The 288,358-nt window shown below is 36.5% G+C and overlaps 3 protein-coding genes across 8 annotated transcripts; 1 reads left to right on the forward strand and 2 right to left on the reverse strand.

Annotated features, from left to right (window-relative positions):
• Positions 1 to 58,894: 58,894 nt before the first annotated feature.
• On the reverse strand, positions 58,895 to 117,567 carry tmtc3 (transmembrane O-mannosyltransferase targeting cadherins 3). Of its 4 annotated transcripts, none has more exons than XM_088647196.1 (15): positions 117,227 to 117,298; positions 116,799 to 116,944; positions 115,638 to 115,829; positions 111,053 to 111,271; positions 107,667 to 107,766; positions 101,401 to 101,516; positions 98,555 to 98,727; positions 94,863 to 95,115; positions 87,620 to 87,768; positions 86,786 to 86,906; positions 83,774 to 83,885; positions 74,660 to 74,763; positions 69,993 to 70,162; positions 67,134 to 67,360; positions 58,895 to 62,605 (listed from the first exon to the last, which is right to left on the reverse strand). In XM_088647196.1, the coding sequence occupies exons 3-15, from the start codon at positions 115,827 to 115,829 to the stop codon at positions 61,803 to 61,805; spliced, it is 2,739 nt and encodes a 912-aa protein (XP_088503322.1). In that variant the 5' UTR covers positions 116,799 to 116,944; positions 117,227 to 117,298; the 3' UTR covers positions 58,895 to 61,802. The 4 variants fall into 4 exon arrangements, with proteins under 4 accessions (XP_088503322.1, XP_088503321.1, XP_088503319.1 ...); XM_088647195.1 differs by having other exon boundaries at positions 115,638 to 115,851; XM_088647193.1 differs by lacking the exon at positions 116,799 to 116,944 and having other exon boundaries at positions 117,227 to 117,567.
• A 76-nt stretch (positions 117,568 to 117,643) lies between these two features.
• Positions 117,644 to 174,688, forward strand: cep290 (centrosomal protein 290). Of its 3 annotated transcripts, XM_088647190.1 has the most exons (55): positions 117,644 to 117,724; positions 118,548 to 118,672; positions 120,818 to 120,895; positions 121,987 to 122,056; positions 122,295 to 122,341; positions 122,896 to 123,039; positions 123,724 to 123,777; positions 125,451 to 125,471; positions 125,658 to 125,804; positions 126,090 to 126,272; positions 126,659 to 126,748; positions 128,893 to 129,015; positions 130,728 to 130,851; positions 131,210 to 131,382; positions 131,568 to 131,730; positions 131,853 to 131,953; positions 132,500 to 132,566; positions 132,728 to 132,840; positions 133,355 to 133,439; positions 133,582 to 133,715; positions 134,057 to 134,221; positions 134,882 to 135,031; positions 136,582 to 136,697; positions 136,786 to 136,888; positions 137,239 to 137,469; positions 137,553 to 137,726; positions 137,902 to 138,013; positions 138,416 to 138,621; positions 139,207 to 139,358; positions 139,498 to 139,609; positions 139,707 to 140,162; positions 140,526 to 140,690; positions 141,757 to 141,864; positions 142,890 to 143,024; positions 143,346 to 143,612; positions 145,151 to 145,258; positions 146,086 to 146,285; positions 147,080 to 147,293; positions 147,455 to 147,592; positions 148,109 to 148,330; positions 149,303 to 149,434; positions 151,918 to 152,063; positions 152,624 to 152,779; positions 153,170 to 153,293; positions 160,509 to 161,234; positions 161,536 to 161,670; positions 162,982 to 163,068; positions 163,187 to 163,351; positions 168,221 to 168,343; positions 168,675 to 168,847; positions 169,035 to 169,176; positions 169,843 to 169,916; positions 170,352 to 170,455; positions 173,537 to 173,646; positions 174,196 to 174,688. In XM_088647190.1, the coding sequence occupies exons 2-55, from the start codon at positions 118,571 to 118,573 to the stop codon at positions 174,382 to 174,384; spliced, it is 8,139 nt and encodes a 2,712-aa protein (XP_088503316.1). In that variant the 5' UTR covers positions 117,644 to 117,724; positions 118,548 to 118,570; the 3' UTR covers positions 174,385 to 174,688. The 3 variants fall into 3 exon arrangements, with proteins under 3 accessions (XP_088503316.1, XP_088503318.1, XP_088503317.1); XM_088647192.1 differs by lacking the exon at positions 125,451 to 125,471; XM_088647191.1 differs by lacking the exon at positions 160,509 to 161,234 and having other exon boundaries at positions 117,645 to 117,724.
• Positions 174,689 to 175,059: 371 nt separating this feature from the next.
• Positions 175,060 to 182,294, reverse strand: rlig1 (RNA 5'-phosphate and 3'-OH ligase 1). Its single transcript, XM_088647197.1, has 7 exons — positions 182,078 to 182,294; positions 181,559 to 181,676; positions 180,299 to 180,394; positions 179,319 to 179,435; positions 177,618 to 177,809; positions 175,678 to 175,847; positions 175,060 to 175,595 (listed from the first exon to the last, which is right to left on the reverse strand). The coding sequence occupies exons 1-7, from the start codon at positions 182,165 to 182,167 to the stop codon at positions 175,407 to 175,409; spliced, it is 972 nt and encodes a 323-aa protein (XP_088503323.1). The 5' UTR covers positions 182,168 to 182,294; the 3' UTR covers positions 175,060 to 175,406.
• Between the last annotated feature and the right edge of the window lie 106,064 nt (positions 182,295 to 288,358).

Consider the following 288,358-nt stretch of genomic DNA (forward strand, 5'->3'; position numbering starts at 1 on the left):
TACTCCACCCATTCAAGGCAAAAAACAAAAGAAAAAACAGAAAATATGAAATAAAAATGGGGAAGTTACCATTTCACAATTATTCAAAACCATTGCTGTTGCAGACTTTAATTAATTTACGTGCACAAATTATCGTAATGAGTCACATAATTAGGTTTAATGAGTAGCCTCTGTGTGTAATCATAGTGCTTCCCATGATTTCATAATATATGCAACTCTCTTTATATGTTTCTTCAGTCAGGTAGTCAAGCAATGATACAACCATGAAGACCAATGAGCTTTTATAACAACCCTGAAAGAAAGTTGTATTAAGGCACAAGGCTATAAAAATATAAAAAAACAACACATATCCTTTCGAACCGTGTGAAGTCACTCATTAAGAAGTGGAATATGTATCATACCACCCAGACACTGCATATATCTAACTGTTCCTCCTAACTGAGCAGCTGTGCAAAGAGAAAACTTTGAAAGAGTTCTAGAGTTTAATGGCTTAGATGGGAGAAATAGAGTGCGTACAAGTCAACAATATCCTAGACAATCTATGAAGCTGACTGTATGGAGCTTGCAACAAAGCATTTAAATGATACTGTAAACATATGTGAAAAGGGTTTGTAGTCAGATAAGACAGAATTGGAACTTTTTGGTTTGAATGTACAGTTAAGCGTTATGTCTGACAAAAAGCCAGCATTGTTCAGTTAACAACACCCCTATTGTCAAGTATGTTATGCTACAATTCTGCCTCTCATCAGCAGGGACTGGGAAGCAGCAATGGAGAGACTTAAGGATAAGAAAGTGAATGCCTTGAGTGGTGCAGTCACACCTGATGAATGCTCCATAGCAAAAATGTGTTTCTCCTTTCTATTTTTCAGCATAGAACTAACCTTTACTTACTGTTGAATCCTATTAAGAATCTTTTAACAGACTACTAGGATGCTGTCCATAAATGATCCTCAAACAACCTGAGAGAACCTGAGGAAACCTATCAAAAGGTATGGGCAAATATTACACAAATATGGTAGAATTACCTAAAAAAGATTTGTAGTTGTATTTGCTACAGACAGTGCTTCTACCAAATATTGATTTCATAGGTTTGAATACTTATGTAGACAATCTACAATCTACATATTTATTTTTTTCTGACATTTACTGTAACTTATCTTAGCATTAGACGTCTTCAGCTGATCATTCAGGTTTTTAATAACTTTAAAGAGAAAATGCATGAAACATTTTATGATTTTACAATACACCATAGGAAGGTTTTGAATATTTTTATAGAAGAAGAATATTAAAATAAGCAAGGATCACCACCTAAACATTAAATTACATGTTTTGTTGTGCAAACCTCCCTGTACCTTTGTACAAAACATTACATCCTAGCATAGACTGACGGTTTGACAAGGGGAAATGTAGGTATTGCTTGTTTGTGCAAGCTCAAATTGGAATTAAGCCAACACACAGGTTAGGTATAACACCCATACTTTTATGAACAGTTCAATGGAGCTTTTAAAGCCCATGCAGTCTGAACCTTGGTTAATGACTTATCCAAATAAAAACACTTCCTGTAGCACAGTTCCTTAAACTCTTGTAATCAGTAAATAAATATATTTGTTTAGAAAGACATATGTGACAATTGTTTTTACCTATAATTACACTAATCTTCTTGGTCAGACAAGTATCAACCTTTGGAAAGGGTAGCACCAGAGTCCACTACATGTATCACTTAACTGTCCTACTGTATGTAATCTAAACAATCATATTGTCTTGGCAGATAGCTAAATAAATAACATTAAGCATTGAACAGGATGTTAAGACAAACAGACATTATATTACTTGTGGCCTTAAGTTTTAAGAAATGTTTTTTACTGTGTATACAAGGATTGAGAAGACTGACATTGCAGAACTTGCCCTCAGATCCATACAGCACACACAAACGGTAGTTAAGAAGTATGAATGTAAGTTAAGCACATCCATAGGCAATCTCTACCTATTTAGAATCACAGAATTACTGTTTTTTTTTTCTTTAAAATGAAAAATCAGTTATACTTTTCAGAGTGGCTCAGGAGGTTAGAAAATCATGTGATTTTAAAAAGTAAATGTCTACTATGAACTCAGACCTACTGCCTACCTACCTAATGTTTCCATTTCTTTTCAGAGCTCAGATCTCTTGCCTTGTTATTGTAACAACCTTCCCCCTTTGTGGTCTGACTGTAAAAAGGCATTTATTATGGAATAGCTCCCTCCTGGGATTGAAAAGAACCTTTAGACCAAACAACCAAAAAAGACATCTCAGCACTTACACCTCAAACTTTCTACCAGCTCAAAGAAATTAAAATCTCTGTGAAAACTAGCATACCATAATGTGTTAAAAAATTATGATAATAGATTGCTAAGGCTGAAAGGCACTGGGCAACAAGAAAGCATTTACAGAAACCCATGATAGCATAATATTTGGAGAAGAAATATAAGTGCATTTTTACAATCTCTTTGAACTAAAGTTATATACATTACAGTGCTCTTAAATAGGACTTCCCATGTTTAATTTTTTGGATTAATCTCTAATAATTTTGTAAAATCTTTATGATCGGCACATTTCTTATTATTGTGTTTTACTATTGTTTTGTTTATAGTAATATACCATAAACTGTAAAATGCAATCAGGAAAAAGGTTTCTTTTGGTTAAAGTATCTTTGAAAATGACCTGTGTTGGCTTATATTCATTCTATTTTGAGTTTTTGTCTGCATGACTGCAAACCTTCAGCCACCCATTAAGTTGTTTCACTTATTAACAGAGTACAGTACACTAGCTGACTGATTTCCCCAAGTGGTGCACAGCAACTGTAATTATTCAGGAGAATCATAGTCACAACAGGTACCCGACATGACCAATATTCAAACTCATAGTTTGACCTGCCTCATTGAAAATACCCAGCCTGCACCAGGAAGGGACAAACCATGGATTGGCAGGAGAGCTGAAAAAGACCCATATGCGTTGCGGTGGAACGGGGGATTAGCCCGGGCTCAGCAGATCAGGAGTCATATAGAAACCAATGCCCCCAGGCAGCTGATGTGGGGCGACCTGGTGCTGGGCGGATCTCAGGACATCCGAACGTCAATGCTGAGCAAGGAGCAGAGCCGAAACAGGCAGTAAATAGGCTACACAACAAGACACACCAGAAAGACATGAATAATCACAGGGAACAAGGAACAGGACAGAAGTAGAGCACCCTCTAGGTATACTGGGCATGACAGGAAACCCCCAAGAAAACCCACTAGTTATTTTATTCTTGTATTTCTCCTAATGGTCTTTTAATTTCTTAAAACTGCACAGTTTAATATGAAAAATGTTGAATTCTTTATGTTAACTTTAATTCTTTATTTATTGATGATTTTGAAAATTGTAACTATGAACCTTAATCAATCCAAAAATTTTAAAACCTAAAAACCATTTAATTCACATTAATATGTGCCTGGAGCAGTGTACATATACACATCTATACTGTGTATATACTGTGTACCAAATTTAAATTTAGTCTTATGCCTCTACCTTAAAGCATTTTAGCAGAAATGCAAAGAGCTGCAAGACACTTTATTTACACATATTCAGGTTTATTTCTGACCAGTATTCTCATTAATTCTCACTTCAACACTGACAAACTTTCAAACCCCAACTATATTTTTTGTAATAGTTTTATTGTTTGAAGGAACCAGTCAGGGTAACATATTGGGAGTGGTGACATTATCAGACTGTTGTAAGGGAGACGCTAAATCTTTGAATGAGAACAGGAAGAAATGGAAATGGCTGTTTTAAAAGACGGGCAGACAAAAGTGGGGGAGCTTGTAGTGTCTAAATAAAGAAGGTGTTTGTTTAGCAAACAATGGAGATGATTAGGAAAATTCAGGAAACATGTACTGTAAATAGGAAGTGACTATCTTAAATATAAACATTCTTAAGAAAAAAAACACTTTGGCAAGTTCAACAGTTTTACTGTCTCACTGAAAGCATTAAAAACTGTTGCTTTATGAGTTTACTTCTAATAATCTACTTAGCATGTATTTAAGATATGCTATTGAAACATTTTTGTATTTCTATATATATAAAAAGTTACATTATTGAATGTAATAATTTTCAGACCTATTGCACAGTTAATCCACAATTAATCCTGTAACAGGCAGTATTATTTTCAATTAATATGTAGTTTTTATTATGTATATGGAGTATATATCATATACCAACATCTCAACAATAGAGGCCAGAGCCAAACCAGGTTTCTGTAGCAATATATTGACAAAGGTCCATATAAATCCTAATCCTAACCCTAATTCTAATCCAAACTACAGTCCACCACAGGGATTACTCCCAGCACTGCAGGTTCATTTAAAAAAAGAGATATCATATCTTTTGATTACTTTACAATGGGGTGGCAATATTTAAATGTTTGGTTCCAGATTAGGGAGTTGTCCTTGTGTTTGCATAGATTTTTTTCTAAAGTAAGTGCTCTGGTTTCCAGCCAACTCCTAAAGACACGTTGTGTGTGTCCTGCTACAGACTGGCTTTCCACCCAAGGTGTAGTTCTGTCTTACATTCTTTACTCCAGGATCAAAGAATTAAATAGAAAGTATTTGCATATTTTATTGCATTGCATTGTCTGTATTGTAATTACTGAAATTAGTTTTCATATTGAGAAGTTATTTGACATTTACAGTATGTGCTAATCTCCCATTTATGGATTTATACTGTACATCTTTGTGGTATCTTTTTTTTTAGTTTGATTCAGAGAATCTGTCCCTGAGGCATGTTAGGTAAGTTATTACAGCCATATCTAGATTTAAAAGGCAGTATAGTGACAGTCTTGACAGTATCGGATGAAGCATAATATACATTAGACTTTTGCTTGAGCTCCCTAATTTGTACTTACTCATGTGTGTGGAAGTGTCAGACAAATTAATACAACCAAAGATAAAACTGGTCCATTAGTGCATGAAAAATTCTTCGGAAAATACCTCAGTTTTTGTATTAGTTAAAAAAATTATTCAATCTTGGTACAGCGTGATTAAAAAATAACAGCAAGCATGAATAAAAAACTCCCTAATCTGGAACCAAACATTTATATATTGCCACCCCATTGTAAAGTAATCAAAAGATATGTTATCTCTTTATTTTAAAAAAATAATAAACTGGAAAAGGGAGTGTTACAATTTTTTTTCTCATGTATTGAAAGACTGTAATAAAAATTCTGTCATTCTGTAATAAAATATACAGGATATACAGTATGTGACATGTTCAGACAAAAAAGCATCAGCATGAACAGCTGAATACATGAATTATTGAATCATTGGCCTAATGTCATGCCCAAAGTATATTAATTATATACATGATGCAAAATCGAAGTAATGATGAGCATAAAACATTGAAACAAAAAATTTGACTAGCAATTAAACTAAACATTTTTGTCTGTTAGTCTCTTTCTCCTAGCTAAAGGAGAAATAATTCCAAATTATTGTTACTGTACATTTCTGTGTCGTACGAGAAGAAGTAAATTTCATACATGTATTGTGCATTAGCAAATCTATTAAGTAAGCAACTAAAAATCCATCCATCCATCTTTTTTTTTTACTGCTCTGTCCAATACAGAGTCATGTGGGAGCCAGAGCCTATCCTGGAAAGCAACGGTCTCAAGACTGGACACACCCTGGATGGGATGCCAGTGCATTGCAGGGGGTACACAGACACAAACACAGACACACACCAGAGCCAATTTACTCAGAAACCAACTAACCAGAGAGTAACCCATGCAGACATATCAATCTATAAATAAACCATCGTATAATGGGTTGGAATTTGTGTTATGTAGTTTGGTCAACATTTCGAATTAATCCAGATAACAATTTAGCCATTCACGTCTTGATGTAAATCTAAATAATGAAATGCCAAAAGTAAAAAAATATATATATATAATTGTTAGGCTATGCATGCCCTCTCGGAACTATAGGGGTCGTGTCGCAGTTCAGTGGTCGGTGGCTATGGCTTTGGTCTGCTTTGATCTCCTTGGAGACAGTGATGCAGAGCACCTGGCTTAAGTGAGAGTTTTCAATGTAGCAGGTGCTGTGAGGATATTTAAATTCTATTCAGCCTCTCCTAAGCAATCCAGCATTGACATTTACATCTTCACTTCTTAGCCATCACTCCAGCTTCTCAGCAGAGCCCTTCCCCTTACTGGTTTCCAGTTTCTTTGGCCTCCGTCTGGGAGCTGTTGAACATGGCTGTGGATTCCAGCCTGGGGATTCCTGTGGCTGAGAGGGGACCAGAGATCAAATCTTAACAGACGGCTCCACTGGCTCAGTCCAGATGATGCCTGGGAAATATGTTCCATCCTATTCCAGGTGCTTCCCTGAAGGATTTCAGGAGGCTTCAGTGACAGCCTGGCCTGGTCTTTGGAGAAGACCCCCCCTTAAGGGTGCGTGCCTAGAATCAGACCATTTCCTGGTGCCCTCTGGCCAGACTGACCTGGTTTGGATTTGTCTGCCCAGTCTCGAAGGTCAGACCCTTCCGCTCTGTGAAGCCCTCTAGACCTAGCACAACTCTGGACCTTGGTGGCTCATTCCTCACTACAGCCCTCCAGCCACCTGCCTGCATCCCGGGCAACTCCAGTGTGCTGTCCACTTCCTCCACGGGGCTGCCTTTTCCTGGGAGCCTGGCCGCAGGAATTCGCTCCTCAGCAGAAGAGAGCAACACCCTGGTTGCTCCCTGCTCCAGGTTTCTGGTCAGTGGACTAAAGTGGACTGTTCGCCCTGCCCTGTGCCAGCCCCCCTTGTGCACTTGAGGTGAAGTGAGCTGGCCACTGTCCCTGGTCTGTTTACTGGGAGGGTGGCGATGGTCATGATGATAACGGAAGCATGTTTCAATGAAAATGGAGAAGACAAAATCTTCAAAAAAAATCTTGCTACAGTCAGTAAAAAACCTTTTCACAATCAAAATAATAGTCATTTAATACTTTAAAACGTTGTAAGAAGCTTTTCTTCTGGATGAAAAGAGCAAAGTAAGGCCTCAAAAACCATTTGCAACCAAGTCAGCTTTAAAATGCTTCAACCTATTGTTACAACTCTGTGAGGCATAACAGTCAATCCAGGAAACAATAAAATCCCAGCCTTATCCTTTAAGCACATGCTTTCATTCACAACATTTATCATAGCAAATGTCATGCTATTGAATTTAGATAAAGGTCATGAACAACAAATATTTAGGATAGTTTAGATAGCCTTTCTGACATCATGAAGCTGATTATCTTCATCTGGTCTTGATGGATGAGCTCAATCAACTCATCTGCTTCTTCTGAATTACTACTAATATATGTCTGACTGTTATAAAGACTGAGGCTATGGGCAAAGTTGAAGAGAAGTCATGTTAGAGATATATAACATGTGATATATAGAGGTGTGAGCCTGGTCAGTACCTGGATGGGAGACCTCCTGGGAAAAACTAAGGTTGCTGCTGGAAGAGGTGTTAGTGGGGCCAGCGGGGGGCGCTCACCCTGCGGTCCATGTGGGTCCTAATGCCCCAGTATAGTGACGGGGAAACTATACTGTAAACAGGCGCCGTCCTTCAGATGAGACGTAAAACCGAGGTCCTGACTCTCTGTGGTCATTAAAAATCCCAGGGCGCTTCTCGAAAAGAGTAGGGGTGTAACCCCGGTGTCCTGGCCAAATTTCCAATTGGCCCTTACTAATCATGGCCTCCTAATAATCCCCCTCTATGAATTGGCTACATTACTCTGCTCTCCTCCCCACTGATAGCTGATGTGTGGTGAGCGTTCTGGCGCACTATGGCTGCCGTCGCATCATCCAGGTGGATGCTGCACATTGGTGGTGGTGGAGGGGAGTCCCCATTACCTGTAAAGCGCTTTGAGTGGAGTGTCCAGAAAAGCTCTATATAAGTGTAAGCAATTATTAATTATTATTATTATTATATAATGAGTAAGAGGGATATGTGTGACAATTAATAAAACTGCATGTGTTTTTTTGGCTTGGGAGATAGAGAGCAGTGATTATTCCAGTATTGATTTTTTTTAATAGAGTGAGAAGAAATGTCTTTGGCTGAGTGGCTGGTTTTGAAATGGAGAAAAAGTAACTGAGTTTTAGGTACTGTTTCCACTATCTTGTATGCGTTAAAGACACTGGCTTTGGTTTAGTCTTTATTTTGGTTAGGATTATTTTATACTTTCCTCAGTACTTGGTATGATGGTGCTCGTAAAGTCCCCTCCAGTCCTACAGAGCTTGAAGGAGTGTGAGGGCTGGCTAGCTGCCTCAGCTTTCTCTGATGGCTGGTTTCTTCTTTGGTTGAAGACAAGGAATGCACCTGACATTTGTAAACAATCCTGGTACCACAGCTCCTGGTGACAAGATAAGCTGCTGTGAATTTGTTAAACCAGCTGGTAATGCCTTGGTCTATGGGCCCTCAATGGAAGCTTGAGTTCAAGGAAAAAGAGGGTTCATGAGGTAGAAGAGAGAAGATTGGATAATGAAGGACATAGAGGGAGTAAGGTTTGTGTAGAATATAAGTAACATTATTGAAGGCATTTGATAGAGAAGATGATGAATGTTTTAATGAGGCCAACCAGTTATGGTGAATAAATCTGTGGCTGTTAAGACTTCAGTTATTTAAATGCCACCAGAGTGGAACTAAGAGGACTGATTGGGTAACGGGAATAAGCTTAGGACCATGGCTGTATAGTAAGTGTTGTATTGTGCTGCCTTTACTTTACTTTTCTAAGCAAAGCATATATGCCTTACATACCACTCCTGACTATGTGGTAATTGTTAGGAAACCCTGATGGAGAGAAATGAGGACCTTGTGCAGATGCAGGAGTGGATAGTTGACAAGGCAGGCGAACAATCTAATACGATAGGCGAGCTCGTGGTCCAAAGGAAAAGGGTGTATCAGAATCCAGGAAGTACAATAGAAACGAACAATCCGAAGCAAGAGGCAAGGTCGTGGTCAAAAGGAGTAAGGTAGGTCAGAATCCGGGGAGAACACGGGAAGCAAACAATCTGAGACGAGAGGTGAGATCCAAAGTCCAAAAGGCAAAAGGGGAGTCCAGAATCTAGAATATACGAGGTACGGAAAAACGCCAGGTAGAGCTCTCAATGAGTAGACTCAATACCGAGCAGCGGGAAGCGGGTTAGGATGGTATAAATAGCGCAGCGTGCCGCACGGTAGAGCGTGTGCAGGTGGGTTAACACGTGCGGCGACGCCTGTTATTATTAACCCGCTGCTGGTGCTGATTAGTTCGCTTATGGGTTGATCTCCGTTGACTAGCGGTCGTGACAGAAGAGGTTTTTGTTGTATAGCCTTTGCAGACTCTAAAAAGTTTTCCCTGGATCATATTACTTTTGCTTCCTGGGTTTCATTCAAATTGTGCTGGGAGGAAGGTCTATGCAAAAGGGGCATAGAGATGCTTTAAGAGAATCACACCCAATAATTTTGAAATGTTGGTGCTTGTGCTTAAAACAATTAAAACAAGCAACAATTAATAATCAGCTAAAGCCCTACATAAAAATAATTGTTATGTTACAACAACTTGAAATAAAAAGCATATAAAAAGTTCATTGACAGTAAAAGGACCTGAAGTCATTACATAGGCCAGATGTGTCAAGGTCTAGAGGCATTTTCCACATTACTTACCACCCACCATCTAGTGTTCTCTTAAAATTTTACAAGAAATGGATAAACATTTACAAACATTTAGCTGAGAAATTACTTTTAGTATGACTAGATAAAAATAGTTTTGACGATTGCATGTGTATAAATTAAATTTATTTACAAGTTCAAACCCACTGGTTGGGAGTAAGCACCAAAACACATCTCCCACACCCTCCATTTACATATATTCTTTCATCCATCCATTAAGGGCGAGCTGGGGTTTATTCTGGCAAGCATTGGTATAAGGTATGTTATAGCCTGGACAGGTTTCCAGTTTATCAGAGGACAAACACAGATATAGACACAGACACACACTTACAACAGGACCAATTTTCCCAGAAGCTAATTAACCTACCGGTATTGGGACTGTATTTTTAGACTGGGAGGAAAATGGAGCACCCAGAGGAAACCCACATGAACAAAGGGAGAGCATACTGTCATGCCTGACATCCCTCCCTAGAGGGCGCTCCATTACTCCCGTTATTGTCCTTGTGATTGAGTTCTCCAGGTGTACCTTCTAAGGTGTATTATTTAAAGACTAGCTCCTCCAGTCCTCGGGGCTCATCATTAGGGTAAGGATGTTGCGAGGCCCACCTGGCACCAGGAAACCCAACGTCTGTCTCCTGAGGGCATAGGCCTCATCCCCGACACCTCCCGCTTCCTGAGCCCGGGGTCTGGAGGATCTCACCCCGCACCCTTGGACCTCCATGTTTTGTCTGTCCATGTGTTCCTCCCTCCCGGGGATTTTAACCTTGTCGCGTTCCAGGATGGATCACTCAGTGATGGACTCTCGGACAGTGCCCTGACCTGCCTTTGGACCCGTTTGGATTCGGATGCCGTTCTTTGTCTCCCCCGTTCACTGTCTCACGGATTGTCACTATTATTTTGTGCACTTAAACCCCTGTGTGTTTCCTTTTACCACGCCTCCTGTTTTCTCCAGCTCTTACCGCATCGCATAGGGTCTACTACAAGACCTGACACGGATTTCAGTCCGTGTTTATGACACATACAAACTACACACAGATAGCACCTCATGTCCATCAGTGCTTTGATGCAGAAGTGCTAACCATTGTATCTCCATGCCACCCACACGCATCCTATGCATAGGGAATTATCCCAATGATTCCAATAATTCTCTGGAATGCACCCTCCATGTAAATCGAGAACTACCTATATTGAAGCATATCGTATGTATCTGGAAGTAATACCTAGCTTCTTACATATTAAGACAATAAAAGTAAAGCTCTTTTTTCATTGGCATCTGTACTGTATGTTGTAGTGATGTAAGAGTTGTAATTTACTGTAACAGAAAATGTAATTGACAAACAGAAAATTGCTAGCGCTGAGGAAACAATCACACATAATAATTTACAGTTTCACAGATTCTACATATATAAAACACAACTTATTGCCATAACACCGAAATATGCATAACAACAAACATAACAGAAAATATTTGTGAAACGATCTGCCATGATACTCAAGGATTGCAAAGATTAGTTTTTGACTATAACATGTTATAGTCTACTTAATAAGATTTATTTATCTCATATAATTAAATCACATATACATTTACTATCATGTACTGAACTATCAAATGTGTTTGGAATAATAGCTAAATTCCCAAGAATTAGAATGTCAATAAAGAAGTTTTATATTGAAAGACCTGCTGGCCAAATGTTCCTGTTGAGTTAAAACTTCCCATCGAGAAGATGAAGCTGGCTGGGTTGTTCCATGGACTGGCTTGGTAGCTATTTGCTCTGTGCAGGGAGTGTCCCCATTCAAAGAGAAAAGAGAATGTTTTGTCTAGCATTGCACACGACAGCTCTACAAGAAAATTAGCATCACTGAACTTCTGTCTTTAAAAGCCTGTACACAGTTGTCTTCCTTGCCACAAGTAAGACAGGTGAGAGAAGTCAGTAAATCAGCTATAGCTTGTTACTGAATATACTAAGATATTCATGATGTTGATAAAAAAAAGCCCAACTGTCTGCATTTTGTTGATCAAGCCAAAAAAAATGTTAGTTTGTGAACACTAGATGTCTTCTTTAGTAGTGAGGTAACCCATGAAAATGAGTTGTATGCTAGATTTTAAGGTACAACATCACAGTTGGTGATAATGTTATCAAGTATAGTCCTGGTACCCACCCTGCAACCCTGTGGATCTTGCTTTGGGTGATGGGCAGTGACCTTGATCCATTGTCTTAAGGAGAAACAGACTACAGACTCAATGGAACCCATCTGCACTATGCTGTATATCATTGGATAATTCAACATGATGATGTCTCTTATCTATTTATAATTGCAAGATGGACCATTTTGAGTCATATTTAACTCTTGCCATATTAACATTAACATCTTTGTATTGCAAAGTAGGTCTGCCTGCAGGTCTGGTGCCAATGGCCAGCTCACCATACAGCAAGTCCTTCGGTATTCTGCCGTCTTCCATTCGGGGATGTGCACTTGAGTGAAAATGTCTTTCCATGTGATTCCCAAGATTCTCCTTAGACAGCAAAAATGGAAGGAGTTGAGGTGACTCTCCTGCCGGATGTACAAGGTCCAGGTCTCGCTGCCATACAGTAGCATGCTAAGCATGCAGTCCCGATACACCTTTATCGTAGTTTTGATGGTCAGTATGTGGTTCTCCCAGACCTTCCTGGAAAGACGTGGCTTTACTGATGCGTTTGTTGAGCTCGGCATCTAAGGACAGGCTGCTGGTGATGATGGTATCGAGGTAGGTAAACTCCTTCAGGACTTTGAGGGTGTTTCCCCCGATGAATATCCTTGGACCATAATTAAAGTCCTGACCCATGATGTTGGTCTTCTTCAGGCTAATGGTAAGGCCAAACTCACTGCAGGCACGTGCAAAGCTATTGATGAGTCTCTGGAGACTTTCCTCAGAGTGTGCAACCAGGGCAGTGACATCAGCAAAGAGCATTTCCCTGTTCTGAACCTGGCGAACCATCATCTTTGCCCGGAGTCACTCCAGGTTGAAAAGCTTCCCCTTACTTCTAGTGCGAATGTAGACACCATCCTCGGAGGAACTGAAGGCGTATGAAAGCAACAAAGAGAAAAAAATGCCAAAGAGAGGACTATCTATATGGAAATGGGGATCCCAAGGAGAAGTCAGCAGAGTTTTAGGAAAAGATATATCTTTCCAGAAATGGGGACAGAGTATATGATATGGTGTGTATATATAGGTTTTGGGAAGTTTTTGTTAGGGTTCCTCATATAAAAAAGAAATAAAAAATGTATGTTTGGATTGTAAACTGTTAAGTAAATGAGTAGGACAGGCATAGTACAGAAAATGAGTGAGTACTATAAAAGAGGTGATGTACAGTAATTAGGAGTACCACTTCCTAATTTCTAGCAATGATCTACATTTCGTTATTGTTGGCAAACTAGTGACGTTTGCAGAGGATACTAAAACAAAAAGATTAGTAAACACTGTTGAAGCTGCAAAGGAATTTGTAAAATATTTAGTCAGAATCCAGGACTGGGAAAATACCTGTCTGTAGATGGCTGATGTAGACAAGAACAATTTGTTATTTATCAGTAGTTTGTGTGAAGATACTTTTGATTTAAGGGTTTGGCAAATTGTACACCTCATGGTAACAATAGGAAACATGGGGAAGCAAATATGGAATATATAGTAAATAACACATGAAATAAATCTAGGCAAAATATGTTATACATGTACAATGCAATATTAAGACTACATTTAAATTATTGTATACAACATGTCACCACATTGCAAAAAAGGTAACCTGATTGGAATCCCTCCTGAAAAACAATGATATCTATTCCCAGGTTCAAAATAAAGTCTGACTCAAAAAGAATTTAGCTGTTTTAGCCTGTCAGTCTAGAATAAGAGACTATTAAGGGATCTAATTTAAGTATCAAAATCATCAAAAGCACTAGGAATGTGAATCCATGAATGTTTTCAGAATCAATAATGAAACATGAAACAGAAAACACAAGTGGAAATAACTATGTTGAAGAGCAACTAAAATTGAGAAAAGGAAGTGTTGTTTTAGACAAAATGTTATAGCATCTAAAACAAGATTTTTAGATCCAGTGATTTTAAAGCTACAAATAATTCAGACAAGCAAGAAACAAGATCCTTAGATCAATAAGTTATTAGAAGCTAATAATAACCTTTCTTCTGTAGTGCCTTCTGTAGTGCCTTCTGAACCTTAGTGTTTCCATTTCTTAGATAGGAAAAAGTAGTTCTTAACTGTTCTATATTGCTACATAATATAAAAACATGAGTTCTCAATAGTGTAGCAAACCAGTGCTCTTTTACCCTTACAGCATTTCTCAGCATTGGCAAACTATAATGTTAAGGAACAGGTAAAGGTTTATTCCTCTTCTGGTTTCACCCAAAGAAGGCTCCACAGCAGAAATGTTGTGTTTCTTTTCTTCTGTTTTCATAATGTAATAAACCTTTACTTGTTCCTTCATTCCTTCGTAGCCTACACATGCTGACAGCTCCCTACTTGAACTAAAATACAATGTATGAAATTGAACGAAAAGCTGTTAAGCACCAAGTCACTGAGGCTCTAGCATCAGGCCCAGAAAGCCTTTACAGTCTAGAACAAGGTATTGAAAAGGAGTGAGAGAAGAGATATGTTGATTGTCTGGCAAACAAAATAGAGCATGCTGCTGCTATGGGAAACATGAACATAGTATATAAAATCACTTTATTGTCTCTGTGACAGCAGTTCTAACCACACTGCTCCTGTCAAAGAAAAAATGGCAATGTGATTACCACTGCATAAGCAAGCAGCTAGAAGGATCCAACATTTTCAAAAGGTACTCGACTGCACTGGCCCTGAAGAGCCAACCAACCCTCCAACAGCCGAAAAAGACATCAGCCTTGACACCAGTTCACCCAATATGGATGAGGTCAAGACAAGCGATCAGAGCACTGAGAAGCAGCAGATCACCATTCATAAATTTTATCTATGCATAGATGTTAAAGGCTAACATCACCACTTTCACCGATGTTCTGACTAATCTCTTCTACACCATTTAGATTAAAGAAATCATCCCACAGGGCTGGACAAAAGACCTCATTGTCAAGATTCCCAAAAAACAACAGACAAACACCTGCTAAGGGATCGTTCTACTACCAGTTCCATACAAGTATTTAGCAGATTCCTCCTCACGAGGATGGAAACTGGCAATGATATCAATATTATGCAAGAACAAGCAGGATTTAGAAAAGAATGAGGATGCATTAATCAGATGATTACATTGTGTAACATGCTAGAACAATGTCTGGAGTGGAACACCCGTCCTTGTATATCAAATCTGTAGACTTTCAAAAAACAGTACTGTATATATTATGACAGTCTGGAAGATTCTGTGAGCTTATGGCATACAGTACCATCCAAGATCATTACCATCATAACTCTATAACCAATTTCAATGTAGTTTAATTATGGGTAATACCCTCACTGACTGGTTTCCCATACAGTCAGAAGTGAGACAGAGATACAGTATGTCATCTCTCGCATCCTCTTCCTCACCATCATTGACTGGGTCATGACCCAAACCATCTCAGACAAATCTAGAACTTTCTAGTGGTCTCTATTCACCTACAGTGTACCTGAAGAATCTCTACTTTGCTGATGATCTCAGCCATCTTTTCAAATTCTGTTGGCTTGGCCATGTACTGAGAATAAAATCTGACCAGATACCAAAACTGGCCCTAGGGTGGACACCACATGGCACAAGAAAACCTCAAATTTCTAAAGCCACCTGGTGTAGGACAGTACAAGTATAGCTGGGCAAGCTGGCAATTTCTATTGGAATGAAGTACAATATGTTGCCATGGGCAGAAACAGGTGTAAGAAATAATTATGTCATTATGTCCCACATGGGATGAAGAGGATTAGTTAGTATATTTTAGACACCATTGATATAAGTTTTGTATTTATTACTTAAAACACTCCTTTTGAATTAATATATTATGACACATCAAGTGTCACAGTCATATTTCAGCACGACATAATAACTATATTTTGACATGTGAAGAAATTTTAATCTCATGTTTCGTTTTTCAATTATAAAAGTTAGCTTCACTTGCTCGACCTGTAATGTGAGTGGAGATTTAAAAAAAAAATTAATTACAGGAGTCTGTAAGTTCAAGAAGATGCATGACAGTAACTATTTACTTTTTTCTGGCTGTGCTAGGATCAAAAACAGGCCAAGCAACAATCCGTTTGAAGTGCATTTCTCATTGTTTGATTTCTCTATTAAAGAAATACATTCCAAATCTCAATCAAGTTCTGGAGGAAAATCTGTGTCAGTTGTTGTAATTTAAGCTATTGTATCTTTAAATTTTAAGTAAAAGAATATATTTCATTTCAGTATTCAAATTCAGAGACTTGTCACCTGTCATTTAGTATCAAAGCTGTAATTTCTACAATATTTTGAAAGCATTTCCAAAAGTCTACAAATCTGTCCTTCTATAATGTCATATCTCTCCATAGTCTTAACTATTGCAGTTTTTACACCCTGTAAGAGGACCCGGGGAAGGGTCATTTATAACTGGTATTTCCAGAACGAAACACTGAAGATACTCGATATAGACCTGGGCAAGATGGCCACCCAGGATAACCAGCTGACCCGCTATTGGGGAAAAGCCTACGCAGTGAAACAGGGAGACACAGCTGAACGACATTAGGAAACAGGATATAAATGCCCCAGAAGCGATGAGCCAGTGCTGAAGCCGATAAGGTGAAAGCGTTTTGGAGGAAGGAGAGATTTAGGAGTGTACTGAAAGGAATTAAAGAATAACGAACTATTGGATACGGTTTTGACAAAGATTACGGATTACGGCTTGGATACGGCACAGAGTAGTGTGGACATACCGATTTAGGACTTAGGATCATTTAAGGATACTGACAACGGATTGCGGCTCGGATTTGGAAAGACGTACCAATGAAGAACCAGAAGACCAGTGTGGTGTGAGTTAGATCTGTTTTACACCTGTTTTCCCCCGGTGACACCACAACCCTAAATGAGATGTCATTTAGAAAGTGACAATGAATGTCTTTGGAAGACAGAAGGGAGCCAGAGTACCCTGTGAAACAATGGAAGAATTATGCACACTCCACACATGATGTGTCCAAGTCCAGAATAAATCACAGGTCCCAGAATCAGGCAGTATTCACTTTTTATAAGAAAATGTTGATAACATCCACTAATGCTGGAATTGCAAAATAACATTACAACTAACTGTGTGGCAAGATCGTAAAAAAACATCACAGCATTTTTACCACATTGTATTATCTTAATGTAACATTTGTACAATGTTAAAAAAATAAGGTAATTCTTTCAATTCTGTCCATCATCTAACAGCAGTTCACAGGGGAACTGGAGCTTATCTCAGCAAGCAACAGGCACAAAGAACAATACTCCCTGGACGGGATGCCAGTCCATCACAGGGCACACTCAGACACCCATACCATGGCCAATTTTCACAGAAACCAGTAAACCTACAGTACTTGTGGGGGGAAACCTGAGCACAGGGAGAACTTACAAACTCCATGCAGAGTTCCTGGTAAGTCTTGTGGCAACCTGATGTTTATCTAGGAACCACATGTTTGTTTGTTTTTTTCAGTTTACTCCAATATTCCTACACTCTAATAAACTTTAATATATAAAATGACCACAGTTGAACATTTAAAATGTGAAAATCTGAAATTTAATGGGGGTTATTGAAAAATCCTTTATTGATTAGTTCTCCTTTTCTTAAAAAGTATCTCCTTATACTAATATAAGTAAAATAGCTAAGATATACAGTATAGGGTACCGATGTGAGGGTCTATATCTGTTTAACATCTCTAGGCCTGGAATTTCCAGCCAAGCTGTCACTAATTCATTTCTTTAAAGATATTAAGGAAAATAAATATTGCGAGATCAACCAAAGAAAGGGGCACAATAATGAGTTACTGATTTACAAATCTTACTCATCACTGCATTCCTCTATGCCTAACTTGAACTTAAGTTGGATACTAAAGGGGTTTTATATTTATGTGAATATTTAGATTTCAAATTTGCCATACACAGTTTGTCACTTATTCGTTAGTAATTGAAGATGGTCTTTTTTAGCATCAGTTTAGAGGGCAGGCATACTTGTGAGGGTGGTGGTGGAGGGGAGTCCCCATTACCTATAAAGCACTTGTGAAAAAGCACTATATAAGTTTAAGAAATTATTATTATTAAGACAATATTGAACAGACTGAGAAAATTAATTTTCTTATTTTTGTATTTTAACATAAAAATTGCCTGATGAGTTGTATCTAATATTTTCTACATATCAACAAAAGGTTTTTAGTTCTTGTTACATCTTAAATTTCAAACTGTTTTCTTTATTAGTTATACATAATTTAAGAGATCTTAGTCAAATTCACCACTGATGCCAAGTAGAAGCATATTCTGCCTCTTTAGAATTTAGAAGCAAAGGGAAGACAGCAGAATGTTTAGATTTTTCTAGTATTTTTTTTCTTTTTTCTCCGTTTGTATTCCATTGATATGTGGGAAAAGAAATATATTTTTGCCATTGTAAATCTTAATATTATCATGATACACAGAGAATATATAAAGCCTAGAATCTGTTCCCAAAAGAAAATATACTGAGGGAGATTTGTGGGTGATACACACAAACAAGGTATTTGTAGATATATTAATTTAATAAAGACTCAGTCTCGACACCAAATAAATGTGTAATTTTCTGTGACCTCTGTTACAGATACAGCTGTCTTGCATTTTTCTGCATATGGTCTTTCATAGACCTCAGATGGAGACAGATGAGGTCTTTCACAATCTTCCATTTCCAATTGCATCACAGAACTTACTGAGTCTCTCACGATGCACCCACCAAGTTATTTGTGTCCTTTGTTAAGGAGGTAGATCAGAGAAGGATTACATTTAATTTTCTGAACATCTGTTGCTTCACATGAAAAACAAGCTGAAGAAAACATGCGCATACTACCCTCAAACCTCCAGATTCAGAAAAAAACACTAAATAATTACAGAAATATCAATTCTAGATGCAAAATTATTTACATTGTAGTCAGTACCCTACATATATATCACTTTGAAATAGGAAAGATTGATGTATTAAAAAATTAAAGCTTTTTATAAGTTTCCAGAACCCTGTTTTAGATATACCAATACTTAATTGAAAGTTATTTACTGTATATGGAAGGCTTACATGAGACCTTTTAATATACAACTTGGGTTTGCAAATGAGATGAAGCCATTCACTCATCTAATGTAGCTTGTTTGGTTGCTATTAGCCAAGATATCCAAGGATATGATGCAGCCATTTCTTGAAATAAACCATTAGTCTTTGAAGTTGCCAGATCTCTTTTAAATATTTGGCATCCATAAAGTTCCATTAAGTTCAAATACTGTCATATCCATAGAAGTCTGGTCTCTCGGCTTCTACAAGTACATGTGTCAATGCTGCATCACTTCAACAAGAAAATGCCATTCTGTCAAAAATATAAAATAAATGAATAAGACTTAAACTTGTCAATAAAACTCAATGAATTTTAAAATGGGCTTATTTAAAATATATCAGAAGAAAGAATTTGGAATTTATTTAGCCTGCAAGCAAACAGATATATTTGTGACAAATGTGCCCCATTTGTCAACCAAAACGGATGCGTTTTGGTTTACTTATGCTTTGTGATAGTACTGTTACAGCCTTTTCACAATATTAACTGATGATTTCAATTAAAGAACATAATCTGTTTTTTTTTTATTTAAGCAGGAGAATGAGAAATAGTTTATACCCCAGTCATGAGTTTACAAAACTTAAATGAGAATTTTAAAATGCAAGCTTTTACCTTGGAAAACAAAAAGAAATCTGATAAAAGAAAAATAATTACCTTCAAATTCTAAATATCTTGTTGTTAAAGTACTGGCAACAAGTTTAAATCTGAACTAAACAACATCATAGCACACAGAAACACCCAGGATAGTCATGAACAATTTCAAAATGGAATACATTGATTTTATAATACCGTATCTACTTATGATATAATTAATATTAATAAGTGCATAATTACAGTATTGCAGCAACAATATTAGAACATAAGAACATAGGATATGAATTGGTTCAGGCCACTGGTTTGTTTTCCAGTGGCTAATTGACCAGTTATTCTAATTTATTTTTTGTGTAAAAAAGCACTACCCTAACTCTACAATAATGACAAAATAGCAATATTTTTCTTCTAATGTAGTGACAAAAACTCTAGATTTTAATTCAAAGGCTATTATGTTCAATTATGTTAACAGACAACATTTACAATACCAAATGAGCACATGAAACATACTATGGTCAGTAAAGTATAGTGCAAAAATGTCTGTACTGTAGACAAAAACCGATTAAAGCCTAACCAACAAAAACCTACTCTAAAACAACCCAACAACCAGCTATCGCTGTGAATCCTCTTATCTACCAGTCTTAATTATCCCCATGTGAATGAACTAATTCACTAAGAAAAACTAGAAACAAGATGTAAGTGTAGTGAAAGGTTTTAGAGAGTGTAGTCACAGTAAGTTTGGCCTAACCCGTTTGGCTGACAGCCAACCTCCTGGCCATAGGATGAGGAGACTAGGACGCCCATGCAGACTGGAAAGTGAACAAGGACCAGTTTAATAGGTGGAGGCGGGGTGGAGGAGTGATTCAAAAGGTGTATGCAAGGGAGAGAAGGGATTAATATAGTACTTATAATTTATATGTGAGGAAATGACATCAGAATTGATTACAAATTACTTAATGCTGAGGTTGATTGGCCATGGCTGTTGTCATCCCTAACAAACATGTATTATAAATTTCATTTAATAAACAATGTACCTATTGTGAACCTGTACACAGACAATAGAGACCTAATGGCCTCTAGTGGTAGGTCAGCTATAACTACCACCCTCTCAGCAGCTGGTCTGCCACATAAATGTTAAAAGATTTTTGTAGAATTTTCTTCTGTACAAGGTGTGAAAAATATCTGTTTCCCAGGAAATTATTAGCTGTAGAGAGCAACCAATATATGCGAGATGTGATGCATGTTGCTACATGAGATTAAGGATATGAGACCTTGACCAGTTTAGATATAAACGCTATTATACTGTACTGTAGGTGGTCTCTAAAAATATGAACAAAAAGAAAGTTTACTTATGCTCACAGTAGCAATGTATTCTTTAACAAAAAAATAATAATTAATTGTTAACAGATGACAAACAGGTGTGAATTCCATCTTTTGGTAACCACCTGCTACATGCATTAAGAATGGTATTCAATTTTTAAATTGGATAAAAGTAATATGAGCTGCTCAAACATCACAGCTTCCAAGAAAACCAGCACTTTGCATATCATGATCTGAACATTGCAGTGATAACGTTTGATATTTAGAATTGTGTGTATTGTGTAAATTGCAACAGGAGTTAAGGAGCTTTAGTATGTATTGAATACTTAACATCTGTTGGATCATTTGAATGTTGAAGGGGATGATAGATGTTACAATCATGGTACTGTTACAGCTATAGGCGACTAAGTGTCTCTAAGAGATCTTAAGATAAAGTTTGTAACACCTGGCAGTGTAAACATTTCCATCTTCAAAGTAAGAGGGAATGTTTACTGAGATGTATGGGGTCCTAATCCTGGGATCAAAAACATTTGTAGTTGTAAAGTTGATGGTAAATGATCATCAATGCAGTCCAGAAACACACCATATACAGATGCAGCCATTCAAAGTCCGCGGCACAGACACATACCAGAGGTAATTGGCTATGGCCTCGCGCATCGTGACGCGCGATGACGCAAAATACCACAGTACGTGATTGGTTGACCGACAGGGGCACTCGTGGTGCATTGGTCGGTCATAGAAAGATTTAAATGTCTTTACTGTGCCCGTTTTAGTATTGAATATTTATATGGAATTTTACCACTGAAGGGAAATCTTAGTAGCTGAGCATAAAATGAATAGGAGCATACTGTAACGCGTGTGAAGGCCATAAACGATATTAATTTTGGAACATAAACATACAGTATATGGCTGGTCTCGGTACTTTAAAGAAAACATACACACCAGTATTCCATTGCTCCCTAAACATTTTAAGCATCGAAGTCTTTAACTAACGTCATACCGGAGTCAACAAGCATACTTTTAGAATTTGATTAAAAGGGAATATAATATGGAATCGCATATCTAAAGAAATTAATAACGATATAATTATATTCATGTACCGCAACACAAGAATAGTACATGCTGTACGATGTCTGTTGATAATGTTTGTAGGGCTTTTTCAACACTCCTCATGCGACCTTGCCAGTGGCGCTGTGGGTTAGGTGCCTGACTCCCCCTTCACACGTTGGGTGTTCGAATCCAGCTGGAACCATGACTTTTTTTTTTAACAAACATTTCTTTGAAAAAATAAAATGTTTCCCTGGGTCAGAGATTAAATAAAACTTCACTCGCACCAAACAAATTTATATTTCTAAATATCACAACATGATCAAGTCATTTTAATAACAATGAATAGTCACCTATGCATTATAATATAAACATTTAGATTGATTTAAATCGCATTTAAATCACCTTTATTTAAAACCCATAAATAAAGCTGATACTATTTAGAAATTAACAATAGTAATAATAATGAACTTTATTGTATATGGCGCCTTTAAAGGTGGCTCCTCAAAGCGCTTTACAGGATAAAAACAATAACAACAATACTGTTAGGCTGGGAAAATTATTGTATTTTTTAAAGAAATACAAAATGAGATATAATGATGTGTTCCGGCTTAAACATTAACGAAGAGCATAACATGGGGGCGGCATAGCGGTCGGCTCTGGCTTTCCCATCTATACCGATGCACTGCAAGTACAACCCCCCTCTCTGTGGGAGTGCTGACTGTGACGAATTAAACCGGTTTCACAGGTACTTTCAAAGTAGAAGGGGGCGAGATTTCCAGCAAAAGACACCTCCCCCCCCTCTAATACACAGCGGGGTGAACATATTACGCAGAAGACAAAGATAGCGATTTATGTTGCATGTCCATTGTGCTGCTTTAATACAGTTTTAAATAATTAAAAGTCTAAACAGTATCAGCTTTATTTATGGGTTTTAAATAGAGGCGATTTAAACGCAATTTAAATCAATATAAATGTTTATATTGTAATGCATAGGTGACTATTGTTATTAAAATTACTTAAATTCGATCATGTTGTGATATTAAGAAATATAAATTTGTTTGGTGCGAGTGAAGTTTATTTAATCTCTGACCCAGGGAAACATTTTATTTTTTCAAAGAAATGTTTGTTAAAAAAAGCAATGGCTCCAGCTGGATTCAAACACCCGTGTGATGTGGGAGCCAGGCACCTAACCTACAGCACTACCGGCAAGGTTACATGAGGAGTGTTGAAAAAGCCCTACAAACATTATCAACAGACATCGTACAGCATGTACTATTCTTGTGTTGCGGTACATGAATATAATTATATCGTTATTAATTTCTTTAGATATGCGATTCCATATTATATTCCCTTTTAATCAAATTCTAAAAGTATGCTTGTTGACTCCGGTATGACGTTAGTTAAAGACTTCGATGCTTAAAATGTTTAGGGAGAAATGGAATACTGGTGTGTATGTTTTCTTTAAAGTACCGAGACCAGCCATATACTGTATGTTTATGTTCCAAAATTAATATCGTTTATGGCCTTCACACGTGTTACAGTATGCTCCTATTCATTTTATGCTCAGCTACTAAGATTTCCCTTCAGAGGTAAAATTAATTATTAATACTATTAGTAATATCTTCGTTAGAGACTTTGATGGCGACAGCTTAAACATGAGAGGTTGAGCTTTATTAGCTCCACCTTGCGGAAATTCCGGATACTATTATTTTACTTGCGGTACCACGTGGTATTATGAGGTACTATACTAGAATTTACGGTAACTCGCGGTAGACTGCGTGAAGCGCACCGCAAAACAATGCGGTATCACCCGCTTGTTTTGAATGGCTGCATCTGTAAGATCACATTAAGACACAGATGGGGAAAAAGAAGAGAGAGGAGAAGAGGAGAAGGAAAGGAGAGAAGGAAGGTCAGACCACAAGAGAAAGAGGAGCCAAGAAGAGTTGAAACTTGAAGCTTGTGCCAGGCGAGACCATCTACTTCATGATCATCCAGACAAACCCTGACTGGAGCTAAGTATTTGAACCTTACTAGAGGGGGCTTGCTGTTCTGTGTTTTTAGGGAACTTGGGATGCCCGAGTAAAAGATACCTTGGTTAAAGACAGCATCTGTTAAAGACAGGTGCATATTTAGAATAGGGAGATAAGCTACTATTTATTTTGTGGCATCCAGGTTTTCAGGGAAAGAGATTTAACTGCAGGTTGTATTGCACTAAGTTTAGAAGGCGACTAATCTCTTATTTTGGCCTCTGTAGGCATGATTTAAGAGTTTAATACTTAGTAGAAGTCTGGGGTTTTCTGGGTGATTAGGATGTTAGGCCTCTGGAATGCCTTGTCTGTATATACTGTAAGTATAATAACTTGTGTGTTGTATGTTTTGTTGTGTATAGTGTTCATATTGTCATTGTTAAGAAACATTTAACCAAGTGTGCCTGGATTATTACTCTGTTCACCAAAACTGTGCCATGCCTTTAATTGCAACTGCTTGGGTATATTCTGGAGAAATCACTTACAGGTTGGGGTCACGAATAATTATTATATTTATTGACTAAACTTATTGACTAGGTCAATTCCTAACATTCACCATTTTCGTAACCCCCTTGTGTAACAATATGCTATGCATTTGTCTTGTTGTATACTTGGATTGAACTTTGTCATCTTGCCTTGATCTTGACTGAAATGAAAAGTAGAAATAAGGTCAATGTTATATATTATGTATAAGGTTCAGAGGCACATACTGTAGGTTTGTGTCCTTATGTTTATCTTACTTTGAAAGGCACACTTTTGGTGTATACATACTGTAGTTGTCTACCTGCAGGATATCTGGATGCCTAGGTGTATTCATAAATGTCATCAACTTAGTTATCGCTGCACATTATCTAAAAATCTGTAGTCTGAGTTTTTTTCAATGATCAAAGGAATGATTCCTTTTCACTTTCCAAGGATTGATTTAATTCCGTATAACAATACAAGTGTATCAATATACTCAATTCTATATAGTGGTAACATTTTACTATAAATATTCGGTATTTATGGCTTAAAGTCTCTGAATACTGCAGTAGACTCTATAAAAATATAAATAAACAACTAACTGTGACACACCTACTTTCATTAGGAATACAAAGAAAAAACAAAAGTATACTTTTTTTTCTAGATGCACTGAGCTTTAAAGAAACTTGTATATTTACAATGCAATTTTAAATGCATATTAGATTTGACCCATTATCTTCTATCTTATTTATAATTCTATAAAATTCTATTGAATTGAATAATTGCATTCATTTTTGGAATAATTACATTAATTTCAGTTCATCTTCAAAAGCCTGATACCAGAGCCTTGAATGTAGACATTTTATTCTGAAACATGTTGAATTTCTTTGCACCGAGTGCACAAGAATGATTTGTGACAAAAACAGAATTTGTGAGATTCATTGTGGAAGAGATTTAAGTTTCAGAATGAATCATGTTGTTTAATATGACACTAGAAGAAACTGTTATTTAGAAGAAACTCAACAGGAGGTCAACTTCTAATCTCTCATTTCTACTCTTCAACATATAAACACTCACTGCCTTTTCACAACTTTGTACATTTCTATCACTCTCCCACCCCACGCTTGCAGCTGTCTCTCAAGTTCATTCCTCTTAAGTGATGGGAAGTGTGACAGTGCTGATCTTCAGCCACCACTGTCATTTCCTCAGCCAGGGAAGTTAATGACAAAGTATTATGTATGTTATTCCTTTATTCTTCATAGCATTATTAGAATTTACTAAATAAGTAAATTATGCTGAAGTAAGCCAATAAAGATTTTTTATGGACAAATGCTATGTACTACTTTCTATACTAACGTTTGAGAACTCTGCTTTTTGTTCTTCTTTCAGGACTGTTTAACTATAATTCCAATATGTATCGGGGAAACAAAATATGTTTTTCATTGCAAACAGGTTTAAGAAATGTTTAGTGGCACAAAGTTGAAAAGTTGCAATGCTAAAAAACTATTTTAATGTAATATATTTTAATTCAACATTTGTCTATTGAAATTTCTGCAGAAGAAGTGGACAGAATTACAAAGCATATTTTCCAAGATTCAACATTATACTGCATATAAAAGTCTGTTTTATTGTTCTGGATTAATAGAAATTAGATTATTCTGTCACATAAAAAACAGTTACAGCTGCTTATTCTGTTTATGAAATGATTTTAAAAACCACAACAGGACAATTGCTCCTCTTTCTGTCTACTTGTACATACATGTCATTAAAATAATGATATCTGCAATACTTATTGTAGAATAAATATAATATCCGTCCACCCATTTTCTAACTGCTTTATTCAATACAAAGTTGTGGTGGAGCCAGAGCCTGTTAAATATTCCCATTGCTCAGAGGAAAAGTATAGGATTGTTGCTGTAGTTATACAGACTCATTATGCAGAACAATGTGGTATCTTCCACACAGGGGGAAATGGGGGATTTAAACTTTAATTGCAGTCAGTCCAGGAAGGTGAGGGAGGGAAACAGTAGAATTTACCTCAAATAACCTGTAGACCTAAGAGCTACACCCAAAAGGCAGTGAATTGTGATTTGTGAATTGACTTTGCTTCATCCTTGAGAAAAACCTTTTTCCTTACAAATACAATCTGATTTTTACTAATTTTTAAAGAGAGAAACTATTAACAATCTGAAAAAAACAGATTGGCTGAGAGGTAGGTTTTATAATTATTTTTTTTCTTGTTTCTAGGAAACACACCAATGAACATTATTTTATATATAATTGCAATTATTTATTCAAGTTTATTAAATTAATCAAGCTTTTGTATAACTGCAGTTCTTATTTAATTTTGTTTTGTTTTAAAATTGTAGAAACATTTAAAGTGCCTTAATATTATAATTTAACACTACAGTGTAAATATAAATATACTGCGTAGTAGTATTCTTAGCAGCCTGGAGGTTTTTCTGGTTAGTCAGAAATTAGGCCTCCAAGATGTCTTGTTTGTAGAGTTGCTTGTATGTTAAACTTGGTGTTGTGTTTTCGTGTATGTTATTGTTATTCTTAATAAATATTAAGTTATTCCAGTCAGGGCCAGCCCTAGATTTTTGAGGGGCCCTAGGCAAGACCTTGGAAAAGGCCCTATCCACTCTACTATTTAGAACAATAAAATAAATTAATTATATAACTAGAAAACATTTATTAACCAGCTTCGAAGAACACATAATAACTTATAAACAAGAACACAAAACACACATTTTATAAAAATTGTGTATTTTAACATTTAAATTAATAAAAAAGTGTGAGATAATATGAAGAGGTTGCCACACATGCATGAAGACAAAGTGAGACTGAGGTGAAAAACACTAACTCAATGCTCACTGTACTATTCTACATATGTAAAACAAACTTTCCATAACGCGATAATTTTATTGTGGGACTCATGGGAGGTGTTTACTTCAAGTCAATTTACTTAAGTAGGCTGTTTCCTGGGGATATGCGTTACAGGTCCATGGTTTAAGCCTTGTTCTTGTTTAAACAAATCAGTGTGAAGGAGATTCTAGCTAGTATTTTACATATTTTCAAATAATTTGCCTATGGCATTGTATGACTCAGATCCAAGACATTTGCCCTTAGGCACTAAGATGTATAAATAAATTTCCTATACAAATGGCCAGCAGAAAGAAGATATTGCTTCAGTTTCATAACACTGCTCCTAGCTGTTTTCCACCCCAGCCTTTTTGAATACATGTTACAAGTTACTTTCAGCTATTTGCAAGTATTTTAAATGACTGAAAATCTCAAACTCCACAGAGACATACAGACAGACAGAACCTTGCTCTTACATGTCTTTCTATGGACCACACCATACAGATGCAGCCATTCAAAATGCACGATACAACCCCGTACCATGCAAAATTATCCACAGATTGCCACATTGTACCGCAGTACGTGATTGGCTGGCCAAAATGGGCCAACAGGGGCACTCATGGTGCATTGGTTGTTAGTGAAAAGATTTAATAGTCTTTACTGTGCATGTTTTAATCCACTTAATATTGAATATTTATATGGAATTTTACAGCTAAAGGGAAATGTTAATAGCTGAGCATAAAAAATGAGGAGCATAACGTCATAAACGACATTAATTTAGGAACATAAACATATTATGTAAACTGTATATGGCTGGTATTGGTAGTTTAAATAAAATATTCACACCAGTATTCCACTTTCTTCATAAACATTTTAAGCATCAAAGTCTTTCATTCAGTTACATACTGTGGTTATTTTGGAAAAGTTTTTACGTGCTCCTTCTGACTATATTTAGTTTATATACTTCATAAAAAGGTATAATGTTTTAACCTTTTCTGTGAATACTTATGCTCGGTATCACAGTAAAAAAAACATACTCTTTAGAATTTCCTCACCTTAAGAAGTAATATAACAATTTTCATGATCATTACATTTGATTCCAACTACAAAACTATCATTTAACAGACCTAGGGTACAAAGCTCTCTCGTATCAGGGTTTGCAAAGCTTTGTGCATTTAACAAACAAGTATCTTTCTTCCTTTAAATACAAATATTGGTCAATTATTGACATATTGCCGCTGACATTCCCAACTGTATGGTTATGGTGATGTAACTCAGATTAGCCATCTTGAATTTCCTAATTGACATACAGGTTTTATTTGTTCTTTCTGACCACAAATGATAGGAACCTTAACAGTTATATCAAGCTGTTAAACATGAGGTTTAACCGTCACAGACCCACTACCTTAATTTAAACCCTCAGACGTCTCTAAACCAGTGACTTTGTCCTTTTTTCATTTAGTGTAAGCGTTTGGTTCTTGATATGCAGTCACAAAGACATCTGCCAGCTGAGCTGCTTCTTGGGCAATGGAGAGATCATGCTTCCTGACTTGGATCCTCACCTAACACACCTATCACTTGCAATTGGAGCTGCACCCAATTCCAATATCTCCTTCAGGTGTACACACAACTCCTGTAGAGTCTTGTCCAGCCACCTAGTCAAAGCTCTGAACTGGTGACAGTGTTTGCATTGATCTAATTTTCTCAGGGTATTTTCCTTTACCTCATCATAGTTCATCCATAGAAATAAAATTACTGCAGGCTTTCTAAACCAGTAAGGGAATCAGCCTAAGGATCCAATGTTTATTATCCCATGCACAATTGTGCAATATCTAACTCCTCCAGTTTAAACAATTTTGGATTTTTCCGTGCCTTGTGGCTCTCTTCTCTTTGGTAGGCATGTAATCCTTACCCCTGATTCCTTGGTGATTCCTCCAGGCCTCCTACTGATCCTGTATTCTTCTTCATCTTGGGATCTTCCTCTAAAACTAAATGTCCATAAAGAAATCCCATCAATAATGTATTTTAAGGCGGGACCCCCATGCATACAAGAAAGCTCTCACTCATCACAGTTGAAGCAGTTCTGTAAGGAGGAGTGGGCTACAATTCTTCCCAGTCAATGTGGGAAACTACAACTCTTACAAGAAATGTTCAATTCATGTTATTGCTGCTAATGGGGGTGCCACAAGTTATTGAATCAAAAGGTGCACTTAGTTATCTGCATACTGGATTATTTTTTAAAAAATAAACAATGACAAATTAGAATTTTTGTGTTTTTTGTCAAATGAGTTTAGTTTAATCTATTATTAGGCCTTGGCGAGGACTGGGTGAAGGTCAAATATGTATGAATATGTTAAACCAGTGGTTCTCAAACTTTTAAACTAAGTACCACCCCTAATCCAACTAAAGCATCCAGGTACCACCTACAAGTCATCATCTCATAGGAACCTCAGAAATTCTCAATGACCAACATGAGCGCATGTGCACACACACTCACACATACATATAATAAATATTATAATAATAAACTTTATTTGACATAGCGCCTTTAAAGGTGGCTTCTCAAAGTGTTTTACAGAAAAAAAAACAGTAACAACAACTAATAAAAAAGCACCAATACAGTGAGAGGGGTGAGCATGTTTAGTCGAGCAAAGCAGAGGTGAATTAATTTTTCGAGCCTTGATACAATTCACAACAGAGTCTAACAGATTTTAAATCGTCAGGCATTTTCTTGACGGCAAAGGTCTCGCGGTGGATGTTGCAATGCGTCCATTCATTTCTGAAGCAACCTCTCTAATTCGTGCAACTACACCGTTCTGTCGGCTTGTCATCGCTCTAGCACTGTCTGTACAAATTCTGACGCGTTTTATCCAGTCGATGCCATTCTCTTCGAAAAAATCATTCAGAAGCTGAAACATGTGCTCTGCTGTAATTCCTGTTGGTAGCGGTTTACAGAACAGAAAGTCCTAACGGGACGTGCCCTCAAACTCGTATCTAACGTAAGCAAACGAACCGGCCAAATCGACTACAGACTCATCTAATTGCAGTGAGAAGCATCTGCTCACCTGAACGCGCTCTATCAGCGTACTTTTGACATCATCCGCCATTTCAATAATTCTGTGAGTGACTGTGTCTTTCAGAGGGGGCAGCAGGTCGAGCTGTTTAGCAGCTTTTTCTCCACACATAATACGTGTCAGCTCTTTTGCCAACGGCAAATAAGGTTCTTCAAAAATAGTGCTTTAGCAATCCGCAAGCTTGCATTTTTCTGCGTTTTTATTTCCGTATTTATTTTAAGTTTTTATTTCATGCGCATGGGAGCGAAACACAGAGACGCTTGGTGTATTTTTCTCAAATTAACTTAGAACAGTTCTTAAGTATTTTTCTGTTATCTATCAAGCTTTCCTGTGCTCACAAGATCACCAGCGTTTGTAGCTCGCATTTCTATGCATTCCTGTGTTTACAACGTTGGCATTGTTCAAAAATCACACACATTCTCCTTCCTCCCTATTTGCTGGAGATACAGTAGCTTTTTTTAAATACAATTGGTCACTTGCGTCCGTAGCACGCATTCCTATAGAGTCTTATAGAATTACAGAGTATCTCTTGTGTCCACTGAAGTATTATCGCGCACTGTATCATAGTACGTAGGCTGTGTATTCGACATGTATTAAAATACAAAATATGAAAACCCGTCCCGATTTTTCAGGACACAGTTCCAGGGTCATTTGGCGTACCACCTGGTGGCACTCTGCGTACCACTGCCAGTCCGCGTACCACAGTTTGAGAACCACTGTGTTAAACTATAAAAACTGAAGGTGGTGTACTTACTTTTCACCATACTGTATCTCCTTGTTCTCCCTGTGTTTACATGGGTTTCCTCCATGTGTTCTTGTTTCTGGAACAGGTAGATTAACTATTTTCTCGGAAAATTGGCCTTGTGTGAGTGTGTGTGTTTGTGTCTGTGTCCATCCTGTGATGGATTGGCATACCAACCTCCTTTGCTTTCTGGGATAGGCTCAGTGACCCCATATTAGATAAAGCGTTTAGAAAATGGATGGTTGCATCTTCTAGTAGAAACCACAAACCAACATAGGCGATGAGAGTTTTTTTTACAAACAGCACATGGCAGTGTTGGCGGTGTTAACAATGATTAAGGTAACAGCAGGGCCAAGACACAAGGCAGAAAAAAATATTTTTTTTTGTAAAACATTAATACTGGTGGTGGACTATAAACAAAGAAGGGAAATAGAGTAATGCCAAAATGCAACTATTTTAAGCAAGTATCCAATAATAACTTTAACAACACTTCGGAAGAGAGTATCTCCACTAAGCCTTAGAACAGGTCTTATCTGAACATCTGAATCACATATGCATAGTGTTTAACAAATAAATAAGAGTGACCCTGTTTGAAAGAGTTAGGCTGCAGTAATGGAAAAGGTACATCTAAATATCTCTTAAAAGGTTTAGGTTTGATGCTTGCTTGTAAAAATAGCAGTGGGTTAGTGCACCCATAAGCACAACACAATTATAGTTTTAAGAAATCCTTTCCTGGCAATTTTGAAATTATACTGCAATTAAGAGAACCTAATGCCCACCAGACCATGTGTTTGGTACAATTCAGGAGAACAGAAGGTAGAAAGAATAAGAAAGTATTCATTATACAGCATTGTGCTGTATATTTTATTATTTTAAAGTAAGGTATAGTGGGAGGTGGTTATATTTATGCAGGAGTTTGTCTATTCTTAACAGGATTTGTAGAAAATACATGCACACCCTTTCACAAATGATGTAAGTTCATGAGTTATTGCTAGATAATGATTGTGTAGATGAAGCTGTGGATTACTGGCTAAAATAATCAGTAAAATAGAGCGAAGTTCTTGAAAACAAAAATTAGTTCATAAACTTGCAAGTGTCTCTTCTCAGTCTTTTTCTTCCCACTTTGCTCTTCCTACAAAAGCCTTGAAAATGCAGGTAGCATAATGTCAATTGTCCTTCTAAATGTCTTTCAATAACAGACAAATCATGAACAATGAGCAAGTCATTTAACTTCCTTATAACTCTACAAAATCCAGCATTACTTGGAACCATTGGATTCACCAGTTCTTTGGCAAAATCTTTCTTTTTAACTGCAACATGACCGACATCTGAGCAAGTCTTGAAACCAATGCATGGTAATACATTGTAATAATAAGTTTCTTTATTCATTGTAGGGAAAAATGTCAACATTTCTGCATAAAAATCTTTCTCTATGTTGTATCACTTTTATGAATAATTTAATAAATAACAAAAATATTGTAATATGACAGGCCCTACCTCAATCAAGGAGGTCCCAAGGTCTATTCACACAAAAACTCACAAGGACACATAAAATCCAGTCAAGATCACTCAATTAGCTGCATAACATTAGAAAATATGTTGACAAAGGTCTGACTTATATCTGGTCAATTTACGATACTGCACTAAAACAGTTTTTGCATACACTCATAATATATCTGGGACATTCATTAGCAAATACCATCAAACAGTGGTTTAATGAAATAGCAGTTTATATCCTCTTTTTCACTTCTATCCAGTGTCCATGTATAGTAGCTTCTTTGTCCTGTAAGTACTGTATTAACTGCTATTACCACAATGTATTGCATGATTTCCTAAAGTAAACCAGTAAGGTATTGTGCTAATTTAATCCAGCTAATGTGAGAAAATCATATAATAATTCAACCTCCTTCACAAAGTTCCCCCAGGAGACTTTATTTTATGCCCTTTCAAGCTATAAAATAACTAATACTAAACAACACTCACCATGACTATTACTGTGGTCTTTTTGCCAAACAAAAGATTAATTGCACCCTTTGAAAATGTGACTTCCTAAATATTTTATCGTTAGCAAATAATTGCTCTAATTAATCTGCAATGTGTCTGTTTACAAGTAATTTAGTCACTGTGCAGCAGCCTCTAGTGTTAATAATTACAGAATGTCTGTAATTATGTCCTTCCCATTAGCTGGCATAACACATGTTCTGTAGTTACTGGTTTGGTTCAGAACTATCTGTAGTTCCATATTCCAGGGAATAGTTTGAACATTCCTCCAAGAGCTAAGCCTCTTTGTTTTTACATTCATTTTAATAACTAATAGTATTACATTAAAATCTGGGTTAAATAAAAGATAAGAACAATCTTTTTAAAAGCTTTCAATTTCTGAAGGGTCTTTGGATAACTAACATCTGTTAAAAGAAGATTTTTTAATGGGAACCATATGAGAAGCAGACAGAATCTCATTGGCCTTTTCCCATGGTTTAAAATTAGTCCAGTAAGAGCTGCAGTAGCAAGGAGAACAACACCGTGGATTTGATTGAATACCTGTCTTCAAATCTAAAGGGATTTGATCTGAATTGTTTATATTCCCTATCTAAGTCTGTATAATATATTACGTTTGGAACACTCTAGGCCAAAGCACAGTCATAAATTGATTGCCTGGGTAAACTCAAATTCACTAACAAAAACATGAAGTATTTTTTTTCCCGTAAATAGGATTTAGAAATGTGTCTTGCAGGCAATGATAGTCTGTTTCATTATTCATTATCCCATGAAACTGCATGCCACAATATATAAAACCAATTTATCATTTCATAAAAACAATCATAACATTTTACATGAAATGAAGTCTTAAAAAGGCAAACACAAAGGAACAATTACAGCAATAAAGTTTAATCCAGATACTATGTGTATTTGGTTATCCCCAGAAGGTTTGAATGTTCTTGAGAATCTTTTCTGACAAGACATCCTGTATAAGATACCTTATATCTTACAGTATATATAATCTGAGAACTACCATCCATTAGTTTTTCTGAACCTTTTTTAGATCAAATAATTTTGTACAGTCAGGTATTTAATTTGTTTAAATTCATTATTGATGTTGTCTTATTCTGTTTGTAGTTCAAATGTTATTTTAAGTGCATGGCTCTTTAATACTGGGTTACAATTAATCCATAGTTTTTATTAAGTAAAAATACAAAACAAGAGATGAATTTGACTGTGTCCATTTGTTGAAACATTATTATGCCAAATTTGTTCCTGATGCCTTGAAAAAAATATTCTCCAATAATACCAGATCATTTAAAATCTCATTTGAATTGAATTTGCAGTATTAGATATTCATAAGGACATGTATGAGATTTAACTTGTATGTTAGAAATTTTTCATTCTTTAAACAAAAATAAAAAAGTATAATAATAATCATCATCATCATCATAATCATAATAATAACAAAAGTCAGAATACAATTTCATAAAAGCTATTTTCCATCATGGGTCTGAAGAAAATAATTTGTCTGAGGATACATGGAATTAATCCCTTCAGCCATGTAACGAACAGTTCTTTCCGGGCCCTATGCGGACGACACAATCCAGAATAGTGAAGACACAAGGGGAAAAATAGTCATGCAGGAAAAGGGTCTGGAGACGGGGGGCGTGTCCATGGAGTGCAGGTGTCCAGGGGAAGTGAATCCAGGCGAACAATCCATGTAGGAAATCCAAAAGAGTAATCCGAGACAAAGGGTAGAGTCCAAGGCCAGGGGATCCATCCAGGAAGTTAAAACACGAACTGGGTCGGAAGCGGCGAGGGGAACCGGGAACTAGGAACGGAAAGTTAAAAGCATAACAGAGCCAGACGCAGCAAGACCCCGGGCTCTCATGATGTGGAAATCAATGAGGAACCAGGAGTGAGGTCCGCGTCTGGCTTTTAAGGGGGAACGGGAATAGGGAACAGGTGCAGACAATGGGAAGGAACGAGGAAGAGCTGGAGCTCCCTTAAGAGGAGGGGTTAGCGATCGTGACAAGCCACTTACTGTAAAATAGACTGAGGAAAATAGCCACATCACTCTGCAACCACAACTGGCAACGAACTGAAGCTAAGCAGGTGTGAGCCTGGTCAATACCTGGATGTGAGACCTCCTGGGAAAAACTAAGGTTGTTGCTGGAAGAGGTGTTAGTGAGGCCAGCAGGGGATGCCAACCTTGCGGTCCATGTGGGTCCTAATGCCCCAGTATAGTGACGGGGACACTATATTGTAAACAGGCGCCGTCCTTCGGTTGAGACGTAAAACCAAGGGTGTTTCTCAAAAAGAGTAGGGGTGTAGGGGTGTCCTGGCCAAATTTCCCATTGGCCCTTACCAATCATGGCCTCCTAATAATCCCCATCTATGAATTGGCTTCATTACTCTGCTCTCCTCCCTACTGATAGCTGATGTGTGGTGAGTGTTCTGGAGTACTATGGCTGCCGTGCATCATCCAGGTGGGGCTGCACATTGGTGGTGGTGGAGGGGTGTCCCTAATTCCTGTTAAGCGCTTTGAGTGGAGTGTCCAGAAAAGCGCTATATAAGTATAAGCAATATTACTATGGCTAAAGATCTGCGCCTGTGGCTGGAAGGTTGTCGGTTCAAATCCCACAGCCGGCAGAAGAATCCTACTCCATTGGGTCCCTGAGCAAGGCCCTTAACCGTATAAATGGCTGACCTGCTCTCTGACCCCAAGCTTCTCTCTCCCAATCTGTGTGCCTGTGTGTCTCATTGAGAACTAGCTGGAGTATGAGAAAAGACAAATTCCTAATGCAAGAAAATGTATATGTCTAATAAAGTGATCTGATCTTATCTTATCTTATCAGATGGAGCTCAAAACAAAGGTTTTCAATTTGAAAAAAGTAGACTCCAAAAAGGAGATACAACTTAAGAGATGTGGAACGTTACAATTCTACATGGACTGTAAAAGTTTAAAGATTTTCTATTTGAAGCAAGATTTATACCAGGAGTTAGCAAACCAAAATCTAGAAAGTACTGGCCAAAATGGTATAATAATACAGTGCCTTGCGAAAGTATTCGGCCCCCTTGAACTTTTCAACCTTTTGCCACATTTCAGGCTTCAAACATAAAGATATAATTTTTTTATTTTATGTGAAGAATCACCAACAAGTGGGACACAATTGTGAAGTGGAACGAAATCTATTGGATTTTTGAAACTTTTTTAACTAATAAAAAAATGAAAAGTGGGGCGTGCAAAATTATTCGGCCCCTTTACTTTCAGTGCAGCAAACTCACTCCAGAAGTTCAGCGAGGATCTCTGAATGATCCAATGTTGTCCTAAATGACTGATGGTGATAAATAGAATCCACCTGTGTGTAATCAAGTCTCTGTATAAATGCACCTGCTCTGTGATAGTCTCAAGGTTCTGTTGAAAGCGCAGAGAGCATCATGAAGACCAAGGAACACACCAGGCAGGTCCGTAATACTGTTGTGGAGAAGTTTAAAGCCGGATTTGGATACAAAAAGATTTCCCAAGCTTCAAACATCCCAAGGAGCACTGTGCAAGCGATCATCTTGAAATGGAAGGAGTATCAGACCACTGCAAATCTACCAAGACCTGGCCGTCCCTCTAAACTTTCAGCTCAGACAAGGAGAAGACTGATCAGAGATGCAGCCAAGAGGCCCATGATCACTCTGGATGAACTGCAGAGAACTACAGCTGAGGTGGGAGAGTCTGTCCATAGGACAACAATCAGTCTTACACTGCACAAATCTGGCCTTTATGGAAGAGTGGCAAGAAGAAAGACATTTCTCAAAGATATCCATAAAAAGTCTCGTCTAAAGTTTGCCACAAGCCACCTGGGAGACACCCCAAACATGTGGAAGAAGGTGCTCTGGTCAGATGAAACCAAAATCGAACTTTTGGCCACAATGCAAAACGATATGTTTGGCGTAAAAGCAACACAGCTCATCACCCTCAACACACCATCCCCACTGTCAAACATGGTGGTGGCAGCATCATGGTTTGGGCCTGCTTTTCTTCAGCAGGGACAGGGAAGATGGTTAAAATTGAGGGGAAGATGGATGCAGCCAAATACAGGACCATTCTGGATGAAAACCTGTTGGAGTCTGCAAAAGACCTGACTCTGGGACGGAGATTTATCTTCCAACAAGACAATGATCCCAAACATACAGCAAAATCTACAAAGGAATGGTTCACAAATAAACGTATCCAGGTGTTTGAATGGCCAAGTCAAAGTCCAGACCTGAATCCAATCGAGAATCTGTGGAAAGAGCTGAAAACTGCTGTTCACAAACGCTCTCCATCCAACCTCACTGAGCTCGAGCTGTTTTGCAAGGAAGAATGGGCAAGAATTTCAGTCTCTCGATGTGCAAAACTGATAGAGACATACCCCAAGCGACTTGCAGCTGTAATCGCAGCAAAAGGTGGCTCTACAAAGTATTAACGCAAGGGGGCCGAATAATTTTGCACGCCCCACTTTTCATTTTTTTATTAGTTAAAAAAGTTTCAAAAATCCAATAGATTTCGTTCCACTTCACAATTGTGTCCCACTTGTTGGTGATTCTTCACATAAAATAAAAAATTTATATCTTTATGTTTGAAGCCTGAAATGTGGCAAAAGGTTGAAAAGTTCAAGGGGGCCGAATACTTTCGCAAGGCACTGTAAATTCACAACAATGAAAAGGAAAACACTTTTACAAAATGATGAAAAAACAGGATCCAGTTAAAGCACGGAAGGTTTCTAAATAAAAACAATTGTTTTGTTCAGTATTACAGCATCAAAAGGAACAGTAATTTATCATGGGTTAATAATAGGAAATGGTTTAAGAATTTAAGGAAGATTTAACTGAGCAAGAAATCTAAACATATGCCTCAGGCTAAGGAAACAAAGAGCTCCATATTAAATAGCACTGAAGAAGCAGAACTCTTACAGGCACTAGAACCACTGAAAACAAAGAAAATCAGGGTCTGCTGGTCTTTTAGCATCAAACTATACAAGAGATTATTTTATAGCCTGTTAACAAAATTCTTCCACCATTTGCTTAAGACAAGAGTAATACCAATTGTTTGGAAAATTGCTAATGTACTGCAAAACCATAAAAAGGGTGAAATTAAATTGTGTAGGAATGCAAGATCATGGATGTTATAAATATAAGGCAGAGGACAGATATAGAGAAAATATTGGGGAGATGTAATTAGTGGAGTATGACATAGATCTGTATTGGTACTACTACTATTTTAAATCAATTATCTAGATATTAGTATAGTTACTAAATTAGGGAAGTTTGTATTTGATTCCAAAATAGGAAGATTAACACTGTAGAAGCTGCATAATATTTTTACAAAACTCATTACTGGTGCAGAGTGCAAGCACTGTATGTGCAAATAGCAAAACATTTATAGATTTAAAATGGTGAACACATGGTTAAAAGAAACCAGTTTAAGGAGTTAAAATTGTGCAATGTACTATTAAGAACTAATCTGATACATTACAAATCTGAACACCATGTTACATAAAAATACATTGCTGCCCTGGAAACTGTCCAGAGAAGAGCAACAAGATACATTGCTGGGCTTAAATGAATGTCTTACACTGACAAGCTAGAGGAAATCAAACTTCTCTTCAATAGAGGAGACTATTAGTGGATTTGAATTACTGTAGGTGTAACGAACAGTTCTTTCCGGACCCTATGCGGACGACACAATCCGACAAAGTGGGGAAACACTGGGGAAACGTCATGCAGGAATACGGGGCTGAAGACAGGGGGGCGTGTCCAAGGTGCGCTGGTGCATGGGGGAGGTGTGGCCGAGGTGAACAATCCAAAAGAGTAGTCCTTAGAGAGAACCGGCAGACAGGGAACAGGAACGGGAACCGAGATTAAAACCTTAACGGGACCAGGCGCTTCCAGGTCCCGGACTCGCACGGTACGGAAACCAGATGCAGAGCCAGGATGAGCGTCAGCGCCTGGCTTTTAAGGTGGGCTGGGTAAAAGGGATCAGGTGCACAGAATGAAGTCTAAAGTGAAAGGGCTGGAGCACCCTTAAGGAGGGGGGACTATAATCATGACAGTAGGTAAGTCACCCCAGCAGACACCAGCAGACATCGTCACTGTTAAAGTGAAAAAGATATCAGAGTAAATAAATAGAAAGTGCATTTAGAACAGAAAACAGGAACCACTTTTTTGCACTAATTGCACTATGAAGGCTTGATAACATCAGCAGACCAATTAGCAATGAAAAACCAATACAGCTAGAAGTGCCAAATGGCCTTCTATTGTTTCAAATCTTTCTTAATCTTTCTCAACCTTTTATATATCCCGTGTTTTTCAGTGATCTCTAATTTAAATTCAAAGCTTCATAGTCTTCACGGTAGAGTCTTCATTTGACACTCTCTACATGATCAAGGAACCTCACAGGTGTTTTTTTATTCTAAGATCATAAGAATCACTATTATTGCATGCAGACAAAGGCCACTCAACTAATTATAAGTACTATATGTGCACCCACATTTAGGTTTGCAACAGGAAAGGGTTTGAATATTTATGCAATCATGGTTCCATATTTCTTTTATATGAATTATCTATTTACTTTTTGATTTTTTACTTGATATTTATGTAACGAACAGTTCTTTTTGGACCCTATGCGGATGACACAATCCGAAGATGTGAGGAAACAGTGGGGAAAAGTCATGCAGGAATACGGGGATGAAAACAGGAGGGCGTGTCCAAAGTGCGCTGGTGCACGGGGAAGGTGTGGCCGAGACAAACAATCCAAAGGTAATCAGTCCATAGGCGAATTCCAAAAAAACAAGCAAAAAGTCCATGGCCAGGTGATCCATCCAAAACTATAGATTAAAAAACAGGAACTGGGTCGGAACCGGCAAGGGGAACAGGAACAGGCATAGAAACCTTAAAACATAATGGAGCCAGGCGCAACCAGGTTCCGGGCTCGCACAATATGGAAGTCAGATGCAGAGCCTCAATTGGCGACTGCGTCTGGCTTTTAAAGGGGGACAGGAAGGAGGCTGGACCAAGGGACAGGTGCAGGGAATAAGGCAAACGAAGAAGAGCTGGAGCGCCCTTAAGAGGAGGAGTAGCGATCGTGACAATTTATGGAGGAGTTGTGTTTATAAGTTGTTTAATCGCTATTTCAAAGTCCCATGACTGCAAGCTTAAAAGGAACAAAAAGTGAAAAATGTGCAAAGCTCTGCAAAGCACTGTCTGTAATACTGAGGCGTAGCCTGGTAAAGTAAAACTAAAATTTCCAAATGTCCACATCGATCATTTTCATACACAATGGAAATACTCAGCCTAATTTCCAGCTCAGCGTTGCATGCAGTAATGAACATGGTAGAAACAAGATTTAGTAGCAACACCCATTCTTCCTCTTTTTCACAACATGATGTTACACTTGAATTTTAATTTTCAGTTCAGAGTGAATCACATGTCAGAAATTGCTGATAAAGGTCAGGTTGAGAGATTATCCCCAGTCTATATACAGTACTTGTATAATTTCAATCTGAGGGTTTATTATGAATTAATATTCCAAATTAGTTACAAAAAAACAATACCTCTTAAGAAAGACTTGCACTTAAGTCTAGATTAGACTAAGAAGGAAACTGTCAAATAGTTATAGGAATTTCAAAACAATTTCTGACTATAACATGTTTCTATCTATCTAAACTAGTGAAGCAGTCTTATACCTTTGTGACTTAAAAATTAGTACTGTGCCTATTTTTAATTCAGTTAATTTGGAAATGAGCTCATAATGAGTGGATTTTTTTGTCTTTGGGTGGGAAGTTAAGAGAAAAATCAAAATGATATGCCATTTGTTGAACTGAGTCACCATATGACATTTTTACTCTGTTATTTAGTAGTCTATCAAAAGGGCGAATGATTACTATATATACAGTACAATTAACCTTGCTGGGAAAGGACTATATTTATACCCTAAAGATGTGTTTGGAACCAACTATTCACTGATGTCAGCAGTTTCAGTTAACTGGAATATTTGCACTGTTTTTTATCTTGCACACATAGGGTTTTGCAATGAGAAAATTAACAGAAAAGGGATTTGTGTGCAGTGTACTGTCTCAAGTTTCTCTCATAATGAAGTAAGGGAAAAAAATCTAGACAGTTTTCATTTAAAGACCTTAAACATAGACTTTTACCAAACTATTTAAGATATTTTATATTTACACTAAATCAAAATTTGCTTACCCTTAGTGGATCAAGTCTAAATGATGATATGCTGTATTTACTTTGTTTTTTTTATGAAAATAAATTACCATAAATACATGTATTTGAGCTTCAGTATGTATTGTAGTTTGTGAGGATATAATGCTGCCCCTCTAATACTGAGATATTATCAGATGCTATCGTGCTGGTTTAATAGCTCTGAATGTTAAATATTTTCTCTGGGAAAGCAGGAACTACAGTACATGTTATTGGCATCTGTCTTGTGTTTATGGAAAAAGAAAGCTTTATGAAGTTGAGAAATGAGGTCAAGACTTGTGGGAATTCTTTTAGTTTGTCACTTGAATGTGGTAGTGGTAGAGTTTAACATTCTGTGTGGCTTCTCACTGGATTTCGCAGTACACCGGAGCCGATCCCAGAAGCATCTGGCACAAGGTACTGCTGACAGAACATGACTACTACAGTATGTACCTAGATGAGGCAGCACCATGAAAAAATGTTGAATATTCAATCAAACCTAGTCTGCATGTCTTTAGGAGGTGGACATATTTATATTGTTATATCTTATCCCCACAGCTACGTCTGGTTAAAATACATGACTGATTTCTAGACAGAATCAAATACTAAATCTGTAAGAGGAGATTAGAGTTTGAGACAAAAGAAACAATTAAGAAGCAGTGAATAGCTGAGCCACTAGACATTGATGATTTAGACAACTTCTATTCAAGTCTTTTTTAGAATTTGCTTAGATAAATTATAAAATGTATTTTAGGCCTATACACAAATACAACAGGCCTAACAAAATTCAGCATAAATTAAACTACTGCTATGCTATTTTTAGTTATGAAATGTAATAAGGAAAATTGTTCAAGACAACTTGCTGTAACATGTAACAAAAACCAGAGGAACAACTACAGCAAAGATTTGATCATATCAGAGGGCTCAGTTGGAACCAAGCCTTGTCTTTCTGCTGAATGTCCTGATGACAGCAGGTCCCAGTTGGTAGGCTTGAAGAACACACTAATCAAATCCGATACAGTTGGATGAGCCATGAGTTCAAAGTTCTCCTTCAGTTATACAGATCATCATAACACTCCTATTATTTCCCACAGCTCTTGCATGGAGACATTTACGTTAAAGAGAATTTGCCCAATTTTGTTACTTTTGTCAGTAGTAACTGCAATTAGCTCAACATTGTGACAATACTTACATTTCTTGTTTCCCTGTTTTTTTATTACTATAAGTAAAATCGTGAATACATGCTATTTAACCCCTTGATGCATACTACAGTATAATGAGACATTTCGAAATGTACTGTATGAATCTATGTTTTTGATTGCAATACTCATTTTTTGCATTTTTAATAACTTCTATATACAGTATATAGAGTATACAGTACATATAGTGTACAGTGTCTTAAATGTTGAAATGTAAACAAAAGTAAAGTCATTTTCATCTGTGTGTAATCAAAGAGGCTTAAATTCAAAGTAAATGAAGGCAGATTTCAAGCCACAACTGACAGTAATATAAAAATGGATTGGATTCCCAGAAATTTTCATAACACGACAATGTGGTAGAGGAGCACGGATCAGGAGAAAGTTTTTTTTGACTCATTGAGTACAGTGAAGTCCAACATTAAAAAGTGAAATGTGTACTATACAACTACAGGAAATTGGGAAACTGGTTAAGGATGCCACTATAAATTCAATGGTGACTTTCAAATATATGTAAAGGATTATGTCTAAGATATGAATCACTGTTCACATTTTGACAATATCCTGGTCCCTTCACAAAGCTGGCCTGTATGAGTGAGTAGGAAGAAATAAGTCTTTGCTGAAAATCTTTACTGTAATGTTTCAAAAGGTTATACAGTCATATGAAACAACACTTGAACATGTTCCATATTTCAAAGATGGTCTTTAAAAAGCAAACTCATCAGCAACAATAAAACAGGTGGTAAGAAATGTGAATTGATAATCAATTTGTAAACGACTGTGGTATATAACTATATTATTGATTAGTATTGAAAATCATACATCTACATCATCTTTATGATTTACTTTGCTGAAGAGCAGTTTAGAAATGTTACTTATGTTTTGTACTATTTATTTTGCACCCCTTTCCATTCAGAGGTATGTATGAATAAATGTTTATTCAGCAAACCCATCTTTTAGATAATAATTTAAACATATGTTTTTATATGCAGTTGTCAAAAACCATAAAATGTTCCAAGTCTTACAGTACATGCGTCATGACTAGTTGGTAACTAGTACACAAATTGATTTCCTATTTACCAAGAAAAAAATACTTTATCACTGTCTCAATATTTGAAACCATACAGTACTTTACTTCAGTAATTAGTGCTGCTAAGATAACTGTTTACATTACAAGGAAGCAATTGCTCATCAAGCATTTGTTAGAAAGGAAATCCTTTTCAACTCGAACACAACTGTTCAAGTGTGTCATACAGAGTTCATGTAACGATTTGCTTTCTTAAAATATAAAAGTGTGCTTCTTATAAAGCTAATAAATATGTAGTATTTTAAAAAATAGTATAGCGTAGTTTTTTCACAATCTTAAACCAATCCTAAAGGACTATCTGATTCCTAGAAAACATTTAGGCACCATTCATCATGTTTCAAAATTAAAATGGAACATTTTTAACATATTTAATACTTGTTGTTTTAATTTCAATCATTAGTTATTAAACATTAAGAAATTCATATACTATGCTTTGCAAAAACATTCATTCCCTTCCAATGATGTCATTTGCAAAGGTACAGTATATACTGTAAATCATTTGTAATTCAGTGACACTGGCAACTCCTTCTGTATACTGCACAACACAATTAGAAGGCATGAATTTACATACAAATCAAAATAAACATTCACAAGATGGATTTGTAACTTTTCATCTTCCATCTTCTGAAATTTCTGCTGAGATACTTTAGGCATATTGCCACAGTTGATTTATTCCCTTTCTCTGCCATTCTGTTTTAAAGTACTGCCTTTCAAGGTATTGCTTACAATTGAAGTCATGAGACTCTCAGATTGTTATGGGATCAGAATATTGACACTTTCCCAACATAACTGTAACTGTGCACATTAAATAATTCATATAGTCTTTATAAACACTGTATGCTAACCGCTGCTGGTGACATATTGCCCCATGTTTGATAGTTGACATAATAAATAAACATTCATATGCAGGAATTACATTCCCACAGTGACCATAAAGGCCCCTTTTAAAGTATTTACCAAATTAGTTTTTCATTATTTTAAATCTAAACCAGCATTTACCTAAAAGGGTGGTGTTAGAGAAGGTTTCTAGTTTGTTATAGGCTGTATGCTAGGAATTTAAATAACTTGACATATAATGTTGATCTGATATGTACATTAGGTACAGACAAAAAGAAATGAGGGATACATTTGTGTATAACTTTATGCATTTAACTTTATAGTAAAATTGTTATCTGATATTTAGCAGGGGATCTCCTGGCAATTTTCATTATTGATGAAGCATTAAGCAAATTATTGTATTTGTAAATAAATAACTTATATTAGATCTCTTAACAGATCATATTAAACACTTTTACTAGAGACTTTACGTAATTTATATATTATAACAATATATGTATAAAAGCATTTTGTTTAGATTAGATGAACCATTTGGTAACTAATTAATTGTAACTTAATTCCAAGTCAAAATCAATTCAAAGTTTGATTAATTTTTTATATCAATTAAAAATTAAATAATATTAAGAATAATCATCTTTAAATTTTTATGTCCTTTACCTCTGACTTATTTTATCTTCTTTGTCAGTTACGAAGTTATAAAGCATTTATATGCATTCTTTGAGCAAGAAACAGATATTGTTACATTTGTGTAAACATACTGATTTGACAATGTATTGGTAATAATGCATATTTTGGAGATGCATTAGGAACTATAAGCAAATATTAGGAAATTAATACCATCTAGATCCGGCCATTATTTGGTCTCCATTGTTTGTGAGAAAAGACCACTATATCAAATGTTTATCAAGCCATTTAAGAAATAGATTTTCAGTTTAACTAGTTTAAGTATGAATACTATAATTATTTAAAATTTTATTTTACATAGACTGTTACTGAGTGGTAAAGTACAGTATATACTTTATAGTATAAACTATATACTGAGTGGTAAAATACAGTATTTTGTCTATTCATGCTGGATCACAACTGTTTGACCAATGAGTGTAAGCATTAAAAACTATAAAAGTGAACTGGAAAACACAACTAGAAAAAACTAAACCAATATCATACAGTACTTAGAACAGCATAGTTTTAGTGGGATTGCTTTTACATATAACAGGATTTATAAAATTTGGCTATATGGAGTTAAACACAAAAAAATATTCTGTTTAGAATGCTGGTATTTTAGCTGTAAACATGTTAATTATTCAATATACTGTATATTTTTATTGTTATTGTTATAACTTATGTAGGACATACAATTATCATTCTAATGTTTTGCAGTTTATCTTCTTTTTACATTTCAGTAACACATCTCAACACATCCGTCTAGTAAGAAATAACCACAGAAGTACATACAGTATAAAGTACTTATAATAAAGAATTTTACTTTACTGTAAACAATTAGTTAAAAAATAAACAAAAAAACATTAAACACCTTAGCAAGGTAAATTTCTAGAGTTACAAACATAGCCCCATAAAAATAAAATGACAACATTAAATGAAATAAATGAAAAAATAAATAAATAAAAACGACTATTTTTGGATTTAATAAAAATAATCTGATTGATGACAGAGGACCCTAAGGTATTCAAATCCTGATGAGCAGAGCTAAAACTTGAAGTTGTTAAGTTAATCATTCAATACACAATGCGAGAAGTCAATACGATTTTGTAGATTTCAAATTCCTGGGATGAATTTAAAAACAAGTCTATTGTTCTGCTTGGTGAAAGATGACAGCCTACAGTATAAAACCAAATAAAGTTTGTGAAAAAGGCTGAAACTGGCGACAGGGAATTCAATAGCCATGCAAAATATTTCAAAAATTTAGTTTGCGTTCTCTGTAGTCTCATGAACACCAAAACATTAAAGGGGAACTGCAATACTATTTTATATTTTGGGATTAGAAAGAATCCGCATTGATGAGTGCATTTCCAACCACAATAAAAAATAAAATGTGAACAGTTGTGTGTAAAACCTCCAGTTTACTTCACAAAATAGATGAAATTTCCAGGTATGCACAACACCATATTCTGCTTTTCAGAATGAGGCAACATAAATTATAGTGATGTGAAGCGACTCTATTACATATCGGCTAGCAGCCATATCACCCTGCAACTCACAACTGGCAACCCACTGAAGCTAAGCAGGTGTGAGCCTGGTCAGTACCTGGATGGGAGACCTCCTGGGAAAAACTAAGGTTGCTGCTGGAAGAGGCGTTAGTGGGGCCAGCAGGGGGTGCTAACCCTGTGGCTCATGTGGGTCCTAATGCCCCCAGTGTAGTGACGGGGACACTATACCGTAAACAGGTGCCGTCCTTCGGATGAGATGTAAAACCGAGGTCCTGACTCTCTGTGGTCATTAAAAATCCCAGGGTGTTTCTCGAAAAGAATAGGGGTGTACCCCGGCGTCCTGGCCAAATTTCCCATTGGCCCTTACCAATCATGGCCTCCTAATAATCCCCCTCTATGAATTGGCTTCATTACTCTGCTCTCCTCCCCACTGATAGCTGATGTGTGGTGAGCGTTATTATTATAATTATATAACAATTATTATTATTATTATTATTGTAGACAAGCAGACTTGTGAATACATCTCTTTCAATCCAATGCAAATATTGCTCTAAACCTTACTTGTTAACTCTGGATGCAAATCATTTCTGTGGTGAAACGTTTGATACGTTTATTAAAAATTGTACATCACATTAGTTAGTCATTTAAGTGAGCAGAAATGGTTGCTAAACATCATGACTCATGCAAACATTTGCTCTTGCCCATTGTGAGTCCAGGGGTTTGTGACAACCATACAGTACTTTCACAAAGTCCATGATTTTGTGCTTAATTCGGAATTTGTGAAATTAGTGTCAATTATTTTATTTTGTTACCAAAATTTTGAAACCAGTCTGAGAAATTGGGACTGCAGTTTCTCTTTAAGAGGGACATTGTCATTTGGTTGAGGTAGGTGATGATAGAGGTGTCTAAGAATCTTGATAAAATGCATAACACCTGGCAGTACAAACATTTCCAGCTTCAAAGCAGAGGGGTTGTTTGCTAACATTTAGGGGGTTCAGAGTCTGTGATCAAAGCAATCATAAAGTTGACCTTGGTTTAATCTTAGTTGATTAAGTTCTGAGTAAATGATTAAGTGTCAATGAACAGTCAAGACACCATATAAGATCAGATCAAGAGCAAAAAGAGAGTAGGAAAAAGAAAAAATTCAGACCACAAAAGAGAGAGGAGACAGGAGCAGATAATACCTGAAGCTTGTGCTAGACGAGAGTCTCTACTTCATGATCACCCACCAAAAAATCAGATTGGAACTAAGTATTTTAACTTTGTTAGAGCTTGCTATTCTGTGTTTGTAGGAAACCTGGATTTTTTTAAGTGAAAAAATCCTCATTTAAAAACAGCCTTTCCTGCTTTGTGGGTGCATTTTTTTAATAGGAAGGAATAGGCTCATATTTCGTTTGTGACATCAGGGTTTTAAATGAGAGAAATTTAACTGCAGGATGTATTGCATTTAGAAGGCATCTTATCTCTTAATTTGACCTCTATAGCCATTATTAGTTTCGAATACTTGATAGCAGTCTGTGGTTTTCTGGGCGGCCAGGACGTAAGCCTCTGAAACACTTTGTAAATACTGTGTACGCAGAGAAATTTACATGTTGTTTGTTTATGTTCTGTGTAGTGTAATGTGTCTCGCTGTCATTGTAAATCAATATTTGTTTAACCAAGTGTGCCTGATTTATTATTACTCTTTTCACCAAAGATGTGCCAGAGAACAAAAAATTCATGTGCCACTAATTATACTCACTGCTTGGGTATATTCCTGGAGAAATCCTTACAGGTTGGGGGTTATAATTTCATCAATTTCCCTACGGGATTAATAAAGTATTATCTATCTATCTTATTATTTATTTTACTTATTGGCTAAGCTGTTCAGTCCTTTCCTGTTATTCACTATTTTGTATTTTGATAACCCCCCATTTGAAAAATATAAATACATTTGTTGTGACTACTAAATGGTAACTCATTTTAATTGAATTGATATTTTGAGTTGTTTACACTTAAAACCTACAGTACTACTTAAATTATGTTGATCAACAAAAGTAATACCTGAAGCCAAACCCTGTTAGATTTTCAGGGATTGCATTTTTCCATGTAAAAGTACAATATATTTTTTATATTCTACATCTTTAGTTTCAGATTTTGTACATACAATATCCATGTAATATCGCAAAGTCACATTATTTCTGGTAAGGGTCAGAGCAGACTAGAGTCGCTCCTGGAAAAACAAGACATAGAGCACAATTACAGCCTTGATAGGATTATAGTCAGTTTTTCTCACTTACTGTATCCTAGGCTTCTCCGGCCCCAAACACAATACAATTCTCTCACTGATGTAATTTGTTTTTTTCACATGTGATTTCTAAGTTTGAAATGGTACCATTTAAAGAAAAGCAATAAACAAAAGTTAAAATATTCTACTGTACATGCTTGAAAACTTTAGATTATCTTTCATCATATTCACTTTAAGGCTTATATACAGTATACAGAACTAGTTATAGGTACTGTACTTGAAAACCTTGAATACACATGTGTGCAGAGAACCAGACTTCAGTGCTCTTACTGTAACTATTTATTTACTGGCAGTTTTAAGCCTTAAACAAACTGAGGATATTAAATGCAGGTTAAACTATCTAATATCCTGAGACAATCTGGTGTGACTTTTAGTCTGCACATCATTATTGACCCTACTGGGGATTGTGCCAGTTAAATTTCTGGTTCCGTCACAGGTTGCCCTTTCTGTTCTGGAACCTACAGCAGCTTCCTGTTTCTGAGTCAACTACTCCAGGCCCAGGGCTAAATATCCAGATATGCTTGATGATCTCTTCAATATATTTTTAACTTAATGTTTGCTTTCTCATCATAAGTTCATTATAGGCTGAATATTTTCATTTGGTTGCTCATTTACTCCTTACACAAGACACGTCATGTGAATGTATTTCAGTCAGATGCTGATGCAAAATAAGATCCAAAGTTCAATATAGTTTATAGTTTGCACCATATACACACACACAATTACAATATTCTATCAGCGTGGGTCAAATTTGTAAATTGAGTATATGGAACCAAGTGAACAAAGAAATAAAGGAGGAAATACTGAATATTAATACTTTGTTATAATGTCTATTGAACTTTAATACAAATGACTCTCATTTCTATAAGAAATAAGGACAACGGAACTGGTAAGATGTCTCCTGAGAAAGACATGCAGAAAAAGAATAGTACAAAATAGAATGTAGATAAATTACAGATATCTTTTTGAATTACACTTGAAAATCACATCAAAACTGAGTCTTTAAAAATGTGCTGTGAGATTCACAAATGTCAAACTTAATAGCAAATTTTCACATCCACGAGCTACAGATTGAATTTACAGTTTCATGACAACACTGCAGAAACAGAGAGTAACAGGGAAAAGTAATATGGAAATGCAAAACCCCCCACACTTGGAAAAACAAAGTTTTGGAAAATTAGATTACAAAAATTGGAACAAATTAGATTACAAATCTTCAAGCTGTTTTAATGTAAATCAGATGGTGATACACAGAAGTAAATGATATAGACCCCATGACTTGCGGAGAATAACAAAGCAGACACACAGCCAAGGGCTGTAAACATGCAAAAGTCATCAAACATTTATTTCCCTTTCCTTCCTATTCTGCAATAGTGCAAATGTTGATAAATTGCATTATGATGGAGGTGTCAAAGCTATCAAGTTTCAATTTCATTTAAATACACTTAAATTGTTGCATTATCCCCAGGTTTGTTTCTTCTATAATACATTATAAATCTATTTAGAGTAGTCTTGTTAGGCCTACTAAAATGAAATTGCAACCTCTAAACTAAAATCATACAAAAGCGAAGTTAGCTTAGCGAAACCTCCCCACAACCACTGCAAAGCAAGTATGCATTACAGAATTAAAATTACACTCAATTATTTGCCACACAGAAGACACAGAGAAGGACTATAATAAAGGATCATGGAGTAGAAGACACAAGATTGTTGGGTCATGGATTCAAATGTGAAGTGTATGGTATTAGATTTCCAGAAAACCATGGGAATTGAAGGAAACACATATGCTTGGAATACTAACTGGTTACAACAAAGAAAGCAGCAAGTAACAAGATACCAGAGCAAAAAGTAACAATCATATCCTCCATTCAGGGCAGGGTAGACACACAGTAAACTAAACATAAAATACAGTAAACAATGCAAAGCAGTACCACCAAATGCAAAGCTTCTTCACCTGCTCACTGCTCACTCTCACTCACACTGGCAACACCTTCTCAACGTCTGTGGCCGACAGCCATAGGATATCCAGGGCACGCCTCTTCTCAGGCTCCTCCAGGCACACACTCCGGGCTGCTACAACCTACAGTGAATCTGCCGCATTGCTGCTGACCATAGCCCTCAGTCTGTGCTGCCTTTACGGTTACTTTTCAGCAGGCTCTCTCCCAAACCAGTGGCAGATGATATGGACTCCATTTCCGCTGTGCTTCACACTACTCCATGATTTTCCTCACAGTGCCTGTGGGCTAACAGGCTGCTTTCCCTGCACATCTTCATCATCTAGGCTGGCAGCACCCACTCCCCTGGAGAACACTCCTCCGCAGTTGCCGGCGCTTCTCTCTCGCATGGCCAGCCTGCATTGAGCACAAACATTCATGTGGGGAGCAGCTTTCCTTCTCTGTGTTCTGAGAGAGCTCGTGTAGTCTCTCTTGAGAGGTAAGACAGCCTGTAAAAACAGGAAAGCCCACAGCTGTAGCTCATCGAACCATTAATTCCCTACAGCTGTGGCTTTCTAAACAGACACCATTTTCTAATTGTGGTGTAGTTTTTAAAATAAAAATGAACATGATTACACCAACCCTGAAGAGAGCTGCATTTTTTAGAAAGGCATTTAAGGATTAAATATACATTTGACAGCTCCACCTTGTGAAATAAATGTACCACCATCTTTCTATCACTCTGCCTTCTTTTGCTTATCTGGTTACCACCATGCTCATCAAGGGATGCTGCTAACAAACATTTTTGTGTGAAAATAGGAAGACCAAATGATTGCTGTTGAAATTCATTACAGTAATTCTCGTGATTCAGTAAAACATGTCTGAACACCCTTTTCGCAGAAGCCAATTAACTTACCAGTATGTCTTTCAGCTGTGGGAGGACACCAGGGCACCTGAAGGAAACCCACACATACAGTCATACTCCACGCAGATAGCACCCCAGGGCTCCAGCACTGCAAGGCACCAATGCTAACCACTGCACCACTATGTCACCTATATTATGAATTTATATTTATAAATTGTAAAGACAGTAAGTTGTGTTTCTTAAGTCTAACGCAAGCATTTTCAAATCATTAACATTGTCACAGAAAAAAAAAATCTTGAAATTTTCTTGTTCTTGATTAGTAGCTTTTAAAAATGCCTTGTGTGTCCCTGGTATGAGGACCAAAGATAAACCAAGCCTTAAGAGTCTTTCATAACTGGGTAACTAAAAATTCACAACAGGATCAGTTACAACTTCCGGCAACAAAATAGCAAAAGACAACCCTTTGATGCTTTTGAAACAGATGTCTTTTGCTTTAAAGCCAGTTCTGAGATCAGGAATCCCTCTGTTCTCTTTGACCGTGGTTTGATCTTTGAAACAAACACACATTCATTTTCAAGTATGTCACTTCCCCACTTTGTCTTGGCATGGACTCTGTGTACAACCCTAAGCACGACTTCCTTAATTCATTAATGGGTTCATGCAATTCTTTACTGAAAGATTGCTTTTATAGAGTAGCATATTAAGAATACTGTTGAACAATATGCAAACATTAGCCAGCATATTACTGTACATTCAAGTTTCATATTCTGACTTTTTTCAAACTGGTTAACATACCCTCTTGGGAAATGGCCTGTGCCATGCTGATAGTTCATATTTTCTGCTCTGTGAGGTAGCATACAGTACCTCAGGGTGTGTAGTTCTCTGCCCTCAGGTCTCTGAAAGTTCTGAAACTGAAAGAACTGGGAAAACAATCTTCTGTGACGAGTAAAGAAAAACACTTTCATCTTTCCAAGACATTTTGACAGTATCTTTACAAAATGATTACATTGCAAGTTGTGTTGATACATACTTTTTTTCCTTCCAATACAGTTAAAGCTTTTAAACATGCAATTAATATAACACAGGCAGCAATGTACTTAAGAAATTTAGAGCTGTATGCTCTGGATCCAATAAGATGAACATAAATGTCTTCTTCCTCCTAGAAAGTGGGTCACTTCAACACTACCACACCTACCAGTGTGTGCATACTGTATATACACGTTCACAATTAAAGATTAAAGATAATAGAGGGAGGGCATGCCATATTTCTATTTGAATTTCATGTCAAATTGACTGGAATTCAGACACAAAATCATTAACCATCCTCAGGCCTATTTGATTGATTTTGTCTTCTGTGGGTTTTTTTTTATTGAACACAATTCAGACCACAGATTTCCATTAGGATTCAAATCCAGAGACTGAGAAGGCCATTGCAAAACATTGATTTTGTGTGCCTACAACCATTTCTGAGTTGATTTTGATGTATGTTTGGGGTAATTGTCTTGTTGAAAGTTCAATTTTGGTCTCATCTGACCACAACACACAATTCCTATTATAGTTCCAATAACGCTTGGCAAAGTTCAGGCACTGCAATTGTGGGGTGCGCTCAGTAAGTCTTTTGTGCAACCCTTCCAAAGAGCTTGTTGACATGGAGGTAGCGTCTAACAGTTGGTTTTGAAACTTGATAACCCCAAGATCCCACTAAACTGTGCAGTTTTTTTTTATTTCTTTTAATTCTTGAGTTGACTGCATGTGTGTCTCTCTTACTGAAACTGTAAGTACTACATGTTTAAAATATTTTAAATATTGTACAAGTTTGATATATTGTCTATGTTTGATTTCCTGCAGTGTGTTTTGATGATTACCTAGATAAAACGTAGTTACAGTGCCCTCCAGAATTATTGGCACCCTTGGTAAAGATGAGCAAAAATGGTCATGAAAAAATAGCTTTGTTGTTAATCAGCTTGATCTTACACTTAAAATATGAGAGAAATCTAACCTTTCAGTGAGGTAAAAGTATTCAATGAAAAAAAAAATCCTTATAAAACATTTTTCACAAAAACATGTCACAATTATTGGCACCCCTTTTAGTACTTTGTGCACCCTCCCTTTGCCAAAATAACAGCACTGAGTCTTCTCTTATAATGCTGGATGAAGTGGGAGAACACATATAAAGGGATCTGAGACCATTCCTTCATACAAAATCTCTCCAGATCCTTCAGAGTCCTTGGTCCTTGCTTGTGGACTCCCCTCTTCAGCTCACCCCACAGGGTTTCAATGGGGTTTAGGGCAGGGGACTGGGATGGCCATTGCAAAAGCTTGATTCTGTGGTCAGTGAACCATTTCTGTGTGGATTTGGAGGTATGCTTTGGATCATTGTCCTACTGGCAGATCCAACCACGACCCAGTCTTAGCCTACTGGCAAAGGCAGCCAGATTTTGATCTAAAATCTCCTGGTATTTGATGGTGTCCATGGTGAAATGTATCCTAACAAGATTCCCAGGGCCTTTGGAAGAAAAACAGCCCCACAACATCACATATCCACTACCATATTTCATAGTGGGGATTAGGTTCTTTTCTGCATGACCTTGACTCTTTAAACACCAAACACACCTCTGGTTTTTGTTGCCAAAAAGCTCTATTTTTGTCTCATCTGACCATAGAACCCAGTTCCAATCAAAAGTTCCAGTGGTGTTTAGCAAACTCCAGGTGCTTACGTTTGACAACAGCAGAGGATTTCTTCTGGCAACCCTTCCAAATAGTTTGTTGGCATGGTGGCATCTTATTGTAGTTTTGGAGACTTGGTGACCCCAGGATGCAACCAGCTCCTGCAATTGTCCAACTGTGAACCTTGGAGAAAGTTTTGCCTCTTGAATAATCCTCCTCACTGTGTGTGGGGGCAAAATACACTTGTGTCCTCTTCCAGGCAGGTTGATCACAGCTCCAGTTGTTTGAAAATTATTGCCCTATTAGTGGAGTAGGATATTTTTTAGGTGTGAAGCTATTTTTGTATAGCCATTGCCTGATTTATGAAGGTCAGCAACCTTTTGTCTCATTTCATTTTTGTATTCTCTGATCTTCCCCATGTTGATGGATGACTAAGGGTGTTTGGCTTGTGTGTCACCTCATATTTATACCCCAGTGAAACAGGAAGTCATTGATGACCACATAAGAGTTCCTAAAGACTCAGATGTGCTTGAAAAAGGTAAAATATGAATGGTTGTCTATTAGATTTTGTTCATAGAAATTTATAGGGGTGCCAATAATTGTGATACATATTTTGGGGAAAAAATGTTTATTTTTTTATAAGATTTATTTTTCTTGGACTAATTTTACCTCACTGAAAGGTTAGATTTCTCTCATATGTTCAGTGTAAGATCAAGCTGATAAACAACAAAGACATTTTTCATAGCCTATTTTGCTCATCTTTACCAACGGTGCCAATAATTCTGGAGGGCACCATATAAGAAACTGGCTTTCACAACATTGTAATCAGGAATTCACACAGTGGATAGAGGAGTGACTACATTAATGCCATCTACGTCTTTAAATGCTGACAGAAACAAATGTTTCAAGCTTTAAGTTCATTCACTGGGAGCAAAACACTTGGAACAGTTTGTAAAATCGTATTGTTGAATTTATTGTGTTTGTTACCTCTGAGGAAACAAGTGAATATTGCAATTTTAATGATTAGATTAAATAAATAATAATGAAATTCAACTACCTGTGAGGTGGACTTAAAGCAGACACATAAGATAAGAGGTAAGAAGACAAGTAAATTCAATTAATCAAATAAGCAAAAGAAAAGGCAGGTGAAAAATTTGTACATGCAGATATATAGGAATATGAAATAATGGAAGACAGTGAGTGAAGCATTCTTCTAAGATTGGGCACATAAATCTAATAAAAAATTTAATTCTTGATTCTGCAAATATATTTCTGTGAATGATAATCAATCTATAAGAAAGCATTATTTAGTATGGCTTGTTCAAAACCGTTTTTATTTAAATCAGTGAAATACATGGTTTTACATATTGTAGAACATTATCGAATTTCTTTGCAGAGCCTGAACTTAATGCAGAAATAAGGACCTGTGCTTGAAGAGCTTTTCATTTAATTCTAGAAGCTTCAGTACTTCTTACTTTTTTATACATGCTTAAATTCTCTATAAAGCTATTTCACTTTTAGTTCAGACATAATAGCCATATCTAATAGCAAAATCCTGTTGTTGAAGTGGACTCCAAAATACTACGAAAACAATGGCTTCATCTACTGTAGGAATTACATCATGGAATTCTAGTTTGATCATTAAACTACTAGCAGTCAAACAAGCATGGTGATCCAAACAGCCTCCTTTCATTTGTAATACGTCTTACATTTATAATTAAATAAAGAAAAGAAATTGTGATGGACATCCTACTTATGGGTAAGTATAAAATAATTTGAAGCATATTTTTTCAAACCCATAACAAAAAGAGTTCTAAAGAGTAATTCATAAGCCTAATGTCTTATATTTTGTGTACATATTTTTACGTAAGTTTTCATTTTGCTTTTCAACACGTGCTGTTTTGTACCGCAATAATAGTTATTTTATTTGTACCTTAAAACCCACAGTGTGAAAAGACACCAAGGAAACAAACATGCATAAAATAATAAAGTCTTCAGATTTAGACTCACATGTAAATCATCTATGAAAAGACCTACGAAACAGCTCTACATGCCAAAAATAAATCTGTAATATGTGCACAAATCATATCATTTGTGTGTAGCAGAGATGACCATCACTAGGCACTTTGAGCATTTTAATATTTACTCCTAGATAGGTCTGAGGTAATCCACAGTGGGAAAATTATATATATTTTTTGCTGCAGCTCTTTAAGCAGTTTGGTTAAAAGAATACAGAGACGAAATGTATGCAAGGTATGTTTGGCATTAAACCTCCAATCTGAGGGAACAGCAACCAAACCAATAGGGTGAGGCTGAGAGAACCCCCATATGTTTTTGAAGTACCAACATTTTTCTATTGACTCTATCAATCTGCTCCCAATTCACAGCTTGTAAACTCTGCCTCATCCCTTCAAATAATGATATTATAAACCCTGATTTTAGAAAAAAAATTTAGATAAGAAAATTTAAAGTATACATCAAAAGGCATCATATTAAGGTCCCAGTTTTATTAGACCTATGCCCTTAATTATATCCTAGCTCTTTGAAAACAATAGATAGAGAAGAGCATCGTGTCTAATTGGTGCTTCTAGAAACTTCTTTAAACTGTGTTAAGAAGCAATCATTAACCACTTCAACAATCTCATACTAGCTACTAAACAGGCTCGATGTACCAAACAGCCACCTCTCATTTATATGCTGATCTTTTATTTTTTAAACTGTTAGACTTCATTGCCACCAACATTGTACTTTCAGAGTATACTGTATGATATCAGTTAACATTTTTAAAGGAACAGGCATATGGAACCCTCCAACTTTATTCTTACCTGCAATGAAATATGAACAAACAATACTATGTAGCATAATTTTACACTATGATCATAATAGCTTTGCACAGAGAAAAGTCACATTTGTCATAATTACTTGCAACCAGAAAACAGAAGGGTCACATTTATTCACATTTAAGTATTCCTTGAAATTAAATTCAACAAGCGGAGGCATGGTGGCATAGTGGTTAGCATTGCTGACAACACTCTCTGTGTGGAGTTTGTATGTTGTCTCATTCTGCACATGGGTTTCCTCTAGGTGCTCTGGCTTTCTCCCATATCAGCTTCTGGGGAAACTGGCCCTAATTGTGAGTGTGTGAGTGTCTGTGTGTCTGTCCTGCAATAGGCTGACATCTTATCCAGGGTGTACCTTGCCTTGTGGTTATTGCTTGCTAGGATAGGCTCCGGCTCACCTGTGACCATGAATTGGAAGAAGAGGCTAAAAAATGGATGGATGTAAAATTCAACACAAATCTATAACAATATTTCCCCCAACAAAAGCTTCTGGAGCTAGAGCCTTCCAAAGTTGTCCTGTTTAATAGGAGTACAAAATGGGGTACTACACTGAAAACATTAATTATTAGCGTGCATCATCATGATTAAGATCAGAGAGCTCTTCAAATATAACTGGCACATGGTCATTGACCTTCAGAAGTTGGGGACTGCCTCTAAAAGAAACCACAAAAAGCTGAATCTACCACTGTAGAAATGTACACTATAGAAACACTGGCAAACCTGCTAGTAAATGCAAAGACAACAGTTGGGGATACACAACTGTTCCAATACACACTGGGTTACAAAAAATAATAATTCTGAGACAATCACTCAGTAAACTACAGTGGTGATGGTTGGGGGTTATTGTGTTTTGAGGTTGTTTTTTGCATGGGCAGGACCTAGGGCCCCGGTCAAGACAGGTATAATCATGAAATCCTACAAGTACCAGGATATTCTGGCCAGTTACCCATTTTATTTTCTGCCAAGAAGATAAGCTTTGCCAAAAATGGACATTCCAAGACAGCAATGATCCAAAGCATGCTGTATAAAACATCCAATTAAACAAAATTAATGCTTTAAACTGGCTTATCTTGAGACCTCAGTCCAATTTGACATTTGTAATTGCAACCATTCTTTAACTGAAATCAAATGATCTGAAAAACAATTCTCTAAGAAAGAATGTTAATAAATTTCTTCCTTGATGTGTCAGAACCTCACAGTACACTATGGGAGATGTAGTATGGATTTTTGTTCTGTGCATTATTACAGTTTAACATGTTTAAGCAACATTATCCATGTTGTAAAAAAATATCTTTAATTCTATTGTTTCTATTTCATTACAGGGATGAATAAATTCAGAGGCACTGTATGTGAAAATATCAAAATAAAAGTGTTGTGTTCACTGTTTTATATTAACATCTCATTGTTGAATCAACACAAGCAAAGAATGTTTGTTTATATTTTTTCATTTTACTATTTCAAGTGAAGATTTATTTCTGTATTAAGAAATTTCAGATTCTCAAACCAGTTCAACTTCTAACTTGCTTTTCTGACATCTCCAATGTACAAAACACAAACTGAATGTTGTACAGCATCTAACTTTAAATTTAAAAGTAATATTTTGAAATCTTAGAAAAATGCACAAATATGGTGTTTCAGTTAAAATAAAAATGATTAATAGCACATAGAAACATTCATTTTAAACTGTACTCTATAAGAAATTTTGAACATCTTAGATAACTTTCAAGAAATCTTTATTAGAAAATATGCCCCATTACCATTTAAGTACAACACAAAATTTATTTTTCAAAAACAAATTAAAATACTGCAATACAAAAGCGATATTTAGTTAAAACAAGTCACAAATCCATCCATTCTTTAACATCAGCAAAAGCACAAATAATAAAATACTGATGAAATGAATTGAGGATAAAAGCAATACTTTTGAAATTAAACTAAATTTTTTAATTAGTTGTGTACAGGTTGTCTTTGAATGATTCTATTCCGAAGAATAATACCTAACTGTCAACAACAAAAATACAAATAAGAGTAGATAAGTTTAATGAAAGCCCAGTTAAAGAAAAATAAAGCAAACCAGAAAAATAATCACACCTTAACATTAAATATGAATAATGCTTATCACACATTACTTTGATACAGAATGCATAATAGTAAAAAATGTGAAATGGATATTGTCCGAGCACAATTCAATGTAGAATTTCATGAAATGTCATGATTTTTTTAAATTCCAATATATTGTTTTCTGTGTAAGTGATGTCTCAAAAATGTTCAGCTTTTCTAAGGCAGCTTATATTGTAATTTATAGTGCAAAGGACTTAAGCTTGAACACTGCTTCAAGTACAGAGAATATATAGTGCCATAAAAAAATAAAAATATGGAATTATAATATTTCAGCTCTTCTTGAAATCTACAAACTGTAACCTTTTCAGATTATGGAGTCAGTTACAGAGCAAAGAAGTATGGCTTTGATGGAAGATGATATTTTTTAATTCATCAATGTCTTATGTCAATAATGTACTTTTAATTAAGGACTGAAACCTTGTTAGTATAGATTGTACAATCAAGGTTACTTTTTAAAATGCGCTGTTCAAACCCTAAAAAAATAAAAACGCTAACTGCAGCGTTGGAATATATTGCACACCTCACATCCGAGGCTTTTCAGGTCACTACAACTCATGGTCATTTATAGTATTAATAATGTTTATGATATACTTTATATGTATTAATGAAGTTTGAAGTGTAGTTCAATCTTAACATATACCATAAAACCTGGGACACTTAACACTTTAAGTGAAAGTTTTGTCTTTTTTCTCATGCCCTTTCTACACAACTTCCAACCTACAGTATGTAAGACACACGTAAAAGCTGCACATTGAAATCCAAACATGCTAAGCTTCTTGCATAATTTATACATCCCAAAAAATTGCTCACAATCTTTTTTGGCAGAAGGTGGGGAGTGCAACAAAGATCAATGTTTCTGAGATGACGTGGGTTTATCTTTGATCTGACTTGGTCTAAGTAAGGATTTTAAATTACTGTTGAAAGAGATCTGAAATGAGGAGAATTTACAGCATTTACATTGTTGGGCCTAGGGCAATGTTCTAAAATTGCTACTTCTATGCCGTTGGTGCTGAGAGTTCTACAAACTGACAATACTGTCAACCTACAACAGGCTAGAATGGAGCAGCATACTGTTATTTTACAGTTTTTCAGTACAGTACTTGCTATTTCTTTTCATTATATATTTTACACAGCATTTATCAGATTCCGAGCTGAGCTTATTCATAGATAATATACACACTATTTAGAAGAATACTTAATTACATGATTTGTCTTATGGAATTCCACAGTCAAAGTCACTTTTCAGTTTGGTTTCATAAGGCGCATAATGTCCAATTATCCTCTGTGTGAAAACTGCTAATGTAATTTAATAGGAATTGTGCTCACAAGAAAATAAGACCTCTCTTATCAAAAGCATACTGGAGACCCTAAAAAGGAGCTTTTTTTAATAATGGTACAGAAAACACAGACATTTCTTAGAGGGAAAATGTGTCTTTTGAAAACGCTATGTACAAAAAGTTATTTTCTTTTCTGTTTAAAGTTTTTCAAGATTCTACATTATGTGATATAATCTTAATAAAAATAAGAAATAAAGAAGTCACAGTAATATTAGTTTTTTACCTATATATTATGCTGAAGAGAGCATTTTCCCCATACAATACAGACAGTAATTTAACCAAGTTAAATTGGGCTTACAGTAAGCACTCTAAAGTCGAGACGGTACCTTCCTGCAATGTGCAGTTCAAAAGAGCAACCATACAAAATTATACATTTGGTAGTTATTGTTATTTTCTGGCATTACAATACATATTTCTAAATACAGATATGAAATGAATGACCCAAGATAATCCAAGCTGTGGTTTCCGTGGAACCACAGTTAAATACAAACTGTGAAGTCAGAAGAAAAAAAAAACAGCTTTCTAAAAGGAAATTGTATTACATCAACTGAAACAGCATACTTAGAGGAAGTCCAGTATGAAGTAATACAACAGCTAAACTTATCGAATGATTCAGTAAGCAGATGTAGAGTTATTTAAGAACTATTACACAGATCATCCCCCAGAACTACAGTGTAATTGTTTGTGATTTCCTTTTATTGTTTACACAACAATCATTCTACTAATTAAATCACACTACTGAAGAAAACTAAATGTACTAAAAATACATGAGACATACCCAGTGATCAATACAAAAAAATTAAAAACCTGGAACAAGATGTCCATTGAGAAATTGTGAAATAAAACATTACACACTTATATTCTCACAATGGGTTCTAGTTTTAATAACATTGTGCTTTTTCACATACCATCTCTTTAAAATGTGTTTTCATTTCAACAGTTATGTAATTTTTGTTTCACTTGAGTCCCATTACTCACAGTAATCAATTCTGAACATAAGACCTTTTCTTAATTTAGATACAATCTTGCAAAGTAAATGGGGCCTGTTATTAATATAACATTAATTTTCTCAACTTTTAGGGCATTGATGCATGCATAAACTAGGAAAATGTCATTTTTCAAAACAAGCCCAACAATTCTGACAGTAGTAAAAAAAATAGTCCAGGTTAATCACCGCTTAATATACGTTCAATTTCTTCTAGTCTCTTTAGGGCAGCTGCCCGTTTCTTTTCAATCTCCTTGATTTCTTTTGTAGATTTGGTCTTAGTCCGTTTATCAGGCAGGCCATTCCCCATCTTCTTTGACTGCTCTTTGCTCTTTGTGGGATTTTTAGCAGGGAAGGATTTCCTTGCATTCTTCTCATTCTTGGACTTCTCTGGCTGAGTTTTTTTTCCCTCCACTTCTGGACTATGGTTGCCATCTGCTGGAGCTGCAGCATTCAGAGCTGCAATTTTACTCCTGACTATGCTCAGATGCCGACGGACATACTCCTCATGAGGAGCAAGGGCAAGTGTCTCTACCAGGCACTTCTCAGCTTTCAGAAGGTCCCGCTCTTCAAAATAAACCACACAGAGGTTGTGTTTTCCTTGAACGTTGTTGGGGTCCATTTCAAGAATCTTCTCAAAGCATTCTTTGGCACCTCTGGTGTCCTTTTTCTGGTTCATAAGAATGTCTCCTTTGAGGATTAGGCCTTTAGTATGTTCTGGATAAAATCTTAATAATTCATTTAAAACAGGTAAGGCATCCAATTCTCTGCCTGTCTGTGAATACAGGAGTGCTAAATTAAAGAGTGCACTCCGGAAACTTGGCTGTAGCTTGATGGCCTTTTTCATCCATTTCTCTGCCTCTTCATTTTTATTGTCATCCATAGCAAGCATACCAAGGTTAAAGTATCCATTTGCATCATTGGGGTCTTCTTCAATGTAGATATGAAATCTTCGTTTAGCCTCTGGTCTGAGCCTGGCATCGCCTAGAAAACAAATTTAAACATTACAAGCAATTATGACCTCAGTTATCAGACAGATGCATGAAGGATCTAAATTATATCTCTACCAATCTTCTGTAATGTGACTTTGCCTTAAATTTAATCATTTGTTGGTGTTTGTATTTACACAATGAAACAGTAGAGAGAGAGAGAGAGAGAGAGAGAGAGAGAGAGAGAGAGAGAGAGAGGTCTCCACTGAGACATCCACTGTCAGACCATTTGACTTTTTGCACTGTATTTCATATTGGACAAAACCACAGTTCTCATAGTTGACTCAGTTCAGAATCATCCTGGCAATCCCCAAGAGTTTACCATTTCAAGGCAGATGCTGATTGCCTGGACATCTTCACCCCACGTGAAATATGCCATTTAATAGACTAACCATTACAATTGCTGTAGGGGGTTATTCAAATATATAAAAAAACCAAACTTAAATTTGGCAATGAATTATGTGTTGAATTCTGAATTAAAATGTATTACATTAACTTGATTGCTTTACAGGCGCCATCAGGAAATCCCAGTCTATAATGCCAAGATAAGCAGAGAAAATGAACCACCTGCACTCAGGAGATCAACCCAGTATGAAAGCAAACTAGTGGTAGCTTTGATTCTTTAGAAGAGTCTATCTGGATGGCTTTGACATTTATGGAATAAAACTTGTATATCACAGAGATCTAAAATGTGAACAAATGTGGAGCTGTTGTAGTGCTTATGTCTACCCTGGTTTTGTAGGACAACTCCCTTTATCTTCCTCCTTACTGAGCTCATGGTTACTGAACATCTTAATGTGCTTAAACATGAAGTGAACTTTAATTGAAAAGCTGTTTTAAAGTAAACTTAAATGAAAATGACAATTTTGTTACTCTAATTTCAGATGCAATATAAACAAGAAGACAGGGGTATATGATAACCAAAAAAAGGTTTCATGACTGGCATTTGCAAAGAGGTAGAAAAAAAAAGAGTGAGATTTTAAGAAAGTGAGCGTAAAAAAGAGGGTTTATTCTTTGTTTTTGTGTTACACATCCCTTTTGAGAAAAAAACAACTTTTTTTTAAACTTAGCAACATATGGAACAGTATCAGTATTAACAGAGTAAACTAGCAAACATATTTTTGCATAAGAACAATTACAGAACTCTGTGTAACAACTGTGGAATTCCTTCACTTCTTCTATGCCATACTGCTTTTCATGCTTTATATGACATCCCTACTTTTTTCTGGAAGGTAAACCTCAAATATGAATGCATATTTCTTTGGTCCTTACCAATGCAAAATATAATTTGTGGATAAAGCTATTGTTGTTTGCTCTAAAAATATAAAAATATATTCTTAAAACTGAACAGATGGCATTTTGCTCTTTTCATTTACATCATTTCACTGTTTGGCCAAGTACGTTAGTTAACATTAGGACTTACTTGACCAACCAGTTAAGAGATTAAATTTAAGATTCACACAGAAAGTTTTAGAGAAAATAAATTAAACTGTCAAATCTAATAACTCTTAACATAAGAGTGAACAATGTTATTCATTCATGATACATTACTTATTTTTTTTACAATGCAATTTTATTATTGTGACTTCACTTGTCCCAACTACATGCATCCATTATTTCTGATGAAACAGATACCTTATAAACTGTGCTTTATTATTAGCTATTTAAGAAATACCTGAGGGATTAAGATATATCTCTATAATTAAATCTACTCAGACTTACACTATATTTTTTATGATGTTTTATATTACATTTTGAGTAATACCAGAAAAAAAAATCAACATAATTAACAATTGCAAAGTATATGAACTAAAAAAGGAGACGGTTTTAACATATAATATTTAGTTTTACATTCTTCTTCCAGGTAACGTTTTTACAAGAATTTTACAACTTCAATCACACATTCGATATGGGTTTACTAAATCAAATTTAAAAAAAAGAAAGAAAGATTTTTAGCTCACCTTGGGCTACATTCTAAAGAAAATCAATTTCCCCTACAACAATGATAAACTGAACTGTAACTTTATGAACATATCTTGTTCATCAACTTATATATCTGAACAATCTCCAGAACAGAGGATTACCATCTCCCAAGTGACACAATCACTGAAATTAAGTCACAGAATTTACTGCTTTTTGACAGCTGTATATTATGTAATATATGCTACATGATTACTTTAGCTCCGGAAACAATTTTTCAAATTGTTTTTTACTTTCAAGGAGTTGACAGTATTTATACTGGGCCAAGTTTATTTAGTTCTTATACTCTTCTTCCTACAACAGTGAATGTTGGGAATATAGTAAACTGTAATGTCTAAAAGTTTTATTTTATACTAGAGAATTTATTCTCCTAAGGTTAAGTTGAAAACTCAGGTAAAATATCATAAACCAAACAAAACAAGGTTTCCACGTGTGTTGAGACAAATGGGTTAAAGATTACATTAATATTTAGAACTAAAAACCACAGTGTGAAATTTGCATTATACCTTATTTCTCGTTACAAATGCTGTTAAGAAAATAAACTCTAAAATGCATTCAGACCCCAAGGAAATAACTAAACCACATCTGTCAAATTAGTCTAACACAGAAATAAATGGTCAACTAGTCATGACTTGTATGGTTAATCAAACAGCAACCACAAGAATCCTAAGGCATTTTCAATGTGCATATTCTAGCAAAGCTGGAATTCATGAAAAAATAAGTCACACTCACATAGTTTCTGTTACAAAACTCACCCTCCAGTCACATGCTGATTCTACAGCAATAGAAAATCTGACAGACATATGTAATGCATATTGACAACATAATGCTGCTGCTATGATACAGAATGTGCTTAAAATAATACTGTTTATATTGATCTTTTCAATATATAAAAACTAAATTAAATTTTAAATCTTGGTCATATACAGCAGATTGAAAAAGTGTTAAAAAGAACATTAGGAGTTCTGATACGATGTGAACATTAAATAAAACCTTTAAGTCAAAACAATGTAATTCGAGTATTATATTCGAGTTATGCTCTGATTTTACTTGACTTAATATACCAGTCAGGCAATTAAAAATGGAGAAGAAACAAAATGACAGAAGTTTCTATTTAAAAAATACCCAAACATGTTCATAACTGAAATTCTCACACCCAGAGCTTTTCAAGTAGGTTAATGCATTATTTGTAGCATAAACAAAATCACCGCTTTAGTGTAAGTTGACTTGGTACAGGTGAATGTAAAACTTGATGAAAATACTGTCATCTTTATATCGGAGGCTACTCTAACTTCTCTCGGTTGGAATCAGCACAATTGAAGCCAAGTCCTCTTTGGAAATGAATCACAGTTTGGATGTCAGTGTTGTGTTGCTGACATACAGAACACAATTTAAATTGCTGTGTACAACAGACCAATTGATGCAGAGGTCCACGTGTTATGCTCTGGATAGGGCTCTTTGCTACAGAACTCCTTTCATAGTGACTGTCGGTAATTTAACTGCACAGCACTTGGTTGATCAAGTCCTACGACCTCACTTGCTGGCATTTCTGTAGTCTCACTTTGACCTGACAGCATTTCAGAAGAGTAATGCACATATTATTCTGTTTTGCCATGGATGCCTAGCTCACCAGACTCGAACCCAATTCAATATTTGTAATGGGATAAGCCGGGACATGTGGCATCTAGAGCTTAGAAAACCTGTGAGCGGGCATATGTATACACAGGCCCTATGAAAGGAAGAAGATTTTTTTTCTGATAACTGTTTCTATTATAGTAATAAGTGATATATTTGATTAGATACAGAGACTACACCTCTTTACAGCAGTCAAAAGGTGCACTCAATAGACACAAAATGTGAAACATGAAAAAATAAAGTGCAGATACAGTGAATAATGCTATTAAATGCCCAGAAAATATTTACAGAAGACAAAAGATATTAACAAAACTTAGTTGTATCTCCAGGGAACTCCCCAATAACAGCTTGAAAAGGCACGGGTCTAAGGATTAACCCAGCTGTGATCCAGCAAACAGAGCACGTTGAAGTAACCAAACAAACTGACTCACTGTGCTCGTGTACCAGACTGAAAAACCCAAGTTTCACCCTGGTATGCTTTGATGGACAGATAAGGCTTGATTATACCAAGTGTGAGGCAGGGTTTGCAAACTATTTGATAGGTTCAAAGCCATTTCCTCCCCATGCTGAATGCAACTGAGATAAATTAAACAAGACTATTTAAAATACAGGCTCTGCCACATATTCTACTAATTTCTGCAGTAACTTGTCCTAAAGGAAAAGCAAAGTGTTGGCAAAGAAAACACCACTTCTTTAGTCTTCAAACAAAATTAAAATTAACAAAATCAAATGGTAGCAGTTGAACTGCTATCAGTAGTTTGTTATGCATAGTTTTCCATTTAGGAAAGAGATTCATCACATAATTACATGGTTGAAAGAGAGGATGCAAAGTATGTTTAGCATCAATGCAAAAAACAGTGCCAATCTACTGATTCTTAAAGTGCTGATAAAATTAACAGATTACTTACCAGACTCTTGCATTAGAAGTGCAGAATTGAAGAGTGCCAATTTGTGCTTTGGGCTTAACTCTAAAGCATTGTTGAAATTTTTCAGTGCCTCAGAAGGCTCCTTCATTTCAATGTTTACAATTGCTAAGTTGTACCAGAGGTCTGCGTTGGTTCTGTCTAGTTCTAAGGCTCGGAGATAGGCATCTCTTGCTTCTACTGGTTTATTCATTTTCAGCAAAAGCTCTCCTCTGTTGAGAAATACAAGTTTAAAAGTTTATTAATGAATCCTATATCAAGTTCAACTCAGTTCAATTTTAATTTAGTTTAAAATGATTATTTACATTCAATATGCTTTTAATGGCATTTAATGCAGTTATCACATAATCTGATTAAGATTTGACCCCACTTCTTGCATTCATATTTTAGTAGTGCAAAAAACAAGGAAGACCATTACGATGCTTCTTAGCACACATCCAATGTCATCTGAAGGCAAGCTTCCACTTCCACACAACAACAAACCTCAGCATGAACTGTGTATCAGCATATCTGCCAAAATATATGCTGCAAGAGTATAGATATATGAACTTTAAAGTACTGACTACGTAGCACAGGGTAAAATGCATCTGGTGACCGCTCTTGATGACCATGATTTTCAGAAGACAAGGAAATGGGTGTCAAGGAATGCAAACGATAAAAAACAGCTTTAGACATTTACTGTATATAGGAGAGCTTGAGTATGCTCTAAAATTGGACCTTGATGTCTTCCCTTGGGGCTGAAAACATGGCCTATGGCAAACCATGGTCCTCGACAGCCACAATTAAGCACAATTAAGGATACCCCATAAGTCTATCTTTGTACTATTATTATATAATTCGTTACACTGTGGCTGTGTTGTGTGTGTTAAGCTGCTGTTGCACTGCAATTTCCCTCACGGGATCAATAAAGTATCTATCTATCTAAGTCAATAATTTTGAAACAACTGGTGAATTTGGTTCGATCATTTAAGTATTTGATTTGTTCAATTAAATACCTAAGAGATCAAGCATCCATCTATCCATTTTATAACCGCTTTATTCGATACAGGGTTGCGGAGGAGTTGGAGCATGTCCTGGCATGCAACGGGTTCAAGGTGAGATAAATCCTAAATGGGATGCCAGTCCATCTCAAGGCACAGAGACACAAACACAGACATAGACAGACTCATATCAGGCCCAGTTTTCCTCAGAGCTTTGCAGAGACCCATGTGAACACGGAGAGATCATAGAAACTTCACACAGACAGCACCCCAGGGCACCAGAGCCGAGAGGCAGTAATGCTAACTACTGTGCCACTATGCTGCCCACCTTAGAGATCATTTTAAACAAAAAATAATTTGAAAAGGTACATACATTAGAGATTAAGAGGAATAATTATGTGGGTACAATAAGATAAAAGCAAATTAAAATGACTAGGTCTAACAAATGGGAAAAGAAATGCAAGTAAAACAAAAAAAACTATGTGTACAAATGTTGATGTCATTCTGTGGTTGGGTTGTAGACTGTAAGGCAGAAATGTACGACCGCAATTCAGCCCACGTTAAAAACAAAATTCTCTTAAAAATGAATTTAGAATTAGAATTTATAGCTGCTTTGAGAGCTGATCTGCCTGGGTTATCTGCTGCAGTTAGATTACTGTCTGATGCGTGTGAAGGTGAAGGTGAAGCAAAAGACACATGGAGGCAAAATATTGCAAAATGCATACTAGATAACCCCTAAGGTTACATGGAATTCAGGGCTGAAAAATAATAAAAGTAACTTAAAGAATAAGAAAGAAAAATAGCAAGTTTTGTCTTAACATTAATGTGCTCAACATCACCCCTCCCCACCACTAGCCACGTTTTTGACACTTTTGTATGTGTGCCTGACATTCATCTGCCGCTCCTGCTAAATGCCCATTGTAATTAGTGCTGCAATCTATACAATCAGAGGGCACACCGCACCTGACTGAGGCCTCAAATCCCGTGCCTTGTTGGAGCTCCTCAGGAATTTGAGGTCATGTTTAAAGACCTTTATTGCATGAGGTTCAGGGTAAGCGTGGTGGCATGGAGACACGTCAGCAATCTATATAAAACAAGTTTTTTTTCCAAGCGTCTTAAGACCTTTTCCTTGAAGCACTGAAAAGTGCCTGCAGTATTTTTTTACCTAAAGGGTTGAAAACTGGACAGGAAGAAACTACCTGATGTGATAGAAGTTTTTTGCTTAACTTTTCCATTGCTATCTATCCTGAATGAAGATCCAGAAAGTTTCATATTTCAATGAAAGGATTTCAGGATATTGAGCATGATAGGCTTGGGGTAGGTTCCCAATTCTGTTCCCAATCAGCACTGCATCTTATGGAGACCAGGACGGATGTATTGCCTTATCTGCTAACATTTGTTGAACTTGTAACTATTATTGCCTTCTGATACTGTGAAATATGACAGGCCGCTATACAGTATCTGTGATTTTATATATTATCACAGTAGTTTTTCTTAAGCAATATCCACACAACACTGACCCCTGGTAAGCCCACTAAACACAAAAAAGTGCTCAGGATACACATCAACAGAAATGCTGTTGATTAAGTACTGTATGCACTTTGATTGTTTTGTACTTCTGCTGATGTGAAGAGGAAATATACCCGAAAAAGGACACTTTCTAAACTTAAACAGTGTGGACAATACAAAGGTAATTCCATTGCTTTTTAAAACCATTATATGTGTTTAATGTTTGTTTGGAATTGTGAAACACTAAGTCTGTTTTCACCAATCCCAAAAGCTATGTAACAGTTGTAATTTCAGCAGCTTCGTCATGATTCTTTTTTTCTACTGTATTGTTCATGAAGAGCAGTATTTGTCATACCTGCTGATATAAGCTTGCTTGAAGTCCGGTCTCATGCTAATTGCCTGTCGGTACAGTTGGTCTGCCTCTTCCAAGCGTGACTCATTATTCCGTATTAAATTTGCAAGGTTTATATAAACATTAAGATGGTTAGGAGCAACACGTGTTGCATATTTTTTCCCTGGAATGATCTACAAATGCAAAAAAAAATAGAAACCTGCATGTAATACGTTATTAGTTATTCACACATGTATAATGCATAACCTTAGTATAAAGTATAAACTTCAAAATATAGTGATGTTACACATGATTAAAGGAAACAGTAAATATTTAAATAACTTCAGCCAGCTTAATACAGTAAATTATTTTTCACTTTATTACTTTCAATTTAATAATTTTGTATTTCTAGTTGAAAGTATATTCACAAAAAAGACTGTTCCTTACAAATAATCCATTACTACATTACCTTTCCACCTAAGCAGGATGAATAACAAGCACGTGCCAAATACTGTATATACTGTAAAGTATACTTTTTTCTGAAAGTATTCACCAGACTTGTATTTTTCACAATTTTTATGAAGTCACAAAAAAATAGTTATATGGGATGTTTGTTTCTGATCTATACAAATTACAAAGTGGAATGAAAGTTCTAGAATTTTGTTTAATGCAATTTCTCCTTTGCTATGACACTCTAAATGTAGCCAAGGTTCATTTAATTTCCTTGCAAGATCACTCTAAAGCTTGGAGTCCCCCTGTGGTCAGTTCAACTGCTTCTTCCTAAGATGTGAAAGGACTTGCAGACTGAGGACTTGAAAACTAACGCTACCCATCCAAGCTAACAGAACGTGAGCAAATCCACATTGCTAAATGAGTGAAAATTCATATATATGGTTATAACCAACATCATTCTGGTGAGCATGTTTGTCGTAAAAGATGTAGGTGGATTATTTAAACTATGCTAAAAGATCAGTTTTTTTTCTAATTCAACCTATTAACTAGAATTATAAGAATCTCAATGTATTAATAGGTTGTCCCCATTCATTGACTATTGGACATGAAAGATTCAAATAAAAAAATTAGCATTGCTTTTCCATAACTTTAAAAATTATACCTTGAAATTGCAGTAACACTAAAACAGTAAGAAGACTAAATGTTTATTACTTTGATATCTCTTCTTTTGAAAACAGTACTAAAATTAATGCACTTAGATTCTTTAAAAAACTTCCTTTGTTTCAAAATAAAAGCAGAAATTGTCGCATTAAAAACTTATTACCAATTTTCTGAAAAAGTTAAAAATAAGTCCATCATAATCACTTGACAGTAGTCACAGTCACAGTTAAAAGCTGTTTAGATTATCCATGGGATATTAACCTGCTAATGCTTAAGGCAAAATATGACTGATAAGCAACGCAAAGGGGGGAAAAAAAAGTCTTCAGAAGCTCTTCCAGCTGTTGAAGCTTGAGCCAAAAAAGGTGTTCCTCTATCAGGGTTTCAAGTCAGGTTTGTTAAATGAATCATTTTAAACAGCTTTAACCACTTTTAGTGGCATAAGTCTAGAAAGGATTTAGAAGTTATATTTTACAGAATATCTGCCTTTTTTAATGTTTCCTTGGGTCTCATAAATAAAATTAAATGAGGCCATTTTGTTTGTTAATGCAAATTATTTCATAATCATGGACTAAAAACAGATTGTATACACATAAAACCATGGTTTAATACTAACCAACACATAAATTACATATATCACACAAATCACAGGAATGTTCCGACCTTAGATTTATTAAAAATATACAAATATATAGTAAACAAGGCAGACTACAGACGTTAGAAGACAGAAGAATTAACCATCCCAAAATTTCACATAATGTTCTGATAACACTGATAGCACTGTTATTTAAAAGGCTTGACTGATGGTATTAAGGGAAATAACGAACATACTGTATGCTCACACTTTTAGTGGGAAAAACATTTCTAAATGCTTTTTAAGGTTATATTTATGGACAGTTCAGTTGACATCAATATTGATTAAAACCAGCCGACTTGTACAGCATTCCTTCTGTCTCTGCCAGATCTTTCTGTCTCTTCCATTGAGATAACATACTACATGTTCAAACCTGTACACAGATTCTTTAATGAGGCCAAGCCATTTCTTCCTTACACAGATGTGTAGAAATTATTGTTAATACTACAAAATATTTGCTTTAGAAAGCATTTTCAACAAGTTCCAATTTCACTCTAAGACAGGGTATTAATATAGGGTATTCAAAAAGCTCTCACTATAACCATCTTAAGTAATTTAAATCTTAAAGTCAGTATTGTAACAGCAAAGTCATAGCTAATCTGAGTTTTTCAACACTTTCTGAAATGTTTTTACTAAATCTTAATACAGTAAGTGCTGGGCGATATGACCTCAAATCAATATCACAATAATTTCACACATTTACCTTGATAATGATAAATTAATTTTTTAAACCCTTGAAATTATACGTGATATGTTGAAAGATCACGATTTAAATATGCAAAACTATTAAAGCTGCACACACCTCATCTTATCTCAATGTCTTACAAATAATTTAAGTACATAATTCATGGCAACACAAACAGAATAAGGTTTAATGAACATTTTAACACATGAACAATGAACATTTATGAAAAATATAAAACTTAGAATATTTATCAAATGCAAACTAAATCTGAGTGTCTCACATTTTATAAATTGGGCTCCTCAGTTTGAGAAAAATATTTTCTCGAAAGCACAACGTATCTCTTGTCAAGGGTCTGAACAAGTCTTTTGAAACCACTATGTTCCACTGCAGCTATGGGGACCATGTCCTTGGCTATGTAGTATGTAATGGCGTTAGTTATCTCGTTCCATCTGTGTGAATCTTTTCCATATTGAGTGGCATTAGTAAATGCTTGTGTTAGAGACAGCTGTTTGGGGGAATCACATTTGGCCATGAGTGTACTTGTCAGTCTCTCTTTTTATGACCATGTACTCTTCGTATTCCATGACATGGTTGTTTCAAGTGATGAAACAAGTTGCTAGTGTTACGTTTGGGCGTAGAAACGGTTTTCCGACAGAGTTTACATCTGACTTCTCTTGTTCAGTATCCTGTTTGCTGAAGCCAAAATATGACCAAACGATCGACAATGCATCTTTTTTAGATACCAGCTCATCTTCATTTGTAGTTGAGTCATCCCTGCCTGACTGGGGTTTAGCATGAGTGCTCATGTCTCATGCCCGGCACGCTTCTTTGTGTTTTTAGTGAAGAACAAAGGTTGGACGAGACAGAAGCATGTGACTGGATATGACGACTGAGTTTTGTAGTTTTTTAAGGGGACCACTCATGAAAGCACACATTTGGGGAAGCTTTTACCAAACATACCAACATAATCAAAATTAGGTCAGTGAGAGATTCTTAACGTCGGTATCGGTAAATTTTCAGTATATCGCCCAGGCCTAATCTCAAGTATTTGATGACTATGACTGAACAATGCTGAAGCATGTAGAAATATGCACTATGTGTTATAATTAAATGAAACTCACCATTTTAAAGAGAGTGCAAAGTTGTTTTTTTTATTTTCAGAAAGCAACTGAAAGAACCAATATAACTGATCATTTCAATTACAAACTTGCTTTGGGCACATTTTCTAAAACCGAGATTCTGTTTCCCAGTGTTTACTTAACGGATTTTTGCTTTAACACCATTGACCTTTTGTTTCAGAAAATGCAAGTTCAAGTAACATTTTTCAATTTTATTATTACAAATCTTAAGCACTAACATGCATTCCATCCAGACTGCAACCTGATTAGTATAAAAATGCTCCTATTGCTTCTTGTGTATGAAATGAACTGCTGCTACAAAGGAAATTTAATGTGCTAAGAGATAAAGATAAACTAAAGAAAAATAAGTGTAAGTGCTTCATACAGTACGTTATTTATGATAGAGATGTAATATTTAATTCTGGCTATATTGTAAAGTATAATTTTGTGTCTTTTTAAGAATTATTCCATAATTAGGACAAAACTGAAAGTGCCAGGAAAGCAATAATTAGCAGTAAAATAACAGATAAAACATTTTCACTTATTGAACTTTAAACTTACAGACCTGATTCCAAGAATGAACACCATCTGTAAAATGGAATAAGTGCATCAAGATCTGACCTCCTTTTGAGAAAGACTGGTGAATTTGCTCAGAATTGGGACTGCAGTGGTGTTATATTCCATATATCAAGTTATTCTGGATTGCAAATTTGGATTACACCATTGATCAAGACAAACACAGATAAAGGTGTTGGATTTAGTTGTTGGGCCACTCAGGCATCCCATTTTCATTTGTCTTGGAAAATGTAGTCTAATTTGCCAAAAGAAGGGAAGTTGATTTTTTTCCATTTCATTTTCTAACTTATGTACAACTGTTTCACTGAAAACATGGTACCTTCAAAAGCCAGATTTTTGCATTAAAACAAATTAAAATTAATTATATTAATTTAACTTCATTACCTACAAAAAGCAGGTAATGCAGGTACCTTCATTACCTACAAAAAGCAGGTAATTTCTTTGTCAAGAAATTAAATAAATATTTCAATGCTGTATCTTTAAACTTCAAAATATTATTGTTAACACAAAATGTATTGTATGTTCTGCATTTCCTAGAATACCTGTTCTGTACATCTTTAGAACATACCTGTGGCATCAAAGATTTTGCAATCAAGTAGGCATCTTCAGCTTCTTTGGTTTTATTTAAGTTTTTGTATGTCCTTCCTACATTCATGTGGGCACCAATGTCATCTGAAAATCAAAATATAGTATGCAAATTCATTAGATCTGTTTTCATTAATTGGGATTTGAACATAACTTGGAAAACAGAAACTGACAAAATGTTGACACTGAAGAAAACAAAGAAGAAAAACAAAGGAATAAACAACTGATATATCCATAATATCTGTAATGCTTAGGTTAAGTATGGGCAGCTCTGGCATAAAATCATCTTGTTAAAAAACGTACGTGTGTTGTATTTCTGAATTTTGATTTAATCTCTTTTGATTTAATGATTTTGTCTTTGCAGAGGCTCTTGAGAAAAAGAAAAACCGCTGGAAAGATCATGTGGTGTTATTGCATTGTGCAAGTGGCTTGTGGGGGGACTTTGTCAAACTAACTATTATTAAAAAAGACAAACAGCAAAGCAACAAAATTTAGCACTATATGATGTAAATGGGCAATTTAATATGTATTGTCTAAAACTGAGATTCATGACACAGGGACATAGAACTTAAGCCATTTAATCTTAAATAGCCTGTCCACAGAATGCTCATAATTTTAATAATGACCATCATATTTTGGTTAATCATTTTCTCATATCAAAGGATTAATTATTCAATATAACATTTGAACCTGTGATGCAGACTTTCTTTGCATCTGGGCCATGTTTCAAATCAACCATTTTACTCCATTTCCTGATTTCTTAAATAAGCAACTTATACAAAGTCACTTCAAATATATACACTGGGTTATTTTAAGTTTGAATAAAACTAAAAGCAAATACATAGCAGGTGGTGAACGGTGATTGAGGTCTGTTAACTTCTTCAGCACTCTCAGACATGAGAAGATCACTTATTTCAAACAATATAATTTCATTGAGGTTAAAATTTAGAACTCCTCACACTTTCAGCCATAGATTAAACTAAGACTACCATTACAGTGCAATAAAATAATAATAAAGCATGATTGAAAGCATGATATCTGGAGGGAAGATAAACAGTTCACATCAATATTTGTGAGCTAATAGTATGATAACACTGCAAAACCCTGGGAAAGTAATTTTAATTTCTAGAATGTTAAGTGAGCCTTGAGGCGATGAACTACAAAAGGACTACTGTTGCTTGTTGCTTCTTTGATAGGAGCTGGAAAAAAGTTTTTTTACAGTATGGGACACCAAGTTACCTAGCCCTGACACCAGTTAAAAAAATTAGAATAAATGCATTTTGTACTTGCATAAATATGAAGTCAACTTACAATGAACAACTTTAACATTTTATCACAGTTTGTAAAAAAAAGTAATATAGGAGACCTCTGAAGGAATTTTGTATAAACTTTCTTGAAATGAAATATATACTTTATACCTGAATGCAAAACCAGAGTTAACTTTAATTGAAAAAAATATGAAACAGAATTAAATGATATTTTATCCTTGGGGAGAGAGATCCAGAGCTTGGGGGCATAACAGGAGAAGGCCCCGTCACCCATACAATGTAGAAGGGCATGGGGGACAGCTAGGAGACCAGAATTAATAGAGCGAAGGTTGCGAGGTGGGGAGTAGGGCGATAATAGTTCAGACAGGTACTGAGGTGCCAAGCCATGCAGAGCCTTATAGGTGAGCATGAGGATTTTAAAGTCTACATGGAATTTGACCAGAAGCCAGTGCAAGGACTCCAGGATAGGAGTAATGTGATCATTAGATCACATTGGCAGTATTATCAAGAGGCTTCACACTCGGCAACTATTTTTTTAAACTGAGTTAAATTTAAATTGAATGCAGTTTTTGTGGTTACACCCTTGTTATGCAGGACTCTGAGTAATGTAGCATGATGTTCTTCATTAAAAACCAAAGAAATGAAAGCCAGGAGGTAGCTTCTTGCCTTGCAATCAAAACTGCATATACTGCTCTTTCCTGCAAGGATTACTAGGATCTCCAATGCACAGTCCTGCTCAGAAAAGGATTTTATTATGGTTTGCCTCAGGAACTCTTTGAAAACTCTGATGTTAAAGCTGTCTGCACTACCAAAATTTTACTCATGATGCCCAGTGCCAGAATTGCAACAGTGTCAGAGAGTTGTAGAAGGAAATATACTGTACTTTCTTTAATCGCATCTGGATAGAACCTGCCCATCTAACTTGCATACTGTTGAGTATTAATGACCTGCTAAAGAGCACAGATGGAGATCCACTTATTGTTTAATAAAAATGACCAAAATGATTATCCTTCCTGGCCACCAAGAGTCCCATTGAAGTCATACAGAAAGCGCACACAAGATCTGTGCTGGTTCTGACGCATGCAAGAACAGGACTCAAACAATCTTTTAACTCTTCTGTTATACTGAGAGCTCATCCTTCATGTAGCCAGAAGGCACAATGGAGTTTTACAGCTGTTGTTCTTATACTGCCCTCTTTGCAGAGTGCAGAAAAGGCTTTACTGTAGTGTGAAACCCCTTTACTACTTTGGTGCTTAAAGGTTCCTCTACCGTGCCAAGCTGAAGATCACAACAGTAGCCAACCCAGTCTTTTTGATACAGCACATGAAAGTGTCATGGAGCTTAAGAAATGTGATAGAGTACCTACAGGTAGCAATCAAAAGAATGGAATAACCAATATAAAGTCAATTAACAGAGATTGGACCACCTAATGAGATGAGTATGGCCTGAATGCGACATGGCATTATTGTCTACCAGTGTCTGGATTTCTGCAGGAGGACTGTGGCACCACTCTTTGAGAAAGTTAATGAAATCATGTCTAGTTAATGGATGTAGAAAACACAGTCTCGGGCACTATTGCAGAATATTTCATAAAGGCTTGATTAGCTTCAGATGTGGTGACTAAGGAGCACATGACATATGCGGAAGTGTCACACATCAGTGTCATGTTCATAACATCTTTAGATGACCAAATGTGCTTTTTGGATAGGGTTGCTGTTATCTTGGAGGATACCCCTTTCGTCAGATGACACATGAGGTGAAGATGATCACTTAGTACCATTAAAATGCAATTAGCACTGAACTATTCTTTTGGTTTGGGTGCTTAGAAAATTTCCCTACAATGGTATGTAAACTTTAGAGCTCTTCACTGCTAGAACTAAGGGCTTTCAAGTTCTTTAGGTTGGTGCCACATATACACTTGTCTGTTTATCTAAAACAGGAGTTGGCAACTTTTAAGAAGGGGCGTGCCAAGAGTTAGGTCATACAGATAGGTTAGGTTTACAGATTTTTAATGTCAATGATAGCCCTACTTACATTCTGAATTATAAAAAGTGTGTTGAAATATAATATCTAAACTTAATACATATATAAGTCTTGCCATTCAGTGTGATCCTTGCCTTGGCTTTTGTTTGCTGACACTTTAAGCAGCACGTAAGACTCTGAATGTTCAGTTTTTAACTGGTTAAAGGAGGGACAAAGAACTGACTTAACTGACTGTGAAAATGTATTGTTGCAAGAAAAGGCCTCAGTGAGTTTGAAAGGGCATACTCCAGGGCATACTCCAGGATCCATGCATTAATTCAAAGTGTATTTTCACGGTGGTATGGTCATAGAAAATCCTGAAAAAAAATCATTAAACATCAGTGGTTTGAAATCTATTTTCTTCACAAAGAAATAGTCATTTAAATAATCAAGTGAAAGTTGTAAAAACATTCACAAATCAACCTTAACATAATGTAAGAGGTGTGACATCTTTAGGTGGTTTCCTTAAGATACTATTGAAGTTCCACAAATTGAAAACCGAAGCCAAATTTACATTTACACTGAAACAGCAAAAAATCCATACCGCTGGTATCAGAGCTGTGTGGTTTAATTAGAAAAGAAAATATTGGGACGAAATTCAACCCACTTTGCATCAGGCATTTCTAAGTAGTTCTGAAATTTTCTAACAAAAAGATTTTGATTGCATCAAGACAATCCATAAAGCATACTAAAACCTTAACACTTTTACAATGTTTGACTTTGTTTACTTAATATATTCATGGCTTATATATTTTATTGTATGTTCCACTTTCTTTGCACTTCCATTAAAATCCCTTCGTGTGCCAATAATGACACACATGCTGCAGGTTGCCAACTACTGGTATAAAACATGATTAAGGATGATTTATCTTACTAGATCACATTTCTTCACAACTTGGCAGTTCATTGCCTGTGCTCAGGTCTGATGTACGGTTTGTGCACTGACACCTCACTACAGTTTTGCACTGTCGGCAAATTGTTTTGATTTAACTGGCTGCTAATGCCCAGTGTTGAAATTTGCAGTCAACTGATATGCAGTTGCTCACTTTTTCTGCCTTGCACTTTGAATTAATGCATGGATCCTGGAGTATGCCCTTTCAAACTCACTGAGGCCTTTTCTTGCAACAATAGCCATAATTACAGGCAACCACGTCTGTCCAAAAACTGTATACATGACTCTAAGCAAGAAGGGCTTTTGTTGACCTAATTATGCCATATCTGCAACCATATAATAACAACAACAACAACACTTGTTTACACTTATGTAACGCTTTTCTGGACACTCCACTCAAAGGGCCAATATGGATCCCCCACCTGGATAATGCGATGGCAGCCATAGTGCACCAGAATGCTCACCACACATCAACTAACAGTGGGGAGGAGAATGAAGCCAGTTCAGAGATGGGGATTATTAGGAGGCCATGAGTGGTAAAGGCCAATTGGAAATTTGGCCAGGATGCCAAGGTAACACCCCTATTCTTTTCGAGAAACACCCTGTGATTTTTAATGACCACATAGAGTCAGGACCTCGGATTTGCATTTCATCCAAAGGACGGAACCTTTTTACAGTTTAGTGCCTCATTAGGACCCACACAGACCACAGGTTGAGCGCCGCCTGCTGGCCCTCTTCCAGCAGCAACCTTAGTTTTTCCCAGGAGGTCTCCTATACAGGTACTGACCAGGCTCACACCTGCTTAGCTTCAATGGGTTGCCAATTGTGCGTTGCAGGGTGATATGGCAATGTTGGCATATCTATGTTGAAGCCTTTTCTTTCAATTTACTTAGTGCCCCTTATAATTCCAGTGCTTCTCTTCCTGTTACAGTGCCCACTGATACTGTATATTCTACTTTATATTATCACACTGTCGCAGCAGCTCCAGCAGAATGAAATGTATTATGGGTGTGTGGTTTACATCTTGATTTATTTGTTTGCATTTCATAAGAAGGATCACAACAGACTTTCACACTGCTGTTTTACTCAATTGCTCATGCTGAAATGTTAAAGTGCATTCTTACTTTGTGTTTTATGAAAAGTGCAGCTTACTGATATATTACTGCACAGTGATATAAAGATTTTTTTCATCTTCTTAGGTTATCAGTTTCACATTAAGTGCATAATATGCTTATTTTATACAACATGTTAATGTTTTGTGTTAGAAATACCAACTTAGCTGGGGGTAGGCTGTTCTTCACTAAACTGTTTAAAATATCTTTAAATAAAAAATATTTTATCAAGGAAAATACACATGCCTTGAATTCACCTTCCACAACAGCTTGATGTTCAGATTCCATTCAATATGAGACTTTACATTACCTCCACAGATAACCAGTCTTTAAATCTGATTATGACTCAGTTGTTTACTTATTTGATTTTATTTCAGAAATGTTGACATTTGAACATTTTACTTTAAAGAGGTCTTCTTTACAGAGGGCATAAAAGTTTAGAAAAAAACATTTAAAGCAATCGGGGACTATTACACTATCCTTGCTTCTACATAGAACAAAAATGATGAATAGATTGCTTCTGAATAGAATATTTGACTAGAAACTAGAAATGCAGTAGGAAACCAGAGTAAAGTGTACTGAGCATGAAAAGCATTTTATTAACCTACCTATTCATGTGGTTTAAAAAAATACATAAGGCTTTTGGTTATTGACTAAAACATATTTGATATAATTTCTACTATTTGATGCAGTACACCTGCTACAAAAAAAAATGTTGCTAACTTTAGAAATCTAATCCAGTTATGAGTGCAGTTTCCTTTAATGTTCTAGGTTATTCCATACACCTAGAAAGCCACCTCTATAACAACTTCTCTTTTATTAGATATTTCTGTTCAGTAACAATTTCATGTTTTACTTATCTGAGTACTAAGGTCACCTCTACCTTGTTGCACTTGTTACAATTTATTCATGCAGAATAATTTCCTTTATTCATATAAGGGCGCCAAGCCATTGATCTTCCCAAATGAACAAGAGGTTCTCACATTCCTGTGTAAGTGTCAGTATAAAAGGAAGGTTTCTCCCTCCCGGGTTTTTCTGTTTTGTATGTCTCAGCCTCTGCTCACCCCTTATTACCTATAGGGTGCCATGTAATACTGATTTATTCTCCCCTCCACCAGTTGAACAAACTGTCATCACAAGGGGTTTAGTCTATTTTCTAGGACACTCTTCTCTCAAACAAAATCAGTCCCACTTGTTACCTTTAGAAGCAATACAGAATTAAACAAAACGGACAGTAGCTCTGAATGTGATGCTAACTTGAGACTATTTCTCTTTCTCTAAAAACACCGCACACCAGTAAAGCCATTTTAACCCTGCACACAAAATGTATGCAACACCATATTAGTGGTTCTAGTTGAAGACTGCTGCCAGTATTCTGTGTCAGATGCACACAGGGTGTAAATGTTTTGGGAATGTCCTGTAATAAAAGCATTTCTTTGATGCATGTGACTAACACACTTCTGGATGTGACTGGTGTGACTGTGCCCCTGAGCACTTCTCAGTGACGACTCCCACGTTTCAATCAATCTTCAGGTTTGATATATTTTGTTTGCATGTCTAATTACGACCAAAAAAAACTATTATATAACGCTGGGTGGAGACTGAGATACATTTGTTTGCATTAACTTTTGGATTGTTTTATAAAATGAGCAAAAGCCTTTATCTTTAGAACTTAACCCCTTTTCCATTTTTATTACTATAGATACACAAAATGTGCTGGTATTAGCGGATGTGCACAACAAAACAAACATACATGTCCAAAATTTTAATTAATTCAATTTTTATGACAGAATTAAGAAACAGAGTGTGTCTAATACTGTTATCCAGACAACTTTTATTTAAATATATAAATATATTGGAGGTAGGACACCACTTGTTTCCTTTGAATGGGTTTTAGACCAAGTGCCCTGGTTTAAATTCCTCATTGACACTCTGATACTAGCTTTCTTTACATTTACTCTTAAGTTGACTAGTAAAGCAGTTGTGTAGCGGGACTTCATCCTAGAGAATGAAGAGCACTATACAAATGGAAGCATTTAATTTTTCAAAAATTTCACAGCTAAATTCTAAGAAATTATTTGTCCTATAGGATTATATTTTGTCTTTATCAGTCTAAGTATTGTGATTGTTTCATCTGATCCATACTCTTCAAGCGCTAAATAAAATGTAAAAAAAGTCAAAGTCACATCAAACCAGTCTGCCATGCAAATAAATCACGCAATGTGTATTAGTGTGTATTTTTAAAATAATTTTGTTTTAAAGACTGGTCACCATAAATTAGGTCTCCTTTTGATTATGTGGTTTTATATCAACAGTGTTCATATACCAATTTTTACTTTTTAGAGATCACATTGTGCACACTGACATCAAATGGACACATTTTGTTACTTGGTACAATTATTTGTTGGAAAAAAGTCATGGGAACTCACAGGTTCTGACATGAGATATCTCTCTATCCCACCTATCTCAAGGTGTTTGTCCTTTGTGAGAGAAGTTGAGCATAAAAGAGGCTTGGATGGAATTGATATCAGAATGTGTCAGCAAGTGTTGTACAGGACACAATCACAAGCAAGTACTATTTCACCATCATTATCCTTCATATCCCATTTCATATATCCCACTGTCTGAACCGCCTTGAGACCACAGTAGTTATTCCAGAGCAGCCTAGCTTGATTGAACAATCTGCTGTGTAGACCTAATCTTAATCAAGGGTCCGATGGGTATACACAGAGGTCTCTGAGAAAGATCTTGTGAAGTTCTCAGTCACACAAAATACCGACTAAAACCCTGCTTTAAAGAACATGAATGACTAAACATAGATTCATCTTTTTTAAGTTTCTTTTCTTTGTCAATGCTTGTATTGTTGTTCGCACTACTTACCACCTGAGACCTAGCTAAATAGCATTTTGTTATATAATATACCTGTGTATGAATATAATGACAAACTTGAACTTAGTCTACGAAAACAACATTTATGCAAGTTTGTGCTTTATTGATGCAAATACAGTTTTTCTCAAAGTAAAGACAATACCTACAACTTCACCACTTCTCCAGACTCATTTTTCATTTAGATCCAAATGTTTTCTTAGCATTTTCATCTTTTAAAAAGTTAAACAAAAGGAACTACCCAGGGAACAAATGCTACTTGCAAGTTTTTTTCAAATAGTTTCTACCACAATCATTACTTCCTTTTTGATTAGTCTTTCCTCTTTTTTATGACATTCATTTTTCTCTTACCTGTTAAACCAGACGTTTGCAAAGCACATACGCCCTCCACCCAAATAAAACATTACAAAATACACAGCTTCCCTCTGCTGGCCAAAACAATACTTACATCTCAACAAACCTATTCAAACCTCAATTCCAGAACTGAAAAACACTTAAAAAGTACTTCAGTTAACTTTAAGATATTCGCAAAACAAGGTTACAGTCTCCTTGTAAGTTATTTATAAAACTTTTTATTTCCTTTATGTAAAGTGTTAATGTAAAACAAAACTTTTGTGTTAGAGGACTAAACACTCATTTTTTTCACAACAATCATGCATCATAAGTGTTTTGCTGGAAAACACTCAAGGATTCCAACACTTAAACTTATTATAATGCGATAATGCTTTATTTGGATAAATTAATAATAACAATTTAGTCAATGCATCAGCACAGATTATGTGCAGACTGTAGTAATGAAAAACTGAAATTAGCTTTACTACTAAACCCAAATACAATTTCTGTCATATGTGATCACAAATTTAGATGCCTGTCATTTGTTTTTTTTACTGCTCAGTAAAAATTAGGATAAATCTTACCTGGCTGAACTCTTGTGGCTTGCAAAAAATACTTCAAAGCTCTTTCATAATTGTTCTGGTTCTCTAAAGCATGACCAACATTATTCCAGAGTTTGGCGTTATTTTTATTGACCTAAAAGAAGAAATTAAGAAATATAAGAACACGTTGAACTTCGAAAATCTTCCAAGTAAATGCGATATTGATCTTATCAAAATGTGCATATCTCCTGTCAACAAACCAAAGACCTAAAAGAAAGATTATGTATGCATTCATATCTGAACCAAAATCTCTTATGAAAGAAAGTAAAACTGTTATTTGAGATCTGACAATCAGATAACATTAACCTAAGTGATACACAGGTAACAGTTTTACATTAACCAAAGCTTATTGGGAACTATATCATTATTTAGGTTATTGATTGAATAATATCAATTCTTGGTGCAACAAGGAAATTAAATCTGTGTTCTAACAGATAACATGAATTTGAAGAGGTAGATCATGCCTAACCTGTTAGATATCTTTAAGGAAGTGCAGTAAATGACTTCAGGGCACAAGACATAATAGGCCTATATTTGGACTTAAAGAAAATGTCCGTGCTAATGTTTGCACCCAAATACAAAAACGTGGTTAAGAATGTACTCATAGTAGAAGTTACCTCAGACTGGAGTGAGAGGATCATGAGTGTGGGAACATTTCTATGCTTACTTTTTATAATTTACATCAATTATCTAAACTCTGGTATAAGAAGTAAACAGTTGGTATAAAAATAATATGCAAAGGAACAAGTAATAGATTTATTCCATGCTGAAAAGAGAAAAGAGAAAACACAACATTTTTGCTATGAATCCTTCTTCAGGTGTCACACCAGAAGAAGTCTCCACAGCCGAAACATTGCGTTTTCTCTCTTTTGCAGACTATACATGCTGACGCAGCTACCCACAGTGACGCAGTGAACATTACACTGACTGTAGTCAACTTGTGTGGCAGTAGACATATGACATAGGTAGAAACCTCCTTTTACACAAAAGTGCTTTCAGTATAGATTGAAGACGACCTTCTCGTTTAGAAATACACTTACAAAGGCCTCAAACCAATAATTTTCCGTTGCCATAAGCTAATACGAAGAATTTGTTTCCTAACAGGACAACACAAGACCACAAAGTGCTAGAATTACATTGGTACAACTTGCAGAAAACAATGTTAAGGCTATTCCACAGTCATGTTTCTCTCCTGACTTGAGTCCAATAGAATGCCTGTGGGACGTTGAAATCAATAATGCCATCAAGTGGAGAATTTAGCCAGCTGGCTGTAGATGGACAGGAAAAGTGGTAGAACATCACAAAGCAGTCTATCCAGAGGTTGGTCAGGACTACGTGTCAGGACTGCCAAGACTGTATTAATGATCAGGAAGGTCATAGTCAACACTAATTGATTTTTACTGTGTATATCACATTTCATATTGAAAATGTATGATTTGTTGATCTTTTTCATTCATGCTTTTTGCACTTTTTTTTGTATATTTAATGTTTGTTTAAATCCATTATACCTAAGAGATGGTTTACTTACATACATCAGAATAATTATATATACATTAGCTATGACATATTGCATCCAAAGTACCAGTACATCTGAGAACTTCTCAATTCCAAACACAAAATATACCTCTCTGCTTTGAAAAAAGGGACTTACATTACCAAGACCTTCCCCTCAATATCATGTAAATGAACACATTTCTCTCTAAAAAGTATTTAATGACCACCACATCTTATTTTCAGTGTATGAAACATTGACTATAAATCAAATTTGTCCTGATGGTTCTAAAACAAACGTTACTATTGCCATAGTAAATAATTATGGCAATTATTCAGAACATGAAAAAGTAATGCTGCATTTGAAAATGCTGAAAATTCTTTGTAAACTGACAGAAATTATAAAAATCACTGAGCTATACCAGTCCTGTTTTGAATGATTAACATCCTGAACAAAAATGTAACTGGGTATAAGAGTTCAGGATATGTGTATACTAAATGAACAGTACATTTCAACTCACTGTAAAAACAAATTAGGCAGAGGACATTTGTGGATAAGAGTGACGGCAGCTGAACACAGAGGTTCTGCTCAGGTCACCTCCACTCCCTTGAAAAAAAGTATTTTTATCCAACAATTCTTGTTTTCTTTATTTGAAGGTACCAAACTGGCATGTTCTTCAAGCTGTCAGTAATCATTGTGTTAAAAGTTTTTATTTATAAGTATTTATTTCATAACACTTTAACACTTAAGTACTAAGTGTTCTAAGTACTACCTACGTAAGACACTTGGAAACAGCTTAGAAACTACACACAATATTGTTTGGCCTCCAGCTAAGAAACACGCAGGCTTCTCTTGATTACGTACATCATGCTGTACACTGCAATTATTGTGTACATATGAATGTAAACAGTTTTCCAAACATGAAACAGTATCAATGTTTCAGTTTTACTGGTTTTGTACAATTTTGTACAACAGTGACAGGAGCAAATTTGACCATGAATAACACCTACATTTGCTTTTGAACGGAAACGTAATATGAAATGTGCTTCCATCATTATAGGTGGCTTTCACCACATTTAGAAGACATGCTAATGGACAGGTACATTTTCCAGATGCTCTGAATGAGTCCCTGTGGAATATAATTTTAAAATGTCATAACATTCTGGATTATACAGAAAATAAAAGTTTCCACAAAGACGACACATAAAACAGTAACAAAATATAGTATTAATACTGTAATATAAATGTAAACTGCATATATAATTATATATTAATTTCATGAGGGTTGTTCAAGTACTCTATTCTGTCTGACAGTGATCTCAGGAGTTCTACAAGTGGTCATTAAAAAGTAAGGTATAACTGCTTAAAAATACATAAAACCAAACTGCAAATCACGAATGTTGCAAATCTGCTTTACTTCTAGTATTCGAGCTTTATGAATACAAAACCCATATTTTACTTAGCAAGTTAAAGCAAACACTGCAAGTTAAAGTATTGTATACCTTTAAAGCAGAAGTGAACAGCGTGTACTCTGACTCCCAATCCCAGTTTCTATGAACTGTTTTGACTGCATGGGATGCCAGCAGAATGGCCACACCAAGCCAGGCAATGTTTTTCAGATTACTATAATCAAGAAAAAGGGAAAATGCAAAAAATACATTTTAAAAAAATATTAATGTATCCCTAAATGTAAATAGACATCACCAAAACTGATTATGTACTGTATAATACTAATGATCTAAACCCTATATTACACTAAGTTCTATTCATGTTACAAAATGTAATTGTCTTAACAAAATGCAAACAAATATTTTAAAATTCTCTTTTCCATTTGTATTGTATTTCAAACTGAAATAACAAGCTGACTTTTCTAATGTACATTCTTACAGATTTGAGAAGAAATTAAATGTTTTGTCTTCTGAGACTCTTATATGAAATCAGTCTTTTTGCATTGTAACCTGGGCAGAAGCAGACACTGGACTTTGAAGAAAAAGAATAGCCTACATTAACGAAGCACAGTGTACAGAAACCAAAACAAAGTTCACCTTGCAGACATCACTTTAAAACTTGTAATCTTCAAGTTACAGGATCTACTATGGACTATGCCATTTGCTATAAGGCAACCTAAGTACCTGATTTTTACTTTTTACTATGGCAAATACCATTAAGCACTAATTTTAAAGTCTCGTCAAAAATTGTATAAAAACTATTTTTTGATAATGTGATGGAACAGTTAAGGTTCACCAAATCAGTGGTGTTGGGAAGGAAAAAATAAATCTGGGCATAATAAATTAACCTATTACATGCACTCAAATGACAAAGAAACTTTTACTTACCCATTCTGGGCAATTTTCCTCCATCCATGTGCTACTAAAATACAGAAACCCATGCTGGGAACATAGAGGACTCTCTCAGCCACAACAAAACCCACAGGAAAAAACAAATTTGAAGCTGGAATAAATGGCAGAACTATCAAAGATAGCGCCTAGACGACAACAACAACAAAAAAAACGGATTAGTTTGTGTCTTTTGTGCCCTGTAATCACAGTATACAGAATATATTTACTTATGATCATAAATAAAAAATCCACTGATGCCTGATGTAAGTGAGCATCAAACTTTTGGAATTGATGTTCAGAGAAGGTAGTCTTTGACATTTGTTTCCAGTGTATGCTTGTAGAGGGTACGGGATTCTTAGAAAGAATAAGGCAGATTCTTGATTAAAGGCGCTTTCATAAACCGAATGGATGAATGCAGTCCCTAAAAATATCACAGTAACGTGTATCCTAAGAGGTAAGTGTGCATACTCACTAAGCTAAAAAAAAGTCAATACATTTGGATTGAACTTGTATAATGCAAAATCAAGCCAATACAAGTGAAGTGTAATAAAACCAAATTACAATACAACCAGAGTATTCATTAATTTCTGAGGATGACTATTCCAAATATTTTCTCATGGTACATCCTGGAATGTAATTTGTTAAAGAGCACAATGGTTTAAATCTGGAACTAATACAGATCCAATACTGCATATTAAAAATCCAAACACAAAGAAGTAAACATTTTATGGGCCACCAGAGTTTAAATAACATGGTGGACTACCAAATATAGCACATTTTTGTATTACATGATTTGTAATGTGCCTGTAATAATGTGCATGCTTTCTGGGTGAACTGTTAATTACACATGTATGCTGGTATTTCACAAATATGAGCCTTCCAGGACATCTAATACATGCCATTTCAATGAAAAACTTTGTGGGGGTGAAAACTCTGGACTTCACAGTGAAATCTATGCATCTCTACAACTCTACACTCTATGTTGGACACTCGCTGAAGAACAAATTGCTGAAGCAAAAGACGCATGAGATTTAAGTCGGATGCGGTATCTTTGACGTGTGCCAATAAGCCTGTCCCAGCAGGCTCAGGGGCCACAATGGTACAGGAGACACCACACTGCCAAAGTCAACAGAGAGCTGTTGATCTAGTACTACCAGTACTAGCCTCAGCAAGCCTGTTGAACCGCAACAGTCAGGTTTACCTGCACACCGCAGAATGCTTCAGGCAGTAAATGATTACATTTCTCATAAAATAAAGTTGCTAAAACATTAAAGAAGAAGATGAGGGCAAAACAAACCAAGAATAAATTTGAAATATGCGGAATTTAAAAGCATATTAAATATTAGTCATTACAAATGATGAAAACAACTATTCATTTCTGAATTAAAACAGACTTGCCTGGTTGCATCAAAAAGTCAAGCAGGAAGTGGAAGGTCTGTGCATGGTAAACTTTTGAACCTCCTGCTGCAGTTAGTCACATCAGGATTATGTCTGGTTAAAAAATGAGTTTATTTTCATATTTTGAGGATGTTCTACCCATTTAGCCCCACATACTATAGCAACCAGCAAATATGTTAATACAAACATTTACTGTATGTACCTAGTTAGCCCAATAGAATCAATGTAAATGTCAAAGAACCAGTGGTGTTTTTTATATCAGGTACGGGGATGAACGATCCATCCAATTTCTAGCTACTTCACCCAATTCAGTGTTTCAGAGTGAGCCACAGCCAAAGACAGCAGGGTACACCCTGGACGGGATGCCTGTTCATTGCTGGGTACATGAGGACATAGACCCTCGCACACCCATACCAGAGCCAATTTTCCCAGAAACCAATTAAACTACCAGTATGTTCTTGGACAGTGGAGAAAACCAGAGCACCCCGAGAACCACGCTGAGAACATACAAACCCAATACCAGACCCGGAACTTAACCTAGAGCCCTAGTATCGCAAGGCAGCAATACTAACAACTGTGCCACCATGCCTCCCAGATGAATTATCCATTTTGCCTAATAAGGTAACAGTTTGAGAAAAGACTCAAGGCAATCGGCAGAAGGGCCAAGCCAACAAGTATGAAATTATGAAGATCAGAATTCAGCTATTAATATACATACTCCTGCCACTTAATATCAATTACGAAAAAAGCTATTTGTCATTTGTTTGAATAGAAAAGACAGATGCATAATGGGTTTGTTTACATTTCTCATCGGAAATAACAGAAAAACTCATTAGCCACTCTGTCATATGGTTCGGCAATTACTTGATGGGAGCCTAGGCATAGCACATAAAATTAGTGTAAACTAAAATACTTCTTTGAAGCAACTTGATATTTTGTTTTCCTGTGGTTTTAATTTTGATGAACAAATCAAATTTCTATATGCAAGTTATAATTCATATTCATCCCCATTACTATGATGTGAATCATCCATCATTTTTCTAACTGCTTTATCCAACACAGGGTCATGGGAGAGCTGGAGCCTATCCCGACAAGAAATGGGGGCAAGACAGTATACACCCTGGACAAGACACAAACACACACACCAAGGCCAGTTTTCCCAGAAGCCAATTCATCTACCCGTACATCTTTGGACTGTGGAAGGAAACTGGAATGCTGCATTAACACAGGGAGAACAAACTTCATGTGAACCAGCCCCAGAACCCAGACTACAGCCCTTCTTTGCTGCTTCACTACAACAAAGGACCAAGACTGGCAGGAAACCGGACAATTGTCAGAAATATTAGAAAACTATGTTCACTGTAATTTAACTGTAAGGCTTCCAAAATACCCGACTCTTATGTCCACAACTAGTGCAACATACATATTCTTAATTCTTCTTCTTCTTCTTTTTCACAGCCTTAGTCCCAGACTGTCCTGGGGTCAGCTGCTTTGGTTGCTCTTCTCCACTTGTCTCTGGCGAGCACATCTTCCTCACTCACTTCACATACCTCCATATCTTTTCTCACACTATCTATCCATCTCTGTCTAGGCCTGCCTCTTCCTCTGTTACCTTCCACCTCAAATTCCATTACCCTCTTTGTTACTTCCTCAATGTCCCTCCTGATATGTCCATACCACCGTAACCTCGCCTCTCGCATCTTCTCAACCACATCCACCACCCTACATCGTCTACGGATTTCTTCATTTCTGATCTTATCCTTCATTGAAATCTGCAGAATCCATCTCAACATCCTCATTTCAGTTCTTCTCATCAAGTTCTCTTCCCTCTTCCCAACTGCCAAGCATTCAGCTCCATATAGTAGTACAGGTCTAATCACAGTCTTGTACATTTTGCACTTTAACTTTCTAGGAATTTTCCTGTCACAGATTATTCCAGTTATTTCTCTCCACTTGTTCCATCCAGCTTTCACTCTTTGTTTTACTGCCTCCAGTGTTTCTCCTCCCTTTACCAGTTTTGATCCAAGGTATTTAAAGCCATCAACTTCTTTCAGTTTTCCTCCATTTGTCTCCTCAACATTGGTCATAGTATCTCCTCTTCTCTCCATTACCATTATTTCAGATTTTTCTGCGTTCATTTTCAGTCCACCCTTTTCCAGACTCCTCTGCCATTTGAACACTTTCTCCTGTAGTTCTACTTCTGAATCTGCCATCAGTGCCACATCATCAGCAAAGATGAGTTCCCAATGCACTTCTGTTCTTACCTCCTTTGTCAGTGTGTCAATGATGTTTATGAAAAGGAAAGGACTTAGTGCTGATCCTTGGTGTACTCCAACTGTGATTTCAAACTCTTTTGTCTCTCCCCGTTGTGTTATCATCTTCTTAGTTGCATCTCTACAGGTTGCTTGAACTAACTTCACCATGCTTTCTGGTACTTTCTTCCTCAAGCACCAATACACCACCTCTCTGGGCACACGGTCATATGCCTTCTCCAAGTCCAGAAGGGCCACATACAACTTTTTCCCTTTCTCTAGTGTCTTCTCCTGTAACTCTCTCATAACAAAAATGGCATCTGTTGTGCTTTTTCCGCTGAGAATACAAATTGTGAGTTGTGGATCCTGACTATCTTCCTGAGTCTTTCCAGGATTTTCAATCCATGTTCCAGAAGTTTTATTCCTCTATAGTTTTTACACTCCATTGGGTCTCCTTTCTCCTTGTAGATGGTAACCATACTGCTTTTTGTCCATTCTTCTGGAATTCTCTCTTCCTTTGCAATATTGTTTAGCAATCTCGTCAGCCACTGAATCCCCTCTTCATCGAGGTTCTTAAATACATATTCTTAATTATCTGAAGCAATATAGAGATCCTTACATTTTTATAACAGCACATTTACACATCATCTGAGTGACATTATACTATTAGCCTTCATTGTTAATTAACATATAAATTCTTCTTGGTCAGTAATGTATTACTTTATATAGTTTAAAGTATGAGAGAATAATACAAACACCTTACATAACCACCCATTTAATGCTAGTATAACAATTCTCATTGGTTAAATATGATTTCTCAAAGTTAATAGTTGTTGCTGTAATTATGCTCTGGTAAATTATTTTAAAAAATCTACTTTTTGGTAAACTGAGCAACAGATTATCAGATTTTCTCTATATCTACTACAGGGCGGCAGAACTTTGTATGATTAAAAATATGATTGCATCATTAAAAATAATAACCTGAGTATAAAGTAACATTAACCAAGAACACAATAATTGTAATGAAATATTTTAACTTATTGGATGCAATGTGTATAATTTGGAGTCCTTGCCTTTATAACAGCTATCTAGCAAACAGTATGAAATGCATTTTAAATGAATTCACATATAGTGATTAAAAATCACTATAGTATTCACACATAGTGTGAATACAGGGAGGAGGTCAATCTCCTTACAACGTGGTGTGAAGACAACAACCTCACCCTCAATGTCAGCAAAACCAAGGAGCTGATCGTTGATTTCAGGAAACTGCAAAACGGACATGCCCCTATCCACATCAATAGGACTGAAGTGGAAAGGGTCAGTAACTTCAAACTCCTTGGCGTCCATATCACCGAGGACCTCACATGGTCTCTCAACGCCACTTGTCTGATCAAGAAAGCGCAACAGCACCTGTACTTCATAAGACGGTTGAAGAAGGCTAAGATATCTCCCCAGATCCTCTCTAAATTTTACAGATGCACTACAGAAAGCACACTGACAGGTTGCATCACAGTGTGGTATGGCAACTTCAGTATTGCTGACCGCAAAGCCCTACAGCGGGTGGTGAAAACTGCCCAGTCCATCACTGGGGTTGCTCTCCCATCCATCCAGGACATTTATGACAGACGGTGCTTGAGGAAAGATCTAAGCATCATCAAAGACCCCACACACCCCAGCTACAGACTGTTTGACCCTCTACCATCTAGAAAATGGTACCGGAGCATTCGGGCCCGGACTACCAGACTCAGAGACAGTTTTCACCCCTGCACTATCAAACTATTAAACTCTCAGCCTCTCTCACCTACGATCTGAACCTCACAGTGCCTTCTCTCTTACCAAAACTCAAACATACATTGAAATCTACCTCTACCTCACATCTCAAGAAACTCACTCCCCATAATTTTCTATCCTTTATTTCATTCTGTTGATGTATGATTTCGCACATCTGATGTTTTGCACATTACCTGTTGTCTCTGTCTTTCTTTTCTTATACAATTGTATTGTTGTTTTTTTTGTACTTCTTATCGTATGAGAGCTAGCTAAATAGCATTTCGTTGACAATAAACTTGAACTTAAATCCTTTTTGTGTTGTATAAAAAAGGATGAGCAGGTTGGCATTTGTGTTTTCTTGCCGATTTTGGGAAGGCTGTACCATGAAGGTGGAACCCTAACACTAACCCACTGAAATTCCAGAGTATTCTGGCCAATAGGAAGGGACATTTTTAAATGACAATGTTGATACGATACATAAAAATCATCAAATACTTATTCTTAAACTTATTTAAGAGTACACAGACTTTGCAGTGCCTTATCTACCATAATCCTAATGTTCCCTTGTAAAGACAAACATTCTTTGATAACATGAATGACTGCAGGTACAGAACTACAGAACACAAATTCACTACCTAAATAATATAAATATGGATCCTAATTAAAAAAAAAGATCTTTGATCTGTATTACTTTTAATGTTTAATTAAAAATTGACAATTAGTTTACCACTTCAACGATGCATTTGCTTTTACACCAACTTAAGCAATCACTTTTCAACTAAGATCTTGGTTACTTTGTTACCCACTAGCCCTTGAGCCAAATAAAACACAAGCAGCCTGATATCAAAATGTAATGGGCTTAAAACGTTTCTTTAATGGTTCAGACAAATCCCTTGGTTTTTAAAGTGTAAGAAGGGAAATGTAATACTAATTAAGATTAATCTCCTCTCCCTGAGACAAATCATGAGAGCATAAACAACGTTTGTACAAGTTCATAAACTCTATTTAGCTTACAAAAGGAAGCTATTGCAGCACTATTTCATATTATTTCAGGGCAGAATCACAGCAAGTTACACAAGATATAAGATTAATGACCTTCCCATTAAAAAAAAAATCTTTTAAAATTGAAATTGAACTCTTGATATTCAGAGCATAAAAATTAAAATAACATTTTTTTTTCAAATGCTACTCCAGATGGATTTTATAACTCATATTTTACATTCGTTAAACAAGAAGGAAAGTTAAATGCTTTTTAATACACAGTGCTGATGAGGGAGACCTCAAATCACGCAGTATGATAATCCATGGACTTACATGGTTTTAAGAATTTAAAGGAGTATTAATATTCTATGCAGCATGAGTTTCTTCCTAGGTTAAATTGGTAAACAATTTACCAAGTGATGTGAACAGAGAATAATTGCAATGCTTTGCCCATGTAGGTGCTACACTTCACTGTTGGTATCCTGAAATAAAATGCTTTAGAATCCTTATAGACGAGAAAGCACTATTCAGTTAATATTCACTAACTCATAATTATTAAATATAAATGAATTTTAACTAAAGTTAAAATAATATAAATAAATCCACATATTTCTGATGTTTTTTTTTACCATTACACATAAGTATCCTAGAAGATGTCACAGTGTCAATATTGATACTTTAAAGGTTAAATATAAAAAATAAAACTAATGTAACAACATGCATTGGGCTGTGTCATCATATTACAGGGCATGTTCTGCTTTGGAGGATAAAATGAGAAAGAGTTCACGTTAAAAGCACTGAGCTCAAACATTTTACGTTCACTTTTTGAACCTTACCATGATAACAGTTTTTGATGAGTTCTCAGAGTATCGGAGACTTTGATACACCATCATCCCAAGCAAACAGTAGAAGGATATGGTGGCAAGATTTCTGACATCCAGTAAGGACTCAACTAGTGGAATAGTACCCATTGTCCAATCACAACATAACTCGGATGGGTTCAGGAGTAGCCAAGCATTAACTGGCAAGAGGTAGTTAAAAGTCAGCTGCCTTGTAGGTGTTTGGCTAACAGCGGCAGGGTTATCAAATCTAAAAAAGAGAAAAAAGTGCACCATTAAAAGAAATATACCTTATAATAGAAAGTTACTACAATTAAACATAGAGGTAGTATATTTTGTCACTTAGATGTTTTATGGTTAGGTGGCACTCACAAACAAATCAAATTCATAATTATTGCACTTATAATTGCAATCCACCACCACTAAACGATAGCACCCACCTGGGTTACACCCATCAGTCTTTATGCGGAGACACTGGGGTTAACAGCTCTACTCATTCAAAAATTACCCTGGAATCATTAATGGCAAAGTAGTCAGAATACTGTATGTAAAGACTCTGATTAATGGCACCACTAAAGAGCCAAGTGTCACATACTGGGGCATTGGTTTAAAAATCCCGGACCAGGGGGGAAGTGTCACCTACTGAGTCCTATCCAGGTGCTATCCAGAACCAGTCTAACTACATTTCTGAGATCTGACAAGATCAGGTTACAAGGTAGTAAAGCTGCTGCCAATTACTTGTCCTTTTCATCATTTATCTTCATGTCTCAATTGCTTGGGCCGCAGTCTAAAGTTCAACTTAAAATTCTAAAGATATAAACGAATACACTTTCTAATTTGCCTTGTCTGTTGTATGAAGAACAACATGAATTCACAGATATAACTTCCACCATGAGATCTTTATGCTTTACAAGACATTGTCTGCAGGATATTTGGAAAGGGATTAATTTGTTATGCACAAAACAATGTATTGCACAACACAGCAGAATACAAGATCATGAAGAGAACGGGTCTGCATTAATGGAACCAGAAAAAAACCTGTTAGACTGATTTTGTCATTGAAACCCTTAAAGCAAAACAAAATAACAAACATCACAGATTTATATTTTAGTATACACAGTTTGGAAAATAAACAAACACTTAAATCTGGACATTTTATGAAATATGGAACATGAGGGTATACAGGAATCTACATATTGCCACTTGATCATACATGACTAGCGAACACTCAACATAAAATCTGAATGACGTTTTTCTTGAAGTGACACTGGTGTTTGTTTATACAGGATTGTGAAACCACAATACTAGCTAAACCTTCTAACCTTGCGAGAGCAATTAGGACATATCAGACAGGAATTAGAATACTATTCAATATCTAACAATAGGTGGAGATCTCTTCTCAGATGATCCCATTTCAACAGAATACAGTTTACACAGATTAAATGTATCTCTATTTTTAACTGTAAATATTAAATGTGTAAACTGGTAAACAAATTTAGAGTTTGCACTGAGTTTGTCTGGAGTTCTGTATTTAATTTCTAGCAAAATTTCATGACCGTGAACTGGTGTTAAAAGAGATGTGTAGAAAAAATTACTTATTTTTTCAGAGGTATTCATTAATGTTTCAAATTTTGTGTCTGCTCTTAACACATTTACATAATTCCAACAAAATAACCAACAGAATGAGTTTTCAACTCTGATCCTGTAGAGTTGAGTTTTTCAGCAGCAGCATCTGTGAATTGTCTCAAATAAATTAACTAGAAAGATTAGGAATTTGAATACTGTTTTGGCACGGTACAACCAATATGTCAGTAAATGAAAAAAATGGTGAAACACTTGTGTGCGTCTAAAACATTGACAAAGGTTTTATTCTAATTCAAACCAAATATCACAATACGTAGTGGAAAACCTCTTCTAATTCAATAACATCTGCACACTGTGTAATATTTTATCTACAGCGGTGTGAAAAAGTAAGTACACCCCATGAAAAAGTTTGTCTTTTTTACATTTTTGGACAAAAGGATATTTGATCGCCATTTCAACAATTCTGATAATATCAGTGATAGATAAAGGTAAACTAATTAAAAAATCACATTTTGCACTCATTTGTACTATTTAAACTGACAGAAATGCAATTTCCTTGTGTGGAAAAAGTTAGTACACCCCTACCTTTATCATTGCATCAAATGCCTAAAATTAGAATCAGATACACCAAAACAGGTGCAAAAGATTAGAACATCACTAGAGAGTAACTTGGAGGGCGCTAGCTTACATAAACATCAGAAACCTGTGGTCTGGTTTGGTCTTAGCAATTGAGGTGTGTTGCTACATCATGCCAAAATCCAAAGAGCTCTCTGCAGCCCTCAGAAGAAAGACTGTTGATGCCTATGAGTCTGGGAAGGGTTTTAAAGCTATAATAAAGATAATTTGTAGCCAATCACTCCACTGTCCAAAAGATCATCTACAAATGGATACAATTTCAAACCACTGGCAATCTATCCAGGCCCGGTTGTCCCACCAAATTCAACACATGCACTGACCGAAAGTAGCTGCAGGAAGTCTCCAAGAACCCCAGGATAACATCAAGGGATTTACAAGCAAGTCTTGCCTCAGTCATTGTCAAAGTGAACTATCCGAAAGAAACTGCACAACTTTGCCCTACATGCGAGGTAAGGAAGGAAGAAGCCTCTGCTCTCAAAAAAGAATGTAGATGCACGACTGAAGTTTGCCAGACAACATCTAGGTAAAGATCAGGACTATTGGAACAATGTGCTCTGGACGGACGAGACAAAGGTAGAGCTGTCTGGCCACAATGCCAGACGTCATGTTTGGTAAAAACCAAAAACTGCCTTTGACCAAAAGAAGCTCATACCAACTGTAAAGTATGGTGGTGGACACAATTATGGTCTAAGGCTGCTTTTCTGCCTCAGAGCCTGGCCAGCTTGCAATCATATAGTCAACCATGAATTTCACATTGTAACCAAGAGTACTTGAGGAAAATGTGAGGCCATCTGTCAAAAAGCTGAAGCTGAACCGTAAGTGGACCTTGCAACAAGACAATGACCCAAAACACTCAAGCAAATCCACAAAAGAATGGCTCAAAAAGAGTAAACGGAAGGTTATGGAATGGCCTAGTCAAAGCCCAGATCTTAACCCCATAGAAATGCTGTGGGCAGTACATGCAAGAAAGCCCTCAAACATCATACAGTTGAAGGTGTTATGTTAGGAGGAGCGGGCAAAAATGTATCCAAGTCAATATAGGAGACTGATAGACAATTACAAGAAAGGCCTACAAGAAGTGATTTCTGCCATAGGGGCCAACACTAGCTATTGAAGCTAGGGTGTGTACTTATTTTTTCCACAGCAGACAATTGCATTTTTTAACTTTTTTGTTAAATAAATGATTGCAAAGAATAATTTTCATTGATATTTGTTAATTTAGATCACCTTTATCAATATTGTTGAAATTAAGATAAAAGATCCATAAACGCAAATATGTGGAAAAACACACACCTTTTCATGTGGTGTACTTACTTTTTCACAGCACTGTATTTACTACTTCTGGTGATTATGCAGCTCTTTTAAAAGCAGACTTCTAGAAACAAGTAATACTCTATCTGAATAATTCAGCTGTTTAGCTATGTATGTTTAGTGAATTTATAATTTTGTGATATTAACATTATTCTTACCTGGTAAACACAGGCAGCTGAGATTGGATAACCTGCACCCTTATAATTACCAATAATAAAGTGCTGATAATGAGAACAATAAGCTTTAATAATGTTTGCAGAATAGAATATGGAAGACCATCTTTTCCTCGCAGAACCTGAAGCAACGTGTCAACCAACATAGGCAAAGTAAACTGAAAAAAAGAAAAAAAAATATTACTACAAAAATACCACACATTTTCGTCTGGCTACCTATATTTACACAAACACACAGAAGAATGCAGTGTTAATAAATCACATGCTCTGCATCTGATAACCTAAATATAATATATGTAAAAAATAAATATACAGTGCCTTGCGAAAGTATTCGGCCCCCTTGAACTTTTCAACCTTTTGCCACATTTCAGGCTTCAAACATAAAGATATAAATTTTTTATTTTATGTGAAGAATCACCAACAAGTGGGACACAATTGTGAAGTGGAACGAAATCTATTGGATTTTTGAAACTTTTTTAACTAATAAAAAAATGAAAAGTGGGGCGTGCAAAATTATTCGGCCCCTTTACTTTCAGTGCAGCAAACTCACTCCAGAAGTTCAGCGAGGATCTCTGAATGATCCAATGTTGTCCTAAATGACTGATGGTGATAAATAGAATCCACCTGTGTGTAATCAAGTCTCTGTATAAATGCACCTGCTCTGTGATAGTCTCAAGGTTCTGTTGAAAGCGCAGAGAGCATCATGAAGACCAAGGAACACACCAGGCAGGTCCGTAATACTGTTGTGGAGAAGTTTAAAGCCGGATTTGGATACAAAACGATTTCCCAAGCTTCAAACATCCCAAGGAGCACTGTGCAAGCGATCATCTTGAAATGGAAGGAGTATCAGACCACTGTAAATCTACCAAGACCTGGCCGTCCCTCTAAACTTTCAGCTCAGAAAAGGAGAAGACTGATCAGAGATGCAGCCAAGAGGCCCATGATCACTCTGGATGAACTGCAGAGAACTACAGCTGAGGTGGGAGAGTCTGTCCATAGGACAACAATCAGTCTTACACTGCACAAATCTGGCCTTTATGGAAGAGTGGCAAGAAGAAAGCCATTTCTCAAAGATATCCATAAAAAGTCTCGTCTAAAGTTTGCCACAAGCCACCTGGGAGACACCCCAAACATGTGGAAGAAGGTGCTCTGGTCAGATGAAACCAAAATCGAACTTTTTGGCCACAATGCAAAACGATATGTTTGGCGTAAAAGCAACACAGCTCATCACCCTCAACACACCATCCCCACTGTCAAACATGGTGGTGGCAGCATCATGGTTTGGGCCTGCTTTTCTTCAGCAGGGACAGGGAAGATGGTTAAAATTGAGGGGAAGATGGATGCAGCCAAATACAGGACCATTCTGGATGAAAACCTGTTGGAGTCTGCAAAAGACCTGAAACTGGGACGGAGATTTATCTTCCAACAAGACAATGATCCCAAACATACAGCAAAATCTACAAAGGAATGGTTCACAAATAAACGTATCCAGGTGTTTGAATGGCCAAGTCAAAGTCCAGACCTGAATCCAATCGAGAATCTGTGGAAAGAGCTGAAAACTGCTGTTCACAAACGCTCTCCATCCAACCTCACTGAGCTCGAGCTGTTTTGCAAGGAAGAATGGGCAAGAATTTCAGTCTCTCGATGTGCAAAACTGATAGAGACATACCCCAAGCGACTTGCAGCTGTAATCGCAGCAAAAGGTGGCTCTACAAAGTATTAACGCAAGGGGGCCGAATAATTTTGCACGCCCCACTTTTCATTTTTTTATTAGTTAAAAAAGTTTCAAAAATCCAATAGATTTCGTTCCACTTCACAATTGTGTCCCACTTGTTGGTGATTCTTCACATAAAATAAAAAATTTATATCTTTATGTTTGAAGCCTGAAATGTGGCAAAAGGTTGAAAAGTTCAAGGGGGCCGAATACTTTCGCAAGGCACTGTAAATATTATGTCTTTATATAGCTATTATATAGCATATTAATAAAAGTTTGATTAAAAGTTAGAATGTGTTCCTTCGTGTTTGATGTCAAATCCATTCTCAATAAATGCAGATTCCACCTTTATTAAGACTTCTCAACTTCCACAACATAACGGAAATTTTTACATTTGATCAATTTTTGCTCAAAATCAAATATTGCAGCCATGTGACCTATATGATATGTTTACTCTCACATCACTTCACAAAGGCCTTTAACAAACTTGTCAAATTTGAGGAATTTTCATCTAGGATTTGGAATTTCAGATGGATTTAAAAATAACAATAGGGAAAAATATCTAAAGTCTTAATTTTTTAGTTTGACCTCTGTACTTAATTTATGATAATTCGAAAATATTTTTTTCACATAAGTAAACCTTTAATGTAACACCTTTCTTTTTATTTTGATATACATTATTTTTACAGTTAATAACAAGCTGATGACGCAAGAAATGTTAAACCTTCTTTAATGTCTGAAACGTAGTGAATGCTAATAGCTACTTCTAATCAATTAAGTAGTAACCCTAGAGTTTAGTGGTTCACTGGGTGAGAAATCTGAAACCCCACTCCTATGTAGAAGGAGCTAAGGTGCTAATGCAAGGGCAATGATAGGAGAGAGGGATACAAAATAATGCACACGCTGAAAGCAGTGTCCCATACCTATTTTCCCTCTTAGACAGGTATAGGTATATATTAGACCTTGCTCTAAAACTTCTATTATATGAACTTCAAATGTCCCAACAGTGTACAGGGTCTCTTACGATGTTCCATAAAATACAAAAAGACAAAAGGAAAAAAAAAGTTTTGAAATATCTTCAAAGATATGATTTATAGAAATGTCAGGATGTCCTTACCCCTTGAGCAACAAATACTTCATAGACACAGCAGACTCCAATGACAGTTATTCCCTGCTCCTTGCATAATGTTGCAACTGCAACTAACAACACTGTCAGTGCAATAGGAGTCCAGACTGCAAAACAATATTAAAAAAACTTTCAAAAAAGCTTGACATACTTGTTATCTGCAATAAGAGGTCTGTTGCAAAATTCTAACACCTCTTTACTGTAATTCATTTGTTTCATACATATCCAACATTTGACTTTTGACCCAGGACAAACATGACATTGGCAAAATGAAATGAACTAAAATTGCTTGGAGGTATTCATCTGTACTTAAAACTTCTGTGTCAGGGAAAATGTAAACTCCTGTGTACAGATGTTTTTTTTCCTCTGGGAAAGAACAGGCCCTAATACAACATTCTTTATATGATTTGGAAATATGATCAATTAAACAAAATATAGGCGGATTTTAATGTACAAGTTTCATGAACTCAACACACAAAGTTGAAAAAGAATATGTTATAAACTATACACCAAACATATGAACAAATTCAAACTCTAGGTGAAACTACAATAAAGACTTTTTAATTGCAGCGGTCATGATAGATCTGATGAAAGTGGTGCTATAGTGAACTGCACACCCATTACCTAAAACAGCAATCTTAGAAACGTGTTGCCTAATGTCTTTGCTTCCAGAGATTGTCTACATATTTCTGAAGAATGTCATTCAAGGAGAGATGAGTGAGGACTTCACAGCACTCTTTGAAACAGCAACTATGACCATTCATTGACAGATTTTATCTGTAGGACAGAAGTTGCTTCACTTTTCAGATCAAAGAAAACTTTAAGCATGCTGGTTTATTAATTCAATGTACTTTAGCAAGCAGCTGTTTCCTTATGACTATGCTAAATTGATTGGGCCTCTGCAGCAGCTACGGCACTGTTGAAAGAGCAGACTCAGCACTACAAAACATCTACCTTGAGCCAGTTACAAAGGACAGGATATCATGGATATCATGTAAAATCATGGATACATCCAGGGTAGCTGATTGCAAAAATGCCAACAATTTAAAAACAGTTGTGTTGTACTATAGAGTCAACGTAAGATCAGTATAACACGGCATTTAGGAACAATCAGAGCTGACTTCAACTAGGACAATGTTGCTGACCTGATTTTATAAGAAAAGAAAATCAAGAAAGAAGCCAGATATCAAAGAATGTGCAAGACAAAATAAAAATGACCTCTGGAAAGAGACTGGGATGGATTTTGCATGGATGATGTTAAACAACAGAAACTTAAGAATAAAGTTGAATGGAAGAATCCTCATCATGGATAGTCAGAAAATTTGCTGGTCTTTCAACTCCACAGTTATTATCGACATGTACGGTGTCTTGCAAATGTATTCAAACCTTTGACCATTTTTTGTATATTGTTTTTTTAAAGCTTGCAATCAGGACACTTTAAAGTAGCACTTTCATGCTACACATATGACCTACTCTGCACATTCAAAGCCAAAAACAAAAAAGTAGTATATAAATAATATGCAAGAAAAATGGAAAAATGTCATGATTACATAAGTATCCAAACCCTTCGATGCGAGAAACCCAAATTAGTTTAGGTGCACATAATTGACTTAAAGAGGCATACAATTAGTTGATTGGCTTCAGTGTGATTCATAATTTTAACAATACTGAGCACCTGCCTCTTTGGTCCCTCCGTCAGGTGGTGAATTTCAAGAAAGAATTCAACCATGAAGACCAAGGTGTTTCCAACGAAAGTCAGAGATAAAGCTCTACAGTTGTAACGTACAGATCAGGAAAAAAAGTACAATGTACACTTTGAAGTAGGCTAGAACATTCACAAGTGGAACATGGAACTACACTAGCTATAGACAGCCTAGATATGCAAAGGAACAGTCTGTGGAGTCTTCTTCAGGTGTGGCTTCTTCGGGTGTGTTTTTCTTCTCTTTCCAGCATGGAATAAACCTTTACTTGTTCCTTTGCAGCCTACGCATACTGATGCGGCTACCTACTTGAACTTCCACAGCCTAGATATGACTGTTCCTCCTAACTGAACAACCAGGCAAGCTGGGACATTGTTTACTCAAGCACAATTTCACACATTTGAGCCAAGGCAAAGTCAATGTTTTCCACACAGTTACATCCCCAACCATTCACTCCACAAAGCTGGTCTGTAAGGCTGTGTGGAAAACTCATCTCAGAACTAGTGCTGGGCGATAATTCGATAACGATAATTATCGGGATATAATTTTCCTCTATATCATTTTAACAAAAGTTCGATAAATGTTTGATATATATGTTTATGCTTTGCACATGTGCGCATCTGCGCGAGTGCGCGTGCGTTTTGAAGACCAGGTAGCTAACATGGTGTTGTTTACCCACACGGTGGTGGCTGAGTGGAGAAATGAGCGACACTGAAGCAAATGTAGTGCTGCCAACGACCAGCTCGAAGGACGATGACATCGTCAACAGAAAAGGTCATTCAACTTCGGTAATTTGGAGATATTTTGGCTTTTTACGATCAGACATAAAACAGAGCACTTTAAACTTTGCAGTCTGTCTGAGCCATCTTCTATGTGTGTTTTATCACACTGTAGTATTTAATTTTTCTATTAAGATATTTATTTTGTCAATTTTACTCATGCATATTTTGACATAAAAAAGACTTGAATACTCTCTACCTCAGATTTGTTTAATGTTTCTGCTGTTTGGCAAGTGTTTGTTGTGTTCTTAAAATAAAGAGTTGTTTAATTTACCAATTAACTGTCTGGTTTCTTCAACTTTCACTCAGGAGAAAAAATCTGCCTTTAAACTTGAAAGAAATAATGATTTGACATTTATCGTGATAATTATTGATATTGACTGTTATGAAAATTTTTAGCGTGATAATGTTTTTGGCCATATCGCCCAGCCCTACTCAGAACCCACATTGACTTTGCAACAAAGCATTTAAGTGATGTTGCAAAAATGGTTTTGTGGCCAGCATAGCACAGCACTCAGTCAACAACATCCATACTTTTTTTTCTAGGTTTTTTCCCCAACACCACACTTTTTTAGTTTTTAGAAGATAACTATTATTTCCAATTTTGATATTTTCTCAAAAATTCTCTTAAGATTATTTTTTGTCTCCGGACCCAGTCAAGTAAGCCTTTAAAGGGCCCCATACATGTTTAAATTAATTAATTTTCCTCTCCAAGCTATGAGATATCTTCTTATATTTAAGCTTGATAAATATAATATAGTATAAATCACGAAGGATATATATCCTATATATATTTAAACATATATAGTATACATGTTTAAATTCTTTTACAGAAGTAATTTATTGTATATTACTCTAAATGGATAACTAGCATTATTCCAGACTGTATCCCAATTTATTGTATCTGACCCCACAGAGATATTGGCTACCCAATGGGAGGCACAGCTGCTGATCACTAAGTCTCAGAAGATTTAGGCAGTAGACTTTTAAACTTTACAATATTGAGGACATAATGGGGACAAATGTTAGACGCAGTACTTCTTAGAAGGATATAAGCTTATCACTAATTAAATCACCTAACTTGGCAACACCTGGTTGAATCCATATTGAGCAGTTAATTTCTTTAAAATGTATAATTAATTTTGGCAATCTAAATAATGCTTTTATACTAAAAATATATTTTAACTCAATGAAGCATCAACAGACATGTCTAATACAGCCCTAATATATTTTAAATGATGAGCCAACAGGTGTATGAATAAGAACCCTTGGACACACATTGCTGGAGTACAGGCTTTCCAAAGGAATTCCAAACTGTTCAATTGTTTACTAATCTTATCATCCATACTTTAGAGCATGGCTGTTGACAGCATTATGTTAAAGACTCCCATCAGCAGGGACTAGACTTACTCTGTCTTCTGTAAAATCATTTCAAAATTTGTAGAGCTTCTGAAAATGAGATTCCTAACATACATATACTACTGGATAATCCATTAAGTCAAATTGTGGTATTATAATTTAGGGCAGAACCATTTTATTCTAATAATAAAATATTTAAAAAAACGATTAGATAAAATCACTCAGGAGTTCTACGTTGTGGTTTTCTTTTTGTCTGAGGAAACAGGCCTTTTTGCTAGAAAACATTATATTGCTCAAAAAAGGTTTAATAAAAACAGTGCTCTCTTACGTTTAGATTGCATGTGGGGAAAATGTCTCAACATTAAAAAGTAACATCTGGAAAATTTCAAACATTGCTGTGTCCTTGTAAAACTGACATGTAGTCACAATTATTAAAATGACAGTACTGAGCAATACATTGAGGTCCTTATGCTAAAACAGGAATTAAGAACCTCAGTAAAATTAAAACATATGGATGAAAAAGTACTTATGTAACCTCCCCTAAATCATAGTATTGTTTTTACAGATCTCTCTGCAAATAAATCAATGGTTATTCTCAAATAAATTAATTTGTAATGCATAATAAACACAAGCACTGACTTTGCCTTTGCAAGTTGATATCTTGGTCCTAACGTATGGATGAGGAGTTACTGAAATATTTTCAAACCTAAATGCATATAATCCAATGTTGAAAGTGGATACATATTTTATGCTGTTTCTGAATATTTTCCACAGCATCAGTTCAAACATTATTTTTAGCAATACACTATAACATTACACATTATATTTTCTAGCCCACTTAACTGTAATTGTAAATGGTGTGTAGACTATTTAGAAGTTAGTTCACTATTTGGTGCCCCAGAGTAGATGAACTTTTCCTCTCTCCAACAAGCATAACACTTACCAAACACACTATAATAACCTTACTCTGAAATTAATTCGTTGACTCTTGCTTAATAACAATAGCGCTGTCACCTAATGGCACTTCCAAGTGTTTTTTTTTTCTTTTTAAATCGCATATTCCTTTGATTTATTGAGCAACCTTGTCTTAATGTGCACGTAAATCTGCTGTGGCACTATTTTCCCCTAAGGGTGTTACAGGGATCCCCGAGGTTTTACTGATTAATATGGGTCAAAAGGCATCATGTCAGAATTTAGACTCTTTTTAAGACAAGTTCAACAACTCCAGACAAAATATCCTTTGCATCTGACAGTTTTCTTGCTCAATAAGTATCATATTTATTGCTCAATATAATGTACAATAAAAACTTTGGGGAGGGGTCCCAAATGTCTCTAACTTTTTAACCACCTACTTTTCTGAATTATTATTTTTAATTTGTTGACACATCTAGACAGTCCAAAGTTCCAATGCTAGCATCTTGCCAAACATCAACTATTGTTAAAGCAAGAAGACAAATTAGAGACTTTAATATTTAGTGATTTTGGTACAAAGATGAGACATCTTGAGAAAGTGATCAAACAACTACAGTACTACAACAATATTGAACAATACTGTTTAATTGGTATGTTACAAATATTACTCAATTGATAATCAGAATCAGAATTGACAAAGCTTATATACAAGTTTCAGTTTTCTGGCTTTGACATTACATGTAAAGGAAAAAATAAGGACTATTAATATATGTGCTCTAATAGTTATTAAAATGTTCTCCCACCTATGAAAGCTTTAAAAATAAACTAAGCAAAGTAGGGTCTCAACATTCTCTCTAAAGAATTCTGGTACATGCAAAAGTATTCACCCCAATGATGTCACCAATAATTACTAAAAAAAGAAGCGGTGCTATTGAGCTGATAACATTTCTTAAGGGAGCATTTGTTTTGACTTTAGAACTCCTGTTATCAATAGGAAGATGTACAGTATGAGTGTATCCAGCAAAATTGGAAAGTTAAAAAAAGGAAACAAATTATCAGTCACCTCTGAAAGTCCCATTAAGAGATTAAGAGCCTGGAGAAACAGCCTGTCATACCTCGGATATCAAATTAAATTCAAACTTAAATATTAAAACACTATATTACAAATACCAGGAAAAAGATTGTGGGAATCTGGAACACATTATACCAGTCATATTGTCAAAGCTGGTTTCTTTCTACTGACTTTGCTCAGGAGACAACTGAATAAGATCTTTGGATGAATTAACTACTACCTAACAAAAAAAGTGGATGGGCCAATCAGCCTCTCAGCTGTAACCTTTCTTAAAATCTTAAACTTTGTCATACTTAGTAACAAATAAGAAGCATTTATTGGATACAAGCCTTTTCATTAAATGAGATTACTTACAATTTAGAATAACTCTGACAGACGCTATACTCCAGTGGATTAAGTATTACAACATGAAATCGGATTTTGTAGTAAACTTACCAATTGAATTGTCTGAACCTTTGGATTTGGTGTAGGACAAAAATGCAGCTAGCAAGAATATAGATGACAAAAGTTCAGCTCTCCCAACCACCCCGGTAACCTTTAATAAAACAAATATAAAGATTCAACAAATTACACATTTTCCCTAAACATTTCTATCTTAACTTTATAGTAAAATTAAAATATCTTTTAAAACAAAAACATTCTATTGCTAACATCCAATATTGTGTGTCAGGGTAAACTTACTACACAATTGTACATTCTGTTCACCACCCAGGTCAATTCAGTGTCACTTTTTCAGCCCTTGGAAAAGAAAACTGGAACTGAAGGTTACGTTTAGCCACAAATACTAAATTTACTGCCTTTGAATGGGGGGTAGGAACAGCTGGAGACCTATGTGAAAGATGTCAAAACAAATTAGTAGCAGACTAAAGTGACTGGGAAGTTTAGAAGTCTATCTTAGAACATTAGAGGTGCAGTTATTCACAACTGACCCTTTCATCACCTAGAACTGAACAATCAAAAATGCCACATCTGAGTTCCACCTTTCCATAGGGTTGAGTCCCTGCAAAATAGGTCCAAAGTGTAGTGACTTTACCCTGTCAGTTAATTTAAGCACTAGAGAGACCAGAGCTTGGTTTTAGCTTTGAGTGAAGATTTCCTTATAGGACCTGCCAGTAATAGCTTGTATCTGTGATGTATTTATGTGATTTAGAGAAATAGTTTTCCTCACTTAGCATTTGTTTTAGAGAGAAAGCTGAAGGGTCTGCTTAAACAACTATCATGTGGTTAATTTGCATTATGGCTCATCCATTTTTGAGGCAATGAATGAAGTTAGCTCTAGAACGGACATGCTGGATCTATAAACAATCTGCACAGAATAGTCTGTGTTTGTATTTTGTGTTCAATTTCTATTTATTACAAAAATGTGTTCAAACTTGTTGCCTGTTCTTTACTCTGAAACCATGCTGTGCCAGGAAAGAAGAAAGGACCACACTTACCTTTTCCTGATTATAGAGGGAAGTGATAAATGCTTTAATCAAACTGCTTGCTACACAAGCAGGAGTTTAGACGTAGTTTCTCACTTTAATTCTACTTACTGTATGTGTCAATGAATGCACACTCCCCAAGTTATTACAATATATATTGCTCAAAAAAGAAAATCTAAACTTACATATAATCAGGTTGGTCCGCATCTAGCTCCTACAACTCCCTGTGAACCCTTGAGGCTGTCTGAACTTACACATTACACAGGTCTGATGTTACTTCAAGCAATGCCAGAGGCATGTCACAAAATCACATACTGTACCTCTTAGACCATTAACATCAACCTCCTTTCCCATACTGATGCAACTCATGCCTGGTCTTCTCCTACTTTCTCACTTTTAAGTAACATTTTAGCTATCACAGCAGATCATAAGTAATGATCCCATGAAGCTTTTTGAGATTAAGAGATTTTCATTTTTACAATTAAAGAGTAAACATTTTTTTCTTCCCCACATACCATCATTAACAATTTACTTTGAATAGTACAAGTAATTAATATTCATAAGACAACTAAAATCCAGATTTTGCATGATAAAATTTTGGTAAAACTGAATCACATTAACACTTGATTTTTTTATTTTCATAAATATATTTTCAAGTGTGCCGTCCTTCCTCTAAATGTGTCATCCTTCCAGTTGTGATGAAATTAAAACCTTTTGAATATTCTTGTTTTACCTTCCGTCAGGTATTTAATGGCGCAATTAACTATATATCTAGATAACTAAAATCCACTGGCTTTTTTCTGAAAGTATCAATATAATAACCCCAATATTTTGTTTTAAAGGTTAAGTTAATTTAGTTTTAAAAAGTATCCAAAAGAAATGAAAAACATAATATTGTAAATATACTCATGAGTTAGTAGTAGTATCACAATTATGTTTTTGTGCATTTACTTCTCACTACTAATGCATCATTAAATGTCATTAAGGTTTTGATTTTACTTTTACTTTGATTTTACACACAGGACAGGGACTAAAATTAAATTTAACAGATAAAATCTACAGATAATTCTTTGAAGTAATGCCCATGATTTGTCTACAACACTCATACACAACTGAAAACCTCCGATTCATCTTGTTAATTTTTTAACATCAGTTGTAGTGTTAGTCATGCAAGGAAAAATATTCATATGTTCAAACAAACCTACTCATGAGTCTGTTCAAACAAAAAAAATGGGTTAATCACAAATTATAGTTGCCAAATATGAATGACAATGAGGACTTTCCCGATGAACTACTCTACCTTGTCAAAGCCATTTGCCTCTAGGTATCCACTCTAGAACAAAAGACTATGATTTGAAGTGTTTCGTGGTACAACAAAAACTGTTCCCACAGCTATGACAGCTGAGCAAACCAACAAATACCTGAATGAACATTTGTCTTTTGCAAACAATTTGCACAACCCCAACAATTTCAACACAATGTACAATAATTTATTTCATGGTACAACTACAAAGCAAATAAGCAAAACCGAATGTTAACGAATGGGCCTAGTGCCAGAATGAATGCAAATGCTACAGGGCAAGATACTAGAATTATACAGCCCTCCTGCTACTACAAACATCCACTTCTGTAAAATTCTAAGGGTGTTCCAAAATATTTCACCATAGCCATACTAATGAAAATAATAACATCCAAATCACATGGGAAAAATGGTAAATCATATGCTGTACAGTATTGTTTATTGAAAGCTATTCTATTTTTTTACCATGTTCAAGTCTTGCTTCAAAACTACTTCAAAGTCAGGATAAAAGCAAAAGGCCTTTCAGTCTAACACAGAAGTACATTTTAGTCATAAAAGGGTACTACAAAATGAAACTGTAACTTAGTCAGGTCTGATCCTACATTACGGGAATGAAATGCCGTTATCACACATACAGAAAACATTATTTTTGTGGGCAAAGGCGTGAAAACATAATTGCCTTGCATAAAAGAGAAAAAAAATCCCAGAGAAAATGATCAAACTTGCAAGAAAGCACGACTGCCCTCCTGTGGCAAGACACTACCATGTCTACAATTACTAAGGATTAAACATGATTTGTAATGTTCATAAAACTATAATTAATTGACAGTGTTTACTGAACTCTCACTCTAGTAAGTGGTAGCTGAGTTCTGATGAACTAAATTTAGAATACTTCTTTCCTCATAAGCTTAATAGAAGCCTGCAGAACTACAAAAATGGATCAGAAAGCTTTTCCACCATTACTTGTCTCTCATATAATTTGCAAATTAGAAAAGGACTTTCAGGAAAAAGCAACAGATTATTACATTATAACAGAAATTTAACATTAAGTGTATACACAATGTAGGTTAGCAAAAATGAATAAAATAAAAACTTACAGCTTCTGTGTGAATTGGATGAACGGCAAAAAGCAAGGCCGCTACCAGGCTCGATTTCTTATCCAAAAAGAGCCGACAGACCCGAAGGAAAATAATACAGACAACAGCGTGGAGCAGCAGATTCAGGAGATGATAAGACATTGCACTGAGTTCACTAAACATGTAGTTCAGTCTGAAGGTAAGGACTGTCAGTGGCCGATATGACTTGTGGCTTCTTTCCTGTAAAGAAAAATGTTATTGAGAACATGACCACAGTATTATATTGAGCACCTCAATATAACAATACATAATTTCACCAGCTTTAAGAGCCCTCTGTCCTGAAGGTTATTTTGTGAACACTTAACTTATACACAATAAAACACAAAACAAAGAATTACAAAAAATAATTTAGTTGATTAAACCCATTAGATTTCCAAGCTTTCTTTAGAATTAAAATACTCCACATCTCATTCTGAAGCACGTTAGGGAAACAAAATATTGACTTTCTGCCACCATCAACATTTTTAGTTGTTCAATAGAAAAGTCCAATGGTTTTATCTCCTGTAAATGTTCTATAAAAAGGTGTTCAAAATTCTTATGAACAATCGTTAGACAAGAATTTTTTTTTTTAATTCTAGCTGAAAAAAAACCAGAATTATCGATGCTTAATATATCACAAACACAAGAAACAGAGAAATGTAATGCAGCCAATTCATAGATGGGGATTATTAGGTTACACCCCTACTCTTTTCAAGAAATGCTCTTTTTAATGACCACAGAGAGTCAGGACCTCGGTTTTACGTCTCATCCAGATATACAGATTATCTCATCCGAAAGACGGACCATTTTTACAGTATAGTGTCCCCATCACTATACTGGGGCATTAGGACCCACATGGACTGCAGGGTGAGCGCCTCCTGCTGGCCCCACTAACACCTCTTCTAGGAGCAACCTTAGTTTTTCCCAGGAGGTCTCCCATCCAGGTACTGACCAGGCTCACACCTGCTTAGCTTTAGTGGGTTGCCAGTTGTGAGTTGCGGGGTGATATGGCTGCTAGCTGCTGGCTATTTTAGAGCTGGAATAATTCTGAAGAACTTTTGACATAGAAAATCCACTTTGATATTGATCACATTCATTTCTTTTGTTATTTAGTATTAGTTGTACAGTGATTTCTTGCAAATCTACTTACATTTTTAAACCTCCTTGTTTGCTAGCATACATGGCCTAGTAATGAATTCATGTTATTGAAAAAATCAATATCCTTAGCTGCACAAACAGTTTGTGCTTTAATGCCTTCAATTGAACTCAAAAACAGAGCAGTAAGCTAACAGCTCAATTGCCCATTCAAAATGTTATTGACAGTTCACGTTTCAAGATGACAAAGAAGAACAGTGCATCTCTACTCTAATTGTTTTCCCTCATTACAAACATGCAGTTTTAACACATTGCTAGTTTTAACATTCAATGTTGAACTTGAATAGAGGGATACTAACATACTTAATGCAACCGATTCTTTACATGATGGAATTAATTTTTGTAATTTGGTTTTCGGAGGCTTTTACCGACAAGTCTGTGTGCAAACATTTACAGTCCTTATAAATCATTCATTATTAGGGGTTGGGTAATTTCAGATCTCTTTTAAATCACTCAGCTGTAAAATTAGGCTACCCCACAACTAATTAGGCACTTGCTGTTAACATAAACCTTGTAATTTCTAAAGGGTTTATGATACTTTAAAAAAAATAAGATTTAACCGGTCTGAACAGACTTAGGCATGAAGGAAAGGGTTAAGAGCATATTGTGGGCAGAGAAATTGCCAACAGAAGTTGTCAGATAAGATTTGCGGAGCTGAAATTGTGCTGGACTTAAAAATAATGTTCAAGGACTAGTGGGGAGTGGATATCTGGAGTTGTAAATAAGCAGTCTTTGTCCTGTGATATCTTTGCTGAATGCCTTATTGCACAAATATGTTAACTACTCCAGTGGAATGGTATCACTCCTCAGGAAATGCTTTTGTGTACCTGCTTGACTATATAAATGGGAAAGCCCCAGCTTGAACTTTTAATTGACTACTGCTCCTGTGGCTGGTCAATTCCTGTATGCATACATAATCAACCCACTGTGCCTTTCTCACAAATGAACCTAACTGAGTGTGGATTTTCTAGAGGCATAGTCTAAAAAATGTATTTTTACTCAATTATGCATTGTCGTATATAATATGAAATTCTGAGATATGCTTCTTGAACATGTTAAGAGTTTATGTACTGTTTTTGCACACCTAAAATCACTCAAACTCTTAGCGTTATCTCCTAAAAACCAACTTAAATAAATGGTGGCTGCATGCAATGTACAAAAAGCAAGCTTATGCATTTGCATGTGCAAAGCAATGAGCTTACAATAAGAGAAACAGGCTTTACAGTTTCAGTCATGCAACAAAAGTGTCATGGCTCAGTGATGACTGATTGTATGCATCAACACCTTTGGGTTCAGCACAAGACATCACAAAAGACACATGAGCTCAACTCTTAATTTCTCTCATTTTAATTTAGTGCCAAAAGAATGTAGCTTAAAACCCATCAAGACTGTATATGGCAAAACTGGACATCAAAGAAATCTCTTTGTTTCCTGACTCCCAGAAAACATGTGGCTAGGTACCAAAACCCCAAGCTTGTTCAATATCTGATTTGGATTAGAGAAAAAAAAGATTTTGCAAGATGCACTAAATAGAAATTAATTCAAACCCATTCACACGCAAAAAGAAAATACTAGGCTGAGACACCTTTAATCAAAGTACTAACCTAAAACAGTTTTGTTTACGAAACAACCATTACAGAGCCAGAATTAATCAATTGTGGACATCTTCATCAGTTTTGTAATGAGTTCATTTCAATTTTTTATTGGTTTTGGACTGCTTTGATCATTTTAGAATTGTTTTATCTGGGTAAGTCATTCCAGTACTTAAGACTATATGAAATGCCTCTCTGTAGTATAGGTAGTAAAGCTGTTTACAAGCATTTGTCTATTTTTACCTTCTGTGATATTTTAATAAGACTGGTCCCTAAGACATAGAAAAACACATATTAACCTCATGTTTACCTGGAGTTACAACCATGGTAAGATAACACATATTAATACAATCAAAGTGGTTTGTACTTTATTCTTCTATTCCTACTGAAACACACAAATTGAATGTTTTTCTTTGAAAAACTGACAGATAAGCTTACATGATAGGGGTTTCAGTAAATGCACTGCATATGTAACAAGGTCTTTAACTGCAGCCCCCAAACACATGCAATAAACTGAAACCTCAACGAGCCAATATATGAGTATGCAAATCTGCAATATAGCATTTTTATGGTTAGGATAAAATAATTTTATCTTAATGTCACAAATCACACCCATATAACCATATAAGCATACACTCTACTTCAATTTGAACTCTCTTTAAGTAATCTTAAGACCTTCCATGTTTTACTATATAAATAATGAATCTGCTAAAAGCTGACATGCACATCGACATGGACCCGCATTAAAAGAAGAGCAAACTGTAACTGAATTAAGTACACAAATTAAGTACAGTGATATTTTCTTACAGCAAAGAAAGGGACTATTCCATGAAAAATGTGATATGATGAAAAAACAGTTTTCTGTTGACTGAAAATACTGTACATGTATAGTAGTTGGGTTGTTTTATGGGTTGGTTTTCATCATCAAAACAAAAGGCATGCTAATGGAAACTCAAATGGAGACGTGGCTAAGTGCTGCATTTACAATCTGCATTTAACTTGGACACGCAGGTACCCCAGCTTGTAATTTGTGTTAGCCTGCAGTGTGAAATAACCAGATTGCCAGAACGCACATGTAGGAAGCTTTGTGCTCTTCATTTAATCCCTTCTGAGGGTTGATTTCATGAGGACAATTCACAATTTGAAGAGTGCGGGTAGGGGGGACAGGTTAAAAAACATTTTAAAAAATGCATTTTAGAATTTAAATTAACATAGCCTAACATATCCTTTTTAGGAATGAAAAGTGAGAGTCTGTTGGTTTGCACATTAAACAAAAAGGTCATAATGTGCCCTTGAAGCTTTGATTATCAAAATAATAACTACAATTTTGAACCAAAACAAAATGCATGTTAATGAATTAAAGAAGTATATTGAATCAATACGTCTTACAACTTTCAAAAATCTGCAAAAGTCAGAGGAATTGAATTTCACTAATCTAAATCTCCAACCCAAATGTACTACAACAGTATTGAAAGCAAGTTTTCAAATACTGTTTTAATATACGTTTTGAAAGCTCAATTGGAAAAGACATTCTTAAATTTAATCTATTCTGTAAGGAAATTAATTTCAGTTTAAATGAAACATAAACCAAACATTTTTGAAGTGCAGGGTGCATATAATGTTTGTAGGTTCAGTTTTATACACTAAGATGTCTCAGAAACCACTATTTTAAGATTTCCATATTTACTTCCACCAAACCAGGGTTTTGGATTTTAGGTTTTGGAGTTTGGTAAAAATCTGAGAAGCACGATCAAAGCAAAACTTACTATAATGGTTAATATGTGAGGGCAAAATTCTTGGAGAACTTATAAGTGACCTACCTCTGACATAGGAGTTCCCCAAAAGTCATTGAGAAAAAGATTTTTGAGTGGAGTTGTGGGCCGCAGGTCCTTGTTATCCAGAATAGCGGAGACATCGTCAAAGACAAATCCGCAGAACAGGCTGTTCCAGTAACAGGCCACAACTACTCCGGCCAACAGTGCAATTTCCTTCCAAGTCATTGCAGCCATCATCTACCAAAAAGTTCATTGGTTACTGCAAAACAACCAATACAACCCAACAGATGAGATTTCAATTCACAACATTCTCTTTCCAATAAAACAAATAATGCATTGACATTATAATAGAATAAAAAAGTTAACTGACAGCCACTGGCAGAGATTAGATGCCCAGACTTTCTTTGGAGGGTGTGAACTAGGCCATGGGAGTCTGTGAAGAAAAAGCTAAATTGTCAGCACATGGTAGAATGTTATGTCTGCCAACGCCAATTGTATTCTGCTACTGTCCATAGCACCCATAAAACCTGTAGGCTCCAAGAGAGTCTGGCTAACACAAATCCGACACAAAAAGTATTTTTAAATGTTGTCAATGTTTTTGTTTTTCTAACAAAGAGAATATTGTACAGTATCAGCCTAAAAGCTACAGTAGTCCATCAAAGTCTCTGTCAATAGCTGTTCCTAAAACGAAAACATTAAAACATGTCCAGAATATCCTAGTTTGCGTAATCAATTAATCAGGAACCCTCATATTTTAACAAAAGGTCGCTGAGTATTCATTATTAGTATTAAATAACTGAGAAAAATCTAAATAACCACATTTTCTGAAATATAGGTTTTGAAATTAAAAAAATAAATAAAAATATTTATTTTTAAGAAGTCACTAATCTATCAAGGGACCACGTATTGAATGCCTTGCATTGATTTATTCGATATGTATTCGCAGCGGATGCTTAATAGACAATCGCAAAATTAAAAAAAAATACTACACAAACTTATATAAGTAAACCATTTCTACCCACGAATGACAACCGCCGCTGTATTAGATTATATTTCGTAGTAGGCAAAATGTGTTATATGAGGCCGACGGACTTCTCTAACGTGAATAAAAGCTGTCCTTTTCTAGGGAAAAACACTAAGCTTTTTTTCTGTTTCTCAAACACTTCAAAAACTCTACGACTACAGCGGCATTCATCGCATCCTTACCGCTTTGTCATGCTCGACGCTAAACTATAACGAAACACACTATTTTATTTAACTGTACATAGCATTCCTGTTCAATATGTTACTACAGGTAACATATTTCTTCCTTCATTTCCGGGGCGGAAACGGAGGATTCTTAAAGGAGCGGCCTGAAATTAAAAACGAGGAATGTTTATATTAGAAAGCTTTCTTTAATTTCCTGTATTTCAGTCATGACTTGCTTTTCGACTTGTTAACAGACAGTAAAATAATGCAGTTATAATGCAGGGAAAAATCTTTGATCAGTAAATGTAGTATGAAATTAATGCAATTGTATTAATATTTTGAATAATTGTTTTAACTCCCCACAGGAAATTATATCAAATTAATGCAAATAATAAAAGAAATGCTTCCACTGATGTCCCTTACGTTATAACATTAAATATACATACATATAATTCGCGTTGAATTACATTGCAATGCTCCTTATACTGGGTTTCGCATGAGAATCCATGAGAGTCCCAGACCAACCGTCTCCCAAACCATGATTGGCTCATCCTGACGTCACCTGAGCAACGATTGGAAGAATTTGAGTCTACACGTATTTCCCCTCCATAAGCGTCAGGTTCAAAGATATTTCACTTTTATTTATTTATTTTTTTCATTTGTGTAAGCTCACCCTGTCGTTTCATACCCTAAGTAAGATTAGAAATAAAGACAACGTTGTCTGATAATATTTCAAGACTCTCCTTCTCTGTTATTTTTCTTTTTCCTCTCTAAGAACTTCAAATCGCTGCTCTGGGGGGACGGTCAGGAATTAATTTAAACTTTACTGCAATTTTTGCGTCTCCCTGCCGTAAAGCGGTGCTGGATTTTCGACTGTTTAAGTCGTAGCCTAGCAGCAACAGAAAGCATCGCAGCACAACATATACTGGGAGACATAATATGAGGTTTAAACTTTAAATTAAAGATGTTTGATTTTGTATTCACGAAAAAGAAGCGAGTGTACTGTATCTTAACACCTGTCGTTAGTAAAGTCGGAAGGTTTGAGTAATAAATTATATTGTTTTTACCTTGCATTGCTTTTGAAAATCATGCAGGTTTTGGTACGGTTTCGTGGTTGCATATGGGCAATTTCTATTAGTAAAAAGATTAATAAATCACAAATTTTAATATGCTTTCGTGTTTTCTGACCCTTTTCAACTTTATGTCTACCACTCACAATACCTTTTAATCTTTATGGCGTTGCTCCTGACTTGGAATTGGTTATGATGATCAGCTTGTTTATTGAGTACATAACGGGAACTAGATACAGTAGATACATCCCTGCTATTGATCCCCTTGAGCAGTGGACTTTTTAGTCTTTTATGTTTAAGTGCATTCTGTTCCTCCTGTTAGGTACTGTTCGCTACTGTTATAAACCGGACTGTTTTTTTATTAAGCGATACATAATTTACAGTACCTATAGTGAAGACTGCATGACAGGAGTTCATAAAATCATGATGCACAGTATTGGATGTTGCATGGATTAATTATTGTGTGCTGAGAAGATTATAAAAACGATCATTCATATAACCCTCCAAATAGGTTTCCATGTTCCTTTTTTTTTCCTGCAACGTGCAACCACAAATGTCCATTTCATAGTAAAACGAGCATTCCTGCTCTTTTGAGATATCTACATACCTTTAGGGAATTCGTTTTAACAAACCTTTAATCGGTTACTTTTGCTACTGTTGTTTTGATTTAGCTTAAAATAAAAACATGTTTTCCTAGATTGGAACCACACAGCTTTTAAAATGCCTTTAAAAATTGACTGGGGTGAACTGATGGATGTCGATCCAGATGCCTTAACAGATCAGGAGAGCCTGGCCCAAAAACTTTTGGATTTCATTTCAGAGGTATTGTTCTTCTTGTTATATATATACTCGTGAATTTTGTTACTTTCAAGAGACATTTATTGACTGAAAATAGTACAGGAAGCCACTAACACCACTTTTATGTTTATACAAGACAATTTAAATTTGAATCTAATTATAGTACTGTATTTAATTTCTAATATTCTAAAATTGCCATCATTAATAAAAGTGTAATATATATACAGTACTGATAAACAAAAGAAATGTATAGATTTATATGCATCTGTGTAAATAAAATATACACTGTAAATGTTAAAATATACAATGTTATTTGCATCATTTTGATTATTTTTTTATTCACATTTGTAATGTACTCAAGTGACTTTGACTGTTACATGAGCACTAAATCATCTCAGTAGTAAAAAATATTAAAATAGAAACTGACGGGGCACAGATGATAATTAATGGTAAAATGGTAATTTAAATCTGGTGAAATACCAGAAAGGAATAACTTTGCTTGTTTACCAAGACCACAGTGTCTTTGCACCTCTGGTATATTGTAGGTTGGACTAGGTCACCTTAAGAGGACTGACCAGCTGTGTAGCCAAGTCCTCTTTAGAAAGCTTCAAGGTTACTGTGGACCCCCCCTGATGGATGTCAATGAGTGTGGTGCAGATTTGTGAAACAGGTCTATATTTTTTGTGTACAACAGACAAATCGGTGTGGATGTGTTGATATAATGGTCAGGGTAGGAGTTTCAAGTCACTACAGAATTGTAGAGATAGATGGCAGCCTGACCCCACAGCACTACACTAACATCCTGACAGAGCAACATTCCAGCAGGATAATGCGTGTCCTTAGGCTGCTTGTGTATGATCTGAATTCTTGCAAAATCATTGTTGGATGTTTGTACCAAGGCTACCATACTTAACGGACTTAAGCCCTATTCAATATCTGTCTGTTGTGTCAATACAATTAATACAATTTGTTATATACATTTTGTGTTGCTGTTTCTTATGAAAGGCCCTGCTAAGTGTTTGTAACTTTCATAGTAGAAAACTAATTGATCGACTCTGTTGATGAAAAAATGTGAAAGAGAATAATAAATTTACCTTTGGCTTGTCAGTTCAATAAAATGTCTGCATAAAAAGATAATCTTCTTGTGACCTCTGTAAACGTGTTGCAGTTATCAGGGTTAGCTTATTATGATTTCATTTTTAATCACTTAAATGCAAACAGGGAGGAAAAAACAGACTTTATTAATTGCTTGTACATTGAACTTGTTAAATCAGACTATAAGAAACCATTTGTTTCTTTTTTGTGGATTTTATTTTCTTTCCATTAATGTCTAGTCTTTCCATACCCACCACTGGATGTTGGTGTCCTGAAGATTCCCTTGCATGTCCCTTTTTTCCCATTTTCTTTTTCAAGCTTACTTCAGCAAAGCTTTTGACCTATTTTTCCCAGTCATTTCTCTGTTTCTTGGGAACTTTGCCCATTTAATCCCTCACTGCTCTATTCTTCTTGCAGTTCGAATGACTTATTACTATGTTAATGTTTTCACTTTTTAAATAGTGTTCATTGCTCACTGATACATCTATTTCTGGATATGCACCGGCAAACTTCCAGCCACAGGGGCAGATCCTTAGCCACAGTGCCAACTAAAGCCAACAGTGTCCTGTGTGGTTTGTAGAGTTCTTCACTGCAAACTGTTGAAATTTTGTCTTATGGGAGAGATTAGAGCAGTAGCTTTGCTTGGGTTAAAATGAAGTATCCTGGCCTTTCCCACATATTTTTTTGTACTATTCATTTTGTTTTCTCATTGTCATGGGAATAGTCAGCAATAACTAATCATGATAGCCAGCCTTGATAGTTAATACCTCTTTTGATAAACCTCGATGTGTTTCTGGGGTTTTCGTACTTTTCCTGAACTAAAGAATTATACTGTGGTCATTCCCATGCCTCCATTGGCAACCTCCCTAAAGTACATGTATAATGTTGGCTAAACATGTATTATATAGATATTGTCTATTAAAAATGTATTTTTATTACAAGGTGCATTCTAGCTTTCTTAAAATAATGGAAGGAAAATCTTAAAAGCTTATTTCAGAAGATCACACTTCATTTTCTTCCTGTAATTTAAGTATAACTGCTGACTGAATTAACTTTAAGTAATCTTCTTACTAGGTTGAAAAGAGGGATCTGAAAGGTGATAGCCCGGAGAAGATCATTCATCTTTTTAGAATCACTCAGGCCATAATGAAGGTTTGACTGTATTTCTGTATTCTCTAGGGACTATTTTGTACAAAAAAATTAAACATAAATGTTTAACGAACTCAGTTCAGAATCATGTCATTATCATGTGATAATCATATGCTCCAAAAGACTTTCATAATGCCTGCATTGCCAATTTATTTTTAAAGCCCTTTCAGTCTGAGCTACAAAAGATATTTTGTACAAGCACACATTGGAGATGTGATTGAGCAGTTCTGATGCAGGCTTATAAATCAATAACTGGTAATATTATGTACTTAAAAACTTTATACAATGTACAATGCATTGTCTAAATTAGCTAACTAGTTTATTCCTTATCTGAATCTTATTCTATCTCGATCACACATTAATATATACCAGTTCCCCTAGATCAAGCTTGATCAAGGTAAGAATAAATTTATGAATGCAGAATACTACGCTCAAAGTTCATACTTCTACACTGATGTCTTACCTTGGTTTATATATCCTGTGTAATTGTGAGAATTGTCTGGTTAAATTAGTATTATGGTTTTATAGAATGAATTTTACCTTAGTGAGTATTGAACTAGTAGCAGAGTGGCACAGTGGTCAGCATCACTGCCACACAGCGCTGGAGCCCTGGGTTCAATTCCTGGGGTGCTGTCTGTGTGGAGTTTGTATGTTCTCCCTGTGTTTGTGTGGATTTCCTCCTGTCCAAATAGTGGTAGGTTAATTGACTTCTGGGAAAGTTGTCCCTGGTGTAAGTGTGTCCTTGTTCTGTGTTCGTGTTTGCATGTGCCCTGTGATGGATTGATGTCCTGCCTTGCGCCCTTTGCTTGCTGGGATAGGCTCCAGCACCCCCTCAACCCTTCATTGGACAAAGAAGTAGAAAATGGGTGGATGAATGGTATTGAACATTTATAATCCAGTAATTGCGTTATTTACAAAGTGCAAGCAATGGTTGATTGCTACGATGTATAAATGCATAAAAGAAATGACATGTGAAAGTATTATAGCCACTAACAATTCCCCCAAAACTGCTTGAAAATTTATGTTTTTTAAAAAAAGAAAGGCTTAAGATCAGTGTCTTACAAGAAAATTAATTCTTTCGTCTTGTTTTTAAGATGAAAGCTCAAGAAGTGGATCTGGCATTAGAAGAAGTAGAAAAGGCTGGTGAAGAACAAGCTAAAATTGGTACGTGAATAGGAGGAGTTTATCTGTACATGTACATTGGGATTCATATTCGCGATGTTCTCTCAGGATGTGTACAGTACAATAGACAGGACTTTCACACCATGTGCACAGTACATTACAAACCATGAAATAATGAATAATGACATGATAGATTGCCTATGTCTGAATTTACATAAAGGTGTAATCACATTTTTAGTTGTGCATTGAACGTATTAACCTATTTCCTTTACTTTTTCAGAAAACCAGTTAAAAGCTAAAGTTTACAAGTTGGAACATGAGTTAGAGGTAAGATTCAGTTTTATCAAATGAAATAAGTATAATAAAAAATTAAAAAATACATTAGTGCAGAACACATTAGGAAAGTAAAGTTCTGTTGTCTTTCTTTCTTTTCAGTTCTTTATTGGTTTATATGTGAATGAGTATGAAGCTGCACAGAACTGAAAGACAGTTTGTGTACTGTATTTGCTGACTGAAAATAGTAAGGTTTTATAAAATGCAGCCCGACAGAGAGAAGTTGTAGACACCACTGTATTGATTCTTATCACTGTGGTTCGGCTATCCAGGGATAAGCATGATCTGTTGCCATAGAAAGAAGACTATAAGAAGATTAGAGCACTAATTCCTCTTCATTCACCCTGGTTGTTGTTTCTTTCTACCACAGAGATGTACAATACCTTTGTTCCTAACACAGTTTGTGTAGTTCAATTAAATATATAAGTATGTTTGGAGCAATATTTTTTATGTTTTGAGAGAGTTTTTATAGTAAATGAGAAATCAACAATCATTTTTGATGTGAAAACTAAGACTACACTTTTGTTTTTTGTTTCTTGAATTACCAGATGGCTCAACGTACTGCCGGCGGACGAGATACCCGCTTTCTTCGAGATGAAATTCGCCAGCTGGAGAATCAGCTGGACCGCAAGGAGAAGGAATTGGCCCAGGTGGAAAAAGAAATCAACAAAGAGAAGAAGGCAAATGAAGAAGTATGATTTGACAAGCTTTGTACTCATTTTACAAGTTTAAGTATGCTGAAGTCTAACAGGAGTAAAATGATACCCATCCCCATATTTCTGTGCTTTAGATATTTACCTTCTTTTTTCTGATTTAAGTGTTATGGACATTTTGTGAAAATGTAAATAAAGTTCAGAAAGGCAACCAACACATGTGTGTGTCACACATTCATCAGGTGTCACACCAGGTGGTTCTCCTTTTTACTTTACAGAGTGGAATTAATCTTTACGTGAGATACTTTATTTTGACATACTGCAAAAGTTATTAATGGGAGATTTCTGCCTGTATACCGTTTGTTAAAAACAAGTTAATAGACTTGGATTTCTTAAATGTAAATGCCAATCGTTATTGCATATAATGAAGTGTAAGCTTGGTAGCCAGTTCATATCGGTATCAATTTGATTCTTCAGACAATTCACAGGTCAGAGGGAAATAAGTGAATGATCTGGATACTAACGTTTTGTTCTGCAGCAGAGAGTGTTACTCGTTTTGAGTCAGAGACAATGCCGATTGATTTAGATTTCTGTTAATGCATTGATCTCCTGTAATAGACTACTATAGTTTAAATGAAGAGTCATTCTGACAGGTAAAATTTTAATCTTTCATATTATGTATATATGCTTTTTGTCTGTACTGTTTTGTTTTTGTGTCTGTAGTTAACTCTTCGAGCAGAAGATGCAGAAAATGAAAACAGAAAACTGAAAAGAGAGGTTAGTGTATATTTTGGTCAGCTTCCAAAATTTTTGGAGTTGTAATTCTCACAGTGTATTTTCTGGGTTTATAATGCTTGGCTCCTAATGTGTTTTTTTGTGTCTCACAATAGTACAGTGTAACTTTAGGGCTCTGGACCTGTAACTGTTAGGTTTTGGCTTAAAGTCCCAGGTGTACCCTTGTGCAAGGTACTTCACTCATTGCTTCATTAAAACTGTCTAGCTCTATAAATGAATTTATATATCAATGTGGATAGAAGCCAAATAACTTAAGTTCTGTGCTTATATTCTTGTGTTCATTTTATATAGAGTTGGAATCTATGTCTAAGTAGCACACGTATGTACTTTGGACTGACCGGAGTTCTTGGCATTCTTCCACTTATTTCTTCCCCCATTATTTCAGCCTTACAGCTTTGAGTTCTGCAGTAGGCTCTTAGTTTCTTAGATCTTTAGTTTTTTGCTGTCTTTAAGTCATTCAGAGATCACCAGTCCACTATCAATCCATAACGTTTTTTCACAAAATGCTTTGAGCATTATTTTCCTGGAATATAAAACAAACATTTGTCCAAGAAGCCTTATAAGACTGGCTAACATGCAATTGTGTTCTTCATACTGAACTTAATATGTAATATGGAAAGCGTGGTGGTGCAGGAATTAGCATTGTTGGATAGTAGCACTGGTCCCTCAGTTCAGTTCTGGACCTGGAGTAATTTCTGCGAGGACTTTGTATGTTCCCCCTGGGTTTGCATGGGTTTCCTCTGAGTATCCGGTCTCTTCCCACAGTCGAAAAACATTCAGGTAGGTAAATTGGCTTCTGAGAAAATCAATCCGTGGTGTGTGAGTATGTTTGATGATGGACTGACATCTCGTCCAGGGTATACCCTCCATTGGCTCATTATATGCCAAGATAGTCTCTAGCTCCCTCGCGACCCTGAATAGGAAAAAAACTGTTAGAAGATGGATGAATATACATTATACTCTATTTTGATTAATAGCTCAGTAGTTTCTTGTTCGGTATTTTATAAATATTAGAAATATTGCTTGTTTGTTCCACATTTGGAGATAGTTGTAGCTTTTTTTCCTCTTGTGCCTTCTGTTGTAAATTAAAAAAGACCATCAATTAATTGTCCAGTAATTGATTAGATGATGTGTTTATTTTACATTACAAAATGATAGCTTTATGATCATTGTCAATAAATTTAAAAGGAAATTTTAAAATGAAATATGCAGAACTTTATAATCATTAGCTTTCTTTTATGTGTTTTAATGCAATTCATACATAATTTTGTTCAAATCAATTAATTCTAAAGCTGTTGTTTTTCCTGGGATGAATAAGAATTCATAGAAATTTCTTTTTTGTCCCTGTATATAATCATGATGATAAAATGTCAAGCTGTCTCTTATTGTAAACAGGTTTATGTAGTTAGAATATACAGAGGGGTGTTAAGCTACAAGGTTTTGACCTGTTTGTTCCATTATGCACTTGTTGCATTTTTAATGCACTCATTACATATTGACCTTAATGTATCCTCTCTTCATTGTTAATTTTTCCTTTCCTTCTGCTTACATCTTTATTATTTTCCATCATATGGGATGTGCAGTCAACCTTTGCATGATTTTTTTTCTCCTGTTTTCATCATTTCATTTCTCTTTTTTCTTTATGCCTTTTCAAGGTAAAACATCTTAAAAAGAAGGTAAGGAGTATGTTGAGTGTCATGCAGTGTCTACATCACATGCAGAAGCTTAAAAGTCTGTTACGATAGTTTCCTTTTAACTTCAGTTCTAACGTATGTTGAAGTAAGCGTATTTGAGTCGGCATGTGGGGCTCTTTTTTCTTGCAAATGGATACCATTTACAAAAAAAATCCTTTAATTTTGCAGAATGAACAATTACGCCAAGACATCATATATTACAGACGTGAGTTAGACCAAAAAGAGACGGTTCAATACACAGAAAAGGAAAAAGAAGCCCAAGCGAACTTAGCAATTGTGAACCGTGAGTTGCATGAGTGTCTGGATGAGCTGCAGGTATGTATAAAACTTTGTGGAGTGTTTCACTTTTCTTTTGAAATATATAAGATGACTATCTTCCATCAGTGAAGGCATTCAGTATTATTTAAGTTTTGTAATGTGTTATTGTTTTAATTGTTTGCTTTGCTAATGGGAACCGAAGTGTGTTTTTACGATATGAAGAGGATTCTATGTACAGTATATCCAAGTCACTGCAAACTCATCTTACTCTCAATTGTCTGCACACATACAAAAGTTGAGAATAATGGGTTCTAAGTGTTGCGGCCTACTTTGTGCATTTAGCGTGTTGAAGCAGAGAGGGACGAACTCAAAGCACAGAATGACAATGCCCAGAAGGCCCTATTAGATGCGACAAAGGAAATGATGGTAATGGAAGAGGATTACAGCAGAATGAAAATAACAGTGAAGCAGTCAGACATTCTCATGGACCAAATGAAGAAAGAGAGTGAACACTTGAAGCTTCAAGTAAGTAACTCCCTTTTCATTTCTGCTGCTTAAGGCAAAGACCCTTGTTTTTTATTATTATTATTGCTATGACTGCTACTGCCTCTGCCAGTCTCAAAGATTAATATTACCTGAATACTTTATAAGCATTTTTATAATACTTTCGAAGACAATTCATAGCAATTGAAATAGTAATTATAATTCTGTATGTATAGTTCATACTGTCACAGGTATTATAAAACATTCCTTGTCCTATAATTACTAATTTATCATATTTTATATTATTTATTATATTGAATGTTTAAAATATGTTTTTTGTTTGTAAAATGCAAAAGATTTTAATTTTTTGGCCTGCTAACATGCGAAAATGGTTTAAATTTTTACTTTGTACTTTTTTCTTTCCTAAGGTACAGGAGCTCACAGCACAGATTCAGGCCAAGGCAGAGGAGGATGATCCAGTGATGGCAGCCGTGAATTTAAAAGTTGAGGAATGGAAGGTAGGTTTAAATATTTGAAAATATTTACAATCACAAATACCTATAAAGAACTGCAGTATAATACAGTGCCTTGCGAAAGTATTCGGCCCCCTTGAACTTTTCAACCTTTTGCCACATTTCAGGCTTCAAACATAAAGATATAAATTTTTTATTTTATGTGAAGAATCACCAACAAGTGGGACACAATTGTGAAGTGGAACGAAATCTATTGGATTTTTGAAACTTTTTTAACTAATAAAAAAATGAAAAGTGGGGCGTGCAAAATTATTCGGCCCCTTTACTTTCAGTGCAGCAAACTCACTCCAGAAGTTCAGCGAGGATCTCTGAATGATCCAATGTTGTCCTAAATGACTGATGGTGATAAATAGAATCCACCTGTGTGTAATCAAGTCTCTGTATAAATGCACCTGCTCTGTGATAGTCTCAAGGTTCTGTTGAAAGCGCAGAGAGCATCATGAAGACCAAGGAACACACCAGGCAGGTCCGTAATACTGTTGTGGAGAAGTTTAAAGCCGGATTTGGATACAAAAAGATTTCCCAAGCTTCAAACATCCCAAGGAGCACTGTGCAAGCGATCATCTTGAAATGGAAGGAGTATCAGACCACTGCAAATCTACCAAGACCTGGCCGTCCCTCTAAACTTTCAGCTCAGACAAGGAGAAGACTGATCAGAGATGCAGCCAAGAGGCCCATGATCACTCTGGATGAACTGCAGAGAACTACAGCTGAGGTGGGAGAGTCTGTCCATAGGACAACAATCAGTCTTACACTGCACAAATCTGGCCTTTATGGAAGAGTGGGAAGAAGAAAGCCATTTCCCAAAGATATCCATAAAAAGTCTCGTCTAAAGTTTGCCACAAGCCACCTGGGAGACACCCCAAACATGTGGAAGAAGGTGCTCTGGTCAGATGAAACCAAAATCGAACTTTTTGGCCACAATGCAAAACGATATGTTTGGCGTAAAAGCAACACAGCTCATCACCCTCAACAAACCATCCCCACTGTCAAACATGGTGGTGGCAGCATCATGGTTTGGGCCTGCTTTTCTTCAGCAGGGACAGGGAAGATGGTTAAAATTGAGGGGAAGATGGATGCAGCCAAATACAGGACCATTCTGGATGAAAACCTGTTGGAGTCTGCAAAAGACCTGAAACTGGGACGGAGATTTATCTTCCAACAAGACAATGATCCCAAACATACAGCAAAATCTACAAAGGAATGGTTCACAAATAAACGTATCCAGGTGTTTGAATGGCCAAGTCAAAGTCCAGACCTGAATCCAATCGAGAATCTGTGGAAAGAGCTGAAAACTGCTGTTCACAAACGCTCTCCATCCAACCTCACTGAGCTCGAGCTGTTTTGCAAGGAAGAATGGGCAAGAATTTCAGTCTCTCGATGTGCAAAACTGATAGAGACATACCCCAAGCGACTTGCAGCTGTAATCGCAGCAAAAGGTGGCTCTACAAAGTATTAACGCAAGGGGGCCGAATAATTTTGCACGCCCCACTTTTCATTTTTTTATTAGTTAAAAAAGTTTCAAAAATCCAATAGATTTCGTTCCACTTCACAATTGTGTCCCACTTGTTGGTGATTCTTCACATAAAATAAAAAATTTATATCTTTATGTTTGAAGCCTGAAATGTGGCAAAAGGTTGAAAAGTTCAAGGGGGCCGAATACTTTCGCAAGGCACTGTATTATTAATGAAAAAGTAGCAGGTCTTTTTGTGTGTATTAAGACAGCAAATTAATTAAGTTTAATTGCTAAGCATAAATGGAGATAAAGGCAGAGCTTCAATGGGTTTTGTATGCCATTAAATTGGCAGAGCTCAATACAGAAAGAGGTACAAGAGCTATAAAAGTTAATTGTGGGTTTCTAACAGTAATGTGGGTACTCTTGACACAAATCAGTTTATGGATAATTGTGCATGTTATTATCAATTTAAAACAGTAATATGTTTTATTCAGTGATTTGTTTAGGCGAAAATGCAAGTATTGGTTGTAAAAGTTTGTATAGGTAATTGGATGTAATTTTAGGAAGGTTTGTAATGAAGGTGAAAACATCTTTAGATAAAAAGGTTGATTTTGTTTCTCAGAAATGACTTATCTTTTCCTTTTACATATTGCAAATCTTAATTATTTTACAGAGAATTCTCTCTGCAAAGGATGATGAGATAATGGAGTATCAGCAGATGCTGAGGGAGCTCAAAGAGAAACTTAGAGTGACACAGCTGGATTCTGACAAAAATAACGTCATGGCTCTCCAGCAGGTAACGTGAAGTGGAAGTTCTTGTAGTTGAATATGTGTTATTTTGTTCAGTTATTTAAATTTGTCCTCTCAGTAAATAATTAATAGACCTGTGATCTCCTTCTCTACTGTTCAATAGCAACAGTCAGGAAGTCTTAAGAGACCAACTGTTTAAATTATCAGCATTTCAAGGACCTGAAGAAACTACTTTAATTAGTACAGTAACCTTACTTGGATACATTAAATATTAGGATGCTTTAGAGTGCAACCTATAGCAGCTAGGATTTGAAACCCCCATAAAAGTCTGCTTTTAAGAGATACAATACAGGTCTTGCTGTAATCTCCTTGTTGAAATGGAGATGAAGACAAACACACTACTGCATTTCTGTTATATCAGGATAACTGTCTACCTTTGCTTGCTGCCCAACAAGTATATCACCATACAAGAATGGTGGTACAGTACATAGCAATCCATTCAAACTCTCTTTCTAGAACCATATCCCTGCAGCTCTTGGCCTTTTGCTACTGGCTTTGGACTGTTGCGCTTTAACAAATGAGTGGTCAAATCAAACAATTATGGATTTAGATTGATAGTTTATAACACATTTCTTATGTTGCTTATGATTAATACATGTGACCTCTACAGTACCTGTAAGATGTACTTTGTACCTTACACTATAAAAAAATACACTGATGGAGTTATTGCTCAGCTACTAATTTCATTGACTCAAGGTGCAAATTGTTGCTTTGTAATCAAGATTACTGGTGAGTTATAAACCTTGACTAATTTCATAGACAACTATAGTCTTCAATATCCTGTACTACCACGTACAATGACCACGTACTACCAGAAATGGGTGGGTTTGAGCTGACATAGCCAGCTGAGCACACTCTCAGCTGGCTATGTCAGCTCAAACCCACCCATTTCTGGTAGTACGTGGTCATTGTACGTGGTAGTACAGGATATTGAAGACTATAGTTGTCTATGAAATTAGTCAAGGTTTATAACTCACTAGGAATCTTGATTACAAAGCAACAGCATCCCTGCATTTGTCTAAATACCTGTGTTTATTGCAGTGAGATTCATCATATCTTGTAGCCAGTGCTCACAGCTTGTAAAAAGAACAACATGTATAAAATAAAACAGTGCATCCTCTTCATCTGTGTCATGCTGGTTGGAAAAGTTGAAGTGAATGACCAGGAAGTGCAAGTGTTGATTGTTGTAGACTGTTTGTATACATGTCATCTGTGCAGCCCAGTTTTGTTTTTATCTGTCCTGTAAAAGAAATTCTGTATTCATTTTTTTTCTCCTATCTTTGTATTTTCATTCTTTCCTTTCTCTTTCATGATTACTGTCTAGGTCATTTATGAACTCTGTACTGTAAGTATTTTCTCCTTTCCTACTTTTTCTAGTTTTTCTTCTTCACTTATCATGCAATATGCATGTCCTTCATAATTTTATTTTTCTCTTTTTGTGTGTCTAGTCTAGCTATGGAAACAGAGCATCTGTGAATCTGAAATTGATTTCTTAAACAACTGCAAGAAAACATCCCATGGTGAAAGGATTTAATTTCTGTTTAAGATGAAAGTGTATGCCTTATGTAGTTAGCTGGAATTCACATGGGGACTCACAAGTATGAATTCTGACCTTATACCTTGTTGCTGTCATATGCTTTGCTTCTTTTCTTGGATGCATAATTGTAAAACAAATTACATTTTGCTTACATTTCCCAGGCCGTGCAAGAAAGAGATAGTCAGATCAAGATGCTGACTGAACAAGTTGAGCAATACACAAGTGAAATGGAAACAAATGCAATTGTTATTGAAGAACTCAAGAAACCTCTTCAGAAAACCAGAGGTATTTGTGTATTCATTTGTTCCTTTAAGGACATTAGAACATAAGAAAGTCACAAATAAGAACGGGCCATTTAGCCAATCTAGCCTGTTTGATAGTAGCCAATTGATCCAAGGATCTTATTAAGACCATTTCTTGAAAGAAGTCAGGGTATTTGCTTCAGTGACACGACTTCTAAAATTCCACAACCTTCTAAGTAAAGAAATGTCTCCTGTTCTCAGTTATAAAAATACCTTCTGTAAATTGGTGAGCAAAATTGCACACGATATTTTACCGAGACCTAAGCGCATTATTCAATCTTATCATGACACCATTTAATTTCAGTTCTGTGTTTTTAATTATTGCTTCGTCACGTTAACAGGACTTCCTACAGTAATACAACAGAAGAAAACTGAAGAACTTCAAGCAAAACTTCAGGTGGCAGAGCAGAGGGTACGGGATGCTGAAAGGGTAGCAGAGCTTGCAGAGTCTGATGCCAAAGAAAAGGACAAAGAACTTAGTGATGCTCTCTCTCGAATGACGGCTTATGAGGCTGTAAGTATAGAAGTGTCACTCTCCTTAAAAAAATGTTGTTTTTTTCTGTTCCTTATAAAGTTTTGTCTATATATAAGTTTTGTTGTCCTTATTTTGTTTCCATTTCAGCCGAACGTAAGTATTGTTCATATCTTAAAACAGTTAATGCTTTAGCTCTCTTACAGATTTTGTGTTCTTAATTACAGGGTGTGTATGGGCTGGAAAATGCTGTTGCAGAAATCAAAGAATACAAAAAACAGATAAAGACAAGAGAGCAGGAAATGGAATATCTGACACGAGAAATAAACAAGCAAGAAATGAAGATTAATGACCTGCTGGATGAAAATGAAGACTTCAGAGAACGTTTGGGTATGTTAATATGAATTTCAGTATCTGAACCTAATAATTAAGTAAAAAACAGAATCTGAAAAACAGGAGACCTTGCCATAGTTTATACTTATATTGGGCTTTCTTTTTGTTTTGTTTTTCAGGACTTAATCCAAAAGAGGTTGTTGATTTGTCTGAATTTAGAAGAACAAAAGCTTTAAAACAGCAACAATATAGAGCAGAAAATCAGATTCTTCACAAGGAGGTAATTTTGCTTGGGTATTTGGAAGGGAAAAGGGTCTTGTCTTGCCTTAAAAGTTTTGGAATTTTATAAATTTAGTACCTTCATCAGAGGAAGTATATATTTTACACAATATTGCATAATGATGGAATCCATTATTAATATCCAGCCCTACAGAAATATCTCTCACCAGAATTGGTTTTTACAAACAATAATAATAGGACAGAGTTGTTAGCATAGCTGCCTTGCTGAGTTCAGTTCCGAACCTGGGGTGCTATCGGTGTGTTTGTATGTTCGCCCAATGTTTGAGTGAGTTTTCTTCCTGATGCTCCAGTTTCCTCCCACTATCCAAAGACATACTGGTAATTTAATTGATTTGTGCTAGTTTGTATCTGTGTGTGTCCTGCAATGGACAGACGTCCCCTCCTGGGTGTATCGTGTGTGTGTCCTTTATAGGCTCTGGCTTTCCCGCAACCCAGTATTGGATAAAGCAGTTAGAGAATGGGTGGATGGATAATAATAATAAGGATAAGCATAATAAAATGGGTGTGTCTGACTTCGTTCTCACAGATTGAAAGGCTAGAAGAAGAAAGACTTAACCTGAAGAGGCACATAAGAAAAATTGTAAAAGACAAAGGTAGGGTTACGTATATCAAATACAGTGGATAAACTTTAAAGGTAAGGGATGTGATTTTGCCCGAGATCACAATGTGGGCCACAATAATGTCAATGGATACATTTAATTTACACTTACACTTACACTTTCATTTAAATAAAATTATGTTTCCACCCTTTTAGGGCTCAGTGGAGACTATTTACAGCTTGAAGATGATTTCAGTAGAACTTCCATAAGTTTTGAAAAGGCAAAGTTTACATCTAGTTCCATAAATCAGGAAGAGATGAGAGACAAGGTAAGGTGATATGACTGTTCAATGAAGGACTTGTTTCAGGAGGTAACAAACATTCAGAAACCAAAAATAAAATTTGGTGATATACTGTACAGTATCTGATTTGCTAAGTCTTAGCCTGGTTTAGTTATAATTTACCTTGGAAGAAGAAACTGTAGCCACGTTAGAATTGTCTTTTTTCTTAGCTTGCAGACCTGTAAATGTTGTGAAAAATATTTCAATTTTCTAATTTCTTTATCAACCGCTGTTGTAAGTATAGTTCCGGGGTCTTGGAACTGTACATAATGCTTCATATACAACAAAGAGATAAAATATTAATTGTTTAACTTTGTGAACAAAATTTTTTGCTCTGGTGTTTGTAAGGGAACTCATCTCTTACCTTAAATGCATGGTATTTTTTATCATATAGTGTTTTTAATACTTCGAAACTGGGTTATTTACTTTGTAACTGCAATTAAATCTGACAAATTAGAAAAACGTTATAGCTCCTGATTGCATTTAAATGTTTTTTTTACAGAATGAACACCTTTTAAAAGAATTGAATGACAAAGATAAAGAACTTCAACTCCGAATGAAAGATTCAGCTGAGTTTAAAGCTAAATGTAAGTGGTAATTATATAAATGTGTTTTTAAATAGTAATTAAATCTAAAGAGTACACGCATTTAAAAATATTTTTGTACTGTCTTTTAGTGTTTATCAATGATTTTGAAGTTTGACATGTTTTGATTTGTTTTCTTTAACAGTTGATGAGTTGCTAAAAGAGAAGAAATATCTTGAGGAAGGAATGAAAGAAATACTGCAAGTAATAAAAGATGCCCGAGAGAAGTCACAAGGAGATTTAGTCCTACATATCTCTAGTCTTGAAAGACTCATCAATGTATGTTTTTAAGGAAATATCAGAGAAATACAAATGTTTTCTTTCAAAACTGAAGCTTTTTTTTACTTTTAATACTTAATTGTCTTTTGATGTATGCTACATTTGACTTTATTTTATACTCAGTCTCTTAGTGTATGTGTATTGTAAATGCGGTATTTACTGTATTTTGTACATACTATATACTGTACAACAATTTATAATTTTGTGTAAAATATGGACTTTACATCTTATTATTAGTGTAACCTATGAACTTATTAATGTAATTTTTAATTACTAACTCAATATTTTTATTTTTATGTTGAAGTTTTGCATACAAGTTTTCTCTGGATCTCTTTTTTCAGATAATTGAGGTGAGAAATTCACCAGGAGGTTTTGATGCTTGTGTGCACTTAAGGACTCAAGTTGACCAGCTCACTGGGAAGAATGAAGAGCTAAGAAAGGAAATGAAAGAGGCTCGTAAAGAGGCAGCTAATGCTTCAAGCCAGCTAATGAAAGCCAATGAAAAGGTGATTCTTCACTTTGATTGGAATTGCTTACACCATTCAGTTCTTCTGGTACTCTATTTGAAGACCTGTGCAACTGTAGACATCTGTATCCTGCATTTGTATTTTATGACCTAAATACCACCTGACAAGCTTGAATTTGTGCTCGATAGACCTAGAAAAATTTTCTTATTGATTGCCATAATATAATCTCTAATATATTACCTATGTATAATACCTATAGAAAATCTACATACCATTTCCAAAGCAGGACATTTTGTGATCCAACATCCTAAAATCAAGATGAATTAAAAAATAATTGTTTCACAAAATTCACGAAAAAAGTACTTCTACCAAGTACTCGGGTGTATACATTTATCCAATCCATTTTTCTAGGCTTCCATTTGTAATTATTTTTCAGAACTTTTGAACATTTGTTTTTCAGTTGGATGTTGAGTGTTTCCATGTTGAAATAAAGGTAAAATAAATTCTGATTTAATGCATTTTTATTTCAGGCTGTTAGGCAAAAAATGTATTACTTTGCAAAGGTTGTGTAAAATTTTCATAGGCACTGTATATACAATACAGTATATATGTATAATGTAATTGGAGAGCATCTGTGTCCCTAAGTAAACAAAATCCTGTTTCAACAATATATTATAATATATGTTTCCTTTCTTAAAGGTTGAGCACTTGGAATGTGAAATGGAGGCCTTGAAACAGTCAAGTGGGAGCAGTGTTGTTTTCAAGACTTTAAATCTGCCAGAAGAAATGGCCTCGTCTAGTATGGAGGTCATCAGTGCTCTTAATGAATATGCAGTTAGCCTTCTACAAGTAAGCATCATCTTACACTGTGCTAATACCAGTATTTTTATGAATACACTTTGTAAAAAAGGCTTTCTCTAAAACAATATATATATATAATCACCAGCTTTTATTGTAGTTTTATTTGTATATAAAGAGTACCTCCCAGATGTATTTAATTCCCTAATGAAATAGGACCATAAGACATTATTCCTGTCATAAAAAAATATTATTTTTTGTTATTATAATTAACTTAGGCCTAAGAATTTTTTATATTCTGGAAGTTAGTATTTTGTACATCATTCTCTGGTATTATTTAGACTCACCAGATGCCCCTGCAGTGCACTTATAGGGTTCTGACACTTCTGATGAAGGATTATTGGAATTGCTCTAGGTTCTTCGGACCCTTTGGTTTCCTTTTAGGAACAGCTTCGTGAGTTAGAATCTCAAATAATCAAGGGATAGAGGTCAGGAGATTGAGATGTTCAGTCAAGAACACTTATTTTGTGTTCAGTTAACCACATTTTGTTGGTTTTGATATCTTCTTTGGATCATTGATATGCTCGAATGACTACTGAGCAAACCAGATGTTTGGGCAAAATGATCTTGGTATGATTCCCCCTATCTTCCCATGGTCTGCAGGACACATAGATGCAAAACATAATAGATCCCCCCAACCCCATTTCACAGTGGGCATGAGTGTTTTCTGAAAATAAGATTCAAGTTTTTTTATACCATACATAACACTAAAGAGCATGTCCAAAAATCTCAATTTTATTCATCTGTCCATAGGATGTGGCTTCATTCAGATATAGTTTGGCAAATTCAAGTCATGTATTCAAATAGTAGTGTTGATCTCTTTGTACACTGAAGGTGCTAGTTTTTGTTGGATATTTCCAGCAGTTGTATCTAAATTTAGTCCTGAAACTGTGTCACAGTGCATGGCAAGGAACACTTGCGTTCTCTTCCTGACAAGGATGCCATTATAGCAGTAGTCAGCAGTGTATAGTGAAGTGGAAATTGGGAGATGATGATTTTTGAAGATTTTTTATAGGTGTCCCCCAACTGCAGGAGTCTTTGAAGAGCTCTCTTTCACATGATGACACATGCTACTACTGAATCTTTTTCTTCTGTTACCTCCTTTTTACCCCAGGGAAATGGGAAATATTAGGAAGCATCTATGTATTTTCAGATGCTTCCATTTCAATTCCAAAGAGCAGAATGTAATAAAAAAAATTGTTTTGTTAGATTTTATTTCATACACTACATAGAAGAGCGCATACATATGACATTTTTGTTCTCTAGAATTAAATTATTTAAATTTATAACTTTTCTCTGTACAGTGCTTTTGTAATTACAGCATCTATTTTTTTATTTTTTTAAACAACACCTGTCCTTCCTGTTATAAAATGTCTTGTTCATACTTCATGATTAAATCTTTGGGGCTCTGTACATTTCATAGAGTTTATAAAGTAATCACCTACATAAAATAAATTACTGTTACGAAAACATATAATCACCCTTTTCTTGTATTTCACCTAATGTATCTGAACTGATGCATGATTATGTTGTTCTTTAAGGAACTTAAAAATAAAGAGGCAACTGAAAAGGTGCTGGAAGAAGCTTTAGAGGAATATAAACGTAAATTTGCTGTGGTTCGTCATCAGCAAGGACTTCTATACAAAGAATATCAAAGGTACTCCGCATCAGTAGCATTAATGAAAAATAACTTTTGACTGGTAGAATAGATAATTTGGTAATTGTTCCTTCTTGTGTTTTTTTAGTGAAAGAGAATCTTGGCTGAATGAAAAAGAAAAGTTCACAGAATTGAAGAATAGACTCCAAGAGCAAAAGGAATTAGATGCTGTGAAAATAAAGGAGTACAATGTAATAGAAATTTTCATTACTTTTGTTTATTGGCCACATTGTACACTCATGTTCTGTATGTCACTCTTGTTGAAGGGTTTTCTTTGAGAACTCATTGTTGTTCGTACCGTAAGTGTAATTGTTAAAGAAGGCAACAAAGATTCGGTTGGTCTGGAAAAATATTATGTTGTTATTTTGTCTTTCTACTGAATATTTGATTAAAAAGAAGTTGGTACTGGAATGTCATTGAAATCTTTTAAAAAGTATGTCCAGATGTTCTTTAAACACCTTTAAGCAACCTTATACAAACTGTTTGGTACCACACATTAAACAGAAGTAAAGTTAATTATTACTGTGATTTGGTGTTGCAGCACTGGCTTGAAGTGCTGGAGATGGACCCATCAGATACAAAGAAACAGGTCTCAGAAGCAGCTCGAAAAATCACTGTGTTGCGGGTGAATGAAAAGTCCTTGACAAGACGGTACACAACCTTGCTAGAAATGGAGCAACATCTGAGGAAGGAGATCAACAGACTGAAGAATGAAATTCTAGAAATGAACAGTGCAGTAGCAGACAGAATAGGGTACCTACAGCGATATAAGGTAAGTGCTTGTCTGTCAATTTCTTAATGCTGAAATGTAGTTATTAAAGATAATATAAACGTATCTTTTTGCACCACCTGCAGGACATGGCTGCTTTCAAAATAGCAGCCTTGCAAAAAGCCTTGGACAACAGTGTTTCCTCTTCAGAACTTGAGAGGGCAAATAAGCAATACAATGAATTGACAATTAAATACAGAGACACTCTGCAGAGGGATAACCAGCTTGTTTGGAAAACAACCAATTTGGAACATTTAGAGGTAAATATTTTTGTGAGGTTACAGGTGAAATGTATGGTTGTGCAAGTGTTCGATTCCAACATTTGTGAATTTATAAATGTTAAGCTGCTTTTCATGCTCGGTATACACAAGCCTTGGAAGAAAAGGCAATGTAATTTTGATAATAGTAATGTACTGTATATACTGTATGTTTCAGGGTGAGAATTTGTCACTTCTTGAAAAAATTGATGGGTTAAACAGAGAACTGGAGATTACCAAGGAAAAACTTCATACACTGGAGCAAGCCTGGGAACAGGTCACTAAATTAGGTTAGTGTAAAGCTTTTTATATTTCTGATAAATGGATATGTCTTCATTTGAACATTTCTAATTTTTATTATGTATGTAAGGATAAGTATTTCATTTGTGGAAGGTAACAAGAATTGGTATATTTATTATAGTAATGTTTTTATTTTTTCAAAGTGTTATCTGATTTTAAGGTGCAGTATTTTACATTATTAAATGGAGTTGTACTTATAAATGATCCAAAACCAAGTTTCAGAATGTAAAAAAGCCCAGAAAAACATGAGATATCTGATATGTTGATAATATTTAAATCCTTCTTTCCAAGAATATCTAAATGTTGTGAAATGCGTGTAAATTGTAAAAAGTATTGTACAGGTGTACTTCAAGCATTAGCCTGATAACAGAAGTGTTGAATTATTGCAACAGGTGGGGAAGGCACCATGGATAAGGCAACTAAAGCAATCACGAACAGTGAAATACTGTCTATATCCAAAAAAATAACAATGTTGGAGATGAAAGAACTAAATGAACGACAAAGAGCAGAGCATGCTCATAAAATGTATGAACACTTAAGGACTTCTTTTAAACGAGTTGAAGACCGAAACTTTGAGTTGGAAACTAAATTTGCAGAGGTATGTTTTGCAGCAGTGTTTTACAGATGTTTCTCTTAATAAAATATTGATCCAAAGAAATAAAAGGACAAAAAATTAAGTATCCAGCTTAATTCTTTTAATTACCTTGATGTTTGAGAGAAATACTGTGCATCCACAGTATGCATGCATCATATAAATTGCACTGGACTGTAGCAAAAGTAGTTAACGCTGTAAACATTTCAATAACGCTATAAATACTATAAAACCATAAGGTTTTAGATTTAGCTAGGGGACATTTTTCTTCACTGAAAGTTTTGTTTGTACAGATTCTTGAAAGCTTCACTGAGAGATGGAAGTTTGCAAGTTTGATATCCTAGATCAAACGAACATGTTATTATGGCTAATGCCATGTTATTTTGATATTAAGTCCTGTATTTAGTAGGTAGTTTAAATACAGTAATATGTATTATAACCTGTATTATTATAATAGTATGTACATGTTGACAAAAACATTATTTCAAGAAAACAACCCCAGACAAAATATAAAACTGTTTGGTTTTAAAATTTATACTTAATTCTTATGAGTTTGTCACACAAAAAAGTTTTCACATTTTTGTTTACCAGCTGACTAAACAGAATTTGGAAGCTCAAAAGATAGAACAGGAATTAAGGGATGAACTGTCCAATAGTGTGAGCAAGGCTGTCAGTGATGCCGACAGGCGACGGATCATGGAGCTGGAGAAAATTGAAGCAGAGCTGAAAATGGAAGTTTCAAAGTATGTCTGTGATGTGGATCTGTCACATTTTGTCTTCTTGGATCACAAAAGTGCATCTTTGTTAATTATTATTAAGCCCTACTACTGAACTACTGAAACCAGACAATTTTTCATCAATTCTATTCTTCTAAATTAACAGGTTAAGAGACATCTCGGAAGTAGCCAAAATGCAGGTATCTGCTTTGGAAGCTCGTCAGCAGTCAAGAGAGAAGGAAGTGGAAGCCCTTAGGAGGCAGGTGCTGGATTATCAGGTAGAAAAGGAAATTCTTGAAGAACTTTCCCAAATTGTATTTGTTTTGTTTTGTGTTAAGTAATTTAAAAGTAGTATGCATTTTTTGTATTCCGTAGGCTCAATCTGATGAAAAAGCACTTGTAGCAAAACTCCATCAACACATCGTGGCTTTGCAAATGAGTGAGGCCACAGCTGTTAGTAAGCTGGAGGCAGCCTTGGTTAAAGGGCAAAAACTAGAGGCCTACAGCCTGCGTATGGAGCAGAAACTAGACGATAAAGAGCAGGCCTTGTACTATGCCAGGCTAGAGGGACGTAACAGGGCCAAGCATCTGCGGCAGACCATCCAATCACTTAGGAGGCACTTCAGTGGTGCCCTGCCTCTGGCACAGCAAGAAAAATTCTCCAAAACTATGATCCAGCTCCAAAATGACAAACTAAAGATCCTTCAGGATGTACAGCGAACAGAGCAGGAAAGGAGGAAGACTGAAGAAAAGGCCCTTGAACTGGAAATCAAGATGAAAGGACTGGAGGAGCTCATTAGCACGCTGAAAGATGTAAAAGGAGCACAAAAGGTAAGCAGCTAAAATATAATGTTAGGGAGTTGATTCTGCAGTAGTTTCTTAAAATCTTTTTTCTTAATATTATGTTTTGGTTTATGTCTTTAATATCACAGCAAAATTTATCATTAGTTAGCTTTTCTTTACAAATCTTAAATGCATTAAAACTTAGATGTATCTACATTAAATCAGTATACTGTTCATAGAAATATAGTACATAGAAAAAAATAAACATTTAAACATAATATTGGCTAGGTCAGACTGTAGATATATAAACACTGCCAGTATATTAATTGCTAAATGCCATGTAGTGATTACAATAAAATATTGTTTTTGCAATAAAATAAATGTTATTTTTTGTTTTCAATTTCTCAACAGGTGACTGAATGGCATAAGAAAATGGAAGAGCTTCGTCTACAAGATTTAAAGCGTAGTAGAGAGTTTGGCTTTCAAAAAGAAGAGATAAAATATTTGAAGAATGTTATTGCTGGGCAAGAACGTACAATTAGCAGTATAGAAGAAGAAGTTATCCAGCAGAAAAATGTGAGACATATTTTTAATAAATATTTTATAGCTCGTATGATATTCATTTTAAAGGTACTTTCGTTACTTTTGGTTTTTTCCTGCTTGGTGAATGTTGTGCATTTGTGATTAAATTTCCTTTTCTTTTTACATTAAAATAATTAAGCATAATTCACTTACTACAAAAAAAGATTTTTATGTCTTATGATTAGGCTACACTAGAGTCTAATTCCTGTAAAACATCTGTCTTTTCTATGCTATTGTTTTTTTAAATGTCTTTTCTGAGGCATATTGTCTAAAATTTTCTTGGTAATATGTTTTACATTTCGTAATCGAAAAGTTTCTTTGTTTTAGATTAGGTTCATTGCATCACCATTTACTATTTGACTTGTGTAATACTGAAAAATTACTTCTATTGTTCTGGCCTTCCTTGCGATATTAACTTTCCTGTCCTTTCTAATATCCCTTTTAACTTGTTCTTACACTTCATTAGCCTATATTCCTTTTCTTTGCATTAACACTTTTTAACATTTTATAGAGTGCTTTCTTTCTCCTTATATTATTTATATTTGATTTATTTTACCATTTATGCCACTACTTTCCTGGCGTTGTTTTGAAGTACTTATCAAAATAAACCCCACATAAGTCACACTCACTGGATAAATCTGTTTTGTACTTCAAGCAGCCATAACCAGCTGCCATCCATTTCCTCCTGATTCTGGCTGTTCTAAATAAGTTTATCATTTTAGTTTTGTCTTATGCAGTCATAGTCTGTTTTTCTGGAATTCTATGCTTTTGTTTTGAAATGTTGTGCAGTTTCAAAATGTAGAATAAAGCACATTGTGTTAAGATTACATTTCCCTATTAGTTCTCTCCACTTTGTTTTCTTCACTGTTTTGACTGTTTCAACTTCTTTATTGCTAAAAAGATCTAGAATGTGTTGCTTTATTGCTCCCTTGTTAATATTTAATAAATTGGTGTTTTGCTTAGGATCCAAAAGCCTGACAACAGCACTTGTACCTACACCAGAGTTTGGCAGAATGTTTAAATAACTGAATATATTATGTATGTTTTTTTTTTCTTCTAGCTCCATGAAGAACAACAACTATCTTGGGATCAGAGAGAAGTAGAGCTGGAGCGACAGCTGGATCTGTATGAGCGACAGCAGAATGAAGTGCTAAGCACTGCAAGAAAGGTACAGTAATCCCTTGTCAACCATAGAGGTTATGTTTTTATTAACTTAAACTGAATTTACTGAAGTTAAGTAAACTAGGGTTGGCAAATACATACATTTATGGGAATAAAAAGTGAGGCTAAAAAGGCTGTGGCACACAATTTAAGTGATATGTTAGCTTACTAAACAAAATAAACACATATAAACTAACATGTAAAAATCAATAAAATGATTATTGTAAAATAAAATAGTTAAATTTACCTTGAATCCAAACCATTGAATATGAAACCATCAACTTTCACACTGACACAAAAGTGTCACCATGGGCAAGGTTAACTGAAACTAATATTCTCTCAAAACTAATATTATAAAATTAATAAACTAATATCTAATATTGTCTCGTGGCTTTTTGGCATCATTTTGGTCAATGATTTTCTCTACATTTTGAGACCATGTTTTTAAATAGCAAAAAACACTAAAACAGGATAAAACTAAAAAGCACAACAGATAACTGCTTTCTTGCCCACATTTGCAAAGTCTAGTCACACAGGGAAAACCATGTTCAGTATATTGTGGGTATCGAAACCACAGTTGCCACGGGCTGATTGTACAATCAACAAAAGTGAAACAAATTATATGTTGTAGAGGGTGGTTCATTTTCAAAGCAAAGGGTGAATTGCGATTGTGATTTTTTTCACTGTGATGTGCTTCTATTTGTTTAGCCACCATGTGAAATGTTTCTAGCAAAAGTGTAGGTTGAGATACTGTGTAAATCTAATATATGCTACAGTATATACTGTATTGGTGAATGTATGAGATATTATTTAATGCATTCTAGGTATTTATTATCAAAGTTTGAACTCAATTATTTTTCTTTTATTTCTCTGTACTTATTTCTTGTCACAAAAGCAGGAATGCTATCATTCTTACACACTTTGTAATTGGAAAAGCAGTTGGATGCCATAGTATGAATATGCACTCTACTTAAAATGTGGTTTAGTTAATATTTTCATTTAGTTTAATAGTTTGTGGGGTTTTTTTTGCAGTTTGAAGAAGCAACTGGAAATATCCCAGACCCCAGCTTGCCTCTACCTCAGCAGCTTGATTTCGCTCTAAGGAAGATCAAAGAACATCTCCGCACCATTCTAGAAACACAGTCAACTTGCAAGATTTTAGAAGAAGTGAAGTATTTTGGGAAACTATTCATTTTTAACTGCGCAAATGTATTTGGCAGATCTGTTTTGTGAAAGGAAACCCAATTAATTTTTGTGCTGTCATTTACAATCAAATTCATTTTGTGATTGAACAAAAAATAGTGTGTCAGAGGGAGGAGAAAACATGACAATAGTGTTTTCTTTGGGGCTTAATGTTAAATCTCACTCCATTTTAGTTCTTGATCAAAATCAAGATTGTTGTGTAATAAAAAAACAATAAATGTGGTAAAAAAAAGCAGACATATATTGTTGTTTTATAGCTTTATAGTTTTTTTTGTTTTGTCACAGAAACTCAAAGAAAAAGAGGAAGCTCTGTGGAAGGCTGAACAAAATGTGCTTTCAAGGGACAAGGTCATCAATGAGCTGAGGCTTCGTCTGCCTGCTACGGCTGAGAGAGAGAAACTGATTGCGGAGTTAGGAAAGAGAGGAGAGGACCCAGAGTACCAACAAGCACTAAAGGTGGCCCATCAAACCATTGCCAACCTTCAGGCCAGATTAAACCAGAAAGAAGACATTGTGAAAAAATACCAGAACCTCTTGGCTAGAGCAAGACAGGTATTTAAACTGTGCTTAGTCATTTATTGGAACTCACATTTTGTCTCTTTGCCTTATATTTGTCTCTTGGCATTATAATCTATATTATTACAGTAGTTTGTGTTTCACACTTGCATTTTGTGTTTTACTCTTTGATCCAGTTATCTGTCCTTTCTAGATTTATATGAGAATATTCTATACACAGAGAATTTATATGAGTCTTTTAGATTCATATAAATACAGGGGTTTGCAAAAGGAAGGACAGGAACCTGCATTTAGTTAATTTGATTAATGGTTTTCTTAAATTGCCTAGTTCAAGGCCTAAAATATAAAACAACCTTTCATATTGCTATTTTACCAAATGTCTTTTTACAGTGTCTTCCAACTATATTCAGACCTTTCCTGCGATGTCCTAGTTTGTGAAATAACAAAATGATGGATACACATTTTTTAAACATAAAACTTTATTCAAAATCTTAATGCCCAAACTGAGGTCTTTGAGGGTAAGATAAATTACAGTAAATGTCAGTTAAATCTAAAAGGAAAAAACTGAAATACTGTATGTTGGTTTCATAAGTACTGTGTTCAGACCCATGAACTCAAGATATGATGGAAGCATTTTTGGTAGCAATTACAAAAGTATTTTTGGGTAAGTCTCTACAAATTTTGGACATCAACATAGTGCAGTTTTTGCCCGTTCTTGTCAGATTTACCCAAGTTCTCTTATGTCACTCATTTCAAAAAGTTCAAATTTTGTCTGTCTGATCACAAAACATTTTTCACATTTACGATATAATTTTGGTGCTTTGTTACGAATTCCATACAGGATCTAATATGTTGTTCAGTTCCATACAAGCCTCCTTCCTAAAGTGGTCTGAGATATTGTTGAGCCTTGAGGCGCTGAACTCTGTAGCTTTTTCAGACTCACAGTAGGCGTTACTGAACAATTTCCTTCTTGTCCAGCTATTCAGTTTGGGAGGACAACCTAATCTTTGTTTGTTCCACTTCTTAATGTTTGGCTTCACCATGCTCAAAGAGATATAAAAGGTCTTCGATATGTATTTATACCCTTTTCCTGCTCTATGCAATTATACAACTTTTTCACCGAGTCCATGGGCTCCTTGGTCTTCATGGTTGAATTGGTGCTTTCAATTCACTACCCGACTGAGTGCTGTTACAAAGATATATGTGTATTTATTCTGAAATCATGTGAACCACAAGTGACCACAGACAAGCCACTCAACTAATTGTGTGGCTCATTTAGTTAGTTATGTTAAGATAATTAGAAATAAGGTTTAACACAGCAAAAGGTTTGGAAATTTTGCAATTATCTTTCATATTACTTGTCTGTTTACTGCCTTATGTGTTTTACTATGAATGTGTGAAATAGCCTGTGTATATAACAAATATTAATTGCTATTTTAAAGTATCATGAATGCCAGCTTTAAAATAGCAATATGTGAAACATGTCTGAATACTTGTGCAAGGCACTGTAGATTGTGACTGTTTTCAATTATTGTATATGTACTAATGATATTCCAATTGATGTTCAATTACAGGAACAGGAAGATATGACAAAGAAGCATGAAGAGCAAATTAGAGTTTTGCATCAAAAACTGGATTTCCATTCTGATACATCTTTGAACAAATTCAAACAAACAGCCCTGGTTAGCAATTCTTTATTAAGCTCACAGTTATTTATGCTATCTGCTGTCGCTGATCTTGGTTTTTCTTTTGTAGTCTAAGCCTTGGACACACATGGAGGGTGTGTGCAGTAGGTTTCATTGATACTGTATACACTGTTGAATATGGTGCCTGGACCTACTGGCTGGTCATACAGCCTAGATCTCACATCAAGCAATGCCTAAATCTAGCCTAAATCTAATTATGTGTAAAACATTCTTGCAGCAGTATAATTTTGCGGTCACAAAATATCACTCTTAATACGATAGTTTTCAGTAATGCTACTGTATTGTTCCTTGCTAGCAAATGGTGACTTAAACTTTTTGTATTAAATAAATGAAAAAATTCAAAAACATACACATGTACAGTAACTGGGTGTCAAAGGCACAGACAAACAATTTCAAACAATTTCTCTTTACTTTTATGAAGAGAAGGACTTTGGATTCAAGTATTCAAAATTCTACAAAAACACAGTATGATGTCAAAAGTGGAAATAAATACCATTTCACTGATAGAAATATAATGAAATAGTCAGGATAATACCATCACCAATACTGAAGTAAAGACAGTAATGAGCAACCAAAAGGACCAAAAAGCCTCCAACCCTTATCCTAGCTCTTATGTTAAAATGACACTTGTGTGTTTCATAGGCTAAAAGATTTTAATAAATGTTTTACTTAATCTTGATGTTATATCCTTTAGCACCTTTTAGCAATTTAAAAAAATACCTTTTTTAATAATTTATGTATATGTGTTGTCAGTCACATAAGTAATACATAGTTTGAAATATTTGTTTTGTTTTCACATTTAGGAATTGATGAAGAAGCCCAACATTGCAGTTCCTACTACAAAACACCTAGTCCGATTGGCTGAGATGGAACAAACTGTAGCTGAGCAAGACAACTCCCTTTCTTCTCTCACTGAAAAATTAAAAAGAGTGACAGCTGATCTAGAGAAGCAGAAACAAATAACATCAATGAAAATGAAGGAACATGAAAATGAGAAAGCCAAGTAAGTTTTGATGGTTGTCTTTGAGATATTTGTTAATGTTGTGTGAAAACAGGTTTGTTTGGCAATAAGGTATTATGTCTCTAGAAAGTATAAGGAGGAAGAGCTGTTAATATACAGTATAGATTTTACTCATTAATACACCTGGCCGTGTGTAGTCTCCTATACTTATGAATGGATTAGGTGTAATTGTTACCTCTTTATTCTTTATGTACAATATGGTATACTGTTGATCTAATTTCTCCCTTCTTTTTTATCATAATCCTGTTTATTCTGTACCTGTAGTTTACATGAAAGTGTCCTCACTTCTACCCTTAATTATCCTTCCTTTTTTTGTGTGAATGTTTTAACTGACTGTAAAGAGGCTCTCTTCCCTCATCTTTCCAAGCCTTCCTTTCAACTTGCTGATAGTTCCAGGACTATAAACCTGTCCTAGAGTTCTGGAGGAGATTTGAGTCTCTTTTTCTGAGTGATGTCTTCTAAGTGATCCCTCTTTAGATCTCACCTGTGGGTGGTTCATATGCACATCTTTTGAATAGGTTTAATACTAATATGGAATACTATGGTGTTACATGACCTTCCTGCTCCTTAGGTTGGTGTGGCCACTCATATGGTACCTTCTGGTTTCCTCTGGTGCCTCTCCTGGACCACACTGCCATAATTATTATTGTAATATTTAGTTTTATCTTCACTTTCTACTTTCAGTAACCCTTAAGTAAGGTCTACATTAAAGTAATCACCAACAAAATGATAATTCTGTTATCTTATGCTGTACTAAAGATGTTATTGTACAACAGGCTTGAAGGAAAATATGCTACTCAGTCAAAAAAGCTGAGGGAGGAAGCTGATGAATTACGTGAACAGCTGTCGCAAACAGAGAAGGAGGTTCAGTATCTGAAAACAGAGCTGGAAGCACAGAAAGAAGCCAATGTAAAGTCTCCTACTGCTACAATGAAAAACCTAGTTGAAAGACTTAAATCACAATTAATGCTGAAGGAAAAACAACAAAAGGTAATAAAAAAAGTTTGTGGTAGTAAGGTAACTTTTATAGAATGTTGAAGTGTACTTTTTTACAACATACAAACAAGTTCATCAAAATTAATTGATTGTACTCCTTAATTTTGTTGTATTTTAATTTATTTTCACCATTATATTTATTTTCTCTTTTTAAGGCCCTCAGTAAAGCACTGTTAGAACTTCGTTCAGAAATGACAGCTCATGCAGAGCAGCAGATAATTGCAAGTGCAGCACAAAAGGAGCAAAACTTAAATGTGCAACAGATTGTAGACAAGCACACTAAAGATCTGAAGGCAAGTATACAAATAAAATAAATGATGTTTATCAACTAGATGCAAATAGCCAGGTTTGTAAAATCAAAACGGAGATTAACAGTCTTTAATATGTCAAAATCTATTGATGTGTGACAAATATTAATTATTGAGCTTTTCTAAGATACTGTACATAATTGTAATACTTTTAATTAGGCTCTGAAGTCCTTTACGAAACCAATATGTACTAGGCACTCAAAGATTTGTTTTTCAGGCCCTTGTATTAAATGATGTCTAGGGTTATATTGTAAATAATATTTGTATGATACAGATGGTTAAACATATGAGAAATAAGAATGGACAGTGTGAAACGTCTAGAAAATGGCCTTAGTAAAACTTTATTTTAATTCTTATACTGGATGATATTTGCTTCACTATGTCTTAACACTGTCAGACCACATTTATTTTTTTTATTTTTATCTATCCTTCCAAAATGTATATGACAATTTCTTTAAAATATATAAATGTCACTCTTCCTCATTTTATTTGTAATATTAGTCTCGTATTCAAGATCTAAGTGAAGAACTCCAGACAGCCAAGGACAGCCTTAAAATGATAAAGAACAGGGAAAACTCCTTGAAAGACGAGGTGGAAAGTTTGAACAGAGAATTGCAAAGAAGTCAGAAGTCTCAGTCCAAACTGCAGACAGAGAGAGATGAACTGGACAAAGAGAATGAAGAGCTGAAAAAAAGAATCAAGAGGCTCACCAGCAGCCTGCAGGTGATGAATGTGTGGAACCTAAAGCTAAAGCTTAATTTTTATAGCTGTATATATTTAATAAGAAAAAAACATTCTAGGCTTAAATTTTTCTGTTCCACATTTTAACATTGTGAAGGAAAGCTTTGTCTAACTTTGTTTCAACAGCATCCTTTCAATGAGCGGAGTCCTTCAACTTTTATAATGTAGGTTCAAATCAAGTCTGTGCCTCATAGTGGCTGATGTTATAAATTCCCTATAATAGTGCTGAATAGGTATGATTTGTTTTGAGTCAAGTGAGCTGTAGAATTATGATTTTATAGCAGAACTTTGTGAGCTTTTCAGCATCTGTAGGATACATGTGTCTCTGAATGTCCAGCACCTAACTCTTAATTATTTTTCTCATTTCAGAAGTCACGCTGATAATTTGTTTTGTGTTAGAACTAAGCTTTTTTTGTTTTCTTTATAATATGCTTTTCTTTTCTATTCTGATGCACACAGGACAAAAGGGAGATTTTTTCTTACCATGCTGAAAAAATGTCAAGTCAGGGATAATTTTTTTAATTCACCATATTGATGTAAACTATGTTTACCTTTAACTTACCAATTGCATGGGCAATGTGTTTGTTCTAAAACAGGCTAAAGCATTGTAAGCAGTGATTACAGCAGAGCTTATCTTTGTGAATTTTCCAGTAGCAAATCTCAAAAGACTTTTGTCCTGTTTCTTCACCAAAAATGTTACATTTTCTTTGGAACATTTCAATATGTGAATTTTAGCTTTACTCTCTAGCTGACCCTAGAATGTGCTAACAATGTAGACAGTGTTATTCTTGTTAAATAATCTGGCTGGCCTTTTAATCTACAGAATATGTATTTTAAAGAAATTATTCCTTTGAAATGTCTTTGGAATTCTGAAACTACTTCAAATCAACAGCACTCTATAAAATTGAAAATATACCTTGTATAGTTCATGATTTTTATACTAAATATTTTCAGAATAAGTCTGATGGTGAAGGAAAATGTGCTACACTAGATGAACTTCAAAAGAAGGTGAAAAGGCTAGAATCTGAGTTAGAGAGTAAAAATACAGAATCTCCAGTGGAAAGAAAACCCATGAAAGAAGATAAGGTAAAATAGTTTCTTGATTTCTGTTTAGCTTTTAAGTACAGTCATTTCTGCTATAACATTTCCATACCACAAATTGGATATAACACAGTTGATTTATTGGGAAACACTTGCACCATAATATGAGTGCATGTTGGCTCTAACACAATTTAACCATACTGGAATTAGTCACACACATAGAATAAAACTGCTGCAGTGAGGCTGCTGCACAACCAACACATGCTTGGGATGCTGGCATATTCTCTTATGCATTGGCAGCAGTCTTTATCCAACCTATATACATATTAAAGTTGTTCACAGTCCTCACCCACTATATTTTCATTCTTTGGAAACAGCAATAAAAATAATAAATATACATGTAGGTGTTTTTTACTCATACAATGAGTATGAGGCATTCTACTAGTGTCTTAGAATCCTGTCTGCCAGGGTAGTGTAGACCAGGACCTCTTTCCTCCAGCGAGACAGACCAAATTCCAAAAGCTCACAAGTCAAGGTTCCAGGACAAACAATAGATTAATTAAGGCCCTGGGGCCCAATCTGGATCACCAGCAACCTCATGGATTTTCTCAGGAACACTTATAGGGAGACCAAAAAAAACCCCAAAAGCTTCTTCACAGAAACATGGATAGTGAAAATACAACTAACACAAGACTATCTACTAAAACACGACAGACAAAATAAACCATTGGTGGATTACAACCACTGTTCCTCCCGTACTGCACACCAAATAGCTAACCATCTCCAAAAACGTATTTTCACTAATAGAAAAAATCCATGCAAATCTTCCTTTAACCTTCTCAGTCTTGCAACCCATTATACTGTAGATACTGCAAGCTGGTCTGCTGATGTAACAACCCAGTTCTTGACACTCTCTCTTTAAACTGCAAGAACCTACACACAGAACCACACAGCATAGCTCCAATTGCCAAATGAGTCAAGCCTGTGGAATGCGGGATCACCAGTTGGACCAATCAAATCAGTTCTTTTCTTCCAGTGGCACTCCAGTCACACAGCTTACTAATTAGGCAATTAAGCCAGGTGTTTCCAGTTTTTACTCCCAGAGGAGGCCCTGACCAAAGCTTTGGCTTGTACCATTACATACATATGTGTGGTGCACATGAAAAGGAAAGCTATTAATCCAGAACGAATGTTTGATGTTATAAAATGACATGAGAGAAACTAAAGGATACATGATAGCATTTGTGCTGCTGGGCTTATAGTAGTGTACTGTATATTGTTAAAGTTTCTAATGAAAAATGTTTTCACTCTCCTCCACTGCAAAATTAGTCTTTGTTTAGTGATGGAAATACTGACGCATATTATGTCTTATTTAATTTTTTCCCCACTGTTTTATATTTCAAATGATCACAAAACACATATTATACAAAAGTAATACGTTGAAACTAATAATATGGCTAATTACTGTAGAACAAATGCCTTTCTTATAGTGAATCCTTACTATTTGCCCCATAACAACTTCATTCCCATTGAACCAATGGTTTCTATAACAATTTTCTGTAACATGGTGGTTTCTACCACTATCGTGTTATAGCAGATATGCCTGTAAACAGCTAAGGAGAAAAGTACATTATGTAAATTAACAAAAACCATATTTGCCTAACACTGCATGTTTCAGCTTTCATAAGCTAAATCTGTTGGTACAAGCTATTCTTAGAAGACTCAACTTTCAGAACATAAATTAGTCATATAAACATTGTGTCTGTAAAATAATTATTAATTTGAGTTAGGTAAGATAAATAGTTACTAGTTATGGAGTATAATTTGTATATGGAGTATAATAATCTAATGGATAATTCATTTAATATTATTATTCCCCTTCAAATATAGTGAAAGAGTCCCTTTTAGTTGCTAGGTGCTGTTTGAAACCAGTTACAATGTTCTGCAAAATAATAAGAATACAAAAAAAAATTGCGAATGTTAAATTCACAAATGTTGAAACCTTACTTTAAAACATGAATGGGCAGCATAATTTCCAAACATGAATAATGTGAATTTTCTTTTATTATAGTTCTATGTTGTCAAACAAATGTACATTTTTTGTAAAAATAGGTTATTTTTCCATCCTTCTATTAAAACATATTGATAGGATAAAGATTAATATTTGGTTCAAAAATTGAGGAAAAGTTTTTAAGCTCCTAACCATTCAAAAGGCACAAAAACAGCACACATATTGGCTCTGCACATCCTCTGATCACAAATAATTGCAGATAAACATATGGTCCCACACTGATAATGTTAAATTTGCAGAAGTTGAGATCCTATTGTATTTGTATTTGAATGAAGACTTAGGCCTAATGATTTTATTAAACTTTTCTCTAGAGTGGCTTAATTTTGGTTTGGTTTTTCATGTTCTTGAATGTACATTATTTAGTGATTTTGCACTGTTTCTGTGAGTGTTTTCTGAAACATAAGGCAACTTCTAGAACCATTAATCATTATTCCTTTCATTTCCTGTCTTCATTTAGACAACAAAAGAAGAAATAATAAGATGGGAAGAAAGCAAAAAATGGCAAGCTAAACTAGAAAGTGTTCGGAACAAATTAAAAGAAAAGGAGAAAGAGATTGATACCCTAACAAAACAGCTCAGTACATTAAAGGACCTCTATGCCAGGTCAGTTTCAGTGTGTTTTTCTCCCAGTAACTTAATTTTTTTGTTGGTATAGCATGTTTCATAATTAACCGTAGCCAATTTTATTTGATTAAGGTGTAAACAACTGTAGTTAAAAATTGTAGTTGTCCAACCATCCTAGGGGTCAGTATATATCGCTTATATGAACACTAGATGTCACTGCATAACTAAACTTCAAGCAAGTAATGCTTAATAAGTTGTGCTGTTTTTCCGGGGTACTATGATTTTAAACTAAATCATTATTTGTGACAGTAATATTGTCAATGTTTATTTTATTAATGATGATAATTGGATTTCAAGAAACATAATTTTTGGAGAGATGACAAAACCTCACTCATGTAACATCAAAAGCAGGGTATTGCCCCTTCCTTCCCAGCTTTTGTCCCTTTTCATATCTTCACCACCCCTACCATTGCCCTTTGCCACAATTGCACATTACGATGGTGTTTTTCTGAATTTCCTGTTTAGCCATAGCTATTTATGTATGTGAAAGTATTTCCCTGTGCTCTTTTACTTTTATCCTGAATATTTTCAACTTTTAGAACTGATCAGGAAAAAGCAGCCCTGCAGAAGAAACTCAAAAGCCGTGGTGTGACTGTAGATCAGGTAGTGGGAGCTCGAACTTTAGAATCTGAAAAAATGATTGAAGAACTCAAGAGGAGAAATTCAGACCTTGAGCACCAAATTGTTTTAATAAAGTGAGTGTAGTATATTAGGCTTTTCTTCTAGTCTCTTGACTGTTGTGACATTAAAGATGGAAAATGCATGGTTAACCAATAGTAAACTTAAGTAAAATCCCTTTCACAAACTCAGTGTGTTGTCCAAGTCTCAAAGAATTAAGTTTTAAAGAGTACTAAAAGCCTTAGAATTTAACACATGTTTTGGTGAATGTACTACCTTTAGAAATTCTGATTTTCTCTGTTGAAAAGGAGATGTGTGCTGTCATTTTCTTTCTCCTCTTAACATGTTATTTCCCATTATGATAAATTGAAACAAACTCTTCCCTCCACTTATGTATTGATGTTCAGTTTTGAAATCACATATCTATTAATATTGAATGTCATTATTGTAAATTGTTTCATTTTCAGACAACAGCAGGCTTTGCCCCGAGACATAGCAATGGAAGACTTAAATCTGAAAAATCGATACCTAGAGGAAAAAATTCATTCTCTAGAAAAGCAGCTTACAAAAGAACCACTTTCAAGACCTTCAGTAAGTACAGTATCTTTCTGTTCTTGGAAGGAAATCTTTAAAATATTACCTAAAGCTTTTAATAGAACAGTGTCCTGGCAGAAATATACAACTAACAGTCATTCATGTTGCTTTACTTTGGTTCTTTCTAAAACTACTATATCATTGTTTTGGTCTTACAAGTGCATTAGATTTAATCATAACATAATCATAACTCAATTTAAATTCAAATTGTTACTCCCCTTACTTTTGGGATGCATAATACATAAGCATTCAGACCCTCACACATAGCTTCCTGCAGTCCAGAATTATGTATACAGTTTTTAAAAAGTGTTAATTCTACCTCCTATATATCTCTTTGTCTTAATCAACATTAAATTTCAGTTGCTGAGTACCCAATCCATGATTTGTGTTTGGTGTTTTTACAGTTCGTTTGCTGCCGTTTCTGTTCGACACATTCCCCTTTTTTGTGACTGACTGAAACTTATGTAATCAATTATAATATTAGAATCTGATATAGTCTACTGAAAAATATAAGTTTCAGTAGTCCTGTAATGTTATTTTCCTTTTAATGCAGAAATCTTGAGTTGTTTTTTGTTCCTTACACTTCTATAAAAAATCATAAGCATATAGAAATCAATTTGGTACTTGTGACATACATATAAAACAGGAAAAGCTGTTAGTACAAGTATGATACGGCTTGTTTATTTTTAAATATCTTGCACGAGGCTTAAAAAGGAACTATTTTGTATATATATGTAGTGGATGACAAAATGGAAACACCTGGTTAAATGATGGACAACCAATATGTTGAAAGCAATATATCCCATGTACTGTATATTGAGACATTCTACTGTAGATGTGGTTCAAAAACATAACAGTAACTCAACAGAGCAGCATTCCTTAGTTGGATTGCAATGTACAAATGACTCATCACACCTGGCAATGCATGTTTGTGAGTCAGGTCGTGCAAAGGACTACCAAGCAGTTAAGAAAAGTAATATAGACAAGTGCAAGTGTGACACCAACATGAACTCTACAGTCATGATTACTTGGTTGCAATATTGAAGATTCCAGATGGTTCCAGGGTTTAGGTGCACTCTTTGGCAAGGTCAGTGCTAATTGCTACTTAATGATAATAAGGGATTATCTTCACCATGTGTTCCAGCATTTATTTTTTGCCAGAAAGGGTGTCTTCTAGGATGACAATGCCCCCATTCACAGAGCACATATAATAAGAAAAAGAAGAGGATTATAGCACCTTTAAAAGTAGTATAGTATCTCAAAGTGCTTTACAGTAGGTGTAAAAAACAGTTCTAATAATATCAAATTACAAAGTAAGTACATATAAGAAAGAAAAATATTTAGAAGTGCTAAATGGAGCAATGGAGCAGATACAGACACTAATTAAAAGCTTTTATGAAAAGAATGGTTTTGAGTCTAGATTTTAATGCACTTCCACATGTGGAAGACCATTGGTTTCTAGCTCTGAGCTCTGTCAAGCATTTATGGGATTTACTTAGGAATGGCACCCTAGACAGCTTTTTCCACCTTCGTCACCCAGGTGTGAGTTGATTGATTTTCTTGTGGATGAATGGTTCTGCTTAATTCCTGCAGAATATCCAAATGCTGGTAGACTGACTGCAAATATTGGTTCAATGCCCTTTTAAGTGACTTTACCTTGGTGCTGCCATTTTGTTCTCTTGTACCTGTATAAAGCCCAATGTGGGACTCTATGGGCACAAAATATGACACTTTGGATTGGATGCCAGTCAATTGCAGGGTGTACAAATCTAAATCAGTGAAACCCAGGATCTAAGCTGTAAGGCAGCATATATTATTTGTTTTTATATACAGATGCAGCCATTCAAAATGCGCGGGCGATACCGCATTATTTTCCGGTGTGCTGTACGTAGTCTACCGCGAGTTACCGGTAAATACTGCTAGTTACCGTAAATTCTCCTATAATACAGCAAGCAAAATAATAGTATCCGGAATTTCCGCAAGGTGGAGCTAATAAAGCTCAACCTCTCATGTTTGAGCTGTCGCCATCAAAGTCTTTAATGAAGATATTACTAATAGTATTAATAATGAATGACCTTGGACAAGCTGTAAGTGTAAACTCAAAGTATTGCCCTGGTCCACATTCTTTTTTTAATTGACCATCTTTGTAAAAGTAACACCACAGCATTTCGCAATCACACATTTGTTTCCAATCATGCAAAGTACAGTAATTTTTGAGAATCGATTCACCATGCCTTTCACATGCTCATAAAACAGATTGATTTAGGAACATAAACATATTACCGTATGCAAACTGTACTGTATACAGTATGTATATGTATATTTAATGTCTTAACTGTGCCCGTTTAAGTATTGAATATTTATATGGAATTTTACCACTGAAGGGAAATCTTAGTGCCTGAGCATAAAAAGAATAGGAGCATACTGCAACGCGTGTGAAGGCCATAAACGATATTAATTTTGGAACTTAAACTTACAGTATATGGCTGGTCTCGGTACTTTAAAGAAAACATACACACCAGTATTCCATTTCTCCCTAAACATTTTAAGCATCGAAGTCTTTAACTAACGTGATACCGGAGTCAACAAGCATACTTTTAGAATTTGATTAAAAGGGAATATAATATGGAATCGCGTATCTAAAGAAATTAATAACGATATAATTATATTCATGTTGCAAAAAAACTGCAATGGACATAAAAACTCCCTTGCTTTTAACAGAGCGTTCCATAATTTCTAACTATGAAAATTATTTAAACTGCGACACTTATCATTCAACCAGAGCTCGAAATATCACAAGGATCCTCTAGAGCACAGCAAAGACTGTATTAAAAGAATCGCGTATCTAAAGAAATTAATAAGATATAATTATATTCCTGTACTGCGACAGGGCTGTGTAGGGCTGTTTCACCTCTCTCTTCATGTGACTCTATTCAAAAGCCATTTAGCAAAGAGGGGATGAGAAGAGTGACAAACTAGTATACAGTTCTTTAAAACATTAATAAAATTATAATAATAAAAACAATAATAAAAAACATTGCCACACCCGGACCGTTAAACCAACACATTAGCACGTCAAAGCCCATTGAGGAGCCGGGCGCAATAACTGTTTTGTCCCTTGATTTACTGATCTGCATTAATTACAGAAATCGAGTTCCTGCTCTTTGCAGAGGACCTGGTCCTGCTGTCGTCCACAAAACAGAGGCTGCGGCAGAACCTGGCGCTGCTGGAGCAGCACTGTCAGACCTGAGCGCTGACAGTCAATCTGGACAAGACCAGAGTTATGGTTTTCCAGAAAAAAAGCCAGAGCTCCAGTAGTCTTCCTGAAATCGTCGGATTATGAACGAATAAAAGCATCTTATTAAAAACACATTTGCGTTTGTTTGGGAGCTATATTATGTATTTTTCATATGTAAGATATAATGATGTGTTCCCGCTTACACATTACACGACTTTAAAAGCTAGAAAAACAGGTTTCGATTCACATTTTCTGGTGAGCCTTGTTTTGTCAAAGGACACCACAAAAAAAAACAGACATTGTGTGGTACAGAACGGAGCTCAGTCAATTCAAACAAGTTCAGTTTAAAAAAAACTGCAACGGACATAAAAACTCCCTTGCTTTTAACAGAGCGTTTCATAATTGGCAACTATGAAATTTATTTAAACTGCGACACTTATCATTCAACTTTAAATAAACTTTATTTTATATAGCGTTTTAAACGAATAAGTAATTAGATTTATACATAAACACAGCGTGATTGCTCTCTGAAAATGCTTTTTCTTTATATTTAGGCTCAGATTTCAACTATAGATCGTATTATTATCAACTTTCTTGGAAAAATGTCTTTTATGTAAACCACGTTTGCTATTAATTCATTTAGGGCTAGAATATGTTCATTGTCTTCCAATCGAGTCGAGTTGACATTAGAAGCTTGCCACGCCCGGACTGTTACACCAACGCATTAGCATGTTAAAGCGATTTCATTGAGGAGCCTAGCTTTCTTAACTAGTAAGTACTATACTTCCTACTTTGAAAATACCTGTGAAACCGGTTTAATTCGTCACAGCCAGCACTCCCGCAGAGAGGGGGGTTGTACTCGTTAATGTCTTAGCCGGAACACATCATTATATCTCATTTTGTATTTCTATAAAAAAATCGTTTGCCCAGCTTAACACTATTGCTGTTGTTTTTATCCTGTACAGCGCTTTGAGGAGCACAGCTTTCTCACCACTTAGATTACTTTTTGATACCATCCTTACACAAAGCAGAAACTTCTTGTATTTTCCGATGACATACAAGTGGAAAGATTACAGATTTTAATCGTCTTTTTTCTGAACCAGGGAAAATCTGATCATGTTTCTCTATAACAATAATAAAAAACTTTATTTCACATATCACCTTTAAAAGTGGCATCTCAAAGCAATACAGTAGATGTAAACCACAGATTACAAAGTAAATACCCAGACAAACGCAAACACGTTTTTAATAAAATGCTTTTATTCATTCAGCAGAGAGAGAGCTAAAACCTGGGCGTAACAGCTCTTCCTTTTTCTGATCACTCGCTCTCTGGATAAATGTCTCACCTGTCCTGTTCTTTGTTTTCCTAATTTGCTGATTATGCCTTCTGCGATCCACTCCTGCCCTAACACCTAAAGAAGACTATATTAAATTTCTTTGCGCGGTCCATTGTGCAATTAACCCTTGTATGTGCTGTCCTTAAGGTGATATCACATAAAGGTGATATGTAAAATAATGTTTTTATTATTGTTATAGAGAAACATGATCAGATTTTCCCCGGTTCAGAAAAAAATATCTAAAGTATACTAGTTTGTCACTAGTATACTTTTAATACAGTCTTTGCTGTGCTCTAGAGGATCCTTGTGATATTTCGAGCTCTGGTTGAATGATAAGTGTCGCAGTTTAAATAAATTTCGTAGTTCGCAATTATGAAACGCTCTGTTAAAAGCAAGGGAGTTTTTATATCCGTTCTGTACCACACAATGTCTGTTTTTTTTGTGCTGTCCTTTGACAAAACAAGGCTCACCAGATAATGTGAATCGAAACCTGTTTTTCTAGCTTTTAAAGTCGTGCGATGTGTAAGCGGGAACACATCATTATATCTTACATATGAAAAATACATAATATAGCTCCCAAACAAACGCAAACGTGTTTTTAATAAGATGCTTTTATTCGTTCATAATCCGACGATTTCAGGAAGACTACTGGAGCTCTGGCTTTTTTTCTGGAAAACCATAACTCTGGTCTTGTCCGGATTGACTGTCAGCGCTCAGGTCTGACAGTGCTGCTCCAGCAGCGCCAGGTTCTGCCGCAGCCTCTGTTTTGTGGGCGACAGCAGGACCAGGTCCTCTGCAAAGAGCAGGAACTCGATTTCTGTAATAAATGCAGATCAGTAAATCAAGGGACAAAACAGTTATTGCGCCCGGCTCCTCAATGGGCTTTGACGTGCTAATGCGTTGGTTTAACGGTCCGGGTGTGGCAATGTTTTTTATTATTGTTTTTATTATTATTATTTTATTAATGTTTTAAAGAACTGTATACTAGTTTGTCACTCTTCTCATCCCCTCTTTGCTAAATGGCTTTTGAATAGAGTCACATGAAGAGAGAGGTGAAACAGCCCTACACAGCCCTGTCGCAGTACAGGAATATAATTATATCTTATTAATTTCTTTAGATACGCGATTCTTTTAATACAGTCTTTGCTGTGCTCTAGAGGATCCTTGTGATATTTCGAGCTCTGGTTGAATGATAAGTGTCGCAGTTTAAATAATTTTCGTAGTTAGGAATTATGGAACGCTCTGTTAAAAGCAAGGGAGTTTTTATGTCCGTTGCAGTTTTTTTGCAACATGAATATAATTATATCGTTATCAATTTCTTTAGATACACGATTCCATATTATATTCCCTTTTAATCAAATTCTAAAAGTATGCTTGTTGACTCCGGTATCATGTTAGTTAAAGACTTTGATGCTTAAAATGTTTAGGGAGAAATGGAATACTGGTGTGTATGTTTTCTTTAAAGTACCGAGACCAGCCATATACTGTAAGTTTAAGTTCCAAAATTAATATCGTTTATGGCCTTCACACGCGTTGCAGTATGCTCCTATTCTTTTTATGCTCAGGCACTAAGATTTCCCTTCAGTGGTAAAATTCCAAATAAATATTCAATACTACAACGGGCACAGTAAAGACGTTTACTGTAAATCTTTCTGCGACAGACCAACAGACCACGAGTGCCCCTGTCGGTCAACCAATCACGTACCGCGGTACCGCGCGTCATCGTGCGTCACAATGTGCGACGCCGTAGCCAATTACCTCCGGTACGTGTGTGTACCGCGCACTTTGAATGGCTGCATCTGTAAAAAAACAAAAGGTTGCTGCTGTGGTGCTAGTTGCAGATTGCACTCTTCCCTCTGGTTCAGAATTTCCAAACTATCCCACCCTGCAGATGAGACATTAAACTGAGTTCTTGACTTCGTCATTAAAAATTCCATGGTAGTTTTTATAAGAGTAGGCATGTTAGCCCCAGTGTTCTGCCTTTTATCCTTCTTGATATTGCACAATCTGGGTCGCCTAAAATTCCCCCACCCCCAAAGTGTAAAGCACTTTGGAGTCATTCAGAATGAAAAGCAATACCTTCATGTAATTTATACTGTATTGCACTGTGTAAGTGTGAACCCAAGGTGAACAGGAAAACATGATAATAGCCTTTAAGATAAGACACCTGTATAAAGGTGTTTAATATTTTGCAAAATACTGTGGGGATTCCTTAAATTACTTTTCTAAAGATATTGCATATTGCATTGTTGTGTATGTAACATTAGAAATTAGAAAAAAATATGTAGCGTTCTTCATTAATCAAAGTAATTTAGGAAAAAACATTGATGCTTTAGATTAAATTTAGATTGACAATAGAGTTAATGGACTTTTAGTTAATGTAAAGGGGTTGAGCAAGAAATGGTTAAAAAAATAATGTTCAAACATTAAACATAAGTTTATTACAGATTATATGTATTCACAATCACAGTTATAATGAACTTTAAAAATGAAAGTGCATTTGTAAGGTAGTCTTGGCTAATTCCATGTAATTTACCTTTAACATAAAACATAATGATGTTTTTCTTATCCTGTTCCTTATCTTTATCTTTTTCTTTCTTCTTTTCCAACTGTTTTTATCTTCTTCTGTGCTCTAAGGATAACATTTCAGTTCTCCATTCCTCCTCTAATATGCTCACATCTCCTAAGGAGACTCAATATAAAGAATATGCAGTTAAAAATGAAAGCTCAGGTAAAGAGTACAGCATTACTGAGAGTGAAAAACTATTTCCACAAGAAGCTAAGAGCATAAGTGATATTGAAGAAAAGAACCAAAGTGACACACATTTTTATGAAACCTACCTTGAAGACAGAGCAGGGTTGAATAAGGATAAACTTGATGAGAGAGATCCAGGAATAGCGGAGAATCCCATGACAGAAGAACAGACTGATGTTGAAGGGTCTAATCTTGACGTATTGAGGTCCCCTAATGAATGTGAAAGTGCTAGAGATCATGATAAGGAGGGTAAACTGAACATTGCTGACTGTGATCATCCTGTATCTGAAAAGACTGACTCAGAACACAGTGAAAGTGTGACTAATGAAGAGGGTGAACTATGTGCAAAACAGAGAGAAAATGGCACTGAAGAAAATAATGGACATGATATGAATGAAGTAAAGGAGGATTCTGCCAAGAAAAAGTCAGTTCTTTCTTTAAAATGTGGACAGGAACTTGAACCATCTTTTGAAACTGGTGAAGATGTTCATGAAGAAGAACCACAAATAGTAGAACATGAAGCTTATATTTCAGATAAAGAAATGGGGACATTACCTGAAAGCGAATACATTGAGGACCCAGAACTGAAGCACTCTGAAGTTCATGAGGTTAGAATAAAAATGTGCTTTTAGTCCACTCCACAGTTGCAGAAACCCTAAGCACAGTCTCTGAATTAAAAGTGGAATGAGTGACATTTTCAATTGTATAAATGAAAATGTACCATCCCCAGAAGCAGAATAATAGAATAGAATATTTCCCTTGTTTCTAATTGCTAATTTTGTCTTCTTTAAGAAACTAAGCTTCTTTTTTCAATTCAGTCTGTTCATACGGTTTATATTTAGCTTGTCAAATTTGTTCAAGACGTTTGTGCATTGAATGCTATTAAACATTTTAACATTCTTGTTTTAGACTTCTGGTAGGGGTTCTGATACACCATCTCAAGCAGAGCATGAATTGCAGCGTCAAAATCTTAAGCTGTCTTCAGAAAACTTGGAATTGCGCTTCCAGTTGGAACAGGCCAGAAAAGATTTACCTAGATTAAATGTAAGTGGAAATATTTTGAAAAAACTATATTGATCAAAACATTTTACATCCAGAGTTGTTTACCATTGGTGGAAACTATTAAATCAGTTTCGTCTTGATTTAAATATAACCCAAGGGTTTTGATGTAAGTTACTATTAAACTTTGTACATTGTAAGGATAAAGAAATCTGTTCTTTAATGATTTTCATTTAAAAGTAGGATTGACCTTGACTTGGTACATAAATCTGGAATCAGCTGGCCATTACTGTTTTGTAAAGTAAAAAGCCCAGCAACATAGTTTGAGTAAAATAAACTTCTAAAGAAACACTATTTACCTATCACTTTATTTTAATGTTTATTTTTAGAAAAGTAAAGGAATATATTTTGAATATTTATTAAATGCTTTTGGTGTCATTTTGGTTAGGTGATCAATAATGACTATTCATGATACTCTTGAGTGACTATTGTGTAAGTGCTAAATCACCTCACTAATGAAAGAGATGTGGCTCACAGATGATTTGACCTATTGAGTGTCACTCCTTTTGAAAATCAAGAAAAACACGAAAGAAACCTACTGTATAATTCCCCTGTTATCTAGATAATATGGGTTTTCACAGCAAGCAGTTTTTAACCTGGGAAGACATTATATCCAGACTTAGTCTGTCAATGATAGGCAGTGATCCACAGGATACAGTACTTCACCAGGATCGATGGGGAGGTCCAAGTGTGATGATTTGTTCATGATTGTCTAGCCAATATGGTACTTCACTTGTAGTGATAAATGGCAACCTGTCTGCATGGTAGCAAGATGATGCATGTACTAATGTGTAGCATGCAACATACTGGTCATGTAACAATGGCTTTTTTTCAAGATAGGAATGTGACATTCAAGCCATGGATGCACTACATGCCAGACTTGAGTTATGAACATTTGTGCGACCACACGTTGCTCAGAAATCAATGAACAGGCACATGCTTGCCCCGGCTGTATGAGATTAATGAGACAGAATCCCATAAGATTGCATATTGCTGATAAGATACAGCATTATCAGTATAATTAATTTACTTACAGTATGTCATACCTGTTCAATATAATTTTAGTGCACTTGCTAAAAAAAACATTATTCTTTTTCTGATAATAAATTTCTGTAATTTGTTCCAATACTAAGTAAAAGTGGTCTTTTGATACCTGGAATATATTGTTATTTATGTAGAAATAGGGCTACACAGCGGACAGAGTTAAATGCAGCAGATAAAATAAAAAAGATGGTGGTTGTAAACAGTATTTTAGTTTAAAATTTCTGGTACTTACACAGTTACTCTGACTTTCAGGACCAAGTTGCAGACCTTAAGGAGATGTGTGATATTGTTAAAAAGGAGAAGACTGAACTTGAGCGAAAACTTGGCAATGTCCGTGGGGTAAGGATAGTACTCTAGTCTACTGTTTAGTCTTTGAAACATAATTTTTGCTTCTTTGCTTATATAAAGTCATGTGAACCTGGAAGTGATGTCATATTAATGCTTTTTTAATGTACAGTCTGGACGTAGTGGTAAGACAGTCCCAGAGCTGGAGAAAACGATTGGGCTAATGAAGAAGGTGGTAGAAAGAGTGCAAAGAGAAAATGAAGCACTGAAAAAGGCACCAGGAATAGTATCCAGGGAGCAACTGACCGCTCTGGAAAATGAAAACGAAAAGCTCAAGGTAATGAGTATGTGGAGTTCTCATAGCTATTTCTTAGAAAATATTCTTAGCAATCAAAAATGTTTTGTACAAGGATTACTTGAAAAGTGCCTAATACTGTGTCTAATACTTTGGTGTCTGTAGCTTATAGTTCATACTGAATGGACTCAGTTGGGCCATAGAACTTCAGATGGCTTTTTGTCTCTATTAAGTCTCTATAAATAGCTGTCATGCTGTTATCTTATGTGGTGTGTAATAAATCCTTTAATCAAAGGAAATTTACATATGCATATTTATTAAGACAGATGCCCGGACTATTATAGGTTACTAAACAATAAGAAATACAGAACAAATAGAGTACAATTTCCGAAAGTATTATACAGTAGTTAACAGAATATGACAATATCAAAACAAGTACAATTACTGGATAAGTCACATATAAAGAGGACACTTCCACAGAGGTTCAGAGTCATTTTTTTTTTCTAAAGTGCTAACCAAAACTTATGGCTCAGAGTTCCATAACCTTTCTTGTGCACTTTTCACATTTTTCACTGTGTCCACTCCAAGGTGTGTGAAGACCATCTCCAGTAAAAAAGGAAAAGTAAACGAGATGTTACTAGATTCACATATAGAAAATTCAACCACACAGTGAATAATTACACAATACAAAACAGACCACATGTAGGAAAGCATCCCTGTGCTTTGGTCACAATGTGCTTTTGATGCAAGGCTATTAGTATAGAGTCTTAATAGCTGATGATATTCCAATTTAATTTGTGTTTATACAAGGAACATGAAGTGCTGTACAATAGTACACATATAATACATAACAGAAACCAGGAAATTGGGAAAGAAAATCATGAAACAGCAAATTAAAAAGTGAAACTGGGAGTCATCTATACTTATGCAAAAAAATAATTAAATGTTTTTAAAGAAATCTAAATTTGTGAGTGGAATGTTAGTTCAGGTGTCCTTACAGAAGCCATCCTGTATCCCTGTATTCAGCCCATTCCTGTATTATACCATTTTGTAAACTTATTATTTTATTAAAAACCTGAATGTTCAAACTGAAAACTTCTTGGGATAAGTTACATGAAATGTCGGCAAAATCTAAAGAGAATAAATTGTGTTGATAGCATAAGCATTCAGACCTGTGAACTCAATATTTAGTGGAAGCACTTTCTGCAGCAAGTAAAGCTGCAGTGTCTTTTTGGGTAAGTCTCTTTTCATAAAGGTTTGGTGCAAATTTTCAGATCTTTCTTCAGATTCTCAGTAGCACTCAGCTCAGACCTTTAACTGTGCCAATTAATGGCATTCACTTTCTTGGCTTTAGTTTGCACTGTCATTTACAATTCATTTCCGAAAGGTGGATTTCCCCTCTAGTTTTAAGTCTGTAGCAGACTGAAATAGATCGTCCTTTTGTATTTTCCTGTTCTTTGATACATCCATTTTCCTTCAATTATAACAAGCTTTTCAGCCTCTGCTAAAGAGAATATGCGGCAAGAGGCTGCCACCACCATTCTTGGCAGTACAAACTGCCTTAACTGGATGATGCATTGTGTTGGTTTGGTGCCAGATGTAATGTTTTGCATTTACATCAATATATTCCAATTTTGTCTCATCTGAAAACAAAACCTTTTTGCCTCATGTTTTCAATATCACTTAAATGCTTTGTTGCAAACTGCATGTGGGATTTTAGGTGGGTTGCCCCTCTGCCCTATAGGTGAGCTGTGTAGAGTCACTGAGATATTGGCTGACTAATGCACATTTTCTCCCATCTCAGCCATTGAGCTCAGTAGCTTTTCAGCCACTCTAGCATTGCTTTAGCCCTGTGCTTTGGGTCACTGTCCTGTTGAAAGGTATATTGTTGTTGAGTCAGCCTTGTGGTGAGATTAGAATGTTGCTGAGATGTTTTCTCCCTTCTCAGCCATTTAACACTATAAATCTTTCAAAGTTGTTGTTGGCCTGAAAATGGTACCCCTCATCCCTTTCCTCCTTGCCCAGCTGCTCAGTCTGAAGACATGGACTGATCTAAGCACTGTCTGGGTGGTAAAATGCAACTTCAGTTTCTTAATAATTGAAGTGACTTTATCCCTGACTTCCTTTGAAAGCTTAGAAATTCACTACCTGACCACGGAACCTCAGAGAGATATGTATATTCTGAAATCATGTAAACCACTGTTATTGCACAGAAAGGGACCACTGAACTAATTGTGTGGCTTGTTAAGATAATATTGTGCCCCTAAATATGGGTTTCATACAGCAAAGGTTTTGAATACTTATGCAATAATAATTTTTAAGGAAATTATGGAATATTATGGAATAGTGTGTGTATACAGTATAATATTAATCACTATATATATATCATTAATCACTACTTCAAAGTGTCATAACTGCAAGCTTTAAAGCAACAAAATGTGAAAACTGCAAGGGTCTAGATATTTTGCAAGACACTGTACATGTGAAATTCATAATGCTTATGGAAAATAATATGTATGTAAATCGGAAAAGGGTTCACTAAAATGCTTCACTAAATGCTCCTCTAAAAAGCTACTAAAATGCTCCACTAAAACACCAATGTATGCTAAATATATGCTACAAGGAAGTACATTAGTATTCCCTTTTCCCATTTGATCTAATTTGGTTAGTAGCTAATTCATACAAGAATCACACTCAGCCAATTCTTGAAATAAGGCAGGTTATCAATTTTAACAACATAGCTGACTAGCTACAAACTTGGGTAGTCCATCTTTTTCTCAGTTTAAAATGTACTTCCACATACAATTATCACAAGTAGTTGAAGAATAAATCTGATCTCTGGTTTGTATTTAGCTGCTGAACAGTTATTTACTGTATTTCAATTTCAATTTTCACAAAGCAAAACAAACCATGTTCTCCATTTAGGCCATAACAGAAACAGGGTCAAAATAATCAGATAATTTTACTTCTTTTTGTAACTGTTTGTCATGGTTTTTATCTCTCAATACCTTTTATCAATCTTTTAAATTACTCAGAACATTTAAATCATTGAGTTAGTGTTTCTTAAAATTGATCAGACAAAAGATATGAAGAATCATATCTTTGTATTGTATTTTTACAAATGCTGTGTGTCATACACATTTTACCAGTATCATACATCACACCTTCTGAATCTCATGTTGTATTCGCTTTTAATTTAATTAGTTAAAAGTTAAGGGTAGTTGCTTACCAGGTGCTCTTTAAAACTTTTTCTCAATATTGGCATGTTTCCTTTATAATGTTTCACAAGAGCAAAACATGTTTTTCAGGTCATATAGAATCAATACATTCAGGTTCAGAATCAGTACAAACCATATGTTATGTTATGGTATAACATTTTATTTAAGTTATATCTCATCTTACATTTTCACTGTGCAATGCTTAAGGAATGAAGGGTAATTCCTGTATGTTAGGGTAATACACATTTAATTACATATCAGAATGTATGTTTAAAGTGGAAACCTACCCTTAAGACTGCAGTTCCTGCCAAAGGTGATTTAACATATTTTAGTTTTGTATTTTTCTTTTCACTTTTGTGTAACATTTGACTGATTTCACCCACTAATGTGTTCCGCTTTAGCATTCACATTGTGATCACTTTAAACCTGTGAATACATCATTTGTAATTCAACAAAATTGGAGAGGGGGTGAATACTTTTGCAAGGTAATGTAGGTCCACTGTCTAACAACATGTACAACTATCAAATGTTTTTTTAAGCATTATCGTATACTGGTTTCTAAAGGGACAATATGTTTTTTGACTGATTTAATATATAAATGTTGTTTCATGGAACATGGAAAAACAAAGTTTTATATGGAACAATTTGCATTGTATAACAAAAATATTTATGGTTCTCTTTAATTTATAAAAACGTACTTGCATAATGTATATTTTAGGTGTCTAAAAACCTAAGATTTACAGCCAAGTTCAAGTGTGAACAACACAATTGATTAAATGAGTCATTTTTGTAAAACATATAGCTGTCTGTGACTTGGAACTCTTACTCTATAAGACAATTTGTGTGATACAAACATAATTAATGGAATTACTAACAAGAAAATGCTCATCAGATTTATTTCATTAGTTAGTCCTTCTTTAAATTGCTTTTAGTGCTGCATGTGGCAGACACCATTACCCCACCCAACAGATGCGATTTAGCTGATTTATCTCTTCAGTTAACCTCTTCAGAAAACCATTTATGCTTATGCAAAGCTGAGGTTCCTGGAAAAGCAGCAAGTTCATTGTCCCTTGAGGTAGTTTCACAGACACATTTTAAAGTGATCAAATTAGAGGCAGTGAGCCGCTAAGAGGAGACAGACTCTGTTATTCTGTCATGATAATTAAACTTCCTTTAACGTTAAAAATATTATTTCCATCTGACCAAAGATTAGAGGACTAAAACACAATTTTTGCCGGATGGTTGCAAATTGAAATACTTTTTGAACAAATGAGTCCCATGTTCCAGTTCTTTTATAGTCAAGTTGAAAAAAACTTACTTCTAAGGGTTTTGCTCATTGGTTTAGAAATATGTAGTAGATCACTCCCATAGATAATGACAGGAACTTAATTGCATTTCACTTTAAAATGAGAATTTATTTTAATATCAAAATGTAATTTGCATGTACAGACATTATTTTCAAGTCAGGAAAAAATGGTCTCATTATGTGCATTTGGTCAGAGAATGGGATGTCTGTGAGAGACCCCATTTATATCTCATATAATTTCTGCTCTTCTTAAGCAGTGAATTGTCAATTTGACAATTTGTGAAATTATACCATGCTTCCTTTTGAAATTTTCACTTGTTTTTCCTTGTCAGTGTTGACTATCTTGCAGAGTATTAACTCTTATCTTCTTCCTTGTTTCCACTTTAGTCTGACTATGAAAAACTGAAGTTACAAGTCGGAGGTCAATTAAGCATGAGGTATGAGTCAAAAACAAAGGGAATGGAGAAAATAATTTCAGAGAATGAGCGTTTACGCAAGGATCTCAAAAAGGTAATGGTTAGTCAGGAAAACATCTAGACTGTTATAAATAACCAATTTAACATTCTTGCAACTGCTTTTATCCTCCTTTTACTGAACCTAAAATGTTTAGAAATTTTCCATGGTACACTCAATTGGTACAATAAATAGAATATGACATATCATTTAATTTTTAACAATACACATCTTTTACACTCTTTAGTACATTTTTTTTTGTTACATTTAGGCTTTTAGGTAATATGGCCAATACTGGAAATAAAGGGAGATTTAGCCTTTTCTTTTTTAGGGCACCCACTGTCAGATCAAAAACTAAGAATGCAGACTGCGTGTATAATTTTTACAGGAAGCAGAAGCAGCAGAAAAACTGAGAATAGCAAAGAATAATTTGGAACTTACAAATGAGAAACTAAGGGTGCAGCTGGAGGAAACCAATCAAAGGCTCAGCATTGCTGAAAGCAGAGGACCACAACTGGAGGGAGCTGATAGCAAAAGTTGGAAATCTATTGTGGTCACAAGGTGCGTTAGACACTCAAGTATTCAGTCATTCTTATTTTGTCTATTTGAACAGCAAGGCATAAAATATGATATGATTTTGGCTAAGATGCAACATTAAAGATGAGAATTATATATTTTAAATTTTTGCAATTGGATAACAAACATTATATCGGCCTGCATCTAGATAAGCATGATTTTTGTTTTTTAGGATGTATGAGAGTAAAATGAAAGAACTTGAATCGGATATTGCCAGAAAGAACAGCAGTATCACAGACATGAAGCAGCTTCTAAAAGAAGCTGTGGAACGGGAACAGAAAACTAGACTTGTTATCAATGATCTAAAAGAGCAGGTGAGCCCTTTGCTATTAAATTAATATGTACAATGTTAGTCTGTAAACATTTTTTTTGTGAACTCAATTTGATTGCCATTAATTACAAGAAAATGTTTGTTTTTGGAGGATTAAAACATGCTGGCATAATATTCTAAGCTTTCCACCACTAACTTAGTAATATAAAATTGTTTGAAATGACACATATCCTAAATGCAACCATTGTGCCTATGTGATGCTCTGTGCTTATTAGTTATGTTTATAATGATGGCTTTCTGGTATGAGTAGACATCAGTTCCAAGGCTACATTTTGAAGTACATTCACTGGTTGGAAATACTATAGAACCTCTAAAAAATATTAATAAACTTTATCACTAGCTTGCTTTGTGTGAATGGATGAGAAGAATAAGACATTTTGTCCTCTTTGTCTGAACAACGCCACATCCCAACCCTATGAAAAACTGCTAGAGGAATAGGGTGGAACCGGGCTGCATATACATCACATGTTGTTTAAGCTGTTCTTGTTGTTCACAGTGGTCTAAAAGTGTAATTGATGGACGTCTGTGACTTTTTGGCTATTGAGAGTACTTTGCTAAACGGATCAAAATCTGCTTCCTCCTAAGTACTTTCTGATTGGTGATAAGCAGTATCACATGTGTCTTATAATAATTTCATTTTTATATTTAGATTGAGATTCTAAAACACTTCCCAGAGGATGCTAAAACAGAGTCAGGTCTTGCCAAGGAATTGCAACTTGTCAGGTAAAGGTCTTCTATCAAATAAGAAAAGATTTAACTTCATGTTTTTTACATAGCTGTTAGAAGATGTGAAACTGTTATTGCTGCCATCTTTGAATGATGGTGTGCCTGAGAAAAACTTTAATATTTTTCTTGTAGAGTAAAATTCTAATATTTTTACTCTTCACTTTTCATGTTTACTGCTTACTGATCAATTGTGAAATTGCCATCTGTTTGAAAGGTTTTCTAGATTAAATCATTTTTATCTACTGTTGGACGAATGGTATGGCATTGCTCATGCAAAAAAATGCAAAGAGGCTTTAAATAATATACTGTAGGTATCTGGTTATTGACAGAAATAAGTAGAATATTTGCTATTTGCTAACAAAAAAACAATCGTCGAATGTGTGGTTCAAATAATAAGACAGTTGAGACAATTAAATGTTTTCTCTTTGAAAGGCTGACAAACAGTCGCCTGGAGAAAGAAAAGGCAGAGCTTGTTCATCAGTTGGCTATTTATAGGCAGCAAAGAGGAGCAGAAGCTGACAGTAACACTGAGCCTGGTAAGATACTGTATGTATTTATAAATGGGATTTTCGTGATAATGAACGCTGCATGTCAGTTTGAAATAGTTATTTCCAATGTATTTGATAACACCAATATGTTCTTTTGTTGTTTGCTTCCATTTAAAAAAGTAGCTGTTGTTCTAACAAAAGTATAATCTGTACTGTTGCTTTAAATAAATTGTCTGCACAGTTCTATAATCATTTTTAAAGCAAATACCACCACCTTGTAGATTTGGAATGAAAGGGGTGAATTCAAAGGTCAGTTATCTTAGTCAGAAAATCACTTTTATATAAAATATAGAAATCCAGCACCATCTCTGAAATGTCAAGTAAAAAAAAAACATCAGAAAATTAACAGAAATCTACATGGTGAGAAGAATTTCCACTTGTCACTTTGTCACAAAACAAATCTGTATTCAGCTGAAGTTAATTATCTGCTAATTATCTGCTCTTCTATGTAAGATTTGAACAAGTGTTTAAAAAGAAAGGAAAAAGTGCACTATGCCAATGTACAAAGTTGGTAGAGACTTACTCAAAATGGCTCCCAGCTATAATTGCCAAGAAAGGTACTTCCACCAAGTACTGATTCAGGGAGGTAAATGTAAAATCAATATATTTCATATTTTTTTGGCATTTTCTGCTGACATTTAAATTCTTTCATCCATACAAATGTTCAGTTTGAACATTTAAGTTTTGAAAATTTAATTTTACAATATTAACTTCCATAAAGAATAAAACTATTTAAAATACAGTTTCCTTCCAAATTTGTGCATACACCTGAAGGCTTAATAACATTGAATAGAGCAAAGTCATAATTGTCAGAAATAATTAAACTCCAGAAAGCACATCTCTTTCTGAGTTGATTTAGTTATTGAAATATGCTGACAAAATTCCTGTGGCACATCATTCCTCTGGAGTGTCTGGCACTTCTTAGAGGAGTTATGTGATGGTCCCTCTTTGGTTTCCAATAAACTGTCTCCTTGATTTCAAAAGTTTGATTGAATTGAGGTGTTGAAACAGATCTGTATCAAGAACATTTATTTTTGTGCAGTTAACAATTTCTTTGTCCATTTGGTTGCATGCTTTAGATCATTATCAAGCTGAAATGTTAAACCTTGTGCTTCCTGATAGAGAGAAGCAAGTGTTTGGCCAAATAATTGGATCCATGATGATGATATTATTATTATTAATTGCTTACACTTATAGTTTTTTTTTTTTTGGACACTCCACTCAAAGCACTTTACAGATAATGGGGACTCCCCTCCTTCACCACCAATGTGCAGTACCCACCTTGATCCCACCTATTTTACCAACAGCTCCAGGGCTCAAACAGTACAATCCCATAAAAAAACCCTAATAGAAATATACATATTTCACAATAGGCTTTGTTTTCCCAACCAGAGCTTTTATTGCTGAATTGCTACTAACTACAGATGTATAACCATAAGGAATCTACATTACAATAAGTCAACACTCCTACAAAGCTTGTTATATATATATACTGTAACATCCAATAGTTCATTTGAAATTAAATATTTCATTTAACAAAATTTTGAAAATGTTAAGACTACAATAACCAAGAAACAACACACAATATCTAAAATCACTAAATACAGGTGTCCCCTATTTTATGCAAGGGTTACGTTCTGCAAAAACCTCGCTTAAAGGGGAATCGCATTAAAGCAGTACTTTAAACCTGTGGAAAAAAGGGTTGCGTGCATTAATAATATAAATAAATGCTTACATACATTAAGAATTAACAGTAAACTTAACATAAATGTTATTTGGGGTGAATTTCCTGGGACGCCCACTCTTGGGAAGATGGGCAACTGTCTTGTATGTTCTCCATTTGTAAATAATCCTTCTCACTGTAGAATGATAGATTTCAAATTGTTAGGAAATGGCCTTATAACCCTTCCCAGATTGATGAGCAGCAACTATTGCTTCTCTGAGGTCATTGCTAATGTCTTTCCTCCTTGGCATGGTGTTAACACACACCTGAATGCTCCAGATCACCAAACTGCCAAAAGTTCTGCTTTTATAGAGGTGGCCACACTTCCTGATGATCAACGAATCAAATGCATTTGATTAGCTGCATCTGGCTGCTTATTACTTTCTTAATTCCTATGGAAGCAGTAAGGATGTACTTAATTTTTCCCACATGGTTTCTGCATTTTGGCTTAGTTTTTGTTGAATAAATAATGACATAGTGAAATCCGTTACGTGTTTTCTGTTATCTGAGGCTAGAATTGTCTAATAATAGAAGTTGGTGAGGACCAGACGATTGTTATTTATACCCTGATATGTAAAACCATTGAATTGAAAGAGGGTGTACTTTCTTTTTCACGTGACTGTATCTTGATCAATTTAGCTTTAAAGTAATAGAGTCGATGTAGAGGATGACCTTGCATTGTACTGTATGTCTAACATTAATAGAGTACCTTTGAATGTTGCTTATACTCTTTTCCAAAACCTCATTAGAAATTTCAATATTAAGTTCCTTACATCAATAATCTTTCAGGTGATTAACAGACACCTCCATATGCCTAGAAAAAAATAAAATAAACTGATATTAAATGTTTAAAACTGGTTGGCTGTTGCACAAGATCATTGAACAGATCGGCAGATTTTCAAACAGGTACATTTTGCAGAACAAAGTGTCTGATCTGTAAATAATGAAAAAGTGTGATTGTGGGAGGCCAACTGACATTTTTTAAGCTTGTTTAAGTTGTAACCGAGAACTGCAGTGTATCTTAATCTCGGTGAAAACCAAGGTCTTGCATTTAGTATCTAGTAGCTTGATAGTATTTTGAGAAGAAAAACAACAAATCAAAGATTAAGACTAGTATTCACAGCAGGTTACTACACGAGGATCTACAAAAATACACTATGATGTATTATCACATTTGGAAACATCTGGACTTGAGTCTTTGAAGATATGATGAGCAGACATAAAATGTAAATTGCTTATGTTCAAGGCAATAAAGAAAAAATGCTTTCTCTCCACTGTATCAAATGCTCTCATTCAACTGACTCTGAAGTTTAATGTGCTTCTTTCAACTTGAATTTTATATTTAGTATTTGATGAACTCCTAGAGAAAGCCATGAAACATGATAAGCTGATGGAAGAGTTGGTTGAGCTGCAAACCCATCTTAAGGCAGAAGATCTAGATAAAAGACATATGCAGGTAAACAGATTATAATATGCTTTTTTATGCTATTTAGCTCCTTGCAAGCCAATAGTTTTGTATACATACTGTGTGCAGGGAAAGAGTTTTGTACAAATGTAGCTATATATGATGTAGTTGCAGCTAACCTCAGAGGGTTATCGAGGAATGCTTTATCTGATTCTTTGACAGTTTTCAGTAACCCTCAAAGCTGTTCTTTGTAGATCTAAATTCAAGCATTCCCAAGGTTAAGCCACCTTTGCTTATTTTGTAATAGTACAATAATGATAATAGCCTATTTTAAATTCTTTAGTTTACATAGTATTGTATATTCCTACAATACAAAATATATAGTGTGTATATTATACATGTAACATTAGCTAAGTACTTACATGACATGTTACAAATTAAATGAAAAAATAGAAAAATAAATAAAAAACATACATATAGTTTATCCAAGTTTGGCCTTGTCATAAATCAACTGAAAATAATACTTTCATATAACTACATTTTAATTTAGGTTTTTCAATAATATTGTTCTTGCTAAAACCTTCCATTTCTGAACCTCAGGAAGAAGTAAAGAAAATGAAAAAAGAACTGGAAAACTTTGACCCTACATTCTTTGAAGAGATTGAGGATCTGAAGTTCAACTATAATGTAGAAGTAAAAAGAAATATTCTCCTGGAGGAACAGCTGAAGAAACTATCACAACAGTTTGGTGTTGAGGTTGATATTCCAACCAATGTGTCTGTTGACTAGAAGGCAGAAAAGTTTGGTGTCTTAACATGTTTTAATTTAATATATATGAAAAAAGAGGACTCAAGATTTTTTATACATTTTTTATCGGTACAATGACTAAACAATTTTGGAGGCTATCTTAACATTTAATGAAATGTACATTTTTAAAATTACAAAGCCACTTCATAAAATGTACATAATCTGAATTTTACATTTAAACTGATACATACTGATACTTTATGATTGTAATGTAATATAATGAAAAATGTATTTTTCAGCTGTGATGTGAATGTTATCTAATAAATAAAAAAAAACATTTTGTTTATTTAAACTTCTGATATACTACAGGTTTTAAGAAATACACTTATTTTAAATGTCCTTTTAATGTTTTTTTATCATTTTGTAAGTCTGATTTAGTACACTACATAGATCAAGTTTCTGGATCAAAACATCAGATTTCTGAAGAGGACACATTTGTGTTCTAAGATGACTTTGAATAAAGAATTAAAATTGATTTAAGTTCATAAAATGTAAGGCATATGAATCTTGAAGGGACTGAATCGTCAACTCTGGACGCTGATAATGAATGCTGTCTAGCTTGTTCAGTAGTTTCTTCTGAGAACATGGGAACATCAAAGCATCTTAATTCTAAAATTTAAGTTCCTAGTACAACATTTTTAAAAGTATCAAAGACAGTTTTTGGTTTGATTTCATTCCTGACATCCAATGTTTATTGATGCATAATTATAATTAAGTGGTACTGTGGTCATACTGTACCATGCAATGCAATTTTTGTACAATACATAGAGCACACTTCACAGGAAAATACTTTAAATTGTTTTTAAGATACTCTGTTTCAGCAATACCTCTACTGTTTAAATAATTGTTTACACCATATATTTGCAATACATCTCATCTTCAATGGCTAGTTTCTCTTATGAAGTTGATTGTCCAAAATTGTTTTATTGCTCTGTAAAATGCAAATGTCTTCCATGATATTTATACACTTACAGATCATCCAATTCCATGTTGCTAGCATTTTCTTACATGTCAAACTGAATGTCCCGTATGTGCTCAAACTTCTGTCCATTAAATTGTGACAAAGCTGTGAACAAATCCGTCACTGGAAATTCCCATTCATACCTTATCACATCAACATGGACAACAACTGGTCTAGAGTTTAAGTAAGTATCCACATCCGGCCATTTCAAACCTAAATGATGACGATGAAGCTAAAAAAAAAGAAACAAATTTTATCCAAAAATAAATTAATTCATCATTGATAAGTACTTTGTTGAAATGTGCAATATTTACCTTCACTAGAGTGCCATCATTGCAGTGCCATACAATGCCTTCTACATTTGCTTCACCGCATCTCTGAAACCACCCAACTAGCTGCTGGTAATTGACTGCAGGAGCATTTCTGATTTTTAGGACTCCGTGTGGTACTAAAAGGTGAAATGGTTTCTTTTTACTTCCAAGTCCTAAAAAGAGGATAAAAGATGACAATAAGGAAGGATGAAACTGAAATGGACAACGAGATACTTCAAACAATTCAGTAATATATTCTGTGAAACAGAGACTTAATATTTTCAAATTTCCATAAAACCTAAACTAGATTCTGATGATACTTGAGGACTATGCATGCATAGGCATATGAGGCAGTGCTGCTTTTGAAGTTTGAATTTTCCATGAAACAGTAGATTCAATAAGGCTCCTTTTACAAAGAAAGAAAGCAACATTATTGCATATGCTCAGGCCAACATAATCCTGACAGACACTTCAGAGAAAAAAAATAACTTCACTAAAACATTGTTTACAATTATTTACTGTAGGAAAGTAAAAGTCAATTTTTCACCACTCTTCGCAATAGTTATCAAGGTTTCCCCACAGGAAAAAGCATAGGCCAGCTGATAACCTACATTCCCCAGCTCCACGCCCACTCCATAGCTATCCAACAGCTAGATTACTGTACTAGTTTGCAAACTATCTTATTATTGTAAATAATATTATCCCATACTAGACATTATCTGAGTGCAACAACTAGTTTCAACATAGCATTCATTAAAGATGTAGTCTACCTATGATGCTGCCTGAGGAAGAGATTTGTACTTGAAATATGCTATTTGCTATTTTCTGTATGTGTCAAGCCATTGTGTTCTTTTTTCGCTGTTGCGGCACTGTTTATTATTTTGCACTCATTCAGGCAATAACTTTTTTCCCACTTGAAAATTAAGTGGCAAGCGACAAACGGACACTATTTGTCTGTGACTCAATGATTCAGCTTTGAGGAAACCCTGTGTTTTTCTACATCTTCACCACATAGGTCCAAAACCCTAATATAGTCAGATTTTTCATTGAAAACTGTAATTGCATACCCTTAATATTATTACTTTTATTGGCACTATTTCTTTTATTCACAAACAAAAAACATTCTGGTTAATTAAAGGAATCTCTCTCTATAATAACTCTTCAAAAGTTCATGTTCATCATTTCATCATTTTTATTCAACTTAAAACTTGCTGCAAATGCATTAGTTTTTCAGACCAAGCCATGACACTTCAGAGCTATTTGATTATGTACCATCAAAGCCGCTGGCTGGCAAATGATCTTGCGGTGTAATACTATGAAAAAGTATTTCAACTTGGGATTCTTTTGTACATTGTTGCCATTCACGCATTCGTTTTGCCTGGCAGCGAAACATTTCGTTCAGGCACCCTGCCTGGTCTATATACAACCGAGGAAACCCTGGATATTCCACATTTTTTAGACCTCTTCCTGTACAAGACCACAGCACACTTTTGTATGAGTAAGATCAACAATTCTGCTCTGCAAGATTACAGTCATTTCTGGCAAAACAGAAGTGGGTTTCGCTGTTCTCTAGTTGTCATAGCTGATGGTCTACAAAAGTATGGCAACTTTTTGCCTGACACTTAAGGTAAAAAGGAGTATCAGCCAGTCTATGCCAATGATCACCCACCTGAAATAGACTATTATTATAGCTGATGACCTGGTTTACACTCATGTAACGGAACACTGCATGAACAAGTGAACCACTGTCTATTGTTCCATGTACAAGCACTCCAGTACAGCCTCTTCTCAGCTTTAGTGAGCTTGTCCTCCCAAAAGGTGCAGAAAGTGGCACCATTACCACACTCATTTCACCCATAATATTGGTAATCAGTGACTGCATGTGAATATCTGCTGTTTATGATATAGAAATACAAACTACATTTTCATTAAAAAATACTCACCATAAGGATTTCCATTGATATTAGTTCCTATAAGCTCTAGTGTTTGTTCAAGGAGTTCAGACAGGGGAACAATGGTGATTTCTAGTTCTTCTTCACCCCAAGGTCTTAGAACAAGGGCTACTCCAGCTTCATAATTCACCACTGATGAATGCCAGCAATACTGCTTGTTATTTTTTTCTACTGGAACCCATCCTTCAGAAAAAAAGAAAAAAATGCTGCATCTTCCTAACATTCTTTACAGCTTTCATATGAACAAATCAGTGATAAAATCATCAAATCACACTAAACAAAAAAAATGATGACGCACCATAAAATGAATAAGCATGAGGAAAAAAAACTGTTTTTTCCTTTTTAAATCTGGGATTGTTTAGCTGTTGTTTATATATAACTGTGTATGAATTGCTTGCAGTACAGCAATTTTTAATTATCTTTTTATTTTGCTTCTACACTACATTTTCAATATCCAAAACCTCTTTGTTAATATGCACACGTCAACACATCTTTTTGAACAAAGAGAATACTAAACACACAATATTACAGTGAGGGACTTCAATGCATCTCTGTTCCTATTACGCTCATTCATTAATTGTTGCTTTACTTGTCCATTCAAATCTGTTCTCCTCATTTCTCGACTATTGTTTCCACTCAGCTTTGTCATTGTAATAGGGTTGGAGTGGTTAACCCCACAAGGATTTAGCCAGTAGTTTGGATAGGAGGGTCTCCTAATGGAGTCCGTAACTTCCATGACAATCTAGTCTATTTGGTCTAACTGCAGGAACTATGTCTGGTCTGCTAGCTCTTCTGATTATGTTTTTTGCTATGTTTGAAAACATAAAACATAAAACATTTGTATAATTGTCTTTTAAGTATGTCTGTTTAAGATGCTAGAGACCTGTTTTTTTTTATTTTCCACTACATCTGTAATTTTAATATTTATACATACTGTATCTACTTAACTACATAATTACCAGCATAAATGCCTGTTCATACTCATGTTAGATATCTTTTCCAATTGTAACTGCTTGCGAAAGAAATTCCTCAAGGATGAAAAGGACAGGTTGTTCTTAGCATTGTAAAATACAGGAAGGAAAATAATAGCTTAACTGAATCTATTATAAACTGTATCAATTAATTAATATTATTTGAATTTTGTGATCAAAATGACATAAAATTACATGTATAAAGAAATATTATTTTATTATTATTATTATTATTATTATTATTATTATTATTAATATTATTTAAAAAATAACCTTGGTATTAAAAAAGGTGAATGCAAATCTGAGACCACAGATACTGACAGTAACACTGGAAAAATAAATCAAATATAGGAGAAATAAATCAAGTCACAGTTCAAGTGCATTATCAATAAGCTTTACTTGTTAAGGATTTTCTTTCCTTTCATTAAGTCTGTGATCTCCTATTTCTGTGCTTGTTTTAATGTTTTTTAAAGCTTTTCACTTCAAAATAATGGAACACACCAGATAATTCAGGAGTTTCCATACAGGATAAATCTCTTGACCCAGATAGAAAATCTATGTCCATTTCTATTTTTCCTTACAAGTGTACATAACTGCAATTACTATCAGCATTGAAAAGCCTTGAATTTGGCAGTGGGTTTACAAATCTGCCAAGCAGTAACCAAGTAGCATCTGCCAAGCAACATTTCCAATTCCACAGAAGAACCCTGAAACAGACTACCTGGAATGTGGCCGCATTCATCAGGTTGAGGCTGCCCATTGCAACGCTGAACTCCGTGGGCAGCAATCCAAGAATCTGGAACAGCCTTAAAGTCTTCCTCAACACTCCATGTAAATTCTTAATGAGAAGAATGCAATGTTAAATACTGGAAACATCACTGGGATTGCTGCTTACATTTATTAGTAACAACAATACCGTGGTTTTCAGAATGCTTTAAATTTCCTGTACTTCACTTCTATTAAGTTACAGAGTTCAGGACTGGAGTACTTCCACTATTTCTCAACACAGATTGACTTCTAATCCAATTTGGTATCATATTTACCACAGTCAGCTAGAAATAACTGTAACTGACAGAAAGAATGACATTATGTTTAGATAAATAACTTGCTAATAAATGCTCACTATGGCAGCACAAGTTACAAATTATTTCTTACCTCATACTTTTATGGCAAAAGGCTTTCAAGCCAATAGTAAAAAAGAAAAATACAACCAGTTTATGAAAGACTCTGTAGAAAAACAGGATCTAGAATTTAAAATACTGTCATGGACCAAGTTAAAATAAAATAAAATGAAAAATGTTATTTATATTTGATCGGAAAGATGCAAACCATCTTTTTTCACTTTCCTCTTTCCATGGACATTCCAAAAAGCCAATTAACATTCCATAAGCTAATGTTATGGTGTTTTCTGGGATAATAGAGCACTATGTAGAAAATGTTACATAACACCCTGCTTACAGAATGCACAAATGGGTTCCGCAGACCTGGTCCATGCGATCACAGACATTTATCTCATTGGCGAGCTCCATTAAGCAACTAGGAACTGAGCTAAAACACTCAAAAGACACTAGGGCTGAGAAGACTAGGAGAAGTTTTCTTTTGTAGTTACTCGTAAATTGTGATTCTTTAGTTTTAGTATTATTTCAACTATTGAGTGAGATCCTGTGGAAAAAAAAAAAACAAGAATACATTAATGAATACCTGTGGAATTCTTCTGAGAATACTGGAACTTTTTAAACCTCTTGTCAGCTTGCTTGTTGGGCTTCCTATCAAATCGAGCCCAGAGATATGGTTTTCCTACAGGAATAAAAAACTTATATTCACTTTCATAAATGTCAGTAGTATATTATGAAATCAACTGAAACCACTTCAGTTAGGGGAAGGGTCCTTAATCATCTTTGTTATGTCCTGCCACATCTAGCTTTCTGTCAACCTAAACTTTTTCTTAGGTCAACTGAGTCCTATAAAATATTTTTAAATGTTTTCAGATCTCAAAAAGCAGGACAGGGTTAGAAATTATCAGTATATGAGGAACAACATGGAAAGTTCCAAAATGTCCCACATCCAAGCATATTGCTTCAATTATCAGATTTTTGGAATCAAACCAATTAGGCACATGTGAAATTAAATGCATCATTGGAATGTTTTAAAACATGTATATCCAACTTTAAAGAAGGAACGATTAAAGAAATTGATGGATTGATGAATTTAAGGATAACATTAGTTTAGATCATAAAGCATGACCAAAATTGTCCTTTTACTGTATTAACAAATGACTACATTTGATTTAAAAAGTTTGAATCAAATTATAATCAACATAAAAGCAAAGTTCACTTATGTAAGGCAACAAGCACTCCCATGATAATGCAAGCAGAGGTAAATGCAAGCAGTCTGTAGCCTGAGAGAGCAACACAGGCTATTTCTAGCAAATCCGAAAAAATGGTTCAGAGTATGAGATGTTTGACTACACTTGCAAAACAGTTAGAATGGCAGTATCTTTAATAATGCAATGGTATTACTATTATTATAGATAGGCACATTGCATAGCAGACTGAGTACCTGACTACCGAGACACCCTCATGTTTCAATTGTATTTTGATGTACGATTTGTTTTTATTACCACATCACTGTTTAGTGAGTCGAGCAATACATTTCTTACAATTCTGTAGAAAAACCAAATGCCAGTAAAAGTGTCTAAAGTTTTAAAAAGGTAAAGGTCTAAAGTTAAAGGCTAAAGGCGAACTACACGACTGACAAAAGTAAAATTAAAAAGGAATTAATCACTTAAAACATTCATTAGTCTATACTGGGGTATCTCTTGTAACATGTATAGTGTGACGTTATGTTGACCTAATTTTATCATTTAGTTCTAGTATTAACCTTTTTTTAAAAAAAAATAGGTATTCACAACGACATCGGCATGCACTAAAGTGCTTTCAATTTAATCACAGATGCCTTTACCTTTGTAACTGGAAACATAGCAGCACGTGCCATCAAGCTTTTCAGTCGCAATCGCATTTGCTACATCTGATGCCAACGCCTTCGGATTAAGGTGTTCTGTTGCATAAACCTGAAATTGCTATGCAAAGAAATCACAAAAATATGAGGATGAGAGGTCTCCAAAAACTCTAAAGGCTCGAATCAAAGAACAAGATTCGAGATTGTTTAATTGGCCTTTACAAAGTTGGTGTTGTAGCTATTATTGTAGCTCTGCAAAAACGTCGTGCATAAATGTTAATAATTAACATTAAATTACCGACTTTAATCTGCATGTACTGGCTACTGTTCATTTCAAATTGCAATTGTTCACAGTGAAAAATACACATTATATCGCAAAGGAAGTAATACGAAGCCAATATAGTATGTCAATACCAAAAAGAAAGAAATTAAAAACGTAAGTTTATACAGCAGGAGTGATGTTCTGTCTTCCAAATACAAAGTTAGATTAAAAATAAGACTATGGGCGCATACAAACCACACCTGACATTCGCGTTTTCTTGAAGGTTCATTTTTCACTTCAGTCAGAAAAACGCACGGTATCTTTTGCTGGACCGAGCCTAGACGGCGCATCCTTAACGTAAGTTAAATTAGTTCGGGGTTTTATTTAAAATAAACAAAAATATTAAAGCTTTCACATATGGAACTGCATGCAAGCAAGTCAGTCACATGTGAAACCATCCCCCTTCCCGGATGACTCATTTCGTGTAACACTGGCAAATGCATGATGGGAATTGTATTTCTTTATATCCAATTCTGCCATTTAAGTATTTTACCGTTCTTGTAGAACGTATACAAAAACATTATTAATTGTATTGTTTGTTTTGGTGTTTTTTTTTCCAAATATATATTTATTAAAATATTATAATTTACTATTCTGCTCCTTAACCATACAACTATGCTCAGTTTTATTTAAAAATTGAACTCTCAGCTACAGTATATCACTCACTGCAAGATGTGTTGAAACGTCTTTGCCAGGATGTCGAGGACGACCACATTGGGATACAGGATATAACATTAGGATACTGTATGTGTCATCACTAAACGAAAATAGAACACAAAAATGTTAATTACTATAACAGACCACTCAACTCCTAAGAGTTTATCGATTTCAAAACCCACTAAGTGATACTATCACAGCAGTCTTTGTTTTGAAGGATCCAATGATCTCTTTCTCCATAACAATTCTAAATAATTTTCAATGCAATAATAATTCTGTTCAAAAATGTTTTGTTATATCCTTGTGAAAATAGTTTATGAATATTCCCTTATGTTTCTGGGTCTAGTTATGTCTTTGTGTTCTGCTCACAGTTCACTTGATATGTGCCTTGATTATTCTCTTTGATACTTTTAAAACCACCTCTTCTTTTAGGCATTTTTATGGAGGAAGAAAAGATTGTTTCTTCAGGTTGTCCCCTAAAGCAAATCTCATTCTCCAGAATGGACTACTGTTGTTGTTGTTGTTTTCTTGACTTCCTCTAAAGCAGTGTTTGCCAAAATTTCAATAATCGCATACCCCTTTTGAGATTTTAGTCTTACCGGCATACCCTTTTCAGGCAAAGGTAATTTGGGGGTAGTGATAATAATAATATTTTATCTATACTATTTTTATCTAGAGCAAACATGGTATTTATTTCTTAATACTAAATATAAGATAAATAATTAAATAAAAAACCTAAAATAAAATAATGATATTGAAATTTTCAATAACAAAACAAACTGTTTAATGTGAGAGATGGAACTTCTTGTGCTGAGATGAAATTAGTGAGGAGATGTCTGGGACTATATTTGTCATTTTTGGGGCTCCACGTCAATAAGACGGTTTCATTTTTTTGTCTTCATGCCAACTTGCGCAGAAAATCCAACTTCTCACAAATATGAAGTTGGAAAGGGAAGAAGATACATAAGAGCATTATCTGACAACGCTGGATATACTGTACTGTACAGAACTAACATCCAACCAAAATGATGTCAGTGTATTTTGCTCAAATTTTGTTTTCAGGAAGCCATCTGAAGCCAGTTCCAAGAGGTGTTCTTCTTCTGAATTTGAGATTTTATTTATTTTGTTTGGAAATGTTTGAACACTGATAATGAAAGGGTTCCTTATCCATTCAAAGGTGTTGTCCGATTCAGGGAAATACTTACAAAGATCTTTCTGCAAACTTTCCAAATGTAGCTTCATAGTTTGCAGCATATCGCTATCAATTTCGTTAGCCAAATTTATTACTAATTCATTAAGAAATGGAAAGGAATCTAATTCACCACTACTTAGACATTTATGCCACAGTTGGAATTTTGCGATCATGGCGTTCCCTTTGTCTTGAAAATGGAATATAGAAATGTGTTTCCCTTACAAGGACAGATTGAGATTTTTTTAAATGAGCAAAGATGCATTTCCAGTCTGCATTTCCTGTCATGTAAATGGTCCTGGAGGTTAAAAGTTTTATCCCCCCCAAAAAATTGAAGTATTTCCCAAAGCTCAAACAGGCGATTGAGGACTTTTTCACATGAAAGCCACCACAGTTCAGTGTGAAAAAGGAGTTGAGTGTGATCACTGCCCATCTCTTCACAAAGCTGAGACAAAAGCCGGGCATTCAGAAAATTTACCATTTTAACAGCTTCATCAAGTACTTTTTCTAGATCTGTATGCATGTTGTGCGTGGCAAGTGCTTCTCCGTGTATATAACAATGTGTTGATTTTGCTTCTGGTGCAACAGCTTGAACACGTGAAACAAGTCCTTTCTTAATCGTGGCTTTTGCTCCATCCGTGCTTGTTCCAACATATTGACTAAAATTCAATTTATTTTCTTGAATAAATACATCAATAACTTTAAAAATAGCTTCCCCAGTTGTATGTCTGGGCATAGGTTTGCAGAATAAAAGATCAACGTGTACTTCTTTATTTACCTCGTATCTGACAAACACTAAAAGATTAGCAAAATTCACAAGAATTCAGAGAATTAAAGTATACATCTATGAACATTTTCTATATACTGTACCTTCCTTTTTTTGCATAATATCTCTCCTGTATGCAGACACAGAATTAAATGGTGACTATTTACAAAAGATCAGATGAGAAATTAGATGTCAAAATCTATACATTTTGCTCTAAGATAACAGTTACATTTGATAGATCAGTTTACTGTAATACAAAAGGGACCCTTTTAGCTTTGTAGATATAGGAAGCTAAGCAGGTGTAAGGCTGGCCTGTACTTGGATAGGAGACCTCATGGGAAAAACTAAGGTTGCTGCTGGAAGAGGTGTTAGTGGGGCCAGTAGGGAGCACTCACCCTGCGGTCTCTGTGGGTCCTAATGCCCCAGTCGGGGACACTATACTGTAAAAAAGCGCCATTCTTGAGATGAGATGTAAAACCGAGGTCTCGAAAAGAGTAGGTGTGTTACCCTGGGTCCTGGCCAAATTTACCATTGGCCTTTACCAATCATGGCCTCCTAATAATCCCCATCTTTGAATTGGCTTAATCACTGTTTTTCTCCCCACTGATAGCTGATGTGTGAGCGTACTGGTGCACTTTGGCTGCTGTTGTATCATCCAGGTGGATGCTGCACATTGGTGGTGGTGGAGTGGAGTCCCCATTAAACCTGTAAAGCGTTTTGAGTGGAGTGTTACTTTATATTAAATAAATGTAATGGATTAACTACTAAAACAATTCACATGAACCCCTTATGTATTTGCTGAACTTGAGCAGTGATGATCAAGATTTTAAAGATTTTGATCAATTTGAATTAAAGGTTGCTAGAGGAGTTTGGGGTTTTTCTCACTAAACTGTATCAATAACCATCAAAGTAATTATAATAGTAGAAAACACAGGTGGAAACTTTCATTGCTGATGCTTATGACACATATAATGTAACTTCAGATTGTGTATAGATGTTTAAAATATTCTGTACAGTGTACAACATTGTAACTCTCCCCCACCCCATCCAAATACACACCTTAATATTTGTTGTCGTGATAAACTATTGAAAAAAAAAATGAATACAACAGTTAAAGAAAAATAATTTTGAGTTGTAGTATCATCAAGTTATTTTCAAGCTGATGAAGAAGGATTAAGATGAATTTTTATTACATTTCAACAAGAGAATTAACAAAAGCACATGGCCAAAGTTAAATTCTAGTAACTTAAGAATAAGACAGTGAATGTCCTTGAGTGGCATTTGCAGTCGAAGTCCTGACTTGCGTCCTGCTGAAAATATAGAAAAAGACTTGAAAAATGCTGTCCATAAGAAATTCCCAAGCAACTTGAAGATGCAGAGGAATTCTGCCAAGAAGAATGGACAATTTTTGCCCATTCTTCTTGGTACCAGGCCAGTGTGCCAAGACAGAAGAGACTTACCCAGATTGCAGCTGTAATTGCTGCCAAAGGTGCTTCCAACAAATATTGAGTTCACTGGTATGAATATTTATGTATCATTATATTCCATTTTTTTTCTCTTACATTTTTACTGACATTTACTACTAATCTTACCTGTAGAAGTCTTCAGTCTTAGCATTCAGTAATTTCACAAAATGGGAAACTATAGGAAGAGTCTTTTACAAGGCACTACATTTAAAATGAAGGAAAACTGATCTCACCTTTATTTCAGTGTGTTAATTAACAGAACATTACATTCAACAGAGGTGTGAAATCAGCTTTGTATTCTGCAAGGGCAACCTCGATGGAGTCATTATAATGCTTATCAGTCAGACAGGTTTTTAATTGGACTCACATAGGTGTGTGGAATCAAATGTCATTTTGAACATACAACAGTTTTGTTCATACAGTATATATATTTTAAATATAATTTCAATTTTTGAAGCTATACAATCCAGTTTAAATAATTGGTTGAGAAATTACACTAACATGGAGGCAAGGTGGCATAGTGGTTAGCATTGCTGCCTCACAGCACTGGGGCCCTGGGTTTATTGTCTGACCTAGGGTGCTATCTAGGTGGAATTTGCATGTTCTCCTCATGTTCATGTGAGTTTTCGCCTGGTGCATCAGTTTACTCCTACAGTCCAGAGACATACTTGGGAGATTAATTGGCTTCCTTGAAAATTGGCCCTGGTGTGAGTGTGTGTGTTTGTGTCTGTGTATGCCCTGCAATGGACTGCTGTCTCATCCAGTGTATATCCCGTATTGCATCTCTTGCTCGCTGGGCTAGGCTCTGGCTCCTTTGTGAACATGTATTGGATTCAACAGTTAGAAAATGGATGGATGATACTAATAGCTCAATCTATGAAGGGGTTGAAGTAAATATCCCACAGAGGTTCAGCTGGTTGAAATTAAATCTGTCATTAAATTATAGGCCAAGCCTATCCAAGAGGTCACTCTACTTGCTTATGTCCAGGCTGCAAGCATTGTCTTAAATTTCTACCAGCATTTAAAGCACCAAACGGAAAGAATAGCCTTCACTGTACTAATGATATTATGTAATTGTCTGTTCTTTTTCTCACAATTCACAGCTCAGGCTGTTCAATTATTCAGTTTCACATCTGTTAAAAATGCAAAGTCAAACAGCCACCTAGTGTCTGATATTTGGGTTTATTTTCATTTCTTGATTTCATAAAAGATTATTACCTACAGCATATAGTCTGTTATTCACCCAACATTTTTTTTCTACCTTTGCAACATTTTATTTTTTTATAAAGCATTTTCCCTTTTATGTTGCATTTACTGTAGTTCTCACTGTATGGATTATAGTCTCCCTATAGTAATTTATGTTTCTTACTATACAGCATGTTGGTCTCCTAATACAAAATTATGTTCTCTCATATGGTGCTTTTATCTCTCTCTTGAGTAAGTGGGTCTTCATATACAATATTTTTTCTCCATTCACAGCATTTTGGTCAATCTTTACAATGTTTTCATTCACTCATTGCATGTAACATTTCAGTCTCACTTCATAGTATTTTGTCATCTCCATACTCCAATTTGTTCTTTTTATACAGTGTTTTATTATTCCTTTAAAGCACCTAGAAAAGATCAGTCTTTTAAAATAATAATTTTCTTCACTAACTCAGTAAAAGTAATTTAGTGTCTCTGACTGTAATGCTGGTTTCAGTTCAATTCTATTGAATACAGTTGGCCTGCTGCCAGAACATCTTTTAGCAAATCCTGGTGCATTGTTGATAAGTGTTTCTTGACATTGACCAACTTAGAAAGATTTAGAAAGAGAAGGTCTTCATTAACTTGTTAGAATTCTTCGAACAAGGAACAAGAGCGGGCTATAAGGCCAAAGCCTAAAGTATGATTTATTTAAATTTCCAGAAAGCTTTATAAGATCTGTCATAAAAGGTTAATCCACAATAAAAAAGTCACATGGATGTAAGGTAATGTAAATACCTAGTTCAAAATCTGAATACCACCTGTTTACAACTATATATTTAAGGGGCATATAGTGTAATGGCATATGAAAGCACTGGTATACCACGGGGTCTTTTTGCAGTCCTTTCTATATTTCTATAGAAATCTATAGCAATTATATTTTTTTCTGGTACGATTAGCATTCAGTGGGGAATGATAAAAAGTCTTAAATCAGGAGTTTGAACATACATTCTCTACTTATTGATCATTTTAAGCTCCCAATAAAACATCCTGTCCAGAAATAGGGTTGACGTAGGCCAGCATGTCGCTAGATTATGCATGCACATTTGCGGGGGGTCTGTCACTGTTGGCTTTCAGAACCCCTCCAGACTCCTAGGATGTACCCTGTCAGAGAAGACTGCTCAGTCCCAAAAAACATCACATCACATCATCACAGAGCTATTAGACGGCAACAGATCTTCAGTTCTGTGAAATAACTCTTTAGTCCTCATTTCCTCTAAAAGAGCTAGAACTGACAAATTCCTGTCAAACCCCATTCCTCTTCCTCACAAAATATTAACTCTTCCTTTTCATTCCCTAGAATCCTTGGCATAGCCCGGCTCATCCATCCTTCCATTCAATGGAAGACACAGTACGCATTCCCTGCCTCATTGGAGACCTACTCGTTCACCAAACTCAGATTAACCACTGGCGCCCAGTTTCCAGCTATAAACAAACCTAATCTACTGCTCTATAGAGACTACACAGAATACAATTGAATCCAGGAATACACACTAGAATAACAAATGCAAAATGTTCTCTGGATGTATTGTTTTTTTCTAATTCCAATCCATAACAGAATTCTTGCACGGCTTCATTATCTCTTTAACCTTAAACTGGAGTAAAGACTGCCAACTGGCTGCTGATGTTAAAGCACAAAAGTTGAATAAACACTCCTATGTAAATACTCTACAATTCAGGATGCTACTAACACTTTTACTCTTCCTGAACTGCAGGAGTTTCGACCCTCAGCTCCTGACTGCTGATATATTGACTTCTGCTACTCCTGAGTAATGTCCAATTATGCACAGGGCCAGTCAGATGCTCCTTTTTCTGGCTAGAAAATATTCCATTCCACAGGAGGCAAATCAGTTAATTAAGGCAGGTGTGTCTAATTAACTCAATAATTCAATAATCCAATAGGAGGAGGAGGCTTTAACCAAGCCTAAACTTACTCCATCACACTCTTGGAAAATTAAACCTGTTTGTTAAGTGCAAACTAATTAAAACAGGAAGTTGTTGTTTATAGGGTATATAGAAATTTGTAACTGGGATTTGAAATGTCTAACAATTCTAAAAATCTAAAAATAATTTTAAATTAAAATGAATCACATTATTAGTTCAATTAATGACTCGATTCAGTTAATGTGTGATCATCTGAAGTGAAATATAGCAGACAAAGGGGAAATACATGAATGGGAAAAGCTTTCTAAATTGTTTAATGAAAGGTATGTACAGTAGAAATAGTGTGATGAAGTACACCCCCTCACAATTATGTGGTGTAACATATTGAGACATATTTGACCTTCCCCTAATCCTCACTAAGTCCTAAAATTCGATAAAAATGACCTCATTTGACAATTAACGTGCAAAAAATACTTTGTTATTATTTATTTTAAAGTAAATCAACCAGCATTCCATATCTTTCAGTGGGAAAAAAAATGCACCCCTTGATTCAGTAAGTTGTGGCACCCATTTTAACGGTAATAACTTGAATTAAACATTTCCTGTAAGAGTTGATCAGTCTCTTGTATCAAAAGGAAGGAGTTCTGGCCCAAACTTCCTTACAGATCCTTAGGGCTTTCTTGTATTCACAGCTCTCTTTAGGCCCTGCCACAGCTTCTCAGTGGGGTTTATATCTGGACTTTAACTAGCCACTTTCAGTTCAGCTTTAGCTGTTAAACAGATGGTCTCACATTTTCTTCTAGAATACTCTGATACAGTGAGGAATTCATAGTAGACTCATGGATACTATGGCCCAAAACATACTTGATGGTTGGTATGAGATTCTTCTGGTCAAAGGCAATGTTTGGTTTTTGTAACAATGAAGTTTTGCATTATGGCCAGACAATTCTACTTTGACTCATCTGTCCAGAGCACATTGTTCAAAACGTTTTTTAATAAAGCTCTGTTTTGCAAACTTAAGCCATGTACTGTAGCAATGTTCTTCTTGGAGAGCCAGGGTTTTCTCCTGGCTATCCTTCTATGAAACCATTATTATTCGATCTTTTCTTGATGGTGAACTCATGAACTCTGACATTTACCATATTATGAGAGGTCTGGAGCCTCATGTCAGATCTTGGAGAGAATTTAGTAGGACGGCCACTCCTGGGTAGAAATCCGTCAACGGTCTTGAATGTTGCCCATTTGTCCAATATCTTTCTTAACATGAATTATGGACTTCATATTGTTTGGAAATGGCTTTGTAACTGTCAGGAGTTACAGCGAAGTGGCTGGTTAGGACCCTATGTGAGGCTGTGGTAGATTTATCCCGGAAAGGTTTCATAAAGTTCCAAAAGTATCCAAATCCTAAAAACTTAAAGCGATGCCATAGTCAAGGGATTGAGCAGGGGTTTTGAGAGCCAAAAGACGATTAGTTTTAAAGTGTGCTTTCCCTAAAAGGTAAAGCGAGGGTTGAGCTCAGAAGAGGGAGCCTCAATAGTGAACGGAGACTGAGTGGAGTGAGAGGGTATAAATAGGGAAGAGCGTGTGGAATGATAATTGATTAATTAGTGCGCGGGATGTTTACGGTGATAGGTGCTCATGGGTATGTGGTGACGTTTAAGTGCTCGCGTGCGGTTCGTGACAGTAACCCTTCCCAAACTATAAGTACGCTGGGCAAACGTTCCGAGGTCAAATTCTTCCAGCACGGGGGTACCTTTAAAGCGGAGACGACGGCACCGAACTTTTTTGGCGCACCTTCTCTTTAAAGCCCTGGCCAAATATGAAGACAGTACGTACAAGTTATAATTCAAACGAAATTAAAAACTACACATCCCAGTTACCATGGTGGTGCTTGTGATCATTGCGTTTAACCAACGAAACAGGGCGAAAAATCAGTCACATGACTTTGGGGCAGAGTTTCGAAAGCTTAACCTATCAGCAACAAAGCGAAATTTACACGATAGGCTACCTCAAACTGTCAGTTACACGACTGTGTATGTCGCTTAAGCCACTTCTATTTGGCATTTTAGTTATGGAGGCGAGAAGACGCCCCCCCCCCCTCTCTGGGTGTCTGATTTGCCGCCATCTTTAACTGTTCCATGTCCGAATGGTAGTAGCTACGCGTACGAAATAAAGTTAAACAAATCTACAAAACATATATATTTTTGTGGTAAGAGGGCGCAAAACATCAGAATTTACTGCTATTAATTACTGTTCGATTTATAGTTGAAATCTGAGCCTAGATATAAAGTTAAAATCTCGACAAAGCAATGTAGGAAATACAGAGAAAATAAATCCTTTCTGACATCTAAAATCAGTTTCGATCAAGATCTCTAAAACGAACAAGAAAAAGGATTTTCGGAGGGCAATTACGCTGTGTTTATATAGAATAAGTGATTTATGAGCAATCTTATTTCTTGTTCGTTTAAAACAGTGAAATATCAGCTGCAAAAGATCGCACCAGAAACAGCACTCTCTCTGCCTGTCATAGACGTTCAGGAAAGGCTGAATGAAGTCATGTCAAGAACAATAATTCGGAGATCAATAATAACAGTTGTAGGACAAGAAACAAAAGATAATGAAAACTTCAGCTTTTTTAGGCTAAAACTCAAGTTCATTCTACAAATTAAGGCAAATGAAAATTCAGGACGTTAAAGTGCTAGAATTGTAAAAAATACAAAAATGCACATGAGTAAAAAGTTTTAGAAATGGAGCAGGTGTTGCTTTGAAATAAGCAAACAGAAAAAAAGCCATGACTATAGTGCAGAAGAGGGATGCAGGAACACTTGCTTAGATATACAAAAAATCACAAAAAGGTGTATGTTACACAAGAACATGCAAACATGTTCATCATGTACATGAACATGTACATCAATTTCCCTTCGCGATCAATAAAGTCTTATCTATAAACATGAAAAAGAGTGAGGAATCAGAAAATTAGCATGCATAAAAAACAGCAATTCTGTCAATGAGCCCTAAATGAATTAATAGCAACCATGGTTTCATGGAGGGCTTCTCAGATAGTTGGGCATTCAGGTAGATTGCCAAGTGAAAGGATTTGTAAACATACTTTGTTAAAGCAAGTCAGTTTTTTTCCGCAACACATAAAAGACATTTTTCCAAGAAAGTTTAGCCTTTGTCACTAATGAAACCACTAAATTAAGACATAAATATAGAAATCTTAAGATTTTTTTATTCAATGTTGGTAGCAGGATGAACTGTGCTAAGTGTATATTTTGTCGCAGAGTTGCTGCAAGATGTTAACAGTGAAAAAAGGTATTTAGAAATGAGTTATTTCAAGAATAAATTTTTCAGAATAATTGCAAATCTAGCAGGATAGAGAAAGCACATAAAACAGGCAGTTAGATTGATCAGATTAGTATGAAAAGTCATTTAGCAAAGGGAATGAGAAGAGTGACAAACTAGTATACTTTAGATCTTTTTATCTGAACCAGGGAAAACTGATGTTTCTCTATAACAATAATAAAAAACTTTATTTTATATATCACCTTTAAAAGTGGCATCTCAAAGCAATACAGTAGATATAAAAACAGATAAAAGGACCACAGATTACAAAGTAAATACATATAAGAAAGACAAGCAGTTAGAGGTGCTACCAAAATTAGAAAATGAAGCAGATACAGACACTAAGTCTTCTGAAAAGAAAGGTTCTGAGGTTAGATTTAAATGCACTCAGGGTACGTGACTGATATCACTGGGAATACAAATTGAGAGCTCTGGGGTGCAGCTAGAGAAGACCCTGTCACCCACAGAATGTAGATGTTCTTGAGGACAGCTAGAAGACCAGAGTCAGACGGACAAATGTGGGGAGTAGACAGATAATAAGCCATATACTGCAGGTACTGAATGAGGATGAGGATTTTGAAGTTGACTCGAAACCTGATAGGTAACCAATGCAAGGACTTGAAAACAGGTGTAATGCATCCCTGATAGGATTCTCGCTGTCATATTCTGAACATATTGAAGATTGCTCAGTGTGGATTTAATTTCCCCAGTGAACAGGATGTGCATTTATTAATTCTAGAAAAAAAGCCTTTCTTGATTTCTCTAGTTCTTAGTTTCTCTAGTTCCCTTTAAAATAAACTATTATTCCACAATGCAGAGTATTACATGGCCAGTATTTACACATGATATTTGTGATTTAAAGAAATTAACACAAGCAGCTTTTGGAGATTTAAGTGTTGGCTGAGTTATTGCAGGATAAAAGACTAGAGATGTTGGTAAGAAGAAGATAATTTTGGGATAGCTGAGGAATACACTGATAACAAGAACACTTCCTAATGGGGTTAGGCATACTTTTGATGAAGATGATGAAGTTAACAGACTGTATGTTTACATAGATACTGAAATGAGGATTGTATTTTAGATTTTGTGTAGTTGCTAGCATTGAACTGTGTGTTGGATGCACATGAATTGAAGGAATGGGCAAACATAGCTGATGCGGATCCACAGAGCCAGCATATTAAGATGTTTATAATTAGAGGCAATTTGTTTAAATAACTAGGTATGGATACTGATGTGCAAGAGAGGTGGAAAGGCTGTTTCCTTAAGCCAGCACTATAAAATATTTTATTCTCAGCTGCCATTTCATAGTGGGTTTCTAACACTGTGTATAGTTCCATCCACACAGTGCCTATACTTCCATCCATTTCTAATCTCTTTATCCAGTACAGAGGATTTGGAGCCTATCCCAGTAAGCAACGGACACAAGGCAGAATACACCCTGGACATAGCGCCAGTCCATCACAGGACAGACAGACACAAACACACACATACCAGGGCCAGTTTTCCCATAAAACCAATTAACTTACCAGTATGTTTTGGAGTGCGAGAGGGAGTCATATCACACATATGGAGAAAACCATGTAACCCAGAGAGAACATGCAAACCCCACACACACAGGATGGCAGGAATTGAACCTAGGACCCCAGTGCTCCAAGATAGCAATGCTAACCACTTTGCCACCATTATAAATGGATGGATATCTTAGTTATCTTTCTAGTTCACAGGTTTGCATGCATAATTTAATTTTGAAAGCCACTGAGACATCAGGTACTACTGTTGTATTTATGAAAAAGAAACAAAACAAAAAGCATACTAACAACTGTGCCATCCTACTCTTTAGTTGATACAATTTATTATTTATAAACAGTTAACATTGTTAACAAAATATTTTGAATTATATTTAACCCTATTCTTTCTTTAGTTTTGTATTTAACTTATTATATGATAGTCAAATTTAATGTATATTTGAAAAATGAAAAAATATTTTTACAAGATGCGGGGAAAAGTGCAACAACTTATTACAGTGCTAAATTTAATATTGATTGCTAATAGTTTATGCTAACACCTAACGTTCTTAATTAGATGTATTTAAAACAGGGAACTAAGTGTAACATACCATTCAGAAATACAATCGAGAATAGTTTTGTGGTGTTTGTATGGATGAAAAGTTTCTAAAATGTATAACGTAACAAAATTAAAGACAATTAAAATCTGTAATCTTTCCACTTGTAATGTCATTAGACAGAACAAGAAGTTTCTGCTTTGTCTAAGGATGGTATCAAAAAGTAGTCTAAGTGGTGAGAAAGCTGCGCTTAATGATAATTAAGTGACTCAATTGTAAAAAGAGATGGTTCATATTGCTTGATTAATTTTAAAAACTAAGTTATAAATGCAGACGCGATCGCTGCCATAAGCGCTCCAGGTAGCAGAACGTTCGTTCTGCACTGCTGAGCTCCGCGCCTCCTCCCTCTCTCGGTGCCGCGCCCCTCTCTGACGGATCGCAGTGGGCGGTACGCTATTTTCAGAGCCTCTGATTGGGAAAAAAAGACCTGCTGATCAGTTTCACACACCAGGAAGAGAAAAGAATGGGATTTTTTCTCTTCGAAACGTGTGTTGTCTTTATGAAATTCGTGTATTTTAAACGTTTAATTAAGAAGTAAAAACCTTACAGCGTACACAAAGATTCTGAGCTGATCACGAGGAAGAAAAATCACCCTTTTTTCGCGCATAAAAAGTGGTTTTTAACTCTCGAAACCTGTTTTTATATGTTTTAAAGTCGTGCAATGTCTAAGTTAAGCAGGAACACATCATTATATCTCATTTTTTATTTATTTTTTAAAAAATTTAAAAATCGTTTGCCCAGCCTACTATAAGCAGCAACAATTCTTTCTCTAAGACTGTCACAAATGTCTTTTGATCTGGGCATTATGTGTTCCTATGAACCAGAGTGTTTGTTAGTTCAAACTAACAAAGTTTCTGATATTATGTACAAGTGGAATCACTTCCTTATGATTTGCACATGTTTTGGTGCATCTAATTTTACATACCTTCTTAATTGACACAGTAGAACTAAGGATGCACTTACAACACATTTTTACACAAAGATATTGAATGCTGGCTACTTTTTAAATAATTAATGACAATTTTTGTATGTCCATTTTCAAAAGAAGTTAGTATTATCTACTGTTAGGAATTGGCCAGCGACCACATCACCCTGCAATTCACAACTGACAACCCACTGAAGCTAAGCGGGTGTGAGCCTGGTCAGTACCTGGATGGTAGACCTCATGGGAAAGCTAAGGTTGCTGATGGATGTGGTGTTAGTGGGGCCAATAGGGGATGTTCACCCTGCAGTCTGTGTGGGTCCTAATGCCAGTATAGTGACAGGGACACTATACTGTTAAAAGGTGCTGTCCTTTGAATAAGATGTAAAACCGACATCCTGACTGTGGTCATTAAAAAATCCCCCAGTGTTTCCTGAAAAAAGAAGGGGTGTTACACTGGTGTCTTGCCCAAATTTCACATTGGCCTTTTCCAATCATGGCCTCCTAATAATCCCCATCTATGAATTGACATCATCATTCTGTTCTCCTCCCCACTGATAGCTGATGTGTGGTGAACGTACTGGCACACTATGGCTGCCATCATATCATCCAGGTGGGTGCTGCACATTGGTGTGGTGTCCAGAAAAGCACTATATAATTGTAAGGAATTATTATTATTATTATTATTATTTGGAGAGAATTAGGTGACGGTCAAATATGTCTAAGTAAGATAAATCATAAAATCTTAAGATGTACTTATTCTTTCACCACAATGTACTTATTTGATCTCATACATTTGTAGCAGTATGTTTAACTAAAATTATGTACAGTATAAGTTTATATCACAAAACTCTAACACCAGTACAATGGAAAGGGGGCAACGTATTATAAAACAATGCAAACCAATTAACATACTGAAATCTTGCTTTGAAATCGAAGCTTCTTTCAGTCTGCTCTTGCTAATGTGGTAATTTATCATTTCAGACCTCCGACAGTTTATTTTGTCACCACTTTCATCTCTGAGTAATTAGGAGCACAGGCTATCTGATCTGTGGGGGAGCACAACTACTGATGACTTATTAAGAGGTACCCAGAAGAAACATGAAGCTGTCAGTGGAATCCAGACTCCACAAAGCATGAAGAGCAAGTCGTGACTAAATTGTTTTTAAGACAGCAGCTTTGTGGGCAGTGCAAACAAGAATTTGAATGACAGATTACTAAATAATTAGCAGCTTTATCCATCTTTTGGTTTCTTTATTCTTCTCATTGTCAGTATACAACAGAATGCGTACTGGTTTCTTAATTATAAAAGTGCTGCAGAACAAAGGATGACACAGAAAAGATATTTGGAGCTTCTATGCTTTATTGGAAGATCTGAAAATTGATTGTTCAGTTTCCTAGACAACGAGAAAATAATGTTACATAAAGTTGTACACTGTTTAATCTCAATTGAACCTTGTTTAGTTAATTTTAAACAATGTTTATTTGTTAAATAGTTTATAGTTTTGTCTGTACAGGATATTCTTTTTGGTCTACAATTTGTATCATCTCACAAAATGACATTTTTATTACTTTACATTTTTATTCTAAGACTACAGTGAAGTACCAGGAAAAAAATGTATTTATGTGCAGTAGTAATTCAGCAGTCCTTTATATAATTTCTTATGCCTTGTCAATTCAAGGGTATTATTACGGTGTATGCATCACTATTTAATAAACTTAAGAAAATATTTAACAATATAAAAGATCTTCATCTTTGTCCTCCTCTTTATTTTTCTATCGTTTCCAATTATGTCTACCACCAGGTGTCAGCATTTCCCAATAAGTAAGAAAAAGTATCCAATTGCAGTCAATGTAATTGTAATTAGCTTGTTGTGAAGTAAATTCTGTTATGCTATGTCACTATATACTGATTGTAAATGACAATTGAATCTTTAATTAAAGAATTCCTTGAATGACCAACCCATTTTATAATAACAGAGACAAATTATATTTTGGGGCAACCCTTTCCACAATACATAAATTATTAAATATGTCCAATGTAATTTAGTTTAAAATTCTGTTCATTATGTACCATTTAGCAATTGGCACCATACTGATATCATATGTTCCCCATAATGTATAGTTAATTGCAGGAAAGTAAATATTTCTGTTTTGTAATTTTGCCTTTTATCAATTAAATAAAACATTTCACAAATATTTGAAAATTATTTAGGTAATTATTTCCTTTTTGACATTATTTTATATATGTTGTGTTGTTCTTATCATGTACTGTATGCTGTATATGGTATTATATATGTTGTATATAGTAGGTATACTGTAATATCCTCTGCATTTCCCAGTTATTGCCCTTTTTCAAAATGTAGTGTAATTCCTATTTTACTTTTTCCCACTCATTCTAAGTATGTGCTATTTCTGATAGTTATATTATGAATCACCTGAGATTAACTCTATTCAAAGTCTGGTATAATACTTCAGTTTTCTTAAGAGCATTATGTCTCAGATGAGTCTCAAACAGTCATTCTGTTCATAACTACACTAATGAGAAATTAGATCATTTCAGGTCATGTATATTATATTACATCCCCATATCACCTTTATGAAAACTTTTTTTTTTCAGAATTGATCAAATTTTCTCAATATGTAGTGTTATATTCTTAAACGATAGTTGTTCTATTAAAGATTTATTTCAGATTATGTTAAGTGTATCAATCATAATTATACAATATAATCTGATTAAAATCTAAATAATTCAGAAATCATTTTTTTTTAATTTAAATGGATGTTCCTTAAAATGATGTTATTGTTGTCCAGATTTAATTTGGGGAGTAGTGTATTCAATATCAAGAAGGTAAATTAGATTTCATTTACAGAAGATTTATTTTGAATATATTTTGTTTTTTTGGCAAATCGATGGAGTATTGCAAATGCACAGATTACTTAGCATGTACTGTAGGTGTTATATCTTGTCACATTTGCTTGAAACGTGAAAATTAGTGATACAGTTTTATATATGACAGTTAAATTTTTTAATCCATTTTGTTTTGAAAGACTATGCCCATTCCTATAGCTTTTTTGTGTAAAAAGAGTACTGATTTTTATTTATGCTTATGTTTATTTTGCATTGTATGAATGACTTTCCTTCATTCTGTGTGTGCATCTGCCAAGATAGCTAATGCATCACCCGACATCATACAAACCTTAATGCAGTATCTCTTCTAATGACTGCATTTCTTTCTTTGTTAGGGAAGTAAACTATGTGTATGACTGTGAGTATCCATTGAGTACTACCTAGTCACAACAAGTATTTGAAGCATGTGTAAAAACCTTCACAGTGATACGTTCCTACCACCTGCAAAACATTGCTTGGTCTGCCTACTGTATCTGATGCTAATAAACTCATACATCCCATTACAAGCTGGACAATGAAAGGACAGCAATAGAGAGAGGTGACATAGTCGCAGTGTTGAAGCACTCTTTATTCTAATTCTTATTAACAAAATAAATGTTTTCAAAAAAGCATCCACAGTGTGAACTAAAAAGAAAAGCTCTTTACTGTAGTTACTGTAGGCTGCCTCTTAGGAGGACTTGAGCTCTTTGTCTGGTCTCCTTAGCTCTATTTTCCCGTCAGCAGTTCGGACGTTCAGTGTGTTCGTCTGGTCTTTCTCAAAGTCTCAGATCCTTGGCTCATTCGTCTAATCTCAGTTCTGGAGTTCTCCTATTGGACTCCTACTGTAAGTGTGATGTCAAGGCTCTGCTACCGGCTGCCTAATAAACCTGTTTGAAAGGGGAGAACATCTTTACAGAGGTATTACAATCATGAGTAGTGACAGCAAACTCCTCTCAGAAAGTGAATTGGGTGACTGCCTTTCACAAATGTCTATATTTAATCAAAAGTAGGCTACTATAATACGTAAATTGAGTATAATACCTTATGAATCTTGAGTGTCTCCACAGATTATTGGCCTATATACAGTAGGAGCAAAAAGTCGTCTGCATCAGCACATAACTGAAGCACAAAATAAATCAATATTCAAGTGAAATAGATCAAGTATTTTGAATCACAGATGTCAAGCAACATCTCAGAAAATGGGAACAAATATACAGATCAATGAACCATAGATGATCCATATTGAAATGTGAACACTGTCAAATTGAAAACATTTCAAAGTTTGTACCAGCTCCAGTATATTCTCTCTAAGCATCAACCTTGATGCAAAAACCTTATCAGCCTTGTGAGAAATAAATGTGGGATGTTCTGCCACTCCTTATGTGCAGCTGATACTATCTTCACACCACCATAAACATACAGTAGAACTCCCTGCTACAGATATTTTTTTGCTTTATTACAAACACCTGATCAATTATTACTGCAATTTATTGCCATATTATTTTTGGTATATTTACTTTTCTCTTTAAAACTGTTAACTAGCATACAACTTTAGAATGTAAAACAAACAGCAACCAAGAACATATACTGTATGGTAATGTTACCTTTTGCTCTGGTCTAGTAACCACAATGTGCCATCCTCCTCTACTTAATACTACACACCAACTTTGTGAGAGGCCTACTGGTTACTGTGCTTCTTAGCTAAACTCTGTTCTCATTTGCATTGCAATCAGAATCTTATCCTTCCTAATTCTAATTAATAATTGCTTACACTTATATAGCACTTTTCTGGACACTCCACTCAAAGCGCTTAACAGGTAATGGGGACTCCCCTCCACCAATGTGCAGCATCCACCTGGCCCCACTAACACCTCTTCCAGCAGCAACCTTAGTTTTTCCCAGGAGGTCTCCCATCCAGGTACTGACAAGGCTCACACCTGCTTAGTTTCAGTGGGTTGCCAGTTGTGAGTTGCAGGGTGATATGGCTGCTGAACATAATTCTAAGAATCCATTAGCACATTCTGAGCTAAAACACACAAAACACAACAAAAAGAAAACAACAAATTCACAAAATGGGATTTTTACATGTTAATTACGATCTATCTGATGACCTTTGCATGTGCCCACCATGGAATGTACATCAATGTGGAATTGGCTTAGAAGCAGCTTGGTACTGCTTTCTGTTTAGTCTCAGTTAGTGTGAGAACTGGGGAAGTGTAACAGGTAACATTAGGCACAATAAGCCCTTTTACCATGGCGTAGAATATTGGATATGCATCTTGTGAAAAAAGACAGAAATAAAGAAGATTTGACCAAATTCCTAAAACAGTGAGCTGTAGAATACCTTTGTAAATACAAGCATTAAAACTTTTAAAATGAGATTGTGAGGAAAAAAAAAAGCACCAGATCTAATCAGAGATCTTACAGTAAATCTTATGTCAAACAGTCAAAATCAACACAACATGTCAGAAAAGATCAGGTTTCATAAATATTTAATCATTTTCCCTATTTTTGTCATTTTCACATTATGTTTTGTCTTTTAACACAATTTTTTGTGGAACTGAATAGAACAGAAAAGTATACTTTTAAAGGATTGACAATTGAATATACTTTATATACAAGGAACTATTTATGCTTTGATTGTATGCTAAATATACAGAAATATTTTCAAAGCAATGTACTTTATATTTCAGTGACACAGTGCTTAGCATTGCTGCCTTGCAGTGCTGGAGCCTTTGGTTCAGTCCTGGACTTGGGGTGCTACAGTATCTGTGTGGAGATTGTATGTTATTTGTCATGAACCGTATTCCCGCCTGCACTTCTCGGCGTCAACACCTGCGCAATAGTTAAGCTATTAGCACTGTTCACGCCCTTTTTACCAATTTATACCCTCTCACTCCTCTCAGTCCTCGCTCACTGTTGAGATCAACTTTAGCTTTTCTCTTGTGTGCGTACCTTACTGACCAGACTTCTGGATTCCGACCCTGTTTTGTCTTCAGCTACGTCTTTGTTTCTGTCTAGCGGCTATTGGATTTGGATAACTTACTGACCTGACTTCTGGATACCTGACCCAGCCCTGTCTCCGGTTTCGACTTCGTCTCTGCCTATCTCTTTTGGATTTGTATACTCTCCACCAGACTCTCCGGAAACCCGACCAAGCCTTCCGACCCCAACCTCGTATACTGCCTTTCACTCCTAGGATTTTGGACACCTACTCTTACTACCTTCTCTCTCAGCACCGCATAGGGTCAGACCACCTTTTCTCACAAGTCCCTAGTGACATTAGTGACATTATTCTTGTGTTTGTGTGGGTTTTTCCTCTGGTGCTCCAGTTTCCTTGCACAGTCAAACACATAATGATAGATTAATTGGCTTCTGGGAAAAATGCCCATGGCGTTAATGTGTGCGTGTCTCTGTGTGCCCTCTGATGGACTGGTATCCCTACCAGAGTGTACCCTGTCTTGCAACAATTGCCAGCTCCCCCATCACCCTGTATTGGATGAAGTGGTTAGAAACTGAATGAATGGATGTGTTTTAAAACCTATTCTTTATACTTTGTTCCACAGATCATAAAATTTACAGTACTATTTCAATTTTTTGTTCTAATAACAGTTATTTTTTTTAAAGATATCCCAAGTTCATGAAAATATCAGGTGTCAAAAACAATGTATCCTATTTATACTGAAGCTTGAAATTTAAACTGTCACACTTTAAGGTCATTTATATTCATAGAACCTAAAACATACTTTCAGGCAACAGAATTCTTCATTTGTGCTTGTCATTTTCAGCAAGTGAGCCTGGGCAGTCTGTACTATGGAAAAATACAGTATATACTATACAAGTATAATTTAGTATGTTTAGGAAGTCTCATTGAGAGTTACTTAACAAGGAAATTCACTTTTGTCAGCGCTGTATTTTAGAAACAAATGTGTCCTGTTTCTGGAATATAGCACGTCCTGTGTATAACCTAAATATTTTTTAAAACAAAAGATGCACAATTAAATCTTTTATGAAATCTTTTTGAAGCATTCTGCATGAATCTTAAAAATGTGAAGAAATCTTCGTACAAATATGTTTTAGTGATGTTTTAAAAACATCAGTTTCTATGAGCAGAGATCTATAGAGCAATAGCCTGAGGGAGTTTTACTAAACACTTTTTTTCTACAGAATTTTTATGTACTCAGTCTTTCATCAACTTCAAAAAGTCAGATTGGAACTTCCTGGAAATCAGCATACTTCTTTGCTATTGAAAAGGGAGTATCTGATTTAAATGATTCACTGTCCTACTTTTTCAAATCTCACCCACCTATCTGCATCTTATATCAGTCGTTTTACCATTGAACCATACTGTATTTTTTCAGCAGTAAAAGTTATAAGTATCTTTATTGTATTAAATGCATGCCAGTTCACATGTAGTGAAAATCAATAGCCTCACTATCATAGGAGTGGTATCTCCAAAGATTTAGCTGATACTTTATTAAGCAAGATTGCCTGCTGCTTGCACACCAAGATAAATAGGTTAACATGGCTATGTATCGACCTTTAGGTCTGTTTGGAAAAATTAAGATTTATGTGTGAATTATTTATTGTTTTTTTAAACTTTGAGGCTGTGGCTGTTAAAAAATAAACCAAACAATAAAAGTATTTCTATACTAGAAAAATAACACAAAAATATTATCTTTTCATGTATCCAGGCAAGCAATGGACGCAAAAGAGGATACATTTTGGATAGGGTGATACTCCTTTGCTTGGAAGACACATAGACACAAACGTGCACACACTCACACCTAGGGCCAGTTTTACAGAAGCCAATTAACCTATCAGCAAGTAAATTAAAAATTGGGATGAAACCAGACCACCCAGAGGAAACCCACACAAATACAGGGAGAACATACATACTTCATCCAGAGCTCATCAAAGGAATTGAACCTAGGACCCCAGCACTATGAGGTACCAATGTGCCACCCACACAAATACCAAATTTATATGTTTTACAAAAGTAGACCTTTGCTTCTTTTACAGATTGCAGTCATTGTTTTATACATTATATTAAAACCAGCTTCTGGCATTTTCCACAGATTCATCACAAATCAATCCCGACATTTTTTCTGTTATTCAAGTCTGTGGAGTGAGATTACTAATCCATAACTGTAATCTTCCATTTCTACACAAATTCCTGTGCAGTCTTTAGAGAAAGTTTGGAGTCATTATCCTTCTAGGACGCAAACTACTGTACAATTAATCTTTTAGCAATGGTTAACATCCAAGTATGCAGGCTTCATAAATCCTTCTATAAAGCAAGGATTTCCAGTGCAGGGGGAAGAAAGTAACTCACAGCATCACAGCCTCCACCATATATAACACTGGACATGAGCAACTTTTATCCTCATTGACTCCATCCAGTCTGCTGCTTTCAGTATGTTCGGAAGAAAGTTCTATTTTTGATATGTCAGACCATAAAAATAGTTGAAAAAATGATGTGGCTTTCAGTTTGAAAAGTCAAGTCTCTTTCCTTTTTGAATTAAATTAAGTGCACTAAGTTCTGTGCTCCTATATCTGACAGTCCAGTGAAATCCTCCCCCCCTCCCCATAGTCTATGATCTACACAGCAATTGAGCGTATCTAGCTGAAAGAAGTGACAGAATCGGGTTTAACAACATGGCTGTGTAGCGTTTTCGATACACCCAATGCACCCAACCCTACTGTACATTAATTATCAAGTGATGGATTACAAATATGATAATTCTCAGTACTCAGCAATGGTGTTTCTGTACAAATAATGTGGATACCCCAGAATCTTTTATCAACACATGACTTTTTGCATTGTTTTTCATTTCATTCATGTAATCTTTTAATATAAAAATAAATTCATGTTTAAACTGTATATCAGAAGAAAAAAGCAGTAACTGAAACATTACTTTGTATTTTCTGTTTTTCAAGTGAGTGTCCAGATATTTTTGTTTATGGTTGTCAATAGATTCAATCCCATAATAGATCAATAGATAGATCCACTGACATTATGCTTGAAGAAGAAAGACAATCTAATTGAAGAATTTAACACATACAACTTTGTGTTTCTCTTTCTTTAGCAATGTGATTATACAGGTTCAAAACAGCATTATTGTTACTTTCAAACGCACACTCAACAAACTACATTGTCACTAATACTCTCACCCACTGTTACACAACCATCAAGGATGCCTATTTCCCTCTCCCTCATACTCATTTCGGTCAATCAGATCACCTGTCTGTGCTACTGCTTCCTGTTTACAAGCAGAAACTGAAGCGTGCAAATCTGTTAGTGAGAACAGTACAATGCTGGTCTGAGGAGACAGAGAAAATGCTACAAGACTGCTTTCAGTCTGTGGACTGGACCATTTTCAAAGACACATCATTCAACCTGAACAAGTACACAGCATCGTTATAGACTTTATCCAGAAATGTGTGAATGACTGTATACCTACTAAAGTATCTGGGTTTTCCCCACCCAAATACTGTGGATTAACAGTTAAATTAATTCCATGCCTTTTAAATCAAGTGACTTTGAATTATACAAGAAAACCTGGTACGACCTCTGGAAAGCCATCAGAAGTGCTAAACAACAACACCAGAGCAAGCTAGAACTGCAGTCTAACTCCTCAGATGCTTGGCGTATGTGACAAGGACTACAGGCCGACACAGACTTTAAAGTAAAACCATGTTGAATCACACCTAACTAATACCTGTCTCCCAGATGAGCTTAATGCCTTTCATGCCCTTTTTGAACATGCAAACACGGAATCACCCGTGCAAGCCCCTACAGCTCCTAATGACTCTGCTCTCTCTGTCACAGTTGTAGGTTTGATCATAAATAATAATGAAACAGACTACAGGAAAGAGGTTGAGGACCTGGTGGTACTGGTGGTTCCAGTACAACAACCTCTCCCTCGATGTCAGGAAAACTAATAATAAAGTTGTTTGTTGACTTCTGGATGCAGGGAGGAGCACACGCCCCTATCTACAGTATATCAGTGGAGCTTCTGTGGAGTTGGTCAGCAGCTTCAAGTTCCTGGGCATTTACATCACCAACAATCTGACCTAGTTTCATCATATTGATGAAGTAATCATGAGACCATACGTGATGCCTCAGGAGACTCAGGAGATTTGGTATCCCTTCACAAACACTCACAAATTTCTACAGATACACTGTAGAAATTATTCTCAATGAATGTGTTACTGAGGTCATCACTGGTACAGAACTTCCTTCTATCTAGACCATCTTTACCACATGCTGTCTCAGAACTAAAAATGATATAATCGAAAACCAAAACCTGGGAATGCACTTTTCTCTCTTCTTAATCTGTCAGAAGATTTAGGAGTGTAAAGGTTCAAAGAAAGCCTCTGCCCCACAGCAATAAGACTCCTAAACTCTACCTCTTAAATCCTCCTCCACTTACACCCCTTTGTTTTTGCATGGAACTCAAAATACTCCCACTACTTGAATTTTGCACTGAACTCAAAATGCTTGAGTTTTGCAGATTTTTATTTTATTCAGATACATATGACAATAATAAAACATATGACAATAAACCTAACCTTGAACTTGAAAATGTTGACATAAAAGGAAAAGATCTGATTAGACAGGAGAAAAGATAAAGTACAGTACAAGAGGAAAGAAAGACAACTTACTATGGTAAAGAAGTTTCTAGTTCATCAATGCAAAATTAATTTGGAACAAAGAGATATAAAATGATCACAGTGGGGACAAAGTAGCTTATTGTAGTAAAGCCACTATTCATATTTCATGGCAGGTCTATTACCATTGAAAACAAAACAGCAAAGCTAGATAGCACAAGAAGAATAATAACTTTTAGAGACCATAATCTTCATTCTCATTTTATCTACTGCTATTACATCGGAATGACTTGTCTTGGAAATCACTTTTTTCATGTACATAACTAAAGTGCCTTCACATCGGATTTACTTCTACTAAATCTGAGATAATACATTTCTTTTAATTAAAACTGTAAGTGGTATAAATACTAGAACACCAAGAATATAATATTTATCAGGTCCTCATGACCCAGTCAGCATATTTTCAGATGTGAATAGACTATTCAAGTTATTTTTTTTCTCCTCTGACAGTGAAGATAATGAGAAGGACAGTGTTAACAGAGCATACAGTAGTTGCACCTGAACAACAACCCCTAAGCCAGGCTTAGTGAAATTTGTTTACTTGCAAAACAAGGATTTTTAATTAGCAGAGGCAGCTAAAGCCATTGCTGTAGGGGTCCCAATGGTATTGGAAACCAGAAGCTGCCCGTGGTCAGAGGCCACGTGCAGAGCTAGCAGTATGCTATTTCACTGCTCTGCCAATGCTTTTAGCATTCCTGATACTCCACTAATCTTGCTACTTCCACACTGTGAATATAAAATTTCCTAGTTACTACCTCCAGGAGAATGTCAAACCTTGAGCATAACACTCAGCACCTAACCATGATGACATAGCTATTACCACATCGAAAAAGAAGCAGAAACATCCATTTTTTTTAGAACAGTAACACAAACCTAAAACCCAAAACTGAAACAGAAGAATTCAGAATAAAAATTCGATTTTAAGATGACATGGCATACCTTGAAAACAGTAAGCCCCAGAGTTCTTTTCTCTCAAGTCTGCCTGCAAAACAGGGGTTGTGTCTTTGTGAGATCAGGGGCTACTGTATGTTTAGAAATATATGGCATATCATTTCAAATAGTTTAAAATAGCTAATGATATTCTGGAGTGTTTAAAAGACAAGAAATGACTGGCATTTGGCTTGGTGCCTGTTTTGTATTGTACAGATGGCCTAGTATTAATGTAGTACAGATGGCCTTTTATTAGACCTTTGCTAGTTTTTTTCCAAGAGTTTCAAATATGTAGAGCAGCAATTTGTTCTGTGTAATTTAGGTGGCAGACATGGTCAAGAACATACTGGAAAACAGCAGTTTAGGAAACAAGGTTTTTCCATTTTGATAATGAGTGCTCCACAGATATTAAATAAACTGGCCAAGTGTTTTCTTAGAGTATTGACATACATTTATATTAATGGAATATAGCATTTATTGAATATTTTTTAAAATACATTTTACTTATCAGTTGTATTTGGTAAATCTTTTTGTTTTCCTCTTTCCTCAACTGTTACATACCTTTTTTGAAGGGGACTAGGTGAAAACAAGTAAATTCGTAATTTTATCTTTGTACAGTGCCAGTCGCACCAACTTGTATATTTTTGAAGAGCAAGATCCTTGGAAATCTAACTTTATGGTTCTTTCCCATAACAGGTTGATTTTGATTCCCTTCCATTTACACCAGGTAAATGATATACAAATGCTTTCATTTACTCTTTCTTTTTACACTCAAGGAGAATGGGAAGGAATTTTCTATTGTGTAAAAATAATGTCTCTGTAAAGAGAAGTAATTATGAAAAATAATTAATATAAATGTATATATTAATATATATATAATTTACAATAATATGTGTAAAATAATGTTTCATATATGTCAGTAAGTAATTATATACTGAAGAGAATAAATACTGCTTTTAATACTGCAGGGTGGATAATAATAATCTTTATTTTATATAGCACCTCTAAACGTAGCTTCTCAAAGCACTTTACAGTCAGAAAAAAGAACCAGGAGAGTGGATAACAGGATTAGCACAACTAAAAACAAGGGTTTAGAATACAGTAGAAGATGCAAAGGGATAGACAAAGACATTAATTAAATAAAAGCCTTTTTGAAGACGAAGGTTTTGAGTCTGGATTTGGGGCACAGCAAGAGAAGCCACTTCACCCATAGTTTGTACAGTAGATGAACTTGGGGGACAAACAGGAAACCAGAGTCAGATGAACAAAGGTTGTGAGGTGGAGAATAGGTGCCAAGCTATATAGAGCCTTATAGGTGAGCATGATGATTTTGGAGTTTAATCTAAACCTGATAGGAACCCTGTGCAAGGACTCCAGGACAGAAATAATGTGATCACTTGCATATGACCTGGTCAGCATTCTGGCTGCTAAATTCTGACCATACTGATGTTTGTTTAGTAAGGATTTAGATACCTTAGTGAGTGGGATGTTGTTGTAGTCATCAGCATAGAAATGATCATTCAGACCATGTGATCTTAATAGCTGATCAAGTGGGAATATCCAAATGCTGAATAGAAGGAGACCAGTATTGTGCTTTGAGAAACATCAGACTTCATGAATCAAACATCATTCAGAATTGACTCTCTTGGGGATTTCAAAGTGTCAGCAGTCAGTTAGGTAAGAGTTTAATCACTTAAGAGCAATGAATGCTTTGTACCACCAAAAATTGGTTGAGAGAAAACAATCTCTTGTTTGTCAGAGTGCTGTAATAGTATTGTACAGTAGTTCATGTTGTAATGGCAATGGTGCGTGTGATGGTGCTGGTACAGTATGTGTCATTTTAGTAACACTATACTTGCTGATGTTTATTTTTTATACAGTATACAGCATGGTGAACCCTCAGTAGTGCATCAGTGATGCAGGAATATTCTCAATCATCATACTGGCTGAAAGGGAGATCCCAAAGAATATAAAGGGCTAGAGATTACACTCTCAACTACACACTCCCAGGTAAATATGGATAGTCCTCTTGTTTGAATCCCGCTCCACCAAGCAACAGAGTACAGATCAATTTCTTACAGAACAATTAGAGGTTAATTCTACATTACATTGCAAAGTAGAAACAGAAAACACAATGTTTCTACAGTGGAGGAAAAGAGGGTCCATCCTATTAAATTAAGTTTTGTTAGACAACCTTGGGAACGAAAGGGTGTTGGGGTAGAAGGAAAAGACAAGTAGAATTTTGGGGTGCAGGAATTCCTGATGGGGTTGATATTCTGAGGACTACCTAGGGATCAAGTGAGGGTTCTGTCAATGCAGTGTGAGTGCAGGATGACCATTTAAATTGAAGATTTTTTCCAGGTGCCTCAATCATTTTCTGCGATGACCACCTAATCTGTACAGTTCTCTTATCCACAGTTCCTTTAACTGTCCAAATGCATTTTCTATATTAGGCACGTTTTCTTACAAATGAAGCTGAAACATTGTTTCCAAATTCATATTTGGATCAAATATCTCTCCAAGCCAGCAGGTCCCACTCTTTACTCTCTTGGCTATACAGTCATTACTTTGATCTTTTCATCTCTTTGAACGAGACCCTTTAAAAGGGATTCCAAGACTCTTACTGTGAAACTTAATCAGAAACCAAATCTTTCCTTAAACTAGCACTGCACCTTCCATTTGCCCTCATTGAGTGACTAATTTCTTTTTACATTTCTCCATTCATTCACATATTTTGGCTGTTCTTACTTTAATTTGGATACTTTTTCTCATCTTCCATAACCATTCATACCTGTTCTTTTTTTTTGTTCCAGCCTACAACTTTGCTTCATATTCATTATTGCATTATAACATTTTGCTTTAAACCTTACAATTATTTTACTTCAAAGCAGCTATTTAATATTTGTTATATACCCAATATGGATGTGGACTGTATGGACTGTATGGACACAATATGGACTGTGGATCCTTAGATCCATCCCTCATGTAACCGCTTCTTCCAATACAGGATTATGAAGGAACTGGAGGCTATCCTGGCAAGCAACGGGTGCAAGGTGGGGTACATCCTGGATGGGATGCCAATCCACAACAGGGCAGATACACAGACACAAACATGCGAACACAATCCTCCTACCAGTGTGTTTTTGGACTGTGGGAAGAAACTGGAGGGCATGAATGAAACCCACAAGAACACGGGGAAAACATACAACCACCATGGTGATAGAACCCCAGGTTCGGAATTAAACCAGTGGTCACCAATGCTAACTACTGCGCCACTGTGCCGCTCCACTTTTCATTTTCAAAGCAAAAAAAGAAGATATGGAGATAATTTATATTAAATACAAATGGAAAATTTTAATGTCATGATGGCATGATTATTTTAATCCTTTGATGGGGCAAACCTACATCAATATAGGTGCACAAAATTACCTTAATGAGCAATACAATTAGTTGAATGCCCTCTGTGTGCAGTAATAGTAGTTCTTGTGATTGAATTATAAAAAAGAATTGTCTGTCTCAATTGTCTCTGTGAGATTCCTTAGTCAGGTAGTGAATTCTAAGCAAAGACTTTACCATGAAGACCAAAAACCTTTCAATGCAAGTCAGGGTTAAATCATTGAATAGAAGGCATAGAAGAATCAAACAAAAATTAAGTTCATATTCTACTATAGTAGTACAATTTACTCAATTATCAAGAAATGGAAGGTGCATCAAATCACCCAGACACTGCATTGATCAGGTCCGCCCTCCAAACTGAGAGGCAAGGAGGAAACCGATGAGGGATGCCACTGTGACAGACAATACCTTTGAAAGAGCTACAGTGTTCAATGCTTGGACTGGAGAAAATGTCCATGAGTCAACATCCAAGTTACTCCACAAAGTTTGCAGAGTGGCAAACTGTCACGATCACAAACCCCTCCTCTTAAGGGCGCTCCAGCCCTTCCTTGTTTGCCTCATTCCCCGCACCTGTTTCTTGTTCCAGCCCCTTTTCAGTTCCCCCTTAAAAGCCGGACACAGACGCCAATCTGGGCTCTGCATCGGGTCCCGTATCATGCGAGCCTGGGTCCTGGATGCGACTGGCTCCGTCATGGTTTTAAGTTTCTGTTCATGTTCCCGTTCCCCCTGCCGGTCCCCACCTGGTTCTGGTTTTTAATCTTCTGTCTTGGATGTATCACCTGGCCATGGACTTATGCCCTGTTTTTGGACTTCTCTTTGGACTCGTCCCTGGATCACCAGCACTCCTTGGACATGCCCCCCTGTTTTTATTCCCGTATCTTGCATGACTTTTCCCCAGTGTTTCCTCACTCAACCCCAGATTGTGTCATCCGCATAGGGTCTGGAAAGAACGCTTTCGTGACACAAACCCATGTCAATCTCCACATTTAAGTCATATTTTAAAAGAAGGCAAAAGTTTTTTTCTGGTCAAATGAGACAAAATTTGAACTTTTAATTGCAAAGTGTTACATTTGGCATGAAAGCTACTCTTTACATTACCCGGTAAACATTATCCCTGCTGCCAAACATGGTGATGCCAGCCTTATGCTATAGGGATGCGTTTTTAGCAGGGAATAGCAAGCTTGTTAGGACTAAATAAAAAACTGTTTTTGTCTGTTAAAGCCTTTAAACTAGGATTAAAATTCACCTCTCAGCAGGACTGTTGCAGAGCAGAAGGCAAAAGCTTCACTACAGTGGCTTAAGAATAAGAAACTAAATAATAAATTATAATAAGTCAATGTCCTTGTGTGGTTAGGTCAAAGTCTTGACTTGAATCCTACTGAGAATTTGTGGAAAGAGTAAAAAGCTCTTGTCCATAAAAGACACTTAAGCAGTATGAGAGAGCTTGAGTAAATCTGCCAAAAAGAATAGGCAAAGCCATTGGAAAGAGTTGATTGAGATTTAACCAAAAATTCTGGTGACTGTAATTGTTGCCAAAGATGCTTCCACTAAATATTGAGTTGAAGGGTCTGAATACTTATGCAATCAAAATATTTCATTTTTTTCTTTTTAGTTTTTGCTGACAGAATGAGAGCAGCATGGTACAGTAGGACAGTGGTTAGCAATCCAGACTCACATTGCTGGGGCCCTGGGTTCATTTCCCGGCCCTGGTTGTTATCTGGGTGGAATCTCTCCATGTTTATGTGGGTTTCCTCTGGATGCTCTGGTTTCCTCCCACAGTCAAATGACATGCTGGTAGGGTAATTGGCTTCTGTAAAATTCTGCCTGGTGTGAATGTGTGCCCAGTGATGGACTGCTGTCTTGTCCAGGGTGTCCTTGCATTCAAAGACTTCTGGGATACTCTCCGGGCCACCATGACCTTGAATTTGATAAACAGTTACTGAAAGTGATGTGATGATGTGAAAACAGAATGTGTAAGCAGGGATGAATTCGGCAGAACACTATCATTCTGGCCATACAAACGTGAAACAGAAGACAAATCCTACTAATTTAAATGGGTTAATGTTTTGTAAGTGAGCAATAAAATTTTAATGCCGTCATAAATTTGGCACTAAATGTACAGTACATGGAAATAAGATTAGACTTAGATTAAAATTAATTAATACTTTGGCAACAAAAATATCGGAGTTTACCAAGATGACAGAATTATGTGCTTTCAACTTTAAAAAAATCTGGCATCAGAAATGTGGCCTGCAAAGATAACTGACTCATTTTTAATAAATCACAAGGTAACAACTAAGTAATCATCCTAAGGACACTAATTGTAGCAAAGTGAACAATTAATTGTAGGGCTATCTGAACTAATGATAATGTTAGGTATTTTTCATAATGAAAATACTACAGCTTTACAGAACTCCTTCCAGTTAATCTACAGTACTGACTATTAAAAAACAAGTTTGATTTTCTGCTTCACTTGTTTGCTCAATTAACCTTACCCCTTTAATATGTCATTTCATTTTAAACTATTTTTTCTACTATGTATATCTTGCTAGTAACAGATGTTGTGCTCCTTATTTTAGCATTTTGTAGTGATCTGGCTTCCCACTAGAATCACCTTAAATGTAGTTTGGTGTATGCCATCAACTGGATAGGGACCAATTACTTCAGGCCAAGTAATGGATAATCAATTTAACACATAATGTTTAATCTCTGGGTAGCAGTTTAGCCTTGCAGACAGTTGAAATTTAATGTTAAGAAACAGGAAGAATATCCCTCAGGCACTGCCATTTTAAAATTGATATCTAGTAAAACTTAGTTTATTAAAGATAATTTATACTTAAATATTGAATGTTCAAAATTATTGCAGCTTCAACAATAGAGCCAAAAAAGTCGTTTGAATTTGCAATGTAAAGTGTGTGATGGGGCCTTTTAAAATGTTTTGGAAAGATTTACACAGAAAGATGTGTCGAACATTTTCTACAAGATGTTTCGTTTATTTTCAAAATATGAGCTGAGAGTTTCATTTTAAACTTGCATAGCTTTTATTATTCCTAAGCAGAAAATGTTATCCACTTCTTTCTGGTTCCAAATGTGGACCAGGGGGCTTGAATTATTCATGTATTTCCATTAGAATGATATTCATGTAGTGGTTCATATATAAATAAAAAGCTTTTGCATGTACAGCATTACTTTTAAATAAAACCAATCATCTTAATGGATGTTTTAGTGAAATGTATGCAAAAATGGTGTGTTGAGGGATGATTACTTGAAATGAACATTAAGTTTCTCAAATGACTTTACATTTTTTGTTATTATTTTATGAGTAAAAATGTGTAACATTTCAACCTAAAGAATGTTCATGCTTTTTAGGCCATTCCCTTGCTCTCATGTGATCACGCAAATAATATTGGTTACTCTGCTTCAGAATTTCCACATTGATAATAATTAGAGGTTTATCACCACATCATTACAGGAAAGTGCACAAAGAGAAGTAAATAATTTAAAACTATGCTCTTCATTGATTATAACCTTGATACATAAAACGACTTTCGCAGCATCTATACCATTTATGTTATTTTTATGTGCACCAACCAGTTAGTATTTTTTTTTTTATTTCATTGTCTTACCACTAATATTATTTAATTTAATATTCTCACGGTTCTTGTAACTGATTGAATTGGTACGAATTACTGTACAGTGAATGATAAAATTGTTCCATATCCAAGCTTAGATAACTTTTTTATTGGTATTATTCATAGTGTTCCAGTTTCTTCCCACAGTCAAAGATATACTGATAGGTTAATTGTTTTTAAGGAAAATTGACTCTAGTGTGTGTGTTTTTGTGTGTTCCCATCCAAGATGTATCCTTCCTTGCACCTGTTGCTTGCAAGAACAGACTCCAACTCCCCCATAACCCTGTTTTGGATAAAGTGATTGGAAAAAGGATGAATGGATTATTCATAGTATCCACAGGTACACTTACATTACAGGGTAATAACTCAAGAAGTTACATGGTAAAGAACTGTAGTTTTTAGTAGTCTTAATCCCTAGACTAATAATAGAGTCTGCCCTTTCAATATAATTTCAATATAATGCTAGATTTGCTATGTTGTAAACAAATTATTAGATCACTTCATACAGTATATGTTTTAAAAATAAAATTGTGAAATGTAAAGTGCAAAACTGTCTGGCTAAGGTTTTTAGATATTGAGATATTGTAAGGAATTGAATCCTTATCCAGACTACAAAGCGCTATGGTCTGAAGTTTGGTAATAAGTGAAAAATACTAGTTACAATCACTAGAAATAACTGAAATAACTGAGAATAGGGATAATCTAAACATTCAATAAATTCTTAACTTCAGTATGCATATATTATTAGAGAAGTAATTTAGTGTTCATAATATTATATAAAAGTCGTGATATCTAGCTCATTTCATTCGCCTTAATCTAAAAATCTGGCTCTATACAATTTAATGCAGATTCTCAATTGTGGTCCTGGAGGTAATACACTTTTATATTCTTTCCTGATTTTAATTACCCACTTTAGCCTTAACTGATCCACCAAGTCACTTGATTTTAATATTTGCATTTTTTTTAATTCAAATGTTTAAAATAATATTTTTACTTATGAAATGCAATGGTTAAAAAAAACAAGCTCTGACATGTTTAAGAGCTAAAAATAGTTCAACCGTTCAAATTAATCCTGATATTGAGGCTAATATTAGTATATACTATAGTATAAATTACATTATAGTCACTTAGAGCTTGATGGGTTGTCCTGCAGGATCAAAAGTGGAAACCCCTGACTTGAAATGAAATTTTTATCTGCATTTGTAAAAAACAGACCTTTAAAGTTTAAAGAATGGATAATTAGATATGCTGTTAAATCCCAATTAACATCCATTTAAATATTTCTGTTTTTATTTCTTGATTTCTTAAAAGTAAGCTGGGGACACCTAGTTGTCTCAGCCAGTAAAGGCCATTGTTCGGAGCACAGGTTGAACCCGAAAGTCCATACAATGTCAGCCTGAGTGTGGCCTGCGTCACTAGGCTAACTGTGACCACAATTTCCTAAGTGCTGATATGGTCAAATACCACCAATCTTATCTAACAAACAAGTCAAGTTCAAGTTTATTGTTATCATACGCATATACAGGTATATGGTATAATGAAGTGCTATTTAGCTAGCCCTCAGATGGTAATGCAAACAACAATACAATTCTGAAAGAAAAGAAGACAACAGGCAATGTGCAAAAAAACAACAGTTGTGTAAAATCATACATCAACAGAATGAAATAAAAGATACAAAATTATAGAGAGTAAATGTCATGACATGTGAGGTAGAGGTACTGTAGATTTCAATTTGCGTTTGAGTTTTGATAAAGAGAGAAGGCACCGTAAGGGTTCAGATCGTAGGTGAGAGAGACTGGGAGTTTAATAATACGGGGGTTGAACTGTCTCCGAGTCTGGTAGTCCAGGCCCGAATACTTTGGTACTGTTTTCCAGATGGTAGAGGGTCAAACAGTCTGTAGCTAGGGTGTGTGGGGTCTTTGATGATGCTTAGAGATTTCCTCAAGCACCGTCTGTCATAAATGTTCTGGATGGATGGGAGAGCAACCCCAGTGATGGACTGGGCAGTGTTGCGCTTTCTTGATCAGACAGGTGGCGTTGAGAGACCATGTGAGGTCCTCGGTGATATGGACACCAAGGATTTTGAAGTTACTGACCCTTTCCACTTCAGTCCCGTTGATGTGGATAGGGGCATGACTGTTTTGCAGTTTCCTGAAATCAACGATCAGCTCCTTGGTTTTGCTGACTTTGAGGGTGTGGTTGTTGTCTTCACACCACGTTGTAAGGAGATTGACCTCCACCCTGTAGGTCCTCTCATCATTGTCTGTGATCAGACCTACAACTGTGGTGTCATCGGCAAACTTGATGATTGTTTTGGTGTTATGTTTGGCCTTAAAGTTGAGGGAGTAGAGGGAGTAGAGCATTGGACTAAGCACACAACCCTGGGGGACCCCAGTGTTCAGAGTTAGTGTGCTGGAGATGTGGTTTTCAAGCCTGACAGCCTGGGGTCTGCCTATCAGGAAGTCCAGAATCCAGTTGCAGAGGGTGGTGCATTCAAAACAGTCCTGTAGGACTGATTCAGCTCCTTCAGGCCACACTTTCACCGTTCTGACCACTGGTTTCTAAGTTCATCAAGTTTGTTGTCAAGGGATCGGACATTGGCCAGTAAAATGGTTGGTAAAGGATGTTTGTTACGTTCAGTTTAGTCTATTTTACAGCCCAGCCGGCTTACAGCTTTTCTGTTCACATCGCTTGCAACGCTTTCTGGTTACCTTGTTCCAGTGATACAGTGGCTCCCAGCTGGTGCAGTCCAGGTCTTTCAGACTAAGTGATAGTCCTGCAGATTTTGTTCCTATGTCTAAAAGTGTTTGTCGATCATAAGTTACGTACATGAACATTGGGGAGAGAGAAACTGAAAACTAAGAACAGTAACAATAAAAAACAAAACAAAAAAAAAACAATAAAAATATTTGAGATAGCTCGCTGGGCCTCAATAAATTTGACTTGCTTGGCGTTTGTGTGCTTGTAACATTGTTGGAGAGAGCCCCAGTATTCCTTGTGGAGCTCAATGTGTGGAAAATTATATCTCATCATTTCAGAAGATTGTGCTTCTGAACTGCTTTGTGAGTCACAGCAGTAACCTTAGTTGATAAACAACTTATTTTCCCAAACTGTGGGATCATTAAAATGTATTTAGCCATAGCACCTTAAAATTCACACTTTAAAATCTTGTTCTTTTGGATTTAATATTTTGACCACACTTCAATCCATTTAACTCAGAGAACACCAAATGTGCTTATACTTTGCCCTAGTTTTAAATGTGTTTAATGCCAAACATCGAGTTTATTTATCTCCTCAAATATCCGTTGAAATATAAATTGGAACGAAGACAGTTAATTGAGTGAGAAAAGCTATTTTTTTTCTTTAAATAATAAAATCTATAGTCATAAAATCCAGAAACAAATGCTGTATTGCCACCAGTGTACTTTTCCCAGCTTTGCTTCTTGAATGTGACCCAAAGTTGGGAATTAGATGGCTTTTGAATATATATTTACTTATATTCACAGAAGTGCAGATCACAGTTCATCATAATCCAAGGGTAATGAAAACTATACAAAGCAAACAATGTGGGATAGCAGCAGAACCTTTAGAAAAGCCAGCAATTCAATTGGAAAGGGAACAGTCAATATGTGCTGAGCTTTCGCTACAGCTTGCCAAACTAAGACTTATGTAAATGAGGCTTAGGACTGAATACACAGAGTGTATAATCTGATATGTTTTAATACTTCAGTATACACAGTAATAAACAAATAAAAACATTGTTTCTTATATTTTAGATTTTGTCCTACATTAGATATTTATGCACTGCATTGTACATTTTTAAATTATGTTTTCTTTGAATACCCAATTACTGGGGAAGGGTGTATGGGCCAATATGTAAAATGTTGGATATATAGTAGGAATAACTATAATAAAAGAGAGTTACACCACACACTAATGTTATTAAATGAAATCTTACTTCTTGAAACGTGCTGAAATGTTTAAAATTTTAAGTAAAAATATCATTGATACAGAGTTTTGACAATTTTATGACAAAAAGCTTCATGCAAGCAAAAAAGAAATGATAATCAGCAGAGTCTGTAACTTTTTGTAACCTATGTAATGTGTGAAAGTCCTTTTTTTTTTAAACCATCACTTTTTTACTGATGGGTTATCCAAAAACTGGAAAAAACATCATGTTGGGTGTAATGGAAAGTACCTATCAAAGAAGCCACGAGAGAGAGTTCTCACCTGAGTAAGGTCTTTATTTCAATATTGCAATATTGGGAGCCCTTTTGCCACTCTGCAAAGTGCATCAGAGACTCAATTTGTTACAAGCAGTACAGGGTTTTTATAAGATGTTGCGCTGTAAGAGAAAGCTCAGCACTTTGTTCCTTCTAACACTTCCCCTTTCCCTAAAACAAAACAGATTACATCATAAAACAAAAGAAGAAGCACCACTAGATTTGTTTTTCAAAGCTTATCAGTTACTTTCGGCTAATCTAATGATACAGACAGCATATATTGTTTTGGTACATTGTCTTCTAAAGTAACCTAAACAGGGCGTACTTTGTTGATGCACTGTTTTCTAAACTTTTGCCCGTAGCACAGTGGTTACATCCTTGAAATATATTTTCTAAAAGCACCAATATATATTTTTTGCAAAGCTCTCTACATTTTAAGAATCCATTTACTTATTAGATTTCCATTTCAATTCCCTCCTGTAGTGATTCATAGCCGTTCAGGGACGCCAAATATGTAACGTTGCCATAGCCAAAATGTAATGTAGTGGCTCTCTGAAGGCACCAGTTCTGTAGGGTTTGGGCATTTACTGAGACAATTATTAATTGTAGCAGTAAATCACAAAGTTGATTCTTTTAATGGCTTTAGAGTCCAACCATGCGACATAACTCAAACAACGCACATACACAGGTACTAATACACGAGGATACATTTATTAATACATAGAATATGCATGTAAACCTAACAGATCTTATCGAGAGGGTTATCAGAATACAAAAGGTATATATTCAGTCAGTTACAAAGTGTTACACATATCAAGAGGACATACGTTCAGTATATCATTCATTTAGACCGTTTCATAAATGAACTTGGTTATAACTTCTACATTAGATACTCGAAACAAGTACATAACTCTTAGGAATTAAATTGATATCAACTGGTTGGGATAACAATTGAATTCTCGAGCTGTAATGCATTGAAGTTGAATACTCATCCAATCTCTGGGGATTCAGATCTCCTGCGGGCACAAAGAAACAGTTGCAGGCTTGTTGCTGTCCAATCCGCGCTCTCTGGCTGCGTGCCAGGCTGTGCTGTGCGGCTTGCAACGGTGCGCTGCTGATGCTCACTGACCGGCTAGTTAGTGTTGGCTTTAACTAGCAAAGTTTGCGCACAGGAGAAAAGATGACTGTGGGTCCCAGCAAGTCAGGAAGAGGACCGGTTCGTTCCTGATGAAGAGCTAGTTCTGAATAGTGATTCAGCTGTCCACAGTTCCGACCTGTTCACGAGGCCTGCTGCTGGTTACTCTCTGGCAACCTCCACTCTAGACTCTTAGAACAAAGGAAAGTTCTGGCACTCGGACACACTGGCCGTTCCGTGGTTGTCCGGGCTGAGTCTCAGGATGGTCAGGAGGCGCTCTGCGAGAATGTCCTGCCCTTGGGAGCCTTCTGCTCCTGGGCCGTCCTGCCCTGGAATTCTCCTTCGAATTCCCTTTAGAATAGTCCACAGAATTCTCCTGAATCTCTTCTGAATCTTGTTGAATCTCTGTGTTGCCTGTTTTTACCTGGAAGAACTTCAGCTCGTTGATTGGCTGAAAGTTCCATGGGCATCAGAGTCCCACGTGGGTTACTCGGCCCTACCAGTCCCTGATTGGTTGATCAAGGTGAGATATGAGTCACTTACTCCTGACACTTAGGAATGCAGTCCAGATGTCCATCTGGCACTCCCTAGACAGATAGGCGCCAATGGATGACCATTGATCATGATAGCCAGGCTTAGCTAAGTGCATCCCCCTTTGGGAGCTGTCCTTATCAGGAGAAAACATCTTAAATCACCCTGCATGAATAGTCTCTCTGTGGCTGCACCACAGAGATGAACAGAGAAATGGGGCCTCATTTGGGAAGGCTCAGAACACTTAATTCTTTCTTATTAATAAGCCTCGCCGCTACATATCCCCCCTTTTTGAAGGTCACGAGGTCCCGAGGCATTGTTGCCTTCAAAACAAAACAGAGTTAAGTGATGTCCCTTGCCATTAGAGCATTAATCTTAAATGTCTACATTACTCCTCGAGAATTCATACCGGAACCAGCATTGGATACAAACAGGATGAATAACATCTGGAGTATGTATAAACACGGTAGGAGACATTATCTAAGTCTAGGAATTACACATCAGGAAGTTCACTGTCAATATCTGATACCTCTGTAGTAGATATTTGGGGAGAAGTCAGTTCCTTTCTTTTGACATGCTACCTTTGACTCATTCGTGCTACCCAGAGTACATCTTGATGTAAGAGTACAGCATTCAGAGTACATTGTCAGTCATGATCCAGCTTCCCGGCAGTAGTGTTACAATAACAACAGTGCCTGTTCCCAGCCCCCCTGATGAACCACAACACCTGTGTTGGGTATCTGCTAGGGTGGTTTGGAGGTTTGTTCCATTAAAGCAAACTAACTACCTGTACCTCTTCAGGGCTTACTGTTTCTTGGATTTCTATCCAATTCAATAGTGTGGCACCTGAAGGCATCCATGACCTCAAGTTTGGTCTTATGTTGTCTGGTTCCAGACCGTACAGTATTAAGTCACCAAGCTGTACTATGGCCTCCTCGGGAACTTACAGGAAAACTGTTTGATTAGGTAGCTGCATTGCGGTAGCTGTATCATGCCCGTCACAAGTCATAGTGTCAGTTAAATGTGGTGTGCTGACCAGCCATTTACTTCCCACCTGCTCTTCATGGGGTCCATTAACCTCCCTCTGCTCGTTAGTAGCTTTACACCCTTCATTGGTGAATCGTTTAGACACAGCCAATGGATAGCTTTGGTAGCCATACCCATCTCAAGATTTGGAACCGAATTCAATCTTGGATCGCCTTCTGGGTGAGCTATGAGCGATGGGGTTAATGTCACATACTCCTCTACTGAGAAGAGTGGAATCAAGTGGGTTGGGAATTGTGCCATGGTTAGACTGGCTACAGTGGCACTAAGCTCCCTTAACAGGTCTTGTGTCAACATTCTGGCACTGTTGCACACAAGCATATACCCACTGTATAACACCAACAATCATGTCCACTGGTTGGGGAATAAGGTTTAACCCTGTTGCATAGGAAGTTGCCTGTAGGGTTTTCCCTAAGCTTTCCAACTTTTGCTGCTGTCGATACAGTCTGTCACTACCCTCTGGCCTCTCTGACACCTGCCTTCTTGGGGCAGTCAGGGTGAGAGTGCCAGTAGCACACAAACCTACCAGAAAAAGCAAACGTGCAACAGTGGCGGCAGCAATCAGTCCTCCCAAAAGTCTTTTCGGGTGGCTTATCCCAGTCATCTCCTTCTGAGTGACTGTTGCCTTTCTAAGCTGGCGCAGCGTGTACATGGTGTCTTTCTCAGTATGCCATGTGGCATCTTGGGCACCAACATCCTGGAAATCTGGGGAGATCTGACGTAGCTGCTGATGCTGCTCCTCCTTTTCCAGGGCATCTGCTTTTTCAATTTGTTCATGCCTGTGCTCTAGGAACCCTGCAGGGGGCGGTGCAGCGGTGGAGCATGCCTGACCCTCGGCTGAGTGGTCATCTGGAGCACCTGAGTGATCTGGGATTGTTATCCCATTCTCACTGTTCAGGTCCACCCTGCACACCTCCTGATTGAGGAATCCCTCTATCGGCATGTTTACAATCGTTCGCTGGGCGTGGTTGTAGGACACCTGCTCGCTCCCCCCTTCCCTCTCTAGGGGTTCAGGGAGCTGCTCCAGCACTGGGATAGCTCGTTCACTGTCTTTGAACTTACTATCACTCACCAGGCCCATGTCAGTGCAGGAGGAGATTCTGACACCCCTCTTTGCGATGTCCTGCACTGGCAGGCGGGTGACTTGACCATCCAGCTCCAGTCTGGCTGAACCACTGTTGGTCAGACTCAGACTGACAGACTGAGCTGGTGGCTGTAAGAAAACCGGCTCGGCTTTCATTCCCTGTCCCTTCTGGGGGACTGGGTGTGTAGGCAACCCTGCCGTTGAGGCAGGAACAATCAGGTCAGTCTCACTCACTACCTGGTAGTCGTGAGAAATAATGTTACCTGACTGCAGGTTCCCTGGGTCAAAGCAGAGGGAATCGCCATCTGGGATCAGGTGTGTCCACAGCGCAGTAGTCTCAGCGTCCAGCTGGACCTCCTGTCTAACCTGTGAATGTTGCACCAGAGGCACCTGGCGGTGGCCCTGTGACAGCTGCTCAAGCAGATCCTCACTAATAGAGGACCTCTCAGGGCTAAGGGTGAGGGCTACATCACCAACCTGCTCTCCTGCCATCTGGATCCCTTCCACCACTGTGGGGTGGTGGTCCTGACCCCTCTTGGGTGCCAGGGTGCACAGGGAAAGCTCCTTTTCATCGCCAGGTGGGGAGATCTGCCCCTCTTTAGGGATGTAAAAGGTGTGTGCTTTACCTGGTGGATCAGGCGGCTGCTCGGAGCACCGCCCCTGTGGCAGGGAGGCTGTTGTGACCTCAGCCGGGACACGACTTCCCTGTATATCTGGGGAACAAGAAAATATTTTTATTTCTTGTCCAGAGGGAACAGAAGGAATCTCCACATAGGCTTTTGTGTTCGGTGGGCACTGTGTGAGCACAGTCTGCCTCTTGGCCCCCCTTTCCTTCTGTACAGAAGGCTTAGGAGCCTTGACCTGTTTCCACACTTTGCCTTTCTGGCGATCCACCAAAGGTTCCTCTCTGAGTCGCATGCCCTTTTCTTTTCTACCCGTTTGAGCTTGCCGTGTGACATCAAACACCTCTCAACCTCAGTGTCAATCAGTGTCTCACTGTGTAAGACATCTCCCATGGCAGCCCAGAGATAAAAGCTTCCTGCTTTTCCTCTGTGTTTTACTGCCTGCTCTGTGACTTCAGGGGTGGAGTCAGCACTCACTTGGGAGTGGCTGAATTCATCCAGGCAGGAACCCTTCCGCTCAATCAGATAGACTGAGGGAGGGAGAGGGGGCGGGTCTCCGCCTCCTCCAGTGGAGAGTATCAGCTCATTCACGCTTCCGGCAGCCTTGGGGAGCGGTTGTCCCTGTCCTAATAAAACTTGTTCAAGCCTGGCCAGGCGGGCGGCTACTGAATCCTTTTGTTCAGCCTTTTCTAGCCCTTTCCCTCCCCCGGTGTTCTTATGGCACTTAGGACGCTGGGTGCGGTCCTGTGTGAGTGCTTTGGAACTGGGCTTAGCCAGCTCAGGAGCCTGTGCTCCTTCGAGCAGGAGGGAATTAACCCTGCTGGCTCTGACGACGAACACAGTCGCTTTAACAGCATTTTGCTCAGAGCGACTTTGGACATCATACTCCCAGGCTTTCTGCACGAATCTCTTAATATCAGTCATTTTCATGGTCTGTGCATCTGTATGCATTAAGATCATCTTTCTGACTGACGGGTGGAGATTCGCAATGAATAAACCCTTGAAATGTGTGTTCTCTTCGCAACCCTCATCATTTCGCCCTGCAAAATAAGTTCGTCTAAGTCTCTCGTAATATTCGCGAGGGGACTCTGCTCTCTCGTGCTTAATGTTAAGTGCGGCGGCTATCGCGGCAGTCGGGTCAATAAACGCACTGTATTCTTCGATAAGTGCTTGACACAGCTCCTCAAAATCATTACAGACTTCTTTCATCTGCCTAGCCATCCACTCATGTACAGCTCTGCTGGTAGTTTTCCTGACCAGAAACACTTTCTCCTGTTCTGTGGCGTTTGGCAGGTACTGCAGGTTATACCTGAGGTCCTGAATATAACTCTCGATATTATTCTCTGAAACTGCGGGGTCAAATCTCTCTATGTCCTTCGCTAGCTCTCTCAGAGAATGGAGGTTTATTCTCCTAGCTTCTCCGCTGACGGAGATATGACGGAGATCGTGGTCAGACTTGTCGCTGCTAGAGAGAGTGCTTAATAGCGACTCGAATTCAGACCTTTTAGCAACCATCATTAAACTTAAAGAGTATTACTTTTAAGTACGAAATCACAGTTTTACCACAGAAAACCACAAGATCAAGTATGCAATCAACCCGGTAGATTGCAAAAGATCACAAAACAATCAAGCACTGCTTAAAGAGCAAGGGGAACTTTTTTCCTTTCGGCTTTCAGCACACTGTATTGTCGTGTATGAAACCCGCGGCATTTTATATTGAATTATTCCGCTTGGTTGACTCATTTCAGTCTTGCCACGCCCACCCAGGGACGCCAAATATGTAGTGATTCATAGCCGTTCAGGGACGCCAAATATGTAACAGCTCTCTGAAGGCACCAGTTCTGTGGGGTTTGGGCATTTACTGAGACAATTATTAATTGTAGCAGTAAATCACAAAGTTGATTCTTTTGATGGCTTTAGAGTCCAACCATGCGACATAACTCAAACAACGCACACACAGGTACTAATACACGAGGATACATTTATTAATACATAGAATATGCATCTAAACCTAACAGATCTTATCGAGAGGGTTATCAGAATACAAAAGGTATATATTCAGTCAGTTGCAAAGTGTTACACATATCAAGAGGACATACGTTCAGTATATCATTCATTTAGACCGTTTCATAAATGAACTTGGTTATAACTTCTACATTAGATACTCGAAACAAGTACATAACTCTTAGGAATTAAATTGATATCAACTGGTTGGGATAACAATTGAATTCTCGAGCTGTAATGCATTGAAGTTGAATACTCATCCAATCTCTGGGGATTCAGATCTCCTGCGGGCACAAAGAAACAGTTGCAGGCTTGTTGCTGTCCAATCCGCGCTCTCTGGCTGCGTGCCAGGCTGTGCTGTGCGGCTTGCAATGGTGCGCTGCTGATGCTCACTGACCGGCTAGTTAGTGTTGGCTTTAACTAGCAAAGTTTGCGCACAGGAGAAAAGATGACTGTGGGTCCCAGCAAGTCAGGAAGAGGACCGGTTCGTTCCTGATGAAGAGCTAGTTCTGAATAGTGATTCAGCTGTCCACAGTTCCGACCTGTTCACGAGGCCTGCTGCTGGTTACTCTCTGGCAACCTCCACTCTAGACTCTTAAACAAAGGAAAGTTCTGGCACTCGGACACACTGGCCGTTCCGTGGTTGTCCGGGCTGAGTCTCAGGATGGTCAGGAGGCGCTCTGCGAGAATGTCCTGCCCTTGGGAGCCTTCTGCTCCTGGGCTGTCCTGCCCTGGAATTCTCCTTCGAATTCCCTTTAGAATAGTCCACAGAATTCTCCTGAATCTTACTGAATCTTGTTGAATCTCTGTGTTGCCTGTTTTTACCTGGAGGAACTTCAGCTCGTTGATTGGCTGAAAGTTCCATGGGCATCAGAGTTCCACGTGGGTTACTCGGCCCTACCAGTCCCTGATTGGTTGATCAAGGTGAGATATGAGTCACTTACTCCTGACACTTAGGAATGCAGTCCAGATGTCCATCTGACACTCCCTAGACAGATAGGCGCCAATGGATGACCATTGATCATGATAGCCAGGCTTAGCTAAGTGCATCCCCCTTTGGGAGCTGTCCTTATCAGGAGAAAACATCTTAAATCACCCTGCATGAATAGTCTCTCTGTGGCTGCACCACAGAGATGAACAGAGAAATGGGGCCTCATTTGGGAAGGCTCAGAACACTTAATTCTTTCTTATTAATAAGCCTCGCCGCTACACTCCTTTTTATTCTTAAAATGTTTAAAAGTTAGATTCTTCATATGGATTCCCAGGAGGCTCCCATACGTCAGATTCCTGCGTTCTTATCAGAATATACTGATGTGTAAACATATTCATTACACTATTTTGAAGCATTGGAATAATACATGTCATACAGCAACATAAAAACAGGAAGACAAGTATCACAGCCCCTATAATCGGTGTAAGTAACTTAAAGAAAAACATTCCCCTTGGCCCAAACAGTGATTTTAACCAGGAGATAAAAGCCGGTGTATCTTTTATGCCTCTCTCTTTATTCACCTTGTCTTTGAGTTCTTTCAAATGCTGAATAGCGAGCGTAATCATCATCATTAGCTGGAATATATGTACAACAGGAGTCTCCTACTAAAGCACAGACTCCTCCAGATGCTGCATTTTGAAGGTCCAACACAAACCTGCTCTGGAGTGCCATTAATCTAACTCCCCTTAAAACTATATTGTTCTACCCATCAGGTTCTGCCACTAGATAAGAGAACCTTTCCCATGAAATCATTTTTTGACCTTCATGATCCCTTCAGGGAAGCTTTAGTCCACATGTTTTTCAAGCAGGATATTAACAATATGATCATAACAAATTATACCAGACCCACAAATATGTATTGAACCAGAGATCCTCTCCATGTTCCTAGGACAGACTGTAGCCATGCACCAATGCCCCAATCATCTGGATTATAATTATGATAAAGTATTGATTCCATAACCTCAAATATCAAAGTAAAACTCCTTATACTTAATAGGCACACTGTCGCCCCCCCTCAGGAAGCTCAACAAACACAGAAACAATAACAATATAATAATTAATGTTCACTCAGTCTCTGGTGCAGTGGTTCGGTGTCAGTGCAACGCGTAGATCCATCGATCTCATCCTGTCACTCAGATGGCAGAGTAGGTAATCAGTTGCACTTGATATGGTCCCTCCCCAACGGGGTTGCAACATCTGGCAGGGTACATCTTCCTCACCCGCACCCACTCGCCAGGTATCAGGTCGTGTCTTCCCCCTACTGGAGGTCTCCAAGCGTCCAGCACCTTCATCAGCCCCGTGCACCACTTCAATTAACAACCTACAATACTACAATAGAGAATTAGCAAATTCAACAATCCATTAGCCAAATTTGTCCCTCCAGGAAGTTTCGTTGATTGGCCCGTGATGATATCAAACAGGCTCTGTTACACAGTTCTGTTTGATCCAGCCCGCATCCCATGGCGTTCCTTCAGACTGATGTCTAGTCGATCTTTCAGAGTTCTGTTCCTTCATTCCACTGTTCCAGCAGACTGAGGGTGATCTCAGTCCATCTCACCCCGAACAATGCAGCCACAGCCTGACACACCTTCCCTGTGAAGTGTGTCCCTTGATCATAATACAAGCGGTAGGGCAGTGCCCACCAATGGCTTATCTCTGTCAGTTCCCTGTCAACCCAGCATTCTTAACTGGAGTCCCTGCCGTGTTGAGGAAATCCCTATTCCTCCACCGCCATCCAAAATTGTGGCATACACCATATGTATATATAGAGTCTATATAAATTGCTACAATTTTCCATTTAGCATATTAACAAGTTTCAATTAAATCTTTTCATTCGGTCTGCTAGTTCTACACCAGATTATTCACAGTTTATACAGCCAGGCAGGTAGCCTGCACAACACATAAATACGGCCCCTTGCCACTGCATCGAGGGGTCCTGAATAATAATAACCCACCAGACGATGCCTATCTCCATGCTCCTGCACTAGCACAACAGCTCACAACCCATTTCTTTCACTTACATACAGATTACATACAGATGATCCGTCTGAGGGAATCCAGTCCAGGGCCAGTGCCTGCTAGAAAGCTTGTTTCAAGACATTAAAAACGGTTTCTGCTGCAGGGGTCAAGGCAATTTTGTCTTTAGACTGCACTACCCCCCTTAAGCCAATATGTCACCAGACGAGCTCGTTCTGAGAAGGCATTCACCCTGGCTTGACCATGTAGTTGGTTTTATACTCCTTTTTTTGTCTGAAGATCTAATACTTGGAGTAGCCCGGCCTTATGGATTCCCTCATTAGGTTGAACAATCACAATATCACATAACTCTATTGAGTTAGTTTACATAAATGCTATTTCATACAGGAATTCCTTATAAATGCTGCAGGGCATCCAAGCCCAATAGGTCTGGGGTGTCCCCCACCCTCATCAGTAGTTGAAACTGTACATCTTTTGCCAAGCAAACTGTGACAGCTTGTATCTGCTTTAAACACAACCCTTGCCCCCCTTCTCCTGTAGCCCCCTGTTACTGCACACTGTAAGATTATTTCACTTTTATTTAAATCCTGAGATAAATTTAGGAAGGCTACAAAGGGTCTTACTAGATTAAATCTATTAGTTCACACACGGCTCTTGTTTCAGCTTCTGACATGTTCTTTAATTGTGAAATCAAGCCTCTTTCTTACAATTTCTCAAAAAAACACCCTTTTTTTTTTAGTAACTGCACACCAGCTTATTAGTAGTTTTGTCTTTGGGGTCTTGCCCCCCTTTCCCCCAGGGCTAGTTAACTCACCCCCCATCTGGATATGCCCAATCAGGAGATTTATCCCAGTCCTCATTATTTTCTTGAAGGGGTCTTATATCTTGGTATAATATTAAAGTCGCACAATAATTGCGACAAACTGGCCGCTCGTTTTTCTCCTCCTTGGGAGTCTTTTTACCTCCCATTTGCAGCGCTCGCACTTCTGCATGCATGCTTCGCGAGTTATCAAATCAAATCTGTCTCCGCTTTCCGTAATATCAGGAAAGCATAGTTGTACATTCTTGGCAACATCAGATTTTAACCCAATCAAGTAAATTTGTTTTATTACTGTGGAAGCATCTTCATTCACTTCCTTTTCATCGGCTAACCCTGAGTATACTATCCATAAAGCTATAAACCTTTCTGTAAAATCTGAAACATCCTCACTTCCTTCTGCTTACATGCTGTTACGTTTCTCCATTCAGTTTTAGGTGGGTAATGCTCTTTCAAAAATCTCCACGCTAATTCCCACCCTTCTCCCAGATTCTCTCTTAAGGCGTTCTATTTCTTCTTTTGCTTTTTCTTTTTCTACATATATAATTTCATAAGTTCAGCCATTGCTTTTAGCTTTTCCGTCAGGGATTTTTGCGTCTCATCTATGATATTTTGTTGAATTCTCAAATATTCCTCTAAAATAAAACCCTTCTCTGTTTATTTTTAGCTCATTGTTCATACACTTTTCTACATTCCTGTTCAGCCTAAATTCCGTCTGACAGTCCATATTTCTTTTTAAGTTTCACTTTGCATTAATCTATTTTTTTTTCTTCACACCAAACCATGTTCACGTCTCCCACGTGCCCCGCGGAATCCCCCACTTGAGACAAACTGACGAACTAGGTTCCAAATCCTGGCTTTAAACACACAGTTGAATCGAGTTACCATTTTCGGCTCTTTTGCGAGTACTTGTAGTTCTAGTTTCTACTTTCAGCCGTACTGCAGTCGTGTACCAGAATGCAACATTTTTTCGCACGGGCAGGGTGAGACGCTATTCCTTCAGCAATCCCTCTTTTTCTACCCCACCTTCACAAAACAAGCATCTACAAACACATACACCATAAACTCATTTTTCTGTTGTACTCGCTTCAGCTTCAGAAAAACCCTGAACCACAGCAACATGGAGAAGACAAGGGACTTTTTAGAAAAGAGGAGTCCTTACCTCTTTTTAGAAGCGGCCGCCTAACTTTTCCTCTCCATGTCCATGTGGTTTAATTTAGATGGATACTTCTTCATCATTTGGGTCATGTATCCGCCAATCTGCCTCCTCCTTTTTAGAGGACGTTGTAAACCTTTAGGAACAATATGATCTAGCAACAAGGTTATGTCACTGTAATTAGGCTTAAGACAATCAAGAACAAGGCTTGCCTTTCTTTTAAATTATTTACGATCATCAGGCAATTTAGGAAAAGACTTGACTAATGCAAATAATTCACTAGGAGACCAAGGTCAATGTACATATGCTGGAGTTCCTTATGGACCTGGAAAAGTGCACATTGGCATTTCATGAACAAGTAAAAAGGCTTTGGCTCCGGACCGCTTTCTAATTTCGGTGGAGACTTTTTCTTTTTAGTACGCATGGCCATGACTTTAGCGCAGCTTGCTGTTCTTTAGTTTCAAGACGAGTCTTTTTTGAAGCTTCTCATCATTTCTGTGATTCCTTTTTCCCTGACATAAGTTTTCCAATTCACTTTCTTTCCTTTCTTCTCTTCTAAGTTTCCCCTTCTTCAGGAAACTTCTTTTTCCTAATTCCACTTTCCCCTGTCCATTCTGATTCACTTACAAAGATCCTTCATAGTTATGGGCCCCTAATTATCATATATAAATTATGTGCAAGTTCCCTTGCACCTTTTACCCTAGCTTTACAGTTCATGAGCATAACAATTTTTCCTTCTGCGGGGACTCTTACCCGGGCTATAATCGTTTACACCTATTCCTGCTTCTCTGAATTTGTCGTACATGTACTTTTGCTGGACTGCTCGGTCCCATTTTCGTCTTTAAATTTTAATTCCCCATTTTACCGATCGGTGCCTTACTTAGAATCTTATCACATTAACTACTCCGCAGAGCAAAAACCACATGTCTGTGTTAAGATATGTTCATTTCATGAGTCCCAGACTCGCCGGGTCCCAGACCCATTATAAGTCCCTGACTTATTGAAGAGAACACCCCTGTGGCTCGCTTTTCAAACTATTAATTTTTTTAAGGATCACTTACTGACGTCAGACAGCTGCCAATTCTCCAGACACATCTCTGGAAGGATAAACAGTTTATCTGGAAGGATAAACAGTTTATCAGTTTATTTTGCGAAAATTGTCCGGGTCCGGATGGAGTTTCAGCAGCCATCCTCGCTCAGGTTTGTGATCCGGGACGAGCCCCCAAATTGTAATGGAAATATACCTATCAAGGAAGCCACGAGAGAGAGTTCTCACCTGAGTAAGGTCTTTATTTCAATATTGCAATATTGGGAGCCCTGTTGCCACTCTGCAAAGTGCATCAGAGACTCAATTTGTTACAAGCAGTACAGGGTTTTTATAAGATGTTACGCTGTAAGAGAAAGCTCAGCACTTTGTCCCTTCTAACACTTCCCCTTTCCCTAAGACAAAACAGATTACATCATAAAACGAAAGAAGAAGCACCACTAGATTTGTTTTTCAAAGCTTATCAGTTACTTTCGGCTAATCTAATGACCCATACAGCATATATTGTTTTGGTACATTGTCTTCTAAAGTAACCTAAACAGGGCGTACTTTGTTGATGCACTGTTTTCTAAACTTCTGCCCGTAGCACAGCGGTTACATCCTTGAAATATATTTTCTAAAAGCACCAATATATATTTTTTGCAAAGCTCTCTACATTTTAAGAATCCATTTACTTATTAGATTTCCATTTTAATTGCCTCAGTCCCTGAGCTGTCTGGGGTATCCACTGTTTGTCTTGCAACAGCTACCCCTGTGGCTTACCAATTAATTGTAGACTTGCAGGACCGTCTGGTGCATCATTCCTCAACTTTATGATTGCTGTGGGTATTGAAAAATTGTTGATGGCTCAGCAGTTTATGCTACAGAAGCTTATACACATAATCCTGTTTATATGAGGGTTAAAGAACTAAAGCTTGAGGTATTAGAAAAGGTGAAACTTCTGCCTCTGCTTTGGATCCTATTCCTAGCCCTGTCTTTGTCCAGATCTAAATCCTTGTTTTTATTACCATTGATTACCAACTTCAACAATAAATCTAGTCTTGTAACTAGAAGCTTAAAGTTGGCTACTGTCACACCTGAGGTAATAACATTTTGGCCTGATCGCAAAGTGCTTGATAATTACCATTATATTTATTATTTACCCTTTCTTGTAAAAGTTCTGGAATGGGTGGTTGTACCTCAATTGCTATCTTACAATACTATTTGAATCTTTCCAGTAGGGGTTAAGACAAAGACAGTACTGAAACAGTCCTTGATAGTTTATGACTTGCTGATTATTCCTGTCATTTGAAGCCCATGTTAAGGACCATACAAGGCTAACTTTTAATATTTGTGTAATAGTTAAAGAAAAATCAATATTTGGCTTTATTGATCAGTTCTAGACTACTTTAATGCTGTACTTATTGGGGCACCTACAAATGTACTATATAGGCTTAAGTATTTCCAGAATTCAGCCACCAGTGCAGTCCCTATAGGGTTGCATGGTCTGGGAAAAATCCCAATGAGTGGAGCCTCACCTCCATGGACTACTGACCATCATCACCTAGAACACAGACCCTCCATTAATTCTCCACTTGATGTAATTAACAAAATAATTACTACAAATATCAAGGACCTAATTAGCTGTATAACCCATAATGTACATGTTATGGACAGCAATTTTTTTAATTTTTGATTAAAAAATCACAGATCATTAGCAATAGTGATAGCAAGCAAAAAGCAGACTAAATAGTCTAATAATGTGATTAAGATTTTTAGTATGACACAGTTATGATTTAGACAATTAGACTTATTTTTCAATAAATGATTAAAATGACATACTGTATGTAGTACTAGGATTACTGTTAGTGAATTGTTAAAGCATAAAACACTGCAATCGTGTCAAAGAATTTCTAGGAAAGATCTAGAAGTTCAATTTGTTAAAGATAAGAAAACTTTAAAAATATACATTTGTATTTTTTATGTGTCCTTCCTCAGGTAACTGTTCTATTTAATCTGTTTTAAGACCAGGCTCCATACAACAGTCTGTAGAGCAATCTCTCCATGACTGTGGACATTATTCCCAATTTCATTGGATTTACTCGTGTAGATATTTTAAAAACTTGGATCTACTGTGTAGTTTTACTATATAACTTTTAGTTTTACTCTTGATTTTATTTTGCTATTTTGTATTTTCCTACATTTGTTTTTTTTTGTGTGTTTTGTTGTACATAATCAAGTATTTTGAAAAGTACTTATAAATAAAATGTTTTGTTGTGTGATAGGTTTAATATGAATATGTAGGCTGGTGGTTTATATTGTCCTTCATCTTGCACTTAAGGTGCTGAGGGGAGTGTTTCTACTGAGTGTAACGCTGCTCTGTAGAGGTGAAAAGGATCCGATGCAGATGCAGGAGTCGCAGGGAGGTAAGTAAACGTACCGAGCAAATCCAGGAGCTGAGTCGTAGTCCGAAGGCGAAGGTAAGTCGAGATCCGGAAAAGGCACTAGTGGCGAACAATCCAAAACGTGAGACAGAATCGTAGTCGAAAAGAGAGCTACAGGGTCAAATCCAAAACAGGCAATGATAGCAAACAATCCAAGGGGCGAGACGAGATCCGAAGTCCGAAGGCAAAAGGTGTAGGCAGAATTCCAGGAAGGCAAAAGAGGGGGGTAAGAACGCTAGGCTGAGCAACAAGTAGAGAACTCAATACCGAGCAACGGGAATCAGGTACGAATGGTATAAATAACCCGGCGTGCCGCACGGTAGAGCAATTGCAGGTGTGTTAACTCGTGCGGCGGCGCTTGTTAGTAGTAATCCGCTGCTGGTGCTGATTGGCTCGCTTACGTGTTGATCTCCGCTGGCTGGTGGTCGTGACACTGAGAACCTAATGTGTTAAGCAGACCCTTTGTGGTTTGTGGTTAGCATTGCTGCCTCACAGCTTTGTGGCCCAGGGTTCAATTCCAGACCTAGGGAGCTATCTGTGTGGAGTGGATACTCTGGTTACCTGCCACAGTCCAAAGACATACCCATAGATTCATATGCTTCTTTAAAATTGTTCCTGGTGTGAATGTGTCCCCTTTGATAGATTGTTCCTTCCAGAGTTATTCCAGCCTGGCATCCATTACTTGTGTGATGGGCTCCATCTTAAATTGCATAAAACCACTAGGAAATGGATGGATGGATTGGTTGAATAATAATTGGGGATTCCAAGATGGGAAGTGTATAAAACATCAAATTCTTAACTAAGTTTATTATTGTAAATTAGTTAATTTAGTAAATTTACTATTTTTAAATCAGTTAGATCATATGGTGGAGTAGCAAAGCTGTTGCAAACTACTTATAAAGAAAACCAAAGTCATGAATATTAATTCACAATACAGTCACATATTGTCAAAGTTTGTACTGTCAGTTTGTTTCATGTGGCAGAACTTTGTAGTTCAATTTCAAAGTATTATGACCTTTTGTGACATTGTAACTCACAAAAAAAGGATTTTCCGTGGAATGAAGGGGAGTTTTGTCAAGGTGAAAATGACTGTGAAGATAAATGGAGCTGATGGGCTGTGTGGATGTGTAGATGCACATCAATAGAGTGAGATTTAGATATCTGCTAGGAATCAAAAAAGCTCAATCAATTCTTGTCAAAACCTACCTGGCAGGTTGGCTGTCACTAGATGATGGAAACTACTGGGGTAAATGCTGTCTCGTTTCTTAGAGGGCACTAGTTTTCCTGTCAAAGTGGCACCATGGAAAAAGTGGTGATTGAATTTTTCACAAAGGTGGTCAGGAAGGCTTGAACATTCACAAAAGGAAGGAAGGTTTAGACACAGATTTATGACCTGATTCACTGTATATGATTGACTATATCCGTTAAAAGAGGGACAAATGGACTTTAATGATGTCCTCAGGTCTTGGAGGCTGAAAATGGAAATGAAGGATGCAACAACTGAACAAAATGACCAGGCTATTCATGCTGACAGATAGGAATGTATGAAGTATAAGGCTAATTAGAAATCATACAAGCAGTTGTAATACAAGAAATCAAGTGCTCACAGCCAACAATATCTAACCAATAAGCACAAACATGACATATCTAAAATGTGCAATGAGTATTATGATGCATCCTTTTACCACATAATTACCACTGCTAAAACAGAGATGGAGCCCAAAACCAATCCCCAGAGTGTCTACTGGTGTTTATCATCTTGCTCATCAACCTATGGCAGGGTCATATACTGTAAAGTGCAAACATAGTGCTGGTTTAAGTTTACTTTTAAAAAGTAAGGTCTGTAGCAGAATATAAAATTTCCTGTTTAAGCTCTCAAGAGAGTTTAACCATTGCAATACAATACCTGAAGCATACACGAGCTTTTCCAATTTAAACTGTGCAATAAACACCAAAACAGAAGGAAGACAAAGACACCACAAAAAGCAGTATATTAATTAAAAGCAATAAAAAGCCCAAAACGTTACCTTGGGTATCTGGAAAAAAAACATTGTTTACTTGTGAAAAAAACTGCCATTCACTACATTCACTGTTCCAGCAGTGAAACATCAATCAAAAAAGTCAAAGGCATCAGTTAAATGCAAATATCCTTTTTTGCCATTTGTTGTAGAACTACATTGAATTAAGTACAGTAAAAACTTAATTCATTTACAGAGATCAAATGGTTTTTAATGTAGTAAAAAACAAATATAATAACACATAACCTCCATGCCTTGTGGAACGGTATGAATGTTATTGAATGAAAAAAATTATAAACTTAGTTAAGGGAAATATTGTTAATAAAACATTAAATATATAATATTCATTCTGCTTATTAAAAGACAGATTTTAAAATGTTAGAAAATTATAGTTAATTGATTATGGCACTAGTATACCACTTATTTGTTTTAGCATTTTTTGTGTAAATGTTTCCTTTTTTCTGTTATTCACTATGCAATCACTTTTACCATGTGCAAACATTTTTATTTTATTTAGGTAAATGTCAAACACTTGATATTGTTCTTTGTAAAATGTTTCACTCTTGCATATAGTCACATTCATGGACTACTGATAAACATTTAAATCCAAAAGGAACCTACCGAATACTGCAACTACAATAGCAGTATTTTAATGGAAAATGGCAGAACTTTTAATGGCTTCCAAGAATTTGTCATTATCATGAATACAATAGCAAAGCAATGTGGTGCATCTCTTTACTAAACATGGTGCACAAGCAAATGCATAGTTATAAATGCATAGTTGTTGTTTTTTGGGTTTAAATTCAATTATTGCAGCAGTTACTAAGAAGAATAAAGGTTTCTTGAATATACTGTAGTATGTGTGTCTGGCCTGTGACTGTTTGGGTTTGATTGATTGCATTGTGTTTGACCTTGGCCAGTTTGAAATTTAGAATGAATGAAATAAGAGTAAAAAATATATATTTATACTCACTAGAGGCTTACGTGTTTGAAAGTCTAATTAGAAATACCAATATCTTCTTGTAAGTGCCTGGATATTTATTAACAATTTTTTTTAGGTCTTGAAGGTAATGCTCTATTGATCTTCTCTGTTATTTTTTCTGTCTTTAATTCTCATTATTGATTTGTGAAACATGACTTACTTTATGACGTACATAATATAAAAATTGAGGATTCATTCCTCAGCTATTATTTAGAAATGAAGTTAAACCAGTTACACTGTATTATTTTTTTTATTTAGAAATAATGATTTATGTTAAATGTAAAAGTAAATATCTACAAAAGAGATGCCAATTATAAATGTTACAGTAGAAATACATTAAGTCTTAGATGATTATTGTTATACTGCAGTATCTGTTTTGCATTTTTTACCTAGAACGGTATTATTTCCTATTAGGACTGAGAGCCTTAGGTTATCTAAACTTGATTTCTTACGTTTGAACAAATGGGTAGCAACAAAGAACAGAAAAGAGAACTGGATGAATTTGTAATAGAACTGCAGGGGTTTAGCAATGCATGCTGTCCTTGTTTTATGGTTTAAAGAGCATGTTTTTTTTCAAAGCGTTATAGTGGTCATGAAAAGAAACCTCCAGCCTAAGACCCTTCTTACTAACACTACGTTTAGAAAATATTTACAGTAAGTATAGAACACTTTGTACAGGTTTTCAGCACTTTATATTGTTCCAGTTTATCCACTTAGTATACCATTCTTGCCATATCTTGAATTATATATAAACTTTACTATAAACAAAGCTCATTTTTGTCATAGATCTGTAGCGGCAAGGCTTATTAAAATACAGGGATTAAGTTTGCTGCTCCCTTGCCAGTCTCTCTCTCTCTCATTTAAGTGGTGCTGGATACAGAGAGGCCATTCCATTTGGTTCACATTTAAGGTGTTTTTCAAGCTGATAGAGTGTCCTGATAAGGAACAACTCCCAAAGCTGAGACACATCAGCCACCCTAATGAATGGTCATCTCTGGCGCCTTACTGTCTGGGAGATTCCAAGGGAGAGTCTCATCCCAAGTTGTTTACAACCCTAAGGTCAGAGTGCATTGTTACTCATCCTCAGCCAATCAGGAACTGGTAGGGTAGGTTAACCCCACGCGGGTCTCGGATGCCCATGAAACTTTCAACCAATGAACGACCGTAGTTCCTCCAGGTAAAACAGGCAGCACAGAGCCCCTCCTTCGCTCCTCCTGGACATTCTGAGACTCAGCTCGGACAACCACATAACGGCCATTATGTCCGAGTGCTAGGACTTTCCTTTGTTCTAAGAGTCGAGAACGGAGGTCGCCAGCATGTAACCAAAGGATCCACCCGAGGTTAGCCCAGCAGCAAGCCTCGTGAACCCACTGCGAATGCTCACCTGATCAACAAGTGAACTACGATCGGAACTGTGGACAGCTGAATCTCAGGATTCAAGACTAGCGCTACATCAGGAACAAACCGGCCTTCTTCCTGTCTAAAGAGTGTGACCTGTTTGGACCCACAGTCACTTTTCTTCTGTACACAAACTTGCTAGTAAGCCAGAACTACTAGCCGGTCTTCAGAGAGCCCACTGCTAGAGCATCGCAGCAGGAATCTCTCCCACTTCTCTACAGCCTTCTCTACTTGTGCACTGCCTGGCACCGAGCCAGAGAGCACCGATTAGACACAGCAACAGCCTGCCACTGTTCCTTTGTGTCTGTTGGAGATCTGAATCCCCAGAGATTGGATGAGTATTCAACATTCTGCATTACAGCTCAAGAATTCAATTGTTATCTCAACCCCAGTTGATATCAATTTAATTCCTATGAGTGATGTACTTGTTTGAGTATCTAGTGTAGAAGTTGTAACCAAGTTCATTAACAAAACGGTATAAATGAATGGTATACTGAATGTATCTCCCTCTTGGTTTGCAACTCTTCGTGATTGAATATATACCTTTTGTATTCTGCTAACCCTCACGATAAGTTCTGTTATGTTTATATGCACATTGTATGTATTAATAAATGTATTCTCGTGTATTAGTATCCGTGTGTGCGTTGCTGAGTATCCCGCTGTGTCGGTCTTCTAACAGCCATCAAAGAATCATTTTGTGACTTACTGCTACAATTAATAATTGTCCCAGTAAATGCCCCTACATTTATTGGTGCCTCGTGAGAGGATGCCTACAGATCTTATTCCCTTTTGTATTTTCTCTTAGAAACATGTAAGAAATAACAAAAGGGAGGCTCATTCAAAAACAGAATACAGTATAACCAAAGAAGATATTACATGATAGTTTTTAGCTTATATACAGTATAATACAGACATTTTAATTCTAAAAAATTTTTGTATTGTTTTATTAAATTATGTTTAATATGTTACAGTGTTTGAGTCAATAAGTAAGATAAGACATAATTAACATATATTTGGGGATTGTGCCAAGATGACTAACAGTGAATTGGTGGTGACTTATTCAATGATATACAGTAAAGGGAGTTATAATTTTTTCACTAGTGTACCCTCACATAGCTCTGTGCAATACTCTACATGAAACCCTGATTTTTTCATCTTTAGGTTAAAGTACAGGAAGAAAAATATATAGTATGGATCATGAATGTCACAAAGTTCAGTCAGGGTGGACGGCACAGGTAACCTCTATGAGTGTTGCACTGAGTCAGCTCATTATATTTTATGGCCCTATGGCACTACTTGAATGCAAAACCCATGGCACTTCTTGAATGCTAAATAATGTCAGTGACAGAATCATTGACTCTTTAAAGACTGTGTAGGTATTGCCAACCCAGTGGTGTTTCTTACAGCAGCAATAGATTGTACATATATAATACCTACACTGCCTGGTGCAACCAAATTCCTCTTATGAATGTCAGACTCCTTCACATTCGGGGACAACTGTAATTTAGTCCTTGATGGAAGGCAGAGTTAACTGAAGATGGCGAACCAGAAGAGGTAGCTTGAGCTACAGTGTCCAGAGCAATTACACTTAAGGAAACTTTAAAGAATATCAAGTAAGGGCAAATAGTAAATCCAGGAACGGAAACAGCAGTGTGGCTGGCAGACACTGTACAGGATGGGTCATATACAACTCAATTTATTTGGTGATAAAGATAAATTAGGCAGATTGCCATGCAATTGGATTTTAAGTGCTAGCTCTTCTTATTAGCCTTATCATCTGTTGATAACCAATTGTGATAACATCTAATATAGTGCAATTACTCTTTTAGTAAGGAAAGAGAAACTAAGGTCTCACCTTCAAACCCCTCACCTGTACAACAGGGCTAGCTCAATGACAGCAGAATACTGTGCTTTTGCAATATGTTCTAGGATCAGGCCCTTCCAATAGGGAATAGCCAAGGCCATAAAAGGAGTGTAAATTACCCAAAACATCAGATTAAAGGAGCTGATGTACAGTATATGTGAAATGTGTTAGGTCAGCTTATAGGCTACACTGTCCTACGTGTTAATGGGAGGGACTTAGATGGTGCAAGAAGTAAAGGGTTAAATTGAACAATGAACAATGTGGTACAAACTTGTGCCTTTTCAGTGAAAGACTGAAGGGGTACTGTAAGACCCAGATACAGCAGCAAGAAACATTCCTGGGTGTCAAAATATTGGCCAGAGAGGTCCGAAGGTCAAGTTAGAGAATCTGGTTACATGATTCTGAATCAAACCTGACCTGACCTGAATCTGATTACCAAATATGGACTTCACCTGCTTACCCACCTTAGAAAATACACTTCTAGAAGAAATTCAGGTAAACAAAAAATGTATACAAAGTGCAGAAAACTTGTAGTGCCTCCAAAATGTAAAACATTCAAGTTTGGAGGCAGTTTGTTGGGAAGTAATTACTCCAAGTTAAACTTAGCATAAGAAAGCTAGTCATGCTACCTCTACAACAGTTGCGTAGAATAAAGTTGAAGATGTTCTGTGCTCCTGTGTCCTGAAAGCTATCTGCCGCCATACATACTGTACATTTAAATATTTTAATCAAAACGGAAATGGGCAAACTGAACATTTTTATGGGAGAAAGAAGTAGAAACGTTAGTATTAATGTTCTTGGTGTTCCAGGGTTTTTGGCAGCTGACATATTAGTTTGACAGCAAGTTCAATTTATGTTTCCACTGGTTTCCATGCTAAGTGGAGTTTGTGAGTAATGGAGTCACTATAATGTGGTTGCAGTGACTCAACATTGTCTTGTTTAATACTGTACATTTCTGTACAAAAAATTGGGTAACAAGGACGTCTGATTTTTCTTAACCTCCACCACCTCTATTTCTGCAGGGTCACAACATGTCCCCTTTGCCCCATAGCGAGTGGATCTAGTCTTTTGGGACATACTGTACCACTTGGTGTTCAGTTTAGACACCATGGCAGAGGCCAAGAAACAAGCCCCCCTCTTATGTTGCTTGGGTGCAGAAGGACAGCACTTATTTTCAACTCTGCAGAGAGCTTTTGTCTTTGGCCTCCAGCTGAATGTCCTCAGTCACTTTCAGTTTTGCCAACAGTGTTAGCGACCAGGCGAGTCAGTCTCTCAATTTGTGTAGGCTTTGCATTAGCTTGTTTCAAACTGCAAATTTGGAGCATTACAGGACAAATTCATCCATGACCAGCTGATTGAAAAAACATTATGTTTGTTCCAATAACATACCTGTTATTGGAACCTAATTCCTTAACACTTGAGAGAACTGTGGAAATTGAGCTTCAGACTGAAAATACTTAAGCATCAGATACAACAACAGTTTGATGGGTTCAAGAGGGTGAAAGTCCCTTCTCTGCAGGAGCAGGGCTGAGAGTCCATCTGGCTTCCGGGGTGCAGCAGGAAACTATAGCCCCAGTGCTCAGAACCTTTGTGCATTGTGAAAAGGCCTAGAACTACCACATAACTCTTGCATAATACGACCAGGTGGAATGCAAACCACCTACAGAAAGTCTGAGGTAATTATGACATTTTGAGAGGGGGAACATTGGTGATGTTTACTTGGCAGCCTCCTTCTGAAGCTATGGAGGGCTTTCAGGTCACCCTGTACCTTCCAGTATGGCTATTTTTCCCTCCACCACTCCCAATTTTTGGACATCTTTCTTATTTAATTTTTTTAGTAAGGTTACTTTGAGGGTTCAGTTCCCCTAGAAAACTGAAACAGCCTTTATAGTTTAAAGACTATGTTCCTACTTAATGATTTGACAACTTTGTGGAGTAACTGGGAGTGACTGGGATACTGTAGCTGGGAAATGTCTCCCATATTTTCTCCCATCTCAGCCATTGAACAGTCAGAGTTGCTGCTGCCTCAAGGTTACATCCTTGCCCAGCTGCTCTATTTGGATGGACAACATGATCCAGGTCCTGATCTGTGCTTTTCTACAGCTTTATTCTTGAAATGTTTGAAAAGTTCCTTGGTTTTCACTTCCTTGACATTTTACTGGAAATTGACTACTCAATTGAGAGATGCATAGATGTATTTATTCTGAAATCTTGGGGACCACTATTATTGTACACAAAGGCAAATCAACTAATTGTGTGCCTTATCAAGACATTTTTAAGCACTCAAACTAACTTAGGTTTACTGTAGCAGAAAGGGTGAATGCTTACACAATCAACATATTTTAGTTTTTGATTTTTCTTCATAGTGTTTGTTGACATTTAAATACATAATTTGAGTACAAATATTTGAATACTTTTGCAAAGCACTATATACAGTACTGCATAATAATATGGAGCCTATAAAGGTAGTAGTTACAGCATGAATTATTGAGTTTGTTTTGTTATATATCACTAAGAACATTAACTTCACATAACGACTTCTAATTTTGGCTGTCTTGCAATTGTATTACAATTTGCATCTTTTCCTCCGTATCAATGGAGGTGATCAGTTTTATTGTGCTGATACTTCAGTATCCCTATGAGATACAGAAACAATTAAGAGAAATTTTATCCAAATTACTATGAAAAATACCTGAAATCTTTAAATGTATTAAAGGTTATTAAATCTTAGCTGAATTTTTTACAGCCACTCTGCATTTTCTTTAATTAAAGGGACTTCATCTTAGAATTGTTTTCTACTTCAAATCTGTAGATTTATATTGAAGTTATTGTAAGATATGATTCCAGTTATGAATTACCTATCAGAATATTCAGAGAGTAATTTTTATCTATTATTTTTTCCAGTAGAATTAAAAAATATTTTTGATTACATCTACTTGATTTTCTTCATATTTTAAAATATTTTCTGTTTTTTAATATCAAGCAATCTTCTGTATTGATGGTGGCACAACACTTTTTCAGCTCTCTACAGTGCCTGTTATAATCAGGACACGTACTGTCTGCCGAGGTGATAGGTATACTTCCTTTAACGAGTTGCAAAACGGTCTCTTTCAGAGAGTCTTGATGCAGCAAAAATTAAAAAGCAGGAAAATTTAAAAAATATATAATAATTCCCTTTAAAAATAAAGTTATTGTCTTTGGCTTTTGTACATTCAAATTTGCTGTCACTGAATACTAGGAAATAAAGGTTTCAAAGCACTGGAACTACAGTATATATTCTGAATTTTCATTAAAATTAATTTAGAACAGACAATTAATTTAAGAACAGACATCTAACACAGACCTTTACAAGGCAGCAACATGCTTATAATGTATGTAAACCAAAGCAGGTCTACAAAATTGCCGTATATTAATTACACAGAGTCTGTGTTAGGGAAACTCAGAGCGAGTGTTTTGTGGGCAATTCTTTACAAATGTATAAAGATACCAGGGTTTCATTCATTGCTGTTTTAGTTCAGTTCACAACATGAATATAATACAGTAAAGCAAATAAACAGGCAAACCTTATCTTTTAACAAAATCTCTCTAGTAGCACTTTAAATATCATAATCTAGGGTTATATGTTTCAGATTATGATTTTACAAATGTACACTTAAAAAAACAATTGTATGTTATGATGAGATAGTAGGCTATTTCAGCACTTCTGCAGTTTTCCAGCAGGTTACTGAGAACTGCAAAACAACACGGGTAGAAGAAAATGTTGCTTGCAGGGTTTTTTGACTGAAGTCATAAATTAAATTGAAATATAATAAATGATGGGCAGCTGCATCATTGAAATGTGCTCTGAAAACTCATGCTGAAAAATTATTACTTACCAATAATCCAGCTTCCAACTTAATACTTACTGTATATAGTAACTTTATTTTCATTGATGGAAATATACAATTCTTTGAAAACTGCATAAATGAAAAAAATGGAAGCAAAGTATCTCATTATATCAACCAAGCCATTTGATTCAGCTGTCACAGGTTTTCAGTGTTGGCTGCATGTCTAGCATGGCAGCACAAGCTTTGGTTGCTGTCTAGGGACAGAGAGATTTCGGAAATCAAGAAAGATCTGAAGCTTTATTTAAGGACTTGAGACATATCTCGCCGACTGCTGTCACAGCTGGTGAAAAATACCTACAGTACACATGACTGTGATATGAAACAGTGCATTCAAAGAAAGGTTCAGTTTTCATGGCTTCAGTGTCATTTTAGATATCTAGTGCTTGTTAGTATAGCAACTTTTGTTATGAAATATAAAAAGATATTGCAGCGATAACCAAAATTATCCTGAAGCTAGGATCACACCTTCCCCCTTCTCTACAGACAGACTACGTTTCTTCTAAATTCTCTATATTCATTGAAGGTTTTATTTCACACCTCTCTACACCTATTCTAACGTCACACCTCTTGATTGGCCTCTCTTTCTGTTCCCTGCTCCTGCCTCTCGCTCCTCCTCTCTCCCAGCTTTTGTTCTCCCGCTACATTACCTTACTTTACCTTTGCCTACTGCCTTGTCTTTCTCACACCCGAAGAAGGCTTCACGGCCGAAACGTTGTGTTTTCTTCCTTCTTTTTTTCAGCATGGAATAAACCTCTTACTTGTTCCTTTGCAGCCTACGGATGCTGAAGCAGCTACCCACCTGAATTTCTTTGCATTATACCACTGTAGTATAATATTAGTGTCATTGTTCTACTATGTATGCTTAATTGCAACTGAGGTCACAAGGACTACATTTCCACAGGAATACAGTTAAAATACAAAAAACAGAAGGTACAAAAAATGAATCAAGCTTATTCCCAAGAAGACTTCTTCCTATTTTTACTTGTTTAAAAGTCACAGACTTTATGTTTGATACAAATTAGAGCCTGAGGCAGGAGAATAAATCTCATATTATGATACTCACCATGTAGCACAAAAGAGATGTCTTTACCTTGAAGGCATTCATTTATCCTTTGCTAGAGACAGTCTTGTGTTATATCATCTAGTCCAACTTTCCAGCTGGTCGAGTAGAAGTCTTCTTAAATGGATATTGGCTTTACTTGAGCATGGAGTGGTTTAAATAAAAAGGAATATTTTTTGTTGGTACAGAAGGCAGTGCCATTACAGACATATTGTCCCTGGAATGAAAGTTAATAAGCTATTCCTTCTGTTTTGAAATGTTCAGTATCAGTCAAAATATTTTAATTTTAAAAATGATGTGCAAATGGGCTGGGGTGGAGATTGTATTGCTCATTTTCTCTCTGTGTCTTGACAAATTAATTATCTAGGTTTCCTTGAATAGAATATAATTCCCTCTTGCAAATATGATTAAATAAGGAAGACATTGCACAAGAATAATTAAAACCCCACATATCCCCTCTTTTTTATTTTTTTAACACTTTGAAAATATTCCAGAATAGGGAAGAAGCCTAGAATTTACACATAAATTAAAATGTTTCCCATTTAAAATTAAAATGCAAACCCTTTAAATGTGCCATCTGTTCCTTTGGTTTAGCAATATGCCAGTTATACATTAAAACATTAAAAGAAAATGATGACTCATAACTGCAACAAATACATTCTGCAAATTAACAGGGAAAAGATCAAATCTTTATTTTGTAACAGGTTTTAATGAGAAAGGTAAATTCATTATACTGATTAACATTTTCTATTAACAAAATTGATCAACTGGGGGTCTACCATGAAAGTCGCAGACTAGCTGTGTATGTGGCCACAAATGGAAGCAATAAATTATACAGCTACAATGCATATTTGCTCTAGTTTTACGAAAATCTATTCCTTTCTTCTTGTGTAGCCTGGACAAAAATAAGCCAGGTCACTGATATCTAAATGGTACAGATATAAGAGTCAATTGTAGATGTTCTATCTTATGATGACAAACACAAGTTCAAATTATCATTGCACAAATGTCACGTTAGTAAGATTATTGGTGTTATACCGTACACATTAAAATGTGCAATGTTATCTATTGAATAATTGAGTCTTATGAGGCAAAATAAAGTTTTCCTCCAATTTGAATGATCAATTAATTAAAATGATTCTAAAACATTCAATCAATATCAAAACTCAGTTTTATGTATGTACAACATACTGTATTATACATACATAAACAGAGTGATATGTTTATTTTGATTCTCAATATATTAACTATCAGCTACATATGACTTCTTAAGACTGCTGTCAAAATTCTAATAATATTTCACTTTATTTTATATAGTGCCTTTAAAAGTAGTAGTTAAAGTGATTTACAGTACAAAAACAACAATCATAGGAGATAAAAAGCTAATACAATAAAAAAGAAAACAAGAGTTTTGAGTGTTGTGCAACATGCAAAAGTAAAAGCCCTTTTGAAGAAGAAGGTTTTGAGTCTGGATTTGAAAGTGCTCAGGGAAGGTGACTCTGATAATTCAAGACATCATCAGATGAACAAATATTGTGAAGTGGGGAGTAGGACAATAATAAGTCAGACACATGAGCTGTCCAGCCATGCAAAGTTTTATAGGTGAGGATTTTGAAGTCAACTCTAAACCTGACAGGATGCCAGTGCAAGGACTCCAGGAAGGAAGTAATGTGATCAAGTCCTAGGAACCTGGTCAGTATTCTGGCTACTGAATTCTGGACATACTGATGTTTGTTCAGTGTGGATTTAGATACCCCAGTGAGCAGGGCATTGCATTAATCAATCCTAGAGAAGATGAATGTGTTGACCAACTTTTCAACCACAGTTAGAAACAACATAAGATATAATCTGGCAAGATTTCTGAGATGGAATAAAAATGTTTTGACAATATTTTGCACATGCATGTCAAACAAGTAAAGGAGATGATTCACATTTTGATAGGATCTAAGGTGTGAAGAGAAGTTAAAAAAAAGCTATTAAACACGTGAAATCTGAAATGTAAAGAAAGTTAATCCACAGACTCACCTAAAAAGGCATTGTTACTGTATGCTTGGGGAGTCTGTAAATTGTAACAATGCTAGCAGAATGGAGAACAGAAAAGTTTAAAACAAGGCATTCAAATGAAGAAGGCAGAGGTAGATTAATGAGACTCACGCAGAGGAGATTATATATAAAAATTATGTCTCTACTATGGCCAGAAGGTTGCTTGAATAAACCATAACCTTGAGGAACAATCTTGTTAAATTTGAGATCATCATTATGTCTGTGCCAGGTTTTAGTCAAGCATAGAAAATCAAGTTTTTGTCTGTGATGAAGTCATTTAATAAGTTCCTTGTTATTCATGGATTAGGTGCTGAAAATGCTGATTTGGCCACTCTAGGTGAGCCAGAGGGTTTAGCACAGAGTGGAGTGTGCTCCAGGAGAGGAGGAGTGCTTAGGTTGATCAGGTCAGCACCAGCATGGGACTTTTCTAGCAGCCTGGTGCCAAATAAACAGGCACCATAACACCACTAGAAGAGGACGCCAGAAATCCGGCATCCAGTGCTGAGGCGGACATATCTCGTTGGTCGTAAGATCCCAATATCCTGGCGATACTCAAAGGCAGAGTTTTCAAGGAAATAATTGTGTTCAAATGCAGTAATTTCAATGAAAAATGAGGTGTACCTTACAAGAATTGTGGTGAAATCCTGGGATGGTGCAACAGAAACTGAAAAAACAAACAAAAACTTGGATCAGACGAATGTAGGTGGTTTAGAAGAGCACCTCGATTCAACAGGCAGCAGGAAGGAAGACAGTGTTAGTCTGATTGCAGGGCAAGTGCAGTAATTAAAACAGCAATAGGTAGCAGTTAAACTACAAATCAAGTAGTAGCAAAACATGGAAGAAAACAATGTATAAAACAAGATAACTGGAACTACCAACAGGAGCAGGAGGAGTTTGTGCCACTATAGCCCCTAATCTGCAACCAGAAATCAAACACTGCTATGAAAATAAATTAATAGCAAATATTTCAAGGGACAGCTGCCATTCAAATTTAAATCACTTATGGTAGAATCTCTTTTAGTAGGAAACTTATGCTGTGTTAGAATACCATAATGCTAAAGCTAGTAACAACATCCCAAAATGTCAGTATCATGTTTATTCTTATTAAAGATATTCAAAATAGTTTTTTGTTTAAGAAAGCTGCTGATTAGAATTTTACATAGGCAAATAACAAACTATGATTATCAACAACTGTAAGGCATCAATAGATTTTCTAAAAAAGTATTTCAGAGTATGCACACACTTCCAAGCTGAAGAGAAAAAAATGAGAGAAAAGAAGAATTATTCTGAAGTTATATGCTTTTCAATATGTAAAAAGGGAAAGATAACATAATGAAACAAAATCCAGGCTTTTATTAGTTCCAAAATTTGGCCAATAGTTTTCTGGCTTTCCATATCATTACACTTTTACTTACCCTCTATAAAGACTGATAAAACCCTCTTGGGTCTCTCGTCTTCAGATTTTGTTTCAGCGACATATTGATCGAGTCTTCAAGCATTTAAATAGCTGCAATTTGACAAAGTGCTGTGGCAGGTAATACATCTTCTTAAAAAAACAACAATGAATTTTAAATTCTATCCACTAGTACTTGATTGGCTTTAGATTGAGTGACTTAACTGAGATTAAATTATCAATAGCATGTAAGACAGTAAAGACAGGAAATCAGGTTGTTGCTTTTGTGCAAGTATACAAAGCAATATTGAAGGGGATAATCACTACTGAAAATGTATAAAGAGTAATTCCACTTCTCCACATCTCTGAATGAAAATGACCTGTGATGATCCGGGGAGAAACACTGCAGGCGGCTATTTTTGCTCTTATGTAGGCCAAGAGTAGGCATTGAATCAAAATGGCAGGAGAGCTAGAGATACAATTTTGACCTAAAAGGTAAACAATCTACTTGTGGGTTTGTTTGTGCAGAGACAGGGATTTAACATGTCCCAGAGAAGGCATTGTGAAAAGATTTAAACTATATTTTATATATAAGATCAAAACAATATTTCAAGGCACTGGTAGGGGGGGTCTGAGAAGAGTCTGGGATACTCAAATTGGACTACATCTGTCTAGCTGTATTAACATACTGTATCAATAAGTTAATAGCCATTATCAAAGCATTTGAAAACAGCCCACAAGTACTTCCATTCCAAAGTGATAGCTTTTCTAAATAAATCATTGCACAAGAAACTAGTTGATGGCAAGCTTGAACCAAAATATAGAAGATGCATCATAAGGTAATGGAAGCAAACTGGCCCCTCAAAAAGCCCTTATGGTCAACTACGTATAATTCCAATATCTTAGAAAAAGCCTTTGCAATATTACTTTGACATACTGTAGTTTAAGAACACATGAAAGGTTACGAACAAGAGTAGGCCCACCTAACTAGTTTGATAATTAGTATCTAATTGATATAAGGATCTCATCTAGCCATTTCTTAAAGAAACCAGTGTATCAGCTTCAGGTTATCAAAAACATGTCTGCAAAACTTGTTCTGTGCTCTCACAAACTTCTGGGTAAAGAAATGCCTCACTATGATAAAAAGTGCAATAAAAATGAACTACTGTATATGCAGATAATGATAAGGCACTGTGTGAAAACCAAACAATAGTGGTGGTTCCAATAATCATGAAGTCATGCACTCTCCACTCCAACTATCTCTACCACAAATCTTGAAACTCCTTCTTTCTTCCAAAACTTTCTTTATCTCAACAACTAACCCACGATTCATAACACAAATTTAAACGTGATGTCCCTCCCTCTTGTTGAGATCCAACCAATCACACTATTACTATTTTAATCTGAAGCAATCAGAGTTTGGTAACAGAAGACTCACATACTCCTGATCAGAATTTTACTGGGAAGAGTAAACATAACATTTAATGGGGATGTGTTTGCTTAAGAACGTGTGTGTTATGTTTATTGATTGTGTGCCTTCCTCCTTTATCTACGTGTCATGAAACAGTTAGAAAAGTATGCATTTTTCATACTTTTGTTCTCTGTTTTAAATGCATTTTCACAAACCTAACAGTTGTGTTCTTTAGTTCTTTTCACCTTCAATCTGAAGACATTGAATTTAATAGCAATAATGACCTGCAGCTACCGTTTTGTAATAATAAGATGAATAGAAGTTTCTACAATTTTTATCCATCTTGCAATGAGCACTTTAGATTTATAAAGTACCTAACATGTTCCCAAACTGCCAGCAACCATTCAGGTGTAATGTCACCCAAGTCAGGAGGGTTCTACTTCTGCATAGACTGAGCAGCTGCCTTTGACTCCTTCGGGGAATAAGAACATCTAAATCATCACCTGTTCAGGAGTAAATTTTAGTGGGTTTCAACATCCTTGTGCTAGGCTTTGAAAGTGATGACATATGAATAGTAGTCTTATAAAACTTATATATCTGCTAGGGTTAAAGGATTTCACATAATTCTTACATTCAACATTCACCATATAAGAAAAAATGGTCAATTTGTTTCTGTCCTACAGTACAAAATCCACATAATGATAATTTAGAAGTGTCTTGTGCATTAGAAATTATGTTCTAATGGTGCTGACTTTTTTATAGTCACTTTCATAATGACCATATGTCTGACACTCCAGGAATTTACTTTTTCTTTTTTTTTAACTGCAGGATTGAGGTTCACCTGAGGAGCCTGTGGTGTCTTTTAAGATTAGAAAAAGACACAAATCACTAGCCCCTGGTAAAAGCATTCAGAGATTGCTCAAACACGGTGGTTAATTTCAGAATTATTGTAAATTATCTTCTAAACTTTCAGAGAGATGTTTTAAAAGAAGTTTCATTCTGATACAAGAAATAATTAAATCACTAGTGTTTACCACAAATGATTCCCGCAATCAAATGAATCAAAATAGTGCAATTTCAGAAATACTGGATATAGTTGAATATTTCAAGAACACATCTCTAAAGAGCAGAATCAATAACCCCCCTGTAAAGCTCAGATGGCAAAAGTTGATTTCATGCTGTTGCTATAAGAGGTTGCACTCATGACACTTTCAATCAGGACGATATATTTAAAAACTACCACTCTGGACTGTTACAGCTAAATTTGCTAATAGTAGAGGCTAATTTTTCAGTACCCATCCCTTCTCCAGGGTGTCATCAGAACATTTATGTATTTTCTGTTTCACCAAATTAAAACATCTGGTTTGCAAAGAAATCCAGGAATTATTTGCTCTAGCTTTTAGGGAAAAAAAAGAGAGTGGGATGGTGACTCAAATGTCCAACTAGTGTAGATTGTAAAATAGACATCATTTCTCTGGAGCTCTGAGACTAATCTTTCTGCTTCAAGTGCTGTCTTCCACAGACTGGACTAACCTCTGTGGATAATGTTCAGCTTGACTGGGTCAAATGGGAGGCTCCAAACCGAGAAAGGGATTTGTGCTCCAGGGCAAACTCTTTTCTGTCCTATACATTAAAAATGGAACAATACAAGGAGAACAGAGTAAAACACTGTCATGTCAATTTGGTACATCTAATCTTTTACCTGCCTGAAAGGCAAGCTTTCAATCAGTATAAAAACATAGTTTAAAGAATGCTACTTGTTTAACAGACATCCCTATCCACAATTTCTTAAAGTGTTTACTGTATATAACTTAACAATAAGTGCAAGAAGGAAAGCTAACAATGAATTTGATTACAAATCAGGACAACAAAAATAGAAAGAAAGCAAGAGTGCTGTTGGAAGTGCAATGCGAGTGCTAGAGAAAAACTAAATTTAAATAAATGAATAAATGAAGAAATGGGTAACAGTAGTGTGAGTGCAAAGCAATAATGCAGACACTCAGTTGATGTGAATTCCATGATTCTGTTTCCAGTTAATAAGTTCAACAAAATAAAGATGAAACAGAGAAGTAAACACAATTAGTGCAATGCAATGTAAACATTACTCAGGTTGAGAGCTGAACAACAGAGCCCAGACAAAGTCACAGGTTCTGTCTAAACAGACGTAAAAAAAACGTAGTCAAGGACAGTTCTGATTTGTGCAGGTTGACCAAGCCTCCACAGAAAAGATAAGATAGAGCAGTGGTTCTCAAACTGTGGTACGCGTACCGGCAGTGGTACGTGGCGTGCCGCCAAGTGGTATGCTAAATGACCCTGGAACTGTGTCGTGTGCGGTGAAAAATCGGGACGGGTTTTCATATTTTGTATTTTAATACGTGTCGAATACGCAGCCTACGTACTACGATACAGTGCGCGCTAATACTTCAGTGGACACAAGAGATACTCTGTAATTCTATACCACTCTATAGGAATGCGTGCTACGGATGCAAATGACCAATTGTATTTAAAAAAAGCTACTGTATCTCCAGCAAATAGGGAGAAAGGAGAATGTGCGTGATTTTGGAATAATGCTAACGTTGTAAACACAGGAATGCATAGAAATACGTGCTACGAACGCAGGTAATCTTGTGAGCACACGAAAGCGTGATAACAGAAAAATATTTAAGAACTGTTCTAATATGAGAAAAATACACCGAGCGTCTCTGTGTTTCGCTCCCATGTGCATTAAATAAAAATGCACGTTAAGATGAGCAGATGTTTTTCACTGCAATTAGATGAGTCTGTAGTCGATTTGGCCAATTTGCTCGTTTACGTTAGATACGAGTTTGAGGGCATGTCCCACGAAGACTTTTTGTTCTGTAAACCGCTACCAACAGGAACTACAGGAGAGCACATATTTCAGCTTCTGAATGAATTTATCGAAGAGAATGGTCTCGACTGGATAAAATGCGTCTGAGTTTGTACAGACGGTGCTAGAGCAATGACAAGCCGACATAACGGTGTAGTTGCACGAATTAGATAGGTTGCTCCAGAAATTAATGTACGTATTACAACATCCACCGCGAGACCTGTGCCGTCAAGAAAATGCCTGACGATTTAATATCTGTTAGATTCTGTTGTGAATCGTATCAAGGCTCGAAAAATTAATTCACATCTGCTTTGCTCAACTAAACAGGCTCACCCCTCACTGAAATGGTGCTTTTTTATTAGTTGTTGTTAATGTTTTTTTTCTGTAAAACACTTTGAGAAGCCACCTTTAAAGGCGCTATATCAAATTAAGTTTATTATTATAATATTTATTATATGTATGTGTGAGTGTGTGCACGCGCACTCATGTTGGTCATTGAGAATTTCTGGGGTTCCTATGAGAAGATGACTTGTAGGTGGTACTTGGATGCTTTGGTTGGATTAGGGGTGGTACTTGGTCCAAAAAGTTTGAGAACCACTGAGAGAGTATAAAATGGCTCTTGAAATGAGAGAACGGATAGGAGGGGGCAATGGAGAAGAGAGGAGTGTGTGGCACTCACACACCATAATCTGAGTTTTAAACAGGTGGCTGTCACAGGTAATGTGTCTTTAATGCAGAAACATATATTTTTACAGTGAGAGGAAAAACAAAATCCAGACAAAATAAATAGACCTCTTCTTTGATCTCTAGCTACACTTCATCTCTTCATCTGTTTTTTAAATCTGTCAAGAGCTGAAGGTTATGGCCCAAGCGGTGGCCAAAGCAGGTCCTTTTCCCCAAATGATAGTACTGCCGTAAAGCACTCAGATATATCAAAGTGCAATTTATTTACAGTGCTCTTCTTCCCAGCAAGAAAAATGCAAAAAGATGTACAAAAAAAAACAGCTCTTAAAACAGAGACAACAGGAAGTAAAAAGAAATAGCTAGAACTCTGCTTACAGGACATACTTTGACAGTCTTAATCTTTCACTCCAGAGCGTCCAACAACCTTCTAGGCTGAGGAGCAGCTCATATCGTTTGGAAGCCCCTCCCCTGGAATCAACCATTGTCTTAATTTGATTTTACACATAAAATATTTAAAAATTCATTCAGTCTTGTCACAATGATTTCCAAAACAAAACCAAAACAAACAAAAAAACACGTATTGAAAAATTAAATTTTACTGCTTCACTTTTACCCTTTCCCCAAGTAAAAGTAGAAAATTGAATCTTCCCATTGAAGCATACATGTGGTATTTCCTTAACTCACTATAAATATGCCTTTAGAACTTGGGATTAGGTTTGGACCTTTGGAGCCACAATAGACTGACACTGACACAACCAAGAAGTATCTCACAACAAACAGAGAAATTAAAGGGAGAAAACTTTTTAGATTGCCTGACAGTTTGACAGATCTTTTTAGTAAAGTGGAACCTGTTTCTGGCAAAATGGAACATGAACTGGAGCTAGGGATGGGAATTGGAAGCCAGGGTGAAAAGTGAGTAGCCATACATGTGGAGGTGTAGTGTTTCATAGCCGTTCAGGGACGCCAAATATGTAATGTTAGTGGCTCTCTGAAGGCACCAGTTCTGTAGGGTTTGGGCATTTACTGAGACAATTATTAATTGTAGCAGTAAATCACAAAGTTGATTCTTTTGATGGCTTTAGAATCCAACCATGCGACATAACTCAAACAACGCACACACGCAGGTACTAATACACGAGGATACATTTATTAATACATAGAATATGCATATAAAACTAACAGATCTTATCGAGAGGGTTATCAGAATACAAAAGGTATATATTCAGTCAGTTACGAAGTGTTACACATATCAAGAGGACATACGTTCAGTATATCATTCATTAAGACCGTTTCGTAAAGTGAACTTGGTTACAACTTCTACATTAGATACTCAAAACAAGTACATAACTCTTAGGAATTAAATTGATATCAACTGGTTGGGATAACAATTGAATTCTCGAGCTGTAATGCATTGAAGTTGAATACTCATCCAATCTTTGGGGATTCAGATCTCCTGCGGGCACAAAGAAACAGTTGCAGGCTGTTGCTGTCCAATCCGTGCTCTCTGGCTGGTGCGCTGCTGATGCTCACTGTTGGCTTTAACTAGCAAAGTTTGTGCACAGGAGAAAAGATGACTGTGGGTCCCAGCAAGTCAGGAAGAGGACCGGTTCATTCCTGGTGAAGAGCTAGTTCTGAATAGTGATTCAGCTGTCCACAGGTCCGACCTGTTCACGAGGCCTGCTGCTGGTTACTCTCTGGCAACCTCTACTCTAGACTCTTAGAACAAAGGAAAGTTCTGGTACTCGGACACACTGGCCGTTCCGTGGTTGTCCGGGCTGAGTCTCAGGATGGTCAGGAGGCGCGCTGCGAGAATGTCCTGCCCTTGGGAGCCTTCTGCTCCTGGGCCGTCCTGCCCTGGAATTCTCCTTTGAATTCCCTTTAGAACAGTCCACAGAATCCTCTCCAGAATCTTACTGAATCTCGTTGAATCTGAATCTTCCCTTCAGATTCTCTCAGGCTCTCTGTGTTGCCTGTTTTTACCTGGAGGAACTTCAGCTCATTGATTGGCTGAAAGTTCCATGGGCATCAGAGTCCCACGTGGGTTACTCGGCCCTACCAGTCCCTGATTGGTTGATCAAGGTGAGATATGAGTCACTTACTCCTGACACTTAGTAATGCAGTCCAGATGTCCAACTGGCACTCCCGAGACAGAGGCGCCAATGGATGACCATTGATCATGATAGCCAGGCTTAGCTAAGTGCATCCCCCTTTGGGAGCTGTCTTTATCAAAAGAAAACATCTTGCATGAATAGTTTCTCTGTGGCTGCACCACAGAGATGAACAGAGAAATGGGGCCTCATTTGGGAAGGCTCAGAAACACTTAATTCTGCCTTATTATTAAGCCTCGCCGCTACAGAGGTCAGGGGATAAAGTGAATGGACAGAACAACAGAGATGTATGCATAAAGTTGAAGCAAAATTAGAAGAGGACAGAAAGTGAAAATTGCAGCAGAAGGTGACAGTAGGAGGTGGTTGAAGATGAAGTCTTGGGACTGAGAGAAGGAAAAGTTGAAATAGTGAACAGAATTTTTAAGAGGGCTGAAATAGAATTTGGTGAGCAGATCCCAGGGAATATAAGATCAAGCACTTGACCATTTTTGTGAGTAACAGGAGAAGGAGAGAGAAAAGCTGACAAAATGCAGAATAAGAAGTAATCCTATTCTGATTGGAATAGAGAGAGGAAAGGAAGGAAAGGCAGAAATCAAGTTTCGAGAAAATGATGAAGAGAACCAGGGAGACAGCAGAGAATGATAAAAAATTATAACAGGAGAATTAACTTTGACAGCATAAAACACATACAATAAGTAATAAAAAGAGACAGGACACAGAAATGCAAGGAATAAGAATGCAGCAGTACAGTGCTGTTCCGGAATACAGTATGTGGAAACTGGAACAGGACATAGTCGGGGGAGTTCTACTCTGAGGTGGTGGAAATGTTGGTGTTCATGAAAATATTAAACCTACACTTATCATCCTTATGAACCAGTGGTCCTGGAGGAGGCCAGCAAATGTAGTAATTACAGTATAGTTTGTGAAAATTGAAGAGGATTAATTTATAAAAAAATAATCTCCTTCAGTGCCCTCTGATAGCACCAGAATATAAAAATTTGATACAGAGTATATACTTGTATATACCTGTAATATAGAAAGTTAGCATGGTGGAACTGTATGTAAGCAGGCATATCTCTTTCTCCATCCCTCTAATGCCGATAGGTTTCTCTGTAAACTTCAGTTAAACCAAAAATACCATTTGAAATGATGATAAGTGACCTCTCAGGAAGTGATATTTCATTAACCGAAATGATTATACAAACACGGAGATTTGTTCCATTTCGTTTCTGATTTGGCATTTTAGTATGTTTTTCATAGGTGAATGACCTAAAAAACATAAATGTATAAAAATTGAATTATTCACTTCCCTGGAACACAACAAAATCCACAATGAGAAAAGACAAAGCTTTGTTATAGAATGTATTAAAGATGTTTGTCTCTGAACTGTTTATCCTTAAGCATATTAGGTATCTGTAGGAGCATAGTTTTATAAGTACAGTAGAAACATTCTCTTTGACTTTTCCCCACATTTTAAGCACAGCTCCTATAACAAATTACTAGGTCAGGCAGAATTTTTTAATCTTAATATTCAATAAAGATGACTAATAAAATTCTTAGGGACTTTTACAATATTCATTAAAATGGTAAAATATTACAGTATTTTACAATATTCATAAAAAATTCACTTAAATTGGTTTAATATAATCTGTAAAAATAATGTATCTAACAAAATGATAATAGGATGATAATAAACTAGATGAAAGATGCAGCAGTCATCATATAGAGTTACAAGTTATATAGTTATAAGCCCACTTAAACTGCTAAATAACAGGCAGCTGACCTACTTGACCTGCAGGTGTATGTAACAAAACTTTTACAGCAGACCACTCATGACCCACCACAGATGCACATTAAAAAAACTGAAAAGAGACTAAATCCACAAAATGTTCATATGGACAAGACATTTTATTTGTAAAACACAAAGAAGAGGAGTTCTGATGATTCCTAGGCAAAACTGGAGGCAAAGTTGTGGCATTGTGAGGCTTGGTGGGACAGTAACAATAATACTGGAATAGAGAACAGAGACTTTTAAAACAAAACAAAACACTCAAAAGAAGAGAACAATGGCATCTATCTCAATGACATTGTGGTTCATGGCCCAACCCTTGCCATCCATGATGAGCACCTCCACAGGGTGTTCAAGGTGCTCCACCACCACCACCTCACCCTCAATGGAGAGAAATGTGTGTTTGCCGCTGACACCATCAAGTTTGTGGGTTTTTTGCCTTACACCTGCTGGCCTCACTCCACTGCAGTCTAACATCGAGGCCATTCAGCGCATCCCAGAGCCTACCACACCAGCACAGGTCACCTCCTTCCTTGGGATGACTGCTTACTACCTCTGGTTTGTGCCACACTACTCAGCCATTACAGCCCCGCTGCAACAGTTACTGCAAAAGGAAGCCCCGTGGGTTTGGACGCCTGCCTGCTCTGAAGCCATCCACCTCCTGAAGACCCAGATCACCTCACCACATGTCCTAGCACACTTTGACCTCTCCAGCCCCACCTTCATCACCTGTGACGCCTCCAGCACTGCCGTGGCAGCTGTACTGTCCCAGCTTCACAACAGGATGGAGCGACCTATGACCGTCGCCTCCCAGGCTCTCAGTCCAACTGAACAGAAGTACTCTGTTGGAGAGCGAAAGACCCTAGCCTGTGTCTGAGCATGAGAGAGGTGACACATTTATTTGGATAGTCGTGCATTCATACTAGGGATGGACCAACAGGCCCTCACTGTGCTGCTTTGTCACTTCACGAACAGATCATTGACTCCACCGCTGGTCAGAGAGCCTCCAGTAATCCAATTTTACACTAAAGTTCACTGCAGGATGTGAGAACATAGTTGCAGATCTACTCTCCCGCTCTTCATCTAACCCGCCTGGAAGCCCTGATTCAGATACACTCGAGTCCGACCTCATTCAGATGCTCCACACTCCACTTCAGGCTACAGTCTCTCTCCAGGAATTTCCAAAGGCCTCAGAACAGGACCCACTGCTCTCCCAGCTCCACACTTTTATACGCTTGGGCTGGTCCTCCAAACTGGGACCGTTCCATCGTGTAAAAGATCTGCTCTCTTGCTTGAATGACAACTGTGTTGCCCAGGGGACCTGCACAGTTGTTCCAGCCAGTCTCCAGCCAGTGTCCTGCAGATAGCACATGAAGGCCACCTGGGCATTGTTAAACTCAAGCAATGGCGCCAGGATCTGGTGTGGCGGCTAGGAAAAACACTGGTCAGAAAACAGTGAGGAAACAGGAGGGCCTCCTCTGCCTTCTCTTCAGGTCCTAGACTTGCCTGCCAAGCCCTGGGATCACCTCCAGCTGGACATCTGTGGGGATGTACATGGTGTTGTAATGTTGCCATAGCCGGCCCAGGGACGCCAAAATGTAACGTTGCCATAGCCGGCCCAGGGACGCCAAATTAAATGTAGTGTGCTCTCTGAAGGCACCAGTACTGTAGGGTTTGGGCATTTACTGGGACAATTATTAATTGTAGCAGTAAATCACAAAGTTGATTCTTTTGATGGCTTTAGAGTCCAACCATGCGACATAACTCAAACAACGCACACACACAGGTACTAATACATGAGGATACATTTATTAATACATAGAATATGCATGTAAACCTAACAGATCTTATCGAGAGGGTTATCAGAATACAAAAGGTATATATTCAGTCAGTTACAAAGTGTTACACATATCAAGAGGACATACGTTCAGTATATCATTCATTTAGACCGTTTCATAAATGAACTTGTTATAACTTCTACATTAGATACTCAAAACAAGTACATAACTCTTAGGAATTAAATTGATATCAACTGGTTGGGATAACAATTGAATTCTCGAGCGGTAATGCATACTCATCCAATCTCTGGGGATTCAGATCTCCTGTGGGCACAAAGAAACAGTTGCAGGCTGTTGCTGTCCAATCCGCGCTCTCTGGCTCGGTGCCAGGCTGTGCTGTGCGGCTTGCGACGGTGCGCTGCTGATGCTCACTGACCGGCTAGTTACTGTTGTCTTTAACTAGCAAAGTTTGTGCACAGGAGAAAAGATGACTGTGGGTCCCAGCAAGTCAGGAAGAGGACCGGTTCGTTCCTGATGAAGAGCTAGTTCTGAATAGTGATTCAGCTGTCCACAGTTCCGACCTGTTCACGAGGCCTGCTGCTGGTTACTCTCTGGCAACCTCCACTCTAGACTCTTAGAACAAAGGAAAGTTCTGGCACTCGGACACACTGGCCATTCTGTGGTTGTCCGGGCTGAGTCTCAGGATGGTCAGGAGGCGCGCTGCGAGAATGTCCTGCCCTTGGGAGCCTTCTGCTCCTGGGCCGTCCTGCCCTGGAATTCTCCTTTGAATTCCCTTTAGAAAAGTCCACAGAATTCTCTCCTGAATCCTACTGAATCTCTCAGGCTCTCTGTGTTGCCTGTTTTTACCTGGAGGAACTTCAGCTCGTTGATTGGCTGAAAGTTCCATGGGCATCAGAGTCCCACGTGGGTTACTTGGCCCTACCAGTCCCTGATTGGTTGATCAAGGTGAGATATGAGTCACTTACTCCTGACACTTAGGAATGCAGTCCAGATGTCCATCTGGCACTCCCTAGACAGATAGGCGCCAATGGATGACCATTGATCATGATAGCTAGGCTTAGCTAAGTGCATCCCCCTTTGGGAGCTGTCTTAGGAAACCTTATCAAAGGAAACCTTAAATCAGCCTGCATGAATAGTTTCTCTGTGGCTGCACCACAGAGATGAACAGAGAGATGAGGCCTAATTTGGGAAAGCTCAGAAACACTTAATTCTGCCTTATTAATAAGCCTCGCCGCTACAGTGTCCTGCCCCATCAGCGCTTTCTCATAGAAGCCTGTGACCTCCCTTCAAAATGGCCAGAAGTAGCCTCCACAGGATCGGTCACAATCCAGGCAGTCATGGACTTCCTGGAATCTCTCTTTGCCCGCTGGGAGCTGCTAACCATCATCACCACCGATAACAGGCCGCAGTTTGTGTCTGGAGAGTTTGAATCTTTCTTGGCTGACCGAGGCATTCAACAGATCTGCACTGCATTCCACAACCCAAAGGTGAATGGGGGTGTGGAACGACAGACTTTCAAAAATAGCATCAGAGCCCACCTGTCTGTGGTCTGCTCCTTCTCAGCTGCGCTCCTCCACACTCTTCTCCACTACAGGGCCACACAGCAAGCCAAGACTGGCAGCTCACCAGCCTTCCTCGGCCGTGAGCTACAAATGCCCTTGGACAGGCGTACCCAGCTCTGACCCCTCCAGCACACGCCCACAGCAGGGTGGTAGGATGCCAGATTCTGCTGAAAAAGGGGTATGACAGGTCACACAGGGTGAAGCCACCTGGAATTTCTGTCCAGGAACGGGTCCAGATCCGATGACCCAATCGGGAGCACAAGCTCCACTCCTTTTGGTCTTTTCCTTTACAGGTCACAGAGCAGTCCCTCCACCTTCCGCCTCTCTGCTGGGTCACGATGGCATGCCAGCTGCCACTGCACAGTGACTCCGCCCAGACACTTAAACCAATAACACCAGTATACTAAAAGACATTCAAAACACAACATACAGTATTTAAAATTTCACTCAAGAAAACATACAGATTGATTTATTGTTAGGTAGGAAAAGTCAACAATTTCAGACCATAGAAATAAGTGAGCATTCTTAATAAAAACACTAATCACATAACTTTGTTTTGCAGCTCATTCCTTGGTTCGCAGCCCTTTTGTTAGTTCAGTGAACTCAGAATGGAAAGAAATGCAATGATCCAATTACAAATTTTAAACAGATAACTGTGTTTTGTTGAATCATTTGATTTAATGAGATTATTTAAATCAGAACAGATGCATTTGGTCACTAACCAGAGAAAGTCTTGTTTGTTTGCAAGGATCTTTGCAGTCTGCAACAGCTTTAGCTGAAAAATATAACCAAATAGGTAGTCTCCTGCTATAAGTCACAAAGAAAGGCATGGATGCCCTTTGTGAAAATTGGCTGAGTTTTTACACATAAATGGAAAAGTAGTACTCCAGGTAATTTGAGTAGAAATTACTTCTCCTTTTGCTTCAAAGTGGGAGTGTTTACTGCCATAGCTAAACAGTGAGTGTGCAGATGCAACCCCAAAGGAACTGAAGGTCCCCGCATACCAAGACAACTGAAAAGGTACTTGTGCCTGACAAATACATACCCAGTAGTTTTAATAAAATCCTGAGAGCTTAGAACAAGCTTAGACTGCCTGATATAAAACTTCAACATTGTGATGAAGCCAAACACATCAGGAAAAAAAAGTAGTGATCTACAGTACATGTAAAAAAATGTAACATGATTCAGATCGATGTATTCATGGTTGTTAACCTTGATAAAATGAAGAAAATGAACCTCAGGGATCTATATAGAGAACTGCTATTAACCTCGTGCCATGTTACATGCAACCAATAAAAAAGCCACGACTTCATAAATTCAAAGTATTGAGCATGACTTGGTTTATTATGTAAGAGCTAGGGACTACTGTCTAGTCATGGTGTAGTTTGCTGGAATGAGAGTCAAAGATAACAAGTATGCAGGGCTACAACCTAATTTATTATAATAAAATTGTTCCTTCATTTCAGTTTGTCTTAGGAAATCGGCAAAAAACTAAATTCATGCCTTATGATAATTAATTGTTTCCCCTCGTGCCATTATCAATTGAAGAGTGTTGAATCAACATAAACCTGCAGTTTAAAAATACTGACATAATTAAAGTCAATAAATAATATTTAATAGTATATTGAATATTCCAGGGTTTCCATATCATACATATTATTTGAACCACATTATTTATGTTAAACTCTTAATTATTTACCTTGGTGTTAGGTTAAAGTACTCTTTGTTTCTTTGTCTTGTTGGAAATTATCAGTGGATAGTCCATGCACATACTGTACCTTACAACATATCCATTTATTTCTTCATTTCTGGAGAAAAATATTGCATGTCCCAGAAGTGCCAGGCTTTCCCATTCCAGGACTGCCTTCTGCTTTCTTTAATGCTTCAGCAGCGAAAGCCTTAATGATTTCTTTTGCATCTTCCAGTGTCACAAATTGGATGAGCTTTGCTATGCACCTGATGTCAAATCCTCTGATTCTGTCCCCTTTATTAGACAACTCCATATGCTTACTGATGATGATGATGTTATCCGGTCAGTCGGATCCGACTCTCGGCGATTCTATAGGCCATCTCTTCCCACGCTTTCCGGTCTTGGACTTTTTTTGCTGTTCTATGCCTAAGCCTATGCCTAAGTGTCTGTTTTGATGGCGTCGAGCCACCGCGTTCTTTGGTGGCCTCGTCTTCTTGTTCCACTGACCATTCCAAGCATCATTGCTTTCTCTAATGAATCTGATTGCATCACGTGACCAAAATAAGTGAGCCGGAGTCTGGTGATCTTTCCCTCAAGGGAAATTTCTGGCTTGATGCGCTCCAGAACCTCTTTATTGGTGACCCTTGCTGTCCATGGTATCTGTAACAGTCTTCTTCAGCACCTTAGCTCGAAAGTATCCATCCTCTTTCGATCAGCTTTTTTCAGGGTCCAGCTTTCACACCCATACATTGATATGGGGAACACAATAACATGGACCATTTTGCATTTGATTGTTAGGCTGATGTCTTTGCTCTTCCAGATTTGGTGCATGCTCAGCATTGCACTACGGCCTAACGCAATTCGTCGCCTGATTTCAGGGCTGCAGTCTCCAGTTCGGTCGATCATGGATCCCAGGAAGCAGAAAACCTTGACGCATTTGATCTCTTCACTATTGATGGTTATTTTGACTGCTCCATTTCCAGCTGTTGTCATGATCTTTGTCTTTTTGATGTTGAGGTGGAGACCCATCTTTTCACTTTCCTTTTTGATTCTTAAAATGAGGTATTTCAGGCCATCTTCCGTTTCCGGCAGTAATGTTGTATCATCAGCATAGCGGAGATTATTAATATTTCTGCTTCCAATCTTCACACCGATTTCCGATTCTTCCAGATCTAATTTCCTCATGATCATTTCTGCATAAAGAAAAGGGGACAGAATACAGCCTTGTCGCACACCTTTCTCGATTTTGAAACATTCGGTGTCTCCATGTTGTGTTCGAACAGTTGCTTCTTGATAAATTGTTGTTTGGTAACTGCTTCAGCACCCATACGACTTCCTCATCCAGGATAGCTGGCTCCATTTCCACTGGGTCGTCGTGGGGTGTCTCAGGGTCGCTAGTGCTTGCATTCAACTCTTCCGTGTATTCTCTCCATCTGCTTCTGATGCATTGCTGGCCAGTCAGGACCTTCCCGTTCTTGTCTTTGATTGCTCCTTTGCAGGCAGTGAAAGAAGTTAGAATTTTCTTGACCTGCGCAAAGAGATATGCTTACTAGAGATATGCAAAGAGATATGTTTACTAGCATACAGTAAATCAGTAACCTAACAGCCCATCCTTGTACAAACTCCAAACCAGCAAAAACGTAGCACACACTATTAAGACCAGTTTTACCCATCTACATTTTTGCAGGGTGGCTGAGTGAGATCAAGCTCCCCCCCTTAAAAAACAATATCAGAAACCAAAGCGGCACATACTGTACACATTTCACTAACACAAATGTAACGCGAAGTATTAGCAAGTCACCATCTGTGCCATATGTACTGTAGTGGAGCCGACTTAACAGGGCTCTGCCATTAAAGAAAGTTGAAAGTCTAAGTTTTGTCCACTATATCTTTTGTATGTGCTACATATACAGTTACACATACAGTATACAGTTACACTAAACGGTTAGTGTTTTTATTAAAGTACAGTTACAAACATGGTGGAAACCTTTTTCAGGTGGGTAGCTGCGTCAGCATGCGTAGGCTGCAAAGGAACAAGTAATAGGTTTATACCATGCTGAAAAAAAAGAAGAAAGAGAACACAACGTTTAGTCCGTGGAGCCTTCTTCAGGTGTGAGAGAGACAAGGGCAGTAGGCAAAGGTAAAGTAGCGGGAGAACAAAGTTTGGGAGGGGGGAGGAGTGAGAGGCGGGAGCAGGGGACAGAAAGAGAGGCCAATCAAGAGGTGTGAAGTCAGAAGTCAGAATGGGTGCAGAGAGGTGTGAAATGAAACTTCCAATGAATGGAGAAAATTTAAAAGAACAGTAGTCTGTCGTTAAGAGAAGGGAGAATGTGTGATCCTAGCTGCAGAATAATTTTGGTTTCGGTGGTCTTTCTGATGTATGAGTTCAGAAAACCGTCTTTGAGAACACAGACGGAGAGATTAGAGTGGTCGTGGCCGTCAGAGGTGAAATGAGAAACAACGGGCTTGGAGAGATCTTTAATCTTCACAGCCCTGACGTGTTCTCTGAAGCGGTCTCCAAGTTTGTTGAGGGCGGTCGAGGGAGCTGTGAACAAGGAGGTTAGGAGGAAAGTTGTGGTTAATGGTGGGATAGGAAGTGTGTTAGGGTGGTAAGGAAGCAGGGTGGTAAGGGTGCTTCCTTACCACCCTAACACACTTCCTATCCCCAGGACCATTAACCACAACTTTTCCATCCTACAGGATGATCCCTCCATTGGGGCCCTCTTTTCTGAACGCCCTATCATCTCATATCGCCGACCACCTAATCTGCGTAACCTCCTGCGTAACCTCCTTGTTCACAGCTCCCTCAACTGCCCTCAACAACTATCCACACCTGGCACTTTCCCTTGCAACAAAGCTCGCTGTATCACCTGCAAGTACACATCCACCACCACGCTCATTCAAGGCCCCTCAGGACAATTCCGGATCACCCAGACAGCATCTTGTACCTCAAGCAACCTTATTTACTGTATCTCTTGCAGTAAATGCCCAGCCATCTACATTGGAGAAACAGGAAGGAGACTCGGAGACCGCTTCAGAGAACACATCAGGGCTGTGAAGATTAAAGATCTCTCCAAGCCCATTGTTTCTCATTTCACCTCTGACGGCCATGACCACTCTAATCTCTCTGTGTTCTCAAAGACGGTTTTCCGAACTCATACATCAGAAAGACCACCGAAACCAAAATTATTCTGCAGCTAGGATCACACATTCTCCCTTCTCTTAACGACAGACACTGTTCTTTTAAATTTTCTCCATTCATTGGAAGTTTCATTTCACACCTCTCTGCACCCATTCTTACTTCTGACTTCACACCTCTTGATTGGCCTCTCTTTCTGTCCCCTGCTCCCGCCTCTCACTCCTCCCCCTCCCAACCTTTGTTCTCCAGCTACTTTACCTTTGGCTACTGCCCTTGTCTCTCTCAAACCTGAAGAAGGCTCCACGGCCGAAACGTTGTGTTCTCTTTCTTCTTTTTTTTCAGCATGGTATAAACCTATTACTTGTTCCTTTGGAAACCTTTTTTGCTCATTTAGTTTTCAGTTGCTTACTCATCTAAAAATCTCATCATGCCTTTTCTTGAAAGAAGACAGAGTATTGACTTCAATAACATGGTTAAGGAGCTTATTCTGGAGTCCCACAACCCTTTTGTGTAAAAAAAAGACTACAAGCTGCTCTTCCACATAGTTTCTACTTGAATCCTTTGTTTCATATTTTCTGATTGTAAAATCTACTGGTTTGACCTTGTCAGTGTCTTTGAGAATTTTGAATATTTGAATCAGTCCTTGTTATAATCTCCATTTCAGACAATAAAGGTTCTGTCCTTTCATTCTTTCAGTGTAGAGCATTCCTTTGAGCCAAGACATTTTTTTGTTCTTTACAGGGCTAATACAATAGCTGATTTTTTGTATCGTTGTGACCATAATGACACATAATATTTAAATATGATGTCTTACTATTGCATTGTAGAATTTTAACAACATTCCTTAATTATCAATCTGCATTTTTAATCATATGCTGACATTGCCCTTCTTAATGATTCCTCACAGTAGGTGAGATGAAAATAGCTTCTTCATACTCATTGTTATACATTTCATATTTATAGTGTCATTGTGGATCCACATTTCTACAATGTGGTCTAAAACTTTTAAAATTTATTTTGATATAAGATACTGATGTGATGATTTAACTGTGAATTGGTTTAGCCCAGGTTACCAATGAGTACCACTTCTTCGATCACCTGTATCTTTAGCCATGATTACGTGTCTTTAAACATGCTACTAATTAAACTAGATATACAATATAAGTAAATTAAGCTTTCAAAGAAAGCATAACAATAAATTTCCACGTGACTGCATAACAGCACATAATATTTTAAAGTGTGTAATAACATATATATATTTTAAATAATCTTATACAACAAATACATTAATTTGATAATGTTTAAATAAATGTGTGCAATTGTGATTGAAACCTTAATATGTGTATGATTGCAGATATAGAAGATATCTACTTTATGTGGAAAAGAAAAAAGGGTCAAATACAAGATTGGATTTGTGGAAGCAGAAGTTACAGGCAATAACATATTTAATAACTTGAAATTGGCAAGGGAAACCCAGAAGGAATTGTCATATTGTCCCAATGACGAGTGTACTGACACAGATATAAAATGACTTTGACATAATATCCATGATACTAATAGAACATTTTCAAAGAGGAAAACTTTTTTTCCACTTCTCCATCCTTACAAAATGAACACACTCTCATAAATTGCTCAGGCTCTGTCATTTTGTATCTGAATAATATTATTATTATATCAAAACATATAAATCTATCTGCAAAATTCAGTTCATTGCAATACCTCACACATAACAGTATGACTGAAAAATACATCACTCTTTGATCTCTTCATAAGAACAGAAACATTATTCCTAGCAAAGGGGATGTTTGTCCCAAGATGCTCAATCAGTTTCTGGAGCTGACTTAGTTGCCTCAATTTTAAACAGATAAGAATAATGGTGTCCCACTTAAGAACCAATGAATATTTATTGGGATGGTTCTCTGTGGACAGGTTTGTTGGATTTTTTTTTTTGCTGTATTTGATTTTCTTCCTATACAAATTCATAAAACTATGAATCTTTAAAGAGAAGACCATCTTTTTTTCCTGATTAGAGGACAGAATGTTATTTTTTTGTAATTGGGAATATACTGTACAGTGCTCTCCAAAAGTAAAGGGAACAGCAGCATAAAAAAACAAGTTTTTTTGTTTCAGCTTAAGCAATTTGTACTTGTAATCATGAGATTTATATGAATGATGAGTAGAATATAATACATGTTTTAATTATGTTTCCATTTGTACATTTACATATTCGGACAAAACATAAATTGTGTTCAACCAATTAGTTTAAACAAAGACGTTTTGTAACGTTTGAGGTAATAACTGCATGACAACTGCAACCCATTGAACTCATCCAACACATTTTGTAAACATTTTAGAAGCTTTGCTATAGAAACACAGAGCTCTTGACTGATTTTGCTGTTCCAATATCTTTTGGAGAGCACTGTATGACTGTGTTCTCTGTCTTAGAAAAGCTGTTGCAATGGCTTTCATTCCACAACAGATGTCAGTTTCAGGCTTACAAATAAGGAAAGCTTATCAATCGATCAGTCCTGACACCCCTCACAGTCAAGTAGGATTATCTACCATGATTATCTTATTTGTGGATTCAGAGATGACAGAGTCTGTTTCAGTTTACGATTGTGTTTATTAGTACAGCAGGTGATCCTGGGTTGTTGACCTTGTCAACTTATGTACTGCAGTACTTTTGCCCCTTCCTGAGTTTATGCCATGGCTTATATGAAAGAACATGATTCTTTGGGAGTAGGGATTCAGTCAGACAATATGGCAGTAAGTTGTTCTTGGATTGTAAATGCTATATTCAAACTGATGAAAACTGCAGTCTTAAAACAGGAGCCAGTCCAGTCTACTTCCTGGCATTTAAATTGTTTCCTCTCCAATTGTCTTTTTTCAAATGGTCAGGTGACCGAGGGTGACATATCATCCCCTGCAGCATTCTGAGGAATGTGGTTCAGACAAGACAAGATCTCCATTTTGTCTGAACTAGCTGCCCTCTTACAGTACATCACAGTAACAATATTCAAAACAGATTTGGGGCGGCAAAACAACCTTCTTTGCTTCCTGCCTTAACTCCAAATAGGCTTATGATGAATCCATCAATCACTGCTTACATAACATCAAAAAGTAGGCAAAGAATACTGAAATATTTCAGGGGGCATTTGAACTTCAGAAGATTCCTACACAGTGATTCTCAGTTGTTGATCGTTGAAGTTGAAGGCTTTTGTAAGATCAGTAAAGCCAAGGTATAGAGGAACCCATGGGTTACCCACATTCCAGTAACTGGAGTAGTGATGATCAAATTAGTCTCAGTTTTTGTCCCAGTGTTTTCTCCCAATGTGGCCTACTGTATGTCAAAACTTTTAGGGGCGTTGAAATAGGACAGAATGATTAACTAACAACAGTTAAATGGATATCAGAAAACAGAGTTGGGAAAAAAAACAGATCGTGCACAAAAGCTCATGGTTACACAAAGATTACACATTTACTGGAGATTACTTTATGAAAGCAATAGGTGGGATTCGAGATTTGTTCAAGGCGATGTAAATGTTACGACCAATGGCTTGAAAATCAGTCACAAGCATAACCTGGAAGTACACAATTCTAAAGAAGAAAGGGAAAGTCACAGATCTAAAGCTGCTGTCTCCCTCAATTAAACAGCTTTAATAGTGGGACTAATCTTTGTATTAGAAAAGTGGGCCATGCAGTTCTAAAAACAATGAGTAGAGTAAGCAGAAAATAGATTGAGTGGCTTTTCAAACTGTATGTACTGTATGTTTTAATTGCTTTTGTAGTGAACAATAGGTTTTCAAGGAAAGTTCATCCTGAATTTTACTACAATATAATAATAAACCAAAGTTTAATAAAAAATCTAGTACTTGTGACCACACTGTCACTGTCTTTGTTGTAAGTAAACTCTCATTAATTTGTTGAGAATGGTTAATCAGACCTTTAAGATTCGTCAACTATACAGTACAATGTATTTTTAATTTTAGCAGAAATAAGGCTTAAAATATATCACTGAAAGTTCAAATATAATAAAAACTAGGAAAACATCTAGCTGAATGTGGAATTAATTTTGAATAAAACTATGCACTGTTCTGCAATTCCCTTTTCCAAAACACTTTGGTTTGAACATTGTACCACATTTGATTCCCATGAACACTATTGTTACGTTCCCATGTGTGTTCATATGTTTTGTTTTGTTTTTCCATTTCCTGTATTCAACTACCCCCCCCCCCCCCCCATTGGTCCATCACTACACCATCTTTGCAGTTGTGATATCATCTTCAATCAGCTTCTCAACCAATTAGAACTCAACTTCTTCACTATATAGCTTGGAGGTTCAGAACAAAGGGGCCTTTTGCTTGACTTCTGTTCTGCTTGTCTCAGCTTCGTTTTACTTTTGCATTGGGTTTGCTTCTCCATTTTTGTTAGTTTTGCTTTATGTGTGTGTGTGATTTAGTATAGCTTCGGCTTTGTTGGCTTGCATCTACTTGTACTTTCGTTTGTTTGTGTTTATCTTTTTTTTCCCTGATTACCTTGCCCTAACGTGTTATATCAACCTCTGTGTTCTTTTGTACCCTATTCCTTGTCTATACTTATTTTCCCTTATTTGTATGTGTAGTTCACTTGTGTATTTGTGTGAACCTTTGAGTAAGTATTAGTTTAAGTTGTTGGGTACATTCTGCACACATTGTTGATCTTTGTATTAGAAACACTAGGATGGGTGAGTGCCTTTTGTCTTGTATGGTTTTGGGCAGTCAGTCAAGGTTAGCTAGGGCATTAGAAGACACCAAAGACCGAATGTTTCGGGTTTTGTTTTAGTAGATACAGGTAGGTCAGCTTTCCCTCACTTTATTAGCCAGCTCCATTTTGTTTCTTTTCTTTTCTTTGGCACCACTCTAGTTCCCTTTCCCTGTGTTTTATTGTGTCCTATTTACGTACCGGTCACTTATTCACTTAAGAATAAATCCCTTTTGCACCAAACCTGTTGTCACACTTCCTAAGTCCCTCACCAGAAACCCACCTGCATCCTAAACCATCCCAAATGTTACACCCCTTTACCCCTAGACACTTGGGGTCATTACAACTATAACTTGCATTTTTTGCATTTTGTTGGTTTAAGGCTTGCAATCATGACACTTTAGTGTAGCAATTGATATTTGTTGCCATAAACAGAAAACTACTACTCCACACATTAAAAGCAAAAAATGAAAAGAAGTAAATATGAAAAAATGGCAGTCATTATTGCATAAGTATTCAAATCCTTTGCCGTGGTAAAGTTAAATACATTTAAGTGTACAGAATTACATTAACAATCCTCAATCACAATTAGATGAGTAGACTCTATCTATGTATAATTATAGTGGTTAGAATTATCTCTGTAAAGTCTCTCAGTCAATACATTACAAGCAACTGTTCAACCCTGATCAGTGGCATGGTGGTGCAGTAGTTAGAATTGCCGCCTTGCAGCACTGGAGTCCTGCATTCAGATCCAGACCTAGGGTGCTATCTGCATGGAGTTACCTGCGATATGTTGGCATCACATCCAAGGTGTACCCTGCCTTGCACCAGGCTTTGGTTGCCCCATGATACTGCACTGGATAAAGTAGTTTAGAAAATAGATGGATGGATATCCTTGGGTGAGTCAAAATCTGTGGAAAGACTTAAAATACGCTGGCCATAAATGATCCCCAAGCAACCTGAAAAATTGCACCAATGCAGTGTGCAAAGCTGGTATTCTTTTCCACAAAAACTTGGCTGTGGCTGTAATTGCTGTCAGAGTTTGATGAATATTTCTCCAAGGTATTGTTTTCCCTGTTAAATGTATTTAATTTTATTTTTTTCTCTTTACTATAATATGTCAAAATGTTCTTTTATATGTGTCCTACCACATATGACCATTATTTTTAAATCCACTGATAACTTCCACCAGAAAGTTACTTTATCTGAGCAAAAATTCCATCAATCCAGTGTGCAAAGCTGGTAGAAACTTACACAAAAAGATAAGCAGCTGTATGTTCTGTCAACGTTCCTACCATAAAATATTGAGGTCACAGGTCTCAATAGTTATGCAATCATCATATTTCAGTTTTTACCTCGTTAGTGTTGGTGACATTTACTCATCATACTGTGAGTGTTGTATTAACAATGTTAAGTGTTCAGTTTAAGCATTAGGAATTTCAGTAAAATAATAATTTAAAAAATGTTTGCATTTTGTAATTTCATAAAAAGAGACAACATAGAAAGGATATGAAAACTGTTGCAAGGTACGGTAAATGACATGATGAAATGGTGCCATTAGCCGATCCCATTTAAGAACACGTTGCCATTATGTGTTGGTGATGTGCACCCAGAGGATCAGAACTGACACTCTAGATATTTTTCTTTGCAGAGCAAAGGTTTTTGGCTTCATTTTAGCGCTGTCATGAGAGGTTGAGATTCTTTTTCCTTATCTCCTAATTGAAAATTCTAGTCTTCTTCTGACAGGGGCTCACCAGGGGCAGCCTGCCATCTGGCTTCATCTACATGCAGTCTTTCTGGCAGTGAATAAGATACTCTGGAGGAGCTCTCTTCTGATGTAGCTGTCTCCACAGTTGAATTTAGTAATTTCTTGGGTAGTGGGCTATGAGTGCTAAAGCACTAAATTGCTATCTTGAGATGCACTGAACTTCATAAAGTGTGGTAAAATGTTCCACAGAGGTCTTGACTGGAGAAAATGAATTTCTGTCTAATCAACGTGGGCAATAGTGCATAAGCAGCATAGGCCAGCCCGTTCATTTTCTGCCTCCATAATTGAACAGATCAATAACTTGCATTCATCAGTTGAAGAAGCTGAACATGTTTTACTGTTTTGTTATCAATTGGACTGTTTGAAGCATTTTTTTTTCCAAGCACATCCAGATAGATTCTGGGCTCTGGTTTTGTTTCAGCTTCAGAGCAAAAGCAAAAACAGTAACAATGACTTAATCTGAACAGTAATGTATAATACTTTTAAAAGATAGGTAATTGATTTGTAAGACCTAATAATAGGAGATTATATAACACACAAGAGTCACAAGGAAATATAAAGTGCTAAAAAATGTTTAAGTGTAGTGAAACACTAGGTTCATTAACAGTAGCTACATGGTGAAAGAGGATAGTAACACACTGTTTTTGTGATCTTAAAAACATTCATAATTTGTGTGACATAGATGTCGGGTTTTAGAGCTTCCCATTTTTCCAGCTGTGAACAATGAGTTTATAAAGTCAGAATAGTTTGAAAATATAAGACTAGCAAAAAAAAATGTTCACAGTATGAAAGAACTGGTGATTTACTCAATGCATGCTGATAGCTCCCAACAAACTGGGGATTGACAGTTTCAGTGCTGTGGTGTTCAGAACTGTCTACTGTGCTGACTTCAATCTATAAAAAAACATTCTTTCATATAGGATTCTGTGTCATAGCACTGAAGAATGAATTTTATCCTTACAATTGCAAAACAGCAAGTAGTGTCTCTGTTTTGTGCTACTCCTTATAAATGTGATTTCGGCTGGCAGGCTTTCTCTGCTTAAATTCGTATTCTCCATTAAAGAAAAGCTTCTGAAGAGTCTTATCTAAGTTGAATAAGAAAAAAATAAATTGAAAAGTATACTATTGCTCCATCATACTGAATACCCCTAATATTTACTGTAGATAGTTGGAAAAAACTTTAAAAAGACTAAGGAAAGTCACACTAAGTGACTGAGTGAAAGACTTTGATACATAAAATGTTTACAAAGAAAGTGGAATACTGTTGTGTATTTTTTATTTAAACTACCACTACTACCCATATACCGTTTGTATAATATATTTTTATTCCTAAATTAATATCTTTTATGACATTCAGAGACAGTATGCTCCTCTTATTTTTATGCTCAGCTACCACAATTTCCCTTTAGTTGTAAAATTCTATATTAAGCGGATGCATAGTAGAGAGATTAAATAAAATAAATTTCACTGATAACTAATGCACAACAAGTGCCACCTGTCGATCATCTTTGGCCAGAGAATCACGTACCACGGCCACCTGCGCCTGGAAACCCACGGTACTGCTTTGCCTCCACTGACTGTCAGATTTTTCACGACATTAACCTATATGCGTACTGTGCTACTGGCTACATCAGCAAATGCATAGAAGATTTTGTCCACAGGATTACTGTTCGCACATACCAAAATCAAAAACCATGGCTAAATGGCGAAGTACGCGCTAAACCCAGAGTTTGAATATCTGCTTTCAACTCTGGAGACTAGGACAAGTACAGAAAATCCCTATCTTATCTCAGAAAAGCCATCAAAAAAGCCAAATATAACTACAGAGTGAAACTAGAATCACGCTATCACAACGACTGCTTGGAACATGTGGAATTCGGATCATCACAGACTTCAAAGCAAAACACAGCAACACAACATCCACAACATTTCCCCTCAATGAACTAAATTCATTTTATGCACGGTTTGAAGTCCCTAACACTGAAGCAGGTATGGGAATCCCAGTTAACCAGGGGGAACACCAACTGTCTGTCTCCAGAGCTGATGTAAAAAAGTCTTTAAAATGACTAATCCACGCAAAGCTCCTGGCCCAGACGTTATCCCTGGTCGTGTCCTGAAGACCTGCACAGATCAACTGGTAGACATCTTCATGGACATATTTAATCTCTCCCTCACTCAATGCACAGTCCCCTCTTGCTTCAAGAAAATCACCTGTTCTGATCCCCAAGAAAACCAGAGTTAGCTGTCTGAATGATTACCGCCCCATGGCACTCACATCTATCATCATGAAATGCTTTGAGCGGCTGATCAAAGCACATATCACCTCTTTACTGCCTGACACCTTGGACCCACTGCAATTTGCATATAGACAGAACAGATCAACTGAGGATGCCATTGCCACTGCTCTATACACTATCATTTCACACCTAGATAAGAAAGGAGCGTATGTGAGAATGCTGTTTGTTGATTACAGCTCAGACCTCAAGGCTTATCACCAAGCTCCTGGATCTAGGACTAACTCCCCTCTCTGCAATTGGATCCTGGACCACCACACCAACCATGTAGACAAGACAGCATGGCAGCGCCTATTCTTTCTCTGCAGACTAAAGAAGTTTGGCATGCCATCACACAACCTTTCCAATTTCTACAGGTGCAAAAGGTATCGTCAGGAGTACAAACTGTAAGCATTTCTGCAAGACAGATGCTGGCCAAATTCCCTGCTGTTTAAAGCAATAAGCATATAATCCATTGAATATGAGATATTCTCTTTTAATGTTTTATTGTTCCTCCCACAAACCTTTGAAATTTTTAATCATACCAGAGGTGTGATCAATCATAGATACACATCACAGTGTGAGCAGCGTGTTTGGGGTAAGAACAATGAATATTCATATGCTTTCCTCCACATCACCAACTTGCTTTGTCTTAATTTTAATCACTTTCTTAACCATGGCATCAACTTCATCAGTAACTGGTTATACATTTGCATATCAAATTAAGTTTAATTTTCAAGCCATATTGCTTGGAAATTGTAGAGGAGACTGTGACTTTTCAGAGAATGAAGGAAACACTGATTTGCATGGTATTATATTATGTCTATTTATCCTGGTTATTCCAAACTACCTTTGATACAATATGATGATCTTTTATATTTCCTACAATACTTGTGAAGATTTAAAATGTTTTCTTGTTTTCTTGTTCATATTATATTTAAGTAAGATCTTTATAATAATATATTGAGATATTTGTATACAGTACTGTACATGCATACAAAAACAAATTGATTTAATGTTATCTTACAAACAACACTTTTTGTCTTAAGAACCCAATGCATCATACTGAGATTTCTAGGATATTTTTCCTAGGAATATCCTGTATATTCTGTATTCTGAAATCTTCATTGAACTCACTTTCTTGTAAGTAAATTATTTTATTTTGCATGTATTACAATCCTTGTTTGTGCTTCCCTTATATTTAATTTTATTAACTTGTTACATGTACATGATTGCTACATAAAATTCATTTCATATATGTGTTATAACTTGTCTCTTACTTTGTTTGCTAAGCAACAAACATAAAAAACTAAAAAGCTGGAAAACACGTGTACACATAATTTAATAAATCCATAATTAAAAATAAAGCACTTCATAAAATGATTTATCAAGAAACACATCTAGTAAAAATATAGTGAATTTCAAGAACAGAGCAAAAATAGGTATTAGAAATAGCAATAATGATAAAGAATAGTGCAGTGGAGGCCAAAAAAAATGGGTTTATTTTGTAATTTTGTTAAATTGCTGCTGCCTGTTTTGCCATAATTTTGTAGGACACCTTTTGTAAAAAAGGGTTCAGTGTGCAGCTCTGGTTAAAGAATAAATGAAGTAAATGAATGGTCATAAATAGTAATAAATATTGTGTATTTGTTAAATTATCAAGAAAATAAAATATGTCCTCAGAACAGTATTAATACCAGACAAAATCTGTAGAATAAAGACTGAACTTTACTGCCTAAAATGATGTGTACCCTTATTTTAACTTGATTTTGACAAACATTTATCTCATACTCAATAGACCCACACAAATATTGTTGATAGCTGTTGTAGACAATGTGTTTTTTGAAGATTAGATTGATTGGCAGATCAAAAGGCTAATTTGATCTTTGAAGAAACATGCTTAGACAGATATTCCCTATGAGCTTGAAAGAACTCATCCATAACATAGACATGTCACCAGTGTCACTTTCTAACACCTCATTACAAACTAATAAGTCTTTCTAATAATTCCAGATGCATTTTCTACAGGGGATTGTGGAAATACTGTTTCCTTTTCAAATAAATTAAATTAAATGTATCTGATAACCTAATACTGAAATGCAATTCCTTCCTTTTAACACAATGAATAACTATTCCAATCCTATTTTAAACTATCACTTAATTGTATATGACATACAGAACATACTTTATACTATGCCTTTAGTATAACAAAAATAAACATTCTTATGGACACAGTGCCTTCTTTATGTCAGCTGTTTTTTTCATTTTGAATTGTCTATGCAGAAAGAAATCATCTTGATATTTTTTAGATTCTATATAGTGTTTTGAAGGTTTCAGAATGTCACCCTGACTATAAAATTGCTTCCTAAATAAGGCTATTTAAGGACCTGTAATATAAGGCTGATCCAATAGTGAATACCTTAATGATCTAGAGCTAATATGATTGATGGCATAGTCTAGATAATATTTCTTTAGCTCTGTCTGTAACACCCTGGCACCTCATCTTTTCAGATCTCAATTCAAGGTCGCAAGTACTTGGATAGGAGCCTGCTAAAGAGACCTGCTCTCAGTAGCACAGTAGGAGGGTTCTCTTTCCTTTGGGCATAGAAATTAACAACGTTTAAGCTAACATTACAGGATCTCTTTAGCTACTAATTTGTTGCAAATTCTCTGAACACTCAGAAGCAATAGGGTATTATATGACATACTGTTCTTTGGATTCCATTTATCCTTCTTCTTAACCACTTTATCTGGTACAGAGTCAAGGGGGAGGCCAGAGCCCACACTGGCAAGCAACGGGTACAAGGTGAGATACAACCTGTATTTCTCTAGACTGTGGGAGGAACCCAGAATACCCTGAGGAATCCCACACATAGATGTACTGTAAGAACATACAAAATTTGTGCAGATACTGTAGCACCCCAGGAATTGAACCCAGAGCCCCAGCACGGAGAAGCAGCAATGACATCCACAGTGCCACCATGCTGCTCTGCTTTGGATTCGATAATATTAAATAAATTATGAAAAAAGAAGCATGGGAAGGTGAACTCGATAGGTGTTTCAATCCTTAGCTCCTGTTTAATGCTTTTTCTACTGGTTTACAGTACCATTTTGTTCTGTCATTTATTATGACCCTAGAGTCTGTGTGTTGGCATGTCTGTGTGGTGTAAATATGCTGTGCATTTGACTTGATCATTTTTATGTCCAAAAGTTGCTGTCACAAATGACCCGCTGTCAAACGGGAGGATGAACCCTGTACGGTACCTTAGGTGGTCAAGTGGCAGGAAGGTAGCTTCCAAAGTAAACGAGGGCTAGGCAAGAGACGTGGTCAAACACAAGTTCTGTGGTTCGTATAGTGAAGAGCAACAAGCAGGCTTCCAATCCAGGAGAGGGCTAGGCGAGAGACGTGGTCAAAGGCAAGGTCCGTTGTTCGTATCGAGAAAAGTCAGGAGACGGTTCAGACCAATACCAGGCGAAGAGCTGGTATTGAAGGGTTTAAGTATTGTGCGAGGAAGAAGGTGCGCTGATTGATGAAGTGTCGGGATTGGCTGATTGACAGGAGCGGTGTTGTTTGCCAGAAGTGCTCGGGGCTGGAGTGCTATGCGGCTAATGTGTTGGGATGAGGGTGTAACACGGGCGGCTCCGGATGCCCTCGTAGATCTATCCTCAGTGGTACGATGGAAATTGAGGATAAGTGTCCAATCCAGAATGTCCTTCTCGCGAACCCAAGATCTCTACTCTGGTCCGTAACCCCTGTACCAACGGGAGTCTAGAATTCTGTGGACTGTGTAGGCCGGAAGACCATCGATCAAACAAGGGGGGGAGGTCGAGGTTGGGGTCCAGAAAGAGGAGAATGACAGAAAGGCCGCAAGAAGGAGACATGAAGAATGGGGTGAACCTTGAGAGAGGAGGGGAGAGCCAGGCGGTAGGAGACAGGAGAGATTTGAGAGAGGATGCGGAAGGGACCGATGAACCGAGGACCGAGTTTCTTCGAGGGTTGACGCAGGTGTAGATTCCTAGTGAAGAGCCATACGAACTTACCTCTCCTAAGTCAGGAGCCGGATGCCGGTGATGGTTAGCGGCACCTGCGTGACGTAGGGAGGTCCTTTGGAGAGAAACCTTGGCAGATTTCCAGATGCCCCGTAGCTTCAAAAAGTAGCGGCCGACGGAAGGAATGTCAGTGGCCAGAGTGATTTCAGGAATAAGGGAGGGTTGATATCCCAGGGAGCAGAAAAAAGGAGACATTGCGAGTCTACGCCCACAGCGAGTTGTGGGCGTATTCCGCCCAGGGGAGCAGTGCTGACCAGTCATCCTGAACAGATGAGGTGTAAGACCTCAAGTAGGTGACGAGCCTTTGGTTAGTCCTTTCAGCTTGACCGTTGGCCTCTGGGTGGTAGCCAGAGGTAAGAGAAATGGAGGTGCCTAAAGCCTTGCAAAAGGCCTCCCAGAATCTGGAGATAAATTGCGGACCCCTGTCGGAAACAATGTCGTTAGGTATACCATGGAGGCGGAAGATGTGCTGGACAAAGAGGGCCGCCATTACATTGGCTGAGGGTAAAGTAGGTAAGGGGATGAAATGTGCTGCCTTAGAGAATCTGTCACGACTATGATAGTGGTGTTACCACCACTCTTGGGAAGATCAGTAATGAAATCCACTGACAAATGGGATGATCCGGAATGGGGAGAGGGTGAAGAAGACCGGTCCTCTTACATCATGGGGTCTTGGACCTCGTGCACACAGGGCATGCCCGGACATAATCAGGGATGTCTTTCTTCATAGAGGGCCACCAGAAATCTCAGATGATATGGTCCAGGGTTCGTCTGGTACCAGGGTGGCCTGCTGAGTGGGAATTGTGCCCCTATTGTAGGACCGAGGAACGCGATGATTTGGGGACAAAGAGCCTATCCGATGGACATTGTGAGGGAATGGTAGTGTTGGCGAGGACAATTCTGACCTGGTGATCGATGGAGCACTGGACCACAGCGACAATCTTGTTGGGAGGATGATGGGTTCGGGAATCTTGTCAAGGTCTGGAGGGTTGTGCAGGTGGGAGAGGGTGTCTGCCTTCAGGTTCTTCGGGCCAGGTTTGTATGTGATGACGAAATTGAACCTGGAAAAGAACAGGGCCCACCTAGCCTGTCAAGGATTGAGGCACTTAGCAGACTGGATATAGGCTAGATTCTTATGGTCGATAATTATCACAAAGCTCCCACAAGCCAATGTCTCCACTCCTCTAAGACCAATTTAATGGCTAGGGGCTCTCAATTACCCACATCGTAGTTGACCTCGGCAGGGGATAGTTTCCTAGAAAAGAAAGCACAAGGATGAGGAAGATTCTTTTCACCATGGCATTGAGAGAGAACGGCTCCTACTCCATATACAGATGTGTGAACTTCAACTATAAACAGGAGAGAGGGATCCGGGTGATGCAACAAGGGGGCTGTGGAAAAGAGGTGTTTGAGTCTAAGAAAAGCCTGGTTGCCCTCTGGGGTCCATCTGCCAATGTTGGAACCCTTGCGAGTAAAGACAGTAATGTGGGCTGCGATGGAACTAAAGTTCCTGATAAAACGCCTGTAGAAATTAACAAAGCTGAGAAAGCGCTGAATCTGCTTTATATTGCAAGGAGTGGGCCAGTCCTGAATAGCAGAAACCTTAGATGGGTCTTTCTCAACACCCCCGAAAGAGATGACGTAGCCAAGGAAATTGATCTTGGACACATGAAAGGAGCATTTTTCCAGCTTAGCATAAAGATTATTTTCAACTATATGAGAGAGAACCTAGTGGACATGTGTTATATGACTCTGATTATTAGAGGAAAAAATTAGGATGTCATCCAAGTGGATCCAAAACAGATTTGTGGATAAGATCCCTGAAGATGTCATTCATAAATGCCTGGAAGACAGATGGGGCATTGACGTGCCCAAAGGGCATCACAAGGCACCCATAGTGCCCGTGGGTGGTCATAAAAGCAGTCTTCCATTCATCCCCCTTTTTAACCTGAATCAGATTGTAAGCCCCCTTGAGATCCAATTTGGTAAATAGAGAGGCTCCACGTAGAGATTCTAAGGCTGCTGGTATAAGAGGCAGGTAGTGGTTCTTAACAATGATTTTATTAAGGTCTCTGTAATCAATACAAGGGTGTAAGGAGCAGTCCTTCTTCTTAAAAAAGAAACCAGTGCACTCCGGTGACGTGGAGGGATGAATTAAACCAGACTGCAGGAATTCCCGGATGTATTCCTCCAAGGTTCCAGACTCCACCCTCAAAAGAGGATAGATATACCCTCTGGGGGTTAGAGTTCCTGGAAGAAGATCAATTGCGCAGTCATAGGGGCGGTGCGGTGGGAGTGACAGAGCCTTTTGTTTTCTGAAGACTGAGTGCGGGTCAGCGTATTGAGACGGAATGAGAGACGAGTTGTCCTGAGGAGGTTGGGCTGAAGAAATCCTGATAGGACGACGGCAGCATGACGACAGGCAGCGGGGACTCCAGGCGAGGATCTTGTTTCGTGACCAAGAAAAATTGGGGTCATGTTTAACAAGCCAGGGGTAGCCTTGAAGGAGTGGGTTTGATGGAGAATTGAGGATGAGGAATTGGATTTGTTCCACATGGGTGGCGCTGATGGTGAGGGTAAGTGGACTGTTTGCCAATCAATCAATCCAGGCAACAGGGGGGAACCGTCCAGGGTGTGCACAGAGACAGGAGGAGGGAGGGGCACTGTGGGAATTTTCTATTTTCATGCAATGAGGCGTCTAGGAGGTTCTCATTGGCACCTGAATCAATAGAAGTCGAAAGGGAGATCTTAAAAGTATTCCAGGACAAAAATAGGGAGAGGAAAGGACACAAAGAACAGGAGAATGAGAGATATTGCTGACAGTTGTGGAGATTGAGCACGCCGGTCAGGTACTGAGAGGCTTAGTGGGACAGGTGGACAGGAGATGACCTGGAGAACCGCAGTTGAGGCACAGTCCTTCCCGACGGTGTCTGTCTTTTTCCTCCAGGGTAAGTCGGGTATATGACATTGCGGGTTGCTGTGGTGTCAGGGGAGGGGAGCCTGCATCCTCCTGAAGTCGTTCCGTCTTCCTAACCTGAAGACAAGTGTCTAATTCCATCACCTGGGGGATAGCAAGATCCAGAGAGTGGGGGCTAAGGGGAATAAGGACTAAGTGGTCCTTCAGATCTTTGGAGAGACCCTTACGAAACTGGCATATAACCAGAGGCTGTGGCCAGAGCTTGAAATTCAATAACATAGTCCTGAAGGGGTCGTAGCCCCTGTTGGAGTGAGGACAGGCAGAGATTACAGAGGTCCGAGCTAGAAAGGTCAAAAGTCGTCCAGAGTTTCTCGATAAAAAGGTAAAAATCCAAAAGTTCAGGGGCTCCTCTAGACAATAAAGCCATGACCCAATCCAGAACCCTGGCCGTGAGGAGCGAAATCACAAAGCCAATAGCTTCATGATTTGAAGGAAAGTGTTCCAGATGCATGAAACTCCGGCATTTAGCAGGATTACCGTCAAACTTGTCCGGAGGGATCAGCAGCAGGGCTGCAGGAAACGGTGAGACAGCTGCTGCTGCGGGGATGGGGAGCGGTGCAGGTGCCGGGATGGATGATGATGCTGGGGTGGGAGCCGAGAGCCAAGAGACCTGATCCATGAGGAGTTGGAGGGAGTGATGGAACTGGGACAAAGTTTGAGAGTGCTGGTAAAGTAGGGAGGATATAGGGTGTAGGTCCATGATCTGCGCCCGGTATTCTCTCACGAATGACCCGCTGTGCAAACGGGAGGATGAACCCTGTGCAGTACCTTAGGTGGTCAAGAGGCAGGAAGGTAGCTTCCAAAGTAAATGAGGGTTAGGCGAGAGACGTAGTCAAAGGCAAGTTCCATGCTTCGTATAGTGGAGAGTAACAAGCAGGTTTCCAATCCAGGAGAGGGCTAGGGGAGAGACGAGGTCAAAGGCAAGGTCCGTGGTTCGTATCGAGAAAAGTCAGGAGACGGTTCAGAAAACAAAGGTGAGGTAGGAGCTCCGAAGATTTGCACTTTGAAATCTTTTCCTATTCCTGGAGATTTATGTCTTGAAAATAAACCTGGAAAGATGGTTTATTGCTTGATTGTTCCCCTTCACTTCACCAGCCTGTAAATCTATAAAAGTGTTATTAAGGAATATTCTGGAAGTGCTATTTAATTAAGAAAAAAAGAAACAACAAAGCCGCTAGATATAGCAGATTAGATTTCAACAGTTAATGAATGCAAGCAAAATTAAATTGAATTGAAAGTTGAATTGGCAGATATAATTTTCCAGGATGCTCCTTTTTTGTATGAAAGTGTATCCTTTAATGTATGGAGTTATGAGTGTGCTGAAGACTAAGACACACATGACACATAAATAATAGTAGTACAGTATTAATAATGACATATTTTGGAATATATTCAATGAGTATCAAGACCTTTTGTTGCTGTGCCACAAAAATGCTGGAACACCATCCCCAAAGAAATCACAGACTTATTGGATGATACAGCCTAAAAACTTAATTTGTCAGAAAGAATTGTTTTGTAAAGCATTTTATGATAATTTATTTTCAAGGCACTGCATAAATTATTTATTAATTCTAATAATATGAACATCAAAAGAAACATCTCCAATTAGAAATACACATTATCTATACAACATTTTTACATCCTTCTCCTAATCATTCCTGTCACAATACCTTGATAGTTACAAGTCACCAGGTTTCATTTTTGGATTCAACTCAAATGTTTTTATTAATTATTCTGAAATCATGCGAACTACTATTATTGGACATAGACAGAGGTCGTTCAGCCAATTATGTGACTTGGAAAGTATTGTATATGTGAACTAACATTGTTTTGGCTTAACAAATGGGGTGTATACTTTTGTAATTCACATTATATTCTTTATAGTTTTTGTTGAGATTCATAAGCTGTTCACATTCAAACTAAACAAAAATGTTCAGTTTTTTTAGCATTAAATCGGAGCCATCAAATTTTGATTAAAATATTCACCTAAAATATGCATAGATCATTTTTAATTCAACAACATGAGACAACACTGAGGGGGGTGAATTATTTTGCAAGGTACTGTACATTTCCTACAACAAAGTAGTGATTAAAAAATGCAGGATGGTGCAATTGTAGTTATCTTCAAGTGTTTCACTACTCTTTATATTTGAATTCCAAAATTCAGTAATATACAAAAAATAAAAATAACCTTTCCCCTCAGAAAAAAAAAACATTATTTACTTTTATGCCCACCAAATTTAGAATTTCTAATTTTATATGACTCAACGTTACAGCTGCATTGAATTTGTACCACTCAAGAGAATGCAACTTGGTATTTTACGTGTAAATGACACAGCCACTGACAGTTAGCATCAACTGTAAGATATAAGAGATGCATCAGTGGAAGCTTGTTGGTGCCTGTAGGTGCTGGAAGGTCAGAGGAGCTGCTGCACGCTGGAAAGCCAAGTATCCCTTGCAAACTAATGAGTGGTAATAGTTCAGTGAAGCTGGATCAGTTGTGTGCTACCACCTGGGAACCCCTCTGAAAACTGGATAGTGACATGGAGCAGACCTGAGCTGGCAGCAACAAGACTATATTCCTCAACTCATAGATGAATGTTTTCATCTATGAGTATCCAAATTCAGTTAGAAATGCTTCACAATAAATGAAAATATTTTATATTAACTAGAATTGGCTTAAATATTTGGCATTCAACACAACTAAATTTTGGCACAAATGATGTTGTTGAGTATGTTTTAAGTTACCAAATGATGGCACGAAGTTAATGTAGCAAAGGTCTCAAAACATTTTCCATGAAGGAAACCAAATTTAAAATTAATTCTACCCTTTTCCTAAGGAGCTATTTCAATTATTTCAGTGCATGACCGATATTATGCAAATAAAAATTATGTGTAACCTTCGGAAGCTTATTAGTGCCACAGAGAAAACAAAACTTGTTTATACGAGAATATGAGAATAGTATTCCATTTAAACACAATAGTTAATTTGTGAACAATGTTGCCTACTGTATTAATGCTGTACTTTATATTGCATTGTACTGTCTATGCAATAACATTTTCACATGCAAAGTATCAATGACTTCAACTACAGTAAAATATCGTCACACTCCTCTTTTTGGAAAAAAAAAGGAGCACATGTTCTGTTTTTTGTATACATGAAGTACAACAATGAATCAGTAAGCACTTCCAGGTAAAACGCATTTCGTTCTCGCCATTTCTGTGACAAGTAGAAATGACATGGCTTTTTTAAGTTTAATTAAACTTACAAGAAATATCATGTATATACTGTGCCTAACATCATATTTTATACAGTACTTTATCATTCTTGTATCCCTGTTGACAGTAATGGTTTGCTGCAACATCCTGCAAATGTTTAATATTCCATTAATGTATTTCTTAATTAAAATAATTTAGATTATATTTTGGCAAGTCTGTAAGTCTTTAGTTGGAAAAAAAGGAACATAATTAGAAATGCAGATGTTCAGTGACCTGATGTTGTGTGAAAGAGATCAGCGCACTTTATTTTAATTGTGTTACATACTGTAGAAGGCGATACAGTTAAACACATAAGAATTCAATTAAACAAAAGAGTGAGCAACCATTTAACTCGTTCACTTAAGAGAAAATGGTAATGTAAGCATTCAAATCTAATAGTGAGGAGATACCTTACAAGTTAAAATCCCCAATATATTTCTGTTGTGATTAAATGAAAAACAGCAGGATATGCTCAAGATTAACCAAACTAGAATGACACTCATTTATACAGTAAACAGAAGAACACTTCAAATAGGTCCCAGGAATTACAACTTGACCCATTTTATAATTTAATAAAAGTAGCAAACATAGTGAGACAATATTAATTTTGTATTTAACACTATTGAAACATTTTCTAGCTTCTTTTTAAAAGGAAGGAAAAATAGAACAAAATAATATTGAGCATGTACAGATGCAGCCATTCAAAGTGAGCGGTACAGACTCGTACCGGAGGTAATTGGCTGCGGCATCGCGCATCATGACACAAGATGAAGCGGGGTACCGCGGTACGTGATTGGTTGACCGACAGGGGCACTCGTGGTCCGTTGGTCTGTCGTAGAAAGATTTACTGTACAGTACAGTAAACGTCTTTACTGTGCCCGTTGTAGATATTGAATTTTACCACTGAAGGGAAATCTTAGTAGCTGAGCATAAAAAGAAAAGGAGCATACTGTAACGCGTGTGAAGGCCATAAACGATATTAATTTTGGAACATAAACATACAGTACTGTATATGGCTGGTCTTGGTACTTTAAAGTAAAAAATACACACCAGTATTCCATTTCTCCCTAAACATTTAAAGCATCGAAGTCTTTAACTAAAGAGATACCGGAGTCAACAAGCATACTTTTAGAATTTGATTAATAGGGAATATAATATGGAATCGCGTATCTAAAGAATTTAATAACGATATGTACTGCGATATATTCGTGTACTGCGACAGGGCTGTGTAGGGCTGTTTCGCCTCCCTCTTCATGCGACTTCTCCTGTAGCCTACTGGTCTACGTGCCTGACTAACAACTCACAGGTTGTGTGTTCAAATCAGCTGGTGCTGGACTTTTCTTTTAACAAACATTTCTTCGAAAAAATAGAATAGCGATATTATGGACAATCAATTGACTTTTATATTTCAAAATATCACAACATGATCGATTCTAAGTCATTTTTGATAACAATGAATAGTCACCTTCTTCCCTTCTGACAACGGTCCCAGCTTCTGCTTCCTGCTTCTATTGTGTGTGTGTGCAATAGAGTACATTTTTATAGAGAAATGGAGGCTGGACAGTATGCGTTACAATATAAACATTTATATTGATTTAAATCGTGTTCTGATTTAAATCGCAAACGCATGTTTAATTATATGTGTTTTTTAATCATAATCAGGCTAATGCAACATAAATTGATACAGTATCTTTGTCTTCTAAGTATCTTAATAAACTTTCAGCATAGCTTTCTACCCGTTAAGATTTATATTTCTTGGGATTTTGGGATAAAACGTGGAAGGATTAGATTGTAATCGTTTTTATTTGTCAAATACGTGATTGTATTTCTGAATGTTATGTCACCCCTACAGTAGTTCACTGCTTTAAATACATCTAATTAAGAAAGTTATGTAAGCACTTTAGATCTTTTTTTCTGAACCAGGGAAAATCTGATCATGTTTCTCTATAACAATAATAAAAAACTTTATTTTACATATCACCTTTAAAAGTGGCATCTCAAAGCAATACAGTAGATCGAAAAACAGTTAAAAAGGGAGCAAAGTAAATACCAGACAAACGCAAACGCGTTTTTAATAAAATGCTTTTATTCATTCAGCAGAGAGTGAGAGGGACATCCAGCAGAGAGAGACACACACACCGGTTTCCATTGACAAAATTGTTTTTTTTCAATTCCTCTTGTCTAACAGGAATGTTTTGTTTGTGGACAGACTGTTAGACTTCAGGAAAAGAGCGCCTCCTTCTACGAAGCATTTCGTTGATCCGATCACGTATTCTTTTCCAGTCGCACAAAGTAAGGGTAAACTTACACCATACCGATGAGCTAATGCCAGGGAAAGACACCATTTCCTTTTTCTGATCACTCGCTTTCTGGATACACATCTCACCTGTCCTGTTCTTTGTTTTCCTGGTTTCCTGATTATGCCTGCTGCGGTCCACTCCTACCCTCACACCTAAAGAATACTATTTTAAATTTCTTGGCGCAGTTCATTAACCTTTGTATGTGCTGTTCGCTCCCAAAATGCAATTTAAAAAAGTCAAAAACCGTGCTCAAAATGCAATTTAGAGCTTTCTGGCAAGAGGAGACACCCAAATCAATGTAACATGCCACAGTTTGTGCATGAACAGGGTTATACTGCCTATTCCCTTCGATACCCGATTAAAAAAAACCGGGCATCCATATGAATCAAGTAACAGGTTTATTCCATGCTGAAAAAAAGAAGAAAGAAAACACATTCCATAAGAATTGATTGAGCTCCGCTCTGTACCACGCAATGATCCCCCCGGAGTCTCTGCCCCGGGTTATTTGGGTTTTTAGACAGAGGGTAAAAAACTCTCTCTCTGGCTTGACTTCCCCCTCCATGGGTATTGTCTGTTTTTTTTTTGTTAACAAGGCTCGCCAGCTAATGTGAATCGAAACCTGTCTTTCTAGCTTTTAAAGTCGTGCGATGTGTAAACCACAATTCAAATAGAGAAAAAAGACCTGACTGACAAGCCGATACATACTCTTTGATTAATAGGGAATATAATACAAAAAAATAGTACTAAAAAAGGTACTACCACTTTTAAAGGTGATATGTAAAATAAAGTTTTTTATTATTGTTATAGAGAAACATGATCAGATTTTCCCTGGTTCAGAAAAAAAGATCTAAAGTGCTACACATTACTTTCTTAATTTGATGTATTTAAAGCAGTGAACTACTGTAGGTGTAACATAACATTCAGAAATACAATCGAGAATAGTTTTGTGGTGTTTGTTTAGATGAAACGTTCCTAAAACGTATAACGTAACAAAATTAAAGACGATTAAAATCTGTAATCTTTCCACTTGTACTGTAAGTCATCAGAAAGTTTCTGCTTTGTGTAAGGATGGTATCAAAAAGCAATCTTAAGTGGTGAGAAAGCTGTGCTCAATGTATTTAAGGGACTTAAAAGTAAAAGGAGATGCTTCATTATGCTTGACTAATTTTAAAAACTAAGTTATAAATGCAGACGCTCCCTCGGTGCCGCGCCGGGTGTAAATATCAAAATATACATACCCAACATTGATTGTACCCATCTGTCATGCAAATAAAACACCTTGAATTGAATTGAATTGAGGGAGAGAGGGAGGAGGGGGAGAGAGATAACCAGGACTCAAGGCAAATAAGATACACTCCACAGGCATTCACAACAGCAACATATGAAACGTTTGCACGTATAGTTAAGTTATTACTTGGTTTTCAAAGTGCAATGAAATACAATATTGTTGTTGTTGCTGTTCTTGTTGTTTTTATCCTGTAAAGCGTTTTGAGAAGCCACCTTTAAAGGCAATATATACTGTAAAAGCGCTGATTCTTATGGAATGTGTTCCGCTGGGGATTCAAATGTTTTTTTATTTATTTTTTAATCGCGTATCTAAGGAAATCTCAGTATAACTTTGTTCATGAACAAACAGTGGCATGTTACATTATTATTAGTTTTTTTGTTAACAAGGCTCGCCAGCTAATGTGAATCGAAACCTGTCTTTCTAGCTTTTAAAGTCGTGCGATGTGTAAACCACAATTCAAATACAGAAAAAAAGACCTGACTGACAAGATTTAAGATGTGGCTGTCAATGTTGGATTAAAAAAAACATATTGCCCGACGTTTGTTGAATTGCTTGAAAAATAACTTTATTTCGAGAGACTGGATAAGTAATTCAAGTGTTTTTTTTAACTTCCTGAAAAACAACTAATAATTTAACTATTTGTGCAAACGTTTTATGATATGTCGCTGTTGTGAATGTCTGTGGACATGTGCTGGCTGGACAGGAGGCTCCACTGTACAAAGAGAGGGGCGGGAGGAGGGGACAAGCCGATACATACTCTTAGAGTTTGATTAATAGGGAATATAATACAAAAATATAGTACTAAAAATAAGATACACTCTACAGACATTCACAATGAAGATAGGACACAGCGGCTCAGGCACCTGCTGAATGGAAAAGTGGCACTTTAATGTTCTGTATGGCTAATACTAAAGCCAATACGGGCTCAATACCCTCAATGGGCTTTGGCGTGCTAATGTGTTGGTTTAACAGTCCGGGTGT

This window comes from Lepisosteus platostomus, chromosome 9 (assembly GCF_059453375.1).
Source record: "Lepisosteus platostomus isolate fLepPlt1 chromosome 9, fLepPlt1.hap1, whole genome shotgun sequence".
Classification (NCBI taxonomy): Eukaryota; Metazoa; Chordata; class Actinopteri; order Semionotiformes; family Lepisosteidae; genus Lepisosteus; species Lepisosteus platostomus.

What these genes read in the sequence shown, in the direction of transcription:
- rlig1 (XM_088647197.1), bottom strand. Translation starts at nt 182,167, where the DNA reads ATGCGCCGTCTAGGCTCGGTCCAGCAAAAGATACCGTGCGTTTTTCTG. An exon ending in CTATGTTTCCAGTTACAAAG is followed by an intron (nt 180,395 to 181,558) that starts GTAAAGGCATCT and finishes TTATTCCTGTAG; the next exon opens with GAAAACCATATCTCTGGGCT. An exon ending in TGAATGCGGCCACATTCCAG is followed by an intron (nt 177,810 to 179,318) that starts GTAGTCTGTTTC and finishes TTTTTTCTGAAG; the next exon opens with GATGGGTTCCAGTAGAAAAA.
- tmtc3 (XM_088647193.1), bottom strand. Translation starts at nt 117,331, where the DNA reads ATGAGCCAATCATGGTTTGGGAGACGGTTGGTCTGGGACTCTCATGGA. An exon ending in AGGTTCAGACAATTCAATTG is followed by an intron (nt 101,517 to 107,666) that starts GTAAGTTTACTA and finishes ATTGTTTTGCAG; the next exon opens with TCTGGACTCCTATTGCACTG. An exon ending in CAAAATCTTTGATGCCACAG is followed by an intron (nt 70,163 to 74,659) that starts GTATGTTCTAAA and finishes TTGCATTTGTAG; the next exon opens with ATCATTCCAGGGAAAAAATA.
- cep290 (XM_088647190.1), top strand. Translation starts at nt 118,571, where the DNA reads ATGCCTTTAAAAATTGACTGGGGTGAACTGATGGATGTCGATCCAGAT. An exon ending in ACGTCATGGCTCTCCAGCAG is followed by an intron (nt 129,016 to 130,727) that starts GTAACGTGAAGT and finishes TACATTTCCCAG; the next exon opens with GCCGTGCAAGAAAGAGATAG. An exon ending in TAGATAAAAGACATATGCAG is followed by an intron (nt 173,647 to 174,195) that starts GTAAACAGATTA and finishes TCTGAACCTCAG; the next exon opens with GAAGAAGTAAAGAAAATGAA.